General features: G+C 37.6%; 1 protein-coding gene across 1 annotated transcript; it reads right to left on the bottom strand.

Moving 5' to 3' along the window:
• Nucleotides 1-69,872: 69,872 nt before the first annotated feature.
• Nucleotides 69,873-207,169, bottom strand: MAN2A1 (mannosidase alpha class 2A member 1). The gene is made up of 22 exons (XM_040541150.1): nt 206,885-207,169; nt 194,190-194,450; nt 181,484-181,628; nt 172,657-172,828; nt 170,853-170,980; nt 168,821-168,994; nt 163,998-164,184; nt 156,409-156,586; nt 153,020-153,222; nt 143,117-143,302; nt 141,833-141,947; nt 138,942-139,009; nt 119,785-119,950; nt 118,438-118,674; nt 118,207-118,329; nt 108,430-108,544; nt 104,211-104,344; nt 102,932-103,073; nt 96,847-96,980; nt 81,780-81,974; nt 74,620-74,730; nt 69,873-72,821 (listed from the first exon to the last, which is right to left on the bottom strand). The coding sequence occupies exons 1-22, from the start codon at nt 207,017-207,019 to the stop codon at nt 72,669-72,671; spliced, it is 3,462 nt and encodes a 1,153-aa protein (XP_040397084.1). The 5' UTR covers nt 207,020-207,169; the 3' UTR covers nt 69,873-72,668.
• Between the last annotated feature and the right edge of the window lie 81,189 nt (nt 207,170-288,358).

The raw sequence follows: 288,358 nt of genomic DNA, 5'->3' as shown, positions 1-288,358 counted from the left end.
AAGTGTCCTGAAAATGGGCTGGTGAAGTTTGCTGACAGCCGTGTTACTCACTGTCACAATTATGAGTACTGACTGAGATGAACTGTACTTTACATGTCCAAGGAATCTAACAATAAAAAAGGCTGATGAGATTCAATGTGATTAAATATAAAACTATGAAGGAGGCAGTATGGGGGAAGACTTCCACTTGTGAAGTTAGAATTGTTCTCAATTGTCCATTAACACCCAAACCTTGCTCCTGAGTAATATGATAAGTAGTTCCATGAAACCTTCACTTCAGTGATCAGCAGAGATAAAATAAAAGACCAACCAACCAAATCAAACATCAAGAAAAGATTAATGAATAAAGAAGAAAACATAATTGCTGCATAAATCCATGGGGCATATGAACAGTGAACACTGCCTGAAGTTTTGGTCTTCTAATCTCAAAAAAGATACTATAGAACTGTAACTTTCCTCAGACTTCCTTGTTGCTTTAAGCTATGAATGAAACAGTTTACTTTTAGACAATAGCTGAGTAGGCCAGAACTGTTTAGAAAAAATAGAGGACCTTGAAGGAATATGACAAAAATCTACAAAATCCAGAGCTGTACAGTGAAAATGGGTAAATTACTGACAATATCCAATCTGAGGTATCATCTGAACTCTTAACACCAGAAGAAGCATGCTGCTGGCTTTGTTGTTTCCTGAGCTTCCTTCCAGACAGGCAGGAGCTTGAAGATGTGAAAATTTCCACCAGATGACTGGCACCTTAATGCCAACAAGTGTCTTCACCCATAGCATGCAAAATTTTTAACTTTAATCCTGAAAAAATTGTGCAGGGCATAGCACAAAACAGTGGTACAAATGGTGTGGCTCACACTTATACTCTAAGGTGTTTGGAGTTCATTTGTACAGATAACAGTTTCTTGCCTTCAACAGGCTTACTTTGTCACCATTCAACAGTAACTAAGGTATAATCATGATATTTTTGTTGGATGCATGAGAACAGTCAAAGTACTTCTACATAAAGGCAGAAGATTTCTGGTATTCCAGCAAATTTAAAGTAATGCAGCATCAAGAACCAAAGATTGCAGCAAGACAATCAATGATCAAAGAAAGAACAGAAAAGAGACTAAAGGACAACAGTCTGTATGCAAACACAGTACATTAATATTATGCAGATAAAACAAATGAAGAATTAAATGTATTATTATTGATTTACCAGGTAACAACACTGCCATTTCAAATAAATAAATAAATAAAATAGTGGCACAGTCCAGCTCCATAGAAAACTAAAAAAAAAAAATACACCGTAATTTCAGCACTGGGAAAACATTTTTAAGAGAGAAAGAGATGAAGATGACTCTAAGTAAAAAGATAGCAAACCATTCATGAAAGTGTATGGAGAATAAACAAAAACTACAGACAGTGGCTATTCGTTCAGAAGCTAAAATACAGTATTTTAGCTGTTTTTGTCAAAGTGGGGGACAAAAACTCTTAAGTATAACAGAGACAGAGCACTGAATTCCGAGGAACAATACAGCAAAGGCTCTCTAATGTACTGCCATAAATGATACGTACTTATGGTGCAGTCTCTTCATCAGCAAGGAAGGAACAAGTCTTAGGTACAGCCACAGCCTGCTTTACAAAAGCTTTTAAAACCCACAGAGCCAGTTTAAAGTCAGTCTGCCACACCACAGTCAGCTAAAATAGAACAGGTCAAGTATAATGTGCTCACAATTGCACAAGTCAGAAACAAGCACACTGCTCCATTCTGGGCAATCTGGGAGTGGTGTAGACATTGTGCTTCTAGGAAGAAATGTGTCTTCCAGTCAAGTGATTGGCTGTGGCTTTATAACAATTTCAAGAGATCATTAGGCTAACCAGTTGCACACATGGAATCAGTGTGTGGCAACTAGCATGTGGCAAAAGAAACAGGAAGTTAAAAGAAATATGCAAATTCTGAATGAGACTCACCACCGATAGTACCATCTTTAGAGAAGAAGACGACACTTTTCAGGCTTGCAAAGAGTCTCCTCCACAAAACAGTCTCCTCAAACTCACTAGTGAGGAATATGATGAGATGAACCACAAAAAATAAGTAAAATAAATTCTAATCCAATTAGACAAATGCTATCCTTGAATGAATAACTATTATTTTTCAGTCATTCCTGTCGTACGCAACAGATTAAAACTTTAAAAGTCCACAAAAAAGAATTTATGTCATGCTTCCCAAAAAAAGCACTGTTCCATGGCCTGAGCTACTCAGATCAAAGCTTCTCTTTTTCCAGAAAGTAAAAAAGGAGTAGATGGCAATGATGTTTTCTGTAGAAGAGCAGGCACTGAAACACATGAGAATGTTAGCTTTCCTTTCTCCTCATTTCCAGCTGATGTGTGAACATGAGAAAAGGCAGAAGGACAAGATATTTGTTGTTCCTTCTCTTATATCCAGTGAGGACGAGTACACACTAGGAAAGAAGAATGAATATACATACAAAAAATGGTAAGAACACACAGATGATATGCTGGTGAAAAGAAGGATAAGAGAAAAACATCCAGCTTTCAAGTCTTTTTTTCCTTTTTTTTATTTTTTATTTTTTTATTATTATTTTTATTTGCCATAGGATACATGGCATTAAAAATAATACAGGTAAAAAGAAGCAAATAAAAGCTAAAGTTTGTGAGAGGACTGAGGAAAAAAATAGAGGGAAGAAAAAGAAAGTAAAGAAAAAACAAAGCAAACTAAAAGGACAAAATCTGCTTTTAAGGGAGATATTGTGGCTAAAATGTTATAATAAGTAAAAAGGGGTATCTCCATTAGCTCAAATAGGTGTACGAGGTGTATACTTTTATTGCTGAATTGTTCAAGCTTTCATCTCTGTGGACAATTCTGTTATCTAGATTTCTGGCATGACTATATTTGCACCTAGTTTGATGAAAAAAAAAAAAAAAAGATCTTTGTCAGAAAAAAAAATAAAACTATAATAAAAGAGCCTCTTAAGCCAATACCTAATAAGCAAACAAACAAATAAACAACCTGAGACTGTGAATTATCTGTAATTAATAAAAAAAGAAAAAAAGTGTGAGAAAAAAATACCAGTGAATATACACGAGAAAGTCATCCCTTGTAGTCTAAAAAGGTGAGCTGTTCTAAATAGCATGTTTTTACTTTTATATTATAAAAGTATATATCAAACATCAGCCATTCTACTGCTGTCTGTGCGTATTTATTTTAAAATATTTCTGCACTCTGAGTAGATACTTCATCTTTTGCTTTCTCTCCTCCAGCAGGAATGTCACCTTTTACTTCCTAATGGACAAAAACTCATGAGCAGTCACAAGTAACATGCAGACATATAGATGATTTATTTAACTAAGGCTTTAGAAATTTCAAATCCTTCTGAGAAGTTGTTTGGCTGCCACTTTGAAGAATCATAGAATATCCTGAGTTGGAAGGGACCCATAAGGATCATCGAGTCCAACTCTTGGCTCCACACGTCTACCCAAAAATTCAGACCGTTTGACTAAGTGCACAGTCCAAACACTTCTTGAACTCCACCAGGCTTGGTGCCATGACTACATCCCTGGGGAGCCTGTTCCAGTGGGCGACCCTCTTGGTGAAGAACCTTTTCCTTATACCCAGCCTGAACCTCCCCTGTCACAGCTTGACACAATTCCTGCAGGTCCTATTTCTGATCACTAAAAAGAATAGATCAGCGCCTGCCCCTTCACTCCCCCTCACAAGGAAGCTGTAGACTGCGATGAGGTCTCCCCTCAGCCTCCTCTTTTCCAGGCTGAACAGTCCAAGCGACCTCAGCCACTCCTCATACATCTTCTCCACTAGGCCCTTCACCATCTTTGTAGCCCTTCTCTGGACACTCTCCAATAGCTTCATGTCCCCCCAGTACGGTGGTGCCCAGAACCACACACAGTACCCAATGTGAGGCCACACCAGCGCAGAGCAGAGCGGGACAACCACCTCCCTCAACTGATCAGTAATGCCATGCCCGATGTAACCCAGGCCAGGCTGGCCCTTGGGGCTGCTGGTGCACACCGCCGGACCACATCCAGCCTGCTACTAACCAAAACCCCCAGATCCCTCTCTGCAGGGCTGCTCTCCAGTGTCTCATCCCCCAGTCTGTACGCACAGCCAGGGTTGCCCCTTCCCAGGTGCAAGACCCAGCACCCGCTCTTGCCAAACTTCATGCTGCTGGTGACTGCCCAGGCCCTCCAATCCATCCAGCGTCTGGTGGGGGACATGCTGTGCTTCCTCCACCATCCTGAGGACAAGCTAAGACATCAGGACTTCAGCTTCCTAGACACCCTCTGCAGCGGCTCCTACTTGGATGTGCAGAAAACGGCAAAGTGGTTCCAGGAGCTGGTGACGGAAGCCTGGGTGGCTATGCCTCAGTCATCCAAACTCCAGCTAATGGTGCTGCCCTCCACCCGCTTCTGCAAGCTCAGGCTGACCAACATCCTCAAGAAAACCCTCTCCATCGAGTTGATACTTGGGGTACAGCAAGAGAACTCGGACACCTTCCTGAGCTTCGAGTAGGCAGAGGCCGTTGTTAGCAGCAGCATGAGGTGGCCACGGAGCTGCGCTGTGCCAGAGATGCAGTTCTTTAGGACACACCTAGGCATGCTCAGCACACCTTCCACTTCAGACATCTGCAGCTCTGTGTCTATATCCTGTTAGGTGCCAACTTTGCCACCCATGCCTTGAAGACAGCTGTCAAGCACCTCCTGACCACCACCCCCTTGGCAAGCATGCACAGGAGGGATTTCCAGCCCCACAGCCAGTGGTGATTATGGTGGCTACAAAGACGACTGACAGACACCCTGCTTGCCACATGCCCCAGAGCTGAGCACACTGGACATGGAGAAGGTGCTGCTCAGTCGGCAGTGGGAATTGCTCCTCCATGTTCTCTCCACAGCAAAACCACCCTTGGGGGAGGCACTCCCCATGCAGCTGAAGAGGCTGCTTCAGGGAGACTTGAAGCAGAGACTCCTCTTTCCAGCTGGACAGTGACCACCGGAGTGTCCATTCACTCCGGGAGCTTTGACCTCTGCAAAAATGCCAATATATTGCTTACTTGAACAAATGCTTTGTCTGTGAGTGTCTGTACCACACTTGGTCAGGAAATGCGGGCATGAGGTGCTGTCAGCTTGACTTCCACAGCATTGGGGAGAGTTTTGCTGAGGAGCTGATTCTGTGGGCTCCAACTGCACTCATTCTGGAGCTAAAGCTCTGCTGCTTGTCCTTGTTCCTCCAGCAAGGCAATGAGAATAGCTCAGGACCCTCCACAACACCACATGTTGCGTGGTGTGCTGTATGGAGTCTGAAGGGGGGACTTGGGCAACCCGAGGCAAACCATGCCCTGGGAACCCAATGGCATTGCCCAGGATGACCGTGGGGAGGCAGATGTCACGCTCTCACCCCTGCACAGGGGTGAGTGCCATCAGGGAAAAACTGGGCTCTGCCTGTGCTGACTGCTGCACCAGCACAAGCCTCAGGCACAAGCCAACACAGAGCAGAGGCTCCAAGAGCTGGAGGTGCAGCTAAGGCATGTGAGAAACAAAGTTGTGTTCTTGCAGTAGAAGGTGTTTTTGTAGTGGAAAATTCCACTAACCCTGCATATTCACAAGTGATTGTGCAGGTATAACAGTGGCATAGCAGTGGGGAGTATGTTAAGCAGATAAGGGGAAGGTCCCACTGTCCCAAAGTAAAGAGTATAACTAAGAAAAGCAGAACAAGCAGTGCAAAATCAGTAACAGCAAAAAACCTCTAGTCATAAGACAAGAAGGGGAAAAAAAAGGAAGAGGAGACATTAAGAATGTCAGTAATGTGAGGGTTAAGCAATGCATTTAAAATTGACGAGTGCTCAAACACTACTGAATTATAAGAAAAAGATGCTGGACAGCATTGACATGACACAAACACAAGCACTGTCAAACATGACAATAAATCACTCGTCACAGGAAAAGAGCAAGAAATATTTAATGCAAGCAGATGCTTTTGCGATTGATATGAAGCCCTGGTCTTCACCAAGAAATACAGTGAATAGGAAACAATGTGAAGTTTGCTGTCACCAACGAAGAGAATGCATGTCCTGCAACTGTGAATGAAGCAATTAGACTGTCTATTGCACACACACTTATGGATACCAGCTCTCTACAAATACTGGTAGGATTAATGCTGTCTTTAGCATGACAGATCTACTTCCTTTTTTGCATAGCATGTGCATGCAGAATTTCTTTTAAAATGTGAACATTGTTTTTTGTTTGTTAATATCTTCATTTTTAAAATGGCACATTAAAAAAAATAAAAATAAAAAAATAAAGTGACATCTCTATAAGGGAACAACAGAAAATTACTTTAAATCTTTAACTGATTCAATACTACACTCTTTGATGCACTTGCAGCTTCTTTACCTAGAAATGCTTCAGCTATTTCTCTCCTCCTAAAGTGTCACTTTAGTAGCCAATATAGTAGCTTATGAAATTCTTCAGACCAGGATGAAAGGCTGCAATTTTTGGATGCAAGGTATACAGAAATGTAGCTGTAAAAAACAAACAAACAAACAAAACTCAGGTATCAGGATCCAGGGGTACAGGTACTTCCAGGTACTTTAAATCTTTGCAACCTTGGCCTTATATGGTTAGTATCTTTGGTCCATAAAAATCTTCCACAGAGAGGTTGTGGAGCTTCCATTCTTGGATGATTTCCCAAATTCAACGGGATAATGTCATGAACAACAAGCCTAAACTTGGAAGGTATCCCCACTTTGTGTTGGCTGGATGGGACCTATATGTCTCTTCCAAATTAAACCATTTTATGATCTTAAATGAGTTTTGAAAACAGAACTGACTACTGAATCACATAAGGATATTTTTATTTTTTTTTCCACAAGTTTGTACAGTTTATGGATGTAAAGGTTCCTGCATCTTAATCTGGTCAGATAGTCATTGCTAAAATAATGAAAAGAGTTTCCTTCTAAATCTGTTTTTTTGATGATCCTGGATTATCTCCAGACTCTAATCAACAGAAAATGAATGAGTCATAAGACTGGATGCTCTGCGTCATCATTAAATTCAGCTTCAAATTCATCTCAGCTCAGTGGTAATTCATAGATCCTTACCATCAGAAGGCTGCTTAGCAGTCTGAATAGAAATGGATTAGCTACACATCCATGCTACATAAATACACTTTCCTTGGTAGATTCAACACTCAGTCCTGTATCTCAACAGATACAAAACACTTTATTTAGAGATTGCCATTTCAGCCTTTTGTTGCACAAGGAAACCAGCCAAAAGTTTAAACCTTTGCTGCATTTTGTTGTGTGTTTTCAGCAAATAAACAGAACATTCCAGCCTCTGGGGATATTGATCTATTCACATGCACTAAATTCATTTTTAAAAAGACAGTATAAGAGCTTTTCCACACTGAATATCTATGCAAAGCTGTGAAAATCAAAGAAAATTAAATTTGAAGAGTAAAGTGTCTCTTGGTACTTACAAGCTGAACTACCAACACAGATAGCCCCATTTATTCACCAAGAGGAAAATAGATTCTGTAGTGGGGAAAAAAATGCTATAGCAAAGGTGGGAAAGTCAGGAAAATTAATCATTTTTATTGATACTTAAAGCTGAAAAAGTGTTGGGGAGTTGTGTGTTTTTCAAAAGTCTTAAACATAAGACTACAACAGTAAATCATCACATTTTTTGGCCTTTTCAGTTAATAAAAAAAAAGGGGGGGGGGGGAAGAAGGGGGGGAAGAAAAAAGATTCCAATTAGTGATGTACTCCACTTGGCTGAACAATTTAATTTAACCTTGACATAAGACTAAAATCTGACCCCTTGTTAAAATCAGATATTTGTAAACCTGAATTTGGTAACTACCCTTCTGAATCTACCAGAAATTTAAATGAAACCCAAAAATGCTGGATTATGGATAAGGCACATAACTATACTTGAAAGAATGAATGACAGGTATACAGACCACTAGTTCTGAGTAATTATTTGCAATGTTTAATTTCAGTATTTTTATATGGTATTAGTTCAAGTACAACTTCATGAAGAAATCTGAATTGTTTAAACTTGTTGACTATATTTAAATTTAAAACCTATTCCGTGGATTTGGTGTGATTATAATATAGAACAGGAGTCAATAGGGTGGCACAGGTTTAAGTGGAGGTTTATTTGTCCTCCTCTTATCAGCAAAGATGTTCAAAACATCTGGTGGAAAACAGCAAATGTGATATGGCATTTACAGATCCGCCTGAACCTGCATTGCTGGTAGTTGAGAAATCAGCATAATTTAGTATACAATATAAGCACTTTTGCTACAGAAACAACAGAAAAAATAAAATCCCAGATCACCAATTTAACTGTGATTTTAGGGTAGAAAACTACAGCATTTTATTACTGCAGAAGCTGAAAAGGTAAAATTCTATGACATACTTAAAATTTAAATTATGGTTTGAGTTCATCCTATACCAAACACAAAGCAACTCTACAAAAGTATTCTAAGGTACATCTCCTATCAGAATAGGAATTGGATACATTTATCAAAGCAAACATTTTGTACAGAGGTCACACTTTGAAAGTTCATTCTACCTTTGGAGATGTCATCAGTTCCAGCGGTATCCTCCTTTTAACTATATGGATTCTCTCTCAAACCAAGGGAAGCAACAAAAAGAGAATTAACCTTTTAAGTGCAACCACTGTATGTCAAATCAGTCACCTTTCAGTGAATTACAATGAGTGTACCAGCAATTGAATCAAAGTTATCACCTCGTAAATCATACCAGGATCAAGTCAATGTCAGATACACTGCATGGCTGAGTAGTTATTTCCCCCGGTAAATTAAAATCCTGATATCCTACAGCTGCTAACATTTACAAAAGCAATTATATTTAGAACTGAACTGGAATAACTTGCTGGGAAAACTCCTGATATAGTAGTTTTTTAGGAAGTCATTACAATCTCCCTTAGAGGGAAAACACTAAAAGTACTGGATTTTTCACCTATCCAGATCTAATACTAATTCTAACAAGGTCATCATGCTCTATAGAGCAAATTGCTAAGTAACAAATACTTCACTCTTAACTGGAAAGTCTTTTTGCTTCATAAGGTTTACTGTAAAATAAATAGATTAGTGGAAATGCATTTGCTGAGTCTTAAAAAAATATTTGAGTTTACAAATACTAATTTAGCACAATAAAATAATGATGTCTAATCACACATACGTAACACACACAATAAGATTGCCACAACGGTTTTTACAGCTCTTCAAATTTTGAATAGTGTATTTTCCAGACTGAATATTAAAAATGTGCAATTTGATTTGATAATCTAATAATTCATAATTTTAATACATTTAAAGTTCAAGTAGTATGGTTTTTCATTATATATAAATCTATGGCATATGTCATCTTGTACATTCAAGAGAAATGAATTAAAATAATTTGAAAAGGTCCAGGTAATTCTATATTACCCTTATTGAGAGAGTATTATAAATTTGCGTAATGAAATTTTATACTTACTACACTTGTACTTGATATTGTAATTTACTGTAAAAAAAGTTAACTAGGTCACTCTAATCTATTTTTTATTAATTGTTTCAAAACTAAATATTTTGTTCCAAATCAGAATGAAAACTAATGTTAAAAATGCACTATACTTTGGGAAATAAATATCCTTCATCCTACACAACTATTCAAGAAACATCAGTTTGAGGTAATACTCTTAATACCTTCATCATAAGTACTTTTTGTACAAAAAAAGCATACACTCATTTATATTTTATTTACCACAAAGCTTTTTTTCTATAATACATAGGTCAAATATCCAAAGGTGATGCCCTCAGAAACTAGATCTACTACATTATTCCATTCCCCAAAATGTCAGAAACAGCTGAGTAGGAATCAATTACTTTCTGCAGCACGGTTAAAATATTGTACTTTCAAAGAAAAGAAAGCAAACATTCCAAAATGAAAATCCAAGTGACAAATAACTGAGATTAACATAAATCTGCAAGATTTTTTTATTATTATTTTTTTGAGACAGAGAAATTTCAACTGTAGAGCTGAATGCACAAAGAGCAGTAAATACGGATGCATGTGTTTTGACCATCCAAACACATGAAGGAAGTGATGAATTTCAAGTAGGGTAAGCCATTATTTTAACTGCTAGTTACAATAAACTGAATTATGAAGTTGCTGGAAACTCTTTTGTCAGATTCCTCTCCCCTAATATGAGTGCATTGTCTGTTGCAGTGAGAAAAGAACAATAGTTTATGTATATAACATCCACACGTCTTCTGATTATTAATGTGGATGGTTTTGAAGGTGAAAGCACATAGCAAATGGCAGCAAGAACTTAAGAAAGGGGGCATTAAGAAAATTTCACAAACCGTAGTGATGTAATCCAATTTCTTTCCAGGCCACTGGCCCTATAAATTGGGAATAGTTTCTTAAGTCATAAATTTTACATCCTGTGGTGAACTAACAGCTTACATTTCCATTTAAATCCTGCACAGCAGAAATGGTATTCAAGCTTATAGGGTAAAAAAACACTGATCCAGCATAAGTGATTTCCAGGATGTAAGAAGCTAGTAAGAAAGCAGACCAACCCAAGCTCTAGGCATAGAATTAAGCTTAGATTTTAACCACCTTTCAAAACCTTGCTATAGGTGGAATGAATGGAATGGGTTTTGGCAATAATACGCAGATCTCCAAACTAACCTTGAAGTGAAAAGAGTTAAAAGAAGGCATTCAATAGAGTACATAGCTGGTTCAGTTTTACTTTATTTATTTATTTATTTATTTATTTATTTATTTATTTATTTATGTGTACATGCAAGGGAAATCTTCCAGAAGTGTATCTCTAAGGTAGCCAGGTCAGTAAAGGAAACCTCAGGTAGATAAGTAACAATACAGAGGCATCGTAAGCATTGAAATCAACATTAGAGCATAGTAGAATGACAGCTCTAGGTATATTACTAAACATTAGGTTTTGGTGAACGTTTTTTTTTTCTTCTGAAGCTCTCTGAAGATTATATACACCATTAAATCTTTTCAAGCTAAAACAGCATCAGCTCAAAGGACTCTAACATGTAAATCATGAGAAATTCGAGCACATAATTCTATTAAGTGTTTCATAATGTTTAAAATCAGAAGATCAATCTTCCTCTCAGAAAATGGTGATTCCTCAACATCTGAATGCTTCTTTTAATTAGGAGGTGAAACATTCTTCTATTTTTATAAAGTTGGTATGAAGAAAATACTGTCTGATGTCTCTGAAACAATAGTAGATGGCAGCCTAAAAGAGCTCAGGGATTTTCAAAGGGCATATTTACTGAAGCCAACCTCATATCCAAGGAAAACATAATATATGTTTTGTAACGCACAATTTATTTGATAAATTTTCCTGTTTTCTTGCAAATTGGCCAGTAATAAATGGCAATGTATTCAGACATTCATTATTCAAAATTATTGGTGAACAGTCAACTAATAATTTCTCATTGGCACGTTGTTTAGAACACTTCATTTGCATTGTGTCGCTCATGTATATAGCAGACATTATATTATCTGTTTCCCAACAGAACAACTTGCATAAATAACCATTACCTGTGTGAACTTTAAGTTATACATCTGAGTGTTATACTCAACACAAGAACACTATCTGAGTAGAATGGAATTTATTTTGAGTGAATATTCAAGTTAATTGTTAAGCTTCTCTTGAATATTTTATACAAAACCAGATGACTTAACTGAAAATTAATATTCATCAAATATTGATCAGCAGTTTTACAGTACGCACCACATTTTATAGACAAAGCTGGAAATGAAAAGACCATTCTTCTCAAGTTGGGAATCATTAGATGAGAAAGCACAGCCTGCGTCTCAAACAATAAATATGTACACATACATATATTTTCCTCCACAGAGGTAAGCAAACATTAACATAAATTATTCCAGAGGTATACTCATAAATTCAAAAATTAAAGTTTAATGAACTTAGGAAAATTATACCTATATTTCTCTCAAGTATATAAGGAAAAAATGAAAATATTCTCATTTATTAAGAAAGGATCAGAGTGTTACAAAGAATCTTTATTTATTACTGATGTATTCTTTGTTTTTTATTAAATGAGTTTAGAAAGAAAATGTTTTACTTTTTAAGACATAATCCAAAACAATTTTTTGAAGGCTAGTTTTTTAGTACAGACTTTTGCATCATATTTTTCCTAAAATTCTGTCCTACTGGCCAAAACTCATCAATTTAAAGTGTTTTTGTTTGCAAGTTTTGTGGTTGTTGTTGTTTTTTTTTATTAAAGCCCTGCATTTGGTATCACTTTGTTTCTCATAACTGTATGCTGAAACAAATAGAACAGATGAAGAGCTAGCCATTGAAATGTTTAATGTATTTACTTTTCCCTTGCAGCCCTCAAAAATAAATTATATTTTGAAATTATTAGTTTTTGATAAAAACTAATTCCAAAGTTTTAATGTTTCAAACATTTAAACCCATTAACATTTCAATATGCAAACACAAGTTGAACTATTATAACTTTCACAAGGATGTAACATTCAAATTTTCATTCATCTCATTCATACTAGGAATATCTACATCTGAAAGACAGATACTGGGTTACTAACATGGGAGAGAATGTGAATATGTACTGCAAACCTAAGGTTAAAGAGATTAAATAATACTATTTAAGTGATGTACTAAGGAACTCTGAAGTAACCTAACAAAGAAGTAGATAAATTCCAAAGCATTGAAGCAGGCTAACGATCAGTCCAAATGCCTGGTTTGTTTGTCAATTTTTACATTCATCTATTTTTTATGTTCATATATCATAAACATAGAAGGATCAATGCCTTTGTGTCTCTGATCATAAACAATTCAAACTAACCTTGTTAGGGCTCTGTATACTTCTGGATAATTTAGAAGAGTGTTTCTGTGCATAATTCATTATCCCTGAGCATCTCATAATGAAAAATTAATTATAACTGCTATTGAATGACAGTATTTCTACCTTTTTTTACACTGAAACAAGGACTCTATCTTTTGTACACAAGAATAACATTTCATTTTTTCTATTTTCTTACAAATATTACTGGATTCTAGGGACATATCCAATAAAACCCATTTATAATTACTTTGGTTCTGACAAGCTTAACCACTGAAGACAAAAGTTTCTAAGCTGGTTGTCTGCCTTCAGTCAAACAATTTGAAAAATTTCAGGTTTTACTGTTGCTCAGAATGAGGCTAACAACCACAGCAGAGAGGACAGAAGAGGGAAAGACATGCCATGAAAAGGTACCGGAAATAAGTTGAAACACAAGTGTAAACAGCAGAACATGGGGTAGCAAGGGATGTGAAGATAGATATCTTAGATAAAGTAAGAGATAGGGTCTAGCAGCCAGGAAAGAGCTGCTTACTGGAATAACAGGACATGTAGTTGGCATGTAGAGACAGAAAGGAGACAGACTGATGCAGAAGTAGGGTCCGTAAGCTATACAGAACCCTCACCTCATATAAAAAAAGCTTCGAGGCCTGCTGCACATCCATCTGCATTTGTCAGCATGCATCTATGACACTAACTAGAAACAAAAAAAAAAATTTCATCACACTTCACTGCCAATGTGTCCATGAAGGAACTACCATTTCCATCAGCTGGCAGTGGTACAAACAACAAATATGCATATTAGCCTTTACACTGCACATAAGCATTTTTATTTTTCAGTACATGAGTATCACAACAATAAAATTCCTCCTTCCTCAACCGAAAAAACTATTAAATTATTCTCTTCACCTCTTCTGTTTACAAAAGTGAAAACTAAAATAAGTTTCAAAATAAAAATTAACTCAAACAGAAAAGATAGTTGCAGAGGATCATCCCATTAATAATATCTGTGCCTATACAACATACTTGCTACCTCGTTTGCATTCATAGAATCACAGAATGGCTCAGATTGGAAGGAAACTCAAAGATCAACTAGTTCCAACCCCTCTGCCATGGGCAGGGATGTCACCCACTAGATCAGGTTGTGCAGGGCCTCATAGAACCTGGTCTTGAATACCTCTTGAACACCTATTCTTCTTGCCTACTTAAGAGTTGGAACAGAAATTGTCTATTTTTTTTTTTTTGCAGAATGAGGGTTTGCTCTTGGTTAAAGTGCAATAATAACAAATAGATGACTTGCTACACCTATACACACACATATTTTCTATGCATAGTTGTGGCAAAATTATATGCAGTATAATCATTACATCGCTTGTGCAATTTGCAAAGCTAGCCTTTGTTTTTAAAGGTGGACATATTTTCCTGGTGTATTCACAACTGGAGGTGTTCCACATTTATACAGACAGAAATATATGTGTACAGGCTGTAGTCAGGGCATTCATGGAGGACCTTCAATGAAAATTAACTGTTCTGACTCCACAAATCTCAGCCACATTCTCACATATCATTTGGATGTCAGAATCTTATGCTTTAATAGCTATGTCATTCTGTTGAGCAGAAGATTCTGCATTAATGTTTTTGCAGTAGTAAATAAATACCTCATATATATGACTGGCAACTTCATATGCAGAAGACTGCTGACAAAAATTTGTATGAGATGAGACTATATGCCTTTTCCTTCATCAACACCCATTAAATCACCAGCACTAGATGAACCCTTAAATCTTTGATGCTTTTTACCTCCAAGCACAGCAGCATAAACAAAGCCTAAGCTTACTGGCATTTGCTCCATTCATGACATATTTTTCCTAAAACTGGGTAAATGGCCTCACAATTCAGCTATTTTCCTATAGTACATGTTCCTATTGGATCCTGTCTTGACTCCTGAACAACCAGGGCAACCAGCTTTAAACAAAGATTGGGTTGGCACTGTCTTCATGTTTGATCTGCATGAGGCAATAGGGTGAAGAACATTGAAGAATATTGCAGAGTCTAGGAATGCCAATGACCTGCAACTCCCCAAATATATATAAGTGCATATTGTGCTTTCATATTGGTTTTAATGTTCTAATATCCTGATAATATATTTCTTCATGGGGTAACTAACCTAGCCACAAATTAAGCAGATGCTCCAGGCAAAGCTAGTTCATGTGCATTGCCATGTAACTGTGAAAGCCAATTTAGATGCTTTGTGATCTGTATATGCTCTGACTTTCAGCTGCTTAATACAATCTTCCAACACTCATCACTTCACCACAAGCAGCCAAACCACATAGAAAATTTGTCTCTTTCCAGACAAGTGCTTCACCTTAGCTACCAAATTAGTCACAATTAGATCTCAGCAGAGATAATCAGGCTTCTGTTTTTCCAGATACGAATATGTAGTGTGCCATTTCAAGTCCAAACCTTCATAACACCACTTGGCCTCAGCCTACACAGCATTGTTTTTGTCTGTCACTCTTGAAAACTCTGGGCATTCAGCCCCACAATGAGCCCAGCTGGCCGTATTTGGTTGCAGTTATGCAAGCAAGAAAATGCCTTAAAATTGAATGCAGGCTTTTGTTTTGGCAATTATTCACTGAGCAAGCTGATACAATTTTAATAAATATTGAAGTGATTAAAGTGTAAGAAAATTGGTATTTGCAATGACAAGATCAAATGGCTTAATATGGGTTGCAATAATAAATTATCAAAATTAGCAAATAACCTTATCAAAGAGCAGTTTCTCAACTAACTATAAGAATACTGGCATTTTTCCCGACTGACCTCAAATTAATGTTTGAATGAATGCATTTGCATAATACATTACACAGCATATACACAGAGTTACTAACAGCTTGTTGAAACCATCCTATTTTCTCACATAGGCAGAAGCAGAACAGCAGCTGCTTGCAAACAAAGCTCCCCACACGGTACTCTCTTACCACAGCTGGATGCAACTGATTTGTCTTACTCTAAAAGACAGAGATAGGGGTGACTTGTTGATTAATTCAGTTAATTTCTAAGTATATTTGTTTCATTAATTGCATACAAATAATGACATTTGTGCATTAGACCTATTAAGTGATAAAGGTATTCTAACATGTATCTCATTTTATGTTGATTATTATTGCAGTGTAATAGACAATATTCTGCAACGTGAAGTACAGAAACATTCCTTGTTGACAGGAAATGTGCAATTTATTGTTTTCATAAGTCTCTGTATTACCACTGTGTTTTCTTCATTTTCCTTGAATACTGCTGACAATTTCCTTCTTTGCTCTTGAAATTTGTCCTTCATGCATGTGTTTGACATGCTGTTCTGTACCACTGCTGGGTGCTGGGCTCCTGAGGGCAGCAGGGCCATGCTGTGTTGGGCAAGAGCTGCAAGGACAGCATCCACACCTCCTCAGTTGCTCAGTGCCTATGGACCTGCTGCCTCAGAGCTGGGCTAATAGTTAAAGAAAGAGGGAAAATTCGAAGAAGCATTTTCCCTTTCCCTCCCCAAAAATGGTAGCAGCAAACTCCATGCCTGAGGGATACCCATCTGAGTCCAGAAGGAAACATTGTATCCCCCACACTGCTCATCTCCCTTTGGGCAGGCAAGTAGCACAACACCTTCCCAAGCAGTCCTTCCTCACCCCAGGGAAAGCTCTTCCATTCCTCCTTCAGACAATGCCCCTTTGTATGCTTCAGACCTTGCATGCCCAGAGGCATCTTCAGCTCCCAGAAGATGCCATGGAGCTCCTTCACTTTCCCTCGGACAGCTGAGCCCCTCTCAGCACTGCAGAAGCCTACCTCTTCTGGGCTGGCTAAGCTCTTGGCTAGTGGGGGCATCTCTGCTGGCTCTGGAGACCCCTGTTCCAACTCTGGGACCTCCATGCCACGCAGACTACCAGCAGACCCTTTTCTGAGGGCTGATCCCTCAGGTGCTTGCCCTGTTAGGCCAGGCATGACTTGCCTTTCTCAGTGGGCGCCAGGGTAAAGCGATGGCAGTGGTGATTGAGGAAATGCACGCCTCAAAGCGTGCATATCCAGTGAGGGAGAATTTCACCCCATTCTGTGGGATGCATGGGATGAAGTTTATTAAAGCTCCAGAGCAAACAAGTGTGTCCTGGGGCAGGATGTACAGACTAACTAGCCAAGAGATGTTGAAAATATCTTATGACATATTTACAGCTCCTTTTACCAAACAAAGAGGAATAAAAAATATAAAAGGAAAAGATGTGTGTGCAAACAAAACATTACAATTCTTGCTGAAACTTCCATTAAGTCACAGAACCAAGACAAGGGGCAATGGCTTTAAAATAAGAGAGGGTAGATTTAGATTAGGTATTTGGAAGAAATTCTTCACTTCAGAGGTACACAACAGAGAAGCTTTGGATGCCTCGTTCCTGGAAGTGTCCAAGGCCATGTTGGATGGGGCTTTGAGCAACCTGGTGTAGTGGGATGTGTCCCTGCCCATGGCAGTGGGGTTGGAACTAGATGGTCTTGAAGGTCCCTTCCAACCCAAACCATTCTATGATTCTGTGATTCTATGATTGTATGAAATGCCCCAGATTACAACTGAAGTTTCTGCTCATGCAACTCTTAATGAATATAAAGTATGATATAGTTTAAAAGTATGATCACATATCATTTTTTCCTAGAGACCTACGATTTATTCACCACACAGGATGGATGGTACTTACTTCAAAAGCAGCTGTTCAATATTTTATTTTTGCTTCATTGTTTGCATGTATTTATAATGTTTTCAAGCCCTGCTCTGAAGACAGAATCTCTAATTTCCGTTTGGGCTCCTTTAGGGCAATCAGCATTAAATACCTAAAACTCTGAGTGTGTGCATTTATTTATTTTCATCAGACCCTCATACAATGAGTGTCTGATTAACACCGTTTAGCAGACAAGCCAATTCCTCAACCCCACAGCAATTTACCCAGTCTAGCCTGGTGCTATCCCCAGCCCTTGGGCCCCTGTCTTTTGGCTACCTTCTCCTTCTGGTCCAGGGGTCCATGAAGGGGTCTTCCCTTATGACATGCAGCTGGCTATGAAAGATCTGAATGTAGCACATCTACAAATTTTCCCAGCAAGGAACAGAAAGGAAATTACCTTAACCTACTGAAATCTCTTTTCTTTCTGCACCTTGAGGACACTATCAGAATCACTGGTCTCACTCAGGCTTGAGCTGTTGCTTTTCAATTCTTATGGGTATAATAAAGGCACTTCCTCATAGCTGGAGACTATGCATATATCAAGATGCTTTGCATCCTGATGTGTTTAAATGGACATTTAATAAACAGAATTAATAAATTAATCTATAAACCAGCTTTTAAAGTACAATAAAATAAAATAAAATAAAATAAAATAAAATAAAATAAAATAAAATAAAATAAGCTTCAAAGGGAGAAGCCATTTCCAGTCAGGCCTCACAGACCTTTGTACTCTGACATACAGAAGAAAGTTCAGACCTCTTGTAATAGCTTTGAGAGCTTTCATATTCAAGACAGGAAAAGATCTATATCAGAGATGTGAGGATATGATAAGAATTTATTCCTTATTCATGAGAAAGTGACTGCTCACTGTTTCTTGCCATTAAGCCACAACTAGATCCTCTTTATTATTTAGTAAGAAGAGGTCAGCTTTCAATAGTCTTTAGGGCATTAAATATGTCCCCTCCCATTACTGCTTTGTCTCAGAAGCACAGAGAATTGGGAGGCTCTAGTACAATCCAGTCAACATTTCTGTCTTTGGTTCTTTCTGTAAAAGTCTCACTACACCACAGCACAGATCCAGTATAAACAATGCCACGGGTCACCTCAGCAGTCCACTATGTAACTAATGGCTCAAGCTGATGAGCTTGTAAATAACATTATTTTCATATGAGGAGACATTCATAAAACCTTTGTGTATTGGGCTTACATGGCATAGGTTTGGTAGCGGGGGGCTGCAGGGGTGTCCTCTGTGAGCAGAGCCCAGCAACTGCCCCATGTCAGATCAGAGCCAGCTCCAGCTGCTCCAAAAGGGGCCCACTGCTGGCCAGAGCTGAGCCAGGAAGTGACGCTGGGTAGGCCTCTATGAAAGCAGATTGAAGAAATGGAAAAAACTGCTGTGCTACAGCAGCTGGGAGTGAGGAGTGAGAAAATCAGAGAGAACCAGCTCTGCAGCCCCCCAGGTGAGTGCAGCAGGAGGGCAGGAGGTGCTCCAGGCACGCAGCAGCAGTTCCCCTGTGGCCTGTGGAGAGGCCCCTGATGGAGCAGGCTGTCCCCCTGCAGCCCATGGGTCCCACATGGAGCAGATCTCCACGCTGCAGCCCCCTCGTGGAGGAGCCCCTGGTGGAGCAGGTGGATGTGGCCTGGAGGAGGCTACGGCCCATGGAGAGCCCCCGCAGGAGCAGGCCCCGGGCCGGAGCTGCAGCCCGTGGAGAGGAGCCCACGCAGGAGCAGGGGGTCTGGGGGGAGCTGCTGCCCACTCGTGGGGGACCCGTGCTGGAGCAGTTTGCTCCTGGGGGATGGATGGACCCCGTGGTATGGAGCCATGTGGGAGCAGTTCTTGAAGAGCTGCTGCCTGTGGGCAGCCCCTGCAAACTCAGTTCGGGAAGGACGGCATCCCGTGGGAGGAACCCTAGTGGAGCAGGGGCAGAGAGTGACCGTGAAGGAGCAGGGGAGACGAAGCCTCAGGGACTGACCGCAGGCCCCATTCCCCAGTCACCTACACCACTTTTGAGGACATAGAATAGGGTGGATGGGGGAAGGTGTTTTTAGTTTGCTTTTAGTTTCTCACTGTTCTAGTCTGCTAGTGGTAAGCAATGGATTATATTAACCTCCCTTATGCTGAGTCTGTTTTGCCCATGATGATAATTGTTGCGCGTTCTACCTGTCCTTATCTCAACCCATGAGCCCTTTCAATTTTATTTGCTCCCTCTTTTCCAATGATAACAGGGAATGAGGAAGCAGCTGTGGTGAAGTTCAGATGCCCAGCAGGGCAAAACCACCACAACTTGTTATGATACGTGTTGAATTCGCCTGTAAGGATTATAACACAGTTCCTTAAAAACCCTCTGTTACTTTACATGAAGTTCTCATACATAAGTCAGTATAATCTTTGTAACTTAAAACTGTACAGTTTTAAGGAGTGATTAGGTCTCCTGTGGCTTTTGGAGTTGAGGGGGACTGTACCCCCATTTTGACAAGATTATTTTGAATTCTTCAGTGGTCTTGCAGTCCCTCTTTGTTTGACACTGCTCACAAGTATCCTAACTATGCTTTCTTTTCCATCATCTAGATCGTAATAAAAATATTGACTAGTACATCACTCAGGACAATCCCCAGAAGAATCATATTCAATACATCCTTTCATTCAGGCAATGAAACATCAATTCTAGTGAGTTTCTGATCAGTCTGGAAACCCCATCTTTCAGAAAAAGAGCTGTAAAGCATTTGGCCATATGATCTTTACAGTCACTGCTAGCTTTGCAGCATTCCATATCATACAACACACAGCACAAAATAATTTCTATCATTCTAACATTTGAAAGGAAGTAAGGTGTTAGAGATCAGAAAACATTTGGTGTACAGAGGCAACACAATCCACAAGTGGTTGTAGTCTTGAGCTAGGCTGTTTCTCAGGGTGGAATTCAATATTGCAGAATAGAACTCTCCGTTGCGAACTGGTGACTAATCTGCTAGGCTGCCTGGAAAAGTGGGCAGCATTGATCAGCTGAACAGCATGTGGCTTTTTCTGTGATGCTGCTCAGAGCCTGGTAGATAACGGTTTCATCTACATTAAATTCATACTTTTCTAAAACTACAGCTGCCAGAATACTTTGAGTAGCTTATATGCATGTTTATTTTAACACAGGAATTCTTTTAATTCCCAAGGCTTATTTGTAAAGTAGCATCATCAGTCCTGGTGAACTAGGAGTGATAGTCCCTGTGTGTGCTCAGGTTTAGCCAGCAAGAAAAAATGCATGTCCATTTGCTCTTCCCTGCTACATACTTTTTCTTCCCCTGGATTCACAACACCAGCTTTCACTTAACCATCACCTGCATTCACCACAAACTATTAGTCCTCCTTGCTTGTCCGTGCAGGCATAGTTGTTCTGGGCTCTGTATCTCCTCCTGCCTTTGCGGCCCACTTCTGACATACATCCTGGAGACCTGTGAGCCAGGGAGCTGGCAGCTCCAATGCTAAGCTAAGCTCCTGCACTCAGGGAGGCAGGCAAGAGGTGCTGCAAGGAGCCCCTCGATGTCTGTCTTGAGCTGCTTGTCATGACTGAATCAGCGAGGAGTCTGTACCCTGGTGATTACTAAATGCATGTGCTGATGTACAGGACTGTGGATACAGGAAAAATCCCTGCACAAGTCAAGTCTGCTGTGAAAATCTACTGAGACCAAGACTTGAGCAGATCTAGTGTCCTGTGTTTATGTCAGTTAAATGATGGAAGAATACCACCAGCCAAGTAGATAGCCATCTGGGCAGATGGCTAAAGAATTTTCATCTGAGGGAAAGATACCAACCATCAAACTGGAAAATGGAACAAGGTTCAATAGAATAAAAGGTTCACAAAGGAAGAGGAAGGGAAAGAGAATGGAAGAATGAAAGGAAATGAGGTTGGGAAGAGAAGAGAAATGAGCTGGGAAAACACAGGGCCAAGAATTTGGCCCCTGTAATATATCAGGATGGAATTAGTTTTCCTCAAAAGTTTATGTGCAAGTGTAAAATGAACTAACCATGCACCAAAGTTAAATAGACAGGTTGTGTCAGCAAGTATTTTTCACAGGCAAAAATAACTGGTATTCTAGATAAGGAAAATACTGTAGGTCTCTTCTCTTTGGAATTCAGAGGAGGAATTTCGTGCATTGCCGTACAGGAAGTTATTAGATCAAGTGGAAAAGGTGGAAAATATTCAAGAAGAACGATGGGATCAGGTTTTGCAGTACAGGAATATAACAAGCCAAAAAGCGTCCTGTACAGATGGGATTAGTGGACTCCCCAGAAGTTTTAGAAGCCAGTTCCAGGATCCCCAGAAGCCAGAACCAAATATTTTTGCTGATGATCTTGACTTAATATGTTGTTGTGTGCTCATGAAATGGAGTTTGGAGACATTCTCTGTAGAGAAGGGGAAACAATTACATCTCAAAGAAACAGGATAAAGTACAAGTGACTTTTGTTACTGTGCAACTGCTTACAGAATTCCGACCTGCCAAGAACTTTTATAGTTCTGTTAATTTGAGGAAGGGATGGGAGGAGGAGGATGCTTATGACGGAAATATGTAGAAGTTATAACACTGTTCATGGATTTTAATTATTTTAGTGAAGTCACAAACCACAGAAATGTATGCATTATTGTCCACTTTTTTTTTAAAAACAAAGATCAGCCACATGATTTTCCTACAGATTTCAGCAAAAGTTCAAGATTATTCCTTTAGGGAGAATAAATGAACATGCCAGAAACATGCACCGATTTAAATTTCTTCACATCTACCACTGGAGGCATTTGTATACCTCAGGCTAGAATGACAGAATGATCAGCAACATGACTCTACAGCTGTGATCTGGGTAGGTATTTGGAGACGTGAGATTAGGAACATTACTGTTTCCTTCCCTCCTTACTGCGAATGTACTGGGTTAGGGTTTAAATGTACAAATAATTACTTACCTATGTGAAAATACAGAGCAGAAAGGCCATTTCAGGCTCTAAATAAGGTGTAAAGAAAGGAAGGTATGATTAGATGATCTTGCCTTGTACCATTTCCTTTCCAAATGCTGTCTCTTGTAACTAAAATATATACGTATCGCATACATACACATACACACATTTCCAGGGTGAAAAAGTTCACGAGAGGTCCAGAACCCTTGATGTGGTCATGCCTTATAATGTTAGGTAGTGTAGAAGAATCTCTAGCACCACATTGCAGAGGTAGGATGTATTTTAGCACTTTTATCAGTTTGTGGTAGTATGTTCTATTTGTAAAGTTTGATCACAGAAACACCTGTGGTGTCTGAACAGTTTATAGTTTTGAGCTATGGACCTGACCATATTATAGCTTAAAGTACGGAAATATAGTAGCAAAGACAAAAATGAAATGTATATATACATACAATTATTGATTTAGAATCATAGAATCACAGAATATCCTGAGTAGGAAGGAACCCACAAGGATCATCAAGTCCAACTCCTGGCTCAACAGGACCACCCAAAAATCAGACCATGTGTCTGAGAGCATTGTCCAAACACTTGAACTCCGGCAGGCACAGTGCCATGACCACTGCCCTGGGGAGCCTGTCCTGGTGCCTGACCACCCTGGGTGCAGAACCTTTTCCTAACATCCAGCCTGACCCTCCCTTGTCCCAGCTCCATGCCGTTGCCTCGGGTCCTGTCGCTGTCCCCAGAGAGCGGAGCTCAGCGCCTGCCCCACCGCTCCCCTCATGAGGGAGCTGCAGGCCGCCATGAGGCCTCCCCTCAGCCTGCTCTGCTCTGGGCTGAACAAACCAGGGGACTTCAGCCGCTCCTTATCCGTCTTCCTCTTGAAACCCTTCACCACCTTGATAGCTTTCCTTTGGACACTCTCTAATAGTTTTATGTCTTTATGTTGCGGTGCCCCAAACTGCACACAGTGCTGGAGGTGAGGCTGCACCAGCACAGAGAAGAGTGGGACAATCCTTTCCCTTGACCAGCTGGCAGTGCTGTGCCTGATGCACCCCAAGATACACTTGGCCCTTTTGGCTGCCAGGGCTCACTGCTGGCTCATATTCAACTTGCTGTTAACCAGAACCCCCAGATCCCTTTCTGTGGGGCTGCTCTCCAGCATCTCATTCTCCAGTCTGTACGTATAGCTAGGGTTGCCCCTTCCCAGGTGCAGAATCCGGCCCTTGCTCTTGTTTAACTTTATGTGGTTGGTGATTGCTCTGCTCTTTAATTTGTCAAGATCTCTCCCTTGCCTTCAAGGGAGTCAACAGCTCATCCCAGTTTAGTGTTGTCTGCAAACTTAGAATACCTTCAAGTCCTGCATCCAAGACATTTATGAAAACATTAAAGAAAATTGGTCCTAAGGTGGAACACTGGGGAACCCCACTAGTAACTGGTCATGAGCCTGATGCAACCCCATTTACTATAATGCTTTTGAGCCTTACTTATCAGCCAATTGTTCACCCATCCCATTATGGATTTGTCTAGCTGTATGATGAGCATTTTGTCCAGAAGTATATTGTGAGAATCAGTATTGAAAGCTTGCTGAAATCCAAAAATATTACATCAACTGGCTTCCCTTGGTAAACTAGGTGGGTAACCTTGTCATAAAAGGAAATTTGATTTGATAAAGACTTTCTCCTCATGAACTCATGTTGGTCGTGACCAAGGATCACATTGTCTTTCAGGTGTTTTTCAGTAACTCCCAAAATAATTTTACCAAGCACTGAAGTGAGACTGACAGGCCTGTAATTACCAGGGTCTTCTCTCTTGCCCTTCTTGAAAACTGGGACAACATTTTCCAGCTTCCAGTCAAATGGGACGTCCCCAAATTTCTGAGACCTTTGAAAAACAACTGGGAGAGGTCTCATAATGACAGCCAGCTCTCTCAGTACACTGGGATAAATCCCATCAGGTCCCATAGATTTATATGCATCCAGCTGGATCAGCAAATCCCGCAGAAGTTCAGAGTTGACTGGAAGTCTGTAATTTCCACAGTCACTGTCCTCCAACTCAGGGCTCTGGGGGTCTCAGGGCCAGTCGTTGGTGTTGAAGACAGAGGCGAAGAAGTCATTAAACATCACTGCTTTGTCTTCACCCGTGTTTGTGAAGTGACCATCCTTATCAAGTAACAGACCGAAGTTACCTGTGGTCCTCCTTTTGCTGTTAATATATTTTAAAATGTCCTTTTTGTTGCTCACGTACTGTCCTTAGCCTAGCACACAATGTTACATGGATTTCACTTATTCTGCTGCTTCCCTCAGGTTGAGGATTTGTTGTGAATTATTTTGGTTTTTAAAAAATAAATGTTCAAGTTACCTTAGAACAGAAGTACCAGGGAACACATATCAGTCACTTCAGAAGTTAATACTTTTCCAGTAAAAACATTTATGTGAAAAGTGCTAGTTGAGCCTTAATTGCTTCACATGAAGCAACACAATTTCAATTACGTTTCACCAAGTCTAAGGTGTCTTCTAAGGGAACCCAGAGGAACTCCTTTTAGACAACTGGAACCTGGAGAGGCCAGGCTCTTATCTTTGGCTCACAGGTAGCCCCAGTGGTCGGCCCATTCTGAAGCTGGACATGTGATAGGCTGTGATTCCCAAATGGTTGGGTAATCCCAGCCTCACAGCACTCCTGCCAATCCTCCCAAGTAGATTCAGTAGCTTTCATAGGTAGATTTGTCTGGTAGGTGGTACCAGGTAACCTCAGGTTGATACTCCTTTTTTTTGTTGTTATTGTCATTTTGATTGTTTGTTTTGCTCCTAGTAAACAGAGCAAATTCCAGGGTGCTTGCAGTTCACAGGAAATTGAAGGAAAACACTTCCTGTTAATTTCAAACATATAAGCAGTAACCACCACACAACCTGGAAAGTCCTACTGCTAGCTTTGGTTCAGCCTACGACTGTTGCTGTTAAAGGTTCGAGAGTGGATCTGAATATAATTCAGCACTCTAAAAACTGTTTGAATGAATAACATAATAGTACAATGAACTCTGGGGGCAGGAAGGGATAAACATGAAATGGTTGTAATGTCACATCCTCAGGTTTCCTATACTAATAAAATGTTGCCATTAGCAGGCAGTCAGAAACATGCTTTAACAGTGTTAGGGAAGTAGCCACAAGTTAGGCTGCAGTCACTGTATTAATAACATAGTCTGCCCTCACATGACTACGAAGAAGAAAAGGTCTTCCAGAATTTCTGAGCATACCTGAAAGGTCATCTATGAGAGAACACAGCATAAAAAGTCAAATGCACAGAAAGGAGATATTCTTCTCCTCCTTCTAACTTTGTTCTGTGCCATAACAAGCATCCTGTATTTGATTTGCAATTTGTAAGGCTCCTTTGACATCTTGGTTGTGAATACTTGCTGTGAGTTTCACAGCTGCACTCAAGGCAGAAATTAACACCCTCAATGTCAGGCAGCTGTGGGGACGACTCATATACTTCTATCATCACATACCTGTAGAGTACTCCTCTGAAAAATCTTTATTCTTCAGATAATGTGTGTAAGCAAATAATTTTAATTTCTTTTTCAATCTAACATTTCTAATGCTACTTGCTTTGTTAGATTGCAGCCTAAAACTGCCTTGATCAGTACAGGATTTTCGGTAACTCTGGCCATGCTCTGAACCAGGTCCCCAGGCTGAACAGCTGCAGAACTTAATCTAGCTTCTCAGTAATTAATTCATTCACCTCATTCATATGCAAGTCATGCTAAGTACCACAACTTTAAAGTAAGACCAAAACCAATCTTTTTAAATGGAGTGAATGTACAGTAGACTTAAACTGAAGAAGCTTGCATAGAATTCACAAAGGATTTTCTGTGTTAGTGAATAAACTGCACACATTGCAGTTAGGAAAATTCCTTTCAGTGTTGCCATCTAATTCTCTTTCTTGCCTACAAAATGATGTTGGTCATTGCTGCCCCTTGGGCAAAGGGATGAACTTTCAACAGTACCTTTTAATCTGGGGCCCTCTCAGGGTGTCTGTAGTACAGCCATAGATATGTATCTTGCTTCCTACTTGCCCACTGCAGTCTAATCTGGATGTTGAAGTGGCAAATCAGCCTTTCTCTGAGAGTCTTCCAAATGGTTGTCAATGCTTCCCTGCAACATCTGTCCAGTGCAGTGCATTTCAACTGAGCAAACTGCCTTGTAGATAACTTGGGTCTGGTGCAGCTCAACCAGTATAAGAAGAAGGATCTGTGCACTGAGTGCATATATCAGCATACTCCATGGTGTACTTGGAGAGCCTTCAAGGCTAAAGTTTTCTTATATCTATCAGTATGGAAGATAAAGTTCAAGGAATAATGGTGGGAAATAGATAGGAAAATTATGCTAATACAGAAATCCCAATATTGGAATATTTGGTTCTTCTGGTGGGGATTATCTTGTTATATTCATGTGTCACAAGATGCTCTGTATAATTGTAATGGATAGATCAATCAAGAATGTTTTAGCATGGGCTGTGCTAAATATGATCCTCAAATGCCATTCTGTTCAGTCCTAGAGATATGTCTATCCATTTGAAATTTATCTTTCCTTTTTTTACTGGTGCCATTAGTTGAGATTCAAAATAAATGAAACTGAAAAATTAATTTCATAAGTTCCAGATATCTCATTTGCCCCTCTTGTAAATCCATAGCATGTTGAGTGGTATAAATCACTTCATTGTTTTGCATAATCTTTGTATTGGACTACATATACTATTCTTAAAAGGATGTATTAAAGGTTTGTTAAAAAAATATGTGTATACATCAGAATGCCTTTGTCACTTTAGATACTAATGCATTAAGAACAGTGTTTTTTTTAAAATGTCATTTTTTGAAGAGTAGTAATTTCTTGACCTCATAAGAATTTAATTTTGCAAATTGGGTTCTCTGCTTTGTGGAAGAATTTTCTTCAGTTTTTATTTCACAGCTAAAGCTATCTACTTGAGAAAACCCTGAATGAAGGTCACTAACCTGCCATTAGAAGAATTATATTTATTTAGTCCATTCCATGTGGGTGAGTACTGCTTTGTTGTTTGTTCCTAAAATGCTCTAATGTAGTATTGCTAAGTGCCACATTTATACTTGGTTTTTCCCTATTTTTGTCTCAATTTTAGTGCTTCACATATTTAAACAACTGTTTAAACAAATACTGAAATGGAAAATCATTGTCATTCCAATGGGATTCAGCAGTGTCTGTATAGCTTTTGTTTGTCAGAAGTGCTACTGTTGCCAGGATACTCTGAGGGAAGATGTCAAAAGACAACATGCTGAAAGGACAGACTATCTGGACTATCCTGAAGTCTGCCCCTTGCATACTAACAAATTTAGGGGCTGCTCCTTTTCTCACTGACTTTAACAAGAACAAAATTGCGCTGCTCGTTTCACTTAGGGACAAGCTAGAAAGGATCCCATGAGGCATTGTTAAATTTCTGACCACAAATGCAGCTAAGATAATCTCTCTGCTTCCAATAGCTTCTGTACTTTTTCTTGATATAGCTAAATCATCCCCGCTACAAGATTATAGGAGTTGTTTGCCTCTGCAACAGGTTCTGCTGTACAGTATTTTCCTGAGGCAAGATCTCTAGAAATGTAGCTTTAAAACCTTCTACAACTGTGCAGATTCTGATCAGGTTTGGTTATTAGTCCCAGATAAAATTTAGTCTCTGATGTTGTGCCCTCACTCCAGTGGGCAGGTTCATACACTTACACAACTTTCTCAAAGACCTAGTGACTTCAAAGTTAAATTAGCCTAATTCAGTTTAGAAAGATAACATGAATATAACTGACAGAAACAAAATTAAACTATTAATACAGCTTTTGTAAGAATATGTGTGGACCATCTTTTCCTGAAAGAGGACAACTGGATTTCTTTATCAAAGTGATACCTGCAGCTCAGATGTAGCCAGCCATTTTCATAGCTAAAACTGGCAAATCTCAGTGTAAATCAGTGCTACAGCTGGTCTTTCCTGTAGCTGGTGCACAGCAGAGACATAAAGAGGACAGGTGTAGCTGTGCTGATCTATAGCTGATCTATATTCAACAGTCCGTACAGCTGATCCTCATTCATTTTCCCTTTACCTAAAAAGTTCCCCAGTGCTGCTAAACCTATCTGCCTTCATCTATTGCTCCCTCCCACACTCACAAAAATGCCCTCTCGCAAGACATACAACAAGCATCCTCCTGCCTGGGACTACTGCTGACCTCCGACCCCGTAATGCAGTCCCACAGCCCAGTCTTCACAAGGTTTGCAGCTACTGTACATTCCTTCTGTACTGGCACAGTCACATTTCATGCTTGCTAAATGAGAAACTTTCACATTGCTCCTTCACCTTCTCAGAAAATGAGCCCCTAATTGCATGCACTCCTCTTGTTCTCTGATGAAGGCAGAGGCTATAAAGCAGTATGTGTGCAGCAGGCCATTTCTTGATAGGTTGGCTGCCCCTGCAGTCACCAGTGGTTACAGACCTGATTCACCTCATCACTCCTATGCGCCTGCATTATAAGGCTGTCAGCAGAATAACCTTGATGTGTGCGCATCTCTGAAACAGACTGCAAGCTGAGAGAGCATACAGTGTGTATACTGTGTCAGCCCCAGGCTTCCCAGGCACTCACGTGTTCTTCTGCAGCTTCTTGTTGAGTAGTGAGGGGTGGACACCATGCAGTGTTGTCAGTGTCATCAAAACAGATTTCAGAAACAGAATACAGACGTTACTAGAAGATGCCCTTGAGATGCACTGTTTGCTTGGTGGGGAGGCACCTTTCCTTGTTTTGATCATAGGAAAGTATTTTTGTTTCAGACAGAAACCACAGGTTTCTTCATCTTCTGTGGAGAAAACATAGCCTGAGCTACAAGAGCTTATCACAGGCTGAGTGAAAATGTTTAAGGGCACATGTAGTAAGCCAAAAGAGTGAAACTAGAATAATACGAATACTACCATGTTTATATTCTTTGTTTTTATGGCTGGTATAATAAAACAAATCTATTTACTTGAATTCTCTTGAGGGAGTCAGAATCAGTTGTTAAAGGTAGTAATAAGTGCCCTCTCTCTATTTAAATACAGCACTAGCATTCAAGAGGGTGATTTGTTAGTACATATCTCTGATTCACCATAAAGCACAATCATAGCACCAAAATATTCATTCAAACCTCGCTGAAAACAGTAGAAAGATTCATTCTGCTCAGTAAACTTCTGTCAGACTCTTCATAACAAAAAATAAGATTTTTTTAAATGTCCTACTATGTCCTATTCCAGCCTTATTTTACAGTTTATTCAGTATGACAAATGACATCCAAAATATGAGAAGATAAGCCAGTATGCACACAGAGGCTGTTCATTAACATTTTAAGTAACTCATTTCTTATATAAACAGTTTAAGATTTGGGATTGCTCAAAACATTGTTTTGAGATATTCAAAATAGGTACTGAAGCTTGTAAAGTACATTTAAAAGGGTACTTTTAATTTTAAAAGGTTTCTTTTTCAGTGTTCATTAAAAATATAGTCCAAAGAAGTACAGAATTGCATGTGTAAAATATATTGCAGAAGCTGAATAGTGGTGCTTTTGCAACCAAATTGTAACATCAAAGCACCTCCACCGTAAAGATCACTGGACTACCATGACATTAAACAACCATGCTATCATGAGTCTTAAGTTAGTGTTTAGAATGAATATTCTGTATACTCTTTTTGTTCTCATGTAATGGCCACACAAAACAAGGGACTTTGCTTTGACTGTGGCGTCAATGAATTCAGTTTCTTGATACTGACCAGAAAGGCTCCAGGCTGTCTTATGAGTTGCAATTTTTTTTTGGTAAAGGATTTAAACATTAGTATATGACTTGACCAAAATAAAAAAAATAAAAAAATAATAATAATAAAAAAAACTTGGAGAGCTGCTGCATTGACTGAGCACAAAATGCTTGTGAAATTTGACTTAAAAAATGTCAGTGTAACTTCCTATAAATGACGGAACAGAACCATACTTTGTGCATCTGGCACTTACAGGCTCAAATCTTACAATTGCTAGATGGTTACTAGCCCCTTGTAGATGTGAACATTTTCAGAAACTTTGGTTGCAGGTGGCAAGATTTATTATTATTGGATGCCAAATTACAGAGATAACCACAGAAAGGTTTGAAATTAAGAATCTCAGATTGCTCCAATGTTGCAAAAATAAATAAATCATAGTCCAAACACCAAACTGGAGGAGTTTTTGCACTTCATTTCTTGCAACCCCTGCTATATTTAGAAATTAATATTGGAAAGAAAATAATTTGTTTGTGTATACCTAAGGGTATGTCTCTATCATGGAAAGAAGCATGTTGCAGTAACCCCTGGGCAAATGTGGCGTAAGCTAGCTTCAGAAACAACTGGTTTAGTCCCTTCAGTTCAACACTGTGCCAAAGCTCATGAGCACTGTGCTATGTGTGGTGTGGACAGTCTATCATGCACTGAGCTAGCAGCACCTGGGGCCCCGTGGTTTGTACTAATGTCCTTCATAGACATAACCAAAAGGCACTCACTGTCTTAAATCATGTACAGTTGAAGATATAAAACCTGACTTTTATGCAAATGTCATTCTGAGAAGAGAAACACTGTGCCAATGCTTTCAAAGCCAAACAGTGTTATTGCCATGCTCAACTTACAGTACAGTACATTTATAGTTCAGTCTACTAATTACAGTGACTCATGGCAAATAGTAAATGATAGATGACTGAAAAGAAAAAAAAAAAAAGAAAAAAAAAGAGAACAAAATAAAATGGGCACAATTAAAAGAAAGCTTGTTTTATGTAGCTTCATGTCTTAATTATTTTGTTCTACCATAACAATTTAAAGTGTGGTGTGAGTATGTCAATCTCTGTGCAGCATACAGAACAACCAATTCCTCCGATCTTGTACATGTTCAGGAATGCTGAAGCCTATCCAGCACAAGAAGGAAAAAAAAATGAGGAAGGGAAGGGAAGGGAAGGGAAGGGAAGGGGAGGGGAGGGGAGGGGAGGGGAGGGGAGGGAAGGGAGACAATTTAAAACCAAATATTGAAGATAAAACTTGGAAGCTTATGCTTATACTAGGTCCTAGAAAAAAAATATATTGTACAAATAAAATTTAACAGAATTTGCTGGCTAAATGTGCAGGTTACTGTCAGATACCTTTCTATAATGATTATCTTTTCCTGAATCCCCAAGGATACGCATTAGTCTTCTGAATTCTCTATTAAAATAAACACCCTGCAAAACCTTAAGTGACAGACTTCTGAAAGCAAGATCAGGCAAAAAATGAGAAACTTAATTTTTTGCTTTGTTTTTAGTGTGTTATGAATTTTCGCTTCCTTAAAATCTGGACCAGGAATAAATTTTACACTGCATAAATGCATGCTATTAAGTATCATGCTCCAAGCTAAACCTAAGAAAGATTAAAAAAAAATCAAAATTACAGAGTACATAATGTCACATTGGAAGTGGAGAGAGGACTTCAGCAGCATGGAACAAGGCCTTCAAATTGCCTGGTTGAGGATAGGCATCTTTGTTACCTTTCCATGGATGATGATTTTATAGCATTTTTTAAATACTAATCACTGCATTATTGAAGTACTATGGTAGTTACCCATGTTTCTAATGAGTCTCTTACCATTTGATCTTTCATTTTCAGTCCTTGTTGCTCTCAAAACTCACAGCTCTGTCCCTTCCCTGGGTTCCCTTTACAAACATCAGCAGGTTTCAGATACCATTTCCACACCTTCCTTTGCCCCTTCCTTTTCAGCTGCGGTGACACTGTCTCAAAATTGCCTTTATTCCTTCTGTACTTGCTGCCCTCATATCCCTCCTCCATACTTTCACCTGTTTTTCCCCCTCTCCTTTTACATGCTGTCCTATATCCTTCTCTCTAAGTTTCTGGAATGCACTCACAGCATTCAGAGCAATTAGCATGATTCCTAATTGCTGCTTCTGAGGAACTGAGTCATTCATGACCTCTCAGCTTGCTTCTCTCTGATACTGCCAATCCTGGATCCTTGTGTCACACATTTATTCCAAGACCACCTCATTTTCCTCTTATAGACAATAATTTATGCACTTGGCTGCTTCATCTCTTTCCACATCCTGCCATCTCTGGCTCCATAGCTTCTCTCCTTTTCAGAGCAGCATCCCAAAAACCTCTTTCCTCCCTTTGTTCTCATACACAGTGTACCCAGCCATCAACCTGTTTTCTGGAATTAAGCTCCTTGATTTCCTTTTTTTTTTTTTTTTTTTTGTGTGTGTGTGTGTGTATGTTTTTTGGTTTTGTTTTTGTTTGTTTGTTTTTTATCTTTTCTGATAATTTATTGAACTCCCAGATGATGTCAACTTTCATATCAATGATCAATCCAACTGATGCTCTGCATGTTTCTACACTCTTATATTTTAATCCACCCAGATTCCACATCCACCCAGAAAGCTATTATTTGATTTGCTTCTTCACCGGGTGCTACTTTAACTAAGCTCTCTTTTGCTGCAGTTCTCCTTTCTAATCATTCCTCATTTTTAATTTTTTTTTCACAGTAGCTACTTTTTTGTGTGTTTTTAATAGTTCTGTTGCTTTCTGTCAATCATTATTGTGACTTCTCTGTTCTCCACTCAAGTCTTCCCTTTCTTTCTTCTGTGTGAAGACTGTTTCTCTCAGTGTGTCACATTTCTATGTCCAAAACTTCTACTCGCCTTTTGCCCATTGGAACATCCATATTAGTCATTATGTAGCAGGCACCTCTTATGCTTTAGTGTTGCCCTTAACCTTTCTTTGGAAATCCTTTAACCAATGGAGCTTTTTCTGCCTTCTTCAGGATTTGCTTGACCAAGCATTTTTCCAATAGCGTGATCGAAACCTCAAAAGTTGGCACTCTAAAACTTAGCAGTAAAAGATAATGGTCTCTAGATATAGTTCCACACAGGTAGAAACTGAGGAGAAAAGTGAGTGAGAATTGCTGCTAGGATTTTGTCCATATGCACAGAATAACCAGAGTCATTTCCACTGACTTTCCACTCCCTCTCTCTGACAGGGAATCAGGCTCTGCATACGCATTTTTAAAGCTTTAGGTAAAGGTCGTCAGTCTGCTCTCCAGCTTTCCATTTCCTGTATAGAGAAAAATAAAAAATAAAAACAAAACAAAACAAAAAACACTTGAATAATTTAAGACTAAGAAATATTAGGTACAGCACTGTGTTTATGAAAAAGCAGTCAGAACCTGCCTAGTAATAGAAATTTAACTGGGAATTACAGCCATATTATTATTATATCATTTAAAAGGTACCATGGATCAAACAGAACACAAGCTAAGAATGTTTTGTGAATAGTTTTCAAACCCCCTGACCAAGGTTTATGGGTGTTTTTTTTTGTTTGTTTGTTTTTTCTTGTCTGGACAGGAATGTAAAGCACCTTATTCACAGGAAGACTTCCACCCTCTCGATTCTGCATTCTCTCTGGATGTTGAATCTTTCAAAAACCTTTGACACAATGACCAGTAGGTCTTCCATTGGAAGACAAGGCAGATAATTGCAACTAATGAAAACAAGAATTCCATCTGAAAGATCAAAGCAAATAAAAATACTACAATATTCTTGCTTCTGGTTCTCAGTTACTGGTATAATAGAAATATTGGCTGAATCCACTGCAGTCTCCATACGTGAGAATGCAAGCATGCCAATAACTTTTGAAGGAGAATTCATGTTATCTGTCTACGTGTGAGCAAAGAAAATAATTCACATGGAAAATATGAAAATAGTGAGTGGTCTGGCAAGTCTGTGGAGTGTCTATGATTAGGAAGAAGAATCAAATTCTGTACAATAATCACAGTCTGTTCTTCTAATGTAAGTATAAAAGACATTGTTTCTGCCCTTTGCGAAAGTAAAATTTCATGAATCAGCTCAATTTTTTAGAGAAAGTGCGTGTTCTTAAACAGCTACTGCAGTACATCATTTTTAGACATAAGGCTCTCATTGATTTTAATGACTCTAGGCCCAAGAACTTGTTTGCAAAAAACAGTGTTTCAAACACAACTCTGGTGACTCAATTCAAGTGCCTTATTTTGATATTAAGTTAGCAAAGGCATAAGAAGTCTCCATGTGATATTTATTCTTGTAACTTTAGGTGAGTTCTAATGTGTATGTTTCTGAGATCTAATCAAGTAATCAAGGAAATCTAACCAATTTCTCTGACAAACGTACTCTGGGTTCACATTCACTATAGACTGCGGGCACACAGTCCTGTATCTGCAGTAGATCCTGTCTGTCATTGAGTCTCCTGTGACTGGAGCTCAGGCTGCAGTTTCGTCACTTTTTGTTGAGCTTTTTTAACCTGTTTGTTAGGACTGCTTTGTAAAGCTTGCCAAGGCAATTAGAATTAAAGCTCAATTAAAAACTACAAATGTATTAAAGTTTTTGGCACTGTATAATGACTTTTGATAGTTAGAAACTTAGTGATTCCTTTCAAAGAAGATTCTGAATCTTATTGAGCCCGTTGTTTGAGAACAGTAATTATAACAATACCGCCTGCTGGGTAACTTTCAGCAGTCTGTTTATTAATTTCCATTACTTTGCCTGGAAGCTGAATCCTTCTCTCATCTCAGAGGGGCACATCATTTTGTATTGTATTAAAAATATAATATGCATTTTGGAATATCTTCTGAAGACCTTTTATAACAATAACTATTTTTTGGCATTCAGAACATTTTCAATTGGTGTGTCTCAAAACGCTCATAAACATAAATGAATTAAAGCTCACAAAACTTTGTAAATATGAACTTTCTATTTTGTATTAGAGAACACACATAAAAGTTTAGTGACTTCTCTAAGATTTCACAAAAATACAAATCTTCAGTTTTCTGTCCCAATTTTTTGATTCTTTGACCATTCTCCTCAATTGTGATCACTATGTAATATAAATTTTCATCCTTTTGAAACATTTTATTACTGGCAGTAAACAAGATACACTTGAGTATTTTGTTTAATGTTGCTCAGTTCCTAGGAAGTCAATCCCTTAAAAATTGATATGTCAGAGAACAAAGAAGAACACAGAGAAAGAACAAAATACTTAGAAAGCCTCGAGACAGCTGGAAGGTCATCATCATCATCATCACTTTGGGTAGAGAATGCACTCTTGGTTTCTCATATTCCTCTGCAAGAAATAGCCTCTTTACTGAATACATTGGTTCTCACAGTTATTTTTTCACTCTGAAATGTTCTCTTCCCCAGTCAAATCGTGATCTGACAGTTCAGTTTTTTACACCAGCAAAGCCTCTAAGTACCTTTTGTCATCTATATAAAAGTGCATAACTTTGCAATGCTTTACTGTCAAGGGTACAAACATTCAGTCTCTTCTGCAGAAAAGTGTTGCTCTACATTGAAAAGTCCCTTCCAGATCTCTATGGAAAACTGCTAATTTCCACTTTCATAAGAGATTTAGTGTTGTAAGGCATCAATTAAATTGTGATAACCGGTTTACATAGCACAAAATCATTAAACACATTTGGTTTATCAGCTTTCTTCCTGAATTAGAAAAACAGACCCAAGCCATAAAGGTAGTGATATCATTTATTCAGCAATATGACAGACCATGTTTCCATACAATTTGTATGCAGTAAAACTTTCTTGCATAAGAGAAGTCAATTTCTGGTCAACAATGTCTCTGAAAAGAAGACAAAGAGACTCATGCACTTTTCAAGTTTGCAGTGCTGCCTACAAAATGCAGATGTCCCTTGTGGTAATTAGTTTACACCCTGAAGCAAGAAGCTTGATTACCCCTGCATAATTAAGTTAGCTATGGCTACAAATGTAATTAATGGTCTGAATGTTACCCAGTCTTTTAAAAAAAAAAAAAAAAAGTAACATTGTGAGTCAGGGATCTCCCCAGGCTTATACAGTGTATATAGCATAAAGAATTTTGTTCAAAATCTGCTGCCATTTGTCATCACCATGGGCACCTTTCTTCTTGAATTAGGGACTTTAAACTAGTTCTACCACTGTAGGTATATAATATCTAAATTAGTGGTAATCAAAGTCAGATTGAACTCTGCTCATAACTGCACTCACTGATGTTGATGACTTAGAAAAGATTTCCTCTGGTGCTGCTTTTTGTGTAAATCTAACCACAGAGCAAGTGGTCAGTAGAAAAATCTGGATATGTGACAATAACTAGGTAGTAGGATTGTTTGGATTACATCTAGGCAGATCTGAAGAAACTGCCATCTAGTATGCTGAAGTCTAATATGCAGGCATCTCGTGATATCCAGAACCTACACATGTAGTAGCTACCAAAACTTGCAGATACCTGAAGTTCTCAGGAGGCTGTTTTCTGCCAGTGGGTATCATTTACATGCTGGCATCAGTAACACAGCCAAAACCAAAACTTCTCATACTTCTCATGCAAGACACCTCTTACCCTCTTTCTCTTGCGGTGTACTGTTCAAAACATGGCTTCAAAACACAGCTAGTGAATTGGGTTAAAGAAATAAAACAGCAAGAGACCAAACTTTTCTTTCTGCCTGTACTGCATCAAGTGTATCAGTGGTTAGGGCAAGCAAATTAGTATGATCATAGTAATGACTTGAGTGATGTCTATTCATCATGGAGAAAACTTTTAGGGGAGAAAATCCTCATCCGATCCCTATTAAAGCAGGTAATTTAATAAGAGCAACTTTAGACATGTAAATGCCATGTTGCTTCTGAATTCACAGGTGTTACATTACTCAAAAAGAGTTTGCCCAAACTGTTTTAAATTAGCTAACCCTGGGCAGTGACTGACTGCAGGAATCTTTCACAGACTGCTGCAAATATATAGTGCTGCCCCATATTATAACAGAGAGATAAGACAGTGTACAGCATTTGTATCCTGGAAGGAGACCTTGTTTATTTGGCAGTGGAAGAGTAGTTTTCCAGTGACCAGGTATTTGAAACTGATTTGTCCCTTCTTGTGCTAATTTTTTTGGCTGAAATAATAGCTATTAGTGATAACTCAGCTTAAAGCAATATTTGTATAGAAGGGCATAGTAAAGTAGGAAAACTTTCCAAAACTTTCAAGTAATATGATCCAATTAGGATTGCTTTATAATTACATCAGAAATTGTTGTATTGAAATATTCTCTCAGGTGAGTAGGAACAGTATTCTCACTGTAGATGTAGCTACTAAGTTTGTATTTTCTAAGCTGATTTAATTTTCAAAGAAAGTAAAAAAGCCCAGAGTAGGAAAGTTGCCTGCTTTAGTTTAGCAAGGTTTCTCCTCTTCATCAAAGTTTAGTTTAATTCATCTTTCTTGATACTGCATAGGAACAAATCCAATGTTATTAAACACTTTATATTTCTAAAAAAGACATATCCTCTTGCTTCCAGGTAGAAGTAGAGACTATATACTCCTTTGAAAATAAATTATTTCCTAATCTTTGTGTGTAGATTACTGGGAAAAGTCCACTGACTGAGCACCTTTAAACAAACCTTCTGGAATATCATAAAACAACCAAACTACACTCATGCAATGCAAAAGGAAGGTTATTTTGCCCTAATATTGATGTCCTTTTTCTTCAAGGAGCCACTGTGTAGCATGAAATTTAATGTTGTTGTTGTTTTATGTAAATACTTCAAGTAAATACCTTTAGATATAGGATAAACAAAGTTGAATGTCTGCCTGTAGCTTTCCAGCATTTAATAGTTTTTGCTTCACTACCCTGAAGTAATTTCCAAAAAATTCAGAGCTTAACAGATATGGTTAACTGCTTATCCTGGGCAAATTAAATTAAGCTTTTGGCATATGATGAAAAGTTTGTTTCACCTAATTGAGCATCTAATGAGTATGGATGAATTTAAGCTACTCGTAGAAATTCTGTTTTTCTGATTAACATCCATTCAAATGGAGGAAGAAACACATGGAATTTATATATACATAATCTTTTGAAAGAAAGCTTAAAGTAAGATTCTAATCTCTCTACAAGGTTTCACCTCAATATGCTGTGTCCTGTATTGATAACTGTAATTATTACTGAAATACGTTGGCCCATTTTTCCTTTTGATTCACACAATTGCTTCTTCTTACTTCACTGGGCTTTTTCATGCAATATTGTGTACATTCACTAAGAAGCTGTGCTTTTCAGAAGCTTTACTATTAATCTGATCAAACTAGCCTGTCAGTTTTTTCCCTCTAGAATATGCACCTGAAAACTAGATATAGCTTTTTTTACCATCAAAATGTCAAGCAACTAGGGGAGGGGGTGGATAACATTTTGGACTCTTTTGAGATTACTGAAAGTTTTATACCTTTGACCTTGCTCCATTTGATGGTATTCCTCTATGAATTCTTCATCTTAACAGTATTGCAAAAGCCTGAGATGGGCACTTTATTCTTTTTTACTCATTATTACACATCAGTAAAACTCTGGGCTGTATCTCGTCTTTTGCATTAGGATAAAGGAGAAAAAATCTTGCAAAGTAAAAAGCCAAAAATTTTATCCTAGAAATCTCATTTTGAGGAAACCCACAGGCTTGTAGACAAAGGATTTTAAACGAAGAGAGAGTGTCCGAAGAAAGTTCACAGTCTGTTTTTCACATCACACAGCTTGGTCGTAATCCCGTTGCTAAGAACTCATGGGGTTCTCTACACTTGTTTCCTTTAATTCCACATTTAAAGAAAAAAAAAATCTCTTACAGCAAAAACGTGGTTTGACCATGTCTTTTTGAAGCTTGCACTAGCTTTTTCTCTTCAAAACATTTTGTTCTGCCTTCCCCTTCCTTTTAAATCACTACTCTTTGTGATCCTGCCCACATCTGGACCCTAATCCCTTCTTGCAATCACCCTACTGCTTTTGTTTGTACAGGCTTTTCTTACCATTTTCTTTGTCTCAGACTAGGTGCTTTCATTTAATGCTTCTATACTTCCATCCATTTATCCTATGCCTACACTGAAATTGAAGATGCGATTGAAGCACATGGGGGCATGTCCATGCTAGCCTTAATCTACCTGGTTGTGTTGTGTGATTTTTGCCTTCAGTGCAAACCTACCAGAAATTTGAGTGACCTGCTCAAGATGTGACCCTTCTTCACCCTGAAATCTATGACTTCTTCACAACATTGATTTCAAAATTGCCTAGTTTAGAGCTAGCATGGGCATACATCCCAAAGTGTGCCAGTTACCTTAATTCTGGCTGAGTAGATTCATGTCTAGTACATTTATAATCCAGACCAATGCATGGTTTATTTCTTTGGGTCAGTTGTGTTCCTACCCCTGAAAAGGATTAGTCTCTGTGCCTTGCTTTTATGTGATGACAGATTATGGTTTCCTTTGCTAAAGTATTGTCCAGTCCCTACAGGCATTTCTGAAAGAGCCTGATGTAGTACACTGATGAAATATGCTTTTTTTTTTTTTTTTCTATTCACAGGTAGAAATCAGATTCTACACATTATTCATCCATGCTCTACATTTCTCATTTTCAAAGCATTTATCACCTGAAGCAGGAGTAAGATACAGCTAGGAACTTAACCATCACTTGGTTGACAAACTGGCTCATTGCTGTGATAAGCTCCATGGACAGTAAGTTGTACCACACATTTTCCTAGTTTCTGATGTGATCATGTTTATGAGAATATTTCCACAAAGAAGTGAAAAAAGAATACACTAGACTATATATGCATTTTTTTTTCCAGATAATCTAAATAAAACTATATTTGTTTTGCTACAGATAATCATGTTTTTCTGTGGCATTGAATTGGGCTCTTAAAATAAACTGACCTTTTTAGTTATATCAATATTCAAAAGACTAAACATTGCTCATCTGAGTCTTGAATAAAACATTCTTAGACCTTTTCAGGATTTTCTATCCCTAAAGGCCTTCATTTGTTCTTTTACTCAAATTCTTCCATAGCACATTATGAATCTGTATCCTCATATTAGACCAACTAACACTTAAATATCAAAACACGTGTTCTTTTGTCCAGCTGGCAACATAACCCAGAAAAATACTTTCATAGTTGGCCATGCTAAAAGTTATTATGCTTTTCTTGTGGTCTCTGCCAAAGCAGTACCTTAACCTGTAATAATTTGTGGGTTTGGCTTTTATTTATATTAAATAAGTTAATCAATATTGTATTTGTACTTTTCTACATTATTTTTTTTTTCTTGAATGCCAGAAGGGCTCCAACTGCTCACAAGTGTCATGTAGCCTTTCTGATGTTTTCAATTAAGATATTTATAATAATGACATATACTAGAAAGAATTTTGAGAAGTGAAGGTGGAATCCAAATGGGAAAGCTGGGAATCACTTAAGTAAAGCATATTTTTACTCTTCTTGCTTTAAATATCCACATCAATCTGTACTGAGAGAAAAGAATCCTCTCCATTTTTTCTCAGGGTTAAGAACAAGGAAATGTAAAGTGTGCCAGTCTGCAAGACCCCTGCTGGCAATGATAATTTGAGATTTTTTGTTCCACTTCAGGTAATTCTTGCCTCCTATAAAGACTTAAAGACTTTTGTGTTCGGGGAGTTCCTCTGCATATACGACATTTCATTTCTGTCTGCTTACCTCATGTACAGACCAATGGTCTTCAGTTTTGAGCAGCAGTTTTCACACTGCTGAAAAGAGGATTATGATAATACCTCCTTTGGAGTCATCTGTAGACAAAAGAAATTGTTCTTCCTGCAGTTGTTCCTGACCACTGCTGCTTCCTCAATTAACTCCTTCAGTTTCTTTTATCTTGTGTAAAGTTTTTCATTTAATGTCCACAAGACGTCAGCCCAGAGTAGCATCCTCAGATTACTGTGCTGAACATCTAGATTAGACACACTTCTTATGAATTATAGTATTCCAAGGGATCTTTGCTGGAGGAAAAGTATTACTGGTGGCAACAACTGTACTGGCTGTTACTCCTATGTTTTTTTAATTTTATTTTATTTTATTTATTTATTTATTTATTTATTTCTGGGGTGATTTCTGTCTTAGGTGTTTTTTTGTTTGTTTTTGTTTTTTTTTTTAATAGAACTACCTGCATAATACCTATGCCCCCTGCATGTTTTGTTTTGTTTTATGAAAATGTCAATAAGAACTACTTCTGTACTATTTTGTACATCAGTGTCCAGCTAAAAAATAATTTAATAAGCCATTTTCTTTCAGGATTTTACAGAGAATTTGACTGTTATGCTATTGGTACCTTTGCCAATTTCCTACATATCCTGCAAGCTTTTACAAACTCTTATAAAATGATATAATTATATTTCTTGCAACATTGATATGGGTACTGTGCATTGTCTTGGCTCCAATATTCTCCTCAATTGTTGTCTGTGCTCTCCAGTTCTGAGCTATGTCATTTTAAATTAGGTCTATTTGCATGAGATATTTCAGATTTCTTTCTATTTTTTAAACCATTCTTGTTGCTTTGGAGTGGTGCCTACATTTTATAATCTTCATTCTGGTCTCGATTATTTCTAATGCTTGGCCAATTGCTTTGTCAAAAGTCAGACTGAGGTTCTCAGTTTTTCTTTCACCCCTTTTCTCTGCCAAAAATTCTTTTGTTGTTCTGGACCTGATCAAGGTTTAGTTCTCTTTCTAGGGTACTGTTCATCTCTTTGTTCTTAAAAAAGGTTACTTGCTTTTTGTAGTTTCACATTAGTTTCTTCTGTTTAAATATGCTTCCATCACTGATTTTACTTTTATATGAAATGTGAAAATACTCTCCCATCTTTTTTATTTTTTCAGTAGTTTCAGCTAGCTTCCTGTTTGAATTAACTACTATGCACATCATAAGTGTCAGAAATAGCCATTTGGTAGAAATATGACAAAGTTTTTTCTGTTGTTTGATTCTTGCAGATAAGGAGTGCAATAAATAAAAATCCTCCACCCTTCCTCCTTTCACACATACATTTTTCGGTCATTGACAACTATCTTTCCATTCATGCAGTTTTCTTTGTTCTTTTTTAATTCATTACCCTGTTGGATTCAGCAGCTGCTCAGTGCTTCTAGTGCTTTATCCTCTGTTGGTTAAACTTCACGTCTGAAACCAGGCTGAAAAATTCTGCACTCAGACTTCCCCAGTTATGGACACAGCCAGCTCCCTTACTGTGGTAGGAACCCTTTAACTTTGAAATGGATGGAGAAGAATATGGTACCATCTTCTATCTGTGATTCCCACCAGCGCTACACCTATCTATCTCAGAGCTGTGCCATAAAAGTTTCAGAAATTTCTCAGGCTCTTACCCAGCTGGGTGCAGCATAGACGTATCTCACTTGGGATACCAGCAGCCCACATGAACCCATTCTTTTAGAGTAAGAATTTCAAGGAGTGGATCCTGACAGCACTCTGGATATGTGTTTGATGTCTGTTGGCCCCACAGCTCCTTCACTGTGTCTTTTGATATCCCCAAATGATTTATTTCAGTTGCCATTAGGATCCCTATGAAGACCCAGCAGAATCTCAGTTCCTAGTGAAGAGGCCTCAGAGGATCAATTACAGCAGTGCCAACTTTCTTCCTTGCAGCTGCTCATCTGAGCATGTGCAAGCTTAGGAGGGAGGGTTAAACTGTTCATAAAAGTGAAAAAGTTGTGAAAGAACCAAAGCTTCAAATCAAAGCCACAAGCTGTTTCATTAATCACCAACACCTCCAGCTACAAATACTTCTTATTCCATGCACCACTATACCTTCTAGACCATCTCCTCTTTCCATCTTCTTCAGTAGCAGTTACTATATTAACCTCCTGTCAGTCACTTTGCAAGCCATATGTGGCCTGTAAATACTCTGATGAGCAACTACATTTCTTTCCACCTGGCTAATACCTTCCCCCAAATAAAACTTTCTTTGTACAAGCACACTATTTCATGTAATATATTTCCACTTTGAAATTAAATGTTCTCTGTTCTTCTGTTCTTGCACAAAATGGTAATTTTTTAAGAGTTGGCATTCTAATTTTAAAATTACATTGTGTGAATTAGAGCAGAACCTAAGGTGCATGTGCTGTTGAAATTTTAGAATAAAGTATTGAACGCATTAAAATGGAAAAGGAAAAGGAAGGGGAAGGGGAAGGGGAAGAGGAAGAGGAAGTGGAAGCAGAAGAGGAAGAGGAAGAGGAAGAGGAAGAGGAAGAGGAAGAGGAAGAGGAAGAGGAAGAGGAAGAGGAAGAGGAAGAGGAAGGGGAAGAGGAAGAGGAAGGGGAAGAGGAAGGGGAAGAGGAAGGGGAAGAGGGGGAAGGGAAGGGAAGGGAAGGGAAGGGAAGGGAAGGGAAGGGAAGGGAAGGGAAGGGAAGGGAAGGGAAGGGAAGGGAAGGGAAGGGAAGGGAAGGGAAGGGAAGGGAAGGGAAGGGAAGGGAAGGGAAGGGAAGGGAAGGGAAGGGAAGGGAAGGGAAGGGAAGGGAAGGGAAGGGAAGGAAGGGAAGGGAAGGGAAGGGAAGGGAAGGGAAGGGAAGGGAAGGGAAGGGAAGGGAAGGGAAGGGAAGGGAAGGGAAGGGAAGGGAAGGGAAGGGAAGGGAAGGGAAGGGAAGGGAAGGGAAGGGAAGGGAAGGGAAGGGAAGGGAGGAAAGGCAGAGGGAAAGGCAGAGGGAAAGGGAAAGGGAAAGGGAAAGGGAAAGGGAAAGGGAAAGGGAAAGGGAAAGGGAAAGGGAAAGGGAAAGGGAAAGGGAAAGAATTTTTTTTTAAATTTTGCAGTATAAATGTTGCTTGTGCCTTGTACTCTTTTTTGAAGACCTCCATCTATGCAGAGAAAAATCCCCAAGCTTTTAAAACACTGTTTTCAGCACAAACTGCACAATCAACGGTAAAAGCTGAGAAGGTTCTGGCATAGAATTACTTATAACCATTTTTCTATGTATTTGTATGTATGTACACAAAGACAGATATTTTTGGTGTTTAGTTTCTAGTAGGAAGCCATTCTTTATGCCATGAATTTTAGACTGGGACATCCAGTTCTTTATTAAATGAATGACAAAAATGTGAATGCTACTGAACAGAGACATTAATATAAAGACTAATCAGTTTCCTTTTTATATGACTTCCATTTCAAGGTCTTCCTTTCTTCAATTAGTCTCCATGAATTGATTGTTTAATGCATAACTAATCTTGAACTTGTTCTTCTCTTGCTGATAGGAAAATTAAAGTTAATTTTGTTGAAGTCATGGTGCTTATGTTGCACATTTATCAGATGGTGATATTTTCAAAATCTGTATGGCAGCTGTTCTGATTCTCCTCAGCAGTACACTGAAGTCAAATTTATTTATAAACATGCAGACCTCTACCCTTTTTGCTGGAAAAAAAATATCTACATTAATAAATAATTTTTCCCTCATGCTGCTAGAAATTATTTTTCCATGTGCTGTGTTTAACAGGTTAAAATATAATATTGATTAGGCTGGAAGGTCTAGGCTGCTGGCCAAAAGGGCTAGACAAACCAAAAACAAATGAGTACTTCTCTATAGAAAGCACACACACAAAAAGATATATGTAGAGGTCTGTAATATGTTTATTTGCTACAGCAATTATATTTTAACCAAGCAGAACCGTACATGTGTCAATTACTTGAAATTAATCTGAACCTCACCTCTGTACCTGTTGGGGGTACATGATCAAATCCAACCTTTGTAAATCTCCTTTTTCAAGTTTTACTTTTTCCAAGGGATTTTTGTTTATAAAGCCCTGGTGAGACATATCTTATTCAGAGTATAATTGCAGCTCTTGCATTCACCTTCCACAGATTTTAAACAACTTTTTTGTAAACAGGTTTTCCAGCACAAAACTCAGATTAAGTTCCCTGGAGTGGTAAAGCAAAATGAATGAATGAAGATGAAAGTAATACTACACACAGTATTAAATCCTCTTTACTAAATCAGCTACACAGAGGCTGTGAATCCCACCATAGAATACATATGTAGAATGCTGACCATGTGCAGAGCTATAACATAACTGCTAAGACAGTAACAAAGAAATAATAGAGATTCAGAATTACTGCACTACTTTTGCAAAAAAAAAATGTGGGATTTTTTTGTTGTTGTTGTTTTTGTTTTTGTTTTGTTGTTGATGCTTTTATTTTTATTTTTATATTTTTCCTAGCTGTGCACTATCCAAGTCCCTTCAAGCCTCCTAGAATCACTTGAGCCATTTGTACCATATTTTTTGTATACACAGATGCCATGGGCTTGTTTCACTGGATGAAGTAGAGATGGAATCTGCCTCTCTCTCCTGTGCCAGCCTTGTTCTGTGCCCCAAGACACAGCAGAGCAACATGTGCCAGCAGGAGGATGGAAGAGATTCAATTCTGTTCACTCAAGTTTACCCACAAAATTATTCAAATAGTCTAAGCCTTGAGCTTTTGAATTCCCAATCCATAATCTTGACTATGTTGTGACAAGCAGATCATTTCATCAACTATAATGAAATATATTAGCTGTATTTCCTCTCATTTTAATAACGGGGGCACAAAATTTATATTTTTCTGGTTTGTTGTTGTTGTTGTTTTGTTTTGTTTTGTTTACTTAACTAGCTAGGGTTTTTTTAAGAAATTACTAACGGGTCATATCAAGTTTAGCTAAATCTCTTGACATAAGTGCTGAAGCATCATAGGACAGCATAAAACAAAGAAGCTTTTATCATCATTTGGAGACAGAGAAATAAATATAGGTATCTAAGCATATATAATTGATGAAATTAAACAGCCTGAAAGTATGCAACATTAATAAGCATTGGGAATTAATATATGAACGTTAAAAGTTGTTGAGGAACTGCCTGAAAGGGATATAACACAAAGCTGTGATGAAAGAGGTACTACCGGGCTGGGGAAAGGCAATCAGGAACTTTTTCAAGTATTGGTTTTAGAGCTGATGTTGTTTAAATATTTTCATCAATGACCTTGGGAAACTGAGTATGAGTATGCTAATGCAATCTACCAGTGCCATGTATTCCTTTTTTATCAGGTCATTACATTCCAACTACAACATAAAAAAGGCCATCTGGGTTTCTTTTTGTTACATGATAAGCTGCTGCTGTGAAAGCACTTTGGCTTTTGGCCCACTCTACCACTGTCCTACCCAAGCCCCCTCACATGTGAAAAGGGAGCAGAACACAAACCTTACAACTCCTTTTGGGGAGGCTGGTGAATATTTTAGGGAAGCTGCACAGTCTCTTTCTTATCATTCTTTTTCCTGAGAGCCTCTTTATGTCCTCACCTTGACATGAGCAGATGTGTGTTGCATAAACAAAGTTCAGTTACTTTCAGTTATCTGCAGTCACATACCAGACACACATTGAGTCAGGTAATGGGAGCATGCACATATGTCATTCCACATGGAAAGAAAGAGCATAAGTGTCTAAATATAACCTACAGACAGGTTAGGAGAAGACATTTGTGCCAATGCAAAGAATGAGGAATAAATCTTATGTTACAGACTTAAATGACTATATTGCCAAAAGTTACTCAAGTTAAGCTATCTAATCAAGTTTGAGGGAAAGTGAAGTGAGAATTACCTAATTATACTACTTTAGGATGTTCTTGATGTATGAATAATACCCTTGAATCAACACAACTTTTAGACTCTCTTTCTGATGACTGTTATTTTAGCATGAAGTAAATATATAAGATACAACTGAAGTTTCTCTTGAAACAGCTTTTCTTTGAGTCAGCCAGCATTCTATGTGCATAGTTTAATAAGGTTTGCTTCTTCTTAGAAAAACCTTAAAAAAATGGAAAAAAAAAAAAAAAACATGTGGGTCTGTCTTCAATAATGTGTTTTAAGACTATGTACCTTTTGTGTACTTTTGAAGTATTCCAGCCTCACAGCAAATGTAACTTTCTTCTTTCTATTTCTGAATTCACAGGAGGTCAAACCTGGATGATCTTTGAGGAGCTGAGAAAAACATACTTGCTCATTTTTCAGATTGTTTTCAAGTTTACAAGAGGTTTAAAATTATGAATAGTCAAAAACTGGAGAAAAAAAAAAAAAAAAACAGTTCTTTATTTTTCTTTCCCAACACAGGACTTCAGGTGTATACCTGAATTGAACCTATTTTCCTACAACCACTATTTCAGAAAAATTGTGTTGGAGACAATCTTGTCCATAATTTTACATAAATGCATGCCATTGATAAGAACAGACACAAAGTTGTCTAGGGTGACTGTTATGTGATATGAATCATGTAAAAATTTTTGCTTAATAGTTGCTAGACTGGTCAGACTCAGGGTGTATTAACATAACAAACAGTGAAAAATATATTATTTTTAAGCAGAGGATAACATTACTAGAAGACCACTATAAAATAATCCATACCTTGATATACTCTGGCTTCCAACAATTAATGGTTTAGGAATGTTCATAACTGGGGGTTGTAATTGACTTATTGCTTTTAACAGCACCAAGAAGATCTGTCTTTTCTGAATATATCTAACCTCTTTTTGAATCTGTTTACCATTGGGTTTCCACAAGTCATACTACTTTTGTCTTAAATTTGTTATTCAATAATTTCACACTGGTCTACCCAGTTCTTATGACATAAAAAGGTATTAAGTAATTTTCTATGTAGTGTGTCCACACCCATTTAAGTTTCAGAGTTTAATGAATGTTTTTCTGTTCTGCCTTTGTATTATCTTCTATTCTGTGTTTTCACTCTTTCTTCATACAGGAGTCACTCAAATCATCCCTGTTAGGCATCCATTAATTTTTCTAATTCCGCTATATCCTTTGAAAGATGAAATAACTAGAACTGCAGGCAATATTCAAGACAGAGGCATGCTATTCATTTGTTGAAATTCACAACAGTATTTAGTTTTTTGTTTTGTCTGTTTGTTTGGCTTTGTTGTTGTTCTTTGTTTGTTTCCTTAACTCCCCTTCTAACAATAAAGCCCAATGTTCTGTTTTTCATCTTGCCTGCCACCAAGCACTGGAACTGACATTGACAACTGACTTCCTGCATGCACTTAGCCACACTGAAATTCATCTCAGAGTCCAGTTGTCCAGTTTCTGATATATATGTTACAATGCCTAATCCTGAATAGTGCCAAAATAATATAAAAGCAAATGAACTATAGGAAAAAAAAAAAGATAAATATACATAGGTCTAAAATGAAAACACATGTGTCTGATTCAAGATATTTACATACCAACAGAGAAGTTAAGTTTAAGATGTTTAACTATCAACTCAACCAGTGTTGTTGCAAGTTTAATGTATTCTGGACAAAGTGTTGTACCAAATGCCATAACTGCTTCACAGGAAAGACTCTAGTTTCAAAGAGATCCAGACTACAATAATGTTAAAAAGAATTTAATTTTCATGCAGTCCTGAAGCTACTGAAGTCAGAGAACATTCAATCCAGAGAGATTTGATACTAAATATATATCACCAAATGAGGGAATGATGTTTCCCACTACCCTTCACACCACTGATAATTCCCCCAGTCAGAGAAATGTGAGATCTAGAAAGAAAAGTGGCAGACATTTTTCATTCCGTAGTAGATAGAACCTGCCCACTATATCACGTGCATTTCACTATGGATATGTGAAGAGGTCTGGAAGGCCTGAAATAAAAAATTATAATTAACAAAATAAAATCATTTCCTTATGAATATAAATTTAAGCATTTAGAGAACTCTTATATCACAAAAACTATTGAAATGAAAATTAGAAAACATTCAAACAGATTAGAATCAGAAGAGACCAATTAAAATTAAACATTTATTTTGCATACACAAAAGTAAGCATATCAACATAATAACCAATAACTGTATTGTATTCTCTCTGTTGGTCGTGAGATGCAAATATTGACATGAACAGTAAACCTTTAGAAAAATTAATGAATTTCCTATGCAATAAATAAGGTGTTGCCCTCTCATTCCATTCAAATCTTTTCCTAAAACTCATTACTACCTAAATGCCAAAAAAAAAAAAAAAAAAAAAAAAAAAAGCTGATATATTTTGCTAGGCTATAGATCAATCATAGATAAGTACTATTGCTTATTTATGAGTTTAAAAAGATTAACTCAGAAATAACCTGCTATGATTCTAACAGATATAGAAGTGCCCGCTAATAATTTATGAATATGATTAATCTGGTACTGGAGGATTTCGTTTTTCAGCATACAGGTGTGGTCTATTGACAAGTAGGACAGAGACACAGAGATTGTCAAAAGAAGGAAAAGGTGGGAAAAACAAACAAACAAACAAAAACAAAACAAAACAAAACCTTCTTCTTAGCCCATTAACAACAAACAGCTAAGAGAAAATACTATGAAAGTATAAGACTACTGCAATTCTTTTTTTTTTTTTTTTTTTTTTTGATAAGATGAAAAGGTTAGCAATTGAGGTAGTTTTTATAACACGTGCGACAAATCCACCTGGTAGAAATGTCTGAAGATGCTACACCTGCCCAGGGAAAGGTATATAGATCAGTCTCTCTGCTTATGTTTATGACACTCAGAAAGGTTTTTATTCAATACTGAGATTCTTATGCTTTTGTCTGTCTTTATGCTTTGTTCTTACTGTTAAAATAAACAGTGCATTGTGTTTGCAACCACTTAGATATATATTCATACCATGGGTACAAGTGTACTGACATTGTTAAGCAAAGATTGCTACACCCTTATTCATACCAGAGCAGTCCAAGCCTTCTGCTCTTCAATTTATATGGAAATGAGAGGGTCTGGGTAGCTCTCTCCCAATCACTTTTTCTGACTCCAAGCATCTGGAGTCAGGACTGTGAGGGAGAAAGGTAGGCTATGAAAGTACGTACCTGAAACTTTCCTAGAGAAAGAACAGTTATTCTTAACTATTCCCTCACTTTTTTTTTTTTTTTTTTTAATTTAGTAATCACCTCTGGATGTATTAGCATTGGGAAAGATTCACAAAAAATATCCTGGGTAGAGTAGCCATTATCTACCAGTTTAAAAACACATTTGCTGGGACTTTTGGATTGTGCTCAGGCTCTACAAAAAGTGTTGTGTAGGGAATTTTTGTGATGAAAGATAAACATATGTTCATTCTACCTAGCATGTCTTCAGAAGCTTGCTCTCCCTGATGAGCTTAACTATTAAAAGAGGCTGGGGCCATGTATAAAATTATGTGGGGGAAAGGACTGAAGCGAACAAAAAGTGTGGTGTCAGTATTAATACTGACGCAGAGGGAGTTTCAAACAAGCAGCTGAGAACTGAAGGATGTCATGGGACAAGGGAACATCTTTAAATTATGCACAGTTCAGCAGTTAAGGCAGCTGATACCAGGATGATATTTATTAGCCCACTTTTGGGTGATCGTCACTCCCAGAGAAGACTGGATCATGTGTGTTCACTAGCAGCTTCAGAGAATGCCAGCTGAAGGGGGTCATCCACCTCTGAGTGAATTAAAGAATAATTTCTCTCACCATATGTCAGGCAGGCTATCAAATCAGACAGGAAGTGTAAGTGATGAGTCCTAGACATTTCTTGGATGAAACCCCTTCAGCACCAGAGATTAGCCAGATAAAATCATTTTTACCTGTGGGGGAAACTGAAATCAGCCTAGTAGAAAATGAATGGTAACTAAGAATTATCCATTAGAAATCATAGTATCCCATTATCAGTTTCTGTCATTGTCCCAGAGGCTGACATTCAAGAACCTAAAACACAAATATTTTTACTCCATTAGTTGGCTAATCTAGTCTTTTGGAGCTGGCTAACTTCCTTAATCGGACAGTTGGTAAACACATGCAAATCACAGCATACCATAACACACCAGATAAAATGAGAGTAAATATAAATGATAGCAGAGAGATGCTTGAGCTGCTAAAGAGCAAAGTCTCATGGTAAAGGATATGCAAGTTTAATATTTGTATACATTTTCATTTCAGCATATAATAATTTTCTAATGTATACACTACTTACTGTGCTCCTCTACCACCATCCTGCTGGCCAGCACAAATTACCATACAACAGAATTTTTAATATCTCAATATTGGGGGAAAAAAAAATTAAAAAAAAAAAAAAATCCACCCTCTAAGACTCCTACAGCAGCCTGTTATTTTCAAGCCAGCTGACGTCACTTTTAATATTTCATCATTTTCAACAGGTACAAGACAAAGTGAAGAGAGATCATCCATCTTTTAAATTCTATATATTTTAAATCCTTGGTCCCAGAGAGATATTCATGAGAAAAGTATCTCCTTTGAATATTCATCTAGATGAAAGAAAATTTGCAAATTTGGATCTCTGACTTTGCCATTTGAGCCAAAATACCTCCCACAATTGTGCTGCTTTTGCATATTTGTTCACAATATTATCCCCCTTCCCCTGCAACTCTAAAGCTACCCTGTGCATTCCCAGCTAAGGAACAGATGTGATGTGTCATCTACAACAGAGAACATTCTGACTTGCAGTAATAAAAAATTAAAGATCCACTGTCTAACAGCTTAATATTAATGGATGTTATTTACAAAAGTAATAACAAAAAAGCCAAGTATTTGATATACTTTTAGGTATCAATTCTTGATCTGAGGAGTCACAAGCCATTCTGCTTTTACAAAGTGTGGTATTCTGTAAAAGAGGAGAAAAGTGAACTGAGCCTCCAAAAGCATCATGCTTTCCTAGTTCTGTAGAGCTGTCCTTTTGGTACCAGAGGAAGCTGACAGAGCTGGAAGAGCTTTGTGTACTGGAAGAGGGGCAGTACATTTTTTGACATGCACAGGGAAAGAATCTTTCTTTAAATTCACAGCCTAATATCGGTACTCATAGAGTCACAGAATCATTAGGGTTGGAAAAGACCTCCAAGATCATCTGGTCCACCCATCACGCTAACACCAATGTCACCCACTAAACCATGGCCCTAAGCCCCAGGTCCAACCTTTCCTTTACCAGCAGCTGAATGGAAACAAACTTCCTGAGAATCTAATCACCTCTAAGTGTGGCATACCTGTTATCTTGTATATGTTACTATAAACTAACTTCCATACAAAAATATTTATTAGATAACTACCCTTAATTGTATCTAAAGTGGCTTCTTTGTAAACTCTAAGACATATTCTGATCTAGTATAAAGCACTGTGATTGTCAGAAAGATACTCTATTTTTGCTAGAGAGTATTTCTTGGAAAAGCCCTACATCACTTTTCTATTGTGTTTTAATCCAATATTCATAAGGATTTTAGCAGAATTAGACTCATTGGAAAGGACATATTAGAACAGCAGAACAAGTAAAGAGAATAAAGTTTATGAGAGGGCTGAAGTGAACTGCAGGGGTTAACAGCTTTCTTATCTCTACAGCCCTTAAACATAGCCCTTCAGCTTAACAGTGGCATGTCCAAGTCTGAATCCCTAGAAATTCCAGCTGTCATTTGGAGTGCAAATTCAGGACTACAGATGCATTTCAAGACCAATTCAGACAATCCTGTCAATCTGCAGCTAGAAAACCCTAGCGTCACAAAGGACTGGTTGAAATAGCTGAACATTTATGATTTATACTCATTACTGTCTGATGCGAATAGCAAACTGGCAGAGCTCACTGGAAAGTGACCCGGGGCTTCTCAGAGGAAACACATAGTACACACCCTTTAGGATAAGAAAATGCAAACAAACAAGTTCTCTATAGGCCACTTTCGTAATGACTGAGCACAATCTCCATCACGGTTGCCAAAGTCAGCACAGAAGTGGTTTTAAATTGCATGTACCAAAGCCAGCAGCAGAGGGCTATCTCATCTTGAGAGAGGGGCGTCTGTGAGAGGGAACAAACATGGGCTAAACTCAGAAGGTCCAAGAACATTTTCATGCTAAATGACAATACTATCACCATCTTACTTCTTTGAGGGGCAGCACGTGCCCATTACACAGAGTTTGTAGCAGCTTACATCAGACTTAAATTTGGAAAGGAAAATGCAACTAGCCAGCCTTATGTACAATTTTTCCAACACAGCAAGAGCCAGAGATGTTTCCAGCACACTGAATGGATCCAGCACAAATCCTCCCAGCTTTCTTTGAACCACAACTGACTTATTTTGATGCAAGGGGCTATGATCACAAATGCATAGGGCCTTTCTGGCTCTACTACTGCAAACTATGGCTTTTAGCTTTATCTGTGTAGCTAGGAAGGCAGATATACCAACATAAAAGTGATTCAGAAGCGAGATTCTTCTACGAATGCCATTTTTATTGGATGTGAACAGGAGGTTAATGGCATTGCCTGTGTACTGTATAACTTCCCTTTATCTCTGTGAATCCAACAACTAAGCTACATTTCTGATATCTGCAAGCACTGATTATTGTTCTTCATCTCTCAGACACTTTCTAGGATCTTTCATATGTAAGTTGGATGGAAGTTTTTGACACAGGTGGTTTACTTTCACCAACATACTCAAGAAAATTTTGGCATATGATAACAAAATGTTGGAAAAACAGGCATTCAACTACTAGTAAAATAACCAGTGAAGAGCAAGATATGCATACAGTCTGCACTAGGAGAGCTACTGCTATGTGTTACTGAAAGGACTGTAACAGTGCTACATGGAGAGAATGGTACTATAGGGAAGACTCAGGGATTTTTGCCAGTGAATAGTGTACTACATGCTAAGAGGTAAGACATCACTGGACTAAAAACTCATAAGTCAGTGAAGAAGAAATAGTAAAACTTTCTTTCCTAAACTCAGAGTTGTATTTATAGCCATAGAGCAATTAGCAGGGGAATGGCTGCAGCATGTTTTTTCAGACAGAAGTGAAGATACCATTGCACTAGCTGACTGCTCATGCAGGAAATGTTTAAATACTGAACTATTGAGAAAGTGAGCTAGAATAGCAAAGCTCTCTGTTGTCCAACGTGTCAGCATGAGGACACAGTATTGCTTCAGGAATGTAAATGAGACTTTAATTTGGGTGGCTGAGTTCAAACACAGACCTCACTACTTCTTAAATTACAGTGAAAAGTATATCAAAATTCTTATATCCTTCACTGAACTATATCATCCTTTTTTATAAAAAGCAGAGATGTATAGGCAAGCAAGCTTGGCCATGCGTAGACTTACATTTTAAGGATTTCTGCATTCACAACATTTCCTCAATAGTATTTGAAGGCATACTTACAATCAAACATGTTTTCTTATCTTGTTGTTGTTAGTCTTCTATTAACCTTATCTTATCTTTCTTCACGTGAGGAATTTGGAGCAGTAAGAGTAAGCTGAGCATCAGGTTTGGAGAAAGAAAGAAAGCTCTTCCAAGCACCAAAGCCATTGTCATGGCAACAAGAATCAGATGTGAGTACTTCTCTTGCCTATATTCTAGCAGATTGGTGAAAATAATCTATTTATAAATTGGAAGTGCAATGTTCCTGGTTAATGATCAAATCTCTACATGATAGACTGATTTATAAATTGCAAAGAGAAAGATTCAGAGAAGCAGATTTCTGTATTAATTAAGAACTTTGTAAGAAGGTAGAAGAGTTTATAGGTATAATATTAAAATGAAAATTTTCAAATGTCTTCTTTTCAATAAGTTATCATTCCAAAGAGTTTTCTCTTACCATTTATTACGTTGAGAAAAAAATAAATGTTTTTTTTTCAGAGTATCTCATAATGAAATAAATTTCTTTAAATTAAAAATACAAACAAGAAAAAGGTAGCAGAACTCTACAGTATACAAAACCATACATTGAAAACAGAACACTGTAATCACTTCACTAAACAATCTAATATGTACCTAATTCTTAACTGTAGGTTGTTTTTGGTTTGGTTTGGTTTGATTTGATTTTGTTTGCTTGGGCTTAGAGCTTTTTTTTTTTTTTTCTCGTTTTTGTTTTAAAAAAACATAGTTACATTAATTTGAAAAGGCTTTTGGAAGACCATAGATCCACTGATCCTGTACCACAATGCACCAATATTTGCAAAATATATTAAGCATATAAAAACATTATGTGGTGAATATTTAACATAATAAATACTTGGAAAGTATTAGAAAGCACAAAAGAGTGTTCATTTAAAAACTGGGATTCTAAGTCATGTCATCCAGGCAGTACCACTTTAGGTTTAAAGGAAATTATCTTTTCTCCCATTTTAACGTGACACAGTCTTGACAGCCTGCCATCCTGACTGTGCTAACTCTTGCCTAATAACAGATGATCTCAGTAAGTCAGAAGGAAGTCGCTGCAGACTGACCTGACCGCAGCAATCTGCTTTCCAGAGCTTGAGTGGTACCTACCTGCCTGGCACAGCTGCCTCGCCAGCCACTGCAGCCCCAGGGTGCCAGCCCTTCCTCACCTCCTCTACAGCATCTGCTGGAGGAGGCTGCCCATGCCTACCTCCACACCTGTGAGTTAGCTGGGATCATCAGGGACGTCAGCAAACATGTTGGACTTCTCTCCTGGAGAAAGAAACCCTACAAAGAGCAATGTGAATCTGCATCATGACTTACTGGCTTTTCAGTCATTGAATCTGACAAGAGGATTTCTGTTACAATACCATCCAACATGCTGCCTACACGAAGACTGTTGTTTCAGTACAAATCAAGGCTCTAGCATTAGGCAGGTGGTAATCACAAAGCTTACTATCTTGGGTGATCATAAAAATGCTCTTATGCTTTCATTACATCGAGTACCGAATGAAAAACTGTGACTCTGTTCAGCTGCAAGAGGGAGGTTGAGTTCATGGACAAAGGAAAAGTGATTTCAGCAGCTTTCAACCACAGCCCAGCCTCGAGTGACAGGAAGTGCATGCATAAAATCTGCCAATATAGCCTATATGGTAATGTTGATCTTACAGTCTTCACTCCAACTAAATTGTTATATAAGTCTCCAAAAACATTTCATTTTGCCTTTTAGCTTTACATCCTTCTTTCTCTCTCTCAATATACATACATACATACATTTAATATTCCATTCGCTCTGTGAGTTCTGTGTCCAAGCTGTTCATGTAAAATGATATTCCAAAAGATAAGGTTAAGCCCCAGAAGACTGATCTCCCTGTGAGCACCAGTTGTGTATGCACGAGAGGAGTGTCATGCAGGGAATGTTTCAGTGCGCCTCAGAGCTGACTCTTTCTTTGATTCACTCTTCAGAAGGCCTATTTACTCTCCCTGTAGATAGAGTGCAGAGAACCAAGAAAGAAATTAGCCTCCAATGATGAAGGTTTTTCTTTCTACAGCAGTCTGTATGGTTGCTGCCATGGTGTATACACCTACATGAGATTACTGAATGCTTTTCATACTTCGCTTCATGACAAAATGTACCACACAAACATTAAAACACAACCTCTGCCTTATGCGCTGGTCCTTTCTAGGACAAAATAACACATACAAGGTCTCAGTTCTAATTTTCAAGGTTCCTAATGACTTGGAACAGAATATCTAAATAAATGATTTCCGTGTCATGATGAAACATTCAAACACATTATGGAAGCTATAGCAAGACTGAACAATAAATTTGTGCAAAAATTAAAGTGCCCAGAAACCTCAAATTTCACATGCAAGATATATGTGACATTGCCTCTTTAAAATTAATGTACTTCTCTATCATACATCTAAAATAAAGCCTTACACCCATCAAAACCATCAATTAGTCTTTTCCTCACTGTAGAAGTAATAAAAAATGCTTACTAATATTCACAACTGCTGTTTGGAAAAATGTCATTCCTCTTTCTGCCTTTATCCACTAGAGCAAGACATCTTTCAAGGTCAACCTGAGGAACACTGTGTCTTTCCAAAAACCGTTTATTCTGTCTTTTATGTATTAATTCACAGGCACAATGTTTTTAGAGCATTTCCTCAGCTAGAACCTCAACATTGAATACTTCAGTATTCTCTTATCATAGAATACTTCTTAAGCAATCTTTAATGAAGAAATCTGGGTAAATGTTTGTGACCGACATTCAAGCATTCAAGTTACACATTGTTTTATTCACATGGGTCAGACTCATTGTATGAGCTCTACCTGTTTCAGAGAGGGGTTTCTCTGCAGAGTAAAGAAACAATTTTTTTTTTTTTTTAAGGGCTTCTTCCTTTGGCTTGTCAGAAGATATCCTCACATTTTCTCTATTCAAACTGAAATGATTATAAGTGTGAGTTGGCTGGATTTCTCCAATGTCCAAACGACAGAAATCCATTTGTGCTTTCCAAGATCTCAGACAAGAGTTTCATAGGGTTGCCTGCTGATGCTCAGCTATGGGAAATGCTGGAGTGTGCCAACCAGATTGTCGCTGACTGTTGTTGTGCAACCAGACGCTGTACACTGATCTCATCTTTCTAGCTTTAGTCAACAAAAGTAGTCTTGCCAGTCCCCACTGTTACCTCCAAATCCTATAGAAGGTTGCATGTTTCCTAAGAAAATATGAATTTTTAGAATCCAAATATCTCAGTTTGCCAAAACACTATAGATTCATATTTCTCCCTTAATCTGTAATAGATTTTTTTTTAAAGGGGGTGGGGGGCATTCAATATAAATTTTTGTTTCTAGTTAGTAAGTTTCATATCTCTTGTACTATTACAGTCAGCAGGCCAAATCCCAGACATATTAACAGCAATGTAATAGTGTAATCTGTTTTGAGACAGTCTTGGCTAGATGCTCACTCAGTCCCATTTTCTAAAGTAGTTATCTACTGTCAGATTTCCTTTATCCCCAGATAAATTCTCTCTTACCTTGACTGAAGTTTTGAGAACTACAGGAAGTCCAACAGTTTAAAATAATGATGTAGTCTCAAACCTTCCTCTTCCTGGTATAAACAGTGGACTAATGCTCTGATCATTAAATGGTTTACTTCTCTCCCATGGAATACTCAATCTCTGAGATCCAAGCGTTCTCTCTGTGACCGGGAACCAGTTCATTTATCATGGACTTGAAGGTGAACTCTATTCCTAAAACAGATTATTTCTAAGATGGCCTGTTGATTTGCCAGCTTCATAAATTTACATAATTATCTCTCTACCTTATAAATAAATAAATAAATAAATAAATATGTGTTCTTGAGTGCAGGCCTGCCATCCTATACACATTTACCAGTAGTGGAAACAGAAATATTTTTATTTCTTCTAATTATTAGATCATTAATATGTATTTCCTCTTCTAGAGCAAACCAAATCTTTTTCACAGCAAATTTGCTGCTATTTTTCTGAAGGGTGGTGATTCAACAAGAATTCAAAATTGTTGTAACAGAATTTCAGATTGCTAGTTTCTTGTCCCAAATATTAGACCACAGAGCTCTGCAGTTAATTGCAGACTTCCTCCCATAGTAAGAGTGATATAAAATGCAAGAAAAATATCTGAATATTCAATTCTCTCAATGAGTTCTTAAATATTTTATCTTTTCTTGTAATATGGACATCAGATTTTCAAAAACTCTGTGTCCCCAAACCTGCATCCTGTATAAAAAACATTATAGGTAGATGAGCATGTGAACAGTTACCATAACATTTCCAGCTTTACACTATAGTGTAACTCAGATTTACTTATCTAGCTGATGTAGTTCTGAAAACCTGGCAAATCCACAAGCAGATGATGCATAACAAGAGCCAAGTCCAACAAAAATCCTTCCATCCATGGCTGTCTGGGAAATTATCCAGTTTTGAGCGATTTCAGTTTTCTTTTTACCAATTGAAATTTCTCTTTGTTGATTGTCTGCTTAAAATAATTAATCATTTCTGACATGATTCACATTTCCTCAAGTTCAATTTCATATCTGCAGACTTAGGTTTTCACAGGCCAGTTGCAACTCTGTGGGCTTTATTCAAAGGTTGTAGTTTGTACCAAGATACCATCTTTCAGCAAACAAGGAATAGCCTTCAAACATGGTATGAGGCATTATGCAAGACAAGAGAAATCACTTTGTATTATCACAGATCTGGCATTACCACGAAAATGTTTTTCCTTTGCCCTTTGGATTAGTTTCGACTTGCCAATACCTACTTTTAAAGCCAAGTGCAGAACACAAAATTAAATTTAACATCTGTGCCAAGTCACTGTGTATCAATGCCAGTTGAGAAAAATCCTCTGAATCTCAGTGTCCAGTTTGATCCAAATCTGAAGTGGTGTTTAATTTATTATCCTCACTTTTAGAAGAGGAGCACCCACAATTCTACACCTCCCATCATGCCACAGCCATCACCTTTCCAAACCAGTCACTCTGTGACCTGCTTGTCAGAAATGCTATCTATCACCACAGTCACAAGACTTTGGGCACCTAATGACGCAGGCAGTACCAAAGTGAAAGTGAGCATGCCTAGAAAGCCTTGGAAGCACTTTGGCCACGGTTCGCAATATAAAGGTCAATTGAACTTTTATTGGTCTTTTATCGATCTTACGTTGTTGAATTCTAGAAATCTTGACAGAGGTGATACGACATTCCCGCTTACTGGATGAAATATATGTGTCGCTGGTGGGTACATGCTGTTTTTCTGTGTGTGTGAATGAAACACAGGGGTGGACTGATGGAAGACTCTTTATGGGTTTTGATAAAGCCTTGAGCAATGAGATCTCATTTATTTATCTATCTATTTATTTATTTATTTATTGCTGCTGGCATATACTTAGGTGGTGCCACTTTAACATTTACCCCCATACTTGTCTCATACTAAACAAGTGAAAAATAGCCACTTTTTGTCTTGGATTTAGAAGACCACTCTTTATTCCTAGCTTGAAAGAACTTTCTTCTTTTCCCCATTCCACCATCAACGAAGGAATATGTAGTAGCTGTCTTTCCCTCTCAGCTAGTGCTTACATAATTCACTTTCATATTTTATGTATTAAAAATTAAAAAAAACCCTACAACATGGTACCTACTTGTCAAAAAAAAATTAATAATAATAATAAATCACAAAATGAATGGAGATTCATTTCTGATCCAGGTCTGCAGAATTTTTAACAGCTAAAATCTCCCAAACTTTGGTTTTCAATTTCAGCTATTCCTCACATATTCCATATTGGAAAGCTACAAATAGTCCACAAATTCTGAGTTTCACATAGACCATATCTTTAAAGAGGAACCTCCACAAACTCAATTTATAAGGCATCTTTCCTAACAACAATTACACATTTGTTAACTATACTAAAATCCAACTTGGCCCAATTATTAGCATCTTGGCTTATACTCCAATGTCCCAAGTTTTGGTGAATGAAATTTCAATTTGTCCTTTTTGAGACCAATTCAGTGTATAGGCTGTGGATCTCTGCCAAAACCATTTTAAGAGGTTTGTCTTGCAGTTACATTAGGGCTTTCACTGATTCTTTCTCTTGTCCATTAGCCAAGCTAATAGAGTTCATTTACCATGTTACAAGCAAACGCAATGGGACTGATTTTAAAACTGTCAAAATAGACGGTTTCCTTCTGGTGTGCATACCTTACTTCTTTATCCTGGGTGAAGGAGTTTTATTAGCACGTTTCATTCTGAACTGAAACGTTTATAACAGCTGTATTCAATCTTTTGACATATTGTTTTCATCAGAATCATATTGCTTAATTTATTTTAGCTTGGAGCTGATCCTTGTTCATAATAATTCAAAATATGTGGAACAAAGATAATATTCCTCTTCACAGTCATGGATATTAACAAAGCAGTTTGTGAACAAAGGTCATTTTCCATTTGCAGAGACGTTTTTCTCAGTACACTGGTGCAAGAGTTTCAGATAACAAGGCTTATCCTAATGTATTTCATCTCCATTAGGCATTTTAAAGTACAAGTCCAAATTCATCTCTAAACTTGCCAGTTTCTAGTTTTTCCTGGAAATGTTCAGTACTGCACAGTGCACCTGTAAAATCATTTTTTATAAAGGTTGTTCCTACTCTCAGCTTTCATCTATCATCTTTGGTCTCACGTGTTCGAACACACAAGTAGATCTTCTGCAAGTTTGGATTTTCTAAAGAAGCCTGTCCTTCCTTTGGCAGGAATGAGCTATGAGGCAACACAGAATGACAGAATAGCTGAGGTTGAAAAGGATCTCTAGAGATCATCTGCTCCAACAACCTGCTTAAGCAAGGCCACCCAGAGCAGGTTGCCCAGGACCATGTCCAGGTGGCTTCTGAGAATCCCCAAGGAAGGAGACTCCACAGCCTCTCTGGGCAACCTGTGCCAGTGCTCCATCATCCACATAGTGAAGAAATGCTTCCTGATGTTTAAAGGGAGCCTCCTGTGCTCCAGATTGTGCTCATTGCCTCTTGTCCTCGCACTGCGCAACACTGAAAAGAGCCAGGATCTATCTTCTTTGCACCCTCCCTTCGTGTATTCCTATACACTGGACAGATTTCCCCATGAACCTCCACCTCTGCAGGCTGAACAGTTCCAGCTTCCTCAGCCTTTCATCATGGAAGAAATGTTGCTGTAGAACAGAACCACACAGCCAGGATAAGAGAACTATGTAATGTCATTATCAAACCCTCTCTGATTTTTTCCATTTTCATAGCTATTCTTTTTGGCCACCATGCCAAATCAAGCCAAGTAAGTCAACAAAGAATTTTCTCAAAAGATACTGAACTTTTGGTTGAGTTGGACTGAGACAATTTGCTTTCTCCTCCTCAAGTCTTTGTGGGAATTGAGAACGACTGCTGTAAATGTATAGTGTGGCTGATGGCATTTAACTGGTGTCATCAAAAAAAAAAAAAAAAAAACCTTCACTGTCATCTGGAACTGCTTATTTTCTTTCAGCAGGGTTTTTTACTGCTGTAATCTTTGAAGATCTTTTCAGTTATTAAATTTCAAGTTGGCTAAAACATTAATATCCTCCGTTTTCTAGAGAAGTTTCTGATCCAGCACAATCAGGTTGCTTATTCTGTCTTTAATGTGACTTGACGGACTGGTTGTTTTATGGCTGTTTCTCAATTTTGTCCAACAAAATCCAACAAAGACTTCGTCTATGCTTACAGGTCATCTTTTTACCTTTTCTAGAAATATTCCAGTTGTCTTTGTTTCAAAAATAGCTTACCTACTTTCAGTATCTTAGAAGATGCCTAGCAGTTTCAGGCATTCTGCCTACAATAATATGTAAGTCCTATCACATAATTTTGTTCTCAGTACATTATTGCTTGATTTTTACAATAGTACAAGACAACTGCTGTGCAGAGAAATGTTTGGAATTGACTCATAGTTGGTATGTACCAAAAAATTCAAAACTTGCAAACAAACTTTGGTTTCACTCTTTTCTTGATGTTCCTCCAGTAAAAAGACTATGGTTTAAAGAGATCAAAGGCAAAAATTCTAATTTCTGGAAAATGAATTGGGCTGCTGTATTGGGTCTATGTGGAAAGGTTTTGGTAGCAGGGGGCTGCAGGAGAGGCCTCTGTGAGCAGAGCCCAGCAGCTGCCCCATGTCAGATCAGAGCCAGCTCCAGCTGCTCCAAAAGGGGCCCACTGCTGGCCAGAGCTGAGCCAGGAAGTGATGCTGGGTAGGCCTCTATGAAAGCAGATTGAAGAAATGGAAAAAACTGCTGTGCTACAGCAGCTGGGAGTGAGGAGTGAGAAAATCAGAGAGAACCAGCCCTGCAGCCCCCCAGGTGAGTGCAGCAGGAGGGCAGGAGGTGCTCCAGGCACGCAGCAGCAGTTTCCCTGCGGCCTGTGCAGGGAGAGGCCCCTGGTGGAGCAGGCTGTCCCCCTGCAGCCCATGGGTCCCACATGGAGCAGATCTCCACGCTGCAGCCCCCCCGTGGAGGAGCCCCCGGTGGAGCAGGTGGATGTGACCTGGAGGAGGCTGCGGCCCATGGAGAGCCCCCTCAGGAGCAGGCCCCGGGCCGGAGCTGCAGCCCGTGGAGAGGAGCCCACGCAGGAGCAGGGGGTCTGGGGGGAGCTGCCGCCCACCTGTGGGGGACGTGTGCTGGAGCAGTTTGCTCCCGGGGGATGGATGGACCCCGTGGTACGGAGCCATGTGGGAGCAGTTCTTGAAGAGCTGCTGCCTGTGGGCAGCCCCTGCAAGATCAGTTTGGGAAATTCTTGCCCAGCTGGGTAAAACCACCACAGCTGCATCTCAGTCTTTCTAAGGAGATTTGTATACACAAGTTACATGAACTGGAGCTTTTTCCAAACTAGCCCTATCTCTGTGATCATGCCTACCTCCTTCTGCAAAATAGAAGGTTATGAAACCTTTAAGAGGTTGGACTGGGTGATCTTGGAGGTCTCTTCCAACCTAGATGATTCTGTGATTCTGTGAAACATGTGATAAGAACTCAAAGAGAAAGCAACACATACCAGAGAAATCCCTGTCTTTGTCAGTCACTGATGTGAGCAGGTCAATCTTAAAGGGTCCCTGGTGCCCAAAGCCCTAACACTGGGCATCACCATAAGGTCTGCAGTTGAAGGTTTCACGGAATCATAGAGTCATAGAATCATTCAGGTTGGAAAAGACCTCCAAGATCATCTGGTCCAATCATCCCCCTACCACCAATGTCACCCACTAAATCACGTCCCTAAGCACCACATCCAACCTTTCCTTAAACACTCCCAGGGATGGTGACTGCACCACCTCCCTGGGCAACCTGTTCCAATGCCTAACTACTCTTTCTGAGAAGAAATGTCTCCTAATTTCCAACCTTAACCTTCCCTGGTGCAACTTGAGGCCACTCCCTCTTGCCCTATCGTTGGTTAAAATCATCAGAGCATTTAATAGCATATATGACTTCTGGAAGGAAATAAGTAACTTTGGTAATAACCGATATAGGTCATTAGGTATAACTGATAGCTGCTCAAGTGGAAGTTTCATCATGCTAACTAAGTAAATCTTAGACAGAGATTTGAGATCTACCTACGTAAACTCAGCAGTCTGTCTTGATGAGAACCAGTGATTTATGGATCCCTGATCACACACAATTCTGGCTCATTAAAGCATAGATTATTTTCTTTTGGGAAATGGGAAAGAAATGAAGGAGGAGAAGAAGAGAGAATGGAGCTAAAGGCTATTCAAGAGAATTCTTAGATGGAGGGAGAAAAATGTATGTTCTTGAAAAGTACAGTAGTAGAGATGTGAGGCAGTTGTGGCAAGTCAGTAAGACACACACCTCACATGCATGCTCACTGATTTTTATAAAAATTGTGTAATTCTTTAAGACCTTGCTGAGTGTCAAAATACAGCAAACCTCGAGCTATGGTAGCCAGTGCAACCAGCCTGAATTCAGACAGCTCAGTAAAGTGCACTGTAATGAGCTGAAAGGTCGTGTACTTGCTGAAGCTTCCAGAGGCAGATCTTTTGAGCAGAGTTTGGCCCCACTGCAACTCTATGTGCATCTTACCAAACAGTCATTGAGGAACAGATAGGGTTTCATCCAAGATGACTGATTGCCATTGTCGTGAGCTTGGAAAAAATCCATGAATTTGGATAAAATCTATGAACAGCTTACACATAGGTAAGTGTTCAAGTGAATCCAATCTCATTTAAAACATAAAACATTAGGAACTGTTTGGGACAAACACAACTTGGTAGTTGTCCAGTCACAGCTGTAGGGAATGTATTTTCTTCCCCATGGTATCAAACACTTTGGCAACTCAGCTCACCTTGACTGACTGCTGTGTTATGTTGTTGTTATAAAAAGAAAATATAGCGTGTTATCAAAAAGTCATCCAGGTTCAGATACCAACATTGCACACTAAAACAAGTTATAAGAGGTAGCCATAGAAAATGATATTTTGCCATATTACACAAGGATACCCCAATGAAGTGGGTAGAGCTGCTGGAGCAGTCTCCTTCAGAACATTCATAAAGTACATACAGATTCTGAATGATCTCAATAAGGTTAAAGAAAAGATAAAAATGTTAAAATCACCTTCGATTCAAGAAAATGGACTTCGATTGAGGACTCCAGGAGAAATACTGAATTTATAAGGAACAGCATCAGGCATATTGGCAGCACTAACCTTCTGAGAACGCGAAGAAATATTTTAGACTATCCCAAGAAAGATGTGCATAAAGCCTGTATCAAGAAAAAAATCTGGCAACGCTGAATGTTAGAAAGAGAAACAGAAAAGGAGGCAAAGGCTGCATACATCTCTTCCCTGAGAGAAACATGGTTGGCGTGTCTGAAGAAGTGCCACTGTTACCTTTCCAGAGCATATGAATGAGACCATCACTGATGAAATCACCAGGTTATCTTTCATTTCCACTGTGTTCCCTGTGGTTGAGCCCCCAACCTAGAGGCCATCATTTTAGAGGTAGATAGAAATTGAGCTATAGTTTACCCTATCAGTTCTTCAAAGACTGGCTTCTCTAATAGAGAGGAAAAAAAAATATACAAAGCCTTTCTTTAAATTGCCTAGACTTATCAGAAGACATGTGCCTACATTGGAATTCTGATGGTTCTCAAGATATATCTTTACTGCCGTTAAAGACAACAAAAAACGTTTTTACAAATACATCAACGCAAAAAGGAGGACTAAGGAGAATCTCCATCCTTTACTGGATGCGGGGGGAAACTTAGTTACAAAAGATGAGGAAAAGGCTGAGGTGCTCAATGCTTTCTTTGCCTCAGTCTTTAGTGGCAAGACCAGTTGTTCTCTGGATACCTGGTACCCTGAGCTGGTGGAAGGGGATGGGGAGCAGGATGTGGCCCTCGCTATCCATGAAGAAATGTGTGGCGACCTGCTACGACACTTGGATGTACGCAAGTCGATGGGGCCGGATGGGATCCACCCGAGGGTACTGAGCGAACTGGCGGAGGAGCTGGCCAAGCCACTTTCCATTATTTATCGGCAGTCCTGGCTATCAGGGGAGGTTCCAGTTGACTGGCGGCTAGCAAACGTGACGCCCATCTACAAGAAGGGCCGGAGGGTAGACCCGGGGAACTATAGGCCTGTTAGTTTGACCTCGGTGCCAGGGAAGCTCATGGAGCAGATTATCTTGAGTGTCATCACGCGGCACTTGCAGGGCAACCAGGCGATCAGGCCCAGTCAGCATGGGTTTATGAAAGGTAGGTCCTGCTTGACGAACCTGATCTCCTTCTATGACCAAGTGACGCGCTTGGTGGATGAGGGGAAGGCTGTGGATGTGGTCTACCTTGACTTCAGTAAGGCTTTTGACACCATTTCCCACAACATTCTCCTCGAGAAACTGGCTGCTCGTGGCTTGGACTGGCGTACGCTTTGTTGGGTTAAAAACTGGCTGGATGGCCGGGCCCAAAGAGTTGTGGTGAATGGAGCCAAATCCAGTTGGAGGCCGGTTACTAGTGGAGTCCCCCAGGGCTCAGTGCTGGGGCCGGTCCTCTTTAATATCTTTATCGATGACCTGGATGAGGGGATCGAGTGCACCCTCAGTAAGTTTGCAGATGACACCAAGTTAGGTGCGTGTGTCGATCTGCTCAAGGGAAAGAAGGCTCTGCAGGAAGATCTGGATAGGCTGGACCAATGGGCTGAGGTCAACTGCATGAAGTTCAACAAGGCCAAGTGCCGGGTCCTGCACCTGCGGCACAACAACCCCAAGCAGCGCTACAGGCTGGGAGATGAGTGGCTGGAAAGCTGCCTGGCGGAGAGGGACCTGGGAGTACTGGTTGATAGTCGGCTGAATATGAGGCAGCAGTGTGCTCAGGTGGCCAAGAAGGCCAACAGCATCCTGGTTTGCATAAGAAGCAGCGTGGCCAGCAGGTCTAAGGCGGTGATTGTCCCCTGTACTCGGCTCTGGTGAGGCCGCACCTTGAGTACTGTGTTCAGTTTTGGGCCCCTCGCTACAAGAAGGACATGGAGGTGCTCGAGAGTGTCCAGAGAAGGGCAACGAAGCTGGTGAGGGGTCTGGAGAACAAGTCTTACGAGGAGCGGCTGAGGGAGCTGGGGTTGTTTAGCCTGGAGAAGAGGAGGCTCAGGGGAGACCTCATCGCTCTCTATAGGTACCTTAAAGGAGGCTGTAGAGAGGTGGGGGTTGGTCTATTCTCCCATGTGCCTGGTGACAGGACGAGGGGGAATGGGCTAAAGTTGCGCCAGGGGAGGTTTAGGTTGGATATTAGGAAGAACTTCTTTACTGAAAGGGTTGTTAGGCACTGGAATGGGCTGCCCAGGGAGGTGGTTGAGTCGCCATCCCTGGAGGTCTTTAAAAGACATTTAGATGTAGCCCTTAGTGATATGGTTTAGTGGAGGACTTGTTAGTGTTAGGGCAGAGGTTGGACTAGGTGATCTTGGAGGTCTCTTCCAACCTAGACGATTCTGTGATTCTGAGATTCTGTGATTCTGCAGTGAAATCACTAATAGTGGAAGCAGAGTCTGAAAAAGTATCTGGCCCAGCTGGCAAAACTGCAGCGTCCTATTCTCTAGTGCATGCACGTATGCTCCAGTTTGAGCCTCAGCAGGGGCATGTAGGACAGAAGTCCAAGTCCTCGGCTTTCCTTCCTGAAGGAAAGGGAAGGCACAGTCTAGAAGTTAAGTGAAACAGGCTTCATACTGATACACCTTAGATCCAGAAAGAAAGCTGCAATAGATCCAAGGCAACAGTCCCTACACATAGAATTTGTCAGGGATTTGTTTCTACCCAAGCAGTAAAGGCTACATGCAAGCCTTTATGCCAGAGCACAATCTTCTTGCTCCATTAGAGCAAAGTTCAGGACAGCACACCGATCAACAATTTGGCCAGAGACTATAGTACTTCACAGGTCATGATTTGAGAGGGACTGAGGCACGTGCCTGCATGATGGTGTGGTGGGAACAGTTGTGCTAAGGCGGGCAGGCATTGCTGGGATAAAAAAAAAAAGTCTCCAGTTTAGTCATGCACACAATATGAATGGATTCATAAACTGACTGTCAAAAGACATTCCTTTAGCAGGTATCATATTGCAGAAAGAATATGTTATGTGGAGAATCTGAAGCTCTGAAATGTATCGCTGTCTTTACTGTTCAAACATCGGAAGTTTACATTCACTATGGAAATACTTTATTTAATCATTTTCTCATTACCCTCAGTGTTGTTAAATAATTTATATAAAAGACAGACCGTAATGTAAGTAACACATTATTGCTACTACATAGAAATGCCAGCAGACAAAAGCTAGAGATGCAATATGTACTGTAGGTATTGATTAGTTCATAAAAATCTGTGTATTAAAAGACTGTCAGATTCCCAATTTGAGATTATAATTTACAGAAATATCAGAGACATACTTTGTGCTAGTAAGAACACTGCCAGAAAATCTTAATGTTTCTCCAGTAGGAACAAAGCTTATTTTCAAACACAAATTAAACTTTTTCGCACATTCCCTCTTTCAGAAGACAAATTCAGTGCCTTTGGCTGATTTTTGTTGTTGCAGATTCTTAAAGATGTTATTCTTAAAAATATATAACCACATATTATGACAGAGTTGTTATCCTACAATAAATAGGACAACGAATTGAATCTACATTAATTTTACATTTTGTCATACATACAACTACATCAAAAGTCAGATAATCTGTTAAATGTGAACGTTTTTTAATGTCCACAGATGTGCAGAGAGATGTTGCACCTGTTATTTTAAAACTTGATGTACCCAGGTATACATCAAATACCGTACATTTTATTTCAAGAATTAACAGATTTCATGTGTAACTGGAATGCATTCTATCCAGATGGTCAAGTTGATATTACTGATTCTAGGGTAGGATGACCTTAAAAAAGTGATGTGGTGCATCAGATTGGACGCATACCCATTATTGCCTGACAGATAGATGTATACTAAGTATATTATAAAAGTATATAACACTATACTTTTATTCTTTATCTTGAAATATCAACTTCAAAATTATGGGGACTTATGTGGTACCTATATATGTATACTTTTACATTTATAGCTAAGACTATCCAGTCCAGCATCAAACAGTTTCAGGCACCGACTGCAACTTATACTAACTGTCCTTGCAGCTCCTAATTTTCAAACTCCACCAGTGCTGTGGGAAGCAAACCTGTAAAGCATCTATGCCTGTTTAACTTGTCATATGTAATTACAACATAGTACATTAGCATTATGTTATTTTCTTAAAACCATTCGGTTTAATTACAGTTGAGTTGTAATTTTTATTATGTTTTCTAATGGTGTATTTGTTAATTTACAAAAACTGCTTCCATTACATTAAACTCAAATGCAATAAGGAGCAATGAGATTAAATCAAATTAAAAAAAAACAAAACCATCCAAACAATATTTTTACACCTTTTACTACATTAGAACCATCTCCTATTTTACTCAATGCAAAGTTTCTTTTGTGAAGGAAAAAGTGCCCATCCCACTCCCTGTTGTCACACATGCTTAGGTCTCTGAATTTAACATCTACCTGTGAAGTAGACAGCACCTTTCATAACCAGTGCATCTTACTACAGATAATGCTCAAATGTTACTGATACTGAACCTTCCTACAAAAGTTATGATTGCTTTTATTTTGTTTTTGAACTGGTTATGGAAAAGGAAATAATGACACTGAACACATCTCACAATACCATTATCTTTTATTAGATCTTATTTTACATATCCCCATAAGATATAAAATCTTCCAAGAGAAAATATCAAAAGCCTTCAATTTAAATCAGTTGTATCAGACAATATGAGCAAGTAAAAACAAAGATATTTAATAGGAATGTAAAAAATAAAAATAAAAAATAATAAAAAAAAAAAACAGTACAGGTATAACTAGTATTGAAAGCAATTACAAGGTTTTAAGCCATTTTTTTTATACAGCGTTGTCTTTAAAACCATACTGGTTGAAAGTAAGGATGCTTGGTTCTCTTAACCAGTAGTTTTAAAACCAGCAGATAAAAAATAGAAAGAAAAAAAAATATATATATAAAACCAAATTAGATGGTGAATATGTCGAAAAACAAGAACTTCACTGAAATATCCAATATAATAAAAAAAACTTTAAAAACATCAATAGCCATATTCTGAACCAATTAAAATAAAATTTATTTTCAGTCTTTGGAGTTTTGACACAGTTAAGAATTTCTAGAAATAATCCCAAATTGAAGGCTATTCTGTTGCTACAGAAAACAAACGCAAAATAAAGGAACATAGACTAAATCTGCTGGTTAAGAAAGATTCAGGCATCATGATTGTACAGCTGATGATAAAAGAAAAAGGTACAATGCTATATGAATTACATTTTTGGAAGCAATTCCAACAGGCAAAATACTTTATTGCATCAAAATTTTACGTTTCTGCTTAACAAAACTTGAAATTGTATTTTGAAAGCGCTCTTGCACAGAACACACAAAGTCTCTGAAGCACTTTAATGCTGAAGATGCAATAAAATAAATGTTATAAGAGCCTTCTGCTGGCAAGTTTACCAAGCTTTGAGTTCCAACAACAACAACAAAAAGTATTTTCAATTACTATAGCTAAGAAAACTTACAGTACATGTTTATTGCATGAAAACATCCATTTAGTGGATCCATCTGATTCTTCCATTTGTGGTTAGTGGTTCTTACATTTTTATATAACTTGCACCAGATTCTGCTAAGTGTTCCGTTAACTACAAAACATACACTAGATTGAATCAAATAGGGAAATCTACGCAATCCTGACAGAAATCCAACCCGTGACAATGCATGAAATTAAAATTTCACTTTCATTTTCTTTTAAGATAGCCTGTAGCTACAAGATATAATTTGATATATCGTGGAACAATAATGATGAAATTAAATACAGTAGGTAATATTAGAGTTAGAAAATAGCACACCTTTTTATCAGTTACAATGACTTTCCATGCAATAGTATTGAAGAGAAGCAATGATATTTGGAAAGCATAAACAACAGATGGAAGTAAGAGGTGTGAAGATAAATGAAGACTAGTAAATGGAATCATACTCAAGTGCATGTTTATATGTATTAACTGTAAACAGTAGCTCTACTTCGGGAATATTTTTCACACTTGAATGGCTTCAGCACTAAATATGAATTATTTAATATGTGAAAACAAAGCAAAAAGTAAGACTCCATTCTTCAGTAATATGAACATGTGAACACTGGCAATGTAACTGAGGTTGCAAGTTTGAAAAATTAATATAGGCACATGATTCTGAATGCACAGGTCACACAGTCTGTGTGACAGGCAAGCACATGTTTTGATGGGTTTGAAAACTATGTCTTGCTTACTATCAACTCTCTGCATCAAGTTGCAATTTCCTTGAAAGCAACTGAATTTAGATTTTACAGTAAATTTTTTTTTCATGTTATGACATCATTTTAATACATTCAAATAGTCAAAATGTTCAGAATAAGATAGTACAAACTTGGTGCAGGAGGACATAGATCAGAGTGCGGCCAGCATTGTCAAATAGGAGATACACAGCTTAAGTATTATATAAACTACCTTTCCCCAAAAAACATTAACATAGACGCCAAAATTGTAACAAGACATATCAAAAAATAAGGCACATTTATCTTGATATGGTAATCTTGAGATAGAAAACTCATTTCAGAGAACATCAATATCTAAATGAGTTTTATAAAAAATCTTGTATTCATGACAATATGGACATTTCTCATCATGTATGATAATGGAGTAATTGCACATATCCCAGTGTGTCAAGTAACAAAATGGGAGTTTTATTAAACATTTCCATTGCAAAATTATTTTGTAGGTTCATGTTTTCCTATTTACATAATTCAGGTGAATGGTAGAAGTATTAAAATCTACCATCACTTGTCACAAGTACTGCAGGCTTTCATTTTACCACAATTAAAGATCCCCTTTTTGTTGAATGAATTGAAATTAATTGTGGAATAAATTGAGATTATTGTTATTTTATATAAATGATTGCAAGTTTTTGGACATTAGCTACTACACAAGAACATTTTATTCCATTTGTTTCCAGGCTGTATCAGGGCTTTCTACTCAGAATTATTTGTACATAAATTTATCAACAATCAGCAAAGAAGGCTGTTTCCCTTTCTTAGGAAATCCCTTTCTTAGGAAAATTAGAACACCAGAAACATCATTAGCTAGCATTTAACCTGAGATTTAATCTGTTGAGAGGTTAACATCCTTAGAAATTTCTTCACTTGTTGCATTAACTTATACTGATGTTGGTATTTTATGAAAAAAAAAAAAAAAAAGGTTGCTTGCAACATGGCTTTTCACTGTGTTGATCAAAAAAATTAGAGAATGCATGTTTTTCTCACAGTATCCAGAAGCTGGAATAACAATAATGTGCTTCTTATTGCACGTGAAACTCTGAGGAGACATACTTGCAGATTCCTCTTCTCTATCTGAGTATTAAAACCAGATTTCATCTTAGTCGAACCCGGAATGTATTTATCTCCATAGAACTCATATTTATTTCACTTATATTTCTGGCATCTGGAGGTGAATGCATCAAAGACAAAGATGCAGGTGTAAGACTTTCCACACTGAATTTGTTAAAGAGTTTATGCACCTTTACCTGGAGGAAAAAAAAAAGAAAAAAGAAAAAGAAAATTAGGTATGTACCTTAAAATTGACTACAATTTAATCTCCAACATCCTGGTTAGATACATTTCAAAGTTATCAGCATAACAATTCTTGCACGAAGAACACCAAACATTTCTAAGAACAATGCTTAAGATACTGTACACTAGATTAAAACTTTTTAGGCAGTGTTTGCGGTGGCCTCTGTGAGCAGAGCCAGCCCCAGCTGCTCCAAAAGGGACCTGCTGCTGGTCAAAGCTGAGCCAGGGAGTGATGCCAGTTGGGCCTCCGAGAGAGCAGTTAAGGAAGGGGGAAAAAAAAGAACAAAAAACTGCTGCACCACAGCAGCTGGGAGAGAGGAGTGAGAAAATCAGGGAGAACCAGCCCTGCAGCCCCCCAGGTGAGTGCAGCAGGAGGGCAGGAGGTGCTCCAGGCACGCAGCAGCAGTTCCCCTGCGGCCTGTGGAGAGGCCCCTGATGGAGCAGGCTGTCCCCCTGCAGCCCATGGGTCCCACATGGAGCAGATCTCCACGCTGCAGCCCCCCCGTGGAGGAGCCCCCGGTGGAGCAGGTGGATGTGGCCTGGAGGAGGCTGCAGCCCATGGAGAGCCCCCGCAGGAGCAGGCCCCGGGCTGGAGCTGCAGCCCGTGGACAGGAGCCCACGCAGGAGCAGGGGGTCTGGGGGGAGCTGCCGCCCACCCGTGGGGGGCCCGTGCTGGAGCAGTTTGCTCCTGGGGGATGGATGGACCCCGTGGTACGGAGCCATGTGGGAGCAGTTCTTGAAGAGCTGCTGCCTGTGGGCAGACGGCATCCCGTGGGAGGGAGCCCACATGGAGCAGGGGCAGAGAGTGACCGTGAAGGAGTGGCGGAGACGAAGCGACAGGGACTGACTGCAGCCCCCATTTCCCGTTCCTGTGTGCCACCTGGGGGGAGGATGTAGAAGAGGGTGGATGGGGGGAAGGTCTTTTTAGTTTTTAAGTTTTTTTTGTAGTTTCTCACTTTTTTACCTTGTTAGTAATAGGTAATAAATTACGTTAGTCTCTCTATGCCACGTCTATTCTGCCCATGATGATGATTGCTGAGTGTTCTCTCTCTCCTTATCTCAATCCTTGAGCCCTTTCCATCATACTTTCTCCCCCTTTCCCTTTGAGGAGGGGGAGTGAGAGAGCCATTGTGGTGGAGCTCAGCTGTCTAGCTGAGTAAAACCACCACAGATGACAAAAATTCTATAGATTTATAACTACCTAGTCTACTGTCTGTAACACAACAATAGTTTTATGATTTACATTTCATAATTTTACATACCACACACCAATTCAATAGCAATTGCAAACCACTCAGATATTTGTAATGGTGTAGGTCATGTAAGGAAGCATTGGAAGACAAAGGACATGCTGTAATAAACAGTTTTCAAAGTAGCAATCACACAATTTGCGAATGTTAACTAACACTTTTCAAAAGAATACACTACAGAATATGTAATTTGACTATTTCTTTGGTAAAGTTGTTTATACTACACTATTCAAAAACTATTTGAGATATTTTATTATAGGAAAATGACATTTATGGGAAGTTAGTAAGGCTAAAGCTGATGTAGAAGTTTACTTGCAGATGCTTACATGGTAATTTCCACACACCAGATGCCCATCTTTATCAAACTGAAAACAGCTTTCAATTTAGCTATTATCCTGAAACTCTTGAGAAATGACTACCTTTACTTGAGTAATAATTTGACTTAAATATCAGCGTTCTTGCTATACTTGCAAGGTAAACTACCCGTAAAATGTCAGTATACCTTTCCCTGAGTAGTGGAACAGAGTAGACCCATGTCTCTGTTTGAAAATCTACAATCAAATCCTTTTCTGTGAAGAATCAGAGCAGCTTCATCTGATGGCTCAGTATCTACCTGCAAATACACAAAATAAAAGTTGCTCAGAAAGTAGTAGAGCCAGCAAGACATTTTAGGACCTCAAAAGATTATTATTACCTTAATGTTATGGAACCACATATGCCTTAAATAATGTTCAGCTCAGACTGAACAGACATGCTTCTTTTAATGCTTATAAGATTAAATATAAAAATAATTAAATAGCAAAGTGATATTAGATGTACAAATTACTAAAGAATATGAACTTAAGTAGTGAACTAAGGAGTTCAGAGATCAATAAATTCACATGTACAAGCAGACTCAGAATTTAAGAGTAGCTTTCATAGCTGTATTAATTGGCTTCCTAGATAAATTACATGGCAAAACTAAAACAAACTTATGGTAATTACAATAGCTAGCTTCAAATTTAATTGTGACTATGTTGTATCAACTTTTCATTTTGCAAATCTGCTCCCTGAAATCTCACTCATCTTAGGATGTGTGTGAAACCACACACTACTAAAAATATTAAATCATTATAGATAAGACATACAGTGTTCTTGAGCCTCAGTAGACAACAGAGTAATCCACAATCTCAACTTTCTAGTTTGAACCAAATAATTAAAATCACTTAGGACAAATGGTCACAAGAATAGAGTATAAACGCTAAAAAACCATTCTATGACTCTATGATTTTTTGATTTTTAACTCTTGGAGATGTAACAAACAAAAGATATCATTAGATTAAGGCTTCAGTTCCAAACCAAGTTTCTCCTAATAAAGTGCATCTTGGAACAGCTTGAAGCAGCTTCTTTGAGCCACAGTATGTCACTGCTTCACGGTACAACAAATTCACATTAGTAAATACTCATTCAGATGATAAAAAATGGAAAACTGATAAACTTAAATGTTTTCTAAGGAAGTTTTCCATTAAAATAGCAAAAATTTGCTCAACATTTCTTGGACTTGAAATGAGATGTTTTGCAGTAAAACATTTGCATAGTTTACAAAGCCTGAACAAATCTCAGTTTGATAAGATTTTCATGAACAGCACAGCTTATAACCACCTATTCTTAATTAATGTATGGTATCTACGGTCAGACAATTTAAATAGGTTTAATATTACACATATTAAATCCTTGTTACATCCTATTACACATATTATATCCTTGGTGGTTGAAAAAGTTCTTATATTGTTTATTGGAACTTTCTATATTAAGTTAATAATGATGCCAAAAAAAATATTTTCAGTCTCCAACTCTAATTCCTGACTTTTTCACTGTCACTGATGTGGCAAAGAGTTTGCACTTAAAAGTAGACATTTTTATGCACACAAAGTATTATTGTCTGCCTAAACATCAGATTAGAGAAATATTAAAATTCATACTGCAAAAGCTTGACTTCCTATGGGGTAAATTGATGTTAAAAATGACAAGAGACTAATGGATATCAACACTTTCTCTATATCCCGTAGAATTACCTTTTTTTCATCTGCATAACAAATGCATTTCAACTGATGGCATGAATATTTCATCTCTTAAGTTTTTAAAATTAAATATTATCTTAATTAAGATTCAAAATGTTTGCAACAGAAAGGTAATAAACAATTAATGACACCTTCAGGAAGTGAGTTCTGCCAAGTATAAACACCTATGATATAGTAGACAACCTTTTAGACTTCCCAGGACTTTAACATGCAGATAGCATCCAAGTTTAAAAAAAAAAAAAAAAGAAACAACACACCTAAGCTGTGCTAATCTATGGCTTAAGACTGAGCAAGCTGCCACAGTCTCCATATCTACTATAACTTATCTCTTCTTCTATCATCTCTAGGTAAATTATATTAGGTCTATGAATGCCTAAGGGAACATCTGAGCAAGGACGAACCCAATTTATGTTGCATATACCTTCTAAACATGGCTATACCATCTGTATGAAAACCTGTAACAAATTTCTCAAATTTTAGCAAACAGGAATATCTTTAGTCTTGTGAAACTTCACATTGTTATAAGACAAAAATTCCCTAACTACCATACTATCAAATCTCTGACTGCCTTTCTTGGAAGAGCTGTCAAAGCTTGATTTGATTTTGATCTCTGAGAAGTAAAATGCTGTCCTCATATCACGCTGCTAGAAGGAAAAAAATTAAAAATCCTAGGCTTTCTTATAAACAGTATCCCAAGGCAATGCTGCTAAAATTTGGATGAGAGAGAAAAAAACATTTATACATTTTTTATCTGATTACTGTAAGCTAACAGACATGCATCACGAAGTTCAAACAACGTGACAAAAATATGCACTTATATTCAGTATAAAGGGACAAATGCAATCAGTTTCTAAATCTTGAGGTCCTGTCTACTTACAGTAGGCAAAATCTTTGTCAAACAAATGATAGGGCATTGGACTCTTCCATGACAGGATCATGTATCTTAAAACAATAGCATTTTTTTTTCCCTCTGAGAGGAGCAGAAAACTAGAAATTCCCTTTTTCTCATTTATGCTTTAATGCATTTTCATGCATTCTGATTCCTACCTTAAATCCTAAGATTACTTTTTTTGGTACCCCTTTATGCGAAATTGTAATATCACTTCTTGAAAATCAGTTTCAAGTTGGCAGTCTCATGTGGGGGAGTGGAGGGGCAGGTACTGATTTCTGCTCTGGTGAGCAACGACAGGACCTCAGGAAATGACACACAACTCCAATAGGGGATGTTCAGGTTAGTGAAAGGTTCTTCACCATGAGGATGGTCGGGCACTGGAATAGGCTCCAAAAGGAAATGGTCACAGCACCAGGCACGTCAGTGTTCAGGAAGTGTTTAGAAAATACGCTTAGACATATGGCCTGATTTCTGGGTGGTCCTGTGTGGAGGCAGGAGTTGGACTCGATGACCCTTGTGGATCCCATCCAACTCGGGATATTCTGTGATTCTATGAACAAATGGTTACAGGGATGGTGCCACAGCCATTTGGCTACTTAGATCATGTGTCTTGCTTTGAGAAACCTCATCTACTGGGAGGTGATGGGGAGCTCTGTCTGAGGAGGGAAAGAGCATCTTTAGTTACAGACTTGCCAATCTGGTGAAAAAAAAATAAACTAAAGCTGCTGAGGAAGGGGAACGTTGATGTCAGCATTAGCAATGGCTGCCCAGGGATAGGAAAAGGAACAGGGAGAACACCTGAAGAGCAACACAAAGGAATGCCAGCCACGTAAGTCAGTTTCATCAGGGACCCAACTTAAGTGCCTCTGAGCAAATGCGCGTAGCATGGGAAATAAGCAGGGGGAACAGGAGTGTTTAGCCCAGTCTCAGGGCTGTGATATCATAGACTTCAGTGAGGCATGGCGGGATGGCTCACACAACTGAAGCATGGAGATGGATAGCTTCAGACTCTACAGGAGAGATAGGCCGGAAAGAAGAGGAGGTGTGGTAGCCCTCTACATTAAGGAAGGTTTGCACTGTATGGAGCTTAGTTATGGTGATGAAAAGGCTGAGTGTCTCTGGGTAAGAGTCAGGGGAAAAGCCAACATGGGAGATACTGTGGTAGGAGTATACTACAGACCAGGGTGAAGAAGCATAAGAAACATTCTATAAGCATATAGGAGAAGTATTGCAATTGCTAGCAGTCATTCTCATGAGAGACTTCAACTTTCCTGACATCTACTGGAAATACAATATGGCAGAGAAGAAGCAAACAGGGAGATCCCTAGAATGTGCAGAGGATTACTTCCTGACACAGGTAGAGAGGGAACAAACTAGGGAAAGTGCCCCACTTGAACTGTTGTTTGTCCATAGCGAAGGCCTTGTGGGTGATGGTTGGAGGCCATCTTGGACACAGAGATGATGAGATGATAGAGTTCTCAGCCCTTGATCATAGATGTTCTGCAGGGACCTCAATTCAAAGGATCAATGCCCAGACAGAGTTTACCTTGGCTACTAAACTGAAAGACAATAAAAAAAATGTTTTTATAAACACATAAACAAAAAAAAAGGGTATTTTAAGGAAAATCTCCATCCGTTATTCAAAGTGGGGGGAAACAGTGACAAGAGCTGAGGAAAGAGCTGAGGTGCTTAATGCCTTTTTTGCCTCAGTTTCTATTAGTAAGTCTACTTCTTCTCAGGGTACCCAGCTCACTGTGCTGGAAGTCAGAAACAGGGAGCTGAATGAAGCCCTTGTGAGCCTAGGGGAAATGGCTAGCAAACTACTACATCATTTGGATACCCACAAATCTATGGGGCCAGAGGGGATCCACGCAAGGGTGCTGAAGGAAACGGCAGAAGTGTTTGCCAAGTCACTTTCAAAAATTTACCATCAGTCCTGGCTAACAAGGAAGGACCCAGCTGAATGGAGATTGTCAAATGTCACATCCTTCTACAGAATCACAGCCTTCTCCTATAGAAATGGACTACTCATGGCTTGGAAAGATGAACTGTCTGGTTGGTAGAAAAGTGTCTGGGCTCAAAGGGTCATTGTGAATGCAGTCAAATCCAGTTAGCATCCAGTCACAAGTGATGTTCCCCAGGACTCAGTACTGGGGCCAGTTCTCTTTAATATTTTATCAACAATCTTGGTGAGGGGATCAAGTGCACCCTCAGTAAGCTTGCCAAAGACACCAAGTTGGGTGGGAATGTTGATAGGCTTCAGGGCAAGAAGACTTTGCAGAAGGATCTGGATAGGCTGCACCGTGGGGCCAAGGCCCATTACATGACATTCAACAAAGCTAAACACCGCGTGCCGCATCCCCATGCAGCAGTACAGGCTCAGGCAAGAGCGTCTGGAAAGTTGCCCAGCAGAAAAGGACCTGGGGTTGCTGGCCGACAGCCAGCTGAACACGAGACAGCAGTGTGTCCAGGTGGCCAAGAAAGCCAATGGCATCCTGGCCTACATCACAAATCGTGTGGCCAGTGAGACTAGGGAAGGGTTTGTCCCCCTGTACATAGTGCTGCTGAGACTGCACCTCAAGTACTGTGTTCAGTTTTGGGCCCCTCACTACAAGAAGGACATCGACGTGCTGGAGGGTGTGTAGAGAAGACCTACAAAGTTGGTGAAGGGACTAGAGATGAAGAGTTATGAAGTGAGGGAGACTGTTTAGTCTTGGGGAGACTGAGGGGAGACCTCACTGCTCTCTCTATAATTACCTGAGAGGAGGTTGAAGCAGGGAGGGTGTCAGTCTCTTTTCTCAGGTGGAAAGTGATGGGACATGAGGCAACGGCCTCAACTTGTGCCAGGGGAGGTTTACATTTGATGTCAGGAAGAATTTCTTTATGGAGAGGGTGGTTAGGTATTGGAACAGGCTGCCCAGGGTGGTGGTGGAGTCACGATCCCTGGAGGTATTCAAGAGACATGTGGGTGTGACACTTAGGAACATGGTTTAGAAGTGGACTTCTAGAGTGATGTGATGGTTGGACTTGATGACCTTGAAGTCTTTTCCAACCTAAATGATTCTCTGATTCCATGATTCAACAGCTAAAGCAATACATAAATAATCTAAATTTCTGGAAAAAATCGCACTGCATCAATTAGCCAGAATTATGGCATTTGTCATTCAAATTCTTGGAAGATGGGGAAAGGAAGCAGAAAGCGAGGAGAAAACTGAAAAGGTCCTTTTGGCATGCAAGACATTCTTTGCATAGCATAGTACCATTTCCGCTGTGGGGAAGAACTGTTCCGTGCCTATAATGATAGTGCCTCTGTCTTATGAATACTAATAATTTTCACTTTGAAGTGCACAGCATAATGCTGCGAACTCAGGAGCTGTCAGTCAAGTAACCATTGAACTACACTGTGGTGGACAGGGAAGAAATCATAGCCTCTGAAAACCTTCTGCTGACTGGGATAATATGCCCGGAATAGCACAGATAAAGTAGTAAAATTCATCTATGAGTAATATTGAACAAAATTGTTGATACAGAGCCAGTCTTCCATTTCACGGGTTTCATGACCAAATTATACAAACATGGGGAAGAAATTTAGGCCCCAAAGTGGAAAAGTTGTCATGTTCATGAAGGTCTGTCCCAGACCTGATGTGCTGAAGAAAAAAGGCAGCGCTGAACTGGCTGAGGAAAATGAAAAGATTTTTACAGCAAAGTGTGGAACATACACTTCACATAAAGATTTAATTCAGTATGAAGCTTCTTCGTAACTCTTCAAAGGCGTAAGACCCACAGAATCAAGAGTTAGTTCACTTTGAAATTCAAAATAAGAAACAGTCATAGCTGAAGGAGTTCATATGACATTGAACTATTAACAAGGTGTGAGAAGTGAACTGATTGTTTAAGTTCTAAAATAAGGAATGAAAGTGAAAATGATGAACTGTGTAACTGATATATTTACAGTAATTAATGGAAAGTAGTGCAAATATTCTGAATATGATTTGAGGTCATTATTGATGAGCTGTTTTACCTCAGCCACCATAGAGGCTCCAAGGGAGCAGGGACAACTGTAGTCTGTAAGTATCTAAGTGTGGCAGAATTAAAAAGGGATTTCATCTATGGTAACATCACTGGTGAGCAATACTGAAATACAGCATGAAGTTTAGATACCCACATTTTAAAAGGTGTTGAAAAGCTGAAAAGAATTTTTACAAGGACTAGTGGAAGTAGAAGGGACAAAGCATTCTTCCGCTGTAGCTTATCAAAACAGAAAAATTATATATGATGTTTATAATTGTGTAAGTTCTTTTGCAGAGAAAAACAAAAACAACAACAGCAAAAAGATATGGAACAGGTTTGGTTTTTAGACATACCAGAGAACAGTTTCACAGGAACCATAGACTGTAAGCTGATGCTAGCATAATTAAAATAGGTCTTGTACCGAAGCTTAAAAATACTGTAAGAATGTATTCCAGTGGGTGCTATAATGTGGTTGGTTTTTGTTAAGCCTACCAAATGGAATCAGAGGGATTTTAAACAACATGCTTTATTAAAAGCTAAAACGATTGTACCCAGAACAAAGTTTACTGACCTTAACAAAAACTAGTAATTATTATACAATTTATCAAATAAGAAATTTACAAATTACTTTCCTAGAATAAAGTACTTGACTGGACTATATTAAAAAGTTTGCTTGTTAAAAGATCCTTTTGACCTTACCTTTGATTGGACTGTCCTCAGATTAACTATATGAATGTCACAAGGCATAGATGACATAAGTGGAGAAAAAGTATTAAGCATCTCTGGGACACCTGAATCTGCATATGTTGTCATTGCAATTACAGGATGATTTAAGAAAGAAGAAGTCATATGGCTAAGAAGCGAGGGAAAACTGACTGATGCCTTCTCTTCATTCTGCAAAACACAAGAGAAAATATTTTCAAGATCAAGTTACTATACCAACATGTCTAAAATTCTAAATAATTTCCTTTAGATATGAATCCACTAATTTAATAGAAAATTTTAATTTATAGATTATATGTTTAATTACTTTTGGAAACTTCTGATCACCCACAAATTCTCTTTTCTGCTATTAGGAAACCCTCCTGATTTACAAATATTGTACATCTTTCAAAATGATAATTTAGGTATCTCCTTTTACACTATTGTGCAGCCTTCCAAGTTAGCTCTTGCGTAAACAATGCAGTTTAGAGAAACAAATGAGTTACTACTCTAGCAAGTTGCTCTATACTATTCAGTATTTACCTGAATACTGACAGCAAGCTAGTCTTCCGCAGGCTTCTTTTATTACATTATTTTCCTGTGTTTCTTATTTTTTCTTCCTTTTTCAGATTCATCTAACCTGTATCCTACCTCCCTCTTTCTTTTTAGATCTAACTTCTGAAAACTGCAGTTCCCCCACCCCCCCTTTTTTTTGTTTTGCGGGGGGTATGGGTGTGGAGAGTTCCAACTAGCATCTTTGTCTTGGTGGCAATAAAAAAGAATTCATTCAGCAGTTTTATTTCAGCATCACACCAGTAGGAACTGAAAGGACTCCTTCCCCAGTTTTTACAAAGTTGTACTTGCAGTGCTTCTTACACGGCTGCAGAAACTGTGTCACAAGCCCTGAAATGATTAAGTCCTCATGTTCAGAGCAGTAATTCAAAGCTTCACAGAAGCCATAAAGGAAAACAAAGAAACTTTACAAGGCACTTTCAGTTTTAGAATGTTAGGGAAAACAAGGTAGAAATGTGAAAAATTACTTTTGCACTTATTTTTCTTCACATACTTCAGATAAATCCCTACTTATTTGTGGTTAAACAGGTGATATTTAGTGAAAACTTTGCAGAAAGTTTACTGAAAATACAGCATCCTAAACTTTGCGATCTTAAATTTGCATTTTATGGTAGGTTGAAAACATGGAAATAATAAATGGGAGATACTTAAAGCAAAGGGGGGAAGTATTTATCAGTTTGTAATGAACAACCATAATAGTAATTCCTGTTTTGAGGTGTGCACGCATATTTATTTATACCTTTGCACAAGCATTAAATACATCTGACAGTGTAGCAATTTAACATATGCCAGAGCTGAATTGACGTAACTGTGTAATCTCTGCTTTGTTCTTGGTTCTTTTCTCAGTAATGACTAATGGTGTTAGCCTCTTAGGCAGCTACTAAGCATTGAGGCTAATATTGTTATAGATTTATCATGATCCCAAATTCCATTCCAAAAATGGCAATAGCTAATAGTTGTAGAGGATTGCTCCCCCATGTGCATCATTGCACACATTTATCTACATTGACTTAATCTGCCATTTTACTGCATGCTTAATCAGTTTGAAGTCCTTCTGCAATTCTACAGTTAGCCTTGTTTTTTTTTTTATTACCTTAAATAGTTCAGCATCTCTGGCAAACTTTCTTGTCATTGTTCTCCTCTTTCCCAATTAAAATATGAGCAAGCTTGCTTTAAATACAGCTAAAGCTGTCTTAGTTCAAATGACTGCATGCATTCCCTAACCACAGGGAAACATGCATATACATGTTTTTTTAAAAAAGAGTTCACTGTTTGACCCCAAAAGCAACATTGACTGTTTACTCTGTTGCCATATATGTGGTAAAGTAGGTCATATTATTCTATCATCAGTTTTCTTATTATTCATTTTTTTTTCTGTAAAAGAAGCTGATTACTTGCATCTGAATCAGTCAAATAATATATTCATCCTACTATCCAAAGCTCTTGCAGCTGGTTCCTAATTCCAGGTGCATTACCTGAGAAACAGCAGAAGAGAAAATGACCATCCAGCAACCACCATTACTTGAGATTAGTTCCTTATGTGCTCTTTTGAACTGTGGACATACATACTCCAAAGCATTTGAGATCAGAGATCCTGCTAGAATTCAGGTTTATCCATTTCCTTCCCTGCTTTTGACCATTGCCTAACATACACTACAAACATGTCAAAGTAAGAGTTGCATGCCCCGTATGCATCAATGGTCTCTTTAACTCCAGATTTTTCAGCTATAAGGGACTCAAAAGTTGGAAAGAGGAAGAATGGTGAGCCTTCACAAAAACAACTTTTTTTTTCTCTCCTTTTACATGTTTTACCGACATGCAAATTCTTACCATAAGACATCCCACATACTTACTTGGAGAAGGGCCACAGTTCACTAATGGAACAGTGACTGGAAAATCATTCTGCTAGCTACAACTTTACAACTGGAAGTACAGTGCTTGGCAAAAACAAACAGAACTCATTTAGATGCCCTAAATTTCAGAAGCCGATGTTCCTCAGAAAATGCCACCAAGGTCACTTGAGATGAACAGAAGTGAGATCTTTCTGAAAGCTTCTGCTCCATGTATAGAAAAATATATGTTAACACAAGCATGACATCCACGAGTCAAGATCTTTCACAAATCCCAGAGGTCAGAAGCACAGGAAAAAAAAACAAAACAGGAGACAAATCTGTGTATCATGTGGCTGACATGAAAGTAAGAAAATGCTCAAGGTAAAAATGTCAGATGAGTTCTCAGCCACAGCTAGGAGAAGTTGACCCTCTTGAGGGACAAGAGGCCTTGCAAAAGGATCTAGATACATTGGAGCATTGGACAGTTATCAATGACATTAATTTCAACAAAGGAAAATGTCAGATACTGCACCTGGGATATAGTAATGCTGGACACAAGTACTAGGAGACGAATGGCTGGAGAGCAGCTCAGCAGAAAGGGGCCTGGGGGTGCTGGTGACAGCAGGCTCAGCATGGCCAGCATCGTGCCTTGGCAGCCAAGAAGGCAAACCGCATTGTGGGGTGTGTTAAACACAGCATCACCAGCCAGTCAAAAGTGGTGATGCTCCCACTGTATTTAGCATTGGTACAGCCTCACCTTGAATATTGTGTCCAGTTCTGGGCTCCACAATGTAAAAGGGATCTCAAGGTACTTGAAAGTGTCTAGAGGGCAGCAGCAAAGCTGATAAAAGGGCTTGAAGTCATGTCCTAGGAGGAGAAACTAAGGATTGTCTACTTTGGAGGAAAAAAAGGCTCAGGAGAGATCTCATGGCTCTGTACAACCTCCTGAGGAGGGGAAGCGGAGAAGGAGGTGCCAGCCTCTTCCCCCGGTAACATAATGACAGGACGCATGGTAATGGCAGAAAGCTGTGCCAGGAGAGGTTCATGCTGGACACGAGGAAAAATGTCTTTATGAGGGTGGTCAAACACTGGAACAGGCTTCCAAGCAAGGTCATTGATACCCCATGCCTGTCAGTGTTTGAGCGGCATTTGGACAATGCCCTGATTAATATGCTTTATCTTTTGTTTGGCCCTGAAGTGGTCAGGCAGTTGGACTCAATCTCTGTAGGTTTCTTCCAGTTGAACTATTCTAATTCTAAAAGATAGGGCAGGTCAATCTTCTAGGACAGAATCCTTCAAAGCCTTCTCTAAGGCTAGCAGAAGCAATGTAAATAAGAAAGGTATTTTTATGATAAAGATGCAGCAATGTAAGTAGCAGTTGAGAAACCAGGAAAGATGGAAGGAAAGGAATTGAAAACCTTCAGGAAGAATGTGTGTGGGAAAGAATCATTAACAGCCAGTGGGCAAAGGGACAAAGTTGTCAGAAAACCCTTAACAAAACCATAAAGAGTGGCTCCTATCTTTCCAGATTCTTCAACTGATGATTGTAGGGAAACATAGTCTTGAAGTACAAATAGCAAATTCTAGCAAATGCTAGAACTAGAGCTGAATCAACTTGGCTGATCTTTGCTCCTGCTGTGTTTAGTTATTTTATCACAGTCATAAACATTCAACTTGAGCATTATCCAAAATTCAAACTTTTAAAAGCTGCACTAAAATGGAGATTTTATCACGAATCTTGTATTCCCACATCTGGAATGACAGTCAGCACCAACAGAACAAGTGCAGTCATCTCTTCCCAGGGGAGGTCATTCAGTGAATCTATGTCTGTATTAGCAATGGGAATGGAGAGTAAAGCAGGTATCAAAAGCTGCCAGGAGACCAAATAAAGAAAAGGGGTTTTACAAACATTGTCAAGACAATGCTATTACAAAAGTTCCAGAAGGAACACTTCAAAGCCTGTTGCTCTCCTATATGCTTCACAATCATAAAAGGATTGGAGTATACCTTTCTCCTCTTAATCAAGTGATACAAAACTTAATGCTCTAAGGAAAGCCACAGAAAATAAGGTTTTTCATGTAAACACAACAGATTTGGAAGAACAGTTACTCTGTATCTACATTCACTACCTGGGTAGCTTTCAGCAGTACCCTGCTAATACTATGTAAAAGTCCCACAGTCTCCATCTAATTAAAGTACTGCTCTCAAAAGTGGCATTGTTTCCTCAACTTCAATGATTGTGTTTAACACCCAAAGTGTGAACGGAGCTCCACTGGCAGCTTTACAAACATTATGCATTGGCAAGATTCTGACAAATGCCACTGATATAGCTGAGTGCTGGCTTAATGAGCTCTAATCAAAGTAAACACTGTCTTTCTAAACTACCTTGTAGCACATGAATATACAGTTATCCAATTAGAAACAGTCTGCTCTGAAATATAGCCCCCCCAATGACCGAGTAATAATGAATACAAATCCCAAGGACCCTTCTTTGTCATCAGAAATCACGCGAATAAATCTGAATTTTATTTTTAGAGACAAAAAAAAAAAAAAAAAAAAGAAAACCACACACAGAGTCCAATAGAACCTTAGGTTACAGTTAGCAACAAGTTCTAAAAATGGCCTCATCTATAAAGAGTATCCTTATGCCAGACAAGAGCTATTCTATCAATAAAACGAGGATGGAACATATTAAGAAAAGACTCAAAGGGTTTTCTGTTAAGAGCTTAAACTGAGGAAGTGGGGTCCTTAATTAGAGGGGAAAATCATTAATTAGACTCTCCAGAAATCTTTTAGTAATTGAATGGAAGAAAGAATGGAAGACACTGTAGAGAATAAAGTCAAGCTGAAACAGTTGATAATTGGGCTTCAGTTGATGCTGACAGAGAAACAATTAACTTCTCAACACAGGCAAGAAATCTTATATTTTCCATGAAAAAAATAAGGAAAGTAAACAGGGGCACATGGAATGTCAAATCACAAATCTTGACTATTTAGTCCTCCTCTAGACATTTCTCTGTCAAGTACAACTGCCCAAATCTGGAAGGAAACTTGTTTACTACTCCAAAACAACCAGCATCCAAACAATTTCATGAAACATGCTGAAATGTGGATGCTGACTTTGGATCTCAGTAGATTCAGACAAAATCTGGAAAGAGACACAGTTCTGGGCCTGCTAAATCAAGGGATGCAGATCAAAAGAGTCTGATATCAAAACATCTACTATTCGTGGTAGGAAAGTCTCTTACTCTCATGTTGTGTGTGGAAACTGTTTTTTATCAACTTTCTCTTTTACAGATTCAGAAAATCCACTGGCAGAAGAAGAATGCTTCTGGACTGGAAAATCTAATCTGTGAAGTAAAACGACTCTTCAGAGCATTTCTAGTCCCAAAATAGACACAGACAGTGTTATTAAATCTCTCTCAATCATAATGTAGCCACTGACAGCAACTGATATGGTCAACCTCCAAAGACAAACATGGAAAGAAGAATTTGTTTCTTTCTGTGCAATTCAAAGCCTGACAATTTGTCTGTATGTCTGTTGAGATGCAGCTTCTATGTAAGAGACTGGCTGGGTGATACTGTAGTAGCTGGCTTATAAATGTGAAACATAATGGCAGACAATATTGACTATGTGAATAAGCAGTCTTAAAACATATGACAAAAACGCATAATAGGTAAGGACAGCTGCCTTAGCTTTAAAATACATATATTCTCCCCCAAGACCAAACATCTTGAATCCTTAACTCTGTAAAGGGTTCTCTATTTCAGGAGTACTCAAGTATTGTGTTCAGTTTTGGGTCCCTTTCTTGTAAGAAATATCAAGACCCTGGAGCATGCCCAGAGAAGGGCTACGAAGCTGGTGAAGGGCCTGGAACACAAGTCCTGTGAGGAGCGGCTGAGTGAGCTGGGGTTGTTTAGTCTGAAGAAGAGGAGGCTCAGGGGAGACCTTATTACTCTCTACAGCTACCTGAAAGGAAGGTGGGGGGATCTGAGGGTCAGCTTCTTCTCACAGGTAACTCATGATAGGACTAGAGGTCTCAAGTTGTGCCAGGGGAAGTTAAGGTTGGAAATTAGGAGAAATTTCTTCTCAGAAAGAGTAGTCAGGCATTGGAACAAGTTGCCTAGCGAGGTGGTAGAATCACCATCCCCATGTGTGTTTAAGGAAAGGGTGGATGTGGTACTTAGGGACAAGGTTTAGTGGGTGACATTGGTGGCAGGGGGATGGTTGGACCAGATGATCTTGGAGGGCTTTTCCAACTTTCATGATTCTATGAATCTATGTTTAGAAATTCAGATTTTATTTGGGAATGATATTAGTCAAATTCATGAAACTGATATAAAGCACTAAATTGTTTTAACTTATGTGTAGGCTTTACATGCAAGACCGCCTGGGTGTTACCTCACCAAGTAAAAATCCAATGTACCTTTTAAAAACTCATCTGAAGTTGTACATTGTAATACAAAAAGAATGGTTGTGTCTGACACGTTCTGAGATCACTAAAAAGTCCTCCAGATATGGATGTATAGGTATTCCCTTTTGTTTGATGTCTCTGTCTGGAACTAGGTTTTAGTGTGCCTGTAAAAACTGATGCCTCTGAGACAGCAAGAAGGGTATCAGATAATGGGGTTTAAACCCACAGTGGAACAAATAGCAATTAGACACCAATGCAGACTGAAAGAAAGAATCTTGCATGTTAAAATGTGTTATGTCAATCCTCCTTCTAAAACAGCTGGATTATTCACAATTCTGTATTAACCCTTTGTGAAAAACATATTCAGCTCTCTTTCAGTCTACAGTCCAAACATTGATCTCTTTTCAAAAGCAAGAAGTACAATAGAAAAATCTTTTTTTCTTCTGATGCAAATAATTTTTTTTTTCAGTGACCAAGAGTGCCATGCTTGGCCAATGTAACCGCATGTCAAAGAAAACACTGTCCATCACTTCAATCAGCTTCCAAACTGGCTAGTGGTTGTAGGGGGATACCAAGATTGTGTGGAAAACAAATAAGGCGATAGGAAGATCTTTGAGGATTCAGAACACTAAAGACCTTGAAGTTGTACAAGATTCTTCAGCAGAACAATTTTCAAGTGCTTTGTAAAAGAGCAGAAGCAGGTCTTCTACAATGAATTACACTCTTAGGGAAACCTAGATAAATTGCAACCAGAAATACCAGCCACAAATGCGACTACTGAACAGGCAAGTACCCTGAAATCTTCTGAGGCCTATAAACAAAAATACTAGTGCAGATTATTTTCTGCTATAGTAGAGCATTAAAGTATTTCCTGAAATCCTGGGGGGCAAAGATCCTGAAAAATGTAAAGACTGGATCTGTCTGAATAGTACACGCAGATATATATATATAGATAGATAGATATAGATATAGATATATTTGTTAGCAATGAAACCTTCATCAGTTATGTCACAGTTTTGCATATCAAAGCATAAATTCTTTTGGTGATGTATTTCAAGTCCTTTTTTGAGAATTTTGATGTGGATTTCATTTTTTTTTTGATAGCTTAGTTTTTTGACCAGCAAAGGACTGAACTGAGCAGACAAGAATTGATACGTCTTTATCTCTCTGAATGTAGTATTTTCCATCAATTGAGTTGAAGGCTATTACACTAGGAACATATTTGTGCCACACAAGGTGACAGGGGTCTGTGAAGGCTGATTATAAAGGAAATAAAAATTGAGGCACTGTCCACGAGGCTGTAAGTAGGTTCGCGGTAACTCTAAAATCATCACAAAGTTTCTGTACCAACAAAGCTAGTACTAAGACTACAAGTGAGGAACTCTGTGACATCTACAGATAATCAAATTCAATGAACTTTGTACCCACGGAAGTTGCTCTTCCCCAGTCTGATAAAATTAAATCTGGGGGTCTTTAAGACCAGAGTACTCCTCTGATCCCACTGCTGTGGTCCTGTGTTCCCAGTACCAGGCAGGAAAAAAGGCATAGCATGTATCCTCAATAGGCACACACATACCACATATGTGACCAGCCACACAAATGAAAAGAGAGCAGAGCGTTTACCAGCACCCACAGAGCACTCAGAAACATGAGCAGAACAATCTGATCCTGATTTACCCTACTGCTGACGAGGTCTGAAGCTCACTAGTCAGACACCATCACTTTCTTGATTGACAAGTACACTGAACATCTGCTGATGCCTCAATAGTCAACGTGGACTTTAAGTCTGCCTGATATCCAGGCTTGGACTGTAGGCTCCTTAACCATTCACCATATCAGACTTTACCTCCTTGCAGGTGCAAACACCCTACACACCAGCCTGAAGTTTGCCAGCAGTTCACATGCACGCACAGAAATAAGAGACTTTCCAGTAACCATCAGCCAGTTCTGTTGATTCCTCAATCCCATGGCCTCTCTCTTCAATAACTAACAAGTAGACCTCTTATTCTACTTTCCTAATCTGACCTGAAACTGTTTAATTACTCTCACAGGCTCAAACTAATTGGTGAGCTAACGAAGAACCAGGATAGACTGTAGTGACCAAGCACAGACCCTTTTATTTCCCTTTTCCCTCTATGTTCCCACATTTGCTTGCCTTCAATCCCTGTCTCTCCCCTCCTATGTCTTTTCCACTGAACAACCCAATAACAAGTGTCCTGTATTCTTTCAGGCAATAACCTCCTTAGTCTTCATAAAGTGTTTTCTGATGAGTCATCTTGTCAGGTTTCACGCTAGTAACAATTGTCCTCATTTGACAGTCTCAGGTGTAGCCAATTCAGTGTGTTCCTTTCCTCCCTGGTTAGGTTCCCTGGGTTGTTCCATTTACTGCTGCTCCTTTGGTCACTGTCAGATCCTTGTGTTTAATTCAGTTAGTCTTTAGTCAGATGCCGTAACATCAGTCACATTCTATAAACTGATCATTTGGAGAACAAACATACGTTTTCTGGAGCAGACAAAGTAACTAGCCACCGGGACCGTAAGCACACCACCATACTTAGAGGCTGACAAATATGTAAGACATCAGTACAGCTATATGAAAGGGATCACAAAAGCAGATAAGCAGCATGACATCCTTTTTTAAGAACAAAAGAATTTTATACTTTATAGACTCTCCCAACCAATTTGATTTCTTTTCTAATTATTCTTACAGTGTTCATATTTTCCAGTAATGATGCAGGAGGAAGGAGGATGGACTTAAAATCCAAAGAAATAACAAATGCCAGAGATGTGAAAGGACATGGTGCCAGATTTTGTTTCCTACTGACTGGCAAGAGCTTATGCTCCCAGTTGATGACAGAACACAGAGATCAGAATTTTTCTGGGGTTCTGCTTCGATGATGGAGTAGCTCACCAAAGTGATGACGAAGACAGAAGCTACCCCATGATAATTCCTACTTTTTGTTTTCCAGAAAGGCTGTATGCACATTGGAAATTTGCTGCTGATGGGGAAGTTCTTGCTGCTGACAGAAATTGCTTGTTCTGTATGCAAGGAGATTATCTCTCTATAGTTATTTCAGTTGAGAATATAAGGAAAAGAAGCCTGACTCACAGACTTTCTCCTTCCTTTATGAAGGACTCAGTCCTACCAACAGAGCTTGCAGAAGGAATTACTAGGTCTTTCTAGAAGAGGTGATTCAGCAAAATTTAGATTTAAGAGCTCAAATGGCACAAACTCAGAGCAGCTGCTGAAAAGACCTACACTCCCACTTTGGCCAATTATGTGGGCTAATGGGAAAAACAGCTTTAATAATATGCACACTATGAAGTAGAATATTGTCTTTCCGAACAGCATAGGCAGAAAGGTACACACAAGTGAAGAGAAATAAAAACACCCAAAGGAAATAATGTAATTCACTGCAGATGTACGTACAAAAAATGAGGCACAACTGTAAGTCCAGAAATCAGAAGAAGGTTATCCTCTTTGCTACCTCTTTAACCATGAGCCAGCTACAATGAGTGGCTGCTGCCCTGTTGGAGGATGAAGACTTTCACTCCCTATAGTTCTGGCCAGTATGACAATGACTAGAGCTTGGACATAAATCAGTCTTTATTTAGAATCCTTCTATAACATCTCTTTATCAAAGTGTCAGGAAAAAAACAGTATTTGAAACAATTAGGCTGTTAAGTGCCCTGGCATAAAAATGAGGATGGTGTTAGCCTGAAAAAATAGTATTTGCACATAAATGTTAACACTGCTGTTGAACAGCAGACACAAACTTCCATTGTAAGAAATAAAATATCATCTACTTCATAGTGATAATCATCATTTAAGTTTAGTATTTTAAGAAAGGCTGTCAAGAACTAGCACACAGCTGAATATCTCTTCAAAGCAATAGATATATATATATACTAATAAAATCAATAACAATAAAAACAGCAAACAGTTTAATTTACAAGGCAAGGCTCTACAAGAAGATGCATTGTGTTCTGATATGAAGGGGATGTGCAGAAAATGTTATTTGCTTCTTCCGTGATCACCACAAAAGTCTCAAATTTTGAAGGCCAAGACTTTGTATATATTTGACAAGTTCAAAACAATAGTCATTATTAAAATTGATACTGGAATATCATAGAATGGCTTGGGCTGGAGAGGACCTTAAAAAACCTCTAGTTCCAACGCTCCTGCCATTGACAGGGATGCCACCGACTAGATCAGGTTGCCCAGGGCCCCATCCCACATGACCGTGAACATCTCCACGGATGTGGAATTATCTACGGTTGTCAAACATGAGCTTGAAAACACTTCTAAATGCAAGTAGAGTTCCCACTTTTTTTGAAATATCGAGTCAGTTATATTTATTATGGTGTGTGGTAATGCATAGAAATGCATAGTAAAGTGTATACCTGGAACATGAAATATGCATATGCATTATAAATATGCACTCCATGTAAGAGGCAAGTACAACTCAATAATCAGATAAATGGCTATATCATGAAGCATATATTTTCAGAGAAATTGATTATCTGACTGCCACATATTTGTGATTTTATTAACTGCCTGTATCACTGTTTCTCTAAACAGCCTCCCCCAAATCATAGCAGCTATTTGAGCTACTGAATCCTGGCTCTTTGCTTGGGACTAGACTATAAATCTGGTTATATAAATCAAGCAAATCAAGGCAAGATATGAAACAAGAATCTGAGGAAGAATACGTGTGCCTGGAATGGCATCTTTTTCTCCAGCTATGTCATTGATGAAATAAAGATATTACTTCTTCCTACAAATTATGTGTCCTTCATTTTCTTATATTAATATAACGTACTGAGGTATGGAATTTAAAAAGGTACCAATGCTTATTTTTACTGAAGTTTACAACAAATGTAAAAGAAATAATCCGTATTTTCAAAAATAAAGATGCATTTAGTTTTTTGACAAACAGGTACTGATAATTGTGCTCAGTTTCATTTTTGTCTACATAATAATCCCTTGAATTTAAAAATAAAATGCTTTCAGCTTTTGCTGAATAATCTGAGGAAAAAGAAATGAATATTAGGAGAGAAGTCAGAAAGATATACAGAGCCAATCAATACTTGCAGGGACAAAACGAACATAAGCAGAATTAGTTACATTTAGTAGGAGAACAAAAAGTATCTAGAAATGTATCAAACATAGTAGTAACATCAACAGAGGTCTGAGAGACAAAGTTGTCAATAAATCAGGTGAGTGTAACCTAAAGCGAAGTGGGATCTGCACAGCTCTTGTTATCTATGTACGTAACTTACTTAATGAGCAATACTGCCAGTGAATACACCTTTTGTACTACCCAAATTTGGGGTGGGAGGTTAAGATGTGTGTTGTGGAATCAGTTATATCAACCTGAAGCTGTTTGCACAGAGCATGAATACTTACTACTGGTGAGATAAGCTAAAATTCAACAGCCAAAACCCAGGAATTACTACGATTAGAGACTTCATAGAATTTAGGTTACTTGAATGTGACAGTAATTGTTAAGAACTCTGCCTACCCAACTGGACAGGTCAAATTTACACTTCAGCACATTCACCATGGCTTGTCTCTGCCATTAAAGTACACTGTTCAGGGTTGGGGGTGGGAAAGGAAAAGATTTTGGAGATGCAAAGGAAAAGAAACTTTTGGCTTATTTTGCCATAACTTAAAGTGATGCACATTTATTTTAGTTAAATGTAAATAAGTGTATATCCTACACTTCATACACACTCCTCCTAAGGAAAAGTTTCCCAAAGAACAGAAAAACTACTCATCAGAACTGTTTTTGAGAAGAGACAGAATGAAGTATTTTGGAATCCACTTTAGGAAATGCTTGTACTGGCAACGAAACCAAGCAATCAAAACTCTCACCTTCCTTTCACTGTTCCTTAAGTAAGTAAAAAAAAATAGGTCTTGACAACAAAATTAAGGTCAGTGTATGAGTCACACATTGCTGTCCATCACATAAATAACCTGCATACGATTTCTCTGTAATTTTTTCTGACAGGACTATTATTAAGCTATTATAACAACTACCTTCTAAGTAGCAATGCACTAAAAATGCATTTGTATATTTTACAAAATGGAGGGAAAGGGAAGTACTATCCCTTCCTTATGTTAACACATCTGAAAGTTGCAAGAATCAGAAAATATTAGAGATGTTTAGATAAATTTCAAGAAACAAAAAGCTAGAACACTCTAGAGGAGAATTCCAGATGTAACACCAGAAAGATATTGTGTATTTCCTTAAAACAAACAAAAAACCAACAAAACCCACATTGTTAAGAGTTTGGCTCCTGTGGGTAGTGCACACTGCATCAGTTGAAACAATAGCACCACTCTGACTGATTTTAAAAAGAAAAGGGAAATATATTGTTACCTCGTGCAGATGTCTGATTGGTATTCCAGGCAAGCTGGTAAATACATGCAAAAAACAATGTGCATCTTCCACTAACCTGATAGCCCTAAACAGAGTTGCTTAGTCTGCCTATGTTCCAGTAGAGGTACCCTCAAACTACTTTCCACAGGCACATTTTGGTCTGAAGCAGCTGTGCAAGTAAACTTTTGGTCAACCACACTTAATCACCCACTGCATTAGTTTGCAGAGGAGTCAGAGCACGCATGGAGTAGTTTTTTTTTAGAGGAAAGTAACAAAAATTCCCCCGGAGTTCTATGGAAATTATGCTCTAGCCTTTGAATCAGATTACAATTTAAATCACTGACTAGTCCTTTGGATAGTTTTTACGTCTATGCTGATACAGAAGTAGATCTGTTTTGAGCAGGGACTAGACAAGATGACTTCTAGAAGTATCTATTTTATGATTCTATGGAAAAAAGCCAAACTGCACAGTGTAGATGCATGTGCCATGGCACTAACTGATTTGATCTGCTCCTGTTGTTCCATATTATCTGCTATGTAAACATAGCTTTCCATGTCTGATGACTCTAATTTAGCAGCTTCACATTTTAATCTAATACAATACAAATTACCTTGTGTACAAAAAAAAAAAAAAAAAAAAAAGTTTAGTGTGGCAGTGCAGATCTCCCTGTAGGTCTCTTTTTGCTAAGTTAGATTAACTTGTGCAACACTCATTGCTGTCAAAACTAGAATGCTTCCAGGACTTTAGTTAGCTCCTTTCTGGTTCAGATATTTCCACACCACACTGATAACAGCAGTTAATGTGCTGCCTGTGTTACAGAGGATGAGGAACTAGAAAATCATAATGACATGTACAACCTGAAAAAAACTGTCAATCATTAAGTGGTGGAAATTAGCTTTAAGCTTGATATTATCATCCTCTCACAGTGCTTAATGATATCCATTATAAAACAGAATTAATTCCAATTTATCTGCATATTCATTAGCAGTTTAGTATACAACTGCTCATCTTTAGCCATGTTGTGATTTTAAAATCTGCTTGGTGCTGTCATCATGATTCTACTGTCTCAGTATGAAGAAGTATTTCTCATTTTGTCCTTTTCAAATGATAGGAAAAAAAATTAAAGAGAAAAATGCAAAGAACAGAGAAAAAAACTGACAAGTTACTCAAAAGATTAATATATAAAAGGGTGAAACGGGATGAGCTATGCAAGAAAAAAAACAAGATGGCCTCTAGTTTCACAAAATCATAGTGAAGTAGGAATGTTTATGTCTGGCATCTACATATTTCTGCTTAATTCTTATTTCCTAAAAAAAAGCTAAGCTTGGTCTTCTTGTTCCATCTATTCATCCCAAATTATTTTTCACCTTTTTTCCACTTTCATTAAACTCTGATAAGAACCAGAAGTCTCATTAATTAGGAATCTCTTATAAGCTTCCTAGAAAAAAATAAAAAAAAGCCAACACTTACTTAAAGAAGAGACTTTCACAATAGCACTTCAGTGACGTGCTGAAGTGCGAACTCAAGTTACCTGTTTTACTTGGCTTGCTAGTTATGCAATCAGTAAACATATAATCTCCCAAACCTACCCAACACATACCAGCTCTTACCCAGGTGACAAAAACAGGAAGTAGATGCGTGAGAAGGAAAACACTGCAAGTATTTGTATGAGGAATAATGAAAGATGCAGTCCTTATGTTGATAATGTACAAGCAATTTCACAGAATTCTCTAGGAAGCCATGTTTTCTTAATTACACTGCTTGTGGAATAACTTCTTTACTAAGTTCACTGCTTTTAAAACAGAAATAAACATTCATGTCTTAACTAGCCAGAAAAATCCAGACAATGATTCTTACCACATCTGTTCCATGTCTTCTTTCCAGCAGAAGTCGGAAGATGTTAGCTGTAATCTTGTTATCTTGGACACCTTGTCCAAGGCCACGGTTGTCATCCTGCATAAGTCGACGATCCATGATTACTTCCAACTGACCTGAAAAAGCAATATAAGAGTTGTACTGGTAATAGGAAGACGTTAGATTTCTATTAAATGTAAGAAAAAAAAATCCAGAAACATAAAACTGTAAAAATTCCAATTTTTCTCTTGCATACAGAAGACTAATAGTGAAACAATATTGTTAGGACTGATTTTGAAAACAGTTAATGCTTCTGGATGTTTATAACCTTCCAAAATTTTAGCATACCTTTCAGCAGAAGGTCCTGTGAATTTTTAACCTAGAAGTCTACACTGAAATTTAGCATGAAAAGTTACAACTGTTAACTATTACTTGTAACAAGTATACTTGGTGCATCAAACTTCAAGAGAAGAATCACCCCAGGTAGCTGCAGCTGTATGGAGAGAACTTCTAACTGAAGTAACTGTCCTCATCTAACAAAAATGTGTGTAAAAGACTGCAAACCCCAAATACATTCCAAATATATTTCTTCCTTTTTTTTTTTTTTTTCTTATTTGTTTATTTTAAAGTTGGAGGCAGAGGAAAACAATAGTAGGTAAAATGAATAATAAATACTGATAATCACGCCTTCTTGGATTTTGTCTTTCCCACTTGTGGGAGAAGGAAAATACTTCGCACCAGATGAAAACCGAGTATGAATTTCTGAGCTTATTCCAAACTGTAGCACTGCCATTCAGAATAGCTCAATTATCATGATGTTAAATCATAAATAGCCTTATGGAAGACGAAGTTCACATCTTTTCAAGTTTATAACTCCAAAGGGAAACCAGCCCAGGGCATGTAATTAAGGCTGTTATGGTGTTTGCACACTGAATCTTCAAACAAATATACTTGTTTCCTAAATAAAACGGCAAGACTGACACACTTGTTTCCTAAACAAGAATTGTACAATTTCAGCTACAATAAAAGGCTGTTTAGCAAGGCAGTCTCCTTTATACTTCTCCAATATTCTTCAAATACTTACCCAATTTTCCTAAATACTTGTTCTTACTTTTCTTCAAGAAAAGTAACAGAAAACAAAACAACAAACAAAGAAACAAACAAAACAGGTTTTGTGTACCCAAGTCAGAATTCAAGTGGAAATGAGTAACAAAAATCCCCATTTTGTACTATGGAATAAGGCTAGGATTGTGCCTCAAATTGATGTTTTTTGTGGAACACAGCACGAACACAGACTGAAAGACAAATATAGTAAATCTCTGAAAAAAAGCTAGAACCACAGTAAGAAGGACAAATCTATGATAAACTTTTTCTGAAACTACCTAAACACATTTTCAGCATTCTTTAAGAAGCTAGAATGAGTGATGGGTGACAAAAGAAAGCTTAAGGTGATCGTGAACAGAAAATACAATCAAAATGATCCCTGCTATTGAAGTTGGATAAAAAAACATTTCCAAATTGGTTCAAAGGATAAAAAATAGGGAAATTTCTGGCTTAAAATGACACAGAAGTATTTTGGTAGGCTTTGGGACCTAACTGATCACTGCTACACCATTAATTATCCACCAGACTACAGGAAAAGCCACTTCTAAATGACAGTGGTGCATACCATCTATCTGGATGTGGTCTTCCTTATGGCATGTAGGATAAACCACTCAGTAGTCAATTAGAGCAGAACTGAATGGGACTTCCAAGACAAACAACGTTCAACATCTAACATTTAAAAAAAAATGACACATCCAATCCCACAAATGGGAAAAGAGACAGAAATGTAGGAATAAAGTTCTAGCTTATGTATTTTACAGTCTTTTATCAAGTTTCTTAGGAGCTGATATTGAAGACTGATGACTAGTGAGAAATCCAACTCCATTCTGCTGGGATCATCTGACAGTATGAGTGTTAACTGTTAGTTATATAACTTTTTTATTATTTTTATTTTTTATATTATTTTTATTATTTTTTATATTATTATTATTTTTTATATTTTTTTATTATTATAAATTACTAACCATAGTAAGAAACTGACTCTAGTACAAGAACAGGAAGTGAGAAATATTCAGCTGCTTACATAAAACTCAGATGGTGAGTTATGCCTTGAGAAATTTCTCAGTGTGCTACTAAAAGCACCTACTTAAACTGTAATTTTGATTTTTTTCTTCCAGAACCCCTTTAAGATCTTGAAGGACCTTCAAAATAAGTATCATGAAACATTGGACATGCCCTCACAACTTTAAGCTTCATTTTGGTTCTTTATTACGTAGTCCCACATATACTCAGGAGAAATTTGGGAATCAAAGTTCTTTTATAAAATGTTACCTCATGAAAACAGATGAGATTAATACATTCACCCCCTTTTCTAATGGCTACAGAGTAAATATTTCATGTTGCTAACTTGAGTAGCATACTAGTTTGCTAAAAATTGTCAATGGTCAATGCCATTAACAGGTATGGGAGATACAACTTGCACTCTTTGATATAAATGGAAAAGAGGAAAAAATCTCTAACATCCTCAACTGGCTTGAAACCAATACTCACAAAAAGCCAGTTTTCCCCTGACACTTACCTGAATTGCTATACAGTACTACCCTTAACTTTCCTGACTTGAAGAAAGAGTAGGTCTCTTTGTGGACTTGCATGCTGCACATCTTTCTGTAATGCAGAGACTAGGATTGCTGAAGAACAAATACAGACACTATTACAAAGCAAATGAGCCTCTGAAGACTTGTTTAGTCTCCATTACCTATTTAATTAATGCCTGTATATGTTAAGTGCTGCCAAGTTCACTCACAAGATCAAGCCAAATGGATTTTTTTTCTAGCAACAGAGGAATGAGAAAATGTGTTTTGGATCTTGTATCAGGTGGTCTTAAAACAAAAGGTAGATATTTTCCATTATGGACTTTTTAAAGCATCAGCGTACAGGCCCATGTTAACTAGAATGGCAAGTCAAACCGTCCCTCCATTGCTAAAAGTAAGGAAAAAAAAAGGCACACTGAATAACTATGACTGGATGTGCCCTTTACCTCTACTATGACTGCAAACTAGTTATTTCCTGAAACATACAAGACAACACAGACACCCTGACTAAAATAAGGAATGGTTTGATATAGCCAATCAACAGCTTCCTGGATAAGTATAACTAAGGGGTCGAAAAATGCAGCAAATTTATTTTTTTTACATTCTCTTTCCTGCTTTTCCACAGCTTTTTGACACACTGTACTGGGAGAAAAGCACTGTTGCACAGCATCAAGGGATCATACACACTACTTTCTTTGAAAGAAGTAAGTCAGACTGAAAAAGTACATTGCCTGAAGGTATTTAGGCATATCATAGCTGCTTTGTGACAGAAGGTATCCAAGAGGCACACTTGTTCTAGCATACATGCAGATTAACTGACCCAAACATAAGACAGATTTCCAAGGCAGTTCTGTAATCAACAGTAGTGATACAAACACTATACAAGTAAATATTGTTCAATATCTTTTCCCTTAAGTAGCTGTGTCAATAATTTAAATTCTTGAAACAACCTAGAACTGACTCACTGAAAAAGACAGGGTTGCATAGGATAGAACTTGATATTGAATGGTTAAGTAAGTAATTCCCCAAAATAAGACCATTTAAAGTTACTGAAGCTATTTTCTTCAGTTATTTTAGATGAGGTCATGCATTAGCTATGTGTCATTATAAAATCCTGTTTCTTAAAGAAACGAAACTTTTAAAACAACAGTGTAGTCTCTTATGTTGACAATACAAATGCTCCAAAAAGTACCTGCGGTCTTTTCATTTGTCTTGTGTCACAAGTCACAACAACAGAAGTTAGAACACAACAGTATCTAAAAATCTTCTGCTTTTCTTGGGGTTTACTCCCTAGGTAGCAGATTTGTGAGTGGAAAGAAAAACACCTGCATGTACTGCATGTATTGCTATCACAATGAGGGTCAACAATGTGCTAAAGAATGGCAAAGGATATTCTCACTTGAGTAATTAGATATAAATTAAATCATCTCACAAGCTCTACCAATATCTGAAGTCTTCTGGTAGGCTCTAGTACCATAAATAAATAAAAATTTAAGACTGCTATGATGAGTTTTTTTTATCATTTGCAGATGGGATTTTTACACCATTTTGAGTTTCAGGCAAGGAAGACACCTCAGAAGCCTTAGAACATTCATAACCTTTAGCCAAATAAATTTCCTTTCTCCTTCAATCATTCACAAGCAGGCAGATCATATCACTGATGAGGACTAGACTCTTTATAATGATCATCAATATCATGCCAAGGTCAAACAGAAGGTTCCTGAAGGAGAAACGGCCGTAACTCACAAGACAGACTGGCTTCTGATGTGTAAACCTAAATCACATTGAGGAAACAACTATGAAGGAAGATTGGCATTATGAAAAACAAGTGTACCCCTCAAACCATCTTGTTCTAATACCAGGAAATACCAACATATAAAAACACTTTGCCCTAAAATGAGTAAGACTTGACAATATTGCTGTCATTCTAGGACAATATTTATGTCTTGTCAGAACAGATACTAAGATAACAGTTCCTAAAAAGAAGCTTGGAAGCAAGCTTTGGCATAGTTTCTGGTTGGCTGTTGTTTATTTATTTATAAGCATTCATTCAGTAGCTTTTCAAAACTATGTAAATTTAAACTTACAAGATATTACACCTAGTAGTTATACATCTAAAATTCTATGCCTTATGTTGTCCACTACTTTCCATCTTTCTATCTTATACTTCCTTGTTCTGGTAATGGTATAGACAGTGAACAACTGAACTGCGCTTCCATCCCTCAAAGCCATTTGTCATAGCTTCCTCTGCGGTGAGCAACAAGACTGAGTTCCTTATGAAATTCTTAATGTGAATTGATTTTTCTTGTCAACATATTCATCAACTCTTTCAAAGAACTCCATTAAATTTGTGAATTATGATTTTGCTTTAAAAGAACTACGTTGGTTTTTTACTACAGTAATTTTTATTCTTTATTTCACTCATTCTAGGCTTTCAGAAAAGCAGCTATTGTTTTCCTTGATAGGAATGTTAGGCTATGTCACCTGGACCTTAAACTCTCCACCTTGTAACAAACAAACCAAAAGACACTATCAACGCCAGAGGAGTACAAAAGAGTACAAACAGCTTAATGTTGCTGTTCCATCCTTGAGTTCCATCAGAATTCTTGGGTGAAAAATATCTGGTTCTGACAATTAATAGCTCATTTCATCATTGCCCTGGTTTTGCCTGGGATATAACTAATTTTCTTCCTAGTAGCTGGTATGGTGCCATGTTTTGGATATAAGATGAGAATAATTTTCTCATGTTATAAAGTTCTGATAACATACCTATGTTTTAGTTGCCACAGAGCAGTGCTTACACAGAGCCAAGGACTTTTCAGCTTCTTGTGCTGCCCTGCCAGCGAGGTGGCTCAGGGTGCACCAGGAGCTGGGAGGGGACACAGCCAGGACAGCTGGCCCAGGCTGGCCAAGGGACGTGACGTTATGTTGAACGATTAATATGGGGTGGTTGACTGGGGTGGGGCACTGTTCAGGTACGGGCTAGGTATCAGCCAGCAGGTGGTGAGCAATTGCATTGTGCATCACTTGCTTTGTATATTCTTTTATCATTATTATTATTTCCTTTTCCCGTCCCATTAAACTGTCTTTATCTCAACCCACAAGTTTTCATTTTTTTCCTCCAATTCTTGCCCCCATTCCACTGTGGGTGGGTAGGGGAGTGAGCAAACACTCTGTGGTGCTTAGCTGCCTGCCAGGTTAAACCAAAACAGTCTTTTTCATAATCTCTTTCCTCTGACTCATTTTTGAGACAGGTCTTCCAATTTAGATGACAGAATCTCATGTAGGAAAAACCTCCAGCTCTTCCTCTGTGGACATATTTTAGAACTGGTCAAAGCTGGAGAAACTTATTTGCTTTCTTCATAGACTGGTAGGTACGATAATCTCCGAATGAACTATTTCAGATAATCATGAAGCATAGACCTTTATAATATTCATCACCTTATGCTTACCATTTTTCAAGCTTGCAACACCTAGAGACTGAGCTGAATGAAGTGTCAAACGAACACCAACATCTTGGATATAAGCCATTGTAGTCATAGGATAGACATTTGCTTGAAGAGGCAATTTGCTCATCGTCAGTCTGGGCTGGATCTGGAGTATGAACAAGGACTTCAATAAAATACTTTATTTTTAATGCGTTTAAATTTCAAAGACCTTTTCAGACATTAATCCCATGTGCTTTGGAAGCAATGATTGACAACTAGCACCAAAGTATTCATTCAACTGTATTATTTAGCTTTTTAGAGATTTGTGGCTAAAACTACCACTTTGGAAATGATAACTTCAATGTACTTTTAGATCAAATAATATTCTTTAAAAACTGAAAGATTCATCAAGGGAACCTGCACACAGAGAAAAAAAAAAAAAGAATATTAACAGTTATAGAATAAGAGAATTTTTTTTCTCCTCTAGAGAGCCAGCAGTGAATAGATTCAAGGTAGCAGAAAAGGAATTGGTTTATAATGGGAACTTATTGAAGTGCTAGTGAAATTCTTGAATGGTACATGAGGAATGAATAGTAGTATTAAAATTATTTTCACATTTAAATGTTCACTTTGGTGTCTCCAGCAAAATGCAGTACTAGACAACAAGTGGCAAAACAGCAGTCTCTTACTCAGCAGGTATGCTTTTCAGTATTTGTATTTCAGTATTTGTAATACCTATTTTTAACAAGGAAGCAAAGTTAGGAAAAGAAAATATGCTTTCTATTGTCTGTGCTGCAAAGTCCAAGTTAAGAAAAATAGTCATGCTATTTCATCAGATGCATTACCAATAGATTAAGTTATTACACTCCAAAAGTGCATTATTTTCTTACTTCCACGACAGGACCAAGTTGTTCTGTATGTCTGAGTTACTGGGCAGTACATATTTGTCTTGAGTTTGACTACCCAAAGGACTCAAATTAAACAGATGAAGGTGAAAAGGCATGAAGGTATACAGACAACTGCAAAATGGCATACCATAGCTTGCTGTATTACAATTCTTTTCTTAAAAAGGATACAGACAAATATTTAACAAACTTTATAATTTCCTTGAAAGAAAACAATTGCTACTTCATCTGATCTAAACCAAAGTTTTTACTTGGGAAAAACTTTTTACTTTTTAAAAGCCCTTTCCTGTTTAAATGAATAATGGACTTTAACATAAGAGTTTGGTTAATATGACTCATTCTTTAAAATTAGTCAAAACTGATACCCTAGCCTTTTATAATTAGGAGAGAATAATTACCTGATATCCATTAAGATCAGTATAGAATCTATTTTGACTGTTTATGTCAGATGAAATTCTCATTGCAAGCTCACGATTATATTCTCCTCTAATATCCACAATATTGGAAACTTCAACAGACTGGCCTTCCAAACCTGCATGAAAAAGATGCTTTAAAAATATCTCAATTTTTAAAAGCTATTGTCACATATATAAGATTTCCAGTGCTCCCAAAACACAGCGATCTAGTTTTCCCCTGCTAGTTTTCCTTTTTATATTTAAACAGATATTTGAAACCAGTTCAATTATGTACTATATGATATACAAATGCTTCCAATTCAGTACTCATTAAAAAGTCAATATGAAACCTTCACTGAAGTAGAACAGAAACAGAACTCTGATGATTAGAATATTCATGATAAAAACCAATGGGGTCTCAGTAGGAAATACAAAACTTTTAAATACAATAGCTAATACAATGGAACAAGATCTGTTCACAGCCTCTTGACAACAACTTCTACTAAGCAGCAAGCTGCTTGTTTGTTTTAACTAAAACAGAAATCCTCCATAAGGACAATGAAATACAAAACTGCACACTGATAAGACCACAACTGGGATGTAAGTCTTCATTAGCTGTCAACAGATGCCCATTTTATCAAAGGAAGAATTAAATATCTGACAATGCAGTCAGATGCTCAGTAAGATTTTTCCAGTGCCTCACATTGAAAGTTACATACCTTTTATAATAATCTGAGTGTTTTAAACAGTTCAGGACAGAGTTTGGACTAGAATCACACTATCATTCCGTATGACCACCTCTACCCTTTCTGTAGTCTAAAGGAACTAGCAGTTGAAAAAGGGATGTGCCAAACAGAACGGAGAAATAAAATTTCTCTTTGTAGTCATGAAATTATATTGCGCTTGCCTGACAGGTTGTAAACAAAGAATGGTAGAAAGTGAAAAAATGATTAGCTTACTTCTGTAAAATTCAATAGATTGTATTTAAAACTTTAGCTTCTAAATTCCTCCTTTTTTTCAACAGTTGACTTTATGCCAATTCACCCAGGTGGCATGATTATCACAGTTTGGGCTCCTAACCAGTCAAATCTTATGTAAGAGGGCAAAAGATCTTCAAAAATTCCTAGATTCCTAAGCTCACAAACCCTAGCGCAACCTTTTTTTATTTCTAAATTCAGAATTTTCCAGTATTGTTTGGAGTTTTGTTCGAGAACATGACAGAATGCTCATTAAGAAGGTCCTTACTTTAACAAATTCTTAAACACCCTGAACCTTTCAAGATTAGAATGCTGAAAGTGTCTACTTTCTTCAATTTTTATGCTGTTATTTGATATGTATAATATAGTAAGGGTTGTGATTTTATCACCTGAATGAGAAAGGTGTTAAAGTCTGTATTTGTTTACTCAACTTTTTTTCTTAAAATCTCCAGCCAGCTGCAACAGTACCAGCAGCTGTTAAAATGCTAATATTTATCAAGGGCTATTATACCACAGTGTTAACTGAAAAATATTTGGTTTAAATAATTCTATTTTCCCAGACCTAGTCTGTGAAAAGTGGATCCACATGCTCCATTTTTTATGCTTTTAGTCATGGCTTTTCCAACGTGAAGTAGGACCATTAAAGCATGAGGATGTACAATACAGTGTTTTGGTTTATGGTTTTAAAATTACTAGAGCAGGAATTACACTCAGCTCTTCCCTACTGCATAAGTTGAGCTAATGCACAAATACAGTTACGGAAGATAATGAAACCTAAGAAGCCTCTGATAAAAATATTAACAAAATTATGCTGGTTTCAACAACAGATGCCAATGGAAACAGAAAAAGCATTTAAAATTCACTCACTGTTCAATTACTGAACAAAACTGTCAAGCCAGATGAATCCCTGCTCAAAATAACCAGAAGTATAAAGGCAGTAGATAAAGCATTTTTTCACCAAAACTGCTGAAGAAGCTGTATGACTCAGAACTCCTGTCAGCTGGATTAGCAACGTGGTCAGGCTTTGCATCCCCTTGCAAGCAGGCAGGTTACAGTAGGAGTATCATGTCTTTATTTAATAGCAAAATATAACATACAAATGCACGTGTATATTTCTGTCCACTTACTTTGTTACTGTATAGATCTAGTAAGACTTCAAGACACATTCTTTTAAATAAAGTAATGCAATACATATAGCATTTCTTATAAAGCCCAGGAAACTGACTTCAGTACAACAACGATGTGAACTCGATCTTTAAACTTTGAAAAATGCCATTTTATATAAAGAAATTTAAATAAAAACACACAATAAAAGTAAAGAGGAAGAGTATAAAATAGTTGTATGCTCTTTGTAACAGCTGGAAAGATGAGGGGATAGGTAATGAGGGGATAGGTAATGATGTAATTACTGAAAACAGTGTGATGAATTGGAAATGGTAAAGAATACAAGAAAACTAACTAATGCACTCAAAATAAAATAAAACTTTGTGTGTTAGGAATTGGCTAGCAAGTGATTTTTACTGATAAGCCATTTCCTGTGATCTGTGAAACAGAAGTATAATATTTCTACCAGGCACTTACTGACAAATTAAAGAAAAGTGAATATTACAAAGAAAAAATGTTCCAAAACAGACTCACCCAAGACAAAGGAGAGACTTTCATTCAGGCTTTTTCCCTTCCCTTTACTACATTAAACATCCTTCTTATCTAAGTTCCCTCCTTACTAGGCAGTTTAATTTACTGAAACCCACATAGCAAAAAAACTTCCTTCATACATATTTGGCAACCCAGTACATCTAGACTTCAAGGTCATCACCCCCTTGGTTTATTGGTTACATAAAAGTATCCTGAGTGTAAACATTTCTCTTCAGAATCTTCTGCAACATCTTACTATACAACATCTTTGCTTGTATTCAGTAAGGGATGTGATCTGGAGTCCAATCTATAATTACTATATCCAAAGAGCTGTTAAGTAAACTCTGATCAGTTAATGAAATGTTACATGGCGTACTGGTAAACTCTAGCAACTTCAAACTTCGAAGTATGCATTCATATCATAAAAAAGGAGGCATCTGAATCAATGTACGTTCTGAAGACAACCATACTACGATCTAAAAAATTAAAAAAAAAATCAAACGGGTCAGTTCTGTGTGACTAAATTAGGTACTATTTGCCATGCTCTTTTTGAAATGTACGAGAAATAGGAAGATTAAGTACATTATAGATCTATTGTGCATTTCAGAGGGTGTACAGAAACAAATATGATAAATAAGATTTTCAAAACTAAATTGACAATTTTGGCATCTACAGTAGAAGTAGTAACAATATGAGTATGTTTCAGTTACCTCAACTATTGGAAATATTAAGCAATGCTTCTGTATTTCAGAAACCACCAGCAGAGTAAATAAAAATAGATGAACAACTAAAAATGCATATTTAAACATTTCAAGTCAAATTTCTACAGCAAATTTATACAATTGCACCTTTGTCTTTTACACTTCTTACTGGCCAATTTCACCATCAAATTTGGAAGGGACCAGAGCTTCCAAAGTTGTTATTTTCCTAGAACTTTCTGGGAAAACAGTAGCTGAACAGAAGAGAAAAATTAAAAGCCTCACCGAAGGAAAAGCAACCAAAACTGATATATAAGCTAACAAGCCAGATTTCAGTGCTGGTGCCCCTCAGACACAGACAATGCTGTCATGAGCTTTGCCGAGCAGGTAAAGGACATACAGTGGAAGCTCACAGGTCATTAAAGCACATGTGCAGTTGTGGAATAAAACAATAAAACAGACCTAACTATTAACGCTGCTTACAAAACACTTGCCGTTCTTTGTGACCTTAGAGAAGATGATGTTGTACTTCCACCAATAAGTCTGAAGCTATGAAGGAAAGTAACATTTTTAAACCACCAAGATACTTTTGCAGAGTTTTTCCTCATTTTCATAATTTGCAGCTATGTATACCATTCAGAAGGTTCAGTAAAGTTTGGGAACACCCGTAGGTAATTTATACTATAAGATTTCCTAATATCGAATGATCTCCAACAAATCTGTTGAGTATCAGCGTAATAACTGGCTTAAGGCTCAGAAAAGGATCATATTGATTGCACTGGACTCAGTGAAGATCTCAATCTGAATAATTCTCTAATAGGTCAGAAATGCACTTAAACATTGCAAAGACAGGTAGGGTCCAAGACCATAGCAATAAGAATCCAGTGATTCAGACAGCTTCACAATTCTTACCTTGGACATTATAGAGTCGCATGGTATGCATCACATGGTGGAAAAAACACACAACTTCTGAGAAAATCTTTCCATGAGCAACTCTTACAGTAGGTGGATCTGTGAAAATATAAGGCTACAAAAAGAAAATAGACAGAACAATTATGCTATTTTTTTTTTATTAAAGTTGTGTGTATAAATCAAAATATTTAATAATTGTTAAATATTGTTGTTTTTAATAACTGTTATACTGCACCTACACAGTCTGAAATGTTGGAGGTAAAAAACAAACAAGAAAATCACTCCTAGTCCAAAATTCACCAAGCTTTCTTTAAAGGTTCACTTTTTCTTTAGCTAAAGTTAGGATAAGCATCATTACACACCTCAGTGGTATTCTATGAGGATTAATGTATACAGGACCTACAGACAAACACAATAATGTACTATTACTGCAACTATCTGAATTCAGTTTTATGCTAGCAAAATTATACTTCCTAACTAGCTATCAAACATCACAATTTCATAACGTATGACAGATGGTTTGTCTGTTTTGTTTGCTCACAGTTTACTGTATCAGTGGTACAAACTGCATGACGAAAGCTTCAACCGTACTGTTTTAAGGATCAGCTTGCATAGCTCTTTGAAAGTAGAAGAAAGGGGAAACTCTCTTCATCAAATGCAGCTACAGTTGCCTCAACTGGGGAGCCCCCTAGAACTCAGGGTAGAGCGGGGAACAGATAAGAAACCTCAAGTGGAAGCATGGTTCCTCTCTCAAAGATATATCAGAATGTGCATCTAAGTACTCCATGTAGTCACAACTATTCCAAGTCTCAGCTAAGCAAACAATGACATTTTCAAAAACAGATTATTCCAAATTGAACTACATATGCTATACAGTGTATAAAAGGTAAAAATGGGTTAAATACTAAGTATACGCAAAGCCCAAAGGAAGGAAAATACAACAACAACTACAAAACTACTACAGGGCAATAGCATTAAATAAAGACTTCATTAACAAACAAACAAACAAACAAAAACACCTTGAAAACCACATTATTCTGAGAAATCTAAACAGAAAGTTCTTAAAGGGTGACCATCCTTCTCCTACATGCACAACTGTCAGAAGGACAGAGCATGTTCTTCCTTCTCAAGCAAGGACAACAAAGATCAAATTTATCTTGAGAAAGACAGGAAATCACAATTACATGCACAAAAGACACAACATGTCATAGAAGAACTACAGATATATCGTAGAATGGATTGGGTTGGAGGGACTTTAAAGATCATCTTGTCCCAACCCCACTGCCACGGGCAGGGACACCTCCCACTAGACCAGATTGCTCAAAGCCCCATCCAACCTGGACTTGGACACTTCTAGGGATGGGACATCCACAGCTTCTCTGGGCAACCTATTCCAGTGCCTCACCACCCTCAGAGCAAAGAATTTCTTCCAAATATCTAACAATCTACCCTCTTTCAGTTTAAAACCATTACCTCTTGTCCCATCACTACCCTCCCCCCTGACAAAGAGTCCCTCCCCAGCTTTCTTGCAGGCCCCTTTAGGTAACCGGAAGACCACTGAGGTCTCCCCAAAGCCTTGCCTTCTCCACGCTGAACAACCCCAACCCTCTCAGCCTGTCTTCATAGGAGAGGTGCCCCAGCCCTCTGACCATCCTTGTGGCCCTCTAGATTTGTTCCAATAGGTCATGTCCATGTCCTTTCTATGCTGTGGGTCCCAGAGCTGAATGCAGTTTTCTGTGTGAGATCTCACAAGAGCAGAGAAGACGGGGAGAATCACCTCCCTCAACCTGCTGGCCACTCTTCTTTTGGAGCAGCCCAGGATATGGTTAACTTTCTGGGCTGCAAACGTACGTTGCTGGCTCATGTTCATTTTTTCATCAATCAAAAATCCAAAGTCTTTCTCCTCAGTGCTGCTCTTAACTAATTCACCTTCCAGCCTGTATTTGTGCTGGAGATTGCCCAGCCTCCTTCTTTGAGCATATAACTATATGTATTTTCACAGAGAAGATTTCAAGAGGTATTGCATAAAAGAAGGAAGTGAACAAGACTCTCAAAGGCTAAAAAATCTGCCTTTCCATTCACGTTTATTCTTAAAGCTCCAGAAAAAATGTTTAACAAAAACTTTGCCAGAGCTCCAGGAGGCAATTCTGTAGCTATCAACTATAGTAATACTTTGTACAAGAGTCCAGTAGAGGAATTAGTTCCTTAGTCCTTATCTATCACATATAAGTAGAGAAGACAAACTCACTTAACCTGTGACTACTTGCTCCTAAAAGTAGGTGTTTAGATTAGAATACCACATAGGAACTGCATCAATGCCAAGAAAGTGGAATAATCAAACCCTTCAAAATCTTCCCTGCAGGTCAGGGCAATATAAAGATCCTCGAGTTGGCGAAGACTGAAACAACAACTAAAGGAACTCTCAGAAAATAACCTGGAGAAACCTGAGGTCTTCAGGCCAAACAAATGCCCTTACCAATTATTGCATAGGAGAACACTTCTTATATCAACAGCAGATTGCCAATTACATTCTGTTAGCAAAGTAACACTTATCTTATGGGCTTCTTTCTATTGTTTGAAAGAACATTTCTCACTAGGACCAGTCCATTGCAGCTCTGTGAGCCATTCAGCACCAAACCAGCAAAATGGAGAGATGCTGCATGAGTGATAAAGGAACAAAAAAGGCTATGTACTTACTACAAAAAGCAAACATTTCCCAAAGTAATTCTTTTTAAAGTAAAAAATAATAAATACCTGGAGGAAATCAGCACAAAAGTTAGTATTAACATAGCTTGTTAACATAAAACATGATGGTGACATTGATAACTACTATGAAAATGCATTGTTCCAATACCAGCAGAAAGCGGAAATGAGATGCATTTAACATCTCTCAGATTCTGAGATTTTGCTACAAAAGCTACATTTATATTTTGCATATGTTGTCAGAAATTAAGGATTTTATTTATTTATTTATTAATCTGAATTTGTGGTTCCACTAGCACATGCATTGAGAGATATGTATTAAAACCAAGTTTGCAAGTATCTCAGTTGGACATAGTGAGAGGTAAAGATAAAAAAGGAAGGGGAGTTCCTCTTCCAAAAGAGGAGTTTGGGAGTTCCAAAAGCACTTGCTGGCATGAGGTTTTAGGGGGTAGACAAGTTTTTTGCTACATCAGTGGATATATCATATATACTGAGTCCTCAAAGATGCCTGCTGCTTCTTGATTGTTGGGGAAATGGGAAAGATGAACAAGTATGGTACTGAGGGCACACGGAAGTCTTAGAAAAGCACTAATCCTCTAAAATGATTTCTTTATAGCCATCTGGAGATACACCGAGTTCAGAACCTGTAAAGAGATAGTGACCTGGTTTGCCACACAGAAAATACTTAAATACTTCAATGAATCAGGCTTTTAACAGGAGAACTTCTTTATGTACAATTAGTCTAGTACCATCGTAAATATCCCTAGAGAGATGCACAGAGGCCACTGAACAGATCCCTACTCTGAAAAACAAAGACAATTTTCATGTGAAAGTCTGAGCTGCAGAAATAAGACTCTTGCTGTTCAGACACAAATCACTTTCCTTTCTAAGTGAAGGGAGCAAACAATGACAATGCCATTTGCAAAACTGACTGGACAAATCTCTGGTTTGAATTCAGTGTTTACGCTGCCTTGTCTGGAAAATTGGACTAAATGACTTTCCAACATGAACAATACTATGATTACTCTATGACTAAATTTGGAATAAAAATATTTGGGTCTCATAACCGGTCTCAAGACTCCACTTCTTAAACAGTTAAAATGAATAGTTGCTATAGTATCTGTTTCCCTCATTATCAGTAGAATTCAATGTATAAGACTCAGCAGCCTGCTGTGGCAAGTTTTGTTAAGCCTGGAAGGCTGTATTTTCAGAAACAGGAGAAGAACTATGGGTCAAAAGGTCCAGAAACCATTTTTCAGTACTCATATTCGAAAGAAACATGACAACTTGCCCTTGGAATGAAAAAATAAATAAATAGTGAGGTAGAAATTTTAAGGGAGACAATTTGGAGCAAAATAGCATTCCATAGCTCCCTAAGATACCTTAAACTACCTGGTACCAACTGTGTGCCAAAGTATTTAAGGGATAACTGAAGACTTGCCTTCACATACATGTTTACTGGCTTGTGTAGAAGCTGGTATGACATATTGCAGCTTGAATGCATGAAGCATGGTCAATGAAAGTTTCCACCTGCAGACAACTAAATACTACCAACAGTCTTATTGTGGCCTAGAAACTTCTGGCAGTACAACACACAGTTCGACTTCCACATCAAAAATACCCAGAGGAAAGTTTTCCAGCACAGACTGAATTGCTCTTGATATATTTGAGATTTAAATCAAGAATTTGAAGTCTTCATGAAAAGTGTCTTCTCAATAGCATATTACCCTTAATTTGGCAGAGCCTGAGATTATACTAATGTTTTGGGAAAAGTAAAATGCTATGACCTCTCAAGAACTGTTTAAAGGATTACATAGCATAAGAGAGAAAGCAGTCATTTTACATCTCCAAAAACAAACAAACAAAAAAAAAAACACCACTTGGGGCAGACCTCTAAATGATAGCTGTGATGCTTGAGGGAAACGTGTAGCACCAAGGAGAGAACAGACATTTCAGATGCAGCTGATACTGGAGTCATGTGAGCACCCTCCAGCTAATTGTCCCTGCATACTATCCTTTTCCTGTTATCAGTCATGTAAAAACACAGAAAGCACTAAAAAACAGGATTCTGTGCTTGAATGAGGGTCCTCTGTTTTTTGAGATACGAGATCTAAAGGCATATACAGTGGCATTTTCTAAATGGACAGTCTCTCCATTTGTGCAGTGGACTATCTGGCCAATAAAAATGCAAAAAGATGACATTATCTTTTAGACTTGAAAGCCAAGCAGTTAGATAGCACAAACAAGTAGAAGCAACAGGTAGGCCTGATAAATATACAAAAGGATCTGTAACGAAAAAATGTTTTTTTAAAACTAGTAACAACTTTAGCTATACAAGCCAAGAACCATAATCAGTAAAGGAAGTCCAATCATGGAGACAAAGTGTGAAGGGGAATAGGACATGGAGAAAAGCTTCAGCACTAAAGATTCTGCAGGATAAAGCACATCTGTTATTATATTTTCATGCAGTACATAAGCACCCACAGTACAAACGTGTTCATAGACACAGTTACCTGAGGGAGAATTGCAATTTCCCCATTGTGGGCCTATCAGAAAAGTCTACATTATTTCTGAAAAAAAAAAAATCTTAAAGAAAATGAACCTCTCACATTGATCCCAGAAACAGTCAGCATATGACTCTTTGGGAAAAACTGTTTTGTTCTATTCCCTATTGGTATTGAACATGGTTATAGAGTGAGTAGGTCATCATAAATTGACATATCTTTAATACATAGCAGAATACATAATGAATTAATTTAAAGGTCCCTTGGGAGGCAGTTCTAAGGAGCAAAGGGGTTCAAGAACATTCTTGGACACTCTGCAAGACTGCAATCTTGAAGGCGCAGGAGTGGGCTGTCCTTATTTGCCAAAAGGCAAGACAGTGGAGAAGAAGACCTGTCTGGCTGAACAGAGCTTCTTTTGTAACTCAGGAGAAAAAAAAAAATTATGACCTTTGGAAGAAGTGACAAGAAACTCAGGAGGATTACAACAATGTTTTGAGGTTCTGCAGGGAGGAAATTCAAAGGGCCAATGCCCAGATAGAGTTTACCTTGGCTACTAAACTGAAAGACAATAAAAAAATGTTTTATAAAAATATAAATAACTAAAGGAGTTCTAAGGAGAATCTCCACCCTTTATTGGATGTGGGGGGAAACCGACACGAGATGAGGAAAGAGCTGAGGTACTTAATGCCTTTTTTGCCTCAGTCTTTATTAATAAATCTATTTCTTGTCAGGGTACCCAGCTCACTGTGCTGGAAGTCAGAAACAGGAAGCTGAATGAAGCCCTTGTGAGCCTAGGGGAAATGGCTAGCAAACTACTACACCATTTGGATACTCACAAATCTATGGGGCCAGAGGGGATCCACGCAAGGGTGCTGAAGGAAATGGCAGAAGTGTTTGCCAAGTCACTTTCAAAAATTTACCATCAGTTCTGGCTAACCAAGAAGGTCCCAGATGACTGGAGGTTGGTAAATGTGATGCCCATCTACAGGAAGAGCAAGAAGGAGGATCCAGGGAATTATAGGCCTGTCGGTCTGACCTCGGTGCCAGAAAAGATCATGGAGATCACCTTGACTGCATTCACACGGCACATAAAGGACAAACAGATGGTCAGACCCAGTCAGAACAAGTTTACAAAAGGCAGGCCCTGCCTGACTAACCTGCTCTCCTTTTACGACAACATGACACACTTCATGGATGGAGGAAAGGCTGTGGATGTTGTTTACTTGGATTTCAGCACGGCATTCAATATTGTTTCTCACAGCCTCCTCCTATAGAAATGAGCTGCTCACAGCTTGGAAGGATGAACTGTCTGGTTGGAAAAAAAACTGTCTGGGCTCAAAGGGTCATTGCGAATGCAATTAAATCCAGTTAGCATCCAGTCACAAGTGATGTTCCCCAGGACTCAGTACTGGGGCCAGTTCTCTTTAATATTTTATCAACAATCTTGGTGAGGGGATCAAGTGCACCCTCAGTAAGCTTGCCAAAGACACCAAGTTGGGTGGGAATGTTGATAGGCTTCAGGGCAAGAAGACTTTGCAGAAGGATCTGGATAGGCTGCACCGTGGGGCCAAGGCCCATTACATGACATTCAACAAAGCTAAACACCGCGTGCCGCATCTGGGTCATAACAACCCCATGCAGCAGTACAGGCCCAGGCAAGAGTGTCTGGAAAGTTGCCCAGCAGAAAAGGACCTGGGGTTGCTGGCCGACAGCCAGCTGAACACGAGACAGCAGTGTGTCCAGGTGGCCAAGAAAGTGTCCAGGTGGCCAAGAAAGCCAATGGCATCCTGGCCTACACCACAAATTGTGTGGCCAGTGAGACTAGGGAAGGGTTTGTCCCCCTGTACATAGTGCTGCTGAGACTGCACCTCAAGTACTGTGTTCAGTTTTGGGCCCCTCACTACAAGAAGGACATCGACGTGCTGGAGGGTGTGTAGAGAAGACCTACAAAGTTGGTGAAGGGACTAGAGACGAAGAGTTATGAAGTGAGGGAGACTGTTTAGTCTTGAGGAGACTGAGGGGAGACCTCACTGCTCTCTATAACTACCTGAGAGGAAGTTGAAGCGGGGAGGGTGTCAGTCTCTTTTCTCAGGTGGAAAGTGATGGGACATGAGGCAACGGCCTCAACTTGTGCCAGGGGAGGTTTACATTTGATGTCAGGAAGAATTTCTTTATGGAGAGGGTGGTTAAGTATTGGAACAGGCTGCCCAGGATGGTGGTAGAGTCACTATCCCTGGAGGTATTCAAGAGAGGTGTGTGTGGCACTTGGGTAGGTTTAGTGGTGGTCTTTTAGTGTTATGTGATGGTTGGATCTTATGGGTCTTTTTCAATAAATGACTCTATGATTTCAGGATACAATAGCTCTTCACAAATTTTTCAATAATACCGGGGAAAAAATAGAAGAATAACCATCTAGCCAAAATCAAGAAAACTGCCTGTACTTTATCCTACCACCACTTCCCACAAGGACTTGGAAAGTGTTAGTCAACCCACCTCACACTGAGAGCTGTGAACAGATGGCATTTCTTTTAGACAGAAACCATTAGTTCAAACTGTTTCAGAAACTACTACAGAATTCCATTGTTTTTCCCAGTAGGATAATTTAATCAATGTTATTAAAATTCCAGCCAAATGAGCCTTATGGTATACTAACAAAAGCAGAATTTTTAGAAGTATCATGATTTCATTTTTATAGTACAAGAAGTTACAAAAGCCGAACGTACCACCCTTTATAATGTTACATAAAAATGTAGTTTTATTTCATTGATCATGAAAGTTGAGTGTGTACCTTATTTTCTAACTGTGCTTGGATTTATGTGTACACTTTTTACAGATTACTGTTTTTCTAAGCAAAAGATGAAGTAGCATCTAAAATAAAACTAGTTAAAGTTTGAACTAGTAGCTGCTGAAAAGAATAAAAAAAGTGATTGTATTTACATTTTGTTCTGGTATCTACCAACCAAAAGCACTGACATTTAAAACTTAAGAGTTAGTGAGCCCTGTTGAACATAACTGATACAAAAAAATTATGGGACTAAATACACTAAATGACTGAAAATTTCCAACTGACAGATCTCAAAAGGCATGCTTCTATAAGAGACTGTTAGAGGGAAAGGTAGTGGTTCTGTCCACTTCTGATATACACACATAAGTAAAAACAGAATAGTCACCCTTACTTATCTCCTGGAGGGGCCAACACAGAAATCCAAGTTTGCCTTATACAGAATCACAGAATCATCTAGGTTGGAAGAGACCTCCAAGATCATCTAGTCCAACCTCTGTCCTAACACTAACAAGACCTCCACTAAACCATATCACTAAGGGCTACATCTAAGCGTCTTTTAAAGACCTCCAGGGATGGTGACTCAACCACTTTCCTGGGCAGTCCATTCCAATGCCTAACAACCCTTTCGGTAAAGAAGTTCTTCCTAATATCCAACCTAAACCTCCCCTGGCGCAACTTTAGCCCATTTCCCCTTGTCCTGTCACCAGGCACATGGGAGAATAGACCAACCCCCACCTCTCTACAGCCTCCTTTAAGGTACCTATAGAGAGCGATGAGGTCTCCCCTGAGCCTCCTCTTCTCCAGGCTAAACAATCCCAGCTCCCTCAGCCGCTTCTCGTAAGACTTGTCCTCCAGACCCCACACCAGCTTCATTGCCCTTCTCTGGACTCTCTCGAGCACCTCCATGTCCTTCTTGTAGCGAGAAATTTACATGGAACTTTTACAAGGAACTTTCCATGGAATACATGGAACTTTACTTTCCCCAGAAGAAACTGGGCAGAGGAAATATTCTGCAAACTACTTAGGTTCTTTAAGGTGTTTATTACTTTTATCATTTGTTTTCTGAAATACCAAAAAGTATTCTAAAAAAGAATTCCAAAAGTGGTACAATAGATTTCTTATGGTTACATAAAGCCAGTACAGGAACACTGTAACTTCTGAATCTCCAATTTGAAAACTAATAGGAGTATGCTGTTGCCCTCCAATAATTATCCAGCTAAAAATACTGATAACCCTAGACTACTTAATCAGAACAGATGCTTGCTACTCTGTGTGTACACTCATCAGCCGGGACTCTGCATTTTAACTACTACATTAAACTACATACGCTAATCCCAGCTAACAAATACTACACTCCAAACTGGAAGCTCCTTCTTCACATTCAAAAAATCATCAGAATCAGAAAAGTGAAGAAATGAATCAGTATCTCTGATACTGTTCACCATATGAAGTGCAAGTGATTTTATTAAGAGTGTGAATGGTCACATATCACTGAATTTTTTGCAAGGATGCCATCTTATTTAAATTTTTTGGTGAATCGTAAATATTCTGTATATTTTTGCACTTTCAAGTTAATACTTCTTTTTTCCTTCCCCCTTTTTATTTTAATCTAAGTCAAGGATTATGAAGTGTGAAGTTCTGTCAATCATTTCAATAACTGACATGATTATTTCCAACCACACAGATTTATCTCAATGCTGCTGAAAACTTGTTTTTCTAAGCTGCATTTATAGAATGCTTCAGGTTACTTCAAGATTAGAATCTCTGCGCAAACAGAAGTTTTACCTTGGCATCTCCATCTGGTAAGAAGAGGTAAGCTCCACTCTTATCCCGGTTACTCGTAGTTCCATACCAAGCAAACTCCACCTTCATTTGATGATTTTTACCATCTTCTTTTGTATTTATTTTCTACAGATAGAGAGTCATGTTTGAAATAGTTGGCACAGTTAGGTTTCCACAAGTAAGAACAAAAGTTCTTAAAAAAACAAAACTGTTTTGAACTATAATGTAATATACCTCCAGTAGTCCAGACATTCCAGAAAACCACAATTTCATATAAGAATTTTCTAAGATTATATTATCCACAGAATTCGGCATCTCTTTTATCTTGAAAATTCTGTCTGGCTTCTCCTGCACACTGTTCCTTCCACTCACGTATATATCATAGTCTGCTAAAGTTGTTTCTGAACTCTGGACTTCCAAAAGCTGGTAAACTCCAAGACCCAAAGGTGGTAGATGAGCCAAGAAAGAGATCTATTGGGAGTAAAGAAGACGCTGTTACTAAAAATACAAAAACGTTTTATACCAAATGTATGCTCAGTTTAACTCATTCTGTTTCAACAGGCAAATGAATATGAAATTACAAATGGCATTCCAAATTTAATGGCTGAAGTATGTGAAGAATTAGCACACAAAAATGTCTGTATCACTGATTTGGTTAGCATCAAAATGACTGCTTATTAATGCAATAATTATTTTGAATCCTGGTAAAAAAGAATGTACCTTGTGATGTATATTTCTAAGCGTATTTGCTATTAATTAAAGGTATGTGTGTAGCACATCAGTTGAGCTTGGACCCTACATGTCACCAAATATGCATTTAAAAACCCACAAATTTAAACAATAATGTTTTATTTTTAGTTTCTGTTCTTTTAGGAGTAGAAAGTCATCTGTACAGAAAAGTAATATTCAAGGTAGATCTCCAAAACAATTTGCTTAGAATTTGAGTTACAGATATCTTATTTCTTCTTCTTTATCTTCTGCAATTCCCACATGTTACTTATCAATAATAATCTCTTTAGAGGACAACTGAACAACATTAATTGAATTGTCTTTGCAGGAATGTTATGCTGAAACAAATTCAATTTGGCTCCTAAGTCAAAAGAAATCAGGCTAAGAACATAAGGCTAAAAACAGAGCTCTATGTAGTACTGTTACATTATTAAGAATTCCACATAATACAGTTTCTGATGTGTGACTGTTGAGGACAGTCTTCTGTAATGACGTGTGTCAAAAATTCTCAGAAACTAGTTAGAAACAAAGTAAGGTGGAATCAAAGTCATCTGTCAAACAGTGCAAAGTAATGGAGATTACTATCCAGTCTGTACGCACCCAGTATTTTCTGCTCATGCAACTGAAATGGACCCCTAATGTATTATAACGTATTACAGAAGTTTAACAACTTACCGGTTTAAAAACATTTTTTTTTTCCTTAGGGAGACTGAATTAGTGCCATAATCTGCCAAAGGCAGAAATAACAATATTTGAAGTGCGCTTTCATTACTGTATCATTTTATTCCACTGTGAATCTACAGCATATGTCAATTAAAACTTCTTTAATGCCTTTTACTTAAAGCAGCATACCTGATATGCTTCATGTGATACTGTAGTTGCTCCATCCCAAACAGCACTAATCTGGACAGTAACAGGTTTTCCAAAAGGAGATAATAATTTAACCCTCGGTGAATTCACATTGACTGAAACCACTGAAAATCGCTCCTGTTCTGTAGGATTATATATCAAAAGGTACCTGCAAAAATATATTTGCCAAATTATCTTTTGGCAAATAAGTTTCCTCAATTTTTAATATTATTGCACACAAATTTTACATACAAAGCTTTAAAAGGATTTTAGAACAACAGGTACATACCACAACAAATAAATATGTAAAAACAACCAGAAAACAATGGATAGTTAACATAAATTCTTGGCAGACTTCTCCTTAATGATATTATTTTTCAGATGATTCACACAATAGCATTTTTAAAAATTCTATGCAATCAAAATACATTAATTTCAAGTTTTAACTACTAAAGAATTGCTATTAATAATTGCAATTACAGATATTTAGGTTATTTTAGATGGATTTTTCTGGCTGAAACGTTAAATTTTTATCCACAGTTGCTTTCCCTTGAACATACCTTAAAAATGAAGTGACAAGCATAATCTGGAGTATGTACACATATCTGATTTATATTCTTTAAAGAAACTTTCAATCTGTTATAAGGGAAACTTCATAATTATTTAAATTATAATTTACCAAAATTCCCTATGACACTTGTCTGCATATACACTGAATCTTCTTATTAGGTCTGCACAGAATAGATAATTTGTATGTAATCTTATGCCTGTTCTTCCATTTCAGTACACGGTTTAGATCACTAACCAAAATAATTCACCTTGAAATTGAAAAGAAACATTTCATTCACACACAATTTTTTTCTTACAAGGCCATATATAGTAAAATATAAAAAAATAAAATAGTACCAGAACATTTGTGCCTCACACATCTGTAGTACTGCCACTGTATTTCCCTTCTTCTCATGTCAAGCTCAAAGAATGCACTATTTACAAGTTTTCCCTTAAGTTATCCTCTGTTCATTTTATCCGTAAGAAAAAAGTCTTTAACAATGAAAAATGTTCTTGCCAAGATCTCTAATTACTTCTTAGATACACAGCAGAAACAATATTTTGTCTTCAACCTCATTGAACCTTCCCACTGTAAAATACTGTTTATTTCTTCATGAAATCTTATCTTTCACCAGGTTCCACCTCATCCCACCTTCAGCATTCTTCTAAGTAGAATCTCCCCATTCTCTGTGGCATTTTCTATGCAGATTCCTCAGGGTCTTGTCAGTGGTTTTCTTTCTTTTCCTTCTATATCTTAGCCTTCCTCAAATTCAACTTTCACCTTTGAACTGCTTCATTTAGAACTGTTTCCTTGTACCCAAACCACAAATCTCATTCTGTCACTCTCATCTAAAAACATCATCTGTAGCATGAGCCTCTTTCAAGAACCTGCCATTCTGACTGTAACTCTTCCAGATTCCTTACCCATACATTCAGACACTCTATGTTCCATTATTAGATAGCCTGGTACTTTGGTACAACTTTAAGGTCCAGCTAACAAGCTGTTTATATAGCTAAACCCTTTAAACTTCCTTCTTTTCCAACATTAGCTCTAAACTGACTGAGGGAGCCCTCCTCTACACAGGTATCAGAGGAGAGTGAGATCTCCTGGCACCTTTGATCTACCTTTAGAAAAGCTGGGCAGGCAGTGGTCAAGGGAACGCTGAGATTACACTTTGGGCATAGGGAAACAGCAAGATTTCAGGGCTGAAAGGCAGCAGCAAACTGCACAGAGTTAATAAGGAAGTATAAATTTTAACTCCTCATTTTGAGAGAAATGACTTCTACACAGTATCAGTGCCAAAAAGAGAGATTACATTAATCCACCATTAAGGTATGGATGCAATACAGACACACAAGGAACATCCTTCCTTCCTCTCTATACTGCTGAAAATTCTCATCCGCTCTCCTTCCACACTGTACGTATATTTTTATTTACTTATGTAAATATGTTACTTTAATTTTAACTTTAAGTCGTAACTTTGTGTACTATGTTACCTGAATTTTAACAAATTCAGTTTTGCTCTACTGATACTCGGAATCCTTATGAACACTAACCAGGCAACCATTTCCCATTATCTTGTCACTGGCTCCCTCCTTTCACATTCATCAAATTTTGGCTGTTTTCAATCTCACTGCCCATCAACACTAACCTATTATCTCAAAATCAGTAGAAAAGGTGAATTCCAACTTTTCATTAGCTGAATAAACTAAAACCAGAGGCTATATTAGATTTTTCTATTAAGACCCTTCAGATAAGCTGACATACATAGAAAGTTTCCTATAAAAAAATATTTTCCTTCTTTTAACTCCTTATTTGAAGCTTCCTGTACTGAAGGATTGTTAAATTATGAGTGCTGTGCATAACAATGATTTTTCTTGCATATCTATGCATCTAGCCATGGTAAGCTCTCTACTAACACAACCAAAAGCACACTGGGACACTTTTTTGGCCCTGTTGCATGTCGAGGACTTCTAGATTACCAGACAAGACATTAGTTAACATTATGCTAGGTTAGCTTTACAAGCTGTCTTTAACAACTTCTGCAAGATTCTGTGAGCCTTCCCTAGTCTTACGTAGGTCATTATTACACTTTGTTTCATTGATTTTTTTTTTTTATTTTTAAATATGAGTTTAAGTGTTAACATAACTGTTTTTGTAACTGTTGTGGAACTAAAACCAAACTAAAACACTGTTCTACAAGCCCTAAGAAGTAGGAAGACAAAACAAAACAAACAAAACAAAAAAAAAAGCAAGCAAACAAACAAAAAAACCCACCAGATTCATGAATTTTTTTTTAAGGATTCCTCATATACTATGAAAGAAGAGTGCAAGGATTGTCAGGAGCAATATAGATAAGAGATGATACAGCACAAAAGCTCTGAGTAAATCACCATTCTCATCTATCAGAACATTATAGAAATGTTTTATTTATACTTGCTATATATCTGAAACTCTGAGTTCTTATGCTTCTAAGTAAAATGCTAGCTTATACTTAACAATTCATTTTCAGTGATGCTGTACATCCTCAATAAACTTACATTATCTGCTACACAAAATTTTCATGTGAAAATACTGCAAGGAAATTCTTCACCTTCCCACTGATATAAATATGTTTCACAACTTTAATTAGAGTCATGTCAGAGCTTCCCATAACAAAAGCTCCAGATCTTAACAACTGGCATAGTATACTTATATTTCATTTGACTATGTATTTTTTTAGATATTTGGATAAGAAACTTTTTGTTTCAAGTTATTTATGTCTTATACCTTCTTGAATCAAGGTGTTTTAAGTTCATTATGTACATGTCAAGTGACACAGCAGTCAAAGGTAGTAACGGCAAGGCAGATTTTATGCAGTAGAGATATAAGTAATTTTGTCCAGACACCAGTATTTTGTTTTCAGCAGGACCAAACTAAAATACGTATACTGAGATATAAATATTGTACATTTGCAAAAGCACTGACTAATGTGATTAAATTGTGTTATTTCTGAAGTACCATTCAAGGTTCACTCTTACATAACATTCCACTGTAGCTATTTTCAATTCTGTATGAAACAATTAAGTCACACATTTCAGTTAAGCTGTATCATTACAGAGAATGTCATCTGCAAATGTAGAGTACAACTGCTTAACGTATTGTGGTTACATTACATAGAGAAGCAACGTGACAATATTTAAAGGTTTTCTATTCCAGAATTGAAGCATGAATATGAGAAGTACTAAAGCAGCAAGCAATTATCCAGGCCACTGGTCTTTGGAAACACCACCAAGAAAACTACCAAAATTCACATCTTCTGTCAAAAGAAAGGATAGAGGTTGGAAACGAGTCTACTGGTAAATTCAGAGGAAAAATTTAACCCAGACACTTTAGAAACACCAGCATGTCTAATTCCTGACCACCATTTCTTTAATTTATTCCAGAAATCAAAGAATTCTGAAACTATTAACTGTATTGAAACAAAATTAAATCATATAACTTTTTCCTAATAAAACCATGGCCAATTGTTTCACACAGAGACCACGTTTCCATCTGTACATCAGGAGCAGAAGTAAACTGCTCTCAGTTTACTCATTTTCAAAAATGAGAAACAGATGCAGATCTGAGCTCTTATTCCTTAATAGGATGCATCTTTTATGTACAAATATTTGCAATTTCAGAAAAGCAAATCCTGCCACTTGCCTTTCAGACAATTTTGTAAAGATACACCTCGAATTTTTTGATCCTATACTTCTTGGATCTCTGAAATCCAAAGTGAGTATATTTTATTCATATATGCATGATAATTTTCCCTAGATAGTACAACATATGGCATTAATAAACTCTTCTACTAAACATGTACGTTAAGTGTCAAAGAATATTTTGATTAGTATCTGTAGTTAAAATTAAACTGGCTGTGAAATACTTTCAGCCACAGCTGAAAAAAGCCACCCCACATTTGTTTTCAGATACTTTAATAAGTTATCAGGAATACAAGTAAAACAGTTTAGCTATATTCATAGGTAAAATATGAAAAAAGCTGTTGCAGATCTCTAACAACTTTAATCTTGGTCTTCTAGAAGAACACTAGGGCAAGTTTTGTTTTTTTAAACCAAAAAGTTACTGTATTTCATGATCATTTTTCTTCCGTTTCACTGATGTGGATAAGCATATGGGCATATATATATGTCAATACATGCACACATTCACTGGTAACACCTGCAACAACAGTTACTATTTTCTTTTAAAGTTCATTTAATGGTGTCTTCTTAAATGATGCCTCCAACTGATGTGAGAAACAAAACTAATTACTAGTAAACATTGGAACGCTAGTCACAAAGGATTATTTGAACCACCACTTCTTCAAGACACTAGGATATACAACAGCTTAGGACATCAAACTTTGAGAACCAATTACTCAAGCTCATACTCTGATCAATTTTACTATCCCTATGACAAATTTTCACAGACAGATTACTGCATTTCCCATAACTCATTTCACTGAGCACATATGCTCAATTTCAGTGCAAAATTGCAGGAACAGCACCTCTGAAGCTGGTTAGTGTCCTTCCATAATAGAGGCAAAGCTAAAAAAAAATAGCTAGGTGGTGAAAACATCCAAAATGTTAGAATTAAATCCAAATTCAAGAATAAATACAAGCCAAGAAGGCAAATAGTATGCTATATAAATAGTCTTGCACTGAAGAAAGAAAAGAAAAAAAAAAAATAGAAGCATGTAAATTCTCCTGGAAGTCAAAGGAAGGTATGTTGGGGTGGGGGGCAACTGAAAGGGAAAGAAAATTGTGAACCCACTTTAAAATGCTTCAAGCCCCCAAAACAAATTGAATCATGTCTACATATGCTAAAACTCAGAAAAATCACCAGAAGGACTGGTGTGTTAGAAACCAGAATTCAACTAGAAAGATAATCAGAATTCCAAACAACTCAAATTCTCTAAACATAAACATTTCACTGGAATGATACAACAGTAAAAACTGTCCAGACATCAAATGAGTGTCCAAACTTGAATCAAAACTGATCCACAGTTGAAAGTATGCGAGAAAAGATTACTCTGAAAGATATAAGATGACTCAATAGATAGCAACATTGTCTAGTTAGTAAACACTTAGGCATAAGGGAGAAATGAATTAGGGATTAGTATCTAAACTGTGCAAGGCACCATCTGCCATGGTAGATGCCAAAAACACAACTGTGTGACTTCTGCTGTATGTTGGGGGGAAGGGGAAGGGGGAGGGGAGGAGGGAGGGCTAGAATCCTAAAAAAAAACAAAACTAATATTTGAATTGACATTAAATAGTCTGTTTCTTTGGGGGTGGTGGTGAAGGGAACAAACAGAACCAAGACTATCCACTTAAAACAGGTATCTCCATTTGTACATTGCAAACGTATGATTTTGCCATAAGAAAAAAAACTTACATCATTTTTGCACAGATGCCCACGAAAATACGTAATAGACACATATTTTCCTCAGATTGTTAATACAGAATGAAACTAAAAACAACTAGACCACAGAAAGGATTCTTGTGTTATTTAAGAAGCTCCCTCCTTCTTTCTAAAGACTATGGGGAAAAAAAAAACAACTTTGGAAAAGAAAAATAAGCATAAAAACTCCTTCTCATTCAGTAGAACGTTTCTTCTTAAATTTTACACAAAACACTAGACAAAAATAAAAAATCATATCAAGTTACTTAGTTCTATTAAAAGTTCTTATGGTCTATTACAAGACAGTCAAGCCCTCCTTAGTCAAAAGTATTTTTTAAGGGATTTTTCAATTCTGGGTTACCCCACCCCATTTTTTCCCCATATCTAGCCTAGTTTGCATGCATTTCTGCTATAAATTAGTAAAGATGGAAAGAGTATATAAAACAATTATTCTGAAAATAAATGACATATACCTAAATTTTAGCGTCCTATAATTCAACTTCAGTTTTTCATTTTGTTTTTAAAGGGATTCAGGGTATTATCTGGTTACCTTGCCATACTACTCTTTTGGTTCTTCAGAAGTTGGAGACACTTGCCTTCACTGAAGATTAGTATTTTTTCTACAACTCTAACAGTTACTAACATGAGCTTAAAAAACATTTTAAGTTGCACAGCATTTCAAGATACCTTTCTGTTACAATAAAAAAAAAATATTTAATGTGAAATTTAGGTAACAATGTTTTAAAGAAAGTCTCTCAAAATCTGACATATGAAAATGATGTGTCCAGTCCAGTGCCTGAAGTCATTCAAATCTAATTCACACTTGTTTCAAGGAAAATCTGACTCTGCAGGTATTATTTAAAAACACCCCTCATTTCCACATCTGCCATAAGAATATTTACTTCTGAAATGCAAAAAGCTCTCCAGATTTCATCCAAAATATACTTTTTCTACAACACGTTACTCATAACAATGAACTATAAGCCTCTATCTTAAATTATCAAGAATACCATTTGATTGACAGTTTTCTTTTAATAGTGGCAACCCCTATCAAAAAAATAAGAAAACAAAACCATGAAATCAAATTGTCAGTTAATTTTGAGTTTGGAAGTTCTTCAGTCCTTAAGGAGTTACTGAATGCATTTTTGCAGAGATATTCATGGATATCTGTCCAGTAATATTTTGTTACATATTCAAAGATCATTTTCTTCCAAATTTATGTTCAGAAAGGAAGCAAAAAACAGTAATACCCATACATGGAATAACTCAGCATCAGAAAAATGTTCTTTTCTTTTTTTTTTTTTTTTTTAAGAAAAAAAATAGTATTTCCATGTCAAACAATACCATCAAACCATACAGAAATCTGAAGATAGGAATTTAGAATATTTCCTCTATAAATACAACCGGATTTATTTCCTTTATAAGTACAACACATACATATAGTATATATGTTACATTGATATGTCAGGAGGGACAGAGTGAAGATCCAGTATTTTCCAATATTAGGAAATACCCTAACCTTGACGTTCCTAGTGAGAAACTGATGTTGCTAATACTATAAGTAGTTACTACTCAGCACTTTTCACCTGATCAGAAACTTACCTATCTATAGTAAATATATATATATATATGTACCACTCTGCAATCATTTAGTATGTGAAATAGTTAAAATATCCAGCACTCAGTCAGCTCGTCAGCTCTTTCATGAAGAGGTAGAGAAACACTCTTTGTTTTATAATCAATATTATTTACCAAGTGTCAAAATAAAGTTTGTCAGAGGAAAAAATATTTATCCTAATCAGGAAACGTTGCCTGCATGACAAACTGAGAATAAGGTATTGTGCTGATGCACTGGGAACAGCACTTCTAAGTAGAGCTGTTCTCTCTTTAGATTGAGTTCTCACACAAACATCAGGTAACGTTTCAGATCACTGGATGTTCTTGTACGCCTTAGAACACTCCACTTCTCTGATTATTCCAGTTGGCCTAATAAAAGGCAACTTGTACAAAGCAGCCTATAACCTTACTTACCTGGTTTGCTTGTTTATAGGTTGGTTTGCTGCAACTGTGAAGAGTAACTTCAAGACAGAAAAGGCAAATCTAGTTATTAATAATAATAATAATAAAAGGTCTAGAAGCTTGCTTTTCATTGACCCCTTAGCCAGAATTAGAATTCAGTAGGACCACCTTTGACAAATGCTACAACTACTGCAGCTTCCAGAACTGTCTATACTGTTTTGCATCTCAAGCATCCATTTTAGTAAAAAATAATTACGCTTCTATTACTTAAAATTAAATATTTCTTCCAATTATTTCTTCCTTTCTTCCACTACAGATAATAACACAACTGTTTTTCTTTGTAAGAAACCTCTATGTAAAGTCTCATGTTTCCCATTATTAGTTTTTCGTTTTTTTTTTTGAACAGATACAACACCTGTTTGCTCATACAACACCTCATTGCACCTCACACAACACCTCTGTTTGCTTTCTTCAGCTTATTACTCCTGCTTTCCTGCTAAGACTTCCCATACCTTCATATCATTACATTTTCCAAAACTAGATACCATAATTTTGCTGAAGCCTTCACCATTCTAAGTACAACATACTATTTCAGTTATATTTTACACAGAACATTTCCATTTAAATAATCCAAAGGCAAAATGGCCTCTGACACCATACAAATAAGGCTCTCTGAGTCTGTGATATTCTGCAATGCCTAGTCTTTTCCTGCTTCCCTAATGTCTAGTTGGTTAGTCCCCACATTATCTTCCATCTGATGTGTAATACTTCTATTGACCTGCTGAATTTCATTCTTTGACTATGAAGCACTAGCTCTAGTTTATTAAGATAGTTTTAAATTTTAATCCTACATAGATTGTTTATTCCCAGTATGATGACAAATTTTATATTTATTTATATTCTATTCTATTAACATATGACTGATACAAATAGAAAGTATTTTGGAATTTCATGATCTGATCAAAAGAATTCATTGCTTACTTGTTTTTGGCCTCACTTTGCACAAAAAACTCCACCATCCTCAGATGGATGACTAAGGATACAACTTGAATCATATGTAATATCCAACATTTATAAATGAAAATCAGAATTATAGTTAGTCAACCAGCAAGCTTGCTACTCAAGTGAATGAAGGTAAAAATGCAAAAATGTGCTCACAAAAAACTGACCTGAAACTAAATAAATGTGTGGAATTAAAATATGATGTCAAGTTAAAGTCTGACTTTCTGCTTCACAGTTTTAACAAAAATAGAAGGGATCAAGCCTCCTTTATTATTCCTCTTTTGGTTAGCAGTTTGTTTTATGTTTGTTTTCCTTGTTTGTTTTGATCAGCACATTATGAAAATGAACATTCAGAACATTCATATTCAAAGCTATAGCGCATTAAGCTCAGAAACTACAGAGAAACTGTTTTAAACTGCATCAGCACATTCTAATTATATTACAACATTTAGTTTCAATAATTGCTATAGCTTTAATATACCCCTCTTTTGAGATAGAGTGGACGCTGAAACCATTAGCTTGCTGACTATACAATCCTAGACTTTAAATGAAATGTTAAAGTGTTTTGTGAGGAAAACCTTAGGATTGAAGAGCTGCAGTCTCAGATACACTTTCAGAGGTAAATATGAAATTTAGGTCGGCACAAGCATGAGTGGTTTCATAAAAATTCAAGTTGACCAAGCAGTCTTAGTCTCTATTGTCGGAGAAGAAAAAGACAAGTTCTCCATTAAAGGAGATTGTGATAGCTTCTCAAGGTGCTTTTCATTGACTGTATAAAGTCTAAGGATATATTTCAGCTTACGTAACTGGGTAAGCTAAATAACACCAATATAGTCCTCTACACCAAGTCCAGCTAAACTTCTTGTAAATTTAAGAATCTGAATTTGAGACTATCCTTATTGTCACAGATGTAACAAAAATTAATTTACATCTCAGCTACAACTCTTATAATCCAATTAAACTATTTATTATACAATAGAATGTCTTGAATATATATAATCAAATATTATCAAATATGAACAGATTGAACAGGACAAGGTGGAATGACAGGACAAGGAGGAATGGTTATAAACTAAAAGAGGGGAGATTTAGATGAAATGTTAGGAGGAAATTCTTCACTCTGCAGGTGGTGAGGCACTGGAACAGGTTGCCCAGAGAGGCTCTGGATGCCCCATCCTTGGAGGTGTTCAAGACCAGGTTAGACGAGGTCCTGAGCAACCTCATCTAGTGGGTGGCATCCTTGCCTATGGCACAGGGGTTGGAGTTTGATGATCTTTAAGGTCCCTTCCAACCCGAGCCATTCTATGATTCTATGATTAAGATTTTTACCTCTTCTTAAAATGAGACTTCTTTTCCAGTTTATGAAAAAAAAAAAATCCCACAGAAGAATTAGCAGGAATCTAATCTCAATTTGGAATTACAGGTATAAAACAGAATGTGTTGTTTTCAAAAGGTATGAAGCAGAGGTGTAAGTAAAATATATAATCCACAAAACAACTTTCCATTATAGAATGAAACTGGTTACATCAAGAAATAAAAAGAGATACTAGCAATAAATTCAGTAGTATCACAGTAACTCAGAGGTGATTTGGTTAACACAAAACAGAATTATGCTATGATTATGGCCTCCTCTTTAAATGCTGTTAAATACTTACTTTAGGAATAAAGCCATCATGTTAAAATTACATATTCTTTGTAAAAACCATAAAGGCTGACAGTTCTGATTAACATACAAATAATTAAAAATGGTGATTTTGTGCTTAAAAAAAGATTCCATTATCTTATCTTGACATTTCAGATTTCTGTATTACTCCAGCAAGGCCTTCCTAATGACAAATCTAAAGTCATTTCTTCCACCATTAACACAGGTAAGAGAACTCACATACCCATCAATTCTTTCTGTAACTGTACAGATATATTGTCATTATAACCATAGCTCATGCAAAAGGCAGAAAATTAAGTATGTTACAAGTATTTAATTCTTCTGCTCTCACAGGGAATACAATCTTAGCATAGCTTTCTCAAGAACAAATTATTGGACACCCTCAGATAAACAGTGTTCACAGTAAACACAGACAGCAGCACAGTAAGAACTATAAATTTTGAGAACACACACACAAAAAAAGAAAAAAGCCACCAACACCAACCTAATACAAGACTTGTAAAATGTTATGTACCTACTACATACGCCAGATACATTCCTGTGACTTGGATGGATTCTAGTGGCACACATATCCTAACTCTAGAGCACATAACTACTCTCCAATTAAGGATAAAAGGACCAAGTCCAAAGGCACTATTTTAAATTTTTCTTTTGCCACAAAGTTGTGAGGTCTGAAGTCCAAGATGGGCTTGAAGCCCCCTGACTTTTTCAGGATCGGGAAGTGCCTTCACTAAAATCCTTTCCTTGTTCCTCTTGTAGTGCAGGCTTTATAAATCTGCATTTAGAAGGGAAAAAAAATCTGGTTCAGATGAACAGAAAGACTTTTAAGTATGCCATATCACTTCAGTCTGTGCCTTGAGAGCCTTGGACTAACTGAACTATTGCCTCAAAGCAACTCCAATAAAAAGGCTGAAGGGGCCAGTGCCTGGAAATAGTAATAATAATAATTATAGTAATAATACACAAGTATACTAACATACTGAATTAGTGTGGCTTCTGCTTCCAACAGTTTCGACAAGTATATGCACACAATCCAGATCTTTCAGTTGTATTCAATTCTTTACTAGCATATTCCTTCACAATGATCACTTTTTTTCAAAAACAAACCCAGTTTTTGTTTTGTATTTTTTTAGACACACCCATCCCCAGAAGGTTTAGTTAGACTGTTCTTTTTGCCTTTTGTATTACACTTCCATTAAGACTGTTTTCAACAGAACTTCGAAAAATTTTACCACCTAGTTGCAGGAGTTTTAATTTTAATGCTTAATGTTATTTTTGTAAACAACTTAAGCATCAAATCCAAGTATCTGATACAGACAACTTCACAATCTGATTGCACTATCACTACAATCCAAACAAAAATAGTTGAAATGCTGTATATTGAGCTAAAAATAATAAACTCAGGCAGTTTTGAGAAAGATACAACACTACAAAATGCATCACCTTATTTTCTGGTACATCTTTGGAACTGCAATTTCAAAAGACAGTAAACAAAACTATTCGTGACAGACTATCATTGGTTTATCAACAGTAATACAGACTGAAAACTGAAAAAAAAAAGGTTTAATTTACAATAATTTTTATGTGTTGAAAATCTTATGATTAAATGTTTGAAATGTAACAATTTTAAGAGCTTGAACTCAGAGGCATGACAGTCAAAACTGAGTTTTGAAAAATAAAGATCAACTCCACAGAAAGCTTCTGAGTGCAACTAATTGCAAATCAAAGCTCCCTCTTTCTTCTTGATAAATAATAAAAATGTATAAACAACTCAAAAAAATGAATCTCAGTTTTCAGTTTTTAAGATCTAACCGTTACATCAAAACAGACCCTCATCTCTTAGCTTATTTCTTGTTTTGCTTTCAGAGTTCCCAAGTAAAACTTTTAATAAAATGCCAATGCCCTTACAGGTGCAAGAAGCCAGTTATGAGATAAGCCTGCATATAATCAGCACAAGTAGTAGGAAACCTCAATACAGCAAACATGGAAATTTCTGAAAAACTGTTGTGACAATAAAGAGTGGGAATTAAGGCGTTGGTAGCTCATTTACACCCCTCTCCTATCTGTCAATGCAGAATTTGCGCCCTTTGGTGACAAACGTAGTTGCACAGCCATATTCCACCTATGAAGTACAGTGGATGCACCCTGCTTTTGGTAATTTGCTCATTTCAAAATCAATGTTTTCAGTAGAATAATTTTTCACAAACATTTATTTCATGTCGACATCAACTGATGTTTCAAGACTCAGATGCCTGAGTTATGCTGTGTCATCCAAGCTTCTCTTTGCAACAGCTCTCCATTCATGAAAATCAAGAGGAAGAATACTTTTTAACTACACATTCAATTTAGTCAAAATGACCTTGAGTTTATAATGGACATAACCTTTTTTTAGCAGTTATAGATGACCTGAAATCTAGTAAACTGATCAGACACAATTGAGATTAACACTAAAAAATATTTCTAAAGAAATCATTAGGTTGTATTCAGCCTAAGCAGACAGGATATTGGAAACCAAGGATGCAGCTCTTCACATATAATTTCAAAGGATTTTCTAATTTTTGTACTATTGTGCTAAGGAAAAAAAAAAAAAAAAAAAAAGCTCAATTAAGAGATATTAAGAGAAAAGAAAGTTGTCTTGAGGCTTGATTGAATGACCACTCATTCATCCTGTCCACCACCACCCTTGCAGTTAACACCACAGAGGTATTAATGAGAACACGAGCTTGTGCATACTTCTCCCACTATTTCATCCAATTAAAAACTAAAAGCGTGCTTTTTCCTGGGGAAGAAGTGTGCTTATTAATAACATATAAACTCCCACAAATAGTTTTGGCCTCATTTTAAATGCTATTGTAGTCTTTCTTGTTTTCTTTCAAATTTCCCACCCCACCATTTACAGTTTAAAATACCTTTGTTTCAACTGTCTTTTTTCCCCCTGCTGTTTTAGTACATAACTAGAGATACACATACACATACATACATATGCATATATTCATATATCTTACCTCAAAACTCAGGCAAGCAAAATAGTTAATTAAAATGTCAAATGCTGGTCAAGAATTCTGTCCCCGAAACTACATTGGACAACTGTCTAGGTTAATTGTACCAATACAGGCAAAACAAACAAACAAAAAGAAACACAACAAAAAATCCACGACTGAAGCTGAAGTTGCCAAACAAGAGTATTAAAACATTACCCCAGTCCACGGTCAACTTCTTAGCTCAGAAAGACAGTGCTCCTTAGCTGTGAAGCTTTAATCAATTGCTTGACATCATCAGGACAGCTTCCCTTTTTGGCATCTCACGCCCACCAGATTTCCTCCTCAAGCAAATTATGTTTCCTGACATCTTATAACCAAATACAGTAACATTCACAATGCCAAGCAGAGTTTTGTACATGCTTTCACCTTTGCACATATATCTTTTATCGTACATTACACAATTAAAGCTAATATCATAGCTTTCATTCTACATTATGATGCTGTGTTGAGAAAGCAGTGGGTACGCTTGTCAAGTGAATTCTTGAAAATGTAACCAGCTTACAAAATTTTAAAGGTAAATCAGAACTTTCATTCTCAAAAAAAAAGATCAGGAAGGCTGTATACAACTTCTGTCAAACCCTGTTTCCAGATATTGAAGTAAGGATAATGTCACAGATTATTTGGACTACTTAATCTGGAAAATGAATCTTTCTGTCATGAATGGTATGTCTCTAAAATACTTGGTTCTTTCACAGATCTTTGAAGTAATCATTGATTACAGTGTAACCTGTTCAGAATTAATTCCCCAGGATTCACTCCTAGGTTAATCATATTGTGCCAAACATTTATACTAAAAAATCTAAGCTGGTATAGAGCACCAATTCAGGTATTTGACCATTTATCACATTCCTGTGTAATACCATCTCCAGGAAGTGTCTGGGAATTCACACTGTCGACACTTTATCAACAGTGTCAGCCAAACTGGGTGGCAAGAGGTTACCCCCACCCTGAAGTCCAGTGAGTGCAAGTCTCTTGCCATTTGGGAAATATAACTTCTGGTAGACTATAACCTAGAATCAAGGATTATTTTTAAGGACAGGATTCTCACATAAATATGATGCGGTATCCAATTTCGTCAGCGCACAGACAGGCTCTGTCTCTTAGACATACTATAGAAATTGCTAATTTCAGAAAAGGACAAAAGCACTTCTGCATATGGTTGGATATTACCTTGTGAAAGCTTTGTTTTCCAGCTGAAAGTTACAATTACAAAAAAAAAAGTGCAACTTCTCTTTCTTTATGCACTAAATAACAACATATGAAGTTCCCTGTACAGAAGTACAGAACATAGTGTTTACCATAAACAGCTTTAGTTTTAGTTATTTATTAAAAGCAAACACAAAATGAAGGACTGTCACGGATTTAAAAATTAATAAATAAATAAAATTCTCCTTTCCAAACTCGTCTCTCTATGCTCTAGAAAAAAAAAATGGTTTAAACTTTATCACCTTCCTTAGTCTTAGTTATCCCTGGATTCTCTCATCCTGGCATATGGGCCCTTAAGAAAAAAGAAAAGGAACAACATAACCAGGAAGCCACTATGCGAATTCCCCACAATGAGCAGAGCTGGCCACAAATCTTAGAGCCAGCAGCTTTTTGCCAGCCTTGTATTAAATAAATAAATAAATGTCACTTGCTGTGCACAGGTCTTTATTTTAAACTTCCTAAGACAGAACAAAACTCTAATCTAGTCTAGTGGGGAAAAAAAGTCCATAAAAATTTAACAAAGCTGAAAACAATATACTGTCACGTCTTCCAAGAAGAAAGAATTAAGAAAATAAGCTACGTTAAACACTAAGTCTTTTATAGAACCACAAACCAAGCATGAGAACATCATACAAGATGAGGCTGACCCCCAAACATTTTAGAACACATCACAAAACCTGAACGATTTCACTCTCCTGATTTTGAAAGGCCTCTTAGTCAGAGCAAGCTCTTACTTTTTGCTTCCCTTTGAACCTCCATTTTAATTCTTACTCTCCAGTCTTCTTTTGCTCCTTGATAACAATATACTTACTAAAAAGCAGACATTCTTGCTGCTCTAAGTCCATATTCTTTAAAGTGGAAAAAAGCAGTCCAAAAAACTTGTCAGTCTGCTAAATCTAAAAATCTTATATTGTTGAAATCCAGTTTTTCTAACAGCAGCGTCAGAATTAAAAAAACAATAGCTACGCACCACTTTCAAGTACATGTTTTGTGTTTTTTTTCTTCTTTAAGATTCCTTTGTTTAAAGGGGATAGTATTGAATTAACAGCAGCAGCAAAGAATTTCAAGGTTTTTTTTTCTACTGAATTCCCATTCAAGTAACATTTCTCATAGATCACTACTCTGGCAGCAATAATTATACAAAGAATTACATAGTAAAGGGAATAGAGGGATATTGTCAAAATGTTGTCGCATTAATATTAATATTTAGGGTTTGTTAGTTGGGTTCTTTTTCCCAACTCATCAAGAAATGAAAAGGAACTAACTAGGCCTTAACTTCAGCACTCATCTATCAACCATAGGATGACTTGAAGCATTCCATGATGGCAGAGTTGCAGTAAGATTTTAAATACTTTACCTATTTCATTAAAATCAAAACATTATCTTTTATAAAACATCCAGATTCAGAAAAAAAGATGGCGAAAGAGTATTACAGAGTAATGAGATGTACAGGCGGGGTGCAAAACAATACCAAATATAATAAAAGCAATACCTACTTTTGAACTAGCTTGAAAGACACTTCTCAGCTAAACAATAATCTGAACATACTTTGTAATAGAACAAGGATTACTGAAAAATAGAACTTTGTCCTCTCTTCTTTTTTTCCATGTAAGCAGGTTGCACTATCTCTCTTATACTGTCCAATGAGTCTGTCATTTCCACTATTAAATACAACTTTCATAAGCAGTGAAAACTTAACTAAAAACTAAAAGGAAGGCTGAACAAGAGAGAGGCAAAAGTATATAACTAATTACTTTTCTGTTGAAAAGCAGATTTGAAAATGACAATATCATCTTTGTAGAAAAAAAGGAAAATGATTAATTAATCAGATTGAAAAGAAAATATTATTGTATAAGCTTCCCATCAGTAGTCTGTTACTGTAAATTTATAGGTGATATGAATCAAAACGTTATAAGAACGATCAATTGAGAATACAGATATTTTTTTAAAAACTTGACAAGGAAATGCAGAACTACAAAAAGCCAAATATTCAGCCAATTAAAGAAAAGTAACACTTTGTTACTTTGTTACAGTGACCTAACTTCTATACACAATAATGGTATATTAGAACACAGTAACAGAAAGAAATCTAGATATTTCATGCTACAGACACGGACAATAAAGACTGTTGTGAATAGATAATAAGCATATAATAAAGTTTTGATGAGAAACAGATAATATTTTCCAATGGGCTGATGCCTCAAACCTCTAATTGAAAAATCAATTTCTTTCAGAAATTTCAGTCTGGACTTTTAAACTTAAAAATCCTGAATAATAATTTATCAAGTTGTGTTTAAGATTCTACTGAAATAAACATCTCTACTGGTTACCTAGATAACTCACATAGATAGTCATAATACTCACATACCTTTAAACAAAAGTTATGAACTCAGCTAACATTGCACTTTTCACAATGGTAATAATGTTAGTGGAGCTTCAGAATGCAACCAGAGATAAAGTTAGAAAGCTAGAAAAACTAAGCTCATGTTTGTAAGAGAGAATACCTGAACGTACAAAGATTTCAAAGAAAAACTTAACAACAGAGGAAACATGCAGTAATGTTTCCTTGTGCATTGCTTTAAAGTGTTTCCAAACAGGAAGCCCAAAGCAGGTTTTCAGGCAGCAGTATCAATATTCCCTTGCCTTCTTTCTCCTCCTCTTTACCACCATGGTTTTTATCTCTTTATTTTATAACCCATAACTGTGATTACACACTCTCTGGAACATTACCTTTATCTTATATGACTTATTGTATCTTCAGAATACCAGACAAGAGGTTTAAATCTGCAATTATTTACCAATGTTACCTTCTTAGTAAGCTAAGACAAGTTCAGAGAACAGCAGCAAACGACTCCTAGGATAGAACTAATTTTAAAATAAAAAATTTTGACATGTATATCTACTTAAGGTACAACTACAAGGAAAAAAACAAATGCTTGAAATGCACCGACACCAAAAATTTTACTTAAGCATACTAAGTAGAGGCATAAACGGCACACTGGATGCAAACAAAAGACATATCACGGTACAGAAGGGAAGTGGGGAATTTTTCAAAAGCTAAACCAGGCAAGGGAAATCAGAAGCATACAAGTTGTGGTCAAATGGCAAAGTCTATGTTATAATTTGCTTCCAGTCAAGCAAGTGTTTATATACAATATATACCATATTCACCCAGAAAAAAATATATGGACAGATGCTGAAAAAGTTGAAAGATTTTAGTTAAATAAGTACCTAGGCACCAACATTTCTGATCATCTTGAACTAGCTTAAGATAATCTATTAGCACCTATTTAGCATCTATGCAGTCCAATAAGAGAATAAAACTCCTACTTTAAAAAAAAGCATGTAAGTTTATATGACTGTCCTAGAGACAAGGTTGTATCAAAACTACAAATACGCACATATCATATACATTTAACTTTAAAGCACTGAAGACAGCATCCCCCAGAAGCTCACAAAGTCCAGCCTTTGCTCATTAAAGTTTGAACTTTTAAACAGCAGTAGTTATAAAAGCCAAACACCTTCACAAGTTAGGCAAGTAAGTCTTAGTTCTAGCAAGTGGCAAGCTAATAGAGAAATTAAATACTAACAACAGCAAAATAATATTCATTACTTTTTAAATGAATTTTAAATATTTTGCTGTATAACAACAAAAAAGCCTTATATTACTTGATTTATACAGCTCTAATATCTACAGATCTTATTCACTTTAGTTGGGTGTGCCATCTTTTAATGAACGCTTAAGTTATTTCAGGTTGGATACTGAATATTCATAGGGATAGCAAGATGTCACTTTCCACTGAATGTTCTAAAACTAAATAAAGAAGTATGCATCCTTAATACAATGGAAATGTAAGTTAAGATAAAATTATATCATGATTTTTAGGTCTTAAAAAAATTAAGGTTTCTTTCATAATGTTAATTCAGCCATCTGTAATTATGTTCAATTAGTTTCCTTTTGCTGTTCTCAGTCATAATGTACTAAGAATTACAGTGCTGCAGAAGCATATAGTAAACAGACTACTTTACTTGTTGCACTACAGTTGAATTAGTGCCATATGGGTAACCTCCGTATTTTGAAAGTGCTGTATCCTCTTTCAAATACACATAATAATACTAGCATAATAAGCTAAACTGCATTTTACATTTAAAGTGAAACTTAGAAATGAAATGGCACAAAAACTACCAGGTAGTGAAAAAGAAACAAATTATTACTAAAAGATCTCAGATAGTCAGTAATATGTGAATTACTTACCTTGGTTGCAATGTCAGCTTTATAACTGTCTTGTGTGGCAAAGAATCTTGGGAAGACTGAATATCATCCTACAAGAGAAAATCTACGAATTAGCTTTTGAATACACATGATTATATATTATATGAGTTATGTCAATTATAAGAACTTGATGAAGTACAAAACCATGTTAGCCGTACCATAAACGGAACCCTATTCTAGCACGTGACATGGGAAGATGTCAACCTTCCTCTCTTCAAAAAGTGCTTTGCAATTTTTATATTTTAGTAAGAGGATCTTTTTACTAAAGATCCTAAAGACAGACAGAAGAAAATAAAAGAAAAACAACAATTCACTTTAATCAATTCAGTGGGAAATCTTTGCTACCGTTAAATATCCCTTATTGTTAGATACCTTTATCTCATTGTCACCCCTTATTTTCATTTCTTGCATACCAGAAATCATAATCACCAACCTCCTTGAGATTTTGCAAAAAGTTATCATACCTTTATACTAACTTCCTTTTGCTAAATATTTACTCTCTGAAACTTTACCATCCTGTGTTTTTGTCACAACAACTTACAGTTTGGCATTTTGGCAAATCTTGTTGTTACCTTATATAGTACATAAAAAAAATCTTTCAAAAACAGTTTGGGGTGTGTATGATTTTTTATGTGATATAAACTACATCAAGAATTGTTTCACAGTATAGAGGAATCCCTGTTTTGTTATTGGTGGTGTTTTTTTTGTTTGTTTTTCACTATTTTTGCCCTTTTCTTAAATAACAACGATCCAGCTCCAATAACATAAGGTAGTGATGAGACATTGCTACCACTATTACCTTAGTCTTTAAGCAAGAAAATAGTTCAGCAGTAGTGTTGCATTTCTGTTGGTTCATATAATGGTGACCACTACAGAATTTGCAACTGACAGGAAAAGCTCCTAGTTCCTCAGAGTATTCCAAGACATCCTCAAAATCTTGTTTTTTAAATCCAACTACTGCCATATACATGAAAGCTTTCTTTCTACACCCAATGAAATAATACTAATATTCGGGACTGGTCCTCAGAGTATTCCAAGACATCCTCAAAATCATGTTTTTTAAATCCAGCTATTGCCATATACATGAAAGCTTTCTTTCTACACCCAATGAAATAATACTAATATTCGGGACTGATCCAATCAGTTACATAGTTACACTTCATACATTGGATCTCAGATTATTCAGGTATTGCTAAGTTGTTTGTTTTTTTTTTCCCTCCACTTATATCTCCTGGAATGCTGCTACAGTCTCCTGCTCTGCTCCTTCACCCATCAAAAACAACAGCTGTTTTCAACCTTGAAGTCTTTATCATTTGTCTTACTTGACTTTCTTGGTATTCATTGCGAATGTCAATCTATGATCAGTTCTTGATATCAGCTTCAATGAGCAACTTGATGGTATTTTGAAACAATTGCCTTTGAACCTTCTACTTGTTCAAGGTTTGTATATTCTGAAATACGGGAAACTTCTCCCATTATTATTATACAAGGCCTTTTGGTCACAGTATCAACAGAAGTGGATATTAGTGGGATATTAGGCTTTTGATATGCTTCAATTACTGTATATAATACAGATAAACCATAATCTACTTCTGTTACCAGCTTCTTTCCTCATCTTATACAAAGATTATAAATTCAGTAAGAGAAGGTCTTTCTTTTTCATGTCTGCTTTCACATTATCTGCTGAATGGCTTTGACTATTAGCATGTTCCTAGGAATATATGGTTTAAACAGCACTTCCACAATCCAGTGATACTAATTCAGACTCATATAGAACAGAAATAATGAAAGTTTAGTAAATTGCAGTATCACAAGATCCTCCAATATAACTTAGGGCAGAAGTGAAAACTGAAAACTTCAGTCCATGAATGACTTCAAAATATTTTTACTTTTTAAACATGTACATTTAGTTTAGCCTTTCCAACCAGCAGTTAGCTTTTCCAACCAGCAGAAAAATCATGTTTGTGTCATATGTAGAATATGCATATATATAAGATTCAAAGTCAAAACAATAAATAAAGAACTATTTTAACAGACTGTTTTCATGTGAAGACTTTAAAAATAATTTGAGTTACTACACTGGGACATGTAAGCCAGCAGAATACACGTCAGTGTGCTACCTTTTGTTATGTTAAAACCACGACATAATCATACACAAGACTACCTTAATCCTGCTACATTGACACACAAATTAAATCACCTCCTTTTCTATCTACTCCAGGTGTAGGACTTCCTAAAATTACCTAACTATAATAGCAGACATTTTTTTGCTTAGAAAATTATAAAAAGAATTATGAAAGGAAAAAGTATTACTAAGTGTGTTTCTTTAGGGTGCTGTCTTCAAAATGAGTCTCAAAATGATTTATGGAGATCAGTTGCTGACTTTATCCTCAGGAGATACCAGTTTTGAATGATCTCAGATAAGAAAAAAAGTACAAGACTTGTCCAGACTTCGTCCTGCACATCCAGCTTAGACTTATGTTTGAGATATAAATTTTTATCTTCCCACTTTTTTTAAAGTAGCAATCAAAATCAAATTATAGCACCACATACCATTATATATTCACATACTGTATGCATTTTGCTGAAATCACCAACAAATTTATGTCCACAAGAAAAACACCCAATTTTACTATGTCATTCACAAAGTGGAACAAAATAAGCTCATTTACTTTAGCCATGAACTCTTCAGCATCAACTGCTAAAGTTTTCACTTCTTATTTTCCAACACCTTCAATTAATATGAACAGTGGTAAGGATATTCCTGAGCAAGCATTAGCTGTAAATTTCAGTATGACTGTTTCCAGGCCACTCAAACCGCATTGAAAAAATGCTACTCACATTTTTGGAGAAAATTAAGAAAGATAGCTCACCATCTTAAGGAACGGAGTTGATGTATCATAATTATAAGCACCTTTATCCTTCAGGATAAGAATATGAGCAGAGTCAATTATCACTTTTTTCAAGTTCATTAGTGAATGGAAAAGCCTGTTAAAAATTTTAAAGTAGTATTAGTTTTCACAAGTTGTTTTCTCTCAATGTGATGATACCAAAACTAAAAAAAAAAAAGATTTTAAAAAGTCAAAAATACAAGTTTCAGAAAAATGTTTTTTTAAACACTGATATAGGTTGAGCTTATAAACAGATGGTTGCAATGTATGCAAAATGACCTGACTGCAAAATGTAGAAATATTCTGCATTACACTATATTTCTATCTTGCATCCTGAAAATTAGGTACATTTCCACTCCACTGTTATATCACAAAATGTATGCCCCCTAAAGCACCAGGTATTTTTTCAAAATGTTGATCTCAGGGAAGTTTGTGTTTTACACATTTAATTACCAAAGTCTGAAGTAGACAAAGGCCTGAAAAGTTGGTCTGACTAAGGATTGTTTTTAAGCAGGATTAGAGAAACTATAAGAAACACGAAAATAATTAAATTAAATGTGTACTGGCACTTCCATTGTCTCAACTGATGCAAGGCTTACAAATTCTTCAACACATACAGATGTGTAATTTTAAAATAAAGGGTTTTCTTCACTTTACAAATACTCTCTCACAATTAAGTGCATTGCACATGTTTATATCTCTTTTAGTCTATGATTTTAAAAATTAACGCATTCATGGAATTTAAAAATACTCCCCACGAATGTAATAGGTTAAACAGAGAAGAGTAGTTCAAAGACATTTTAAATAATAATCTATTTATAGCCATGCTCTACCATCAACAGTCGATCACCCACCTCAATTAATCAAATTCACTAATGCTTAACATTCCAATATGTAATCATTTTCAGAACTAAGATATAATAAAGATATATATCTAAACATAGGCATATATCATACACTTTTTTTTTCAAAAAAATCCACAAAGTAGCTAACAGAACATTTTGCCAATACTGAGAAAGCAAATACCTACCAGATATAACAGGAATAAACAAAAACATACAAATTAAGTATAAGATCGGAAACATTAAAAAGATTTTCCATGTTGAGAAAGAGAACATTATAGAAGGTATAGGATTTTCCAAGCTCTTCCATGAAATATTACCATACAGTACAATGGAGAAACTACAGTAACTGATAATACTACAGTTTAAGTACTGAATATTTTGCTAGCTATAGCAAATGTTCATCTCTGTTTGAAATAATTACCTAGTGCCATAATCCACAACTACCCAATCTTTTGCTGTTCCTGTAATAGCATCATGATGCTGAAAGAGCCCAAGGTTCCTTCTAGCTTCTGTCAGCAATTTGTAGTTATCCACTGAAGGAAATACACTCATCTTCTCCGCTTTACTGGACTGTACCAAAGCCAAGTAGTATAGGATCTCAGCTGTCCTGGAAGCGTAAAGAAAAATCAAATATTTTTAATAGGTTTAAAAAGCAAAATGCAACACACGTTTTACCTGAAGAATAAGCTTATGTTTTCACATCTTTCCACATATCTGGTTCTTTAAACGAGTTCTTTAAATGTTCATCTTGTATTTTTTTAACCTGTTGCTAGCTTCAAACAGTTAAAAATCCCTACTGCACTTCATCAGCTTCTGATTGAACCTTGTAAGCTTCCTGGAAGGTTTTTCAGTAATGGAAAATAGAGCTATAAAATAAAAATATGCCAGTACAAGATGGTATACGATTTTCAGAAATGTGTAAGGTATAAAAATTAGATCTTAAAACAATGCAGTAAAATAGAATGTCTTACAGGAGACAATTTCCATTTCACAAATCAACTTACTAAATTAATATTATCTTTAATACATAAATCCATAAATTCTACATAATTTTGTAAATACCTGTATCGTACAAATGTAATATGCAATCTGTAAATACCTATATAGAGGTATTCTACCTTTTGTACTGTAAGCAAAATAAATTTTCCAGAAGACTTATGTGGTTCATACACAGTAAGCATTCACCTGATAGGTAAGATCTCTGTATACAAAAAGTTTATTTTACAAAAACACCAGTAATTATAATTACCAGTCTTCAGAATATCTAACACATACCTGTAAAAAAAAATCTTGGATACCACCTGTTAAATTTTTTTCCTATCTCCTTTTCCTAAAATGTTAGGGTTCTGTTTTTAAAAATTAAGTGTTTCAAATTCCTTTTCAAACTTTGAGGTTAATGAAGGTTTCCCGGAGTTTAAGGAAACCAAGGAATTATGGATTAATGTTATAAAAAGCAAAGAAAGCAAAATAACACATTCTTGAAACAAATGTAAAACTAACTTCTAAGCACATAAATAATTTTTTTAAAATGTGGTAAATACTGTAACTTCTACATTTACCCAAGTTATCAATTAGTGTTTGTGTTGAAATTTAAATTAGGTATTAAAACAAATAGGAAACTCAGTCTCATCTTGAGTTCTCAGCACAAGAAGAATGCTGATCTGTTAGAGCGGGTCCAGAGGAGGGCCATGAAGGTGATTAGAGGGCTAGAGCAGCTCTCCTGCATAGAAAGGCTGAGAGAGCTGGGACTATTCAGCCTGGAAAAGAGAAGGCTCTGGGGTGACCTCATTGCGGCCTTTCAGTACTTGAAGGGAATTTATAAAAGAGATGGAGAGTGACTTTTTGCTCAATCAGGTAATGACAGGACAAAGGGGAATGGTTATAAACTAAAAGAGGGGAGATTTAGATTAGAATTTAGGAGGAAATTCTCCACTCAGAGGGTGGTGAGGCACTGGAACAGGTAGCCCAGAGAAGCTGTGGATGCCCCATCCCTGGAAGTGTTCAAGGCCAGGTTGGATGAGGCCCTGAGCAACCTCATCTAGTGGGTGGCACCCCTGTGTACAGCAAAGGGGTTGGAACTAGGTGATCTTCAAGGTCCCTTCCAACATAGGCCATTCTATGATTCTATGATTCTCAGGCTGTGCATTGTTATCAATTGCTAACGTGAAAAATGCTTTTGGATGCAGTCTGGTCTGTTTTTATGCATTGTACATATGAGAACTACGTAAAAACCTCAAGTAGCATGTCCTAAGTCATTTTTATAGGAATAAGTTCTACGAATGAAGGATGAAAGAGAATGTTTACTTCAAATAACCACCACTGAACACTATCAAACAAAATTGAAAGATAATAGCCCTGTTCATTGTCATATTATCAGTATTTGAGGAAAAGGATGAGATTTTGATCTCGCAGATAAGATAGATGTTGAAAAGCTACATGTAAGCTCAAGCTCCTGTATTATAAATTACACTTCCTTTAATTTCAGTACTAGTGTGCAAACTTAACAGCTGTGATCTTAATGCTGTTTAGTGCAATTTCCTACATCTATGCATTCCTTGTACTTCATCCTAGTACAACTTAACATTAAAGGAAAACACGTATGATGTAGTTAAAGAGGCATTACATGCACATTCATCAAGTGGATAAACCCTATCTGAAAGCTTTACCTTTTTTTTGTTTGTTTTTAATGGATTTAGCCACTAAATATTGACTCAACTGTAGCTATTAGAGAATTATATGTAGAATTAGAGAACACAAAAAACTTTACACTTCCCTGACATTTTGCCTCCATATTTGAAAAAAAAAAAAAAAATCACTATTTATAAACAAAGTCACAACTTTAAAACCAAAAGAAGTTTTAAAATTAAAATGAAGCTGTGCAGTAAATACGGACATAGTTCAGTTTCAGCAAAATCTGAAGCACCTAAATTCATCCGCCTCTTCCACACAGCCTCAAAAACTGAAAGAAGTTCCATTTCTAACACATGGTTTTCACATATGGTACTGATAAAATGTGCATAGCCTTTTCTTTAGGAGCTGTGTTCCAAAATAAACATCAAATATTTGGGATCTAATGAATAACAGTCTCTTAGATGCAGACTTTTCCTATCAAGTCGAATCATTATTATAAGTGCTAAAATAATTTAAGAAGAAAGAAGAAATAATTTAAGTCAAAGACGAAAGACACCCAGAAATAAAACGAGAAGAAATACTATATTAGAGAACACTAACTTATGAGCAAGAATTTACCTCTCTCAGATACTTCCGCATATAAAGCTGTATAAAGTCTTGGTATTTCTCACCTCAGTTTCAAACCACAGCACATTAGAAGCATGCCTAAAGCAGTTACCTACAAATTATCCAGTTTGTTGTAACTTCTCCTTGTATCTCTAACTTGACAAGACACTGCAAATAAACCAAAATTGCTTCACTGATTGCTCAAAAACTATACCATGTTATATTTAGGTCACCTTCACATGTAACCTAAATAAATAATTTTACAAAGAGTTTCTGAACTCTTAAGATGTGTCCTATTCTACCCATCTGTACAGATAAAAGCATGACCAAGGCTCTTGCCCTGCACCTTAATTATTTCAACAACCTTTTTTGTGGACTTAAAACAATTTTGCACTGATTACATCTCTAATGAATGAAACTGTAGGATGCCTTCCTAACTTGCCTCCAGCTATGTTGTTGCTTTTTGGATCTTTCCGTTAGTACATTAAACAAAGTTCTGGGCACTGCCATCACCACCCTTCACAAACTATTTCAATCTATCTCTGCCTTAATATTAAAATAATCATTCTGTCTCAAATAAGTAACAATAACAATCTCCATAATACAATTCTTAAACGTTCATGCACTTTCCCTAATGCACAAAGCCAAAACCTTTCAAAACAGGAGAAAAAAAAGAAACAAAGTATCTTCATAGGCAGTCATCATAAAGGTCCTGAGGTCGTATCCAGCACCACAGTTTCCTGGATATTGAGTAGCAGTGGAGTACTTTTTAATCCTGGTACTCCTAGAGAACCTAAAATTTTCCACCCGTGGCAAATGAGGACTGAACCTGGAATGGGAGATAGCTATCCGTTCTTCTGCATCTATATAGATAGATATCTTCCGTTCCTGTTTCATTCCTCTACGTGCACAAACATACTCACGCTGTACAGACAGACGGAAGGGAGCTCAAAATGGAAATTTAACCAAAAAGCTTGGAGGAAAAGGCTTATTAACGAAATATGATCAGAATATATTTCTTATGATTTTAAAGAAAAAATAAATAAAAAAAGACAAAAACTCAAATTCTGCTCTTTACTTAGCTATTATGTTATATTTGAAGCTTCTCCAAGCCTCTGACAGCAAACTTTTCAGAAAGACATATTAAACTGGCAAGAACTCATTTACACATCTTGTTCTTAAATGTTATTCACAGATGCTATTGAAGGATTAAAGCCTTTCCAGGTACAATATTAGTAACATGCTTAGATTTAATTCAAAAGAAATAGGGTTTAGTTTTCTTCCAGAGATTCACATATAAATCTAGTAACTTTTTCAGATATTGAAGTTAACTGACACTCTTACATGAATGAATATTGTAAGTGTAAAGACAAAGTTGTAAACACCACAAACAAACTTGAAAGCCATTCACATGAAATTTTCTGCAACATAACTAATGAAAAACACAAACATGAGAAAAAAGTAAGTATAATATCTAAAAAGTTTGAGAAAATTTGATAAAGCTAAAATAAAATTAAATTCTTGGCCCACAGTGAATGAAAGCAAGAAAATAAAAATAATAATTAAAAAAAAAAGAACTACCACCACCAAACACAGGAAATTGGAAATTTAGAGTATGAGGACATTATCTGTCCTGTTTTCCACACATCTTGTCTTCTCCAATATCAGTATTAAACAAGGCCATGTTTTCAGTGAAGATCGAAGATTCTTAAGATAATTACATCTGTCTCGTTAGCTTTTTTATTATTCATAATGTCAGTGAAGTAACCAAAAAATAAAGTGGATCTAAGAAAATCACGTTTTCGTGATGCTTGGTAAAGTATTTGTAAGGGTTTGTTTTGTTTTGAACGAAGAGCTGCCACTTACCAATCACTGTTAGCCTTACAAATGCCCTCTTTTACTGTAAGTTGTTCTAACATCCTTGGTTTTGTACAGAAAGTAAGCATAACGCTTCTAACATTTCAAATTAATATCTCAAACATTCTGATTAGATTTTCAGAAAAGGTTTTAACAAGGTTTTCTTTTAGCACACACACACACACACAAAAAGATACGTATTTTATATAAAATACACTTAAAATTAGATGTTACATGTTTTCTTCTTGGTTTATACATTATTAGACCATATAACATATTTCAAATCTAAGCAGTTATTTCACTTGAGCTAAACTGTCAAATACCCAAATAGGTTTATTCCATCTGTCAGAACTGAATTTTCATAGATATTTTCATAGCTCTAATACAAAAATGAAGTATTTAATTCAAGGTCACAATTTCACCTGTGTTATGCCACCTGAATATTAAAATTTATAGAATAGGTAATACATTTTTTATTTTGATTTCCTAAATTTTCAGTAAACACAATATGCTATTAGACATTTCTGTAAATTACTAGCTTCAACATATTTTACAATCTGTACATGTTCAATATCTCCAATTTTAAAAGCTGAATTGTTTTAAATTTTGCTAAAATTTGAATTTTACAGAAAACTACATCCAGCATACAAAAAAAGAAATCAGAGTGAAAGTCTTAATATAGCACACTTTAGCAATCAGCCACCTGTTCATTTCAGCACCCACTCTAGAAATTCAATTGTGTGGCATACTACAGAGCACTATGAAATGTTGAGCAAGGTTAGCAGCGTATTTTTTAAACAAGCTCTGCTGAGCATAATGAATATTAAAGCTGCTGTTTAAAACTACTCTGCAAAACCTAAAGTAACGATCTGAAAAGTACAGATGGGAGAAGAAAACGAGGTCAGAATCTCTAGTCTTTAGTTCTCACAAAACAATAAAATCTGGAACGTGTCTTACAGATGTAGACTTTTTTTTACAGTAGAATGAAATTAAGGTAAGTATTGAAACTGATACCATCCAATCTGAGTAACATTTTTAAGCTCTTTTCAAAGAAGGCCTCACCAAGCAATTATTTCTCTCAAAAAATTGCCAGCCCTACAGATATTTAGCCACAAATAAAATATTAATCTTTTTTCTTCACATACAAAAAAGAACAGGTCAGCAAAGGTCTTACACTGTCCAGTGCAAAAGTACAAGTTCACACCATGTTTAGTTTTCTTCACCCTCTTCAATTTATCTAGTAATAACAGGTGAACTAACAAACATCTTGTAAACTCAACAGCTTTTGACCACAGGTTCCAGTAATAAACTAGTTAATCCTTGCTGTAAAGCCTTCCTTATGAAACACAACTCCCCCTTCATAATTTAGTCAGATTTCAAAGAATCATTACTCATAGAACAAAACACTGTTTCCAGGCAGGGTCAGAATGTAAAAGGGACTATAATGTGGGTCCTACAGCGACTGATAAACTCATAGTACTATAGAAAGAAAAATAACAGTGGCTGGTAAGATCACTACAAGAAAAGCAAATTGGCATATATCTATATTGCCCTGCCTCTGGAGATAATAAAGTTAAGCTTCACCTTATGGGAATTGCCTTAACTTAATTTAAAGTACTAACAGAGTACAAAAATATCATTAGTTGACATAAAATACTACAACACCAAGCTTTTGTGGATCCAGAAATGCAACCACGGAGCTAAGCAATTAAGAATTAAACACAAAAAGGAAAGTCCTGGAGCATATAAATATTTCAGATCACTCACTAAAGAAAGATTACTATTATTATTTAATTTATATTGGGATTGAGTAAAACATGAACACTGACAAAACAAAAAATTAATTTGCCTTTCTATGACACTTGTAATAGTTATCAATGGAGATCTAATCCGATTCACAGCTGCTTTCAAAACACCTGTCAAATAGTAAAATTATTAATAACAACAACTTTTGTTATTTGCTGAGAATTTGGCTGCAAACATGTGGCAACATACGAAGATATGTTTATCCAACTCAGAACTGGCATTTAAAAACTAATCTTGCAAAAAATAAGTTCACAGTAAGATACAAATTCCCATTAAGAGCTGTATCAAACTGCAATTTTGCTATGCTGTTGGCAATATTTGAATTTTGCAGACCTCAATACAAACTTGTATTTTTTCCTGAACAGATATAACTGGGGATAGAAAAACAGTAATTTTAAAAAGGGACCAAGAAGAGCTTTTTGTTTTATACATTTTAAGATCAGACTTTAAACCAGCTGTCAGTAGTCTCTGAAGTAGGGTGCATGCACCTCAAAGGATGTGCAAAATGATCCACTGGGGTGCAAGAATATTTTCTACCATTAATAAATATCTTACTTGATAATAGATAATTTAATATTAATAAATTGTTAATAAAATACTACTTTAAAATAGCATTTATTTTCTCTCTATCTCATCCTTAATTTTTATTTTAGTGCATGTTTTATAGAGCACATAATATATATATGTGGCAAATATATATATATGTGGCAAACCACATTGTGAGGTGCATTATATTGCGTGCATCTCCGGGTTCCACAGTATAAAAAGGATGTTAAGGTACTTGAAATCATCCAGAGGAGGGCAACAAAGCTGGTACAAGGGCAGGAAGGCATGTACTGTGAGAAGAGGATGAGGACACTTGGGTTGTCTAGTCTGGAGAAAAGGAGGCCGAGAGGCGACCTCATGGCTCTCTGCAACTTCCTGAGGAGGGGAAGGGGAGAGGGAGGTGCCGGTCTCAGCTCCCTACTGAAAGGACACAATGGGAAGAGCACAAAGCTACACAAAGAGAGGTTCAGACTGGACATTAAGGAAAAACGTCTTTACTGTGAGGGTGGTCAAACACTGGAACAGGCTTCCTGGAGAGGCGTTTGATGCCCTATGCCTGTCAGTGTTCGAGAGGCATGTCAATATTGACCTCAATAAGAAACTCTTAACTTTTGGTTAGCCATGAAGCAGACAGACAATTTGAATTGATATTTATAGGTTCCTTCCAACTCAATTATTCTGTAATTATTAATGAACAAATTTATATCGGGGGTGCCTGGTCACAAGTTTTTTTATTGACAGGATGAAAAATGTTTGAAGACCTCTGCTATCCCTGATCATCCCATTCTGCTAAAAAATACTACTGTTTTTGAGACCTCAACCAAGTATCTCCATTCAATCTGCCCCTCATATTTATTAAATAAAATATAGCATAATAATATTACAATAATAATGTTAATAATTACATAATAATGTTACAATTACATAATAATGTTACAATAAAACTAAGACTGCAAAACATTCTTGTATCACCTGTACAAATATAAAGGTTAAAAAATCCAAGACAAAGAAAGCATAAAAATAAATCTAGTTATACAGTGCACACTCTTTGCAAGCACACTATATCCTACTAAAATTGTTTTGACTCCAAGTCCAAATACCATTCCTTAGATTTCAGCAAAACTGATTCAGATTTGTGACAGATAAAAAGATATCTTTTCAATGAGATTTAAAAACAAGCAAAAAAAATATGCATGCAAGATATTCTAAAAAGCAGCATGTACAGAATGAAAGGCTCACACATCAAGAAGAGCAACATTCAGACTAACTGGTGAGCAGGAAGGCCACGCTAGATAACACATGCAATAAGAAGAAAATACTAAGCCAACACTGAAAACATTTCAACATCAAGATAATATGAAACACAAAAACACAGCATCATTTTAATAAGCTTTATGCAGATGCACTGATCATTTTCCAAAACCAAAACACTACAGAAGTCATTTCTCTATCTTTACTACAGTATTTTTACATTCTCCTGCTGAAGGGAACTTATTGGTTTTTGTCATTCCTCACAACTTTGGTTTTGTTTTTCTTCTTTTTGCAGGCTCTCTTTGGGTTCCTATTCCTCCCTGCTTTGAAATTTGTGAAGCTTCCTTTCTCCTTACTACTCACTGCAATACGTTCGAAGTTTTGTTACATCGTCTCTTCCTAAACACCTTTTTTAGTCTCAGCCCCTCATTTATATATTTCTTAGTCTTCCCATTGTTTCCATTTCTTCTTAACTAATTTTCTTGATTTCCCTCAGATCACTTACTCTGTAATCTTATGAGTTCAGAGAGAAGACTAAAAAAAGCCACTTCAATTACAAGAAAAACAGACATTACAGATCATGGAGAAGCTGCATTCCAAGTTTCCACAGCCTCCACTGCCAAAGACTTGATTCCTTGGAAGGAGGAAAAAAACGCTCTGCTTGATACACAGTATCAAGTATCACTTCTGAGTATCTTTTCTTTTTCTGAAATGCTATGTACTACCCCTCTCCTACTCCCTCCACCACCACCACAGCAGACACCACAATACAAAAAGTTGTAGGACTCAGAAATACATATATTTTTTTTTAAGGACAGCTCAGCATTGTGCAGTTTTTCTCCAGCCCAAAAGGGTCTGAACTGAAAACAGAAGCAGCACTCCGATACAGGAGGCAGGACCTATATTCCAAAAGGTCCTTCCAAAAGACAAAATATATCCTTTGAGAAAGCATTCTTTGAACAGTAACCTTTTGGAAACAGAATTTCCAAGTTTGGGAACAGGTAAGAAGTCCAAAGTTCACATCATCCCATGCACCTGTCCAAAATATCCTTCTGGAGCCTTAAAATACAACTGAGTCTTTCTGCAATGTATCCTATCTACCACTGCTGCAAAGAAGAACTGTTTAATTACTCTGTTACCAAAATTCAGCAATAATATTTTTTCTTAAAAAAAGATGCAAACACTTTTCAGCAGGTCAGTCCTCACAGCCTGAGGTCACATAATGTTCCTGGCTACTTCTAAACCGCCTCTGACCCTTGCAGAACTCTAAGAACAAAGACTGATCTGACAGTTATCCAAATCCAACACAGAGAAATAAAAGACATGCTACCTGCTATTCTTCATGGATTCAGGACTTGCTGGTAACTTGAATTACCTTAGAACAACTTATTTGTTTGAATGGAAAAATATTACTGTATTTCTGTGAATTTATTAAAATTTTAGGTACATTGCTAATCTTCGTAACTAGAGAATTGAAGTTGGAGGCTATTAGACTACCTTTATTGTAAGTAAACTTAGAATACACATACCAAATTAAGTTTCCATCTTTCCAATATATTTTTTCATATATTCATCTCTCCCATGTGTTAAGACATATGTTATCCATTTGCTGGATAGTAGTATTTACCGTAAATAGGATTCTAGGACTCTATCCAGTCGTTTATAGAAGGGTCGTGATGTAAAGTATCCACTCCAGTAATGATGATCTCTGTCTGCATAGGTGAAGAAGTCTCCACTTAAAACAGGGAAAAATGAACTGCTGCTCTTTTCACCCAAATTACTTTCTTTGCGCAGAGCTTCAAAGTAATCTGATAAAGTTCCAAACTGGGCCTGAAAGAAAATCAAAATTACTATGACATAGTTAAGACATCAGAAGAGAATTAGCATCCTTGCTTTCATATTCTAGGAGTATGCCAGTCTTCAAGCAGAATTACAACAGAAATGCAGTTTCCCTGCACAGTTTTCAGACAAAGGAAATAGTTCTTCCAGAAGTTCTTCATGAATTTCCACTCCAAGTGGCCTGATTTTTTTTTGTTTTTGCTTTTTAAATACGTATCAATATCTAAAATACAAGCTAAATGTTAACAAGGAGCAGAAGCATCCTTTTGTGTTTTATGAGTAAGTCTAATACATGTGCAAAGTAATATCTCAGTATTACATAAGTAGAGGTCTGGACTAAATAAGTAACAATGTAATTCAACAAGAACATAGTTGTCTCAATCTTGCTTTTTCAAAATTAACACTATTGTGTTACAGAATCTACAGCCTCTGTTTAACCCATGATGACTGCTGATCAGAACATAAAAAAAAATAAATTAAAAATTAGCATTTTAATATCTTTTTTTTTTTAATCTACATTCAAAGAAATTGTTGTTCATTGATATGTAACATAACAGAGGGACATAAAAATTAATTATCTTCTGGTCACTTTAAAAAATGTTCAGAAAAAAATAATGCAGTAATGTTAGCCCTTTACAGGGTACTTCAAAAGACTGTACCCTCAAACTTAAGGGGCAAAAAAATTGAAAAAACGGAGCAGAATGAAGTGATGTCAATGTTGCCAGCATTAAGAGGTATTGTCAAAGCACCTAAGGAAGGCAAGCTGGATTTTGGGAGTGGAAAAACAATTAGCAAAGTGAGAATAGCACTGTGCAGAAGACCGTGTTACCACAAGCACCCTTAAAATAAACTACAAGTTTTAATTTGAAGAGTTATCATTAAGTCATGGAACGTCCATGTATTTCAGTTTCAACAACAAGCATATAAACAAGCGTGCTACCATTTACAATAACAAAAACAAGCTTTTAAGACCAATTTTTTAAATTCAATTCCTTTGACTTGAAATAACAGGAACTTAACACTGAAAATAAAGATGTCCTATTTCAGCATTTGGTATTCACTTTTCAAAATCATTCAGAAGAAGCAAGTATCCATTAGGTGACAGAGTATGGTAACTTCCCAGTGCGAATGGCAGTAAAGCAGAGAAGATGACTTATCACCACAGAAACCCAAGTATTACTGATCCTTGCCTTAGCAGTCACTTGCAGGAAACTTGTCCCTCACTTTCATATACCCATATATAGTCCTGAAGAAAAATGAACAGACCAAGGGAAATCCCATATCTGCATTCTGGGTTACACCAGAAAAAGGAAGCCTCACTGAAGGAATCAGCAAAGTTGAAGAAAATTCAAATTCATGTCAGGTGAGTGAAAAAATGGTGAAATAACCTGGAATAGTCCTCTACTGGCATATTAAAAGTCTCAGTTTAATAGATCTCTGTAAGAGAGGTTAAACTACCTGAAAAGCAAAATAGTTCTCTTACTATTACTATGGTATTTGTATTGTATGTATTACTACTGATTATTATCCAGCACATAATCTTAGGACCGTAAAATAGCTGGTAGCATGAGGATCTCAATGCTACAGACATATCCACTACATAAACATCTCAAATTTGACTGAAAGGGTAAATAAGATTAGAGAGGCAGAGTAGACAGTCCTTTGTTTAAGCAGTAATATCCTAGACAACAAAGCTCTTAAGGACGAACTGTGAACTCTTTACACAGAACCTTTACATAATCAAGGTTCTTAGAAAGTTGACCTTGACCTCTTAATTGCCTGTGAAATTAAACTCCACTAACGAAACTGCAGCAGAAGGTGAAATTGCTGCTGCTAAGCTCATACTTCCAAGCATAAACGACACCTGTTTTAAAAACTAAAATAATAATAATAATAAAAAGGAAAAAAAAACAACTACATACACAAATAAGGAGCATACTTCTACAAGGATGCAAGGGTTGACGTGATCACCAAGGCTTTAATTGAGGTGGACAAGCCAAGGCTAATGAAGTAGACTCCTAGATAACCTGAAAATGGTCAAGCAGAACCTTCCAGACACAGTCTTTGAAGAACAAAAACAGAGCTAGAGCCTTCAACTTTTGTCCCAATGAAGAATTCACATAGCACAGGTTAGTAGGAATGAAGTATTGTTGTTAGTGTGTGAAGAGTAACTACCTGTACATTCTAGTAAAGCTCGTGACTGCAAGATGAGCAAAGACTACTTTCCAGGCCTATCTCCTTCCACTAAGGCACAGCAAACATTCACATTTGTCATGCCATCTGTATCACGTAGTCCAGAAGCCAGCAGGAAGAACAAATGCACTACTCAAATCTCCATTATTAGATGCATGGGAAAAGAGAAGGTATGTGTGGGGAACACTGTACACACACACTGAAAAAAAAAAGAAGTGTGAAAAAGAGTTGACCACGTTTAAAAAGCCCAAACATGAAAGCAGCAATAATGCTCTCAATTGATACTCGAGAAAAAACAAGTCTATGTTCCACTACCTCTCATTCATTCCCACACTGAAAAATGATTTAAAGGTGTCAGAGCACAGAAAGCATCTATAGTACAAGTCTTTGAAGTACCCAGTTTACACATCAGAATGTACGAATATGTATATTAACACTCAAAGACAGTGATTTAAAATATTGTCTCATCTCGTAATTCATTTGTTTTGTAGTCAGGTTAGTCTTCAATTTTATTGTATTCAACAACGTGCCAGCAATGGCCTCTCTGTTTTCTTTTTCTGTTTGTTGCCACCAGATGACATAAAACCAAGAGGACACAAGCAAAGCAACAGAAGTTTCCTTATCTTCTGATAATACAAATAATTTTAAATAACAAACTTTTAAATAAAAAACAAACCCTGTGAGTTTTAAATAACCAAGCCTGAAGCCTGGGGCCGGGGGGAGAATACTAGTAAACAAATCAAACCCAAAGAACTGTTTTCTAAAATAATCTAGTTTGGATATTATTTATAGGTTTCAAGCAGGCAATTTCACTAGCGAAGTTTTTCCTTTAGAGGGAAAGGAAGTGTTAAAGCTAAAAAAAAATAAATCTGTCTAAACAAACTAACCTTCTATTACATACTAGGTAAATAAATTAAAAAAAAATAAAATAAAATACTAATAAATACTGTTTTCTCCACAATCCAGAAAAAAAAATTCATTTACCTTAACATGCAATTCAGGATGAGCATTCATATAATCAAACAGCTTCTGATAATTCTGATACTGCTGATCCCATTCTGAGCTCTCAGCATAGCGGAAATCATCGCCTAGTGGAGCCAACAGAACTTTAGTACGGAAAAGCTTTGACTTCTTTCTGTATTGATCTAAAATCATCCAAGCCCTTGGAAAAACAAAACAAAACAAAACATAATGCAATTCAGAAGACAGAAGAATAAAGTTCAGTATTTGAAACAATTCTTGGATATCAAATTGTGCATTAGTGTAACCCTAAACAAGACATACAAAACTTTTTGTTTCACTTTGTAACAAAAAGCTGGATGCAATTCCCTCCACTGGGACACCACACTCAACCAACTATTGCTGCAGACATTATGCTAATTAAATCCTCCAATAAGCTTATCAAGCTCTATCTTAAACTGTAGGTCAGTCTTCATCAATTTGTTCCTGTGCCAAAAGTAACCTTCAGTTTAAATTATGTTTACCTGTTTTATATTTAGATAACAATCCTAATCCTCTCTAGCCTTTATTTAAAATAATAAGCAAGCTCTTCTCATTCTCTCTTGTAATTCCCATGGACACCTTGCTTCATATCTACATGTCCTTGAGAGAAAAAATACCCATAAATTAATCTTTGAGGAACTCCAGCCTCCAGCATTGCAAAAAAAAAATCTGGTGGAAGACCACTGCTAATAATTACTCCTCCCCCTCCAGACAACTTCTTGCCTGTCTTACAGTCAAGTCCTCTTAACCTTGAAGAAAAAAAAAAAAAAAAGAGCCTTAAAACAAACAAAACAAACAAAAAAATACAACAAAAAAACGAAACACAGAAAAGCCAGTGAAATTCTCCTTTGGCACCCATTCAATCTTTGGCAAGGAAAATATAAGTTCTTTCATTAAGCAGAATATTACAAGTATTAAGAGTTAAAAGTCTGAGGTCTGGGTTGCTGAAAAGATCCATTTCCCTCCCCCATAAACACAGTCCTATCAAAATCTTCAAATGTTGATCCTCTGTAAATAAAGTTATGGGAATAATGCTAGTAAGGAGTATAAAGCATAATATAAATACTAATATATATGAGAAAACAGACATAAATGAGAAAAAGTGTTAAAGAGAGAACAGCAGCAAACTCCATATTCCAATAAGCTTTTTGTCCAGAAGTCTCCTAAGTGGTCCACTATCATTTACTTTGAATTCATACTCAAAGATATAAACACTTCTGCAAGAACCAAAACAAATTCAGTATATTTGAAACCCATATTTATTTGATCAACAGGTCAAGGTCTGTCCATCTGCTTATCAGATTTTAAAAGTATTGAGTAAACACAAGGTCTGAATGTACACTGGAGGGAGGAAGAAGGCAGCACAAAATCTTCAGTTGAAGATCTGCAATTCTGCTGATGTTAGAATACACCCAACCGGCAGCTTTCCTCCTGCCTCTCTCCTCTGTCTATGGCCTAATTTATAGCTCAGATTACCAAGTATTTATCAGTATTTTCCACAACTTTCAACAAGATGCTGATTTTAATATAAAGTCTTCTTCTCCACACAACCCATACAACAACTGGTGTAACAGAAGACTTGATTCGACCTTATAAGAAGCCTGCCTAAACTTTCCATACATTCTATTGTTAGAAAAATACTTCATTTTAGAATCTCTTGGAAAAAAAAAAAAAAGGACTTCTAAGAAAGGTTATAGTTAACAGGATATTTGTCTTTGGCATCTCTCAAAGTCCTCCTCTAGTTGTTTTCCCCCTACCTCCCCCAAATCTACTGCAAAATTCATCAGTGTTGTTCACAGTTTCTTCAAACTACTTTAATATATGGAATACTTAAGATAATTTTAGGGCAGCAGTGGGATCCAGTGCAAACAAGTTTCATATCAGTTTCATTGCAAAACACCAATGAAAACTTTGATCTATCAAGTCAGGTATACCTAATAACAACAACTACAAATTATTTATTGTTTATTTATTATATTAATTTATTAATAACATTTATTCATTGTTAATAATTTAATAATAAAATATAATAATAAATTTATTGTTGTTGTTATTATTATTAACAGAAAAGTTGCTCTCAACTTCTTAAATTATTATTTTATTTCAATTAGAAGAAATTATTTCTGATGAAAGAGTCATCAGGAACACTCGGACAGAATTTGCTGAAGATGAAAAAAATCTGTAAAAAACAAAACAAAACAAACACCTGAGATTCCACCATGATTCATGAATTCTTTCCCCTTAGGTAAAGGTGCATTCTGATATATTTTTATCCTACACACCTGAATAAAAATCTGGAAACCAAGTGGATTAGACATGATAAATTTTTTCTATCCCTGTAATAATAACTATACCATATCAGCAGCAACTCCATTTTAAAGGCTTCTGCTTTACAACAACTTTGCTTTCATAAAGTTAAAAATTCTACTAATTGTTGGCGAGATACATTACGCAGTTCTTAGTATTCAGAGCAATCCTAACTGCACCTTAAGTTGGCAATACTGAATTTACATCAATATGGTATTAATAGAACAAGTCAGTAACAACATCAAGAATAATTTTCATCTTTCTTTGGGAAGCCTTCAGATTATCTCTGAATGTTTAACATGTTTGAAAAATCATGAGAAACTCTTCACGTCACAAGTCTTTCCTTTTAACACAGAAATTCCAAATATTTGTTTATAACATATCAAAACCAATTTAAAAGGCTGTTTTACCTCCTCCTTCTGTCAGAAGAGGAACAGCAGCCATCTGTCTGTGGGAATCACAAGAGATTTTGCACCAGCTAACAGCACGTCCAAGGTGACACGTTTGACAACAGGAACTGTAAAGTCGTGACTATTACTTAAGCCTATATAGCACATTAAGCACTAGGGCCTCACTCCTTGCTCTGTAATCTCAACTAGAAAACAAAACCATTTGGATGATTTGCAATTTGCTGTTTAGGTGATTTTGTGAAGGAATCTTAATGCAGGATAATTACTTCCTAATAGGGTGCCAACCCCAAGAATTGGCAATCAAATGCAATCATGAACCACCAATGCCACATCAGTACAATTCTACTTGCCAGTTGCATGTTGAGCGGTGTGATCAATCACACACAGAAAAAAGCTGAATGGTGAAATTGTTTTTTGAACAGTACGGGAAGAGAGAGAAAGCCCATTTTCTACTTCTCTGAAGTACAGAACTTGCAGTATACATTCTTTCCTATTTCCATGCATGGGAAAGAGACATATACACCAAAACAAGCCATGCTTCCCCTAACAAAAACAACTCATTTCTATACAAGGAGGGAAAAAAAAACTGTTTTGTTTTCTTGCTGGTGTAACCAATCTTACAACACAGATACAAGTTGTTTGCTGAAAAGATAGAACTTCAGAATTCAACATAAAGATGCAGCTGAAAGACTGGTCATATGCAACAACAATCTTTATAACCTACACTGTTCTGAAGTTTAATTACACAAGTACAGACTTTCAAATAGGCTGCTGTTTCATTTCTTCCTATCAAATCACAATTAAAGTTGCAGGTCAATTATAAATCCAACAGATACTAGTATTAAGTTTTCAATTGAATATTTCTTCAGTACATATGCTTAGCCATAACAGTATTGAAATTAAAAGCTATCCTACCTGAATATTCAAGATCTGTTTTACCAATTTAATTGCAACTCTAGCATTAAAAAAGGTCAGTGACCTAAACCTCGCCTATGAATTAATGAAAAGTATATCAAATACTACTTTATTCAGATTCACGTAGAATAGACCTCTTGTATTTTTCCTGTCTTAAAAAACAAACCAGAGATGTGAGACAGATTAGTGTGCTACAAATCTTTGCCTTGGAAAGCTTACAATGTAGAGAGAGATTTTCCAATTACTCCTTTATTTCTCAAATCCCTTTTTCATAAGAACTGCAAAACTTGTTTTGTTACACAGGTCCAATCAGAAAAGTTTTTGCTTGCCTACAATATTCCAACTTTGTCTATTAAAATGAGAAATATTTTTAGCATTATCCAGCAAAACAGCATTTGTTTTATTTTAATGTATTTATTTGAAACCAGGCTTTAAAAATGGAAATGCCCATGTTCTTTTTAGTATATCAAACATAAATAAGCCAGGCCCAACTCAAAAACAATGTGTTAGCTTTTTTTTTTTTTTTAGATACCTATCATCCTATTTCAATTCTGCGTTAGACACCAAGTTATGTACTGTTTCCAGTTGTCTATTGAAAACTGATGCAAAAGATTAAGTTTCAGAGGTCATATTGAGACCTGGTATACTTCAAATTGATCACAGAATCACAGAATCGTCTAGGTTGAAAGAGACTTCCAAGATCACCTAGTCCAACCTCTGACCTAATACTAACAAGTCCTCCACTAAACCGTATCACTAAGTTCAACATCTAAGCGTCTCTTAAAGACCCCCAGGGATGGTGACTCAACCACTTCCCTGGGCAGCCCATTCCAATGCCTAACAACCCTTTCCGTAAGGAATTTCTTTCTAATATCCAACCTAAACCTCCACTGACACAACTTTAGCCCATTCCCCCTCGTCCTGTCACCAGGCACATGGAAGAACAGACCAACCTCCACCTCTCTACAGCCTCCTTTAAGGTACCTATAGAGAGCGATGAGGTCTCCCCTGAGCCTCCTCTTCTCCAGGCTGAACAATCCCAGCTCCCTCAGCTGCTCCTCGTAAGACTTGTTCTCCAGACCCCTCACCAGCTTCATTGCCCTTCTCTGGACTCTCTCGAGTACCTCCATGTCCTTCTTGTAGCGAGGGGCCCAAAACTGAACACAGTACTCGAGGTGCGGCCTCACCAGAGCCGAGTACAGGGGGACAATCACTTTCCTAGACCTGCTGGCCACGCTGCCTCTTATACAAGCCAGGATGCTGTTGGCCTTCTTGGCCACCTGAGCACACTGCTGGCTCATATTCAGCCGACTATCAACCAGTACTCCCAGGCCCTTCTCTGCCAGGCAGCTTTCCAACCACTCACCTCCCAGCCTGTAGCACTGCTTGGGGTTGTTGTGCCGCAGGTGCAGGACCCGGCACTTGGCCTTGTTGAACTTCATACAGTTGGCCTCAGCCCATCGGTCCAGCCTATCCAGATCCTCCTGCAGAGCCTTCCTTCCCTTGAGCAGATCGACACACGCACCTAACTTGGTGTCATCTGCCAACTTACTGGGGGTGCACTCAATACCCTCATCCAGATCATCGAAAAAGATATTAAAGAGGACTGACCCTAGTACTGAGCCCTGGGGGACTCCACTAGTGAGCGGCCTCCAACTGGATTTGACTCCATTCGCCACAACTCTTTGAGCCCGGCTATCCAGCCAGTTTTTAACCCAACGAAGTGTACGCCAGTCCAAGCCACGAGCAGCCGGTTTCTTGAGGAGAATGTTGTGGGAAACGGTATCAAAAGCCTTACTGAATTCAAGGTAGACCACATCCACAATGATGATTGTGGATGATCATACCTTCATAACTGTGGATTGATCATAGCTTCATTATATGTTCACCTCATTTCTTTTATTGATTCCATGTGACGTGATGAAACAATCATTTCTTACACAAGGTCTAATTTAGATTGTTACGCAAAAGTTGCATCTTGGAAACTCAGAGATAAATTAAGACAAAATAAATAAACTAATTAATTAATTAATTAAAATACATTCCAAGCAGGCTGTCTACATTACTCTTATAGCTTACATATTCCAAATATTTGTTAAACAAGAACTGTTGCTCATATACTTATATTTGACTCCAATAATTGTGATACTTATTCAAGATTTTACTTTTTAAAACTGACCTAAAGATGTGAGCCTTTTTTTACTATTGATAAGCACTAGCTATCTCGATATGATTCTTCTATCTACTGCTCTCATCACCTTCAACTTTCATTTTTCTACTTTCAAATTACTTTCTCTTATCATTTCCACCTCTAAAATATTACAATTATGTTATATTTTAATGTGTCATCATCACAAATCACATTTCTGATGACAGCAGCTCACTTCAAAACCGCAGCATCAAGACTAAAACCTAAGTCATCCCTCTGTCTGTAATGCAACATACTCAGCAATTTACAATAATTTTAAACACCTGACTACATTTCCAGCTCTTGAATTCACAAATGGTTTTAGTTATACAAGGCCTGAAGACAGTAAACAGGACCATAGAATACAATCTCTTTCTGCAAAAACCTTTAGCTGTTCCATCTTCAATTTATTTATTTTCAAAATGGAGAAGTGGCTTTTTAAAACTTTAAAATTTGGTTCTGACCAGTGCTAAAAAAAATAATCAATATTTGTATTTGAAAAACCTGAATTTGATTAAATTTCATTTTTTTATTTTTATTTTTTTTTAACACGACATGTAAGACACAGGACACGTAAGACACAGGACACAGATTCATTTAAAGTTTCCAGTCCAGGAAACCTAGGCCACAGGTTGTCAATTACTGTGAGGATATACCATGGAAAATACCTGACTGTACTGCAGTTACAGCATACTAAACCATGCTATCCCAGAAGTCTTCCACAGGCAGGAGACAAATCACTGTCTATTCACAAAAATTACAGTAAACCACGAGTTATATATCTTTTTATATCTTTTTTTATATCTTTATATATCAATTGGATTTTGTACTTGAAGCCTATTGCCAGTGGATTAGTAAAAACCAAATATAGATTTGGGGGGATTATACAAATCTCAATTATAGTGCTAAATAAATTTATAGCCAAAAATCAGGAAAGCTCTATTTCCATGCTGCTTTCATTTATTGCTCACTACCAGAATGTTACATCTAATGACCTTAAAAAGAACCCTCTAAACAGAATGTTTTGTATCTTCTAAAGTATAAGCATAAATATTATAAAATGCATATTAATTATGACTTTGGCCCACATCAAAGTAGCTAAAACCTATGGATACACAGTAAAATAAAGAACAGTAAAGATATTTGATAAAGATGCAAAGCATTAACTCCTTGCATATTGTTTTTTCTGCTTTTCATACTTAAGGAAGTTTCAAAGAATTTTGAGAACTATGACCACCTACAATTATTCTGATACTCCAGCAGCTGACACTGTAGCAGATAATAAGCCACCTGCACCCAAAAGCCACTTACATACTTTAACTTGTAATATACTGGTACTGCAGAGCAGTAAAATGCTCACTGATGCTGACAGTACTGCCTTGACCAAATACAGATCCTGAGATGTGTCAAGTTAGACAAGAATTCTGATCAGTAGTTTAAAAAAAAAAAAAATAATAATAAAAAAAAAGTGGTAGGAAAGATCTTTCATGCAAAAACAAAACAAAGAAACCAGGAAAGTTGATGCAACTCCAGATTCTTTTAAGGTTTGTGCTATCAACTCACTAACAAACAAACCACAACAACTTTGCTGTTTGGATTTCTGAGGTGAACATAAGCAAAGTGAACCAGAAGGGATAAAAATAGGGAAAAGAAAGTATTTGAAAGTGAGATGATTTGAAGCGACATCCTATAATACATATCTTTGACCAGCTTTTTAAGTTTTTCCTTTTCACAATGTGTAAAAACTGTACCTGTGTTGAATGTTTCCAGCATGAATGGCTTCTGGTGGAACTCTCCATGGACAGCTTACTCTTCCTCCAGGAAGACGTTTGAAATCAAACTGGCAGCAGATTTTTGGATCTGGACCACAAGTATGAGGAACATCATAACTATAGAAAGGCATCATATGACAAAGGATATCTGTACTGGATCCCAAATCTGGAATTAAAACGAGCACACTTTTACTATGAGCTCTCAAGTTTGCCAAAACTAAATCATTTCCATGATCTTAATCGAAGAACTGCATTAAAAACATCAGACCAAGACAATTCCTTCTTTTGAATATCCGTATCTGGAGTCTATGTAGAGAAGAAACTTTCTCTGTTTCTGTTTTACGTAATAAAGAGTCTAATATAAGATACAACAAAGATCAGAATCCTAATCAAGCACTAGCAGCTTTAGAAAGATATGACAATAATGTTATTTTTTTTCCAAACAGATAAATCTCGTTATTTCCAGAATTTTAGAGACGAATAAAAATCATCTTTTATACTTCAAGTGAGTAACAGCAAAATAAATTAAAAATAAATAAATAAAACAAATGCAACATACCTCCAAAAGAACTTTAAAAAATAAAGAAAAAAAACCACCAAAAACAGGTGTTGTCATTCTCATTTTAGCACAAAATCTGAATTGGTCAACTTTAGCAATATCTCAATTTCTCAAACACACAACTTCATTAAATTATCATTCTACATACCTATACATAGATTTTATGTACATGTACATAGAAGTGCATATACTTCTATGCAGTCCTGAGACTAACTCTGAAATCTTAAATTTTCCAACTAGTCAATACATCTACTAAAGTTTAGCTCACCAGAACTAGAGATCTACACAAATTTTGTCAAGTCTCACAAGAAGGTCTTTCAAAATTTAATTTTAAAGAGAATCTGAAGTTCTTGTAAGGCTTAAGTGACCCTTACATTTACTCACATGGTAAAATCCCTAAATACCAATTACCTATTCCACGAAGCCACCCCCCACAAGCAGTCCCTAAGGAGCATGAGCAACCAGGAGCGCGGTGAACAAAGCATGGCATAGCACGGCACCCTTCAAGAGAGGACCTACCACTGGCCGAGAAGGAGGCACAAGACCTTAGCCCCACGCCCAGACTTGCCCAGGCCAAGAGCACTCACTGTACCTGATCCTCAAGGCAGAATGGTAAGCACTCATCTCAGGGCAAAGGCTGCGACTATGGCTGCACGATCTGCACTGTCTGCCCCAGCGGTGGTTGACACCTCCATTCAGTCAAAGCTACTGAGGGGTGAAGATGAGGTGCAAACCTCTGACTTTTGGAAGTGCCTAGAACTTTCCCCTGGGGCAGACCTGCCTGCAAAAGGTGTGCCCAGGTGGAAGACCTCCTGCAGCTGGTGGCCAAGCTGCAGGAGACTTTGAGAAGGTTGCATGGCATCAGGGAGGCTGAGGAGGAGTTAGGCAGCTGGATCCTAGCATAGTTGGCAGGGGACCCACAGCCCATGACCAAACAGCCAAAACCTCCCTCACTGGCCCTCATAGAATGGGTACTGAGGAGGTGGGCAGTAACACTGGAGAGTGGAAGCTGGCAACAGCAAGGACCAGCAGGAGGAAGAGTCTTCCCCAAAGCCTGAGGTGCCCTTACAGATCCACTTCACCCTTCTGCAGACTGAAAGGGAAAGACCCGTTGCAAGGAGTGCGTGGAGCTGAGTAAGGCAGCCTGGTCCGCTCCCTATATAACAATCATTGCAACTAAGGAAAGGCGATGCAGTATAGTCATAAGCAACTGTCTCCTGAGAGGTAGAGAGACACCCAGCCGCCAAACCGATCCACTCTTGAGGGAAGTCTGCTGCTTACCAGGGGCTCGTATCAGGGATGTCACCAAGAGACTAATGAGACTCATACAGCCTAACGACTATTATTCACTGCTGCTGTTCCACATGGGCACCAGTGATGCTGTCAGGAGCTGTCAGCAGAGCATCAAGATGGATCATAAAGCCCTGGAGCAGCAGTAAAGGACTTGGGAGAATGGACAGTTTTTTCATCAGTCCTGCCGGTCAAAGGGAAGGGGATTGTAGTTTACCTAGACTTCAGCAAAGTCTTTGACACAATCTCTCATAGTATCCTCCTGGAGAAGCTGGCAGTCCATGGCTTGGACAGGTACACTCTTGAATGAGTAAAAAACTGGCTGGATAGCTGGGCCCAGAGAGTGGTGGTGAATGGAGTGAAATCCAGCTGGTGACTGGTCATCAGTGGTGTTCCCCAAGGGTCAGTGTTGGGGCCCATCCTCTTTAATATCTTTATTGATGATTCAGATGAGGGAATTGAGTGCACCCTCAGTAAGTTTGCACACAACACCAAGTTGGGGGGAAGCGTCGATCTGCCGGAGGGCAGAGGGACCTGGACAGGATGGGTCAATGGGCAGGGGCCAATGGGATGAGGTTGAACATGGCTAAGTGCCAGGTCCTACACTTTGGCCACAACAACCCCATGCAATGCTACAGGCTTGGGGCAGAGTGGCTCAAAAGCTGTGCAGACAAAAAAGACGAGCTTGAAGGTCTTTTCCAACCTTAATGATTCTATGAAAAGGCCAGTCAGATCTGGCAAATCAACAGATGGTTACAGGACTGTTGCCTCAGACAGGGGTTCAGCTACTTAGATGACAGGACTCACTTTGAGAAACATGGTCTGCTGGGGGCTGATGGGCTCCACCTCTCAGAAAAGGGCAAGAGCATCTTCAGTCATGGGCTTGCCAAGCTGGAAGATGGTTAAGAGGGATTTAAACTAGAGTTACCATGGGTGGAAAACTTAAACTAGAGTTACCAGGGGAGGGAAACCTCACTCCATCCCACTCCTCCCCATTTGATGCCAGTGTCAGCGATAGATGCCCAGAGCCTGCAGAAGAGTCACGGGTCAGCAGGAGAGCACCTGAAGAGCAACACAAAGGAATTCCAGCCAATCAGCCAGCTTCATCAGCTCTACTCTGCTCTTGTGAGACCCCACCTGGAGCACTGTGTTCAGCTCTGAGGCCCCCAGCACAAGAAGGACATGGAAGTATTAGAACAAGTCCAGAGGAAGGCCACGAAGATGATCAAAGAGCTGGAGCACATCTCCTATGAAAACAGGCTAAGGGAGTTGGGTTTGTTCATCTTTGGTTAAGAAAAGGCTCCAGGGCGGACCTTACAGCAGCCTTCAAGTACCTAAAGAGGGCCTACAGGAAAGTTGAGGAGGGACTCTTTGTCAGAGAGTGTAGAGAAAGGACAAGGAGTTAATGGTTTTAAACTAAGAAAGACTAGATTTAGATTAGATATTAGGGAGAAGTTCTTTATTTTGAGAGTGGTGAGGCACTGGAATAGGTTGTCCAGAGAAGTGTATGCCCCATCCCTGGAAATATATAAGTCCAGGTTGGATGGGGCTTTGAGCAACCTGGTCCAATGAAAGGTGTTGGAATTAGATGATCTTGAAGGTCCCTTCCAACTCAAACCATTCTATGAGTTCAAGTGAGTTTATGTTGAAAAAAGGGATGACTGTTGTTTACATCTTAAGGAACCTGGCTCCCAAGAAAAGTATGTCAACAATACTTAAGAAAATACTCTTTAAAACCTTGTAATCCTAAACCTTTGCATTTATACTCCAGACCTTTGTTAAAAACTATTTGACTACTACTTGTGACTTAAAATGTCATTGTCCATGAATATATACATTTACCTTTCAACTGTGGGAGTTCTCTATCTCAAGTAACATATCTACATATTATACCAGATCAGTGATCTTTGATCTCTTTTGAAAGCCTTCTGAAGCCAAAACATTAGACTATATCATACACAGGATTTTTATATGCAACTATTTAAAATGGCACGTCAATTAAGCAATATGTAAACCAAGTGGCATATGTCAACATTAAAATAAAAACTTCTGAAGCATTTTTGTAACAGAATTTCTTTCACAGTTGTATGTTTACCTCAGGAAAAGTTTACTTGTGCGGATTACTTTATTTGAATATTCACTCCGTTATAACCTCCCATTAAAAATATACAGAAACTGTTGAACTTCAAAATCATCATGACCTTTCAATAGTAAGTACAAAAGAAACTTGTTTTACCCAATATTGATAAAGCTGTGACATATTAGTTTATTTAAAAAAGCAGAAAGAAAACCTCCAATACATACATTCACCATATTATTAGAATGCTGGTACGGTACACTAAGCAAAATGAAATTCACACAGAAAAGTACATTCATTTACAGACACAGTCTACTAAAATGTAGTTACTACATTACTTATGCCTTCAAACTATGTAACATACAAATTACAAGAAAGCAATTATATTTATTCTAATAAAATAAAACATACTTTTTATATGCTTTTTCACAGGAAGGTGAACCTTTGTTCAAAGTTGTTAACTGGGAGGTAGCAGAACAAACTAAAAACCATAAAAAACACTTCCCCTTCCCCTATAAATATTTCATAAGAGGGATAGGAGAAGGAATATTAGAGAAAGTAAAAACACATGAAAGTGAAGTAACAGCAAGATCTGAGGAGCAACAGCAACACCACAGCTTTCATATTTTAACCCCTTCCCTAACACACAGCTTTTCCTTTTTTGTTACACAAAGATTCCCCAAAGCTTTTGAACAAGATGATTTTTTTTAAAGAACTGCAAGTCTAACATTTATATACACATACTTTTTTTAATTCTAGACTAACTTCTCTAAACAAGCCGTTCTGTCAAGATTTCCAGAGTATTTATTCAAGTTAACTCCATATTTTACCTACATAAACTAATAAAATAAATTGACATAACGGAAAAATACATACCCCAGTTCTGTCTCCAAAAAAATTCTAGTGTCTTTTGAGTTGCAAAATGTTTTTTAACTGAGTAATGAACTCTCTGTATAAGCATATTTGAAAATCCTGTGCGTTTCAGTAGATAGGCCATTGTTGGTGAATGCCCAAAAGGATCAACTGCCCAACCAGACTTCGGTTTCACTCCTGTTGACAAGGTAAGAAGTTTAAGAGGAGGAAAAGGTTTTACTGTTCACCCAAACAAAGTTATACCAATATAACTCAAGTCCAACCACTACAGATAAAATTTCCAAGAAAATAAAAGAAAATGCACAGCTGAGTATTAAGCCTCCTGCAAAACACACATTGGAATTAACAATCTAGAATTAAACAGATAATTACTTATGAAAAAAATCAAATATCTAAGAGGTAAGGTATTCTAATTACATTTAAAAAACACTGAGATTAGTGCTCTACACTTTTATACTATTTCAATTTTGTCTCAAACATCTTTACATGGAATCATAACGAAACATTATCTTTTTCATTTAAGTAGTTTCCAGATGTTATAATTGGAAAGAAAAGCTGAAAGAAAATGAACAAATGAAGACAGCTGTTGTAACTTGTTGAATTTTCAGTTTAATTTAAATAATTTTAACCTTTGTTGGCTTTGGGACTATCTTTTCTTTCAAAATGAATTTATTTACTTGAATGGCAATTATTAGAATCATACCAATTACTATTGCCTTTTCCCTGAATTTCACAGAATCAAAGAATCATCTAGGTTGGAAGAGACCTCCAAGATCACCTAGTCCAACCTCTGACCTAATACTAACAAGTCCTCCACTAAACCGTATCACTAAGGGCTACATCTAAACATCTTTTAAAGACCTCCAAGGATGGTGACTCAACCACTTCCCTGGGCAGCCCATTCCAATGCCTAACAAACCTTTTGGTAAAGAAGTTCTTCCTAATATCCAACCTAAACCTTAGCAAGTAAATTTCATATTAGTAAGTAAAGAAGCTGTATCTAACTCTTGTTTAACTGATTCTTCAACATGGTTCCTTAGATACATTTTTGCTCTCTCATCAAAAAAAAAGAGAAAAAAACAAAATACAACAATTCAGTATTATCCTTTTACTAAACTTCCCTTCCACCCCTTCTACCCCACAGTCTTATAACTATGAGAAGCTATATTTATAGAAATTGCAATCTAAAAAAGAAAGAATCATCATAGAATGGCTTGGGTTTGGAAGTGACCTTGAAGATCGTCTAACTCCAATCCCCCTGCAATGGACAGAGATGCTACCCACTAGATCACGTAGGCCAAGGCCCCATCCGGCCTGGCCTTGAACACCTCTGGGTGTGGGGCATCCACAGCTTCTCTGGGCAACCTGTTTCAGTGCATCATGACCCTTACAGTAAAGAATTTCCATCTAATGTCTAGTCTAAATCTATTCTCTTTTAGTTTAAGAGCATTCCACCTTGTCCTAAAAATAACATAGTGAAACAGCTTTTCAAAATAATTTAATGACGTACTGTTATCAATAAAATCACTACACAAATAGTTCCAATGTAAAAGGAATTCTCTATTTATGCAACTAACCAAAAAAAAAACTTTTACAACAACCAAAACAATTCGGTCAACCTTACTGCAAGAATTCCTCAAAGTTCTGAAAGTGAATGAGTTGCCTTTTTTTCTTTTTAACGCAAACAATTCTAACATTATGTTGGGTTTTGGCTTTACAACTACTACTAAAATTCATGTGGTTTTTTTTTTGAGAATATCTAAAAACCTAATAAATACACAGAACCTAATAAATACAGCCTGCGGAAGGGATCCAAACAAATAGCAGGAACATACATTTTTAAATAATTTGAAGACCTTTGTCATGATTTTCACAAATAGAGATGTCAATACTGGAAACTAAGTCTTATGGCTTTCAGTAAGTGGTCTGATTTAACATTTCAGGCAAGAAGAGTAAGGAAAGCCTGCTAAGGACGTGAGAGATATGAAGTAACTTGCTGTATTAACACAGTTATATTTTAGATCAATCTACGTACCCAGGTTCCTTTCTAGCCATTGATGTCCTTCTATCAGCTGGTCAATTACAGCAAAGTAATGAGCAGAGGCTTCATCAGGCATGACCCATCCTCCTGTTACTATTTCAAATTGTCCATCTTTTATTAACCTGAAGAATATATAAATTGTGTTCAGAATCTTGCATATGAAAAGATATTTTTTAAATCAATTTCTGAATACCCAACAGGCATCTGCGAGGAACACAATGCAAAAATCTAAATTATGTCACTTCCGACATTGGCCTGCATTTTTTGATCAAAGAAAAAATCAATATACAGTGATTTTTTTTAATGCCTATGTGTGCACATCAACAACAAAAAAATACTACCTCTTCTGCACGTGGTATAGTATTTTTTGTTTAAATCAGGAAGATAGCTATTTCATGCACAGACTACAAAAAATAAAACAGTATGTTGCACAGTGCTGAAGGCCAATTGACCAAGATGCCTAGACACTGCACATTTAAAGCACTATTCCTATCTTCCATCCTTAATCTACCGTTCTTTTTACTGTTTTAGAGAGCTTGATAGAGCTTCAAAGTTTATTATATCTATAAACACTTCGGACCATCTCACTTATTAAAATGCCTTCTTGAAACACATCACAGGATGATCCAGTCTCCCTATTACGATGTCAATAAAAATAACTATCATGCTTCCAGCATCAGGCTGTTCCTATAATTAAATAATTTAATCTTGTTAATTATATTGTACACTAGCGTAATAACTGCTAAAAGAATCCAAGAAAAAAATACAGTAAATATCAGAAATTAGTCGTTTTATAGGTAATACCAATAAAAGCACCGTAAAATACGCAGCAAAAATAACCTCTAGTGCAGTTTCTGTAACTGTTGCAGCGGTTTAACTTAATACCTGATTTCCCTCAAGAAGGTACATAGTTCTGTGGTATCATTTACTGGTTAGTGTTCCAAGGCTTTTTTTTTTTTTCATCTCAAAAAATGAACAACTGTACTGTAATACTCATACATTGTACATAATTCTTTTAATAGTTTTTAAGTCATTTTCAAGACTTCCAGGGTTACTTAAGCTTTGGAGCTATGAGGCTTACATTACCCCAATGCATCCCATGCACCTTGAAGGGGGGCATGTGAAGAAGGGAATCACAGAGCTGAGCTAAGGACTGTTGAATCCTGTCTCGAGGCAAAGTATATTAAAAAAAAAAAAAAAGGCTGTTTTGAAGTACCATAAACTAGATTCTTACTTCAAGGTTATCAAGCAGCTTGCTTTCTTGTCTCAATGTCTAGGCAAATTGTTTACTTATTCCATTTTGACTTGTAATTTTTAAAAGAAATAAGAAGAGAAAGGGTATATACTACTTCATAATTGAAGTTGCCACTTGTTTATCAAAAATGCACATTTAAAAAGGAACAGTCTCTCATTTCATAACTGTGTTGTAACTGAAGAAAGAAGTACATAAATAGCTAGTATGAAAAATTATTCAATTAACAGCACTTTAACATGACTTCCAATAATGGAGTTAAGTTTGTAATCACAACCCATTCAATCTGAATGGCTCTTAAAGGTTGGACACGGAAACTTTTACTCAACTTTTTGGGAAGTTAGTAATTGGGGCCCATCTGTCTGAACAGTTCTACTTTATAAATGAAAAACAGTAAACACACACAAACAATCAGAATTTGAGTAGGGTGATTATTCTAATTATTCTGCACTATAAGTGGAATCTCAAGTTTACAATGCAGTCAATTACACACAAAGTTCCACAACATGCCACATGGAATGTAAGTAGCAGCAAAGGTGTTCAAACCTTTTAACGGCATCCTTTTTCTGGCTATCTATTCCATCCCACCACTTTGAAAAGTAAGAAATCTCAGACCATATGAATTTCCTTCGGTTGTCTTCTTGCAGTTTTATAACCATGTTATTTAGGATATGTTGTGTCTGATCTCTGAAGTAATCATCAAAAGTCTTCAGCCAACCTAAGTAAAAGAAAAAAAAAAGAAATGTATATTGCTTTCCATTTTCAGTGACCTGCCTTCTTCCCATCCCCTTCAAATAATTAAGTGAAGCATTTTTTAAATTTGAATTTTTCATGCTGTGGACAACTTATAGTGCTAAACTCTGGGAGTTTTTGTTGTTGTTGTTTTTGTTTTGTTGTTAATTTCTTTATGAAGTTTAGACGCTTTATAGCCTTGAAGTATAAACATATGGAATATTAGGCATTGTACTTTGATCAGCTGTGAATATGCAGATTTTTAAATTGTCGATTTCCTAATGCACCTCATCACTCTAGTCTACGTAAAATGACTGGACTGAAATCATTACTAGCAACATGTTGAAGAGAAAATGAAGAGACACTAACGGTATCCCACAAAGAGTATAAAGAAATAAAATGGGGGTTACCTGAGCAGCAGTAAACCCTGCTGCACATGTCCAGCATCATTTATGAATAAGGGGTTTCGTAGCAATGACTGGGAAAAGAAGTATGTTGCAGCTGCAATCCCTTATCAGGAAAGCTATCAACTCAGTGAGATACAGAGTAAATGAATATCCAACTTCAACCATGCAGTCAGGCCTTGCAGTGTAGAGCCTTCCATGAAATTCTTTAACCTCTCCCTAAAACCTTGTATGAAGAAGCACATGCGTCTTCCACCCCAGAATATGGAAAGGCTGTTCTTCTTTCTGTAACTCTAACTAGGAAAAGGAAGCAGATAAACCTGTCTACTTAATACAAAAGGAGCATATTCATATTCTTCACACCAGGTCTTGCATTGCATGAGTGTTCTGCCAAAAGCTTCTCAGAAGCTGTGTTTAAGGAACATACAGTAACTACTGAAGAAAGCAAATGAAGTTATAAATCACCCCTAAAACATCCATATTTTAAGATTTTGTGAAAGCTTCCATTAAACATGAAAATTGCTATCCAGATAAATCTGACCCTATTGATTCCACTCTGATTACCAGTTCTCCTTCTCATTTCTGCTCTGGGGATGCACTGCTATTCTAACTCAATCCCAGTCTGCTTAATGAGCATTAAGTTTTTCTGGATGGAGTTAATATTGTTTGAAAAATAACTTAGATTAATGCTAAAGATTTTAGTATTAATAAAATCATTTTAAGTCTAAATTTATTACTGCATATATCCCTTCTCAATCAATATTTGTACTCTGGTTTATTTTAAGGATAATAGATAGATGACATTCATCTTAGGTAGAATTGTAGAGCCAATGTAATGCTCATTTACCTTTTAATAAATCAAAGAAATATTTTACCAATATTTACATGAAAACAGCCACATGTAGCAGACTACAAATTTATAGCTTTTTTACTAGGAATTTATTCTGCAAGATATAACATACTAGCACAAAACTAATGCAGAATGAACTGAAACTATTGAAACCATACTATGTTTTTCATATGCAGTAATATATCATAACAATACACTATTTTAGCATGCTTTTATTACCCTACTATATCGCAGAAAAAAAAAAAAGCACACCTACACTGAATTAGTCTTAAAACATTGTTGAAAAACTCATTAATAAACCAACATAGATAAAGTATAGGAATAAATGACAAAGCAGCTGGCATAAAAACGTATTATAATATAGGAAGAACAGAGTTACGCTTAAGGACTTATTTTTAATATATAATCAGTTAAGCCATAGAGGAAAGGTATAACATGGTTAGCATACTGAATCTTGAGCAAGTCTTAGGAAAAATTTAAGTGTTCATAGCATTAATTGCAAGCCACCAGAAAATCCTCTGAAATTTCATTACCATGTCTGGTACCTTGCACTTAATATAGTTCATTATAAATCAATAGATCTTAAACATGCTACTTGTGGAGACTGCCCAACTTTGCACGGAGCCATAAGGATTTTTTTTAAAAATTTATCAAAAGCTGAAGAGAACAATGAATGAATTAATTTGCAATTGCTTTCCAGAAGCTGAATACTAAAGACTAAACCATGTTAAATATATTATTTCACATTTCAGTCCCTAACATCACTTAATCTAGTACAACTCAAGTTCATTCTTATACTTAATAAACTAAGAGCTTATTCCCAAATTGAAAGAAAAGGTTTACCAGTGTATTTGGACCAGGAAAATTTTAATTCTAATACAGTTTACCTCATTAGCTTAAAGCTGCAATTACCAAAACTAAAGCTAGTTACATCAGCAAAATCACTCTTGTTGGTTTAAATGTATAGTTGGACCTTTGCCAACGTGAAATTGTAAATAAGAAAAAAAAATACTGCTTGTAATGTCCTTATGCTACTTTTGACTTAATGAGCATTCCGGACTTTGCCAGTTACTTTCACTTTCTGCAAGAATATGTGATAGATAGCAGTAGAGGGTGTGTGCTGTTAAGCTGCTTGTCTTTCAATTGCCTTACTCATATTTATCCTCAAAAGTGTGGAAAGCTGAATCCTTTCCCCTACCCCCTCACACCTCCATCCAACCCCACCTTCCCGCCTCCCCATTTATCATCACTATGCACTTTTTTAATGTTAAAACAGTTTTCTTTGTTGGACATGACAGAATCCAATTCACGTCCAAAAGTCAATGCAATTCATTGTTGTGCAAAAAATCCTGAAGCATTTCACTAACTGATTTGGCACTATAGCTGTCTACACTTTCCAGCTCAATTTTCTTCCTCAAGCTCTACTTAATACACAAATGTAGAGAAACAAGCAAAGTTTCAGAACAAAATCAGAACACAAATAGACAAACTAGTATTATAGTTGTGTTTAACACTCAGCTAACCAGTTCCTGGAAGAAGACACGATCATGTATACTGTTCCAAAAAGTTGAAAAAGGATGTCTTGTTTCTTATTTGCCTATATGTTTTAGGAAGCATGGAAAGCTTAAAAAAGAAAGAACATTTGTACTGATCAATAATCAAAGCATGCTGTCTGTAACTGTACTCTCAGTTTCCAATGGAACTGTCCTGACAAAATTGGAAAAAAAAAAAAATCTCCCTAAATGTTGCCTAACACTTTATATGCAACCACAGAAACATTGAGAAGCCAGCAATAAAAACTGAGGTAGCATGTAATTCAGCATGTCAAAAAAAAAAAAAAAAACTTGCAGTTTCACATTCTATTCCTAGATCTCACCTTCCTCTACAGTAAAAAAAATTAAGTATTCACCACTCAGATTATATTGTATAGTCTTTACATAGCCTTCATAGACAGCTCTCTGTTTCTAAAAAAGTGTATGCTGTGGCTCTGTATTAAGAAGAAAACAAGTTCTAGATGAACAGTAGTAATTGTATTTTAATTTTCCTATTAAACACAACATCAACATATCAGCCAATGAACTTTCAATTTCATGGTCTACAGTCTGACATTTTTAAAGATAAACTTCTCAGATTTAATTCAACTAGCATTTTTTCATTTCTGCTTTAGTGTTATCCTATTCTGGTCCTATACTTTGGTGGATTAGAACAACAATCTTAATTACTATTCCAAACATGTCAGGAAAACTAAGTCATGCAAAAAACATATCCAGATCTGGTCTACAGAAAGAAAACAAACCTGAAACTCTGTGGTGTATTAAAACTTTATGCTTAAATCCTCTTTTATCTTATCACTGCCATGAACTTCTTAAAGCTATACAGATTTCCACCTGGGAAATAGAGATGATCTTAAACAATAAAGAGGGCTTAATGTGAGTGGAAGTAAGATAAAATTACCGATGTTAAAAATAATTAATGAACTTTTTAAAAGCAGTATTTGGACCTGATATATGCACATACGCTTTCACATGCATTTTTAGTTGGGCAGAAATTTGGGGGGTGGGGGGAATGAGCCTCCTTTAGTTCTGTTTAAAAGCTGCTTGTACTATGTGTGTAACAACTGCATCCAGCAATAAAGTACTTTAATCTAGTTCAAACACGTATTACAAAGCTCACAAGTCTCAATTCTAAAATAATTAAGTGAAAAGACTTGAGATCACTGTCAACATAGCAATAAATGCTAGAAGGGTTTACCAGTTATCTTTGAAGGCTTTTGACCTCATGCTAGTGACGTGCTCTAATCTTCACCGACTGCCTTCAACTGAATGAGAATTATTCCTGATGCTGATCAGAAGTACAAGAGGTACCCATTCTCATATCTGTTTTCCCAACAATAGGTAAATATATTATTTACTGAAGGAAGAATCACAGAGACTCCAATTTTGTACGTTCTGGTTGCAATCATATGGAAGCAGGCAATCCATATTTATCAGAATCTAGTTATACCAAGTGTTTCAGAGCATCTGAGCACAAGCCATTCCCAAAAACAGAGCTTAAAACTGAAGCGTACCTTTCCCCTTTCTCTATAGGTTCTGTTTCAAGGCAGTTTCTTTGCCTTTCAACTACAGATTTCACAAGCATAACTGGTTATATGAAAAGCTTAAGCAAAAGTAGCCTCAGATGAGAAAAGACAAAATGGAAAGAGAAATGAAAGCTTCTGGAGCTACTAGTTATATCTTTACCAAGCAACTTCTTTTGTTGGTAAATATTTTTCATGTATATTGTTACAGTGTAGGTATACCTTAAGCTTTTCTGGCATAAAGCATTTTCTTTGCACCATGCCTTTTAATCCTTTGTGAGAAAGGAATAATGAAATCATTAGCTATACAAGAGATTTTACACCCCTATTGTAGATACATTTTCCTTATTTCAAGTGCTTATTAATAAGCATTTGCGTACTGCAGACAGCTCCACAGAAGTGTCCTTACCAAAGGTCTGGAGATTTCTGTGATAACACTCCTTCCAAAAGCAAACAATTCAGTCTTACAATCATGTGTGGTAATGGAAGGGGCTATATATACCAGGGTAACATTATCATACCATACCTCATTCTAACACTATTTAATAACAACTGAGAATTCTGAACACGATGGAAAGTTTTATGCACAAGGAGATGCAGATTTCTTGATTTTACTTGCTGGAAGTGAAAGGACAGATATAATTTTATATTAAAGGCATGTAGTAAGATATTATATTAAAAATACTAACCAAAACAGGCCACCAGTATGATGAAAGGCAAAAGATATCTGTGACATTAATTAAGACTTTGGGCAAGTCCTTGGGGATAACCTACTCAGGAAAAAAGTTGTAACATAAAGAAGAGACAGCTCTCATAACTTCAAAGAATTCCTCCAATCTTATTATTAAAGGGGCAGCCACACAGAGGATATCTTTCAGAGAGCTGGAAGAACAAGTAGTAACTTATTATAGATTTAATGACTGACTTCCTCCAAGATAAATAAATGACTGCTGGTAAAAATCCATCTCAGAAGCAAAATTCATTACGGCCCACACCCGTCTTTGGAAATCAGCCAGAAGGCAGAATAGAATTGGATGGAACTTCATTAAACAGAGATCTCAAGCGCACCAAGAGACATCACCACTCAGTTGTAAAATTAAAGAACAGCCACATTGCAAACATACTTCCTGGTTAAGTCAGGAATTCATACTGGGAAAGCACCAGAAGTTCCTTTAGTGACAACACAAGATGTTAACCAGGAAAAAGGGTTGGTTGGGCCAACTATGGTGAAGCTAAGAGTCATATCTATGCCTTATCTATCTTCGAATAATTCTGTTGACTCAAGAACTTCTTTTTTATTCCAAACATGACAGAGAAAAATGTCATACAGAGAGAGGAAAAATGTCCTTTTATTTGGACTTGGAGAAAGTCCAAGTTATCCTCTGATTTCCCAAACAAGATAAAATATCTCAAGTGTCATTGCAAATACATAGTCAACACATACCTCACAGTGAGCTCAGTAACTTGCTGTCCTAATTTGGAAGCTAATTGGAGATGCATCCATCTTCTGTTCCACTATTTTCAAGAGCATTACAGAGCTATTTAGTTTGCTAGCCCCAGAAGACAAATAACTGGCAGCTCTGAGAGAGCCTCCTCCAGATACACCCTGCTTCTTAAGAAGTAGGACTAAAGCAGCCTTTGCTAGTACTCACCTGGGCCAACAGCATCCTCACGATGTACGATATGTGATTTGTCTAGCATGCAGAAAGAGAATGCAATTTGTAGTGAAAAGTGGTAATAACTACCAGAATAATCTTGATATGGAAAGTGGTTGGGTAACTTCAATACTCAATTTCATGAAATGCGATTGCTCTCTGGCCTACTTTTGGTAAGGAGAACTGGTTCTGCAGCATGAATGAAGCACTAGGTTATGGTAACCAATGCCCATGCTCATCAGACACCAAAATGGTGCTGGCTGTGAAAACTTACTGCAGTTGTTTGCCTGATTAGAGGAGGCAGGACAGAAATCTGTAGGTGTAAAGAATATAGTAGAAGGCTGGAGGTCAGGAAGCTGAAAGTTAGATCCAAAGAGAGCTTCCAGAAGGGCAACAGAAACTGTTGTTCTGTACGGAGCACTGATGACACAGGCCAGGCAGTACAGATGAAATCAACCCAATGTGTTCTGTTTTGGAAGACAGTTATAGAAGGAACATGCCATCGTTTTGGCTGGGACAGAGTTGATTTTCTTCATAGAAGCTCTCATAATGCTGTGTATTGGATTTTTGATGAAAGCACTGGTGATAACACACCAATGTGTTTAGTTGTTACAGAGCAGTGCTTACACAGAGCCCAGGACTTTTCATCTTCTGGTGCTGCCCTGCCAGCAAGAAAAAGCAAGCAGGGGCTGGGAGGAGACACAGCCAGGACACGTGGCCCAGACTGGTCGGAGTGATGTCCCATACCATGTGGCATCATGATCAGTAATAAAATTAGGGTAAAAAACAGTTATTCAGAGTGATGGCATTTGTCTTCCCAAGAAACCATTACATGTAACAAACCCTGCTTTCCTGGGAGCAGATGAACACCTGCCTACTTGTGCATGCAGCCTTTGCTTTACCTAGTAAACTGTCTTTATCTCAATCCATGAGTTCTCACACTTTTACCTTTCTGGTTCTAGTTCCCCATCCCACCTGGAGAGAGCACTGTATGGTACTTAGCTGTCTGCCAGGGTTAAACCTCAAGAGAATGCCAAGAGAAAAGGTTAAAAACAAAAGGGTAAGAAGATTACTAAAACCTGAGAAAAAGAACCAGTGGTTATTTAACAACAAACACAGCCCTTGTCAAAAACTATTATTTTATGTAACCCATATGGATAATAAAAACAGTAGCATCCCTTAGAAGGGAAATAAAGAGAAGCTACCATTCTCAAATATCAAAACTAGAAAGCCATGAAACAGCAAGTTTAGCATTAGAACTAGAAGTGATCTATCTGTCCACTGGTTAGGTTTGGAAAAGTCTACCAAAACCAATGGTCTGAAAGTTAGTATCAGCTACAAAAAAAAAAAAAAGAAAAGAGGTGTTCTACTGATCTACTGTAAAAAGGGGGCAGGGAACACATAGCTTAAAAACACAGGCTCTTAACCTCCACTGACATAGACTGCACCTGAAGAGAAATCAGAGCCAGAACACTGAGCTCCTACCAAGTGTCATGACTTGAATGGACACCTAAGAAGTTTTAAGCAAAGCTTTTCTAATCTTCTAACTGCATCTCCCCAGCTTCATATACCCATAGAACTACCTAAGCCTGCACTCTGCAGTTTTTTTGGGGGGACAGGTTATACTTGGCAACTGGCCTCTAGATTGGATCCCAATCTCCTCCAATTAAGAATATAATCTTGCTAGCATCACTAGAAAGAAGGGAAAGAGCTGAACTCCATATCCTGCTCTATAAATAATTGAAAGATTTAGAAAGTCCTGTACATTCCTTTAGCATGATTTCAGATTCATTAAACAATTGCAGAGACTGTACCTTCTCTCTGAGAAGGTTTTCTGGAGAACGAGAAAGGAAACAAATAGACACAGGTTTAAAGACAGTTCAACAAAAAGGCAGATCAAAGTTACACTATGATTGTTTTCTCTATATATTTTTACTATATATTATTTGAGCTGTCATAATTGTATAACACAGTCACTCCAAATTCTACCATTCATTCATTTTCTTTTATTCCTAAGTAGATACTAGATAGCATTTTTGAAGTCATTTATGTTGAAAGTGCCCTATCTTAGTTCAGACAGATCCACAGTACTTCAAACAAGACATATGAGGGAGAGGGGTGGTATAGAGAGGGAGAGGGGTGGTATAGAGAGGGAGAGGGGTGGTATAGAGAGGGAGAGGGGTGGTATAGAGAGGGAGAGGGAGATTTAAGTCACTTCAATTGTGGCTTTCCAATAACAAGCAGCTTCACCAGTATCTCATGGTCAGCGTACACATACCAGGAATATGCTTAGCAGTGTAATTCACAGCTTTTTGGTTATTTTGAAATGACTGTAAAACACAAGTGACACTTCTCCACTTTATTTATTACACAGTGAACATCTACTTGGGATGTTCACAGAAACACAGAAAAATGTTACCTTCTAATAACACCACTGAAGTTCTACTCCAGTTAATGTACATGTGTACAATTTCTATTGTAACAGCTGTCCCTTGAAGTCCATAGCATTAAAATTATGTATGTTTGACTGCTTTGCTAGATTTAAATTTAACATACTATACAGAAAAAACACCAAGATTTTAACAGAAATCGCCATATATATGTATCTTAATTCAAAAGCCTATAGATACCCAAATCGATATAGTTAAAATATTACCTGGGTCATTATGTGAGTGAGGCACAACAAAAACTTGAAGCGGTTCGCTGTCCCATTCATTTTCATTGTATGTGATATCAAATCCTTGTTTCCAAACACCACCATCTGGATTATCGAAAGGAAGAATGTCATAAACGTCCAACATCTAAAAAAGGGTAAAAGAAATATAAAATATAAATCCATAAAAAAAAGTTCTGCAATTTAAACCAAAGCTGTTTTCATCAAATAACAGCAGTAATACTGGATCAGCTTGTTCATTACAAGGAGAGATGAATTGTAAATTAATAGAAAATTGACAAATAAAAACATGTTTCAAGTCACACTAGGACACTCAAGACAAAACTAGGGTAACAAGAAGCACTAGGCAAGCCCTATTCTGTGGAAACTGAAACTTTACATAAGGGGTAAGAATGAAAGCCTTAAGTCACCAAAATGATTACAACTTGCAATAGCACTGGGGCAGGAATGTGGGGAAAAACATTATACAGAAATAGCACAAGATACTTAATAGACAGGGAAATGTAAGTGATGAAAAGGACAAATTAAGAAAGCAGTAAGAAGTGATTACAATGTGAGAGACTGAGGCAAGAGTCAAATTCACAAAAGGGAATTTAAAAACTATCAAGAAAAAATATTCAGAAATATAGGCAATTGTTATAATAAAGCTCCTTCTGTATACACTGTTGACTGGTACACTAATTATAAAAGGAAGGACATTTCAATCGTCAATGCAAGTAAGAAGATCTCCGGTAAATAAAGTAACTCCAGAGTAACTCTAACACATTCTTATGAAATTTAGATACCAGACAGCTTCTAAAAGAATATTCTAATGTAAGTTTAGACCAAAGTTACCATGCTCAATTTTTATTTATTTAGAAACATTGTCTTATTTCCTAAAAACAGACTGAAACTGATAAACAATCATCTGGACAAGCTTTTTACTTTCTGTACTATTTTAAAGACATAGTTCCCTTGCACGCTTCTAAAATTTACTTCCTATTTTTGAATCATGTAAGAACTTTACAGAAGAAAAAAATAATTTAACAGGCATTTTTCTCAAAGAATATCCAACAAAAGCTTTCAATCCTTCTGATTTATCTTTAACATCTGAAGAAAAGCTATAAATTTACAGTAAGTGTACAAAAAAGCAGCCACATTCTGGAAATAACCTTTAAAAAAAAAGACAGTTTATTTAAAAAATCCACAAAACTAATTAACTTTAACCTTTCCTCAGCTTCAAAGAAATTGTATAATATGGTCATCTGTAATACCAAATTCCTTCCAGAGCTATGCACTTGGGTGATAATTAAAAACCTAGAAATACTTTCAAAAGGTAAGAATTTTAATAATTTCAGTGTAATTCCACTAAAAGTGAAGCACAGCAGAGTACAAGTTTATATATTGAAACTGAGTAACATTAGGCTCAAAACAAAACTAGAACAGAACCTCAAGATGCCATCTTATATCATCCCAAACAGAACAAGCCAGCTATTTTAAGCTGTTGCTACAGCAATCTCGCAGGAAATCTAAGAGCATAAATTTCATGATATTTACAATCCTGCGGGAAGGAAGAAAAGTGCAAATGAACTATGATGGAAGATGTAGATTACATTTTCCTGTTTAAGAAACACCTTTAATCTCATAATGAAATTGTGGAAAGGAAGATCACCAAAACTGGAGTTACTCTCAAGCACCAAGGTCCATATTGAAAATGTGATAAAGTGTGCAAAAACGTTTGGGCACAAAGTTTCCTGCCTTGAACAGAGGACACGTTCATACCAGGCTCTGATAAACACATGAAGTGAGATTACAAATTCAAACACAAACAGAAGTTTCCTCTAGGAACAGCAGATTTCTCTAATGAAGGTGCAAGGGCAAGACTGAGTGGAAGAGCACCACAGCTGATAGTGTAAGGGTTGGAAAGCAAGTAGAAGATGTGAGGAAATGAATGAAGCAGAAACTGACTTTATTCTTTAGGGGTAACAAAAACTGCAATTACTTATGAATCCTCAAAGCAGGACAGAATCTCCTCTATTAATTAATCAAGGACATTGATTTCATGTCAAAGGCATAAACTCTGGAAATATGGGATCCTCTGAAAACTATGAGAGCACACAATAGCATCAGACACTTGCAATGCCCAGTGGGCATTCTGGGCATAAGCAATGCCTTGGGGAGAGAAAGGTAAAACCTTAAGTAACATAACCAACCAGGAGACTAGACAGAGCATTTGTAAGTTACCACACAAACACATTGTTTTGGTAAACACCTAAAAGGATAAGAATGTGCATATAGTCATGTCAGTTCCTTCACTGGAAGCTGATATTTTCTCTATCAACACAGTGTTTGTGATTGCCAATGTAAACACATTGCTGAATCACACATTATAATGCTACGCTTTCTGCAGCCATAAGGTAGGTACAAATTGTTCTAAGACACACCAGGACAAAAGAGTGTTCAGTTTCTAAAAGCTTTGAATGTTGTGGTTTTGCACTGTAAGCATGTGTATAAAGTGTTTATTAAAAATCCCATTGCATGGGATACTTTTATATGATGATACAGTAACACAAGAATAAATCATTAATCGTAACATGTCAAAAACTTGATGCTTAACATAACAGCTCTGTTATTAAGCAGTTTCTTCCACCTATCAGTTTTGAAACCTGTGATTAGCTACCCCAAGTCAACCTTCAGCAAATTTCTGTAAATAGAGAAACTGGCTTCTATCAAATTGTTAAGTTTTCTAGATTTTTCACTATTGCCTTTGGCTTTCAGGCCATGGGCTTTTTAGAAACCTGTATCCAGCATTCTCGAAGCACAGATTAGATATATGCATTTCACATCTGTTTTATTAGCACAGTTGGAACACATAGTTGGTGCAACACTCAACTTCTTTCCCTAACCATTTTATTCAGAGTATCTAGCAAAGGTATGCAGTTCAGAAGTTGTCTTCTAATATAAAGAAGAAAAATTATCAGACACACAGCCTTTGGAATTGCCAGTTTTCACATGTTCAGTAAAAGGTAGTCAGCTAACCATTGAACCTGACCTCAACTTGGGAAAACAACCTAAACAAGAGGAAGGCACCTACTCAGAAAAAAATGTAATTTAAATACATAAAGCATAAAATTTGCTTTCAGAACTAAGATTCTATATGGAGATAAATGCAAGTTGTAGAAAAATAATTTTAAAAGAAAATTCAATATGAGGAGGTTAGAATAAGGAGACAGGAGTAAGATGGAATAAGCTCAATATTAGACGTTTCTCAGACAACATGACCATAAAAGACTTCATTAAAGTCTTCTCTAGAGATATCTTAACCCTTCTCTCCTTGTGACCTGATATACGCTTGGATCTCTCGGGCTCTATTTCAGGTAAAAATACTACCTGTTCTATCTGCTTCTCAGAGTCTGTAGATAGAGCTGTCTGCTTGAAGGTACATAACTTCTGCATTCACTTAATCTGGCATCTGAGAAAACCGTTTTATTCTACTGACAGTAGTGTCATAGAACACTAAAGCCATAAGTCAAATACATGCTTCTGAAACTAGAATAAAGAATCATGCAACCAGCAGATGCATTCATTGCAAATTCCTAAAACCTCATATTTAAAGACATAAGTATGGGAACGGAAATAAAAAATAAACCTCTTCAGAGCTATTCTCTCAAAGTTTCTTCTAAAATGTACCCCCACATAAGGAAAAGAAAGCAACACTTAACTCATATAACCCTCTGCATGAAGCTCTTAAAGGCTAGCTTCACTGAAGAATAAGGATGAGTTTCATTAATGAGGCATCAGGAGCTTCACCATTCACAAAATAAGGAGGCAGATCCTGCTTCCCATTTCTGCCTCTTACCTGATGCCAGCTCTCAGGGGGTTGATGGAATGCAAATGTACACCTGAAAAATTTTCTTCAACAAACATTTGAATTCCACAAAAGTGGCCTACAGGAGTCACTTACTATATGAACACCATAAGAGTTAAAACATTCCAGTGGTAGCGGGTTTCTGTCCAGCCAGGTAACTTGAGAAAAAAAAAAATAGATCTGAAACAAACATCTGCCTGAAGAAATTAAGGTTTTGTGTTGAGTTGACCTTGGCTTGCTGCCAGATGCCAACCTAGGTGCTCTCTCACCACCCCGCCCCTCTACAGAGCAGCTGCCGAAATAGGATGAAAAGCTCTGGGGTCAAAATAAAGACAGGGAGATCACCTACCAGTTGCTATCACAGACAAAACGGATTTGACTTAGGGAACATTATTTTAGTTTATTGTCATTTAAAATAGAGTTGGATGGAAAAAAAGACAAAATCTAAAGCAAAAATCAAAATCTAAACCTCCTCCACATCCCCTGTTCTTCCCATGTTCACCTTCACTCCTTCATTCCCAGTGCTTTTAACTCCTCCCAAGACATAGAAGGGGTGGGGAACGGCGGCTGTGCTCAGTGTGCCGCTCCTTCATCCTCCCATTTTCTCCCTGCTCTAGGGAGAGGTTCTTTCCACAGGCTGTAGTCCTTCACAAACTCCTCCAGAATGGGTCCCCCATGGACCACAGGATCCACATGCTCCAGAGTCCTCCACAGACTGCAAGGAAATACCTGCTCCTCCATAGGCTCTCCCACCTGTTCTAGCAGCTGGAGCACCTCCTCTCTTCCCTTCCTTTGTGATCTTGGTTTTCGAAGGGTTGTTTCTCACACAGTTTTTTCCTCACTCCTGTCTCTCACAGCTCCTGCACAGCACTTTGCCCTTTCTTAAATACATTCTCCCAGAGGTACCACCAGCTTGGTGGAAGAGCTCCGTTGTGCCCTGCAGTGGGGCTGTTTTGCAGCTGGCTGGAATCCTGTGTTTCAGCACAACATAGCCCCTGGCCTCTTCTCAGCCACCACTACAGCCCCAGCCCTGCCAACACCTGGGCACCTGTACACCCGGTACATTCCACCTTCACCTCTGTGAAACACATATTTAAGAACTCTCATTTAAATGAAAATCATAACACACTCTTCACAGACTTGGTTACATCTACAAAAAAAGACCTACAACAAAATCATAGAGACATCATCACAACACTGACGAAGGTGGGCAATATACAAACACAGTAAAACTCTACCCGTTGTCCCTTCAGCACATCACAAAACAGATTTCCCGCAAGTATTTCAGTCTTTGGCAATGTCCAGTCTGAGTTTTTCCCATTACCTCTCCCAGTTACTGTCCTTATCATGAATTCCTCAGGTCTCAGGCTGAGTATTACAGTGCATTGGCCTTGGCTGAATGGGCATCTAGCAGCCAACCAAGGTCCACCCACCACAGGTCTTTAGCATAAGATATAAAGCAAAGCAAGCAGTGTTAGACTGGTGTTGGAATACAAGCCACCATAATGCTAGGATAAGCAGTGCCTCATCTGGGCCTACACTAAATATCTGAGCTGTATGAAATGATGTCACATCACAGCTCTGCAGAAATTGTTTACACCTCTGAACAACATTGCTTCATGGCATACACATGTACAATGCTTCCAGACAAGCATTCTGTATTGCTAGTTCAAGAAGGACAAAGTAAGGTTATATGAATATTAGGCTAATACCATATTTTCTTTCTTTTCTAGAATTTGATTTTTGAAGAACTAATTCTTCTATGAAATGCAACCTTTGCAGAAAGTCAAGTGCATACTCTGTAAATTTGCCAGTTACCAATGAGTGGTCTTAATACTGATAAACTCTTTTGACATTCCAGTCATGAAGACATATTTAAAAAGCAACAATTCATGGCATTGTACACATTCCTATGAGTTTTTCTCATGGATGGAGCTTGAGTTCCACAAGCAAGCTTCTACAGTCTGCAAGACACCAGTATTTACAGCCCACAAAACACATAATTTTAAGGTAATACATATTAGGTAAAAAGTCATCTCAATCCATGCTCACATGACTTTTCGTGCAAGTTCTGGGAAATGCAACTCAGGAAACAGATCTTGCAGTTCTCTGAAATAAATGTCTCAGTGACCTGACATGCCACCTAGGGAAGTTTGCTGCCTGCCAGGGTCCAGACCCAGGATGTTGTAGAGGGACTGCCATAGCTCATCTGACCCTCTCACTACTACTCCCTGTTCTTCCACAGGGGCACCAATGATACTGCCAGGGGCAAAGCGTACCCCATCAGAAGTGATTACAGAGTTCTGGGGGCAGCAGTGAAATGGGGGCCCAGATGGTATTCTCTTCAATCCTGCCGTTAAGGGGAAAAGGTATGAGGAGGGCACTGACAGCACAGGTCAATAACTGCCTGCATAATTACAGAATCATAGAATGGCTCAGGTTGGAAGGGACCTTAAAAATCATCCAGTTCCAAACCCCCTGCAATAGGCAGGGATGCCATCCTAATATAAATCTCCCCTCATTTAGTTTAAAATCGTTCGCCCTTGTCCTGTCATCTACCCTAACAAAAAGTTGCACTCCATCTTTTTATAAACCCTCTTTAAGTATTGAAAAGATGAAATGAGGTCTCCCTGGAGCCTTTTCTTTCTCAGGATGGACAGCCCCAGCTCCCTCCACCTTTCTTAATAGGAGAGGTACTCCAGCCCTCTATCATCTTTGTGGCCTTCCTCTGGACCCGCTCTAACAGCTCCACATCCTTCTTGTGCTGGGGGCCCCACACCTGGATGCAGCACTCCAGGTGGGGACTCACACGGACAGAGCATAGGGGGGACAATCGCCTTCCTACACTTGCTGCCCACTCTGTCGATACAGCCCAGGATGCAGTTGGCCTTCTGGAATGCAAGCGCACACTGCTAACTCGTGTCAAGCTTTTCATCCAACAGAACCCCCAAGTGTCTCTCCACTGGGCTACTCTCAATGAGTTCTAACAGTCCATGCTCACATCTGGGATTGCCTGACCCAGGAACAGCACCTTGCACTTGGACTTGTTGAACCTCATTAGGTTCACATGGGCCCACTTCTCAAGCTTGTCCAGTACCCTTTGGATGGCATCCCTTCCTTCTGTTGTATCAACTGCACCACTCTGCTTGGTGTCATCAGCAAACTTGCTGAGGGTGCACTCGATCTCACTGTCTACATCACTGATAAAGACATTAAACAGCACCAGTCCCAAGACAGACTCCTGAGCAACACCACTTGTCACCGGCCTCCACTTGGACACAGAGACATCGACCACCACTCTCTGCGTGTGACTTTCAAAGCCAATTCCTTGTCCACCCTTCAAATCCATCTCTCTACAATTTGAAGATCAGGATGTCATTCGGGACAGTATCACAGGCCTTAGAGAAGTCCAGGTAGATGATATCAGTCAGTCTTCCCTCGTCAACTGATGCAGTGACTCCAGTATAGAAGGCCATCAGATTGGTCAGGCATGATTTGCCGTTATTGAAGCCATGCTGGCTGTCTCAAATCACCTCCTGGTCTTGCATGTGCCTTGACATTGCTTCAAGTGGTTCTGACAACAGGATTTTGGGTTCTGTGACCATGGAACCCTATTTGCAGATCAGCATCTGCTTGGGAGAGACAACTGGGAATGACGGATACAGAAGAAAGTTACCAGCAGCCCTATGAGGGAGTGACTGACAGGGCTGACAAGCAATGGGCGTGAAGTGAGACACAGCAAGATGGCTCCAGTGACAGGAGTGTGGCAATGGAGGGACACAGGCTCTTGAGGAAAGATGGCCATGAAGACAGGGGGAACTGCCCTTTATGTGAGAGAGCAGCTCAAGTGCATGGAACTCTGCCTTGGAATGGATGAGGAGCCAACTGAGAGGTTATGCGAAAGGAATGAGAAGACCAGTAGGGATGGCATTGTAATGGGTGCCTGGTATAGGCTGCCTGACCAGAAGAGCAAGTAGACGAGACCCTCTACAGACAGCTAGGAGGAGCATCATGTTTGCAGGCTCTGGTTATGAGAACCAGGGGCAGCTCCACTGTATCTGCTGGAGGGACAACATGCGAAGGCAGAAACAATACAGGGGGTTCCTGGAGTGCCTCAATGACAGCTTCCTGACCCAAGTGACTGAGAAGCCTATGAAGAGAGGTTCTAAATGGAGCCAGAAAGACACACCCTTGGCAGAAGTGGATCAGATCAAGGAATACTTAAGCAAATTGGACATACATAACTTCATGGACCTTAATGGTATGCATCTGAGTGCTGAAGGAGCTAGCAGGTATCATTGCAAAGCCACTCTCACTAATCCTTGATCAATTATGGTGACTGGGAGAAGTGCCCAAAGACAGGAGGAAAGCAGATGTCACTCATCTTCAATAATGGCAAGAAAGAAGACCTACAGGTCAGTCGCACTCACACCTCAATGCATGGGAAGGTGATGGATGAATCCTAGAAGCCATTTCAAAGCACATGGACATGAAAATCATTAGTCAGCATGGAATCACTAAGGTGGGCTAAGGCTTATTAACCCACCTGAGAAACTTCTATGATGAAATAACCAGCATGACAGATATGGGGAGAGTAGTGGGCAATGTCTACCTTGAATTCCATAAGGCCTTCAAAACTGCCTTCCTTAATATCCTAATATAGAATCTGTTGATGTATGGGCTGGATGGTCAGACTGTAAGATAGGTGGAAAACTGGCTGAATATCTGGACCAGAAAGTGGTGATCAGTAGTACAAAATCTAGTTGAAAGCCAGTAACTAGCAGTGTACCTCAGGGGTCAGTACTGGTTCCATTGCTACTTACATCCTCATTAATGGCCTGGATGATGGGGCAGGGTGTACCCTCGGCATTGGGAAGAGTGGCTGGCTGATGCACCAGAGGATTGTGCTACCATCCAAAAGGACTGGCTCAGGCTGGAGTCAACATGAGCTGATAGCAGCCTCATGAGGTTAACAAGGGGAAGTACAAAGTGCTGCACCTGGGGAGGAACAGCCCCAGGATGCATTGGGGAGTTATCAACTGGAAAGCAGCTTGGCAGAAAAGGCCCTGGGCGCCCTGGTGGACACCAAGCTGAACATGAGTCTCCAATGTACCCTTGCTGGAAAGAATACCAATGGTACTCCAAGCTGCATTAGGTAAAGTATTGCCAGCAGGTCAAAGGAGGTGATCCTTCTCCTCTATTCAGTACTGGCAAGGCCAGGCCTGGAGTATTGTGTCCACGTCTGGTCTCCCCAGTACAAGAGAGACATGGACACACTGGAGAGTCCAATGAGGGGCCACAATGATGATAAAGACTGGAGCAACACTCCTACAAGGAAAGGCTGAGAGAGGAGGAACTATTCAGACCAGAGAAGAGAAGGCTCAGGGATCTCATCGGTATATATAAATACTTGAAGCAACAATACAAAGAGGACAGTGTCAGGCTATTTTCAGTGGTGTCCAGTGACAGAACAAGAGGCAATGAGCACACAGTGAAATACTAGGTCCCCTCTGAACAGTAGGTGACACTTTCTCTGTGAGGGTGACGGTGCACTCGCACAGATTGCCCAGAGAGGTTGTGGAGTCTCCATCCTTGGAGGTATTCATAAACTGCCTGGACGTGGTCTTGGGCAACCTGCTCTGGGTGGCCCTACTTGAGCAGGGGGTTGGACCAACTCATCTCAAGACATCCCTGCCAACCCCAGCCATTCCATGATTTTAATATTGATCAGCATTGGTTTAAAGAAAAAAGCCAGGAAGAAAGTAGAACTCAAAAACTTTCACTGGCATAAACCTGAGCTAAATTAGGCCAAACTCACTGCACTTATGACAAGACATCCAGAAGACAGATGTCATTTTCATCTTTTAGTGCAACAACATCCACAGTAAGAATGGTCCAAGGCATTAACTAAAAGTTATCTCTTCACTTGACCAGGTTACATGACTGCAAGCGAAGAACAAATTTGGAATATCTAGTCAGTAAGAACCAAAATAAAAGACAAGTACTTCCTTGAGATATTTCAATTTCTTTTCTATTTATAAAGTAGTGATACAGTAAGAAAGGTCTTGGTAAAAACAGTCAACAAACTTAAAGGATGCATCCTGATTTCAGTATGGCTGCTTCAGAAGACAGTCATATTGTTTTAGGCTTTTCAGTTAAAGCATATGAAAACTTACCAATTGTGTGTTTTGCTGATGTGTTGTTTTTCTTCCCTAAATTGGCTTACTGCTTCCCTATACTGAGGGACTCAAACTGCTGAAGTAACACTAGTCTTGAGCAAGCACTTGCCTCAGTGAACACTGAACTACTGCACAGAATGAAACACAGTTCGTGCCTCTTCAGGCCACCTTTTATGTTGTTGTTACAAGTGATTTATGCCTTGTTTTTAAACAGAGCAACATTGCTAAGCACAATGTTAGATGGTTCAGTAGTTGAAAGGGACAAAGAGGACACACCTCACCATCAGTTACAAGACCTTCCAGCTCAGCATTATGGCTGTTGAGATTTCTGTCTTCAAGCACAAATTCCAGACACATCTTGAACTACTGACCTAAAAGAGTGTCAAGTCATAACCATATTTCATCCAGGGTTCTTCACTTTGTTATCCAGTTCCATTCTCAGCTCTTTGAAAAAGTGCACATTAGCCTTCTATTTAATCTGAATGACATCAATTCTCAATTCAGTGTTATTTTGAGCAGTCAGCTCTATTACAACATCCTTCCTACTTACACCATACGTAATGGTGTGTATCATTTCTTGTTTTACATTTTTTCCATGAGAAAACATCATTCACCTATCCTATCCAAGAATTTTTTGGCTCTCATGCTATTCGTGAATTGTTTTCTCCAACTTATGCGCAGAAAATTAATCTCTTGGAGTAACAAGACCTGGTAATATTACTCACTGAAATGAGAGGTTTTTAATCCATATTTGAATCTATTCTTATAATTCTCTATTATGTGTAACTATAATGGATTTCCACAATTTATTCAGCGAAGCATTTTTTGCCTTCATTCTTATTATCCAAATATTAAGTCTCACCTATGTTCTCTTATTTTATTTTTTTTAAGTTAATGCTAAGGAACATATTTAACACAAGCTGTTTAAGTATTTAAAATATTTTAAAAAATCAACGTTCTTCAAATAATCTGCTCAGAATTTCTCAGGCTTTATAAAAATCTAGAAGAAAAAAATCAACTGAGCTTGCAGAATACCTCAGGCTTGGTGAAACATTAAATAGTAAAACTAGTATTCAGGTATAATAACAGATTAGTTAACTTAGGTTAACTTATCATTACCGAAATTCCGCTAAAATCAAGGTCTTAGATTCTTGTAACTGAAATGTGGGTCAGACTCACAGGATGAGAAACTATCGACAAAAATCAGTATTAAAGTGACTTAAGGATGACGGCTGATAATCTGCTGAGTACAAGATATTAATGCAGTGATATGAAGAATATTACAACCCTCCCAGCCTGGTAAGGCAAGGAAATAAAGTATGAGTACAGGAAGAGTAGGTACATTAAATGATAGCAAGTACACGTTCTGACATGCCACACATGTAATATGAAACACGAGAACAGTTTTAGTATTCACTTTCCATTCATAACAGGTTAACAAGTCCAATAATTTAAGCCAAAACATTTTACCTGAAAATTCACAACAATTCACATTAGCTTATTTCTAATGTACCTAAAAAAGTGCGTTGTTTAATATGTTAACAGACTGTGTGAGGAATAACCTGTTAACGATCCAGTAGTTTGAAAACATGTAAAGGCCCACCTACTTCACTTTCCTGCACAGAAATTATAATACAAATACAAACAGTTAGATATTATTGCCTTTAAAAAACTGCTTCCTCTGTAAGAGACATATTAAGGTAGTGCCTATCCCTGAAGAGCTTAAAGGCATTATAAATGATAAAATGGAGGTTACGATTGTTCTGATGCATACTTATTCATCTCAAGTCCATGTCTTTCTCCTACAATAGAAATACTTGTACTTTCAAAATGAGAGAAAAAGCTGGTATTCAGGATTTAATCTTTGCTTTAGAGTACTTGAATATTTATAGTACTCCCACAAGACTCCCCAAAACAGTACTGATCACAGACTTCTCACAGTATTCATAGCACTCCTGAAACACTCCATTAAAGCTGAATATATAAGAGTCAATGAACTCACTGGCATCACCAGAAAGCAAAATAAATTCAACTTGAAGCATTTGACTTTAAAAACTTCAACCAGCCCAGTTCATGCCAACCAGTTGACATAGTACATGTTGCTCCTTTCTGATCAAAGTACCTATAAAAACTGGAGACACACTGGAATGCCAAAACACAAAAACGGTATTCCAAAGGGCAAACAATATTGGATATTTTCTTAAATGATTACTTCTTAAGCATGGTTTGTCTTACCCTCAAGACCCATCTACACATGTAACTCTCAAGTGTAAAACCTGCTTATAAGTCTATATAGTATTTCCACATAATTTTACATCAGCTTTACAAGAATCTGGGGAAATAGACTCTCAAACTCTTTCCCAAGAGCTTCTGAGAGTACTGGACAATAAACAGTGATTAATCTTAGGTTATTTTCTCTTAAGAACTTTAAAACATTCTGATACGTTGGGTCATCGTAATCACATACTATTTTCTAGACAGTTTAGAAAAGGTAAAAGGAACTGTTTCATAACATTTTCCATTAAACGCAACAGGCACTTGAACAATTCTATTACATCTTAGATTAGGTGATTAGTTTCAAGCTTTTACCAGTACTTGGATATTTTGAGAATTATGAAAGGTAGTACTCCAGGAGACTAAAAGAGAAAGGCATGCCACTTACCTGTACATCTGAACCACGACTTCCACTTTTTGAAGCAAACAAACAATCCTCAGAATCAATGGCAAGTGGAACGGAAGCAGAAGGAAAGAGCTCAGAAAGAGACCCTTGACTGAAGTTTATAGCCTCTGGATTCTTTTGACCATCCTTTACTGATTCACTCAGATTGATCACAGAATCTCGTATATTTGAAATAATCTCATTATTTTCTGCCAACAGGCGTTCAAGATGATCTATTTTTTCTTGCAATATTGAAAGTTGACCCTGTTAAAAAAAAAAAGTCAATTATTTTCTCAGACCCATTCTTGACAATCTTTTAAAATCAATTTCACAGTAGTATATCATCACACAAAATAAATAATCATTATTCTATGTCTTACATAAAGACAAAATAAGAAATTGAACCAACATAAGAGACCTTCTCCTCTCAGAATAAGGGAAAACAGCAAAAGGGATAAAAAGATATTTTTAAAAAGTCACATTGTTTCAAGCACAAATTATGCCAAATTCAAATTTTTCATGTCTATCAAACATCTGCAAAAAATCTAATACTTTCATTTGCCATTATATCAGGACACAAAAGGGAAAGCTATTTTCTAGAAGGCAGTCACATCATAATGGGATTAAAAGGATGTAAACGTTTTAATACTTTACATGTACAAGGAAAAACTGCTTCAGTATATATTTTCTTATTTTCAGCGAAATTTGGAGAGAAATTAACAGAAGCTCGTAAAAGATCCCTTAACCACTTATTCATACGAATAATCTATATAACTAGACAAACATCAATATATTCCTGCAAAAGACGCTTCAAACTGATAGTATTTTCATTTAGATCATGTTCAGTTGCTAAAGAACAGGATTCTAAAGATGATCCTAACGTACACCATGAAAGGAAGGATAGAGGGTAATATCAACATGCACTGAAAGAAGTCAGCATATCTCCAAAGCAACTTGGAAAGAGAGGGGCAGGCAGACAGCACAAAACAATTTACGGCATTTAATCACCATATTATACCAGGTACAGGAGGTAGCATAAGAGAGGAAAACACCTGGAAATGCTACTGCTCTCTGATGTACTAGCCACCCATTCCAAATGATTTGAGGTATGCTTTTTTCAAATATTAGTGTGTTAGCTTTTCCACACTCACAAAAGGCCAGATCGTTTAAAATGTTTTTAAGGTTATTTCAGCTTAACAATAATTTCTCTCTTTCCTCAGGCAGATTTCAACTTAACAATAACAAAAGATAGAAAGTAACTGGGTGTTTGTTCTCTATTATTAAAGTCGTGGTCAGACTCCAAAATATACAACGTCTGATTAAGTTTTGTCAAAAAGCTTTCATTGCAACAAAACCTGCTGCAGATTTGGGTGTTCAAATTTTACCCATTGCATTCATCACAAATAACATATATTCAGCAGACAATTATTCTGTGATCTATGCTTTTTAATGACAAGTTAAACTTTTCCCTGACACCAATGCTTTATATTCCAAGTAATATAGAAAATTATTAGCAACAGCCTTGGTGCATGGGACTTTTTTCCCCTTTAGCAATCATTCACTTGAGGCGTTTGCATTTTCCTTTTAAGATACAATTTGCCTTCCTCAAATGCCAATTAATTCCAACTTTTGTAGTTAGGCTGTAGTTTGCAAAGGACTAAGCCTCCTTTTTAAATTGTAACAGGTACTTTCTTTTAAAACCTGTTCACTTTGAGAAGTCTGCAGGAATAAAAAAACTTCCCCTAATATGAGATGCCAATCAACCTCTTAGGATCTACTAGCCATTTCTGCAATTTCATCTTTATAGGAGTTCTTTATAATTCCACAGAAGATAAGGTGTAATATTGTACAGTTGGTAAATTTGTCCCCTCCTTTTCTGGGCTGTGTAAAATGCTGACCCAGTGTTTTGCTTTGTTCTTAGCTCAATGCATCCTGAAAATGATAACAGGTTTTTAAAATGCAACACATGAAACCTTTTTGTTTCCCAAAAGACAAAAATATATTTTGACAATAGATCCAGAATAAGTTAATTGAGATGAAGGACCAAAATCTTAGAATCTAAACTGCTTAAAGACAAATACTGGAAACAGAATACTAGAAAACAGAATAACTGAAAACAGGAGATCAATATGCAGATGATAGGGCACTCGAAAGAAAAAAGTGTAATCCCCTGCCCCCTGGTGGAATAAAAGAAACAACCTAGACTAAAATCTTTCAAACGATACATTAAAAATGGTGTGTACCCATTTTTATAAAACTACTACTTTCCCTTTCAAATAGGGAAAAAGAAAGGTTCCTCTGCTCACATAATAGCCTGTTATGCCACTCACTCTTAAAGTAAAATACATAAAATAATACTGATTGGGACTTTACAGGCCTCCCAACTCTGATCTTTAGATTCCTAAAAAACTAAAATATAGCTATCATCTACACCAGCTATTACCTGCTTCACTACACACGGCTATAGTTCAAAGTTACCAAATGCGTAAGCACCTAAAATGCTGTTCACACCTACCCCACCAGTATATATTCTTCCTCTGCACTGTGAAAACAGAGAACTGTTTAAAATTTAAGTTCTCTTTCATTTACGTTCTAGAAATATTTTACCTACAAGAGAAAAATATTATATTCCTTAGCAATAGACTGTCAACTACTTTGCGATAGATTACAAGACTAATTTGTCTTATGTTGTCTAGCTAAGTATTGTCTCTCCAAAAGTTACAAGAACACTGAGTATGTGGTTAGACTGATCCTTCCATTGGCATATACTGCCAACTTCTGTCAGTCAGACACAAACTTCCAAACTTGGAGGTCAAGTCATACTTCTCATATTTGTAAGATTGACCATTCTTTTAAATTTTTTATACTTTAAACCTTAAAATATCTGCATTAAGTTCTACCATTTTACTGTGTATTCTGTAAAATTCTTTTAAACTAAGTTCCCTGTTTCTTGTGTGCCGAGACAGTAGATTGCTTCCTGTTCATTTTCCAGTAAAAAATTTATATAGTTATGTAATTCCAGCAATAATTTATTTTTAAGGTGGAGAGTTCAAGCCTACCTAGAACACTGAGTAGTAGTGATTTTTAGAAGAATATTATGCACAGAACTTTGGAGACAGATACTCTGTTAGCCGGAGATAGAAATCCTTACCAGAATTCCCACTGTAGAAACTTACAAAGGACACTAATTAAGACTACCTGCTTTCTTTTTTTGAAAGACTATGAGATGCATCATGTTTCTTATGAAGATTTTAAACTGGACTTGTACTAACTCAGCTTGAAAGCAAAGCATCATATAAAAAGCTACAGGTAAAAATATGTAACTATGGCCACATGCTGTAAACTAACTAACAGGCAATGAAGTTTTTGTAGATGCTAAAAAAAATATTTTCAATTTCCATTGTGCAACACATCAGCTATTAGAATTAAATTTCAGAAACAACAGCATCACAAACTAGAAATGGATCCCAGTTTTCACTCAATGTAAATACAGTGAAAGCAGTGTCAGGAATCCATTCTCATATTTAAAATGGATCAAGTATCAGAAAGGACTTTTTTTTTTTTTTCAGTCCTCACTCCTTACTCATTTTAAGTAGGCAGGAGTAAGACAGTGCTAAGAATGTAGCATTCAATAGTAAAATTTCTTTAAAATTCGAGCTGAACACAGAAAATGTTCAAGAACAAAACAAAATTTAGTTTCAACACTGTTAGAGGAAAATAGCTGATTCACACTGCCCCACTTACTGATTGCCAGTAATGGGTGTTGAGTTACTATTAAAACAGATTAGAAACATACTAGAGAACCTGACGGGTCTAATCAACAATGAAACACACAGGACATCTTTTCATTACCAAAATCATCAGTATCTGTTCTAAATTAAGTTCGAAAATTTCCCACACAATTGGAAGTGGGTGTTGTTATATTTTATTTTTAAACGTGAGCAGAGATGTATTAATTTTACCTTACGCAATTCTGCCTGAAATGTTGTAATCTACATGGCCTTGTAAATAATGGATAGCAAAATAACAGGTATGCTTTCTGGATAAGTCCAAATAGACTAATGCTCAGTCCAAGTGTAGACCGTTAAAAGGATGCTCTGTGAATCTATATACTTGTTTGACACAAGGAAATGCAATGTAAAGTTATGTGAATCACCTGACTTATACAACCAGTCTACTAGTTTTTGTTAACTTTGGTATAAACTTCTTTCTTCCATTTCTCTTCATCTTCACGTATTGATAAGGTTGTGCAAATAAAGATTTTATTAAAAAGAAAGGCAACCCTGCTCTCGCTCTACAACGACTGGTATTAGTGCATGAAGTGCAAAGTACCAACAAATCCAAATTGTATCCTGAAAGTAGGTACAGCTGCACTGGTAAAATAATGGCATCACACAAATAGTGCATCCCTCTGCCATCCCCATGGTTACACAGGGTTGGACTGAAACAACTAAATCTTCCCAAGTGAGGACAGACCAGATCAGCTCATTCTCCACCCGTTTGGAACAAAAAACATCCATACTTGTTAGCCACACTGAGCAACCTGCTGTTACCACCACATGAAACAGCTACATAAACAGTTCCGTTGCTTCAGTCAGTCTTAGCCCCAAACATCCCAGAATGGCCTCTGCTTCCCCACTGCCCTCTGTTTTGTCCTTGTCTGTTTGCATTTGATACTGCTCTGATCTGTTGCAAGGACTCACTCTAGAAAGGAGTGTTGTTACCCAGCACAAGTAAGAAAGTTCAGTAACACAAGGAAAAATAAAGTTGCTTTATTCTGGGCAAGACAGAGCAGCTTCTTCCATCTAAGCACTGCAGAAAAGGGTATTGCAACTTTCATTTCCTCAGTAAATGCTCACTCCTTCTTTAAATACAAGACCTTTCAAACAGGCAGCTGCTGATCATTTCATGAAGGAAGAAGAAAGGTAGCTCAAATAATTAAAGTGGGAGTATGACAGGCCCATGAATGAGGAATTCTCACAGAAACTGACAGGCAGAGGAGAAATCCACATGAGAGACTTCTGAGGTTAGGTCAGCTAGAAATTATTATTATTATGTATCCAGAGAGTGAGCCACCAACCACCAAGCGCTTGGTTCAAAACCAGCCAGAGCCCATTCTCCTTCTCAACCACATGAACAAGCCGGAGACCACAAAAGAGCTGGCAGAGTCCTGTTTAAGAGGCTCTGGTGCACAAACGAGCAGTGGTGAAGAAAGCAGTGTACCACAGCAAACAGGGTTCTCCTGGGGATGTGGAATTCAAGTCCAGATCACTGCCTATACAGATTCACAACACTAAGTATTTAAGAAACTTCATGTGTCCTTTTCTGACTGCACTGAATTTGCAGTCATCTTAATCACTTCCTGTATCAGTTTCTTACACCTGGAAGTAATTATTGATATCTTCACAAATCATGTGCTAACTTGACTAAAATCTTGATATAAGCCTCTGACCAGATGCAGCATACCAAGACGGTAAGACCAGAAATCATTCTCAGTTCACTGTACACTCTGAGCACTGTACAGTGAACAGAGTACACTAAATGTAGAATTTGAATGGTCATGTCCTCTACAGGAAAAAAGCAAGCAGGTAGAAGTTAAAAATACAGCATGATGTTGCATCAAAGCTTAACATTTGAACACACCGACTGTTTCAGTGTGTATTCACCTTGTGAGGTAGGACACAATGAAAAACCAAGCATACAGTACAACAGTTAAAAGCACAAGTCAAGGTTTAAAGCCTTTATTAAGCTAGGCAGAAGGTTTCTGTGTATTTTTAATCATGAAAATTACATAAATAACCTTTTAAGGATTTCCTGCCTCTAAAGTACCATTCAAAACAAGCTCACTTTGGGAAGACACTGGCATTCACCTGGATTAACTGAACTACAAAACACAAGTCTACTCTCTTAAATGAAATAGTTGTTCCAGTCTGAAGTAACCTAAAAAACAGGTTTTCAGGAGCTGATACACTTTAAAATTCTTTCAACAAATGTCACAATAAGAAATAAGCATTCTACATACTATTATGTTTTAATACTACTATGATTTATGTTTCAAGTAACTTACAGAGATAGAAGCAAGATATTGTTAAGGCCTAATTTGACACTACTATCACTGAGCTGAAGGCTGGGAGAAATAAGGGGGACATGGAGACAAATCTAGAAGCATTCTCTATATAAAGTCAGTTATCTGAAAGATGTTCACTACTTCTCAGGCTGGTAAGTTTTAGGTTCATCTCCCTTTTGGTTCCCTTCCCAACCATGTACTGAATATTAACTTCTTTATTTAAAATGGCTATCAGTACAAAACTGAAATGCAGTTTACATGGCATTTGAGTGCAGGCATTTTAATTATTCTTATTTGAACAAGTCAAAACTTAAAATAACAAAATCATGTAGCAGGCAGAAATAAAGGTCAAGCTAAGAGCAAACAAGGAAACACTCTCTCTCCATTTAGTTTATGCAGTTTAAGCATTGACCTTAAGTAGCAGAAAGGAGTTCTCCTTTATGGGAGGTGTTACTACTCTTCTGAAGAATACATTTTGTTCAACATTTTTCACTAGATTTAAAGACTAATTGAAAGAAGCTATTAGATTCTGCCTGACTGCTGTTTAGCCAAAACTTCACTCAAAACGTACAAGAAACACAGACAAACACACTCTGGAACATCAGAAAGTACAAAGAACTGTTACTGACCTATAATTACATTTGTTATGAGAACCCCTCCTCCCTTACAACACCCTAGAAGCTCAAAAGAAAAAAAAATCCTATTTTTTTTTTAATCTAATACTCAAGAACATTCCTGTGACACTCAAAGTCTTTCAGATTGTGATTGTTGTTAATCAGGCTTTGTTTGTTTGTTTTAAGTAAGCAAGTTTCAAATCCAGGAAAATGGTAATTCCTTTTGTAAGTATTCTGATTCAACATTTAACCTCCTCCAACATGAAAGTCCTAAGAATGCTACTAGAAGTCACTGCACTCAAAATTATTCAGTGCTCAGACAACTTAAACTATGTACAATCTTAATTACTACTACTTACATTTCAGAGTGATACAAATATTTCCTGATCATACAGTTTCCTATACTGCTGCATACAGCAGTGCTTGAGCTTGTTATACAACACAGGTCAGAAACGAACCCACAAAAATAAACCCGTAAGAACATGAAGCAACAAAAGGCATGTATTTATAGTCCAGGTAAGCCACTGATTTCACCTACTTTACTACAGCAATGTACCTAACAAAACCATAGCTAGGAAATGTATTTCTGGTGTATCAGGAGTTATTTCAAAAGCAGAAAGCGTGAAGACTTGCTGTGACGCTGGAGGGAGACAAGATTTGTTCTGCGCAGAATTGGGGCACAGCAACTGTCAGGCATGAGCTGATACACTGTAGTTGCAGCCACCCAAAGGAGACAGAGGGTTATCTGACGGAAGGTAAGGCTTCCTTAGAGTAGGGGAACTTTTACTTTGGAGTACTCTTGAGGTAAAGCTCACTAGATGCCTTTGTTCAGTGCACAGATTCATAGAACTGCTGACGTTTCTGATGTGTTTGGCCCTAGCATCCTACTGTTAGTGCTCCACCCTACCATGATTCATATTTTGGCCAGGTGATACTAATTCCAAACTATTGGCAAGTTCAGATGAAACAGCACTGCACACTGCAACAATCACCACTTGTGCCATTTACAGAGAAATACATGATGCATCATGTGGATGCCTTGAAAACATGAAGCCAGCAGAGAAGCATTAGCAGTACCACCAACAGCCAGGCCTTAATGTTTTGCTGGAAGGACACAGGAAATAAAAGAAAAAGCCAGCTGCTTTTACAGGAACTGTACTTGATCGTCTTCGTTCGATACAATGCAGCTACAGGGCCTGTAGAGGCAGTTCAAACACATGAGAAGATCAGAGTAAGTTTCAAATAACGATGGTCAAAAGCATGGGGGGAGGAGGGGTGAAGGATCTTATTCAAAAAATATATATATATATAAAAAAGTTGGAAAACCCTAAGGATTGAAGTCGCTGTACGCTTGTGCTTTCCTTCTAATAAAATTCAAGGGAAACGCCAAAGATACTAGAAAAGCAATCCCTTGGTCCCATTCCAGTTACCAAGCAGAACCGTGGCAGACCTGAGTTTCAAAAACTTATTTCCAAAAACAGCCTTTCACACTGTGGGGATATGTCCCATAAAAGCAAAAGCAAGCTGCGTGAAAGTGGTTAGCAGAAAAAGATCAGCTCCAGAGCATCAGCTATCAGGCAGCGGCAGAGGACGCTGTGCTGCTCTTCTGTTTTGCCTTGCTCAGGCATAAAATGCACTAGAAATGAATTTTCATGTGAAGACTACACAAAGGCCATATATTTCTGAAGCAAAATATTCTTACCCAAAAATAAATCCTCCACTTAATTTAAAATACATTGGATTTTTAATGTTTTTCTTTCTCTTATGCCCTAGCATGCATGGCACACTCCTAAATCAAGCAAAATTTAGAATCAGAAGAAATACTCCACTAGCCTGTGTAAATGAACAACTTTTATGGATTTGCTCAAACTCAAGGTAAAGTTAGTTGATAAAATATGCTGTGTTAGCCTAATGATCTTTTTTCTATTTGGATCCAAAATACCAAATAAATTAATACGTGCTTATCTGTATTTGGTTTTCATCTGTATACAGTAACACCGGTTCTTCAAGTGAAGCTCCTTATGGACTTACTCCAGACTCAATTTGAATGAAGCTTTCATTTAGCTGTATCAGTTTAGTCCAAGGACCACTTGTACTTGACACTCAGTGCACAGAAGACAGCACAGGACTCACCACTTCAAATCTCCATCCACTGCACAGCCAAAAGATTTCCCAAATAATTCTGTTATTGCAGACAGAAAAAATATCCTCCATCACTCCTCAGCGAATTCCACCAGAAGACTTACACTATAATCTGTAGTGAGGACTGATATGTTAATAATCTAAAAATGCATCTAAGGCTCCTGCACCTTAAGCTCGCCTCTGCACAATGCTGTAAGGTTGCCCCTCTTGTGAGACACAACACTATGACACATTGTATCTTGATATGCCTTCTGAGACAGGAAACATCCTATTCCTACACAGGACGCTAGGGTATGCAGACCAGCTATACAGCTCGTCCTTCCCACTTTCAGTACCTTTCATCAGTCTTCTCATGCTCAAAGAAATGATAGCTGGAGCATTTTCCTCTCCATTCACAGATACAGAAGTTTTGAGACAACCATACCAAACCGAAGTACAGTTCAGTTTCCCTAGCAGCTTATCAGCAACTTTTAGATTTATTTATTTAAAGGAGCAGGAAGAGAGAAAGGGGAGTAGTGTATTTTAAAACTCAACCAGCAGCATTTCTGCTATTACTCCCAAGAGGTTTTTAAAAGAAAAGTAACCGCTGTAGTAACACTGCCTACGCTGAGAAGGGTGAAATAAAGTACATAGCAATGCTTGAAACTCCTAGAGCAGGTCATCGTCAACTGCTGATGAGCCCTCTGAGGAGATTCTGAGCCAAATGCTCTTTCAGAGTGTTCATGGGAAGCAGTTGCGGTAACAGCTTTGGAAATCCACCCCGGAGTCACGCTGAAGGAATACAACGCAAAATAGCGAGGGAGAGGCAGGGAAGAAGGTCTCCGGAAAAGTGTCAGAGTCCATGGTATACTGCAGCAGGCAGAAATCCTACAGTGACTACAAATAAGGTCTGAGAGAAAGAGAGAGCTTGTGATATGGCCATCTTAAGAATAATATATTGCTGACAACCAGGCAGGGTCCATGAAGTTACACACGGGATTTAGAGAGCAGAGGCAAATAAGGCAGTCTCCATAGGTTGTACTTAATCTTCCCAAATTAATGGAGATTTCAGTTCTATGGCAGCATGCAGATCTTCATATATGATTTAAATGCACCATCAATGATGACAAGGCTATAAATCACTTCATTAGCTCAGGTTCTATTACAGTTGCCATGATGTCACCTCACTACGGAGTGTGGGCAATGTTCACTCTAAAAGAGACTACTGATGCCAACTTTTGCAAAGTCAACACCTAAAAAGACAAGACATTACCAGTCCCTCCAAAGTCAGACCAGAGATTCTCTTTAATACAGCTCTGAAAAGCATTTACAAGCACTTGGATAGAGAATATGTAAAGGCTCCTGCTTAGGGGTATATGCACGCCTTGAGAGATCTTCTCCAAAAATTACTTCTGCAAGACATTCCTGTTGGCACCCTTGAACAACCACCTAAACTCTCGAACTAGAAACCAAGCTCAGGAAGGGTAATTCTTGACTGCAACGGCAGATAAATCTGAAAAAAGACAGGTTCGCAAGCCTCAGCCTGATGCACACAACCCTGAGATCATGCAACAAGAAGGCATCTGGAAGAAATAGCAGAAGTGAAAGCTGAGCAGCAATCCCCATCCTGCATTTTACTACTGGTATTACATACCACGATTCTTTCAGTGAATGCAGACCAACAGACACTACCAGCTAAAAAAAAAAAAAAAAAATCCAACTCTAATCCTGGCAGAAATTAAAGCTTAGATAGACAAATGCTGATGAGCTACACAGGAAGCTGCTTCCAGAAGAACCCACTCCTCCTCTCTGAGGCTACTGTAAACCACACAGGTCAGGAAGAGCAAGTTAATCAATATGCAACTTCCAGGATATGCAAGGTGAAGGATGCTCTTACAAGAGCTGCACAGAGAAACAGCAAAGTTGAAAAATTAGCACGTTGTCAGATCAGAAAGAAGTAAGAAGTGAAGCTATCTGAAAATCTGCGGGGAAAAAAAAAATAATAAAAAAATCTCAGTTCCTTCTTCAAAGCAATAAGAAAAACTGACCTTTCTCATCATGAAAGAAAATGTCTTCTTAAATCCACGGACATATAATACACTGCTGCCAGAGCTTTTCGCAAACAAAAGCAGCTCGAAGTTTTTACATCTGCGGCTGATTTCATTTATAGTACACTGAGTTCTGACAACACAGCACTGACATGATTTTTTGTACGCTAAGGTAGCGTTTTCCTTTCCAATATTTTCGGTGGCTTCTCTTCCCCTCTTCATCTTTCATATCAACTTTACACTGATGTATTATATGGTTCAGAAAACATTTGCTAGGTTCCAGAGGCTTCCCAATTTTAACAAAGTGAAAAACTCCTATTCAGAACCCTATGGACAGCAAAAAGAAAATGACAGAGTCACATCAGCTTAACCTGTAACTTCTTCAAAGGATAAAGCAGCAAGAAGAAAAAGGGTAATTTTTCCACCCAAAGGAAGGACTGAAACAGTGCTAAGTAGTGAGAGTGAGCAGCCTCGAAGGAATTTAGGTATGGAAAAGGCAGAAAGAGTAAATGCTGGCAGAATGTTCTAGGAGTCCGAGGGGAGGAAGGAGGATGTGAGGAGAGTTGCTTGTCTCCTTATGTTGTATAAGGAAGAGATGTTACAGCAGACTGAGGCACTAGACCTTGGTCATAAGAGAGAAAGCATTATGCTGTAGGATACTGACAGGAATTTCAACTGCAGGACACTGACAGTGGAAAACCAAACACATCTAATATGTCTTCCATATTTACTTCAGTATTTCAAAGCAAATCCTGACATTAAATAAAAAAAAGAAAAAAGGCCACCTATGTACGAGCTGCCCTGTTCTATTCTTTATATGGATTAAACTCAACTGGTGAGATAAAAACACATGAGGTGCTCTGCTAATATAAGATACTGACCATATCACCAAAGCAGCACTTGTACTAGCTTTTACAAGTATGACACGCAGTATTACTCTCCTGCTGGAACTGTATATTGAACAGATGCAGCCGCAGTAGTCCAGCCTTGTCTCGCTTTCTTCAAAGCTTCTTTCGTATTCTCTTAGTTCCTGAAACAGCTAGTGGCTGACCTCTGAACTGTAACTCGAAGAAACAAAGACAGAACTGATCCATGCTCCTTCTATACACTTCAGTCAAGGTTTTTGCCGTGGCCAGCAAAAAAGTGGTGTCAAGTATTATCTTCGCATTACACGAAAAAATCAGCGGTTCTATCAGAAAAATAAAATTTTACTTTTTCAGCAAGCCTTTTGAGTTCTCCTGTTGACACCTCACTGTTGTACTAAAACACGTTCCTTTGTTTTACTGCCTTCAGGGAGGTTAAATTCAGCACAGGCACAAACACGCTGCACCTTCGCCGCTTGGTTTTCTACACTTTATTTTGCTCCACGACAATAAAACTCTCCGCACGCAGCAGCGTGTGGCAGACACACAGCTCGGCACAGCACACCACGCGTTCTCCATCCAACACGCTCCTGTCCTCGCCGCGACCAGACGGACACTGCTGGGTTTAACACCACGGCGCCGGGCAGCTTCTAGGTGTCCCCCCCCCGGGGCAGAAGGGGCAGGGCCCCGCGGCCCCGAGCCCCGCTGCCTACCTGTTTGCGGGGTCACCCCGCGCCCGCTGGTCTCGCTGCCAGCCGCGCTCCTGCCAGCCCCGGCCCCCTCCTGCTCCTGGCGGCTCGGGACGCGCGGCGGTGCCGGGGCAGCGCCGCCCAGAGGCCGCGCCCCGAGCCCCAGCGGCCGGCGCCGAGGCTCGAGGCCGCCGCTCGCCGCCGGACGAGCGCCGCGGCGGGGAGGAAGTTGGTGGCGGAGGCAACCCCCGCACCCCCCCTCCCCGTCCTCCTCCCGGTCCCGTCCCGGCGCTCACCTTGGGGAAGGTGCCCTCCCGCCGCGGGCTCTTGGGGTGGTCGAAGTGCCCCCTGTCCAGCATCAGGTACAGCGAGAAGATGACCACGCAGAACACCGCGCTGCCGAACACCGTGAACTGACGGCTCAGCTTCATCGCCGCCGCCGGCCGACCGGCCCCGCCGCGCTGCTCCCGCCGCCGCCTCCTCCTCCGCCTCCTCCTCGCTGTCCCCCCGCGCCCCGCGGGGAAAGTTCCGAGCCGGCGCCGGGCGGCGGCACCGCGGCGCCGCGGGGGCTCCTCCGGCGGGGCAGCGCCGAGCCCCCTCCGGCGGAGCGCGGCAAGTCTTGCCCCGCGCGGCGCGCCGAGCCCCGCCGAGCGCCCGGCGGCGAGCCGAGAGGCGCCGGGAGGCGCGGATCAGGCGGGCGGGCAGCCCGGCAGCGAGCGGGGAAGTGGCGGCGGCAACAGCGCCGCGGGGCCGACCGACCGCCGCCGCTCGGCTTCCCTTCCTCCTCCTCCTCCTCCTCCTCCTCCTCCTACGGCCGCCCCGCTCCTCCTCCTCCTCCTTCTCTTGCTGCCGGCCGCCGCAGGCTGTCGCCGCCTCCCCCGCCCCGCGGCCCGAGCGCCGCCGCCGCCGGAGCCCCCCGGGCCGCCGCGCGCACACTCCGCGCCCACAGCAATCCCCACCCGCTGCCGCCGCCGGAGCTCCGCGCTCCGCCCCCGCGCGGGTGGGCGGTGCCAGCAGCGTGTCACCGCCGCGGCACCGCCCCCAGCCCGCCCTGCGCGGCGGCCGTTGGGGCCTCGGCTAACGGCTGCCCGCGGGCAACCCCCTGAGGGAGCCATGGGGGCCGCCCCGTGAGGGAGCCGTGTGCCGACTGCCCCCCTCGGGGGTCGGCCCCGCCGCGCACCTCGCTTCTCTGAGCCCCAGGAGCACGCTTGGCAGAAAGCAGCTTCTGTCACGGCGCTGGGGAGGGTGCTGCCCCGCTCTGCTGCGACGTTTGGCTCCCAGTTCTCACAGATTTAATGGTTCGGACGTATTCACGCGCGCTGTCTGCTTCTGAGCGGTGTTTTGGGGAAATGTCACCGAGAACTGCACGAGTGCTGAAAGCATGTTTTACCAGTGCACACGTAATACATCATCAAGAACTTTTGCTGAGAAGCTCTGACACCCCTGTGATTTGAAGTCCAAGAATAGGTGTTAGCATCACTGCTTTTCTTTTCCTTTCTCACTAACCCCCCCTTTCCCCCCCAAAAAAAAAAAATTGCTAAAACTGTAATACTAACAAATTTTTGGCCAGCAAAGTTCAGTAGACTTTTGAAGGAGCCAGGAAATTTAAATCTATGCTAAGTTTTTCCATATTTAGAGCCTGTTCCAGTATCTTACAGAACCTACTTTAGGGATCGATAATTCATAACTTCTAACCCCCTTCCTCCCACTAGGCAAAAAATAATAATAATAATAATAAAGTGTTAGATTCTGGATGTGAAAGGCCTTACAGGACTCCTGCAGTTACTGGGTATGGATGTTATCAGCTACCATGGTGGGAAATGCTGACAGCAGAGAAACTGTGCACTTTTGTGCATATCGACTGAGTTTAAGCTTCGAAAGACCGATTTTAATCAGGGGGTGAGAAACAGAGGCTGAAGAGTGAAGCTGAGTGCTGGTGACAATACAGGGGAAGGACAAAAAATGGGGGCTAGCGCAGGAATAGAAAGGGGCCGACAACAGGGAAAAGCGAGGAATAAGAGACAAAGCAGGTCAGAGGAAAGAATGACAGTGGAAGGGCACAACAGTCGATGACTGGCACAACAGATGAAAGATGCAGGTGGATCTCCTACAGAATCTGAAATAAAACCCAGGAGTTTTGAAACCTGATGTTATCTGCTATTCAGCAAAAAGCTGTAAACGCATGGACTTTACCTGTTCACATTTGCTCCATCCCCCCCTCTAGCGGCAGATGCACACAGAAAATAAAAATGTTTCTTTTCCCATTTGTTACTTTGTTAGTGGAGTTCAGATACCTTTGTCAACCAAAAATCCACATTTGCAGTGATCTATGTAAGATGCCATTTCCAAATTTCTTTTTCCTAAGAGAGAAATTGTGTTTAAATCTGCAGTAAGCTAACAATAAGATTTCAAAAAATGGCATCAGGATCTGGGATATGTATTATTAGGGTTCACTCCAAAGCCTTTGCTCATCTTTTACATGATCAGACAGGCAGCATTTTTCCTCATTTTTTTCTCGACATGTTTAGTGTATTCTTTGAGCAGGGTGCCTAGAGGGAAAGACAGAGTTGTGAACAAACCAGTGATCTGTAGACCTTCTGTTTCCCTAGTTGGAAAAGTCAGAAGAAGTTTGATGAATGAGACAAGAGTACTGCAGAGAAACAATAATGGTCAGGTGGCTAAGAGAACGAAAGTGCCGCAGACAGTCAGACACTGTTCTCATCTCTGTTAAAGGGCTTCTTGCTGATACTGTGTCACACAAGCCAGCATATCTACCATATCTACAGAAAGCTGGTAGGGGTTCTTTACCTCCCAAGTTCCTTCCCAAGACATAGGTGATCTAACCTGCAGAAGTACACAGAACCCACATTTGCAGCTGAGGCCAATGAAAGCTATGAACTTGGATCTTTCCTCATGAATGTTGTTTTACAGATAAAATTAGTACTGTATAAACTATGATTTCTTCGAACACGACTAAAATGTAAGGAAATTAACAGCTGTATTGCCATTTCACTGTTTCATTGGTGTGTATCAAGTGATGAGAGGCCACAACTGAAGATGACAGTAAAACCATGTGTTGTATCATGATAATTTCAGCAAGTGCAGACCACTGAATCAATAATAGCATGCATCATGTGCAAAATAGTATCTTATAGGTCTTATGCTTTAAAACTGTGTAATAAAGTCTGAGGGGACAAATTCAGGTTACATAAAACAGTGTCATGACGTATATACGGACCTCAGGTTTTCTAGGCAACATTTTGACATGTTTCCTGTGTATTTGATTTTGTAACTCTTCCTATTCTTGTTGTGAGATATCTGCTAGATGACACTTAATATCAGAAATCATTATCTGCTTAGATACCTGTTCTATTTTGTTAGACACACCGTAGTATCCTAATATCTAGTAGCTGATAAATAAGAATGTATCTTCTATAGAATTGACAGACTCAGCTAGGGTGGCGTAGGACTAAAACCTTTAGGGTGTCATAGGACTAAAACCTTTAGTCTATCATCAGTAGATCTAGTGTTGGTAGCATGCAAAGACAAGTACTAGAACAACGTTTCCAGTTCTGTTTCATCTTTGTGGGTTCTGTGTGTGGGTGTGTGGGTGTTTGCTTGTTTGTTTCTTTCCACACAGAATAGGAAAAGGATATCAGTACTACACAACACTAAAACATATGCAGGTTCTGATTTGCTTAGAGATGCAGTGCCAGGTCCAAAAAATTCTTCTCAAGTAGAATTCAGGTTCCTTTGATAGATACCTGAATTACCTTATGGAGCAGATAAGGAGAACTAAGTGCTTCAGAAATAACACTCAGAAATCTGAAACTGTTCAGGGAAGATTCCTGGGCAGTGAACAAAAAAACACTGAAGACAGTTGTTTATGTAAAACCAGCCCTTTCTCAGCATGCTAAGCATTAAGCATGTTAGTGAGGAACTAGAAATGTATGTTTTCATCTAGTCAGACTGTGATTTTGAATCCTCTCCTAAATATAGATGTCAATGGCTTGTTTTTCAAACAACTAATTAATATATCAACGTTTGAAGTGTGGAAGGAACACAATGGTTATGCTGACCACTTTTATAAACTAGCCATGTTTACTTAAGGCTATCTGTACATATCTGTGTGTGTATGATACTATGAATAAATACATATATTTTTTTTATACATGTGTGTGTAATCCACCTATGTCAATGTTATTTGTGTACATGAACACTTTTTGTGTGTTGAAGCATTTAAATAATGGCTAGAATATACTGCTGGAACTTTGGTCTTCTGCCAGTACCTTGTGCAATAGGCTACAATGTACTAGCAACACATAACAGTGTTTCTGCCATCCTTTACAATTATTATTATTATTATTATTATTATTATTGTTATTACATTAAGAACTACATTCTCTGAGGGATGCAATCTTCTGGCTTCAGAGTCATGGCCATGTTTTTTCTACTCATTTAGGGTTAGACGGGAACACAGGTACTGAGGGTAGGACAAACCTACGCAAAAGTTCAAAACCAGACCTGCAGTCATATGAAAGAGTTTCATCTTAAATACAGATATGTCTTCAGCCATAAGCGGCTGCTGAGTGAATTTTTTATTATTAATTTTTTTTTTTTTTAGATGTCAGGTTTGAATTTAGGCACCTAAAAACATACTATTCCTTTTCTTAGACGCCAAACTCCTTTTCTGGATCTAGCCTCTAATAGGAAACAGAGGAAACTGGTTTTGAATAGTGATTTTCTTACTGACTGGTCTGATGGTATCTAAATTACATTTTCCACTACAGACCACAGAAACCTTATCTCTGGCTATTCAGAAACTGTACAGTCAAGTAAACTCCATACCTGAAGGCAACTGCCACCCAAACAAGGTAGAAAATATAAAAATATTGTACAGGTGTAACTTCTATAACCCCCTTAACTGCATGCTAACTCACAACAGCAGATAGAGCTATAATTACTGTGGCAAACAGTATTGTAAACAAAAATAAATAAATAAATAAATAAAATAAAATAAAATAAATGAAATAAAATAAATCTGTGAAAGTATTTATTGACAAGAGTTTGTTTCCACACCAAGTCAATGACTATTAAATCATGAACTTAAGAGACAACATGTCTATTTTAAAATATATATAACTTTTATTGCTATATATAACTTCAGTTCTTAGAGACGAACTATTTCATTTGGGAAAATGGAAGTGTATCATCATCATTTAAAACCATTATGGCTGGACTGGACAACAAGTGATCAATATGTTGCTTATTTGAAAAATTTAACTAGTTTCAGAAATTTTGTAATGAACACAGAAGTTTGGCAACCTTTGCAGGTTTTCTTCCCCCCCTCTCTTTTACCCACTTTTCCCTTTTTTCCTCTTCTCCCCTTCATCTATTTTCCTCTTACCTCTCCCATCTCCCCCCCCCCCCCCCCTTTTCCCTTTTCCTCCTATTTTTTTTTTATTATTATTATTTTTTTTAAACCAATAAGCCTTCACATTCCTGCCAGGCTATTTTATTTTCATTTGATATTTCCTCAGTGTCAGATCAATCACTTTTATTTAAATCCAAATGAAAAGTCTACCAGGAAGCACTTTAGCAGTGCCTCATTGCCTATTATTAGTATCATAGAGAAGTACTTGCCAGTCTTTGCATTTATTGAAGGTGTAAGGCTTCAGCCTGCAAAAATCAATCAATGTTCATAGCAGTCAGGTCATTCTTCTCTAAAATATTAGTAACTAGTGAAGCAAAATAAGGCATTGCTTTCAACACCATCGAATTTCTTTTCTTGTCTTTGGTATATAACTTTTAAACATTGCATTTGATCACTTGATTGAATCAAGGACCAGAGCCGTGTAAATTTTAAGCAAATCATTTGTTTGTATGTGTATTTAAACTCTGATGGCTTTAGAATTAGTCTGCATTGGCCTAGTATAAATCTTGAAACACTGTGTAAGGGAGCACTGGGGAATTTACGAAGCCTCGTGTGTTCTCAGCTGAGATATAGCTGAAAACATGCAAGTATGCAGGTTTCTTAAGCTCCTGGTGTTTTTTGTAGTTCTAATACAAAAAAAAAAAAAAAAAAAAAAAAAAAAAAAAGGAATATAGAACAAAGGTGGAAGGTTCATTTTTGTTTGTCCTTTAAATTTTTGTAATGCAAATTTCTGCTTATGTTTTTTCTTCAAAATCTCTTTGCGAAGACTGAATTTCTTTGAAGAAATGGAAGAAATGTAGTGTGATCTGTTGGCATCCTCCTGTTAACAAGTCTGATGTGAATTGCTGCAAAAATTTAATTTTATATGGTACTTATATACATAGTCTGAATTTTTTCTTCCCTTACATACTGAAATTCCCTCCAAATGCTTTTAGAGTGCATGATTTGAAATATATGTTTACAGTTTCTGTCTTTATGTAACAATATATTATTTGGAGAGGAAAAAATGGTTTTGTACTTCTTTGTTAAAATCAGAATTTTGAGACTATATTTTTGCAGAAAGTTAATATAGAGGCTACAATCAATTACTTCTGTTATCCTGATAGGTTAAATAACTTCATCATTATATTAATATATTATATATCACACTAAACAGCAAAAAGGTAGAATGAAGCAAGTCTAAATGTATATACATTAAGATTCTGGGCTCTTTCAAATCCTTGGAAGGCTTTTTGTTAGTCTGTCTCGACACCTACAAACAATGGTGCAGCCTGTTCTCAGAGGACATACTAGAACTATTTGATCCCTCTCACCAAGTGCTGTCTGACACCATTTTCTGAGCTTTTTTGTGAGCCATACATGATTGTTTGCAATGAACATTGAATTCATTTTTCCTGATCAATGTCCAGTTTGCCCACTCGCTGTAACAAAGCCCTTCTCTACTGGAGAACCTTGAACAGCCTTAATCCTCTCTGTGCTGAATCAAAACAGCTGGACTCTAGGAAGCAGATAGCTTCACAGCCAACGTTAATTTAATGAGCATGACATTGCAAAACATCAGAAAGTTACCTTCAAAGATCTGAAAATAAGCCATGACAAGCCACATGTCTGTAAGTCTGTCTGAATGTGTGTGAACACACACGAAAGCTTACTGAAGTTCTTATGCAACAATAATAGTACAGAATAACAAGAAACAGTCAAAGCAAAATTTTAAATAACAGAAAAAAATGTTGGACAAGCTTGTTCATTAATGATGAACCTAGCTATTAAACAATACATCAATGTGTTTTTATGAAATGAAAGAATGCCTTCATTCTTTGCTGAATGCTGTTGGATACCTGTTTTTTATTTGGGTACTCAGTCATGTGTTTAATTATCTGGATATTCTCTAGGAAATATAGTAGAATAAAAACACACACAAAAAAAATGAACAATGTATCTGCTATAGATATACATACATTTTGCAAAATTAAAGCTGATTCAGTACTCAATACAAAGTAAGGATGGAGCACAGCAGAAAATGAAATATTCATTGTAAACACAGCACTGGCTTTAAAAGTAAAGCATAGGTTAAGCTAAGGGAAGAATAGACTAACATCATAGGACAAAACTTTCAGTGGGCTTTTCCAGTGTCATTCAGATCTCAAGAAAAATAGTGAACAGAGGTATTATGTAATACTGGAGTTACATCCCCAAAACAGACAGAGGCAGTCTTCTGCATCTCCAAGTATCCTAAACATACTAAATACCTTCTCTAGGAAACACAACTGGAAGGCAATATCTAATGAAAGACAAAGAATACAGTAGTATCCTGATTATTCTCAGAGTTATCTAAACCTGGAAAACCATTCTGAGAACTGCAAATCTTCAAGTACTAACAAAGGTTGAAGGGGATAAACCAACAACTAATGGGTGGAGATTCTGCATTAGCAACATCAAGGTAAAAAACAGTGTCTCAAATTTAAGAGCTCACACAGGAATATCAGTTAAGATTTTTTAATTAACTAATATCGAATGAATGGTAAAACAAAATATTCTTCAGTGCAGCAAATGTCATACTTGTTAAAAAGGCCAGTTACAAGTGTGAGATTAGTACTACCTAATTCAGAAAGTACGTTTTATCATTGTAAGTCTAGTGACAGAAATAAATGTAAACCAAGTTACACTTACGTGTTCCTGTGGTGCATTTATTTAAAAAATATATATATAATCTTGACCATTTACTTAGCCCCAAAGTATAAAAAATTGGTCAAATATAAACATCATAGTCTTCTATATTTGTACAAAGACTCGGTGTAGTAGAGACATCCACTATATACAGATTTGCAGGAGCTTGTCTCCCTTCACAGGATTGTGCAGCATGCTTTTTAGATACTTTTTGAACTTTTACCTGGGGCAAAAACCTAATTATTATGGAACCTCACTAATGCTCTTATGTACGTTTTTAATCCACAAGTTTTAAACCATGCAGAGAAAAGCTGAGCACATGTACAACTCCCTTCATATTTTTTTCTGCAGTAACAGCCTAAGTTATCAGGGTGGTCCAGAAGTACATTTGGTACTGGATATTTTGCTAAGTTTTGGAGTGTATGTGAGTATAAGGAAATACATTATTTCCTGGCCCACTTTGGTTGAAAATATCTGTTCATTTCTGTAGAAGTTCTAGATCCTTATTTGATCAGAAAATTTACCACAACTTCAAGTGCAAACATCCTTAAGAATATGTTAGATGCTCCTACTATTGCATACATGAACTAATTAAATCATGACATATATTCACAAATTTACTCATCTTGGAATGATGTTGACAATATGGAATAAAATTTGCATATTTTATGTCTATTGTTGCTTACTGTCTATGAAAGCAAAGCTTCAAAATTGTAGAAATACAGTACAGCATATTTTTGTATGACATTCTGGTTCTTTTTTTTTTTTTTTCCTTTGACCTCTTTTCAGTTCAGCTGAAATCTATGTCATAAAAAAAAAAAAATCCTACAAATCAATTTATATTTTGAGAGAGACTTTTTTTTCTTGATTAATGCATTTCACTATAAAAAAGTCTATGGGCAAGATGGTTGTGAAAAATCATACTAAATGTGTAAGGCTCTTTACAGTGCAGCCAAAAATATTTGGGCAGGCAGCGCTTTTAAAAAATAAATAAATAAATAATAATAAAAAAAGACATTACTATAATAAGACAAAGAGAAATGGTGAAAAAGTAAATGACAACTGACACCATCTACGTAGACTTGTGCAAAGCATTTGGCACTGCCTCACACAATATCTTTCTCTCTAAATTGGAAAGACGTGAATTTGACAGATGGACCACTAGGCAGGTAAGGTGTTGGCTGTATGGTTGAACTCAGAGTTGAGGTCAATAGCTTAACGTCCAGGTGGAGACCAGTGATGTGGCATTCCTCAGGGGTCAGTACTGGGACCAGTGCTGTTTCATATCTTTGTCGGTGACATGGACAGTGGGATCGAGCACACCCTTAGCAAGTTTGCCAGTGACACCAAGCTGTGTGGAGTGGTCAAAATGCTGTAGGGAAGGGATGCCATCCAGAGAGAAGTGGACAGGCTCTGGGGCCCCCAGAACAAGGACATGGATGTATTAGAACAATTAAGAACACTTCTTCTATGAAGACAGGCTGAAGGAGTTGGGGTTGTTCAGCCTGGAGAAGAGAGGGCTCCAGGAAGACCTTAAAGTGGTCTTCCACTACCTAAAATTCTTCACTCAGAGGGTGGTGAAGCACTGGCACAGGTTGCCCAGAGAAGCTGTGGATCCCCCATCCCTGGAAGTATTCAGGACCAGGTTGGATAGCCACCTGGTCTAGTGGAAGGTGTCTCTGCCCATGGCAGCAGGGTTGTAACTAGAAGGTCTTGAAGGCCCCTTATAACCAAAACCATTCTCAGGAATACAGGTTTCACTAGTTGCATTTCTTCAGAACAAGGTGATCCTTTTTGCCTTCCAAAACATGCCTAAAAATAATAGAATAGCTTGCTTTTATGTTTTACATCTCATATATGGAGATTAAAGATTAATGTCCATATAAAAGATTATTTCTAAATGAACAAACCTATTACACTATTGAAGGGAATGAACACCATGTCTCCACCTGCTCCAGCACACCCAACAGAAGAGAGTGCTTTCCACAGTCACTGGCTGCTGCTGTAGGCTCTTTGATGTTGAAAGAGGCATGTCAGCCATAATGCTTCTTAGCTGGTTGAGACTTCAACAAAAAAATTTTGCAGTAAATATACGCATGCATTTTTGTATGCAATATAATGCAGTAGACAGGAGAACAGTAATGCAGAAACAATTAACATTAACAACATGAAAATATTGTTTGTTATAAATTGGAAAACAAAAAGATCATACATCACCTTGCAAAGTACCTTGCAACTTCCTCCCACTGGCCCATTTTCATGTTTAGAGTGATTTGCCACATGTCAACTGTCAGAAAGGAGATAGCTGGCCCAGTACGGGCTATTGGGGAGCAACATCCATGGGCAAGTGCTCTGTAAAATGTTGAAGTGTTAATTGAGAGAGAGAGAGAGAGAAACTGTGGGAGTTTGTTAAATGTTGTAACATGCCGTAACAAGTTTCTGTGACACAGTACATGACCTACATTGTACAGAGGCACAACGCGTGGTTGCATTTTTTTCCACTATTTCATGTCACAATGCAGAAAGTAAAACAAAGGTTTTAGCGAGATTTATACAGCTGTGGTGAGAACAGCCCAACAAATCCTGTGGGAGACAGGTGAAGGAAGAATTTTGCAACAGTGTTCTGCAGTTAGAGTGCTTCAGAATTCTAGTTTGAAAGCAAAAAGGGAAAGCTAGGAAGCTGCAGAGAAAGAGAGGAGGTTCTGTTGGCAGCAGTATAATTTAGTTTTCTATCAGTTTGCTCTTTCTTCTCTGATACCCTGTAATTTAATAAAGAACAAGCACTGTTTTCCACAGTTGTGGCATTTATTAGCCTATCTCTCCCTTAGGGTACCTTATGTTTATAAATAGGAGTTAAGTTCTGTGGAACTTCTCCATCAGATAATTGTCAATCTGGTATCCATCTTCTACCTGAATGCCCACTTTTATTAATTTTGTACGCCATTATATCTTTTTTACTTTTCTGCAATATTTGATTTGATGTTTGCCAGTACTTTTAAACATTGTAGAATAGAGAGGACATTTGCTTTCTGATCATAGGATTTCATTTTTCCTTGGGAAACTGGGCTAAATAAGAAAAAGTAGTGACACTTTTTGAGAAAATGTCATTCACTGTTATGTAAAGATGTAATAGGTGTAGTGTCCTCTTCCACCACAGCGTAGAAGATTGTAAATAACTACTACTAAAAATGTACACAGTCAAGTACTGCAACTATTCTCAACTCCAGTGGTCCACAGACAGTTCGTTATCAAATGGCATTAAACAGGAATCACTAAGTAGTTATGATAACATCTTGACACTGTATCTTGGCTTTTCTGTTGGTGGTGTTGCATTTCCTTAGTCAGTGATTAATTAGCTCCTTAGCTTTTTCATCTCTTTCTTTCTGCTGTGAGCAAAAATGTATGAATGATGCAGAGGAAATTATCTCTCAATCTCCTCTCTGCTGGAGGCAACAGGGAGAGGATTGACTTCTATAGTTTTTTCTTCACAGCGTGCTAACTGCATCACAAGTAATCACATGCCTGTCAACATGACCATGTCTGCTCCATGACCACATTGCCATTGTCAGCAAGACTCAATTGGCACTTTCTGTGGTGATGACAAGTAATACATGTGTCTGATCTGCATATAAAAATTCACACTATCATCTTATTCTTGCATTTGTAAGAGTTGTATTTAATTTGCCTGTTCATGTCTATCACAGAAGGAAACAATTCAAGTCAACAAAAGTAACTTTATTGAAAATACGGGCTGAAGTTATGAATCTTTGCCTCCATAATTGTTAGGACCAAGATCTGCTCTTCAGAAGGAGAATAAGTTTGGGGAGTTTGTGTTGATTTTGTGTTTCAGAGTTTCTATCTTCTTATGCTAGAAGGCAATAATATCATTTGCAAAGCTTACTTGAAGAACAGAGAAAATGGAGATGGTAAAGCTTGTCATTCAGAGTACTTTAACAGCTGAATAGAAGCATATGAGCATGCATAGATGGATCAGGTACAAGATCTCTACAAAAAAAAAAAAATGGGGATGACTTTGGATGATCAGGCATGGGCTCTGAACTTTTCCATGAAGAAAGATATATTAAGATTTTTTTTCTGAGGAGCTTGCTCAGTACTTGATAATGTGACAGTACGTTCATATGAGATGACCAGTGATGTCAAAGACACTGCCCAGGATACTGGAAAGCAAGGCTTCAGGTGAGACATGCATTAGAAAAATCTAGTTCAGGCCTGCTGTACTTTCAGGAAACCAAGAAAGCCCTTGCTGCCCTTTGGATGAAACTTTATTTCAATGTGTGTCAACCAGCTAAGAAATATTTTAACCACAGGCTAATAAAATGCAGAATAGTGAGAGAACGTAATTTCAACAAGCATCACAAGCTTTCTTAAGAATGCTTTGGAAAGGATTGACGATTTGCGATAGAATCTCAGAGAACCATTTAATGAATATTCACGCTCTTGCATTTAAACTGCACAGCAAGAACACTATGGCTGAATTATGGAGTCCTGCACATGCAGTGTTTTTGTGTTTCCAGTTATAACAAAATTGTGTTTATTATGGACTGTGACTATTCCATTGCATCTGATGTGCAGCTTATGTATGTCTTATAGACTAAGGATGCCTTTTTCTTTGCCATTGATGTAATTCATAGATGCCAAGACAATGGACATATTATTTGCTGTAATTGGATGAAAGTATGTAATATGTAATTTTGTAAATCATAATGGCAATACAAATCATTAACATTTTTTTCTCTTCTTAGAATGTTTTATTAGGTATAAATTGCACAACAGACTATTCACTTTTTAATCTGAGTACTCTGTAGCACACGGAATGTAGAGGCAAACTTGGAATTTCACTTTGTGGTTTTAAATCAAGTACTTTATTAAGGTTTAAAGCAGATTTCAGCTGTTACTTCAGTTGCATCAACACTAAACTAGAAGGTAAATACTCGACAATTCTTTTGTAGTTAGAAAATCAAATGACATTATTTTCTGCTGTTAGAAACCATAAACAATCTGCCACTATCGTACACTGAAGAATACAGAAGTAGTCTTCCATGTTTATTGTTTATGTTTTTGTGTGTTTGTTTTTGTTTTGCTTTGTGTTCTTTGTTTTGGCAGCATTTACTGAATCTTTTGTAAATCCAGGAAGCAGGAAAGTGGTGAATCTGAAATGTTAATGAATTAGTAGTTTTGAAGTTCTTATCACCCAGCAGGAAGAACTTCTGTTTTTATTGTCATCACAGAAGTGTTGTTAGGGATACTGCTTCAACAAAACAAAAAAGGTTTCTTAGATGGGAAAGTATAGCCTTATTCCAAAATTGCTTTCATAGTTAAGCTGAGGCAGCAAATCTTTGGCTAGATAATACGTTTCTTGATAGAACAATTCTCTCTCCCTGCTTTTTAAGACACATCCTGCTTTGGTTTAGAGCATTTTATTTCTACAAGTGCTAATGCTATCCAATATCTTAACTGTTATTTAAGGGCTAACCTTTCCACATTTACACAATTTCAAAAGGGTGATAATTAATTAATTTTTTTCTGAATATAGCTCACACAGGACGAGATATTGGGCCTTTAATGGCACAGTTTAAGATTTCCTAAGTCTGAACTGGTGCTAACAGAGTTGGTCTTACTGTTTACCCCATTTATGAATTCCCATCATCTGTCCTGTGCTGCAGCTCTAGAACTCATGATGGTGCACAGACAGTGCAATCAGGCAACAAGGACAGCTGACACCTATGGAAACAAAAATTAGTTTGTTCTTAGCCAGGCGTGGTCCTGTACATGACTGTAGCTTTGATTGCACAAATGCTTGTGCTGTCATAAGCAAGAGAACATAGATTTATATTGGTTTAAGCTAACAACTGAACAACACCTTCCACTGTAAAGCATTTCAATTGGAAAAAAAAAAAAAAAAAAAAAAAGGTAATTTATTTACAGTTTTAAAACAGGGATGTAGTGATATGAATTTTGGGAGTGTCTGGATTTTGTGTAACAATCAAATATGCAAGGCTGAAATTCATTACGGGTTCCTGGATTTGTTGGATTCAGGGGTAAAATGAAAAGCTATCAATATTTCTGTTCTTCTGACACATCCTGCCTCTGCTGAGCTGAGATACTTTCTAGACAGCTTAAGCCTTTCGAGACAACTTTCCAGGCCCAATGAAAGAAACAATGTGAATTTTGAATTCCAAGTGCCATAATGGCTGAACATAGCAATATATTTCTGATTTCTGGAGTTCTATTATTTCTTTGAAAGAAATACATAACACTGGAAAGCTTCCAAAATGAGTAGAATGAAGCTGAAGATCACATTGGATAACAGAATTGTTCTTATCACACAGTATTTATGCATTTATGTGGTTTTGAAAGCATCTGCCTAACTATTCAAAAAGTATAGAACTTCAAAAAGTATAGTGAAACTGAGTGAAACTACTTTATCTAAAAGCGGATTGAGTTCTGGAATGGAATTAATTAACCACAACACATTTGAAAAAGACAAAATCTGTGTGGAAGAAATAGAAACAGATTATTTCTATTTTCACCTAGCAGTTGAAAGTCCAATTCCTAACCTCGTCCCTAGTCCAGGTTTATGAAAATATTTGTTCTGAAGCTATTCAGCTTTCAATAAGAAAATACAAATCTAACAAATCTGAGGAATGCTGTTCTTTTGTCACTGTTTTCAGAGTGATGCATCAGCAACAATAATAAAGAAAATTATATTATTGCCACCTGTTGTCAGGACTAGATTAAACCTTTACACTGGGTGCATAGAGCAGTCACCTTTAACAAGGTGAAAAAAGTAAGCTATTAAGCTCTTTTTATTTAATAAACAAATAAATCAATAAAATAGTTGAGCAATCAGTACGGGTTGAAGTACAGTCTTAAGTAGCATATACAAGTCTGTACAGAGCCTCTAGCATCCTTACATAGGCTTCTCCTAGTACCTGAATGAACAAACAGACACCAAAATATTAATATTTCTTCAAAAGGAAGAAAAAAAAAAAAGAAAAAAGAAAAAACCTTTGAGCCAGACTTTACTGCTTATGGAATAGAGCTGTGACCAAAGCAATTTTCAATTGTTTGATTACTCCAAAGTTCTGAAAAATGACTTTGTGCATTCCTTGTAAACAAATAAAAGGGAGCAGATTCCATTATCTTCTCTCTCTTTTTTTTTTTTTTTTTTTTTTTTTTTTTTTTTTTTTTTTTTTAAGGGAAATGGCCTGGAGGACTTTGCTATGATTCAAAATCTAGACAAAGCAGAGGACAAGTTAGTCATCACTCACATACACATGTACAGTTTTGTAATTGAAACATTTGTCATTTGATAAATAGCTCAGAAAGAAATGTATTTTTAGTCTTGTAAAACAAAACTGTTCTTCAGTCACAGCACACAATATGCATCCAGAAATATGTAAATGTATATTTATAAGTGTTGGCGAAGATGCAGTCAGCAAAATGATGCATACTACGATAATTATTTGGCATTTAGGAAGCTGTACATTAAGATGCAGTGTGGAATAGCTTTACAATTTTTTAATGTTGATAATAGCAAGTGTAACAGAAGGGAGATATTTTAGGGAATATCAACAGGTTGAAAAATGAAGTTTGAATAAATGAGAAGATTATCAGTAGTCTTTTTAAGTTACTGTTTTATGACAACTGTGTGGGTTTTTTCTGCATCTCAGTTAGTACGGACCCGTTTTGCTCAGTCAGATTAAATGTTACAGTTACACTGCATTTCTACAGTGAATTATTCTAAAAGTGTAATCTTACAGCTTGTCTATGATTACAAACTGAAACAAAGAACACCAACAAAAATACTATTTACCTCTTTAACCATCACAGTTGGCGCACTTGCTCCAAGTCTCATCAGAATTAAAGATTATGGAATCCAAATTATATTTCCTTTTGGAAGCATTTTCTTCAGCCTTGTCATTACTCTACAGATTTTTCAATGGCATTTGGCATCTTTTAGCACAATTAGTCTGTATGCATACAGTTCTCTGAATAATTGTTGTGCATTTGCCAGAGAATATAAACGTGTTACTCAAACAAAATAAGAGCTTGTTAATATATTTACATCTGTGTAATGCGTAAGTGGACAAAGAGTGATATTGCAGGCTAAACAGTTCCTCCCACCCCCATACACCCTCCACCTGTATACTGACAAAACAGCTCTTCCTGCAGTGGTAACTTCTCTGGTCCAATATTGTAATTCTACTTCACATGGCAAAGTGTGATTGAAAGCCTGGATGCCAAATCCCATCACAGCTTTCTGGAAATTATATCTGATCCACCTTGCTTTATGCTGTTAAATGCTTTAGGTAAAACTTTGAAGAGAAAATTGTATCAGTAATACATGGATGGATTCCCGCAAAAAAACAGAACTTTTGTGGGAATGAAATGCCGGCAAGCCCAGAGGTGCAGTAGGACAGGGTTTATGCCAGCTAAAGAGAAAGGAAATGTAACAGACTTATTAAGGAACAAAAATATAAGCCTGATATTCCTGTTGAGATATGTTTTTTTACATGTCCATCACTGACATGGTAAATTGGAATCTTGGTACCTCCCTATTAGTAATAATGGACAGTAATCTGATCTGAACTGAGAGAAGTCCTTAAAATGGTGCCTGTGGGAAAGTTGTAAATGCAAATGATGTTGAGAGCAAGAGTTAAATAATTGGAAATACCTCCAGATACAGTAAAAAGGGAATTTGAGTACCTATGATGGAGAAGTGGCTGCTTCATGAATATAGACAGCTTATTTTCCCCCAAATCCTTTCTCCACCTTCTTCTCAAAATGATAGCTGTGTGTGCTTTCTTATTTGAACTTGGATATTTATTTTCATTTTAACATGGTCCTTGGTAAGAGTAGAAAATGAGTCATATTTTGCAGACATGTTTGCTGAGTACTTATCTTCTGTTATACTGTAAAACTGGGTCGGAAAGACAGATCCTGAGTTCTCAAAGAGATCTTGCATCTTTTAGAGGAACAAACTTAAATGTCAAGAGTGCACTATTGATCAAAATATCAGCAGGCTGACAACAGAGCAGCCACTTGACAAGACAGAAAAAAAATCACTCCTGGCCATGTTATGTAAAGCTTTTCATCAGATTTTCTGTCTTCCTAGAAGTATTCCTATCATCTAACTCTGGCAGACAATAAGAAGTAGTGCTATGAATAAACTTATTGTCAGTTGCAATTATGCTCTGCTTGGACTATTAAAGAGCAGACAGCAATCTGGCAGAAGACAGTCTCCTACATCTTGATAACCTGAAAAAACTGTCTAAGAATTAAAGGCTGGCCATTAAGCCTAAGAACTGATATGTGTCTATGTGAGTTCCACTGCTGCTGTATTACTCAATGTGCCAATTTGTATCAGAACCAAAAATGCAGCAGCCCTTTTCCTGAGGCCCTGCTCGGCCTCTCAGCTGACCAGTAATGACTGCTGCACATCTGCCTTCACCATTTTTCTTGTCTTTCTCGCTAACCATCTCAGGACGTGCCTTACAGTTTTAAACTTCTAGGATTACTGTCAGCTGACTTGGGTGCTGAGCAGGCTCCTGCCTTGCCTTTGGTTTGGCTTTGTCTTCCTAACCTTGGTCTTCTGTGATTACAGCCCTTACCTCCACTCTTTGTATCAGCCTAGTCAGACCAACTGTGACAGCCCACGCCTTGGTTATGACCTTTTAACATCTACTGCATACACTGAGAATCTTGCATATTAACACTCACCCTTTTAAAAGAGCATTTGCCAGAAAATTCCAATTCAAGTGAAAATCTAATATATTGTCTTTATTCCGAGGTACATGATACATGATATTGTACAATATTGTGCAATATCATGTTCTGTCAAACCATCCTTTTAAACCTTACCTTGGACACATAGCAAAATATTGGCATATCTCATATTGCTTGAAGTCAGCAGGCAAATTGAACATCTTACCATCAGCCTTGGAAATAGAATGTCCCCTGGGCCTCACAAATGCTATGAAATGCAATCATGCAGCAATTGGATGATGGATATTTTCTGTAATAACGACTGTCCTAGGCATAAGCCATTTTTTGCCAGCCTTCCGTCTTCCAAAGATACATGTCACTACTTGCAGTGAGTCAGGTGATGGTTAAATCTTAGTCTGAAAACACTGTCTTTCCTGATGCTGTCATTCTGCAAATAGAATACTACCTCGCAGTCTCTCAATATATATGAGATGGTTCCACTGATCAATACAGCATACGTGTTACTATCAGCAAGACATGTTAAGGAGGATAAATGGCACTAAAAGGAATGGAAACAGGAATTTCTTGGAATTTTGCCCAAGTACTCTGACAGATTTGTTAGCACTAAGTTTGCACCAATTGCACTGATTCTAAAATACAGAGAAGAAGACCCACAGGATACTGTATCACATGTCTTCCTAGGAGACACAAGGAGGCCCTTGCCGAAATCCATATATCTTTGGCTGTAGTCTTTTTCTTTCTGGGCCTGATGCATCTGGGAAAGGCAGACAGCTCTGATTGCGCTCTATCAGAGGAACGATGCTGGCTTCACCATGTCTGCAGGTAAAATCTAGACAGCAGACATGCTTATGTTAGACTGAAGTATATTATTCAAGTACCATTGGAAAATGAACCCCTCTGGGAAAAATAATATGATCATTTAACATTTTTTCTACTTTTCATCAGCGTTAAAAATTGGTTGACAGGAGGAAAAAGGTGGGACTGTTAAGAATATCCATTAGCTTCCTTCATTTTTTCATTGTTTTGTAACATTCATCCTGGGAGCACACAGCACCATCTGATGAAGCTAAACAGGTTGTGAGTTTGTCTTTATAAAAATCCTCCTAAAAGCAAACCTAATTAACTCTTAATGTCTAAGCAAGTTCCTAAGGAGGTATGCATTAGAATCCATATAATTCTAAAAGGCTGTTTTTTGAATCAGCAAGACTTTTTTGTGAAAAGTAATACATTACAAAAAGCTATACTATTATTTAGGGTTTTGAGAGGCTGTAGAAGGAAAGTTAACAGAGTACTATATCACATTTGTATTCAGAGACTAGCCACAATCCAGTAGGCCTGTACTTTAACTGCAGCAGAATAAATCACAATAGATGTTAAATTTTTGTACCTCTGAATTCTGAAAACTACACTGTGCTGCAAAAGGTCGGCAGAAATGGCACTCTCTTGCAATTCAGACTTTTGGATGTTATCCAAATGCAGTAACTTTATAACATGATAAATAATATCTTAGTACACTGCATTGACCTGTGTTACTTCTGTATGTTTTCTAGCTTTTGCTTAATGAATTGCATTTATCTTGCCCATCTGTTTTCCTTTTTGTCTAGTTACCTAGTACCATTTACCAAGAGAGTAGATAATAAAGAAAGGCCCATTTAGTACTTTCTAAATAAGATGGGCTTCCACAGACTGAAATGTGAAAGAGAGGTGAAACCTCCATCAGATTTCGTTGGTCTGAACTAATAAATACAAGTGTTTGGGTGGCTGATCCACTGAACATAAATAACTGCTACCTGCCTCTTCTCCAGTAAATAATGAAAAAGAAAAGAAAGAAAAAAAAAAAAAAAAAAAAGCCCTTGGGCCCTTGGTTATGATTTTCTTTAAAATCTATTATTTATTGCTTTTGTAGTGTTTGTTGATATTTCTTGATATTTGTAGTGTTGTTCTCGCTGAATATGTTTCCTTTACAATGAATTTATGAGTAACATGAAAAATGAATATCTATCATATGAATCTAAATAGATGACTAAAAATACATTATTGTCTTTATGAATAGAATTATCGTCAGTTTCAGCTATATCACTTTTGCACTTACTGAACAATTTCTTCATTTTTTGGAATGTGGGATGACATTAAATCTTAGCACTCATTATTTAGAAATATACCAGAACCTCAAACTGGGTAATAAATATATAAATTTCTTTAATATTACAGACTACTCTGTATATTATTATTGACAACGCTGACTGTAGTAATTTGGCCAGTTTGAGTCACTCAGACCATTCTTAGAGTCCTTTCTCACAGTAGCTCTTGGAAGATGTTATCAGAAACCTGTTCATGCAGATCTCCCATAGAAATTAATATAACAGAGCAAAAAAGAATATGCTTTATTTCCCCCCAATTAGAAGTCAGTTCTGTCAAACATTCCGTTATCACCACTTGTTTTTTCCAGGATTTGATTCAAAATCCAAAAAAGCAAATGGGAATTTTTCAAAGGAAATTTTTTCAGACCATTCCCTTTGTTGCCTAATTCTCTCCTCTCTTTAGTTTTGCCCTACTTTAGCACTGAACAAGCTTTCAGTACATAGGGCAAGTCAGACATCTTTCGTGTATATAATAAGAGTTTCAGTTCCGGTTAGGCATATTCTTTCCTAAAGAGAAATACTTCTTAAAGCTAGTGGAATATTGGTAGAACAGTGCTTACTGAAAAATAAGAGAGACATACAATTAGGATATGCCGAATTAGGAGTGCATGAACAGTGATGACTAACACCCATTTCCCTATCAGTGGATTAACCTACATTCTGAGGGGCATAACAAAAGCAATTGCTGTTAAACCTATAGTTCTCATGAATATTATAATACTTTGAAATGTGGAGATGGCAACAAAATACACTTATCATAGAATTATAGAATCGTAGAATCATAGAATGGCCTGGGTTGGAAAGGACCTTAAAGATCATCTAGTGCCATGGGCAGGGACACCTTCCACTACATCAGGTTGCCCAGGGCCTTGTCCAGGGATGGGGCATGCACAACTTCTCTGGGCTACCTGTTCCAGTGCCTCACCACCCTCTGAGTGGAGAATTTCCTCCTAACATCTAATCTAAATCTCCCCTCTTTCAGTTTTAAACCATTCGCCCTTGTCCTGTCATTATCTGACTGAGCAAAGTGTTGCTGTCCATCTTTTTTATAAGACCGCTTTAAAGTACTGAAAAGCCACAATGAGGTCTCCCTGGAGCCTTTTCTTCTTCAGGATGAACAGCCCCAGCTCCATCAGCCTTTCTTCATAGGAGAGGTGCTCCAGTCCTGTGATCAAATTCATGGTCTTCCTCTGGACCCACCCTAACAGCTCCACATCCTTCTTGTGCTGGGGGCCCCAGACCTGGACGCAGCACTCCAGAGGGGCCTCACAAGCGCAGAGCAGAGGGGCACAATCACCTCCCTCGACCTGCTGGCTGCTCCTCTGTTGATGCAGCCCAGGATGCGGTTGGTCTTCTTGGCTGCAAACACACACTGCTGGCTCATGTCAAGCTTTTCATCCACCCCCAAGTCCTTCTCTGCAGAGCAGCTCTCAATAAGTTCTTCTCCCAGTCTGTGCTCACATCTGGGATTGCCCAACCCAGGTACAGCACCTTGCACTTGGAGTTGGTGAACCTCATGCAGGTCACATGGGCCCACTTCTCAAGCGTGTCCAGGTCTTCTCAGAGGGAAGTCTGCTGCTTACCAGGGGCTCGTATCAGGGATGTCACCAAGAGACTAACAAGACTCATACAGCCTAACGACTATTATTCACTGCTGCTGTTTCACATGGGCACCAGTGATGCTGTCAGGAGCTGTCAGAGGAGCATCAAGAGGGACTACAGAGCTCTGGAGCAGCAGTAGAGGACACAGGAGCACAGGCAGCTTTTTCATAAGTCCTGCCAGTCAAAGAGAAGGGGTTGGAAAAGGCCAATTGGATGTGGCAAATCAACAGATGTTTGCAGGACTGTTGCCTCAGACGGGTTCAGCTACTTAGATGACAGGACTCGCTTTGAGAAACATGGTCTGCTGGGGGCTGATGGGCTCCACCTCTCAGAAAAGGGCAAGAGCATCTTCAGTCATAGGCTTGCCAAGCTGGTGAAGAGGGATTTAAACTAGAGTTACCAAGGGAGGGAAACCTCACTCCATCCCACTCCTCCCCATTTGATGCCAGTGTCAGCGATAGATGCCCAGAGCCTGGAGAAGGGTCACAGGTCAGCAGGAGAGCACCTGAAGAGCAGCACAAAGGAATTCCAGCCACTCCAGACAGTCAGTCAGCTTCATCAGGGGCCAACTTAAATGTCCCTGTGCTAACACAGGTAGCATGGGGAATAAAGAAGAGCAGTTAGAGATGTACGCGTACCTGCAGGGCTATGGCCTAACTGGCATTAGAGAGATGTGGTGGGATGGCTCCCCTGAATGGAGTGTTGGCATGGAAGGATACAGGCTCTTTGGGAAGGACAGGCAGGAAAGACGAGGAGGAGACATCATGCTTGATGTCAGTGAGCAGCTGGAGCATATGGAGCTCTGCCTGGGGATGGGTAGAGAGCTGGCAGAGAGCTGTCGGGTCAGGATTAAAGTCAGGCAGGGATAGATGACATTACAGTGGGTGTCAGCTACAGGCCACCTGACCATGAAGAACAAGAAGATGAGGCCCTCTACAGACAGATAGAAGCAGCCTCACTTTGACAATCCCTGGTCCTCATGGGGGGCTTCAACCACCCCAATATCTGTTGGAGGGACAGCACAGAAGGGCATAGGCAATCCAGGAGGCTATTACATAGAAAGTCAGCAGCTTTCTTGGACTTCCTCTCCTCTCCCCAGATCTGCTTCCCACGGCTTATGCCCCAGCTTCCTGACCACCCTGACTGTACCTGCTGAGGCCTATACCTGCCAAGTATGCCAGTGAAGGAGGGTCCTTGCCTGACTCTGTATTGTAGAGCAGGGTGGTCACCATGTCACCTCAGGAAGGCCAGGGTCTGGATGAATGAGAAGTAGGGACACACCTTTCAGGAAGAACTTTTTCCACTAATCCATGGACTCCTTGTCTTCTCTTAGAACATGTTAATGGTGGCCACCCTGGCACCCCTTGACTTTAGTGAGGGAGGCTGGGATTTTCCTGCAGTCTTACTGGCATGATAACAACAGGAGTAGCCTATAGTGACTGGAGCCACAGAGCCACAACATGGATTAGTGCACTCTGCCAGATCACTCATTCCTGGGTCTGGATGGGATGCAGCATGGCAGTTGCTGCCCACCCTCTGTGAATCTGTGTGGTGCTGAGCAACAACCATGTTCTGTGTGCTACTTTCAGGGGGGTTGAATGACTCAAAATGCAGCTAATAAGCAACAAAGCCTAGACTTTTTCGAAAGCTGTCTGCCACTTCCAAGCCATTTTCTAGCAGCACCAGATGCTCAAGCCACTCTTCATACAGAGTGGGCTCAGCAAATGAACAAAGGGAGCTTCTCATGGCTCCAACTGAGACCTCCCTGCTCCCTTTGTCCTTGCTCCCGTGCCTCTCTTCCTACAGTCTTGGCAGCAGCCTGTACTCATGAGGCAGAGCTCAATTAATTAACTTGGTCAAGAATAGTTCCTCTGCTGGGGAACACTGAGATCTTCGTGGGCCATCCCATCATTACACTGACCTGGCACGGGCAGAAGGACAGCCTAGATTCCTGCTGCAGTTTTGCAAGGGATTTGATGCAACTCAGCCTCTGTCATTAAGCACTGCAAGTGTAGGATGAGATTTAGCGTGGAACTTCTGATTAGTCTAATCATGCTACAAGTACGATTTTATCCAAAATGGCTCATCCTTCGTTACTGAAACTTTATCATTTATCCTTTGAAAGTCACGTTATTTTTATGCCATTTTCTTGTATTTTCTGGTTCAAATCAGCATGTATCTTGCTTGAAGAATTGTTATGAAAGGAATTAAACACGAAATGTCAGATATGTCTTTAAATTTTATGGTAAAATAATTTTTAAGGAAGTATAAAAATAAAATTATTCACATCAAAATAAAAATCATTTGGAATTAAACTTTCTGTTTTACCAGATGAATATATTATTGTGTTTCAAATTTGAGAAATGTACCTGCTAACTGTTTTTATTTACCATTACTTTATGGGAAAATGGCACCAAACATATTCAGTCTGAATCCTTCCAATTTGGTACAAAACCTTTCATTATCCCTTAGAAATGTATGCAGTTGTTTGGTTTTAAGAGTTTTTGGTTTCAAAATTAATCTTTGATCTGCCTCCCTTTTCTTGTCATTTCTAACAAACCTGTAAAGTTTCTTTCTTTTGATCATTCTGCACTTTTTCTTGAAAATATAAAGCTGCCGAGACATTAAGGTCCCAGTAGTTAATATCTCAGTGCATTCTGCACTAAACCCACTTGCAGACCCATTCTATGTAAGTTTGACTATTTGTCTTATTTCTGCTGGCAGTTCTTCAAGCTCACTCCCAGATATCCAAAACTTGTGATAGGTCACTATGCAATAAGTCTGGATGACTTAATGAAGTCATAAACATTCTTTAATTTGCCTTAATTAACATTCAGGCAAAATCTTTGGTATAAAAGCAGAATTCAGCCGGATTTACATGAGACTAGATAGCTGCCACAATAAATGTGTATTCTAGTCTTCTATGTTCATCTAATAAGTATGGATATGCACGGTAAAGCTAATCAAACTGAGACATATCCTGAGCATGGCAAACATGAGAGACCCTGTAAAAACTCACCCTTTTGCCTCTCCCTTGCTGTGTCTTTCTCTGCATGTCTGTCCCTACTGCAAGGCCTCCCACCTGCACCCGCCGCAGGGCTGTCACCAGGCTGCTCCTGGGAGCACAGGGAGCAGGGCTGGCCAGGGCAGCTCCAGCCCTGGGCACCAGGCATGAAACTCCCACAGCTGCTGAAACTCCCACAGTTCCAGGCAGGGTGGCTGCCCTGATGTGCTCTTCATTGCCCACTCTGAGGGTGAAAAGCAATTTTCATGAATTTTCTGCATGGAGCAGCAGAGTTAACAGCTTTGCCTGCTCCTGTCCTACAGAGTTAGGCAGAGCCAATTCCCTCACATAAAGTGAGAGTGCTGGGTCAATTATTTCCAGGATTGGGTCAGAGAATGCACCAGCACTACAGGCACTCACCAAAGGCTGTTCACCTCCAGTTTGCTATCCAGCATCTGAAACCTGACAGCTAAAATATGGCAGTACATTCTTATCTGTCTTTATCACTAACTTTCGAAGCAGGCAAATATATGAATTAAACCTCAGCTCCCTAAGAATTTGAATGTGCTTCAGGTGTAGTATCAGTGAGGAAATAAGCTTTGCTCAGACTTTACATAATGTATTTTAAAATCTTTTTTCAACTTGTTTTGTCTGTATTATTTCTCATGTTTTACAGCAGTGAGGTAGGTCTAGCTGCAATTAAAGTCCTTTGATGTCAGCCAAACAAATGGAAATTCCCATGGAATGGTATGAAGGATGGAGCAGCCTAATCACATGTGTATTTATAACATACAGTTGACAAAGAAAAACTCTTTGGGAATTTGTTGTTCTTTTAGAAAAGCTTTGGCTTTGCTGCTCTATTTCTCCAAAGAATGATTCATTTTCTACCTTGACTATTTGTATCATATGTCACCACCTTTACATAAAAACAAAATATTAAGAATATATTCCAATAACACCAACAGCAAATAAGAAAATTTTTTAATTAATTAAAGTACAGCAGAATTTAATTTAAAAACATTTAAAAGAATTAATCACATTTAATATTTTTCATTTTCAGCCTCCTTTTAAAATAGAACGCTTTTATGCCTTTGCCCTTTAAGACCAGTCCTGCAAACAGCAGAAGAATTTGAAGGTATTGTTTTAATGAAGTTAAACTTGCATTACTTTGTTTAAATTTGTTTGTTTAAATTCATCTACTCTGCTGATTACATTAAGAAGTACCAGCTGATATAGAGCATTTCTCACATTTAAAAACATCCAAGTCAGGCAATATTAAAGTACTTTCTTGGATGAGCAGCTAGGAGATAGGAAGGACAGACTATTTCTTTCACGGATTAGCAGAAATGGATCAACACTTCTGTCTTACTTGAGGTTTTGAATAACGATCTGTAAGCAGGTCAGCAGGAACACTAGTACCTGACCCCTGCTAGGAGAGTTTTATTTATTTATTTTTTTGGTTGGGACATGCAATGCTGCCAGGAGGCTGTGCAATGCTGGTAGGCCTGGTGTGTGCAGAGGGAGGCTGGGGAAGTGGCTTCCTCCCCTACACCTGCCCCTGCCATGCCTAAATTGACAACAAATAAAACTAACAAGGAGCTGAGTCCTTCCCAGTGGGGCCAGGGAGCTGAAGCAGCCCAGGAGAGGGACCAGAGCCCATGCAAGGCAGGGCCAACGTGCACAGAGCAGAGGGGGAGGAGGAGGCAGCGAGAGCAGGATCGCCTCCCCTCAAAGAATTGCAGTTCTCCTTTGTCACGTAACCCTGGGACATGGAGCACTGGCTGCGCAGCGGCAGCGTTTATTCGTGTTTGTCAAACACGCGAGTTATCTTCAGACCTTCTCTGTCATTGGAAGGTACACATATAAATCAAATATTCTTTAATAGGTCATTTGCAGTTGACACGGGTGCTTATCTCGTGCATAGCAAAGTGAGACCAGGTTCATGGTGAGGACTCCTAAAAGCTGCAATACAAACAATAACTGCTGAGCATAGTGGATTTCTTTTATCTCACCAGCAAACACAGAGCTTGCGGATTCAGGAATTGCTTAGAAAATATGATGAGCACAATAGAAATATTCCATCCTTTTGCTAGATCAAGCTATTTGAAAATTGTCTTTGAAAGATCAAGCCCTTTATGGTGGTTTGAGAGCAAATCAATTTCTTGGTGCTGCTGGAAGAGATTGTGCACTTTCGAATGAATCTGGAAATTGCTTCAACCAGAAAAAGAAAACAAAATGGATAACTAAGCGCTTCAATTCCATACTTTCTGCTCATACCTAGCTTTATTTTTTTATTTGATTTTTTTTTTTGGTGGAACATTATTTTGACCTGTCTTCTTCATATGTTTTCAGAAAACACAGAAACGAGAAAGTAAACGTAAAATTGCAAAAGTGCAGTCTTAATTACCATCAATCTTTCTTAAAATGTCTGTTCCAAGTTCTGAACCTTGTATTATTTTAGCTCATAGAAACTAGGATTGTTTCGAGCACCCTTTTTCATTATCTTACTTGTCTCCACACTAAGCTGAATGAGCTACTTTATCGGCCTCTAAGCCTAATCCAATCTGATAATTTTCAAATGGTTGTCTCACTCCTCTATTTTACTAGACCAGCCCAATTTAGCATTATCAGTGAATTTAGGTACGTTTGAAATCACATACTCCCTTCAAGGTCATTTATGTCCACAAAGAAACCTGCAATAAAAGAATATTAATGAGACAGAATGAAAGAAATGAAATTCACTTACAGCTGAAATGTACCTCATATGTCCTACAAAAGAGAGGTATAATACAATACTTTATAAAGCTGCTCAGGTGGCACCTTGTGGTGGTTAATTTAAAAAGAGATGTGGTGTGTTTCAGTCTTGTTTTTCTACCTCTTATTGCTTTCTCTCATGACATTTAACCTATCTTTAGCAAAGCAATAACAAATTTATGTCCTTTCTCAGCTGAGTTTGAAGCATGAACGTGCACGGAAAGTCATCTTTTCATAACAGAAGACAATTGGAAGAACGTGATTATATATCTTTTGCATGATGACATCAAAGATCTCAAAAAAAAACACAAAAGTACTATATCCACCTCCTCACTGCATTTCTTTTCTTTTTCCTGCTTGGTAGACCTGAAAGGGTGAAAGGGAAAAGGAATGGAAATTGGCCAAGCTGCAGGAAGAAAAGGTCAAAATGAAAGGACTTTCAGGGAGATAAATGTTATTAAAGATGGATATCTTTGCCTACTCCATGGTGTGCAACCACGTGCAGGAGAATCTTGAACAATGGATCCCAAACTGAGCCACGTTTCTGTGAAAAAAGAACCTTCCCAGGCAAGGGACAGAAGTCCAGAGAAATAGTTGTATCATCTCACTCCTGAAAGGGCTGGCCTGCTTTGGTAGCAGATGTGTTATTCTGTGTACACACTTTAGAAAAGAAGTGTTCATATGTAGAAATATTCTTCACTCAAAACAAATTCTATCCATAAACATCTTTCAAAAGCAGCCTTTTACAGAATTTGTTTTAAAACAGATGTCACTAAAAATAAACAAACAAAACAAAACAAAACAAAACAAAAAATAACCAACCAACATGAACTTAACTGCCCAGCTTTTGACTTCTGGGATTCTTTTTTAAAATCTTTCTCTGGTAGAGTGAAAATGAACTTCTAAGCTTACTGCTTCTTGCCTGGTCCATCATTTTCTATACTATCTTTGTATGGTGTGTATGACTGCCCTCCCTTGCTTTTGTGTCTGCCAGTGAATGTGTAGGGAGGCCACCACAGCTGTACCCTGGTGGCAAGTCCGGGTAAAGGGTCTTTCCTGTAGAGCTCTGCTGCTGCCCTGGGCCTGGTGGCCTCCAGCAGCTTGCTTCAGTTCTCCTTGCCTCGAGCCTCCATGGGGGTGAGCAGCCCCTCTATAAAATGCCCCAAGATCAGCCAGTGAGATTGGCAAGAGTTAATTCAGTTTGTTCTACCTTTCTGGGTTGTGTTCCAATTTTTGTTGAATATGATTCTGTTCTTAAGTTTGGAAGTCAGTGTCATAATGAAATATAGATAGACATTTTTCACTAAATCTGCAAGATAATTAAAGAATTCGAGCACAACCGTAAGACATCTTTTTTCCCCCTCAGGAATTTGTAATGAATGTTCATTAATAAATTACAGCCTAGTGGTACATGAACAGATGTGCCTATGTGGACTGTTATATCTGCAAAGAATGTAATCATATTCTGCACAGATCTCAAAATCTTTATTAGTACACCCCTGTTCAGATCCGAAGCTTTTGTAATGTTGGGTCTTGAGACTTTGTCATTGTTTCTATCATTCCAAATAACTGTAATCAAGTCCACAGACTTGCAGTTTACCTAGTCTCCAAAATTTTAATTAAACAGAGTAACTACTGTAGCCCACCTTTATCTCTTTGCAATGGATCATTTTCACTGTACTCCAGCTTGCATTTGGGGAGTCTCCTATGCTATAAACTTCCTAATTATTTGTCTTTACTCTTTCCTAAAATTAAGATCAGCACATAAAAATTCCATGCTATTGCCTCCACAGAATAATAGAAAATTGTGAATGGTGATTTGACTTGATTTTCTCTTTTCTCTGTAGGGTAGACTGTAGAGAGGATTTAAACCTTTAAGTTATGTTACTGAGTAACAGAAACAAGCAAACAAACAAACAAAAACATTGAATTAACTGAGTACAAAAATTAAAAGTAAAAATTATTTAAGACAGTTTCTGTGTGCATATGCCACAGCACTCCTTTCTGAGTGGCTCTTAGATAATCCTAAATAAATTATACTAGAAAATGGAAGCAATCATTTGCTAATCACAGAATGGCTGAGGTTGGAAGGGACCTGTGAAGATCATCTAGTCCAACCCCCCTGCCAAGCAGGATCACCTAGAGCACATTGCAGAGGATGGCATCCAGGAGGGTTTTGAATATCTCCAGAGAAGGAGACTCCACAACCTCTCTGGGAAACCTGTCCCAGTGCTCTGTCACCCTCACAGTAAAGAAGTGCCCCCTCATATTCAGCCAGAACCTCCTGTGCATCAGTTTGTGCCCGTTGCCTCTTGTCCTGTCACTGGACACAACTAAAAAGAGACTGGTTCCATCCTCTCAACACCCACCCCTCAGATACTTAGACACATTGATGAGGTCTCCCCTCAGTCTTCTCTTTTCCAGGCTAAACAGTCCCAGTTCTCTCAGTCTGTTCTCGTGCAACTGGTGCTCCTGTCTTCTCATCATCTTCGTAGCCCTCATCTGGGCTCGCTCCAGTAGCTCCATGTCCCTCTTTCACTGGGGAGCCCAGAACTGGACGCAATACTCCAGGTGTGGCCTCACCAGGGCTGAGTAGAGGGGGAGAACCACCTCCCTAGACCTGCTGGCAATACTCTTCCAAATGCACCCCAGGATACCATTGGCCTTCTTGGCCACAAGGGCACATTGGTGGCTCATGGTCAGCCTGCTGTCCACCAGGACCCCCAGGTCCCTCTCTGCAGAGCTCTTCTCCAGCAGGTCAGCCCCCAGCCTGTGCTGGTGCTTGGGGTTATTCCTCCATAGGTGCAGGAATGTGAAGTTTGGACCCAAGTACCACTTAATAATGGTGAACCAGAGTTGTGTATTTTTTCTAAAATCCAAAATAAACTTAAAAAAAATGTTTTCCTAAGTATTACAGATATATTTTCAGTGCATGTGGAAATAAAGGAATATTTACTTTAAGTTGGTCTTCTGTTTTTTTGTTTTGTTTTGTTTTGTTTTGTTTTGTTTTCCATTCTGCAGTTGAATGCTAAAGTATGCAAATAATTGTAGTTTGTTTGTTGGTTTGTTTTGAAGAAGAAGAAATAAACATATGAGTATATTCATTGTTAGAATAAATCGTCATACTTCTTTCCCGTCAAATGATGCTAGTACTTGTTTTGAGTTCGACAGTTTTATAATTCAGATAACCTTACATCCCAGGACATTTAAAAGTTTGTATTTACAAAGTTTCTTTTATTGCACTGAAGTAGCATGAGAAGTAGTAAGGGACTTAAATTTTGCAGCCATTATTCTGTGAAAATGTACTCCAGATATTAGCACTGCATAGCATATTTTTCAGATAGTTAGCAAGATGGAAACTATCTGCCTCTGTTTCTTACCCTTCCTCATCTCGTATACTTTAAAAATATCTGATATTTTAACTCAGTAACTGTTGCTTCAAGATAGTCACTAAATAGATGTGCAGTAAACATTAACCTATGCAACACTTTTCTTCTGTACTCTCCAATTGCTCAAATTATTCATATTGATTTTTTAAATTATTCAGCTTGTTCTTACGTGCAGTAATTTGTTGGATCAATTTTGGTTTAATTTCCTATTACAGTCCCATAAATCTTCTATGCACTGCTTTGCCTTAGTGATATCGACTCTGTGCAAACAATTCAGGGGCTTTAGACATTTTTCAATATTCATCAGTTTAAATATGATCAAAACTTTTCCCTTGGATCCCTGTTTCTGGGACCTGAAATTTAGGTGATAACCTATTTAGGACTCAGAATATTTCTTGCATTTCAAATATTGATGCAAACAATTTAGGCACTTGAACAAGTGAGAAAGCATGAAGCTCATTGTTCTCAGTATATCACAAGTCACGCTTCTGCTGTTCTTGCACACTAAATTTGCTCTCACTAGAAAAACTGTGAGAAAGCCATTTTTTGCATCCTTTTAATTGTACAGTGGAATACTGCTAATCTTTCATCTTGATGGGAAAAATATTTTAGTCCTCAAATACATTCTATGGCCTGATCTCTCAAATTTCAGTTTGTTTGTTATTCCTCATAAATTCCACATGCTTCTCCTTCATTGTCTCTGCCCCACGCCAAGCTCTATGAAGACAGAAGTAGCATTCTTTGTAGGCTGATAGAGTCATAGGAGCTGCAAGTTCAGATTCATGGATTCCCCCATCAATAGTCGTAGTCTATAGGCACTGGCTATACATATGCAGAAGAAAAGCATGGCCATACCTAGTCATTAAATGTAGGGTCGGTTGTGGAGCTGCCTGGAGTTTGACCACATCACTGTGTGGATGAATGACAGGAAGAGTCATTTAACTATCGTAGCTGCTGTGCTATATCAAGCCTGTGCTTCCTAAATCATTTTCTCTAAGAAGACCACGAGCTAGATGGCAACCTTCTGTAGGTGGAATCCATCCTACAATTTAAAATTGCAAATGACGCCTCCTTTTTTCACTGAGCCCAAGCCCTGCCCCCTATACACTTTGTTACGTAAAGTGAGAGAGAAGGAGTGTATTAAGTTTGAGCAGGAATAATTCTCCTTCGTTACAGCTTGCCAATCACCTGAGCATTTGTGTTTTCTTTTCATAAGTCATTACTTTTTTTCTTCATTTGAAGAGCACGGGATATCAGCAATCAGAATTCTCAAGAAAAAAATATATGAACTTTCAAAAAGTTGAAGTACTGCTCCTGACTTCACAGACATGCAAAAATATAATTGATGACTTTTGACGGCTCAAGGAAGATGGCATTTCCCTAGTTATATCTGAGTTTGATTGCTAGTAAAGGTGAACACTGACTGAAAACTAAAAAGAATTCATAAACTTACTGAGAGAAAGATCATTATAAGCTTTATTTTATTATTTTTATATATTTATTTTTATTTGGGGGGGAGATGTCTTTTTATGAATGTTTAAAATCTTCTAAGTGTTATGTAAACTGAAAAAATTGATCTTCATATACTTCACTTTCCTGAACTATGTAGCCTCATTTTATGAATGTAGGACCTCAGAAGTCCCAACCATATGCAGACAAAGATTTTTGAAATGTTTATCATTATTATTTACATTTCCAAAACAAGAAAGATTTATTCCAAATTGCTAATACTTCTAACTATTATAGATTGTTCTAATCCCTTTTGAAGTTCATGGAGATTTTTTATTCTGTATGATATTCTGTTGTAGCAAGTTGTAGCGATTTTACTCAGCTGAGCAGCCAAGCTCCACCACAACCCCCCTCTTACTCCTCCCTCCTCAAAGGGAAAGGGGGAGAAAATATGATGCAAAGGGCTCAAGGGTTGAGATAAGGACAGGGAGAACGCTCAGCAAAACAGACTCAGCATAGAGAGATCAACGTAATTTATTACCTATTACTAACAAGCTAGTGCAGTGAGAAACAAACCAAAAAATAAAATAAAATAAAATAAAATAAAATAAAATAAAATAAAATAAAATAAAATAAAATAAAATAAATAGCAGAATAGGGAATGGGGGCTGCAGACAGTCCCCAACGCTTCATCTCTGCTGCTCCCTCACGGTCCCTCTCTGCCCCTGCTCCACGCGGGGTCCCTCCCACTGGATGCCGTCCTTCCCAAACTGAGCCTGCGGGGGCTGCCCACAGGCAGCAGCTCTTCAAGAACTGCTCCCACATGGCTCCGTACCACGGGGTCCATCCATCCCCCAGGAGCAAACTGCTCCAGCACGGGCCCCCCACGGGTGCGCGGCAGCTCCCCCCAGACCCCCTGCTCCTGCGTGGGCTCCTCTCCACAGGCTGCAGCTCCGGCCCGGGGTCTGCTCCTGCGGGAGCTCTCCATGGGCCGCAGCCTCCTCCAGGCCACATCCACCTGCTCCAGCGGGGGCTCCTCCACGGGGGGGCTGCAGTGTGGAGATCTGCTCCATGTGGGACCCATGGGCTGCAGGGGGACAGCCTGCTCCACCAGGGGCCTCTCCCTGCACAGGCCGCAGGGGAACTGCTGCTGCCTGCCTGGAGCACCTCCTGCCCTCCTGCTGCACTGACCCTGGGGTCTGCAGGGCTGGCTCTCACTCCTCACTCGACCAGCTGCTGTGGCACAGCAGGTGTTTTGTTGTTGTTTGTTTGTTTGTTTGTTTTTTCCCTTCCTTAACTCTGCTCTCCCAGAGGCCCAACAAGCATCGCTCCCTGGATCATCTCTATCCAGCAGTGGGTCCCTGTTGGAGCAGCTGGAGCTGGCTCTGATCATGACGTCATGACATGGGGCAGCTGCTGGGCTCTGCTCACAGAAGGCACCCCTGCAGCCCCGCACTATCAAAACCTTGCTATGTAAACCCAATACGCATGTCCTAAAAGTTGAAGTTCATAATGTATGAAAGAGGACTTCCAAGTATGCATTCTGTAGCTCTGAAAACTGAGCATATATCCTGACCTTTAACATTTTAACCGTGTGCAATCCCACACTCTTTTTTTCATGACATTTTGACACTTCTAAATACCTGTGGTGCCACAATTTCATATTCCTGTGTTCCTTGATTCCCAGAATCATAGAATCACAGAATTTTTAAGGTTGGAAGGGACCTCTGGAGGTCATCTGGTCCAACCTTTCTGCTCAGGCGGGCACACCCAGAGCAGGTTGCCCATGACCATGGCCAGGAAGTTTATGAATACCTCCAAAGAGGGTGACTCCAAAGCCTCTTTGGGCAACCTGTGCCAGTTCTCCATCACCCATAGAAAGAAAAAGTGTTTCCTGATATTTAGAGGAAACCTCCTCTGCTGTACTTTGTGCCCATTGCTTCTTGTCATGGCACTTGACACCACTGAAAAGAGCCTGGCTCTCTCTTCTTTGCATCTTCCCTTCAGATATTCATAGATATTGATAAAATCTGCAGCACGTGCAACCCACCCTAAACCCCCGATCCTCCTCTTTTCCAGGCTAAACAGCCCCAGCTCTCCCACCCTCTCTTCAAAGGAGAGGTGCTTCCGTCCCTTGATCATCTTTGTCGCTCTCTGTTGGACTCTTTCCTGTGTGTCTCTTGAACTGGCACAGTACCCTAGGTGTGTCCTCACCAATGCTGAGTGGAGTGGGTTCCTTCAGAGAATCCCAGTAGTTGTGTAAGGTATGGCTTCTCTTTACAAAGTTGTGTTGTCTCTTCCTCAGAATATTGGATACATCCGTATGCCAATTAATTTTATTCTTTAGAAATATTTTTGCTCATTTGTCCCACATGGATAATGCAATTTAAGTCTATATCTCACTAGCTCTCCAGTGAAATCTCTCAAACAGTTCATGTAACATTAACTGCCTTCCAGTCCCCTGGTACCCGGGCAGTTTTAAGCAAGATATGATGCTGCAAGGCTGGCAACTCTTTGTGTCCCTACCAAACCTGATGTGTGAATACAATCTGGTTCTAGCAATCTGTTATTGTTCATTTTAGTTCATTTTGCCTATGTGTTCTGTAATCTTGTCTATCAGCCCACTGCCTATTCCTATTTGCATGTTATTTCTCAAGTTCTTTTTTGGCCTGTCTTATGTTCTCATCCTGAACTTAAGAGCACTCACAATTCTTTCTATTTTTGGCATTTCGATACATCATTACCTCCGGCATTCAGGCATGCCAGCTTTCTTATGAGTTTCCTAAAGGAAATTTTGTTTTGTTTTGTTTTGTGGTAAGTGGTGTTTGCTCTGTGCCTCCATTAGGGAGTTTTTAAATTTTCGACATCTCGCAAAGATTTTTCTGTGTGTTTTGTCCTAATAAATCTCATATTTATGTAACTCCCTCCCTTTGGGGAAAAAAATGCATAAGATTTTTTGCTTTCCTAGATCCTGCAAAGGATTTTGAGTACAAGTATCCTATGATCATTGTGATGCCATACAGTAGTTTTATGAACATAGTCTTGAATGCTGCTCAGGACCAGCTGAAGTGTTGCTTTGCCCATTGAGGTTCCCTACCTAACTCTTCCATAAAGCAGTTGTTTATGGTATCTAAGAATTTAGCCTCCACTTCATGATCCAACAGGACATCTATTCAAACTACATGGGGGTAGTCTCCTGTTACTATTGTGTTTCCTGGCCTCCCAGACTCTTTGCTGTCATTCAGGATGTCAATCTTCTATCAAGCTTAGTGTCACATCCTCATTTCCACTCTGCTTTGGGGAGGTTTATCAGGACCTATAAGATGGGTTAATGCCAGGTTGTTGGCTGCAGGGTTGTTAGTCTAGGCACAGCTGAATAGGGGCTGTCAGTAGGTGTTTTCACAGTACTGCTTATTGTTGTCTGATAAATTTAAACAAAAGAAATACTCATTTGAGAGGAAAAAGACCTGATAAATGAGAGGGCAAACAGGGTGGAACAGGATTATCTTTTCTAGATGGATTGCCAAGTAGGTGTTGTGCTGCTGTCCATGTGGTATTTTGATTGATCATGTACGATTAAATTTGTTATTTTTAAAAAGCACAGCAACTGGTCACTCTCCCTATTGTTTAATGGTTATGTTTTAATAGTTACCTATGACAACTTCATGACTGCAAATTTATATTATCCCGTTTCATAACTAATCCTGAAGTACCTGAGGACAAAGTTTCAGTAGCATTAGCACCACCTGTGGTGGTTTTACTCAGCTGGGCAGCTGAGCTCCACCACAACCCCTCTCTCACTCTCCTCTCCTCAAAGGGAAAGGGGGAGAAAATACAACAGAAAGGGCTCAAGGGTTGAGATAAGGACCGGAAGATCACTCAGCAATTGTTGTCACAGGCACAACAGACTCACCATAGAGACATTAATGTAATTTAATACCTATTAGTAACAAGCTAGAGCAGTGAGAAACAAAACAAAACAAAACAAAACAAAAAAGCTAAAAACACCTTCCCCCCATCCACCCTCTTCTATGTCCTCCCCCCAAGTGGCACAGAGGAATAGGGAATGGGGGCTGCGGTCAGTCCCTAAAGCTTCACCTCCACTGCTCCTTCATGGTCACTCCCTGCCCCTGCTCCACGTGGGGTCCCTCCCACGGGATGCCGTCCTTCCCGAACTGAGCCTGCGGGGGCTGTCCACAGGCAGCAGCTCTTCAAGAACTGCTCCCACATGGCTCTGTACCTCGGGGTCCATCCATCCCCCAGGAGCAAACTGCTCCAGCACAGGCCCCTCACCTCCCCACCTTCCCCGCTCCCTCCCTACCTTTCCAGCCTCCACATCTGCAGTACTGTTGGTCAAACAATGGGTGATCAAGTCAGTTGGATGGTCAAGTCAGTCCATTTCAGAAAGTTCATCTTTAAATTTCTAGAGTTGAGTAATTAGTACACTCTGTAAATTAGTTAAATCTATTTAATATATTTTGGTGTATGATGTTCAAAATAAGAATGTACCCAATATGCCTTGTGATATATCTTTTACAAAATGTTATCACCTGCATACAAAAGTTCTGGCTAACTTGCTTGCTTTATATATAAACACATGTATTACCCACATATGCGATGTAGTATTGTTTCAGTTAAAAACTAGTCATTGCATTTTTATTAATGCATGTAAACTCTACTTCAGATTTTGCCTGTGTTTACCTGACTATAGTCATGACTGATCACAGTAAAAAAAAAGACTGAAAATAAGCAGAAATTAAGTATACTTAATGACTGATGCAAAATAAGCATGAAATAATTTCCCTACTTTTATTAAATTACGTTTTTTGCACTGAATTTCAACTACACTAAAATTCAACTGCACGACCAATAAATGTGAATCAGAACCCAGTATTCATGTCGGTGTCATCTATATTTCTAAGTGTGAACAGCTGATTGATATTAATATCTGATTAACAACATCCATCAAATATGCAGCTTGTGTTGCTTGATAGATAATATAGCTAGGTAGAAATAACAAGGGGAAAAATATTTTATTTCTTATCAGTTGACTGAAATCATCAGCTACTAATGACATTATTAATTGGACGCCATAGCTTTAGTTACAATCCATGTGTACAGGTGTGTTTAAATTTCAAATCACTTATAAAAATGATAAATTGGTTAGGAGATCTGAACAATGTTATTTATACCAGTATCTGAACTTAGGACCACATCTTTTTTTCTGCTTAGGAAATAACATGCATCCTTCTGCGATTCTTTCAAGATTTTTATTTATTTATTTATTTATTTATTTTTAATGATAAAGGAGCAGGCATGTGCTTCAAGCTTCAATTTTTAACTCAAAGTATGAAAAAATGATTTATTAGTAAACAGTCCTGGCTTATTTATTTTTGAACAGCTCTAAGTGAAAATTTTTGACATACAGAATTGCTTTTACTTCTTTTTAAACATTCTTTATATGGATATTATTCTGAAGTATTCTGATCTTTTTAATTATTAAAATTAAAAACAGAGTATTTGAGAGTAGAATTGTTGATTATAGTGTAAAGGCCCATAAGATATAACATAAGGACCCGATGATCTCCAGAGGTCCCTTCCAACCCGTACAATTCTGTGATTCTGTGATACATTCTTATACAGAATTTGAGACAAATTTGCCCAAACATTTTCCTTCTATGCAAAATCTGTTAATCTAAAAAAATTGCTCCAGAAAAATGAAAAAAAAAAAAAGAAGATCAGATCAAATCAAATCAAACAAAAGACTTAAATAAAACCCGTGATGTTGGTGGACGTGTTGTCTTGTCCACTGTTTTTAGAGGGAGAACAAAATTGTTGTATTTGTTTCTGAACACGTAAAAGGGGCTACATTGCAATACAAGCAATCATCCACTTCTCAATTTTACATTTTTAACATACTATAGCATTGAAATTTATAACAAAAATAACAAAGTAATCCTGTGAAATGAATGTGCCTTTCTTATATTTTATATCCTACTTTGTACTGGATACGGCAATTTATGATTTCAATAATCCATTGTAAAAAGTAAAATCATATAAAACATTATTTTGTAGTTGAGACTGTAATCCCATAGCTATATTTCTCCATTGATTTTACAGATTTAATGAAATTAAAGTACTTGTCCATCAGCTTGTCCACCTAAATATCCATTCTGCATTTAAACATTAATTTAATGTCATGTTACGGATAACTGGACTTGTGTCAGTATGATTTAGGAACTGTTTGTACTGCTGTCTCAGTTGGACTTACCTAGAATAATGTACTTTATAAGTGATTTTTGTGTTGTACTGAGGGTCTATTGCACATGTAATGGCCATACAATCAAACATTTAGGTACTATTGATGAACATCCACAGCTAAGGGCAAGGTACAGTTAAAACACCCTGACTAATCAGATACCAAAGGGACATGACACAGTGGAGAATTAAGCACATAATGAAAATATCAACAAGTTCACTGTGCACTAAATAAAAGGGGCAAATGGAAACATGAGCTTCTTTGATGTGTTTTGCAGCCAAACTATTGAAATCTACATGGCTGTATGTAGGATCATGTAGGATCAGATGAGCATTTCAGGGAGGTCGGGGGGACAGGAGAGGGGCAGGAAGGATTGATATACTTTCAGTGTAACGAGAGTTTAAAATTTAAATTGGTACTTGTCTTCCTTTGCAGTTTGTAACCTTTGACTCAGGAGGAAAAAGTAAATGTGAAAATATCCAAGTGTGTCCATGACACAGAATTTCCATCATGTTCTTTAGAAAATTTTAAAATCTTTTTCCATTTTCTCTTTGGTCTACAGAGTAGCTGTGTGAGAATATCTGTAAATAAATATTATTTAAACATTCTTTAAATCCATATGTGAGGTAGACATAAATAGTGTCAAATGGAGAGGTTAGGCGAAATGTAAGGGTGGACATTAAAATGAGAGGAATTAAAGACCAATTGCTCTCATCAGTCATAACATGGTGTCACAGTTGTAGGTTAAAACAGCTGTACTTTGCCTCTGCCCAGTTACACATCAGACGTTGTAAACTGATGCATATGAAGCAAATGTTGTGGGTTAACACCTTCTTTTAACTACAGCGAAGATTTTTAATGGGTCTCTAGCCCAGTAAAGAAATAGCAAGCTAAAGGCAAAGGACCCAAACAGCACACAGTCAATAATAGCCTACAGTAAATTTACTCTGAGAAATTAAATATATACTGCAACACATAGTTACTTAATCAATGCCAGGGAAAGTAAAGCATCTCTGAGAAGTCAAATACTTACAGCTATTTTCACCTTACAGTGAAAAGGAAATTGAAAGTGGATGAGATCTTGTGCCTGACATTTGCGCAGTAGGCATTTTGGAGGGATTTTTCTGGGACTGGGTTGCAGAAGGTGTGTGAAGAGCCCAGCCTATGTATTTTCATGAGCTGTTCTGGGGATTGCTGTGTCTCCAAACAACTCTGTTTTCACCAAAGTCTGTGGTGTTTGCGTCACTTCCCTTCTCTGTCATTCCTTGGAAAATGTCTGCTTCTCCTTATGCACACATCTCAGTAATTTCTGGTACCTGAAACACATTCAGCTCTTACCTCTGAGCAGTACATACCTGACATTACTAATTCCTAGAGGCTGGTGGCCTCAATTCTGAATATCTGAACAGGCCACCCCTGTTAAAAAAAAATATATATATATATATAAAAAAATAATCTACATACAGTTGGTTTACTCCATTCACATTTTGCTGTAAGTAGCTACACGCTGCAAGCCAAAAAATTGCATCTGTTACCTCTTGCTGAGCAGAAGTCAGGACAATGTGTTTGCCCTGAGGGAAAGCTAAGACCTAGCTTACCACCTGGAATGAAAGGCACATCCAAGGTGAGTTTAATTCTGACAAATGCAGTCATAAGCTGCTTTGATGGAATCCGGTCTCCTGGCAAGTGGGAAAGTTCAGAAGATTGCTTGCAACAGTAAGGAAAAATAACCTTTGAATTTCCTGTAGAATAGGATGGAATATTTTGAGAATGTCTGTAATGCCAACAGATTTCTTTTGAAGAGCTGGATTGAGCTGTCAGCCAAAATGTAAGTCATCCTAAAAAACAGCAAGGAATTCAACTGAAATGAATAACAAAAGAAAAAAAAAAAAAAGGAAAAAAAAGGGGGGGGGGGCAAGAAATGATGAATTCCATTATTGCACAGTGTCTGAATGTTTGTCCAAGTGATACCGACAAAAGAAGGGCAGGAGTTGGTAACACATCCATGTTACTCTTTGCTACTGACCTTTTTCTTGTTCTGCTTAGGTGTTCACTTCTAAAAGCAGGAAACTTCTTCAGTGTGTGCTGAGTCCCGAAGACAAAACATTTTATTTAGCTGTGTTTTCTCTTGGTCACAACAATAATTAATAATTTTAAGCTTGGAGTATATTAAGATCTTTATGTAGTTCCCAGGAAACCCTTCAGTAGTAAGAAATTACATATATTCAGCATTTATGGCTCCCCATACTTGTAATGCAAATCTTGCAAGGAAAGAAAGAGGGTGGAGGAACTTAAATCACTATAATCACAATTTAAATCATTAAGCAGGAAATCTTGTTTCAACAAAACTTATTTTCTTGTTTTTCATGAGTAATTTTTGGTTATTTTTACAAAAGAAGATTGATTCTCATTAGCTGGTAAAATCATTGTACAGGCTGTTTACAGCTAATACCGACTTTACAGTCAATATGAAACTTTTTACTATCAAAAAGGACCTGTCATGTTTGTCTAAGCAGCTACACAATTTGACATAAATTTTACCTACTTTTAAATGTTCTTGTTCTATTAATTAGAAAATCATTCTTCTCTACTTTTCTGATGAAGTACTTAACTTTCCTTTGTTCATGTCTGTATCTGCAGAAATTATGGAAACATAGTAAATGAGGTGGAGTTAGAAAAAAATACATGAAGAAATATTTTGTTATTTTATTCATGACTAGAAAGACAACTTTAAATATTTTATGTAGCATAATGTCTATAATATTAATAATTATATTAATAATATAATATAAAATCTAATATTCAAATAGTTTATATTTTGAACTGACATGATGAAAACAAATTATTATGTATAGTTAGAAAAATGAAGCAATCAATATTTCCATGATGTTTTTTAAAACTAGCAAGTCTTAATTTTTTCATGCTTTCATCATGTAGGTGCAGAAAAAAAAAAAAAAAAAAAAAAGCCCACCTGCTTCTTAAATTCCCAATTCCCAGTAGCTTTCATAATTGTGGAACTAGTCTTAAGGCTAAACAGTATGAATAAATTAAAATGAGAAAAGTATTTTATTAGCATCATTAGAAGAAGCTATTCATAACAAGAAAACTCTGAAAAGATATACATATCATGCATGTCTCAGATTAGATTCAGTGGAAAGGATAGTTTTCACTTTGTTTCTTGCTTGACTTTGTGACTAATTTCAGAAATAACTTCCTGACTTACCATTTTCTGATAAGCCACTCCATGTCAAATTCTACAAACAGATTTACGTAAATCAGAAACCTGAATTATTCAACAGCATAGAGGTCTGTTTTCCTGCTATTTAGATATATTCTTACTAATGTTACAGAAAACGGTGGCTGATATGCCATCAGGAATGTTATATTATAAAGCAAAGCGTGTTCTGTATCACGCTCTTTTCCCTCTGATGCTCTGTATCTATCTAAAACCTGCAAGATGTTGATGCCGTAAAATAATTTTCTCTTCACATTTGTTATACTTTAATAATGACTGTAGAACACCTGGTTTAACCAGTTAATTTTAGAGACAACCGAGGAATATATAGCTGTGGCTGTAACATATGGAATATGCATTAAAATGAATTATGTATTTTAAAGGCATAATAAATGAAGTAGCAAATAAAATGATTCAGGGAGTTGACAGTGGCCCAGACCCCAGGCTGCACTGCAGCATTTGTGCAAGATATAGCTTCTGTAATGTGTCTCTGTAGCTGATTCCAACCACTTTTTATTATTATTATTATTATTTTAAGGTTGTAATGATTTGACCGCTCTGACTAACACTTACTTTGCTACATTATTAATGCAACATGTCCTTATACAGTCCAAAGATCAGTTGCGAAGTTCAGTAAGCCTTCATTGCCAGCCTCCAAACTAATGTAGTAACTCTCTTATCTGTGGGAACAACTGATATAATGCATGAGTTTTTCATTGAAAGGTGGGTTCTACTTTCATCTGTCAGAAACTGAAAGCTAACTTGGTCATCTGCAAATGTCTTCTCAAGTCACTGTTTCTCCAAAAATCATAAAGATGTATTCTATAAATTTACTTTGACAAGGACAAGAAGACAATCAGAAAAAGTCAATATGGATTTACCAAAGGAAAATTGAGCTTGATTGGCTTGACCGCTTTCTACAATGACTGGCCATCTGGATGAGGGAAGGGTGGTGGATGTAACATGTCTTCAGGCTGTAAGGCTTTTGACACTGAATTCCACAGTGTTCTCATTTGGAAGCTGAGTTGAGATAGGCAGAGCAAACAGTTGTCAGATGGACTGAAAATTGTCTGGACAGCCAGGATCTCTAGGAAGTAATCAATAGTTTGATGTCTGGCTAGAATACCTGCTCAGCCGGGAGTGCTGAGGTGTGTATTGTTCAATAACTTAATCAGAGACCTGGGTAATGGGACAGAACTCATCTGCAGCAAACTTGTAGATAATGCTAAATCTGAAGTGGCTGGCACACCAAACAGTAGTGTTTCACTCCAAAGGGACCAGAGAAATTTAAAGAATGGACCAACAAGGGATTGCTTCTACCACAAGAAAGGCAAAGATCTGCACCTTGGGTGGAATAATCCCTTCCATCAATCAAGATGGGGAACCAACTGGCTGAGTAACAGCCTTGCTGGAAAGGACCTGGGCTGCATTCAGAAAAACATTGCCAGCAGGTCTAGGGAGGTGGTTCTCCCCCTCTACTCAGCCCTGGTGAGGCCACACCTGGAGCATTGCGTCCATTTCTGGGCTCCTCAGCACAAGAGGGACATGGAGCTACTGGAGCAAGTCCAGAGGAGGGCTACAAAGTTGATTAGGGGACTGGAGCACCAGTCGCACGAAGGCAGGCTGAGAGAACTGGGACTGTTTAGCCTGGAAAAGAGAAGACTGAGGGAAGACCTCATTAATGTGTATGAACATCTGAAGGAAGGGTGTCAAGAGGATGGAACCAGTCTCTTCAGTTGTGCCCAGTGACAGGATGAGAGGCAACGGGCACAAACTGAAGCACAGGAGGTTCGGGCTCAATATGAGGGGGCACTTCTGTGCTGTGAGGGTGACAGAGCACTGGGACAGGTTTCCCAGAGAGGTTGTGGAGTCTCCTTCTCTGGAGATATTCAAAACCCTCCTGGATGCCATCCTCTGCAATGTGCTCTAGGTGATCCTGCTTGGCAGGGGGGTTGGACTAGATGATCTTCACAGGTCCCTTCCAACCTTGGCCATTCTGTGATTCAGTGATTCTGTGACCTGGGGGTTACAGCAGAGTATGTGCCTACAGTGCACTTTAATCCTGCAACAGTTTGATCCAGTAGATCAAGCTACCTTCTTCCATGTGGTTAAGGTGAGACTGTGCCTAGAATAGAGTGTCCAGTTTAGGGTCCCATCTATAAGCAGGATGTTGAGAAATTGGAATGAATCCAGTAGAGGGCTACCAAGATGGCTAACAACATCTGGCATTGGAGGAACAGTAGTGAGAACTGGGCTTGCTTATTTAGGCAAAGAGGAGGTAAAGAGGCTATTTAATATCTTCCTACAACTACCTGAGCAAGTGATTTAAAGATGACACAACAAATCCTTCTCTGTATAAGCAGAAGGAAAATCAAGGGGCAAAAGCCCTATTTCAGCTTGGAAGTTCAGATTGGGCATGAGGTTGAACTTCTTCGTTAGGAGAGCAATGTAGCACTGGAAGGGGTATTGGTACCCATAGAGACTGTGGAAAGCCCATCCTTAAAGTTCTCAAAGCTTAGCTGAGTAGTCACCCATTTTTCTGTTCCTATAATCCTACTTCATATAGAAAAGAATACTAATGACATATGTAGCTACCTTCCAACCAACATTCCTGTGAGTCTGTGATTCCCCCAGACTATGCTTTGAACACAGGTTCTTTTAATGCTGAAGGTGGATACAGTCCTCTTCATTTCTCTCTCCACTTTTTTTCTCATGACAGCCTGGTGGGGGTTATTATGGTTTTCAGTTTGTTTTTCATGATTTTTTTAAAACTGAAAATCTTAGGTATTTGATGAAACCACAGGAAGTTCCAGACCAGTTACTTTAATAAGCTGATATAGTTAGTATCACAGAATTAAAAATAGGATAATCTCAGGAGGGAAAAAAAAAAAAAAAGAGAGAGAGATCTTTGTAATCAGTGGTACAGTATTTTATTTGGAAGAGCTAATGAAAACCATAATATGCTCATAAAATATGCTCTTAAAAATATAGTGGATAAAGGATGCAAAATCTTGGCTGTAGTAGTGGGAAGAAGTTTGTACAATTTATAACCAGGTAAAATAATTTTGGAATTGATTTGAAATTTGCAGTTGTAATCACTGCGTGCAAAAGAAATTCATTCTTGTTCATTCAGTTGATGATATTGTGACATTTGAAAAGTATTGAGTTGTTTTTTTCATAATTCAGATAAAGCCAAGACATCCTTCTGAAAACAAAACAGTTTCTGAATATACATTGATTATCTATTGAAATAAATGTATCTCCAGACAAACAATATTTTTTTTTCTGAAATATTTGGTGCTGTTTAATAGAATATAGTGTAAAGGATTTAAAAACTAATATTTAATATTTGTAAAAAACTATAAAATATCACACAGTGCTCAAGACCTTACATGATAAAATACTTAAATCCTATATCAGTAAGTTCTATTTTTCAGATCCTAGAAAATCTGAAAAGAAAATCTTGATAAGGGAAAGCTGCAGTAGATGCTAAGAAAAGGAAAGCTCTCAGTTTCTAATTCTGACCTTATTAATCAACTGTGCACTGGAGCTGCACAGTGCAGTGGCATTCATACATAATGAGAAATGGAGAAATCATTCTCAGCAGACACACAGCATGGAGAGTGCTGGACTATTTTAAAAGCTCACTAATGAGAATCAGGGACTTTCTAGTTCCCTTGCAGAGTTTCTATTCTCTTTTGTTTAATTGTGCTAGTGAGTACTATTAACTGTCTTCTTCAGCCCATGTTTTACAAAGGTATGGGTAAATCCAACTGAACCAACTCCTAGTTTTGTCTGTCTCACTGGTATGTACTGATGTGTACTCTGGAAATGACCTAGCAAGCATCTAAAATCCTGCTTTAGGACCCTTTTAAGACCACTTCAGTACCTGGGTGATAATCTCTCAGTAAATCATGAGGAATATTTGAGCATCAAGAGATACGCTCTCCTGATGATATTTTCAGAAAACAGGTTCATGGATTTTTCATTCAAGGTATTAACTATCTCAGCATAAAATGATATAATATGTTGTAATATATTTTTATATGGAGAGATGTTAATTGCTGCCATTGGTCTCAGCTGGATATAGCTTAACTGTAGATTGAATGTAAGTGGAAAGAGCAAAAATTCTTTTTTATGTAATGATTACCATTGGGTCACCATGGGAAACTTGGATACGTGTAGATGTGATTGAGAATGCTTTTCTGGGGAGAATTACAACCGAAGGAGTTTAGGCAGTAGGGTTCCAGGTGGAGCCACATTTAACCTACCAGGTGGAGCTGCAGCTATCATAATTGCAAATATCTGGCTACAACAAAGTTTTGTCAATTTTTACATGTAGCTAATTTTGGCTAAGTGAAAGGATGCAAAAATAATAGATAAATACATTGACTTCAAGTGTTATTTAAAATTTAATGAAGACATAAAAAAATTGTTTTCATAAGTACGAAAATATATACGTATATAGATATACATACAAGCATATATAGATCTAACAGTATAAAGCTGGTCTAAAGTTAGGATCCATATTCGTTTAGAATGATTAGTTTAGTCAAGTTTTCCCTACTTGTAAGTAATAGGGCTATGCCAAATTCTGACTACATAAATTATCACAATATTACCTTCACTAATATTTGTAGCAGTAACGCTCTACAATTTATAATTAAGTTAAAATATAGTAAACTTAAAATTTCAGATAACCTGAAAGTTGGTTGCAAAAAATCAAACCATGCCAAGCTTGACTGGAGTACCTCTGTGTCAGTCACTGCAAATTATAGTGTCATGGGTTGATCAAACCCAGTACAGCAGGGAATGTAGGAACAGGCAAACTCATCCCTTTCTGATACCACCAAACTGAGTGGTGTGGTCAGCAAGTCGAAGGGAAGGGATGCCATCCAGAGGGACCTGGACAGGCTTCAGAGGTGGACCCATAAGATCATGAGTTTCAATAAGGCCAAGGGTAAGGTCTTGCACCTGGGTCAGGGCAATCCCAAGCACAAATACAGGCTGGGCACAGAATGGATTGTGAGCAGCCCTGAGAAGAACCGGGGGTGTTGGCAGATGAGAAGCAAAATATGATCTGGCAATGTGTGCTTGCAGCCCAGAAAGCCAACCATGTCCTGGGCTGCGTCAAAAGTAGCATGGCCAGCAGAGCGAGGGAGGTGATTGTCCCCTTGTACTCTGTCCTCCTAAGACCCCACCTGGACTGCTGTGTTCAGCTCTGGGGCCCCCAGCACAAGGGCATAGACCTGTTAGAGTTGGTTCAGAGGGAGGTCATGAGGATGGTCGTAGGACTGGTACACCTCTCAACAGGCTGAAGGAGTTGGGGTTGTTCAGCCTGGAGAAGAGGAGGCTCCAGGGATACCTTATGGCATCCTTCCAGTACCTAAAGGGGGTCTATGGGAAAGCTGGGGAAGGACTTTTTGTTGGGGAGTGTTTTGGCAGAACAAGGGGTAATAGTGTTAAACTAAAAAAGGGTTTAGATTAGATATAAGGAAGAAATTCTTTACTCTGAGAGTGGTGAGGCACCAGAACAGGTTTCCCAGAGAAGTTGCGGATGTCCCATCCCTCGAAATGTTCAAGGCCAGGCTGGATGGGGCTTTGAGCAACCTGATCTAGTGGGAGGTGTCCCTGCCCATGGCAGCAGGGTTGGAACTAGATGGTCTTTAAGGTCCCTTTCAACCCAAACCATTCTGTGATTCTATGATCCTTTCCAGACCTGGAGCTACATAAACCATCTGTGTTAAAGTAAGTTAAATGATTATGATCACATTTAAGAGTACCCAGTAAAATTTCCAATAAGTGTTGAGTCAGTACTCTCTCTGATACACGCATAATGATGAAGTAACAGTGGAAACAAAGTTAGTCTTTGGTCAAATATAAAAACTCATGTTTATACATGGGTACACAATATATAGGCAGCAGGTAAATAATTTTAATAAACTTTAGGAACAGAATATCAAAAGTGCAGGAAGATCATGATATAAGAACAAGTTGATTAATGGCACAAATTTTTCAGCAATCTATTGAAATCAAAGAGGTATATTAAAATGAACAGAAAAATGAACCTTGTAATGTACGTAACTTTTAAAAAGTAAATTAAGAAAATCTCTCAGATATCAAAATAAAAGCAGATATAGAAAAAAAAATCATAAATAAGAGATAAATCACTACCCAGGGCAAAAGCTAGGAAGGAAAAAGTTAAAAAAAAAAAAAAAAAAAAGATAAAAATGCCTATATTACGTTCTGGTTTTGTTTAACTGATTCATTTAGTTATGTCAGAAAAGATCACAAGGAATTTTACAGAGACTCATGAAGTAGACTGGAAATGACAGAGGGAATTCAGTGATGATAAATGCAGCAGTAATGCACACTGAAGGGGAAAAATGAGCCACTTGTACTTCTTAAGTCTAAATTAACCGTATTAACTCACAAGGACATGGCCATTACTCTGGACAACATTACAATGAGAAACTGCAGATGGAGAAATTAAAAGATATAAACAAACATAAGAAGTGGTGATAAAGACAATTACAGAGAAATTATCTTCAGCTAAAAAGACTGGGACAGATGCTTACTTGAAATCACTTATTGTAAGCAGATTGGTAACAGCAAACAAAAAAAACTTTTATGTAATCAAGTTCCACATTTTCCCTTTACTAATTTTCCTGACTATTTATTCATTCTCATTGACTCATATAAGCATTAAAACATACTGATTTCTGAGAAAATGGAACCTTTATGCTCATATAGTTTCTTCCTTTTCTAAAAATTACACCTTAAACCTACTATTATTTAATTAAATACTCCATAGCTTCATTGATATTTGTTCACATTATTCATTTTTTTTTTTTAATTTTTACTATTCTAGAAAATGATCAACAAATCATCTACATTTATTACATTTGTATGTTCTTTATTATTGCCTTTTCTTATTACATTCAGGCTTTTTACACTAAATTTGGGTCATGATACATTTTGATAGAAATAGGAATTCAACTGAAATGTACCAAGATGCATTTTAAATTCTTCTAAAGCCAATGGAAATTGGTATATTTTCAAAGTGAGAGAATTGAAAAACAAGCAATGACCAGGAAAAAATAAAAAATAAAAAAAATAAAAATAAAATAAAAATAAAAATAAAAATAAAAATGAAAATAAAAATGAAAATAAAAGAAAGGACAAAAAAAGACTCAGATATTAAACACATCTTCAAGAAGATAATTAGAAGAATCTGGAAAAATATGGGAATGTGGATCTATGTGTGGAAATTTGTACTTTACTGGCCTGATTACTTCTTGTGATGAAATGGCAACGCTGTGTATAGGTGGAGAGACATAGATGTCATTTATATTGACTTTCTATGCAGTATCCCATAGCATTGTATTATCCAAACTGTGGGCTAGGAGGGCCAAAAAGAAGCTCATGAAGAGCAATGAAAAAACAAGCCAAGTTTTGCACTTAGGTTGGAATAATCCAGTGCAACAACAGCACATGCAGCTGGCTAGGGACCAGTTCTGTAGAAGGAGGTGGTGGGCAAATTGGGCAGGAGTCAGCAGTGTGCCCTTGCAACAAGTGTATAGACAGACAGACCTATAGTGGCTGTTCTTCTTTCATTGTCCAGAAGTAGAAAACCAGAATTTTGGCTTATTCTGTTTCCAGCCTAACTCAAAAGTTTTGAAGAACTGCTCAACATGGAAAATGAGAGAGACAGAGAGAAAGAGAGAGAGAAGTATTAACTCTGAAATAGTTCACTACAGCAAAAGTATTGGCAAAACATTTTCTACATATAAGGACTGAAAAAGATTTGATTTTTGCATGAAACAAGTATCTACATTTGCAATGCTGAAAAGACTGAAAATAACATAGGTACTTGAGCAATGTACTACACTGGGATATAGTTAGAGAGCTTGAGGCGACTTTAGAAATTAAATGTTTCCTAGCTTGCTGATTCTTTATATAGTTATGGAGCCTTTAATATTCATATTTGAGTAAGGCCATAGAGGTAGCATATAATGATTTATTAAAATACATATTCAAGGTTGTAGTAGTTTCAGGCCTCAACTTTGTCATATTTTTACATTTAATTTTAAATTCTCAGTCTTTTAAAAGGTATCAATTTAAATAAAAATATTGCTAGTCCTTTGGTCTGATTTCAGTGCATTTGCTATGAAACAGAATGCTTGAAAATTAGAAGAGATTCAGCAGAGGGAGAAGGTGAATTTGTACAGGTATGTAAACTCTGATTTGTAGAGAAATACAAACTGTTTATCTGCAAAGAGGGGAGGATGGCATCAATGTACTCAGTAGTCCTCCAGGCTCCTACCTCCATTTTCTCCTGTGACAAAGAGTCCAATGCACTGCTCTGATGCACTCCTCCCTTCTCTTGTCAGCTGGTCCTGTCCATGCATTCACAGCTAGCCAAGCTCCTGTCATTTGCTGTGCTCTGCTGTCATGACAGTGAGAATACCCTGAGACCTCCTCAGCACAGCAATACAATACTTCTTGTTGTTTTACTGTTATTTGCATTTCCTTTGAAATGTTAAATCTCTATCTCATCGTATACCCATTCTGTAGAAAAAGCCCATTCTAAGCCTGTGGATGAAAGTGTTCAGGATTTGCTAGAGCATCTTGCTGTCAGACAGCTACTTTTTTTTTCTTTAATCAGGAAGCTTTAAATTTTATTAAGTATACTTGTGATCTCTGCAACCAATTTTCCATCGCTATCCATCTGTGAAGGAAGGAATGAGTGAGACAAGAAGTCAGCAGTCATATTTTCAGTTTTCAGGCTGCATTTTTAATCATATACAAATTAAAGAAATCTTGTTAGCAATTGTGTAATTGATTATGTTGTTTATTCAGGTCTTTTTCCTCTTAACAATGTCACAGAGAGACTGTGATTGTATGCAGTTTGACTCAGACACAGTGATAGGTTCTCTATTTTTGCTAGCCATAAACGTGTGTTAAAACTGCAGTTCAAACACCTAATTTTGTCTCCAAGATTGGCAAGCACAAGGTAATTCAGTGCAAAAGAGCCTTCTACTGAGCCTGTGTGAAATAAATTACCTCCCCAAAGGTTTGATCCTAACATCTTGTAGTCAGATTTAAAGCTCAAAAATTTAAACCTCAAAGAATGCAAGTTTTTAACCTTTTCAGTGTTTGTTGGCCATCATTTTTATAATTGTGCTACAGGCATGATTTGTGTAGCAACTTCAAAAAAAACTTCTATGTATCCATCATATCTTATGGCAATGAATTCTACTCCTTAATTACAACGTGTTTGAATATCTGCAATCTTGTTTCATTGCAGGGTCTACAGCTTGTAATACCACACTACAAGGACACCTTTAAAGTATTTTCTTGAGACATACTGTTTTGTTCCCTGTGCATCTTCATACATTGTCATTTCACATTTCCCATCATAGAATGGAGGAGATATGCAGAGAAAGAGAGGAACACCAAGGAGTAGAGAAAAATGCAGAATATTAAAAAGGTCACAACAGCATGGCACACTATTTTAATTCATAAAATGTGAGACAGTCCAAATGCTTCCTGACACCTCATTCTAATGACAAATACTGTAATAAGAAACATAAATGGCAAAATTATTCCATTCACTTGACAAAGATTATGAAAGCGGGAAGAGGTGCAAAATTAATCGGTTCTTTTTTGTATAATTTTATTCATGTAGTGGTCTTTAGACATTTTATTTAGAATGAATAAATAACATATCTAACTTAGCCATTAACTATAAGAAAAGAAAATGGGGAGAGATCTTCTTTAAATTGATTATTCTAATTTTTAAATAAAAATCATTAAGGAACTAGATTACTGCTAAATCATTTTCTGCTCATTTCAGTATAACTTTCTTTCTGGCACAGTGTGTTGTATTACCTTCCTTCTTTCCAGGAAATGCTCCAGTGGAGCAAGAATCACATTTAACTTGAGAGGGCAAAATTGATCAGAACTAAATTAATAGGTTTCTTACTCTGCTTGCTAGTATGCTGCCAGACTGTTCTTCACTCTCATAAATACACTAGAGAGCATATTTTTATTTGTGCCCAGTCATGTTTTATCCAGTTTTGAAGACAACATCAAGCAGGATTTTTGTTGATAACAATGTCGTTTTCTGTGCAAGCTGTTTGTTGGAATGGGAACTTTGCTAACAAAACATATAGTAAGCAGAAAGTGCATGCTCTTTCAAGCAGCCCCACTACATTAGCTGCTGACACTGAACTGATTAAGAACTCTTTAGCAATGCAGCTGAGCCTTGACATAGGCCTACCGTAGTCACCTCTTTGACTTTGTTAACTCCTGTCTGTATGTGTATTGCAATTGTTTTAAGCTGTTTTATCATAATGCCTGTTTACAAGACAGAACTCTGTTGGCTGTGATGAGCTTGTCCATGTATATTCCACATACATGTTGCTCAGGTGCTCCAGCCACTCATGCCTGTTGGATTTGGCCAGCCACGTTCCCTGAAGAACACATTGAGCTCTGGGAAATGTATGTACCTGCTCAGTGAAGAGTACAGGCATTCAGTATAGGAGATTCACTTCCTAGGGAGACTAGAATCTTAGATTAATGTCGGAAAGATTGAAAACAAAGCTTCATTTCTCAGTTATCCTTTAAAACAGTCTTCATGGTAAAAACACATACACACACACACAAAAGTGTGAGAAGGGTAGTCTTCCTGGGTATGACCTCTACGTACTAAATAAGTAAGAATAGCTGGATGGTTGAAATGTGATTTGAAGTTTTCTATCTGTAACCTTTATCTTAAACTCAGTCAACTAATATTCCTATCTATCTTCTCCAGACCACTTTGTCCAGAAGAGAAGATCCTCAGTCAGTCTCCTTCTTCTAGACAAACTAGACACCAGATCTAGAAACACTGTAATTTTTAGAGAAAGAATTTAAGGGGAGTTAAGTGCTTAAACGCTAGTTCAGGGTTTTATGTAAGTAGCCACCTGCCTTCCAAATTCTGAACAACTGCCTGCAAACAGCCAAGAGGTTAATGATACAGACAAGCATCAGGACGAAACTTCAACCACTAAAAGTAAAATCTGATGCCTTTTCAAGCCATTTGTTCCTCTCCCCTTTCACTGCTGGGGTAGATCCACTGAACCCCACTTTTTTATGGCAAAGTTGCCATGCCATTCATCTGAGCTATCAAGAAAGCCCCCCAAAACACAGTCATATGCAATAAAAGAATCTGAACTCTGGTGTAGGTTACGTGTAACAAAAATCAAATTTCAAGAATGAACAGTTACTGCAAGCTTAATGATTCTAAAATTACTTTCTGATTCCTTAACTTGTTTTGTATAATTTTTCCTGTCACTGTGGTCTTTTTAGTTTACTGTCATCCTACATGTGTCTTCACCCACTTCTCTGTGCACGATGCAAGGTAAATGGGACCAAAATATAACGGAGTCATGAGTCAAACATCTTATCTGATGTTGAGTATAAACAGGATAAAAGGAAATGGGGACACAAAGTGCTTTCATATTGCTGGTCGAAGTTCTACAAGCTTGGACTAAGAATGCACACAGGCTTACGATCTTTTCTCTAGCCATACTGATTCCCCTGTTTTATATGTTTTTCAGACTGAGCAACAAGGTTGGCTCTCCTTGATTCTTATATCATGAAGAGTTTTTTGAGAAACAGTGTCCCTCTCTGTCTTTTTACACTGTAAGGAGATGTGCAAGGCTTTTTGTCTCAACCTGCCAGTTTTTCTTCCTCTTAAAGAGTAAGCTGTAACACAAGCACAGCAAGGCTGTGGCTATTAATCAATGTATTGATGTCTCTCACACCTTGTCTCTCACATATGATAAACAGTGGAGTGAAGTCGCTGGGTAATCTATTTCCTTCTTTATGGCAAAAATCGAGCAAGAAAGAACTGCTAATTCTCTTACAGGGATTCCCTGGGGTGCAGGTACAATCTAGCTCAACTCCCATACTTAGCAGGCCAATGGCCACAAGGGAGCCATTAATAATCACAAAATAACAAAATAATTCAGGCTGGAAGGGATTTCAGCAGATCTCCAGTCCAAATGCTTGCTCACAGCAGGGTCAGCTCTGAGGTCAGAGTGGTTGTCCAGGGCTTTGTGCAGCTGTGTCTGGAAAATCTCTAAGGATAGAACACACAACTTCTCTGGGCAGTCTATGGTACTGCTTAAATGTCTTCACAAGGAAAAAGGTTTTCCTTACATCCAGTCAGAACCTCCATTGTTCTTATTTATGTCCATTGCCTCTTATCTTCCTGCTGTGCACTGCTGTGAAGATCCCTGCTCCATCTTCTCAACTATCTCTCTGTTAGTGTTGGTGGCTCTTTAGTCTCCCCCAAACCTGTTCTTGATGCTGAATGAGCCCAGTTTCCTTGGCCTCTTCTCATGGGGCATCTGCTCCATCCCCTGATCATCTTGGTGGCTATCCATTAGATTCATTACACTTGATGAATTGTTTTCTTGCATTTGGGCACCCAGAACTGGATGCAGTACACACTGGTCTCAAGAGTGCTGTGGAAAGAGAGATAATCCCTCTCTCTGTGATCCTGGTGCCGATGATCTGTATTGATGCATGGTGTTCTTCCTTCTAAGGTGCTCTGGGCTGAATTGTTGAATATCATGAGGTTCATGTTGGTCAGTTTCTCCAGCTTGTCTAGGTCTCCATTCAATGGCAGCTCTGCAGTCCTAGCCATCTCCCCAACTCTCCAAAGCAAAGGAGATGAAACACACAGCCAGAAAAGCTGTCCATTTTTACTACTGCAAATAGCAGTTCTTTATAGAGAAGCTCATAATTCGTGTTCATTTCCACTTGATGAGGACTCATAAACTTGTTCAGCACACCGCATCCGCCATACAAATTGGCATAAATTCTTCCTGCTCCTATACACACATGACATGGAACCCACTAAGTCATATTTTTATTCATCTGCACACATTGCAATTTGGTCAATAAAATAAACCTACTCCTCATTTGTCAGTAAGGATTTAATATCAAGCACTTTGCACTACTGTAACCTTATAAAACTACAAGCTAGAATGTGAGCATGGGGAATAGACGTACATTGTTTAATGGCTATTTATATGAAGCATCTTATATAAATCAGTGAAAGTATTCACATAATTAAAGAGATTACAATCTAGTTTTGGAATGCTATTAAATTTGCAAAGTATTGCACACAAATTTTAGGGGTATGTTACAAGTACTAAGAAGTAATGAGATCTAAATATAATCATCCATTCCGTTATACTTTGAGATTATTTTGAAACAGAATGTTTTTTTTTTTTTTTCTTTTTCCTATTTTGTGAAATCATATAACTCCGTTTGGACAAATTCAACCTTTTGAAATGGATAGGCTGGATTTCAGTTATGTTGTTCTGCAAATCAAGCCGCAATAATTTCATGTATGTGAACACATAAATATGCATGTAGATTTGAAAACCCCTCTTCATCTGTCAGAGAAACCCAAACTCAGTTTTGAAAAGTAAATCCACATACCAAAAAGAAAAGGCATGTAAGATCTATGAAGCACCAGTAGCAATATTCTAGATAAAATAAATAAATAAATAAACAAACAAACAAATGGTAATGACTTTTCTCCAAAATGGGTTATACACAAAGTAATCTTTCATCTCCACCTCTTCCTCCTTTTCCTCCTGCTATTACATGGTCAGGACATCAGTCTTTGCTGCAGCTCCCTCTTCACAATATATCCACAGTAGAGGCCTGGTCAGCTTCCCCAGTTTGGAAAGTCCCATTTTTTAATTCTGTAGCTCCCACCTTGAACATGGGTGGTGTTTCTCCTTCCCTCTAACATACATATCTCCTGAGTTGTAATAATTCCTTTTTCTTTAATGACTTTCATGAGCTTTAAAAGCTCTTCTTGCTATGCCCCCTGTCCATTTCTGATATTTTTGCCCCTCTGCTATTACAGCAGTGTTGTAATGCATGTAGTTTTATCAGTGTGGGGGTCTCTTATCACCTGAACAGCACTGCTGCAACCACCAGTTGAGCCACAACAAACTGGACAGCAGAGTCTGCAGAGCGGCGACTAAACACTCTGTGAGGAGCTAGAGAGACAGCTCTGTGTTCACCTCTTACTGTCTCTTCTTAAATAAGATGACCACAGAAGCTGAGGAGAGGACAAGAGAGTTAGCATGGTGCCTTTTTGGAGCCAAGGAGAAAGAGTAAGAGGAATGTCAGCATTTGCTGACAGCCTTCTACCAGAGCTCAGTTTCCCCAAAGGCAGAACTAGACAGTGTGGTGCAGACTGCATCAGTCAGTGAAGACAGAATAGAGGAAAATTAGGTACTCCCTGTTCCCCAAGGGTCGGTGTTGGGACCCATCTTCTTTTGTATCTTTACTGATGATTTGGATGAGGGAATTGAGTGCACCCTCAGTAAGTTTGCAGACAACTCCAAGTTGGGGGGAAGTGCCGATCTGCGGGAGGGTAGGAAGGTCCTGCAGAGGGACCTGGACAGGATGGGTCGATGGGCAGAGGCCAATGGGATGAGGTTCCACATGGCTAAGTGACAAGTCCTGCACTTTGGCCACAACAAGCCCATGAAGTGCTACAGGCTTGGGGAAGAGTGGCTGGAAGGCTGGGCAGAGGAAAGGGATCGGGGGGTGTTGGTTGGCATGAACAAGAGCTAACAGTGTGCCCAGGTGGCCAAGAAGGCCAATGGCATCCTGGCTTGTATCAGGAATAGTGTAGCCAGCAGGACCAGGGAGGTGATCATCCCCCTGTATTCTGCTCTGGTGAGGCTGCACCTCAAGTACCGTGTTCAGCTTTGGGTTCCTCACTACAAGAAGGACACTGAGGCCCTGGAGCATGTCCAGAGAAGGGCTATGAAGCTGATGAAGGGCCTAGAACACAAGTCCTGTGAGGAGCGGCTGAGGGAACTGGGGTTGTTTAGTCTGGAGAAGAGAAGGCTCAGGGGAGACCTTATTGCTCTCTGCAACTACCTGAAAGAAAGGTGTGGGGAGCTGGGGGTTGGCCTCTTCTCACAGGTAACTAGTGATAGGACTAGAGGGAATGGCCTCCAGTTGTGCCGGGGGAGGTTTTGGTTGGAAATTAGGAGACGTTTCTTCTCAGAAAGAGTGGTCAGACATTGGAACTGATTGCCCATGGAAGTGGTGGCGTCACCATCCCTGGGGGTGTTTAAGGAGAGGTTGGACCTGGTGCGTAGGGACACAGTGTAGTGGGTGATATTGGTGGTAGGGGGGTGGCTGGACCAGATGATCTTGGAAGTCTTTTCCAACCTTACAGATTCTGTGATACTATGATAGATAACCTAAATGAGGTTTTGCTATTATCCAGGTTACCCCTGTTTTCCTAATCCAGTCAAGGTTTTCTCAGACTTTCTTCTATGGATTACAGCTGTGGCTGTGACCTTCTTCTGTTCACCTTTTCTTCCTCTGTCCTAAATGCTTGAACACAGTTGCTTTAAGACAATCGTTTCTCATCACAGGGTTAAACTGCTATCTCAGAAGTTGCTGTCCTAATCCACCCAAGATATTAATCCCTAATTTTGCAGAGTTCATTATGTTGAGGCCAGATCCTTCTTCAGAGAATAATAATTCCTCACAGGGGGCTTCCAGACTTTACTACAACAAATGCAAGTTTTCCTTCCTATTTATAGATTTTCCCCATCTACTTTCCTTGTATTTGTCTCCTCTTGGTTCTCCAACAGCTATGCAGAATTACTCTTTGCTTTCTGTTTTCTCATATATTGGCTGTATTCCCCTTTGTCACTTTCTGTTTTTAATCTCTCCCTCACCTCTCTGTTCATGTTCAAGTAATATGGACCACACTCACCTTCTCAAGTTTCATTACTTTCTTCTGATGGTAATATAACTCGGATGACTCAATTACACAACATTTACCTCTTTTATATTTTAACTTCCATTTCTTTCTAATCTAGCAGTCCACTTTGTTGTCACTTTCTGCCTACACTAAAGTCACTGTTGTCAGTTCTGCAAGGTCTTATCTTGCTATTACTCTTGTGTTTCAGAGGCATTTTATGAAACTGTGTATGAATGTCATTATACAAAAATAAATTGAATTGTTACTTTTGTTGTTCATGTCTGAGGAAATGTGTCTTATGGAAAAAAACACAGTCTTCAAAGTCTTCACAGGATTAGAATTTTCAGGGTGTTTTTAAGGGCATATTTTAAGCATTGCCAACAGTGGATGAGTGCAGAAATACATATAAAAGCTTTACATATATGTATAATTTAACACAGTGTATTGAAATAGCAACATATAAATTAGAGATAATCTGAATTAGTGGGAATTGTTATTACAGTGACTTTGTGGAAAAAGAAAAAAAAAAAAAGACAGTTAATCAGACAAATGTTATTTTCTATCAATTGCTCCAGCAACCACTTAGCTCCATAGTATTATACAAATGTCACAAAACCCCATTAAGCAAATGGACATGCTTATGGCATTCTTGCACTTTTATTGAAAAAATGGAAGGGTACGTACCACATACTTACTAAGGTATGGTAAACCAAAATACAGACAATCATAAGCAAGTTTGAATGCCTAAAGAGTAATGGATGTTAAGTGGAATAAAAAGTAAGATATAACTTTATATATATAGTGTAAAGAGATCCAGACTGTCACACATGTGAAGTCAGAGGAGGATGCAGAAATGGCATACATTTAAATACAATAGCAATATTGAAAATGATTATCAGTGTGAGAAAAAAAAAATGTTGCAAAAAAAGGAAATTCTGCTGTATTACATTTTAAAATACTATAACGGAAAGAACCAAAAATACCACTTTGAGAAGATATCCACACTCTTCTCTACAGAGGTGGGATAACAAATGAAGTGGCAACAAACTTTCCCAAAAGCAGAATAGTGGTGGAGGGCTGATATCCGATTTGGTTGCTCTCTTGCATCAGGTGCTGCAGAGATACGGGATACATCAGTAGAAAATCTTGAGATCTCCTCAGTATAATCACCTTACACGAATTTTACATGAAGATTTTCTTTACATACAGGAGGTTTGGGTCTCTATGTATCATGTTGCAGCTCCATAAACTTTCTATGAAGCTGGAGAGAAAAGGAACGTGTGGTAGATGACAAATTATTTGAAATAAATCATATACAGCAAATATTACAGTTGTAGGTTTGGAGATGTTGGAGTTTGTGATCTAACTTTTCTTTTACTATTATCTCATTCTTTGGAAAGAAATATTATTTCACTATCCTGTCCCCTCAGCAGCCCGTCTCTCTCACCAAAGGTGGAGAAGGAGATATGTTTCTCCTTTCATAGTATTGCCAAACTGCTAGGAAAGGTTGATTCAATGTTTTTGATACACAGCATAACATGGTTGTGCTACATTGTTCTTAGAACATTTCCTTTTGACGGCTAGACCATACAATTTCATTTCTTCCTTTCTGTCTTCCTACCACCAGAGGCAGAAACTCTAATTGGGTAAGAGTTTCTAGATCTTTACGAAGTACTGTAAGAAAACACAATAACTCTTGAGGCAGAAAGGATTTTTCTGTGCAAGCACCAGAACCACAGAAATCAAGGGACTGGCTTAAAAGACGCAGTCTACATTTTGTCATTTGCAAATTTACAACACCTATATTATTATTATTATTATTTTTAAACCTAAGTTTTGCCCCTCGCATGAAAGAAATTATGAGAAGACCATACTTATATTATTGCTGAAGTGTAGAGTGATTCACTAGTCTGTAAAGAGGAAATATAAATATAGCTTTAATTTTTAAAATATTCCAAAGACTGCTTAGAATTGCAGGGAAGCAGGTGCCGTAATTACCCCCAAATTTTTCTAATGCCAGAATATGTTAACAGCTCAGAATAAGATACTTGTCATCATCAATGTGTTACAGACATATACTCATAATATAATCCATATCAAACAATGGATTGTAGGTAGCTGCTACAGGAAGGGGTTTCTATATATATCTAAAAAGAGTCTTCAACAAACTATTTTTAGAATGGTTCATTTTTGGAGTCCAGGCTTTATAAAACATACCTGTTAGGAAATAGTAAGCTGCCTTGAGACACAGTATAATAGCTTTTCAATTTTTTAGCACCTTCAGAAAAGATTTCCGAAGTACTGAATGTTTCATTTAGTATGGCAGAATTTGCTCTCTAACTAGAATGACCAGTTGCTCAAATGTACTTTTCAACTGATGCGTAACAGCGAAAGAAAACAAGCAAAACAGCTGTAAATGATCAAAAAGAAACATGTTTATGTAAGATATCATTATGTAACTACCTGTTTGCACTGTAATAGCAAGCCAAATACCATAGACCATCTGCATGCATAAAATATTTCCACCTACATGGCATAATGCTTTGATAATCCTTTACGGACTCCTTTTTGGTTTGAAATGTAAATATGATATAACTGCTGTGCTTTCCCTAATTTCAGTGATGATTTTGTCCTGAGCAATCTGAGTTCACTGTCATTTCTTCTAGGCAAGCACATTTAAGGAAATTTGCTCTTTTAGGATTAAAAATATCCCGACCATAGGAGTAAGAGCTTTTATGCGTTATAGCTGTTTTACAGATGAATAATGGTAAGATTTGAGTCTATTCTTATGATACTCCTTCTAAAAGTCCACTGGTAAAGTTCACTAGGAGGTGGTACTCTGGGAATGAATTCCATGCAGAGGTGTAATGGAGATGTCCCGCTTCATTCAGAAAAGTTGTTCTTCTCAAACCTAGCTTTAGAATTCATGGAAGACAATTGAAATTTCCATGCCAGTGAGAGCAAGACATAGTCAGCTGGTGAGATGCAATGGCCCTTTCAAATCTTAGGGTCCAAACATTAAGTATTTTACACATGCCTGTGTTTTCTTCATGGGATAATAAAAGACTTGTTCCAGTAGCTGCTATTTAGGCATAGGAATGGATATTTTTTGAGAACTGGGAGTCCTCAGGCTTGCATTGTTACAGAACATAATTTCTTTGCTTTTCTCAGCCTTCCTGTCTGCTGTAGTGGTGACTGTCATGTTTTTCTTGAAAAAAAGAAAAAAGCATTTAATGATAATCTTAAAAGGACTGTCATCTGAATGTCCATCATATGGTGGTGACAGCCCTCATGCAATCTCCATAAGACCAATATAGCCTTAGTCCTAAAGCCAGTCCCTATGTCTCCTGCAGAACTTATTCTTTTTTTCCCTCTTTGGCAGAACTACACATTTCATTTTAAAGAGTGGCTGTACTGTATCCTGCAATGATGAGAATTTTCCAGAAAAGGGGATGAGTAGAAAGTGGAGAGTTCAGCAACTAACTCAGTTCTAAATGTGTGCTTCCATGGGAAAAGATACTGTTCTTTTTTGTGTGTGTTTTGTTTTGTTTTGTTTGTTTCCAAAATGATCTTCAAAAATCAGTTTTCAGCAGGTAGACATCTGGATGTATATGTCAAAACTGAGACAAGAATTATAGACCTGAAAAAACAAATCAATACTTACCTAGTAGGCATTTCAACATAAATGCCTACTTTGCATGTGACATCTTCAGTTACTTATTTTGCAAGAATAATTGTTTGTGTGGTTTTGCACATACATCTGCTGTTGACATCAAGGCTGACCAGAGCTTTTAGTTCTACCTGACAGTGAAGAACCGTTTATTTCTATTTGTGCAAGAATATGAACAACAATCCCCATTCCAAATAATCTTCTAATTTTATCAAAAGACAAATGTATAGTTTTAATCTGTATTTACAATTCCTGCAACATTAGTATAATTTCATCCAATGTATGACAGCAGATCAGGGAGTAAAATCTTTATCTAATTTTTATAATCATTTTAAATAATATTCAAAAAATGTAATTTACTCACATTCCTATTTTTATGAATGGCATGGTTCCATCAGTCCTTCTCTTCACAATGAGCAGTACATTAATCCACTAGCAGCCCCAGTGACCTCAGTGAGATTTCCTATCCAATCTAGCTTCAGTGCGGCAAAGCAAAAACATCACAGGCCTGTCCTATGCCTAGATTCATGATGTAAGCTTCTGAACGTAATTGTAAACAACTAAAAGTAACCACTCATAGTAGCTAACATCAGGAAAATGATTTCAAAAGCTTAATTATGTGTCTACCAGTCCAGAGTAAGGAAATAAGGGTACATCTCTGAGGATTTTCAGCAGTGAGTAACATACATATTGAACTTGACCCTTTGACTCACAAGATCCAGTCTTCTGAACAAGACTGAAGAGAAATCAGCAGTAGAAATCTGTCCCAAACACTCTATAGACTTGTCAAAAGGAGATGGCATCTGCAGTGTGACCATACATCTAATTTTGAGGACAACTATGAGGTGTACAGTGTAACAAGGGATGGAGATCTCTTAAGGCCTTTTCTTTCAGTGATTTATGTTTAAACTATCTTCAGCAAGTCTAAATTTCCCTAGGTTGAATTGAAATGGAGCAATTAACTGCAGCTGTCTCCCTGACGAGTTATGCTCTGTATGGGCTGAGGTGAGTTCAAACGGACTATGAGAACATAAAATGAATCATAATGAATCATACCAAGTATCCTGTCCTTTCAATGCAGTATCCTATCTCAGGCCTACAGCCTAAGCGCAGATGTGTAGGGAAGCACACAAGAAAAAAGCAACCTAGTAGTGATAACTCCCAAGAAGAGGTCCCTGCTTCCAGTGCTTTGCAGGTCAAGAAGGCAGGGCCTTCCAGGGTGTGAGGTTTTCCTCCCATGCAGAATAAAGCACATGAAGGTTAGGCCAAACCTAACATAACTATACAGCACTTTTGAATTGACTTTTAATAATTGTTATAGAATAACCTAAAAAAGGCATCTTTCCACCTATCAATAAAACCTTTTTATTGTTTGCAGATTTTCTCTTACATGAGATGTACATCTTCAGGTAACCTCCATAAACACTGTTGAAAGATTCCAAGCTGTAAAATTTCACTAAGAGCCTCTAGATCATAAGTTTAGGGTAAATCACAGGTTTCGATACACGAGGTCATACTCAACTCTGTTACGTACTTGAAATCTCATGGATTAATTTAGAACAGACTTAGAGTGATTTTTAGAAAAGTTCACCCCGAGAGCAAATGCTTCACTTTGGATGACATATTTAAGTCCTTTATTGTTTCTGACAAATCACTTTGCTGCCAAAGCGTTTGAAAAGTTCACAGCTCTTCTGTCTCCATGGTGCAGTATATTTATCATTCAATCCTTCACTGGACTTCAAGATAAAAAAGTTCTTTGGGTTCAGATTCAAAAACATGATTATTAAATTTTTAGGTTCTAAAAAGCTTATGAAATTATTTCTGAAGTTATTTTTCAGCGGCTTTTGTATAAACTAAGAGTAAATAAGCTGATTGGGCAAATATCTGAATCAAGACTCAGGAGCCTTATGCCTCACTACTGTTGACAGAGCAGCCAAAACATTTGTGTGAATGGGCACTGCAGACCTATACATGCAGTGCAAATGTTTTTGCTTCTGTATTATTCTCTCTGTGTATGCAGACATACACATCTATACTAATATACATATATAAACACACATTGTTATGCATATATATGCATATATATATAAATATTAGAAATATCTGTCAGCATTTTTGTTAAAACCTGTGTTTAAAGTATTTCTGCCATTAGCTGGCCTATTCACAAAATAAGAAATGACAAAAAGCCCTGGCTGATTATCATCTAAGTTTCATGCTGTTGTATTTCCCTCACTTTTTATGAGCTCTCAAGAAACATGCTTTATAGAATGCAGAACTATAAATATACATGCACAGCTGGATGTTTCACATCTTTATTAAAATAGTCTGTGATCTTTCCCTAAATTAGTTACTTTTCTATCAGCGTATCAGAAGCTAAGAAGGACAAATTAAACCATATTGTACCATTTTTTTTAACTTCAGATACAATTGTTAATCTTGTCTGCTTTCCAATCAGATTTGAAAATTGTTACAAGCAAGCTTAATTACCTTTGCAATAAAAGCGATTAATTTTCTTCAGAGACTTCACCATAACAATTCAGGAATCTATAACATATAACAATCACTGAGACTCACGTTGTAATGTTAGAAGGATCATTCAAAGCACAGCATAAATAAATGACTTACCGACTAATGGAGAACTGCCTAACACAGGAGAGTCTTCATCCTTACTTGGACATATTTCTAATATTATAGTATACAATATAATAGCAGAAAAAGATAACAAGTACACTGCAGCGTTTTTGATTATACTTGGGAAAAATAATTTATTCAAACGGAAAAACCTAAGTGATTGAATCACCTCTTCAGAAAATAAGAAAATCAAAAACTTCCATGGCTGTTTACATCCAGTATTGATACACTGATTTTGCCTGCTGAACTTTTCACAGACTTTAAGAAAAATGCTCTGTTTTATAGAATTCAAACACATGAGAATTTCCCAGTGACCAAAGGAATCCCTGTAGACATAGTCATGCATGCATGTGCACACCTGTGTGCACACCTGTGTGTGCACACCCAGGTGCACACCCACATATGCAGGACATCACCTTCGTCCTCCCATCTGTGTTCCTCCCCTCTGCCCACTCACCCCAGAAATGAGCTCCTCTCATGAACATTGATGCTAACACTGGTGTACAGGGTAGCTATTATCCAAGTCCCAGGAGTTCATTACTCATAACAGCAAGGTTTTCTATGTACTGGAAAGAAAATTACACCCAAAACTCTTAAAAGTGTCTTTGCTGCTCAAGTACCCAAAGCACGAGAAGAAGTGGTTAGTGTAGTTTCCATGTTATGGTAAAGGGGGGAGAGTGGAGGTGTGGGAAGGAATTATAGAGGAGGGGAGAGACAAGAAGGAAAGGAGAGGGGGTAATTATTTTCATGGAAATTGGCAGGTGATGGAAATTGGCAGGTGTGGTCCTGAACTTCTCCACTATTTCCTCTCTTCCCTTCTGTAAATGTAAGGAGAATCAAAAGTTTTATGTAGTTGAATTATGTCCTGGAAAAGGCAAAAAGGATTGCAGGACAATAAGGTGCCATTAGAGAAGAGGCACAGACAGATCAGAGGTGGTGGTAGGAAAAGAGCAACGCTACAAGCAAGACTCACAGAGTGTGACTGGGCACTAGAGAGACAAATACATAATATCTAAATGCATAATAGATAAGACATTATAAATACACAACAAATAGTACAATGGCAACTACCTACCAATGCGTACCAGTTTAGCCCCTGAGTATGAAAAGAATGTTGTTTTTTGGTCTTCATGGACTTTGAGTATTTTGTAACGTCAGGTTAGACTTGGATCAGAATCTTACAGCAGATTTTCTAAAAGCTCATGGGAAGTTTCAATAGTGTGCTCATGTTTGCTCAGGCAGCTACTAGATTTACTAGATTTGCATGTGCAAATATTTGAGTTCTGTGCAGATTCACGGAAAAGTAGTCATGCAGACTGGTATTAAAGTACAGTACAGAACAGAAACTCTCAACCAACTAGCCTTCAGAGTGTGCCGTTTACTGTAATGCTGTTCAGATTATGATTAGCAGAAGAAGTTTTAGCTTTCAGCAAAAGCCCTTGGCCTCAAGTAAGAAATGAAAGAAGTGAAGGGCATGATTTAAGACCTCTGTTTTACTTTTAATTATGTAGAATTAAAATGTTATGGCATAAGTGGTTTCAAGAATAGACCAACAGAATAGGATTTTCCACTTCCGAGCAGAAAGAGAAAAAAATAATAATAAAAAAAAAAAAAAAAAACCATGACAATGAGTTTCTGTAGTTTGTAACTGGACTGATCACTCATGTAATAAGAACATTGTATAGAACATAGCTTACATACCTAGTTTGTTGGCTATGCAAAGCAAGAGCCCTGAAAAGTTACATGATATATTGATATATTGTTATGGCCACAGAGGTGGGGGGAGAGGGGGGCGCTTTTGAACCTGCTTTACATTTTTCAGCCATTAGTTCTTGTCTAACAGTAAATCTATATCAAGATATTTACTGCAGTGTTTGCTTTTGCTTTTGCTTTTTTCATAAAACAAACAGCAACAAAAAATACATGAAAGTGCAGGCTTTGTAATTTTGCATTCAAAAAAAAAAAAATAGATTACTAGTTTTTGCACTATATAAGACTTTTAAAAACATAAGCTATGTACAAATAATACTGTGTTGACCAACCACATATGAGACCTCTGTGTTTTACAGTGGATGTGTGACTGATAAACATAAAAAATCTGTTTGCAATGGTTTATCTCTGGTTTACATGGCAAAATGGCTTTATGATTCTCATGTTAGCCAGTTTTTAGGAAAATGTGTCCAAACACAGTAAGGTGACAGGCTCTTGCTGCCCATGACAATATTAATGTCAATAAACATTTTTTAAGCTTTTTCATCTGTCAGTCCAGATAGTGTCTGCCCAGTGACTGACTGCTGTTAGATACAGCAATAATTCTATAAACAAACATTGCAAGTGTCCATCTGTGTCTTACAGGCACAGTACTCATAATTCAGCAACAGTACTTGAATGAATTGTAAAGTCCCCGAGGTCTAGAATGAGGAAAGGATTGCTGGGAGAGATTACACCCTATGTTATACTAACCGATACTATTGGGAAAAAACAAGCTACCTGACATGCAATACATTTTTCAAGTCTAAAAGAGAAACAACAGGTTTCTTTTCAGGCTAAGAACAATTGCTATGACTGTAAACTAATTCTTTCAACCAGTTATACCAGTTATAAAACCAAGGGAAAAAAAAAAAAGGGGGGGGGGGGGGGGGGTTGGAAATAAGTAGATTTGAAAAAAAAAAAAAAAGAGAGAGATCTTGCTTATATAAAGGAGCAAAGAAGCTTATTATTACTAACAAGGGAAAAGGTGTGATAGTCATTAGTATTTGGAGACAACATGAGAGGTCTTTGGTAGCTGGGCCCTGATAAGGGTGAGTAATTAGCTGGTGATGGCTTGTGGAAGAAATTCTAATGCATGATAAAGCCACGGGCTGCAATGAGTTTATAATTTCAACCCAATATAATTAGAATATTTTATTTTCTAGGCTACATTGACTCACTGGTTTCAGCACAGTGTTATAACTGAGTGGCCCATGACAGAAGTGTATTCCAGTACTATTTTATTTTGAGCTAAAGAGGGATAAATTACTGTTTTAGCTTTCCTTCATGAAGTAGATCATCTTCCACAGTCACATCCAGTGAGCTGTTTTCCTTAGGTAATAGGTAACCAGAGATTTTCCCACACCTACCTCTTTCTTTTCTCTATACCCATTGTTCCGATGAAGATGGAAAATTTTCAACAAATAGTCCCACTGGTTTCCTCCCACAACCATCACTGACATCTGACCTACTTCTTATTTAACAAAGAAGTGAGTAAGAGGACTGAAGACTTTGTTGTTTCCTCAGTTAAATGACTCTTGGAACAAATGTAGATCAGTATGTTTATATGAGCTCTCCACAGCCATGATTGCTAATGACACTTAGAGAAGTATATTATTACCATAATCATAATCATTTGTTTGTATATTTTGGATTCTCTGTCAATGACAGCTGTCCAAATACAAAATGCCCAAACTCAGTGGCAATTTCTCTTTTTTAATTTGGTTTCACCATGTTCAGTCAAAGTTGCAAAGTTTTCTAATTAGCACTTAGGTTCTTCAGAGTGGGTGATATGTGTAGCTCTTGTTTTTTATTGTTCTCATTGCTCATATTGTTACTTGAACAACCATTTAAAGCAAGTTTTTAATGACTTTTTTTTTTCCTGCTAGAGGATAGACAATATAGTGAATAAATAAAACTTCTTGTATAAGTAAAAGAAGTTGAAATGAACTCCTTACCAACAAAACTGCACGAGTCCTCCTTCCACTGAAGCTTGTTTCTTGGAAAAGCACTTAACACATTTTAATCCTGCTGTCTCCAGCTTAGCACTTTGTTCCTGACCACCATATTCTGCACCTTACTAATAATAGTTAAAAATAGTGTTTAGACAGATCTATGGGGCAAGGAAAGGGTGAGAAGTGGGGGTGGGAGCTGGGGGTGGGCTGTTTAAAATACAGGATATCAGCAAACATGAAAGTTTTTTTCCAGTTACAAAGAAGCAAACCTCAAGAAATGTAATTTTGAAAGTGAATGCTAAACTTCAGACATTTATAAGTAACTTTGAAAATTAGCTTTTCATATTAGCACTATGAGATAGCACTGGTAAGAAAAAATAACCATTAATCTTTTAAATAGTATATCACCAGATGTCCTTTCTCAACTATTCGGTAACCATATGGCAGCCTTTCTTAAGTGTAAGTGTATTTGTCCATATACAAAAGCAATCTCATTGCATATTCTGGACTATCAAAACATGACAGAAAAAATGAATGTGCCCTTTTCTGTGCTCTCTTCCCTTTAAATCTTCTTCCTCAAAATAGCAGATACTTTCAACTATATATTCATGGACTGACTCCACAAGTTAATTATCAGTGTTCTGGATCATTGTAAATGAAACCTAAAGGCCAGTCCAATCTACTGAGCTGCAAGAGGAGTCATTTATTTTATAATGTATGAGATATCTAAATATACTGTCCTTCCTGTGTAATTACAGAAAGTTTTCTGATGCAATTTAGTTTCAGCTGGCTATGTATTTGATGAAAAACTTATGTAATATAATGATGAAGTACATTAAGCATACGCACGTAATTTGCAAAACATCTGAAAAAGATGGACTATTTTGTCTGAAGGTAATAATGTCCACTATAATCACACTACACCCAGGAATATGAAAGGAATATTAGATTAAAAATACATATATATATATATATATTTCAGCAAATAGATAAAAGCTAAGAGAACCAGTGCAAGTTTTGATACATATTCTTGCTGTGATAGTTATTTATCTATGACTCAAATGAATCTGTAACTCTTTCCTACCTTCAACACAGCCCAAACTGTTGCTTGTACAGTTCACATTCTGCAGTCCAATGCGATTCTTAGGTGATTTGTTTTGAGTTATGTTTACAAATGGGAGGCAGAAGCTGACACTCTGACTTTTAACAGTTTGATGTTCATTTGGAACATGAGAAAAAGCTCGTGGTGCTGTGATAGAGCGAAGGCAAGATTTTAAAATGCTGACTGACAGCTTTTGTGACTCACTGGGAAGTCTGCAGAGCCAGCACAGAGACGATGCAACACAACACCAGTCTTAACTGTGCTTTCACCTCAGGCTGGCAAGCAATGCAAGATTAAGCAGAACAAGTGGCATCCAAAAAGAAGCACACATAGGTAATTATGCAAAGCCAAATCTCACTCAGCAGTGGTAATGCTGCTGTCCTCCAGAGATTGCTGCTTCACTATTGTATACAGAAAGGATACAGTATAAATAGCCATTCTCCAGGAACTTGCAAGCTAAAGACAGCATGCAATGCTTTGTGCAAACCAACAATCAAGGCAATAGCTAAGGCACCTAGTCAAAACTATCTCCCCCAGAATGTCTGTTATAACGACTGTCACAAACTGTCCCAGAAATATATATTTCAAAATATGGAGTAATGCTAAACCAGTGATTACTGGCTACTGCCACCTAATCATACTGTGCAGCTGCACAGAATAGTGAAATTAATTTGAAGTTTATCCATGCAATAACAATGTTTTCTGGAAAATGTATGCACATTGCTTCACATCAAAAATGTGCACAACTGGTCAGTCTCCAAACAGGTAAGTTTTACAGGAGCAGTAACAACTATTTACACAAAGACAGCTTTAACGTTTGATAAAATATAATGTCTTCTTTCAAAGGAAAGGGCTACACTGATATAATTCTGTTGAACAAGGTAGAGAGGCTATGGCAGCAATGACTAAAGCAATAAAGATCAATAAAAGTGACAGTACTATTCAAAAATGAATGTGATTTTCTAGTAGAACAAAATGGTTTGCAATAGGTGCTATAAAATGTAATTGAAAGTTCTGTATATACCTACATTAGGGGCTCAATTCTTTGGAAAATGCTATACTTATTCTAAATGGCAATTCATGTTTCAAAGGTGCTTAAATTAATAATTGTTCAGTGCTGATTATATGAAAAATCATACTATATTTAAGAAGATTTAAGAAGTAATGAATATTGGTTTAAGAGAAACAAAAAGTAACAGTGCTGTGGAAATCCTCATTGCAAGTTATCCTTTGGAAGCACATGCCACTGCACAACGATTACATGCAAGCTTATTTCTCTATTGTTATTAAGTAAGTACACCTATTCCTACAATGTTTACTACTACTACTGCTTCACCGCTACAACTGCCACTGATAATAATAATGCAAGGTAAGAAGAAGAGTTTAATTTAACTAAACAATTTTCTGTTTTCTATCATGGTACTTCTATCATTCTAGCAATTTACAGAAAGGAATAGCATAGCTAATTGACCCCACCACAATCCAAAGATCTATTATCCTCTAAGCTTAATTGTATATATCAGTACAGCAAAGAGCAGAAATCCTTTATTTTAAATGTTGACTTCTGAGACTCTGAAGGCAGAACAAGGGCTGACAAATAATGAAAATTGCTCAAAAGCCATTAGGTGTTATTATGAATGGAAATCTGTTCCATCTACTGCAATGAAGTGATCGTATATGGCCTTAAATTAAATAAGGTAATTGTTGTACAAACAGCGAATCCAGAAAGTGTGCTCTTTGCACTATTTCTACTGTCAGAAGAATTTAACAAGTGAGAACTCAAAATGAGATAATGAAAGCATTAGTTAAAATTACATTATTTAAGTAAGAAATGATGCTAGTTCTCTCGTGTATGGAGAGAGCACACAAGGACTTAAAAAAAAAAAAAAAAAAGGCCCTGAGGGATCATTCTGCCAGCCCAATTCAACCTCCAATGGGGGCCAAAAGGAGACAGCTAGCATGGGGCAGCTGGAGCAGGGCCATGCGGAGACATTTAGTCTCACTCCCTTCCACCTCCCAACGCCATCCCCAGTACTTCTGTGTTCAACAGCCCTGCGGGATTTTGGAGAGCAGGGCATGAGTACAGAAACTCGGCAGAAAATTCCTGATAGGCAGACAACCTCTGCACAGAGAAATTATCTCTAGGGAACAATATTTGTGTTACTAGGAAGAGAAGATTAAAGACTAGGGCTTGAATTTTATCAGTCAGATGTCCGAAACACACTTGGAGCTTTATTCTAAAAATGTGAGCAGGCTCACACGGATTTTGTAGAATGGTTTCTCCTTCCTAGGAACAAATTTCTGGTCAGTTTTGTTGAGGATGGTGAATACTATATCCTGTGGAGAGACTCAGAGTCCGGGACAGCTTTACCAAGTGTCAAAAGACCACGTTTGTTCACAGATCCTTAGCTAACACGTGGGTCTTATCATTTACCCTTGCACAGTGATACCAGCAGTGGTCCTAATCCTGGTTTACGGGGCATACCTGCTGAGAACACTAATATGGCATCTCAATGGTAAATCAATTTAAAAGGAAGCTTTTGCAGGGGGTCTGCAGGACACAATTTAATTATATTAAGATTAATTTACTGTCAGCCTTGCTGATAATACTGACAGTCTCGCTACGTCAGGCAAATATTTGCATATCTGCTTCACTAAACTTGCAGAAATAGACCAAAATAATCACAAGCTTTCTAGATAAATTGCATGTTCCCAGTGGAAGAATGGTTAATACATCTACTTGATAGCACAGCTAAGGGGAAATGCAAGGAAAGGGAGTTTACATGATTTAAATCTGGACAATATCTATCTGAAATTTGGAATTTACTTAATTTTCATCAAGTCTATGATTTACTACTGCATTTCTGTACTACTATACATGACAAACTCTTAAGAAAGGAATGAAATGAGTGTTTATATCCTTTGAGAGGGAGAACCTAAATTAATATGGAAACAGAAGAAAACCCCATGGCTTACTTCAAAGCAAAGCGAGTGCTCTCAAGCAGACTCTGAACATTTGTCCTGGGTTGGTTGAATAAAGGGCAGACCCAGGTATCTCAAGGGCATTCATTCCTTCAGGCATCCATGAAACAGCCTGAACGTAAGAAGCTTTTCACCTTTAGGTTCATCCAGGATCAGGCAGCAAATTAGGATCACCTTTCAAAATCCTAGCTGTAGATCAAGGTACTTATAACCCACCACTAAATCCCACTTCAGGCAATTAATCTTCTCTTGAATCTAGCCTACCTCATGTCCCCACCAGTTCTCTGAATTGTCCAATTGTCCACCCCAGCTTTGTGGGGCCCTGGTATCTGGATTCACCAGCAGGTGCTGCAAAGGAGTTAAACGGATCAGTGACTTTTCTTCTTTTCTTGGCTACACAGAGTCTGCTCACAATGTTTGCATTTTTTTTTTTTTCTTCTTTTGTGGAAACCTTCAAGAATGAGTGATTCATCTCTGAGTTTCATCATATGGAGTTTTGTTGGCCTGGGGGAACTATATACATTGTCAATGCTAGGGTGAATTTTCTTAATGACACAGAAGCACAAGACCATGAGGTAGGTAAAGCACCCACTCAGCTGGAAAACCTTGTGAAAAAAATACTAGTCTCTAGGCTCAGGCAAATAATTTGAAGAAATATACAATTGAGAAAGATGGAGGCTTTTTTGAAGATGCAAAATTGTAATTTGAAGTTAATATATTTCCCAAGAGTTTGAGAGAATGGTTCTGATGTTAGAGATTTTCAAACTGTTAATATAATACAATATTTATAAGATCTTTGAAATATTTTTAAATGGCTGTTTGGAAACCTTGATGATTTCATATATTTGATAACGATAGTGCAGTAATTACAAATGATTTTGTTTCCACTGAAGATTATGAATGATCAAGACTTAGAAGAAAAGCAATTTTTCAGAATAAAGGAAAAAGGAGCTATATCCAATCTGCATTATATCTTCTTCAGATCCTTTCCAGTGGCTTATGAGCACTAGAATGGAATTATAGGTTTTGAATTATATTTTCCTGAATGTTTCAGGAAAATTAAAAAATGAAAATAAATTAAAAAGTATAAAAGAAACTGGCAACCTTTTCTGAAGCAATAAGGCCAAACTGTAATGTTCTAGGCCCAAAACTATTGTTCTGTGAAAAATGTCATCTGAAAAGCTGATCCTGGTCAGGATCTCATTACATCAGCCACTGTCTATGGCAGAAAAACAACCATTTTACCTAGCAGGCAACAGAAGGAGAGAAAAAGAAAAAAAAAAAAAATAACGATCTCTGTTATTGCAGGCATGCAATTATGTGATGTCATCCATGTATATAAATAATACAATAAAGGTAGTAAAGGTAAAGCAAAATATGATTTTGGAAAAATCATTGAGGTCTTGCAGAAATACTGAGAAACAGATTAAATCCATGTTTCCAGTGGATGTTCAGGTGCTTCTGTAAAATTAACTTTATATATAAACACAAATCAGTGTTTAACTGCCAGATGGTTAATGAAGGCCAGCCAGGCAACTCCTATAATTCACAATAATGAGTATGGTAATGAGCCTGCATTATAAACTGAACAGCCGAGTGATACATAGTGCCTACTTGAAGTAATGAAGCATTTGAAGAGTTTGATATTAGTGAAAAATCTTGTGTTTACACACACACACACACACACAACAAGGGAGAGTAAGTGATAAATTTGGTTAGGCTGAATGAAAGAAAGGATCTTCAAAGTTTTTTGCAAATACTGTAAATAAATATAATTTCCGTTAACAGAAAGCAACTAAAATTAAAATGAAGTGACAGAAATTTAAACGTAAAATTAGTTCCACCAATGCTTCCAATAATGAACAGCTTTTCCATTCCAGTGTTTTCTGTTTTCATTGGCTTTGCTAATGGCAACACAGACTCCTACTACTTATTTGGGGCTTCATTCTTACTAAAGCTAGGTTTGGTACAACCATTTCTAGTACTTCCCTGTGATGATAGGTAGATATAATCAATTGGCATGTGCTGTTATGAGATGACACTTGCTGATTAGTCCTATGCTGAAGGCAAAATTGTTCCACTGTGGCCTCTGTATAATTATACTTCTTTCAAAACAAAACAAAACAAAAACAAAACAAAACAAAAAAAAACAAACAAACAAACAAAAAAAAACAGTGTAGTTTTGTTTTCTCCATTATGCAAAGGGACCAGCCTGCATCACACACAGATCATGTCTCAAACACTTAGGAGATGGTAGGGTAAAAGGTGATGTTGAGCCACAGTCCTGTGCCTTTTACCTGAAAGCTGATTACTTGTGAAGGTGGTTCCACTTCCTCTGTTCATGGGTTGCCTTGGTGGGTACTGCAAGCTCTCCAGCTGTGAAAATGCTGTTGCCCTTCCTTAGACACAGACTTCTGTCTTCAGACCGTGCCTGAATGGCTGCCTTTATCATTTTAGAAGATCCCTTCACCTTGACCCTTCACTTTTTTTTTTTTTCCAGTTTTTTAGCCTTCTGAAATATACAAGTGATTTAACACTTCTGTTTTGCCTTTACTTCAGAGTAATCTCCATTGTTACCAAAACTGCAGTAAAACAAAGGCTTCCTCTGTCTTCTTTTATTGTCATCAAGATTTTAACATCTTTTTTACCAGTACTCACTTCTTCATTTATTGGCTAGCTGTTCATGCTAGATACGTCCCTAAGAAGAGATAAATCACAAGGTGCTGTATCTATATCAATCTATCAATATGTTAATAAAGGTAGGCTCAGCAGATCTATACAGTTCTAACATCATTATTCTTAAAGCATTTACCCATAAAATATCTCAAAAAAGATTGTATTTGATAAAAAAATTCAATAAAAATCTTCTATTTGGGCAATAGAAATGGAGGCTTAAATGTAAAATTTACACTGGATTCAGTAACCCATTTATCACTGCTTGAACTTCTTAATTTTTACTCAAAATTCTTGCCCTAGTTCTTCTTGATTGCTTAAATCCATTAAAGTATCTGTAATTAATCAGTTTATTATCTTCATGCAAGCAACTTACAAACTTTCAGTTCATTTGGTTTGGTCTGCTTGGTCACTTCCTTACACCTTGTATAGCCATCATTCTGTTAGAGCCTGCAGGTTTTTCTGCAGTCTGGGCTGGTGAGAAATATGTTTGACACCATTTACTAGGAGTCAGTTTGGAAATGAAACTGCTGTTGAAAATAGACAAGTGGCACCCTGCTTCTTCAAACAGCTCCGTAATCTGCCTCCCTTTACTATTCTACAACCTTCTTCTTACCTTTCTGTCTTGTTAGACAGATGCTGTGGCACTGTATTGTCAATAGAAAGCAGTTTAAAAAAATAAAATCCTGAATAAAATACTACACCTCTGCAAAGTACATGCTCTCAGAATAAGAGTTAAATATTCCATTTGGACTCCTTTCACAGAAGGGTATCAGGGTGCCAAAATTTTGTTTTCTTAGCCTTATCCTTGGATTAGACCCCTAGACAAAAGCCCCATTATTTTAAAGAAGTGTCAAAGCAAAAACAGTGGGGTGATCGGCTTTGCGCAGCACATTTCCTTTAGCCATACTGTTCTTCCATTTCCTTCCCCCCCTCTTCTTGTTATTATTAGGCACTTCAGGACCCCATTTTTCTGTCTGCCTCATTAATCCTTTTCTTGTGTTTCATATCTTATTTCAGTCATTTCTGTACATTATTGTATGCTGTTTGTGTTTGCTTGATCTGCACAGCGTGCCTTCCATTACACAGTTTGTTTTCCTTTTGTTTCAAGCCATGTGGTTTTCCTGGATTCCTTTCTAGATGTTGGTTGCTTTGTTGTTTCTCAGCATTTCTACATGACTCATTTCATTTTTGCTTTTGATTCTGTTCTTCAGGTTTGGTCTATATTTTAGATGTATTATATCACAAAATATTCATAATTCTACTTCAAAAGTGATGACTGCCATTATTATATTAATTGATTTACTTTTAATCTACGTGTACCAAGGCAATTGTGAATATTAGCAATATGAATTCAAGCAGGACTTGATGGAAAGAGGATATTATTGTGCCAGTGCTATTAAAAGACTATATAAATGCTTTTTCAATACCTTGCATATACAAACAATTTAAATAGAATACATCAAATTTGGTGACTGCAAAATTTCTATGTAAATTAATGAAAAATACTAATCTTCTATAGGATGAATAATGATTGGTTACAGGTATGACATATACCACTAGGACAAACCTGAGAGATGTTTAAAAATCCTACCAGTTATGATCTGCAAGATTTCAGTAGCTGCCTAAGAAAAGGGTCAGATAAGAAGGATAATACATTACTGACTGAAATAGTTTAAAAGCAACTTCAGACAGAAATCTTTATCCAAAATACTGATGTGTTAGCTTTGCTTTCTTCCTTTACTGCACATCTACCATTTCAACTTCTTCCCTCTTTTGCTTTTTCTTACTCCACCTCTTTTTATCTCCCTCTTCTTCTTAACATTTCCCTATTTCTCATTTTATTTCTGGGTACTGATTGCTTTGAGACTCTTTTAATACACTACAGGTCTTTTATCACATTTTGGTTTTACTAAAAGGAGAAGAGAAAATGAAACAAAACAAAATGAAAGAATATATTCTACAGGCGTGGACATGTAAGACATCGCCTTGAATCAGTGTTCCAATAACAGAAGCTCTCAGTTTCATAGAACTGTATGAACCCTTCCCAGCATCATTTTTCCCTGAGTTGTTTTTTGTATTGTTAGAATATGTAAGTATTATTTTCTGGTTCACATGCATTTACCCATTTGATTGAAGTAATAATCTGTTGCATTCTAATCTTAATGTACTTATAGGAGTATACATTATTGCTACTACCAGAGACTTTTTCTAATACATTTTATATATCGCGTATATATTTTGTAAAATATAACGTATAAAATTTTGAAGAAATATAATTTACCTCATGGAGAACAAAATTAATGGTGCTGCTGCTGTTGTTATTATGTTTGTGTAATGAGCTTGGGTGTCCTGGTAATGTTGTGCTATGTACAAATACAGAGGAAACAAACTCCCTTTGTTTGGAAGAACTTAGAATATATACATTTCATTCAGGTATACATGTTCCACTATAAAGTGACATGGATTTTGTATACTAAGTTATTTGTAAATAAATTATGTCCATACTGAATGACTCAAGAAAAAATATTTTTAAAGGGAAATTCAATGGGATTTAGTATCACTACATGGGATTTTAGACTGTGGGATATAGGCTCCCTTGAAATCCAAGCCTTGTGATTTGTAAAATCATATTTTATTAAATGTTCAGAGTTGTGAATCTAAAATAAGTTGTCATTGTTTCCTTTCAGTGTTATTGATATAATCAACTTGCTGTGTTTGAAGGAAGTAAGGGATTAGCTATTTCTTCTTTAATGCATTCCTGAATCTTCTGACATACTTTGATTGAACACACATGATATTTCCTTTACCTTTCATGGATTTTTACTCAGGCCATTGCCTGTTAGAATGGAATAAGAGATGAGTATAACTATCTCATAAAAACAGTGTTATTTTTTCAAGAGCATTAATTACTGTATATATAATTTAAAATGTTTAAAATTAATTGTGACGGATAGGAGAAAATTAAAAATGGATTCAGAATACAGAGACTTTCTTGTATGTAATTTGTGAAGGAGGAAAGCAGGAGAAAAGATTGTTTGCTGTCTTATAATGATTAGATAAAAAGCAAGAATAATTACCAGCTCAGTGGGTAGGCTGGTACAAAGGAAGAAACACTCATCAAGCAGTTGTTTTTCCAGCTTCGGCAGATTGTGCACATAAACACACACACACACCCCTTGGTGAGTTTTGCTATCCTGTAAAATCTGATGAATTATCTTCGTGGCACATTTTGATGAATATTGTTTCATATGATTGGTTGACGCTACTTCAGTTTTTAAATTGTCTCAGACTTTACCAGTAGCTGCCATTCAAATTAAGGTTAACAAGGTAGGTACAGAAAAGACAAGTGTATTTTCCCAAGTCTTTCCAAATCAAGCTTGTTACCAGCATGAAATACAATGATGACTCTATGAATAATTCTTTATAATCTCGAGTATAAAATGCAGACCAATCTGGAGAAACTGCAGTGACATAAGCTTCTGTTTCCCCACTTGGTATTCTGGAGTTTGTTCATGTAACATATTACTTCTTTTATCAACTATTTATTCAAGTAAATTTCAAAGCAGACCTAGGAGTTCTGCAAATATGGTACAGAGTAAACACATTAATATTAAACACTATGTTATTTTATCAGAAATTCCTTGATGTACCTAATATTCTTTGTCAAAATGCTCTGAAGGGTATTGCATACATTGCTCACCAGGACAGGACATTTGGAAAACCAGGTTACAGAAATCCTGACTTGGTATCCAAGACAGCAATGACCAGAACAACACAAAAGACCAAATTATATATTTGAATATAACAATGTAATTACACGGAAGAAATGCTGAATTAAACTGTCACCATGGAGGAAATAAAGAAGCCAGCATTGAATGCAACCCCTGCTATTAAAAAAAAAAAAAAAAAAAAAAAAAAAAAATCTTCAGCAGCCAGTAGTAACACAAATACAGAATTAGGCTTTTCAAGCAAAATAGTTCAATGACTACAGCCCAGCTCAATAATGCATGTTTGCTAGGAGTAAAATTCTCCCACGAGGTTTGCACAGATTCTTGAGTCTGAATCCAACAAAACACTAAGCTCCCTGTCTCCTATGGCTTTTGAGATTTCAAATAGCTACAATTCTTGTTTGTGTGGTGGACATCATTACATGTAAGAAGAAGACATGACATTAGCAGAAAGTAACACTGGAAATATACCAGCAAAGACTGGAGATGAGAAGAGGGATTTTAAAAGTGTCCATTTTCCACTCATTTCCTCCTAGCAATAGGCATTGGGACTGTGGATTCAAGGGTTAGTGTCAGGAGAGTGGAAACACTGAAATTCAAGGTTAACATCACCTTGGCATAACATTGTTTGTCCCAAGTTTTCTGTTCTCTGTCACTTAAACCATTGCTTTATTCTCTTTAAACAAGAATAATGTGCAATATAAGCCAAAGACTGCACATACCCTTTCATTCCTTTTTTTTTTTTCCTAGCTCCATAAAAATTTTCACGTCCTGTAATGGCTTAAGGAACAAAACTATTTGCCCACTAAACTGTGTGGTGTAATTTAGTTGATAGACTGACCGTGATTCTTTAAATGAAAGATCAAAATTATGTACCTAATCCCTTTCTCATTGGTACCAATTTTAAACTAATCCTGTGTGCATTGTATGATGTTTTTCTGCTATATCAGTTTGTTTTTCTCAGGGAGACACAGCCCATGCTTGAATTTAAATAAATCTTTGAACTTAGAAACACTCAGACCCAGAATTTTTTACAGGGAAATGCCCATCAGCTGAATGATTTCCAGATATTTCTTTGTTTAAAAATAAACCCATCTCTCACCCATAGCTAGCATTACGGTAGGGAGAAGAGATGGATGTGAAGCATAAGACAATAATCCTTGAGCAGATCAGGAAAGCAAAAGATTTTCCCAAAACAGAAGTATAATCTGTCTTCTATTGACTCACATAATCTATGCAAATTTGCACTGTTCAGCAAACCAGTAAGTGTGGTCACACTAAAGATGGATGTTCCACGCAGGGAAAGGCAATGCTTATCCAGATGCTGCAAAGCTATCTTAATTTGTGGCTCCTTTAGACCAAGAACAAGGCAGATTGCCCACAACCATAGCTACTAGTTCAAATGTCAAACTTCTGTCTTAAATGTATTACAGAGGCAGCAATAGCTGACAGGCAATCCAAGTGTAGAGGATAAGTGGATAATGGAAATTCCAGGAGAGATCCTTTACAACAATTGAGGAATGCCAAAGGTGAAAAGAAAAGCTAAAGTCACTTGGGTGAGAATGTTTGTGAATACTGCTGTGACAATGCTGTTTACAGCATTGCAAATTCAGTATTATAAAATAGTGTAAATTCAGTATTGTTTCTGTCATCTTCCTGTTCCCCTGCCAGCCTTGAAATTCACAATTCTTTTCCATTTTCATCTACATTACTGGAAATGCACACTACAGCAACAACATCAAGTGAACATATGATCCAGTCAGCAAAAAATAAGAAAAGTACCCATGGATTCTCAGATACTGTCTCATGTCCAAACGCATAGAAATTCTACTGCTTGCCAAGGTAATACAGAAAGCTGTAAGACCATTTTATTTATGCTGGTCCTGCATGAACACAGTCCTTCAAGAGTCAGCACCAGTGCCTGTTGGGCTCACTGGGCCAGGTGGCAGAACACAACACTTCAAATAGCTCTAAATTGTGCTCTGTTTTGTGACACGTTTGGATACGGTAATGCCAATGGAAAGAGCTGACCTCACATGGCTTCTGCAAGGTCATTCCCATTTGTACAACTCACCTTTGAGGGAACAAGTGAAGATTTATTTGCTTTTCCTTTTTACCTAAGAAGCTGGACGGGAGAGCTGAGAAAATTTTTAGGGAAGTACTGCTGTGAAGCACAGGGGTAGGACAGAACAGCTCAGCTAGACAGCATCATTTTTAAAATGAATTCCCTTGTTTAATGTAAGTTTTAACCATTATCACACTGACAGCTGGGGTGCTGAATAAGCCTGTTCATGATATGAACTTATATTTGCATGTGTACGTGCTTATGTGTAATTTACATAGGTTTTTTTGAGATACATCACAATTTGCATCACTTTTTCTAAAGTGCTTGCAATATACCAGATGGAATAATTGTGTTACTTGTCTGAAGGTTTATTTTAAAACAAGATCTAGTACAGTGTTTTATTTATAATGACAGAAAAATAAAAAGTAAGACATGAAGGATCTGTATGAAATACTATTTTATTTTACCACAGTTCTCATATGACATTTCACCTCTGTGAACAATTGTTGCTCATCTTCTCTCTGGACTGAAAAACACCTTTCTGCATATCCCAGGTTGCATTATAACAAGGTCAAATGCCCTCTATAAGCACAAAAAATAGAAATGGTCATTGGAAATGTCATGCTCCAACAATAGTCTCAGTTTCTTCAAAAGAAAACACAAGTACACCTGCAGCAAATGGCTTAAGGAGAAAAAATACTGTTTAAGAAAAATCTCTGTTTTACTAAGAGGAGTTCAGTATATCAGAGTCCACTTTAAATGAGCTTCTTGAAGAGAAACTTAACGATATGAAGATTGGCTTCAGATATCTTCTTTCAGATACCCACACTACCTCATAAAAAGACATACTGGGCACTTTTACAAAACATTACAGCAAAAGTATCCCCCAGTTTTGCTTCAGAGTATACTGACCAAAAGACAGACTGGTATGATTTACACACACAAATAAAATTCCCAAAGAAATCTCCCTGCGCCACCTGATCCTCTTGCAAAGCTGTGTGAAGTTAACCAAAGTCTAAATTTCAAGTGCTATTATTATACTTCCCCCTGTATCTTCTGAAGGCCTAAAAAGTGCAAGCCCACCTACACACACCTCTTCCTGGTATGGTAAGCATAAGCTCTCTCCTCAGATGAAAAGAAATAAGCAAGGCTCTGCAGGCTGTCACATAGCTAAAATGATGACAGTACTCCATGTGTTTTATAGATTCTTTGGGGGAGGTTCCACATCTTTTAAGATTTGCATAATCTGCAGGAAAAACAAGGGCAAATAATCCTTCTGAAACTATTTTGCTAGGCTATCCTAAGAAAAGGAATGGAATTACTAAAAATTGTTCTAAGAACTTCTGGAGAAGCTAACGACCTTATGAGTATTGCATCACCAAGCTCCTTTGCCCAAATGAACTATAACTTTCGCAAACAGATTTTGACTATAAATGAATTTTATATAATTAAAATTTACAGTAGATTAGGGATGAGGTAAACTTTGTATTGGTTGTAAATTTAAACAAATTACTGCCTTACTTCTGGTACACGTAACTCTTTTCACATATGCTCCTTAAAATTTTATAGTGATTTCCTGTATAACAGTGCTGAGTCACAAGGACATCACTATTCATGGATACAAGCACTGAAAATGAGATACTCCTTTCCTGCAGCAAATAGCAGATCATGCCTTTTTCATCACTTATCTCTCCTTAGTATCTACCTACAATGCACG

The sequence above is a fragment of the Cygnus olor genome, chromosome Z, assembly GCF_009769625.2.
Source record: "Cygnus olor isolate bCygOlo1 chromosome Z, bCygOlo1.pri.v2, whole genome shotgun sequence".
In the NCBI taxonomy this organism is placed as follows: Eukaryota; Metazoa; Chordata; class Aves; order Anseriformes; family Anatidae; genus Cygnus; species Cygnus olor.
This window is presented reverse-complemented; position numbering and strand designations above follow the sequence as displayed.

Coding starts and splice junctions, on each gene's coding strand:
- MAN2A1 (XM_040541150.1), bottom strand. CDS start 207,019: ATGAAGCTGAGCCGTCAGTTCACGGTGTTCGGCAGCGCGGTGTTCTGC. Junction 170,981..172,656: donor AAAAAGGATGCCGTTAAAAG/GTTTGAACACCT, acceptor TATATTCTTCAG/GTTAATAAAAGATGGACAAT. Junction 81,975..96,846: donor GAAGACATGGAACAGATGTG/GTAAGAATCATT, acceptor TGTGTTTTGCAG/AATGAAGAGAAGGCATCAGT.